The following is a 288358-nucleotide window of genomic DNA, read 5'->3' as shown; positions in this document are numbered from 1 at the left end:
TGCTAGCCCACGGAATGGGAACAGAGCAGCCTTTACAACTAACATGACCCTACTTGAGCTTTTCCCCTTTGTGGTGGCTTTCTTCATATGGGGGGACCGTCTCAAGAACAAACAAGTTACGCTTTAGTCGGAGAATTATAGGGCAGTACAGGCAGTGAACCTGGAGTGGTGCGTTTGCTCCGCTACTTGGTGGGGTGCCAACTCCAACCCAAAATAGTGGTAAGGGCAAGACACATACCAGGGTGCAAGAACACGGTAGCTGACACTTTGTCTCGTTTTCAGTGGTGGGGCATCAGGGAGCATAAGCCGCAGGCAGGGCCTGCTGAGACCCCGATACCCAAGGCACAGTGGGAGCTGGCTATGCCATCCTGACCTCGCTGGTGAATAACTCGCTATCGTAAGTGCGGGGAAACTTTCCAAAAGTTCACCGGCGTAGCAGGTGGAGAGGCAGTCTCAGAGCATGGTATAAGGAACTTCATGGAATGGGCTTTTAAAGAAGGCAGGACTCACATGTGGGCTCCGTCACATCTCACCCCAGCAGCCTACCACACGAAGTTGACAATAAGGAAGGGACCCCAGCAAATCATTCTACTGCAGAGCAGCCATGAAAGGTTGTGTTAGATTGCAGCCATCAAATGGGGATCAGTGGAGGCCTTTGGATTTCAAAACATTATGTAGAGTATGGGCAGTGCTGGGGACAATTTGTGCTTCCGGCCACAGGTTGGTCTTGTTCAGGACGGCCTTTGCATTGGCATTCTTCAGAGTGTACCAAATAAGTGAACTCCTTGCACCCTCCAAGTTTAACCCAAGGAACAGGTGCTTAATGGGGGAGGACCTGCAGCTGGGTAGCACACACATGGTCATGCACCTACGACAATCCAAAACAGACCAAATGGAAAGGAGCATACTCAAGGTTGAAGTGCATAGAGGATGCAGTGTGCTGCCCAGTCTGCTGCATGCAAGCTTTTATACGAACGGGGCTGCCGAAGGGGTCACCCCTGTTTGTCCACAACAACGGATCGTTTCTCAGCCACTTTCCATTCATAGCGGTCTTAAAGATGCCCTGGCAAAAGTGGGCCTTCCTTCAGACAAATTTGTCTCACACTCTTTTTGGATTGGCGCAGCCACCACCTCTGCAAGAAATGGCCTAGGGTTGGACAACATAAAATCAATAAGAAGATGGTCCTCGGCGGCTTACTAATAGTACATCAGACACTCAGCCCCATAAAGCTGTGTTGTCCCTTTATGCAGGCACGAGGATGAGAGATGCAAGGTATGGCTCATCGGCCATTCGAACATCACACGGGCACAGCAGTGGGCAGCAGTACGGAAGAACGGTGGCATGTGTTTCAAGAACACGGAGGTGATATGGGTCGGGAGGCCTGGCATGAGATGCGCACAGCTACTTCCGGACATAGAACACGCCTTACAACCCAGAGGGCAACCAGAGGCAGTGGTAGTGCACCTGAGAGGTAATGATTTAGTGGCATTGGGCATAAGGACCTCCCAAATGCCTTGGTCAAGGGACTGACAGCGGTTTCCAGGCTGTTGCGCCCGGTGAATATTGTATGGTTGGAAACATTAGCACAATCTTATTGGAGGGGAGCGCAGGACCAAGGAGCCATGTAGAGGTCCAAGCAAAAACTGAATATAAACATGTCAAAAATTTGCAAGGCGAATTTCTGGGGCTTGGTGAGACATGGTTTAAACAATCTCAAAACGCCAGGCTACTACGAGTCAGATGGGGTGGCCTTTTCGGCCATGTGCATGGGCATGTTTATATCGAATCTGGCGGAAACACTGGAGCTTGTTAATTTAGTTAGCCCTAAATCAAGGGGGAGCTCCCCGTGGTAGGTAAACCATGGGCAGCGTGGCGGAGATAAATTTGATTTGGTCTGAAGCTCAGAAGCCTGAAAGGGCCTGCCCTAACACAGCCCTTGGGATGCCTTATTGCAGGGACAAAAAAGAGGGAGCAGGCAAGGTCCTTGGGATGCCTCACAGCAGGGACAAAATAAACAAGCAAAGGGATGCAACTGGCGGCCATGGCACTTGTAGTCCGGAAGGTCAGATGTACCACCCAATGGTAACAAAGGGGGGGAGCCAAGTAGCCGCTCTAAGCTGCTGAGCAGACCACTAGAGTAAACAATGCTTGAACTCTAACAAGATCAATCAGACCTACAGACAGAAATGAACACAGGAAGTTCATGTAAAGGGGATGCATGGGGCAATGAATGACCAGTAAATGTGATAATGATGCACCATGAATACCTATTTTATGTTTTTAATAAACTGCTGCCACATTTATCCCAGCAATGGCTCACTGATATTTGTATATCAAAGTTAAGAGGAACCTGCTGGGGAGGAAGGGTGGTAGCTGGTTGGGGCGTGAGTCCTCGCATCGATGGGAGGGGTTTAGAGGTGAGCCGGTCGTGAAGCAGGCCAATTCAGGGACCTGCATGTAATGCCTCCTGGGGGTGGGATATAGCCGGGGCGGACAGAGGAGGCCCGCAGAAAAAAAAATGGTCTGCCCGGATTGGCTGGCAACCTTTGAACCAGCCAATCCGGGAGGGCAACGAGCATTAGAAAAGGGAGGCCGGGCAGGACCTCCCACAATCTATCGGCGGACTGCAACCCACCTACCCAAACTGAAGGAGGCAGGAAGTCGCAGCTGCAGAGGTTAGGGCAAGGACGAGAGGTGACGGAAATACATTTGATTTGGTCTGAAGCTCAGAAGCCTGAAAGGGCTTGCCCCAACACAGTCCTCTGGATGCCTTAGAGCAGGAACAAAAAAAGGGGGGCAGGCAAGGTCCTTGGGATGCCTCAAGGCAGGGACATAAGAAACAAATGGGGGACGCAGCTGGCGGCCATGGCACTTGTAGCCCGGGAGGTCAGAGGTACCACCCAATGGTAACAAGGGGGGTAAGCCAAGAGGCAACTCTAAGCTGCTGAGCAGACCGCTAGAGGAAACAATGCTTGAACTCTAACAAGATCAATCAGACCTACAGATAGAAATGAACACAGGAAGCTCAAGTAAAGGGGATGCATGGGGCATTGCATGACCAGTAAATGTGATAATGATGCACCATGAATACCTATCAGATATTTTTTAATAAACTGCGGCCAGTTTATCCCAGCAATGGCTCACTGGTATTTGTATATCACAGTTAAGAGGAACCTGCTGGGGAGGAAGGGTGGTCGCTGGTTGGGGGGTGAGTCCTCGCACCGATGGGAGGGGTTTAACACTGAGCCAACTTGTATGTGCATGTCGCGCCGCGTGGTGCGGCGCGAGCCGAATGTTCGGCACAAGCCGGGCGTTCGGCTGGGGCTGCACAGCGCGTTTCTAAAACGCGGCGCGCCCCCAGCCTTTCATGCACTTTTCGAGGCCCCAGGCATTGCATGGGGCCTCGCTCTGTCATTTTCCACCACCTTGCTGGGGTCTCCTGACCCCCCTTACCTGTTCTTCTTTCTTCTTTCTTGTCCTCTTTCTTTTCTTCTTTTTGGGGTCTTTTTGTTGTACTTTTTTTATGTCTTCTTCCCTTCCCAGGTTACCTTTCTCTTCCCAGCATTCATTGTTCCCTATTCTCTATGGTTTCTATTCTGTTTTGTTCTATGTACCTCTCCCTGTCTAATATGGTGTCCTTTTACTTCCTGTGGGCCACTTCCTGTCTTTTGGTATATAAGGGCTGTGTTTTCTTCATTTCCTTGCGCTGCAACACTTTCTGCTCAGATAGTGTCTTCGCTCCTGATTTCCTCGCCTTTTTGGTTCTGGATTTCATCGCTCTGTGTTTCCTGAATTTTGTTCTTTTTGATTCCTGCTTTTTGTTCTTGTTTTTCAGGAGTCCTCCTGTTTAGAGGTTTTTTCCCCTTTTGTTCTAAGGGTTTTTTTCCCTCTGGCGCTATTTTCTGAAGGCCACGGTCTGTTCTTGGCGTCTCCATCACCTACAGCACCGTGGCTACCAGAAAGAGTCGCCCCTTTTTGGGCCAAAGCCGAACATCGAAGATCCACGCCACTAGATCTGCAAATTCCAGGCGCAAGCAGCACGTGAGTCGTGACAGATTGCAGCGCCCAACCATTCCGACGTCCTCAAACACCATGGATAATACAGTGGCGGCTGCTGCAGATTCTGATCAATCTCTTTTGACCACGATTCAGCAACAAGCTCAGGAATTGCAACAACTACGCAATGAAAATGCTGCGTTACGACAGGCCTTGGCTCTCCGCACTAGTGATGTTCCGACTATCTCCGCTTCTACCCCTCGTTTCTCCGGCGAACCAACCAAGCTTCGTGAGTTCCTGGATGCATTATCGGTGTACTTCGCCTTCCGACCAACCCAATTCTCCCACGACAGGACCAAGGTGGGTTATCTCATCAGTGCCTTATCCGGTCCAGCCTTGGCCTGGGCAACCCCGATGGTGTCATCCAATGACCCAGTTTTGTCGGACTATTCCACCTTTGTGAGTCGCTTCAAACAAATGTTCAGTCGACCTGGATTGGAAGCCTCTGCAGAAGAAGCCTTATGCGACATTCACCAAGGCTCACAAGATGTTCTGCAATATGTAACCCGTTTTCGTCAGCTAGCAGCAGAGACCACTTGGGTGGAACGTACTCTGGTAACGTTATTTCGCAGAGGACTCAAAGAAGAAATAAAGGATGAACTAGTACATTCTACCAGAGTGGAAGATCTTCGTGGCCTGATGGATCAAGCACTGTCCATCGAATATCGTCTTCAGGAACGGAGATCGGAGAAGAGAAGGAGTAGAGGGTTCTCCCAGCCAAGTACCTCACGAGCTGGTCTGCAGCGTTCTGAGGAACCTCGCCCTCCTGCTAGAGACGTCGAAGGGGAACCCATGCAGGTAGATACTACCCGAGGTCCGCTCTCAGCCAGCGAGCGAGAAGACAGACGCAAGAAAGGGTTGTGCCTGTACTGTGGTTCTGCTGGTCACATAATTCGAAACTGTCCTGTACGTCCGCCCAGGCCATCGGGAAACGCCACTTCCCGTCCTCTGTAAGAAGGGAGGGGACGGGATCTACACCTATACCTTCCATCAGCTCCTTTAATGACAATACAACCTCCTTGTTCATTTTTCCTGTCTTGTTGCAACTTCCTGACGGTCGTCAAGAAGAGACTATGGCATTACTAGATTGTGGTGCTAGTGGAATATACATGGACCAGACGTGGGCTGCTACTCACCAAGTTCCTACACAATCTAAAGAAGTTCCCGAACAGGTGCACACCGTGGATGGATCCTTATTATCCTCTGGTCCAGTGGACACCACTACCCTGATGTTAAGTTTACAGATCGGAAACCATCAAGAACACATCTCTTTTGATCTTATCACGTCCCCCAACCATACCATTATTCTTGGAATTCCGTGGTTCATCAGACATAATCCATATGTGAACTGGGTAACCCGGACAGTTTCCTTGTCTTCGCAATTTTGTCATGAAAACTGTTTTGCTTCCGACAAGTATTGGTCACCGAAAAGATCTATAGTCACTGAAAGTATTACTGGTTCTTCCATTAATACAGTCCAAGGAGTCCCTGAACACTATTTGGAGTTTCAAGATGTGTTCCAAAAACCATCCAAACCTGTGTTACCTCCACATCGAGACTACGATTGTGCTATTCCCTTAGAACCTGGCACAATCGTTCCTTTTGGGAGGATGTATTCCCTCACGGAACCTGAAAAAGAAGTTCTAAAAGAATATCTGGATGATAATGTCCAGAGTGGTCTTATAGTTCCCTCATCTTCTCCGGCCGGGGCTCCTCTCTTTTTTGTACCCAAGAAGACAAAGGATCTTCGTCCTTGCCTGGACTTTCGAGGTCTGAATAAGATAACCATTAAAGACCGTTATCCTTTGCCTCTCATCAGGGACATTCTAGAAGCAGTTAGAGGGGCTCAACGTTTTACTAAACTTCATCTGCGAGGAGCCTATCACCTTTTACGCATAAAAGAAGGAGATGAGTGGAAGACAGCTTTCAGGACCCCATTTGGTCACTTTGAATACAGAGTTATGCCGTTTGGTCTCACTAATGCCCCCGCAATCTTCCAGAGATTTATGGATTCGGTGTTTTCTGACCTTCTGAACCAGACAGTGGTCATTTACCTAGATGATATTCTGATTTATTCCAGAGATCCTGAACTCCATTCGTCCCATGTGAAACAAGTCCTTCAAAGACTCCGGTCACATCAACTATTTCGCAAACCAGAAAAATGTGAGTTCGACAAGACGGAGGTAAAATACCTGGGTTATCATTTAAGTTCCACCGGCATAGCTATGGACCAAGAAAAAGTACAAGCGATTCTAGACTGGCCTTCTCCTTCTTCTATTAAAGAAGCACAATGTTTTTTAGGATTAGCAAACTTTTATCGGCAGTTTATATTGGACTTTGCAAAACAAACTAGCCACATAACACATACCTTAAAGAAGGAGAATTTAACGAAAGGGTTTATCTGGACTGAGGCGGCTGAAACAGCCTTTCAAGGTTTAAAGAAAGCTTTCACACAAGCTCCCATCTTACGGCATCCAGATACCAACAAACAATTTATTGTTGTCACCGACGCTTCTGAAAGAGCCATCGGAGCTGTCTTACTCCAACAACAAGAGGATGATGGTCTTGAACATCCTGTTTTCTATTTGTCTCATATCCTCTCTACAGCAGAACAACATTACTCTGTACTTGAACGGGAATTATTGGCTTTGAAAACAGCCTGCCTAGAGTGGAGACAGTTTCTGATGGGTTCCAAAGAGCCTTTTGAGGTTAGAACAGACCACCGTAACCTACAATGTTTACGAAATTTTGTGTGCCAGAATAGTCGCCAGGCTCGTTGGGCCTTTTTCTTCAGTCAGTATGATTTTTACGTCACCTATATTCCTGGATCTCAAAACATTCTGGCTGATGCTCTGTCTCGTCGTTATCCAGATTGTACTCCTTCCCCATCTCAGTATCTACTGGAACCTAGTAAGATCATTGGAGTGGCCCAATCTTTTCTGGAGGAAGTACAACTGGAATACACCAAACTATCGGACCACGAAGTAGAGAACCTAAGACCTTTGTTGAATAAGAGACAAGGATTCCATTATTATCAGAACTTGATATTCCTCCCTACTGACAGAGTGAAAGAAAAAGCATTACAAATGTGCCATGATTCACCGGTGGCTGGTCATAGAGGCATCAAGGCCACACAAGAACTTCTCTCACGGTTTTTCTGGTGGCCTACCTGGAAGCAGGATGTTGAAAGATATGTTCAGGCTTGTCCTATTTGTGCTCAAGTCAAGATTCCCCGTACCAGACCTGCAGGATTGCTACAGCCCTTGCCTGTTCCGCCAGCTCCATGGCACACCATCTCTACCGATTTCATGTGTTCGCTCCCACCTTCAGCAGGAAACCGGGTTATCATGGTCACTGTGGATTCCTTTACTAAGATGGCTCATTTCACTGCCCTAAAAAGGCTACCTACATCTCAAGAACTAAGCCAGATATTTATTGATCATATCTTCCGCCTTCATGGACTTCCACATACCATTATATCTGATAGAGGACCCCAGTACATTTCCCGGTTTTGGAGGTATTTCTGTAAGACACTCAATATCAACAGAGCCCTGTCATCGGGGTTCCATCCACAGACCAATGGACAGACCGAGCGTCTGAACCAAGGACTAGAGCAATACCTTCGCTGTTTTTGCAATTCAACCCAAAGCAACTGGAACACTTATCTCCCTATTGCTGAATTTTCCTACAATAATACTGTCCACAGTGCTTCCAAGGTCACTCCTTTTTTCTGCTCTTATGGTTTTCATCCTACCTCCTTTCCTACTTCTCCTCCATCCACCTCTCCTTTGCCCGCTATTACTCACCTCTCCAAACGACTTTTACAGATCCATAGACTAATTCGATCCAATCTGTTACAAACCAAAAGATATATGAAGAAGGCTGCAGACAAGAAACGTGGAACCACTCCAGACTATCACCTGCAAGATAAAGTCTGGCTCTCATCCAAATTCCTACCCTCACGTCTTTCTCTGAACAAGTTCACACCTCGTTACTACGGACCTTTACGTATTCTTCAGCTGATCAATCCTGTCACTGTCCGTCTTCGCTTACCTCATACTTGGAAGATTCATCCCGTCTTTAATGTTTCCCAGCTCAAACCTTACGTACCTGACCCTTTCTCTCGTCAGTTTCCTTGTCCTCCTCCTGTGTTGGTGAACGATGTTCCTGAATATGAGGTACAGGAAATCTGTGACTCTCGTCTATTTCACAGACGGCTTCAATATCTGATTCATTGGAAGGGTTATCCTCTCAGTGAATGCTCTTGGGAAGATGCATCTTCTGTTCACGCTCCTCTCCTGATTCAACGCTTTCACCGTTTATTTCCTCTCAAACCTGGACCTTCGGGAGGGGGACCTACTGTCGCGCCGCGTGGTGCGGCGCGAGCCGAATGTTCGGCACAAGCCGGGCGTTCGGCTGGGGCCGCACAGCGCGTTTCTAAAACGCGGCGCGCCCCCAGCCTTTCATGCACTTTTCGAGGCACCAGGCCTTGCATGGGGCCTCGCTCTGTCGTTTTCCACCGCCTTGCTGGGGTCTCCTGACCCCCCTTACCTGTTCTTCTTTCTTCTTTCTTGTCCTCTTTCTTTTCTTCTTTCTGGGGTCTTTTTGTTGTACTTTTTTTATGTCTTCTTCCCTTCCCAGGTTACCTTTCTCTTCCCAGCATTCACTGTTCCCTATTCTCTATGGTTTCTATTCTGTTTTGTTCTATGTACCTCTCCCTGTCTAATATGGTGTCCTTTTACTTCCTGTGGGACACTTACTGTCTTTTGGTATATAAGGGCTGTGTTTTCTTCATTTCCTTGCGCTGCAACACTTTCTTCTCAGATAGTGTCTTCGCTCCTGATTTCCTCGCCTTTTTGGTTCTGGATTTCATCGCTCTGTGTTTTCTGAATTTTGTTCTTTTTGATTCCTGCTTTTTGTTCTTGTTTTTCAGGAGTCCTCCTGTTTAGAGGTTTTTTCCCCTTTTGTTCTAAGGGTTTTTTTCCCTCTGGCGCTATTTTCTGAAGGCCACGGTCTGTTCTTGGCGTCTCCATCACCTACAGCACCGTGGCTACCAGAAAGAGTCGCCCCTTTTTGGGCCAAAGCCGAACATCGAAGATCCACGCCACTAGATCTGCAAATTCCAGGCGCAAGCAGCACGTGAGTCGTGACAGTGCATGCAGTGCCAATGCTTCCGCTTGAATTCCTGTTAAACAAAAACAATCTTCATTTGACTGCAGGTCAGTGGTCACTTGTGTCTCCCTTTGGTGATTTTATCACTCAAATAACATGTTCATTGCATGTAGTTCTGACTTTCCTATTATTATTTCAGGGCATGACTACAGTGTTAAAATGTAAAGAAACAGTATGGAATGTACAATTCGCATGAGTCACGGGGCAGTTGCAAATACCTGGTGCAGCAGACATCTGTGATCTGCATTGAGGGCGCGAGAATGAACAGCAGCGAAGCCTCCTCAGCCTTTCATCCTTCCAGTAGAATTGAAAAGTGTATTGCTGAATCGTGTCAGGAAGGCTGCTGTTATGTAGCGCATTTTGACAGCCTGGTGCATTTTAGCACTTTGGTTTGGCCTTAGTGTCATTAACTTAATTTTTGTTGTTTGTGGGTACAGAAGAGAGCAATCACCATTAATAGCACAACCTTGCCCTAGCCCCACTCCATTTGCTCCTGAGAATATGGATGCCCTCCCAATGGGTGATGCAACTACCGATGCAGTATTACCCTCACTGTCCCTCACGTATTCCTCAGACCCCAAGCCCTCTGAAGGCACACAAGAGTGCTTTCATCGCTCTGCATGACCATCTCTTGGCTACCACAGAGGTGGTCGCTGTGTAACAGTCAGTGCTTAATTTTTTAATTAAAATGTGTCGGAGCCTCTAGAACACGCAGCGGCAATTAAAAGTGCGAGAACAAAGTACGGAGGTAACTTAATCCTAAAACCATCTCGGCCCTCTTGAATCCAGGCCCTTCAGCTCACCCTTGCAGCTTTCTCCCTTTGTTCGCTTTTCCGTCTTTCTCTACCTCCGCCTTTCCCGTATGTGTCTTTTACTCGCAGTAAATGCCTAATGCAGAAAAAGAGGAGTCAGCCCTCAAAAATAACTGCTGGTGCCCCTCAAGGGAAACCACCGGCTCAAATTAAATACTGGTAACTGCAACGAGAGAGCGGGAAGTCTAGGCCCTCATTCGGCCAGGGCCGCTAATCCCTGTTTGGGTGCAACTCCTGTTTGCCCCCAAATTGAGATCACAACTCATATGCTAACAACAGCTTTTAAATGTTTGCCCACAGGGTTGGCACCGGTTAAAAGCTCGCCCAAATCATGCAGTTAAATACTGCTCATTTTGATTGGTACATTTCAAAGTGCTGAAATGCAGAACTGTCAGCTATTCCTCAGTGATGTAACCCCCGCAGCCCCCTGGTGTGGGGGAGGGGGCAAACTCAAGGGCCCCCCCTCAGCACAGTACACTGTGCACGGGTGGCCGGCCCCTGACTGGGTCCAGGGGGAAGGGGCCCCATCGAGGCACTTTGTAAAGGGGGCTGGAGGGGCTCAAATTTCGTTACGCCACTGTAATCGCCCCACATGTTAAACAATGGGAGACTCAGGGTCATATGTTACGAGGGAGGTATTGGGGGAGGGTGTCATTTTGAGTTACTCCGCTGAGTGGGGTGTATGATTTAAAATGGCCAAGGTAAGCTAGGAGGCTTGCGTCACCAAGAACAGGAAACCATCCCGAACAAATTTTAGAGAATCTCAGAATTCGTCAAGAAAGCAGTGGCTCCTGATATTGGGACTGCAAAGAATGTAACAGATAAAATGCATTTTTCAATGTTTCTACTTCTTTTCAGTTGTATTTATGGATATGCTGATAAACCACCTAATTCCACCAATCCGTTCTTTCTTAGTATCCCCCTCCCCAGTAACAAGTCTTACTTTCCCACCAGGTTTACCCTTTGCTGTGCTGCACTGTTATTCATTCCTTGCCCCAGAGGTCACTTACTTACACAAGCTGTGCCTGTGGAGGACATGGACCAAGACCCTGGGTCCATTTATGAAAGCTGCTCTGTGTTTCCAAACCCGAATCAGAGCAGCAGTGTGCAGTTCGCACTGGACCCCCGGGCAGGAAACAGACTGCTTCCAGAGAGCAGGGCACCGACTGCTTGCAAAGAAATGGAGGTTTGGCTGCAGACCACAAGCTAGGAGTGGAGTTGGGATGGACACTAGCTACTTCTCTTACCAGAGTCTGTGATTGTAGTGCTAGGGCAGAGAGGCCCACACACTCAAGTTGGGCTGAGGAGCCCCTCCCACCATAATTATGCTTGAGGAAAGTGGCGTTAGCTAGGTAGGTGGTGAGAGTGGGAGGCCCTCTCAGAGGCTGGACGACGACCCATATTTAAGGTGGGTCCTACCTATAGTCACCCACTCCATAAAGGGGTCCCTCTTTTGCTAGAGGGGAAGGAACACAAAGGTTCATATGTGATATGAGCCTCCCCATTGTAGTAACAACTTGTTAGTTTTGTTATTTTTTAGGTTTCGCCTGCACAGAGCTTTTGCTGTGCTTGTGAAATCTATTGTGTTTAATATAAATCCTGAAAGGGACTTACATCCCACCCGTACTTTCAATTGGTTTGTGTGTTTGCTACTTACTTCTTCTCCATTTCAATTGGCTGTCACACTCTATTTCCTGTTGTTCCGCGTGTGATTGCTCTTACCAGTGTCCCAAAGCCCAAGTACTCTTTTTCATCTGCTGAACTTCTTGATGCCATAAGTTACATTTCTTCCATGAGGAATGGAACACATCATTCTCCAAGCCTCGATTTCAGCCCTGAGCCCCTAGAGTCCAATTGCTTTTTAAGTACAGACTATGGACCCATGGTCTTGGTCATTCTACATGCATAGTTCAACTGTCCAAATAACGTGGCATCAATGCAATATAATGAAGGCTTTCCCAATGTAGAAAAAAAGGCAGCCAATGCGTGTTTTTAAGTAGAGTTGTAAAGAAATTTGGGCTTGTGTGATGAACGTGCTACATGTCGCAGCTCACAGGTGTCTGAGGCGATATCCCCTACTATGCGATTGCTGAAGGCATACGAGGATCCACACACAGGAAACGTTCTTCACAGAGCGGGCCTGAATAACGATCAGGAGCCAAATTGCACCGCAAATGTAATGTTTCAGGCATAGCACAACAGTGCAAGGAAGACTAACAATAGTGTAACGTAAAACATGTGACATAGTATCTAGAGTGATGACTTTGGAACATGGAGATGTGAGTTCTAATCCTGAATTTCACCTCAGCTGAGAATTTTGTGATTCTGCGCATTTCTCTAAATCATTCTATGCCTAAAACGAATAATTACTGGTATGTGAAATGTAATTCATATGTGTAAATTCGCACTTAGAGTGCACATTTTGTGTTGTCTCCCAGTAGCTATAGTGCTCTGCTGTGACCTTCTGCGTCGTTACTATATAAATGCCATTGCACTCATGGGTGGATGACTTGACAGAAAGTTTCATAATATGCCATTGAACAGACAAATCACTCATGATGCAGCATATCAATCATGACCCTGCATGGTAAGTTGTTAACATAAATGCACCATAACATGTTTGTCAGACACTATGCCACCTCTGTTGTGTTCCACAAGGTACACTTGAAAGATCTGCATTGGAATAGGCTGGAGCAGGGAGAGAGTAAAGGAAGTGCGTTGGCCCCTTACTTTCCCCTGAGCCCTCTTCTGGGCTCGAGACCAACTCATTAATATCCCCTTACCCCATGAGTCAGTCTATGTAAACAAGCCAGGGGCACCGAGGGTAGTACATTTGGGTCCATGATTTCAGCCATGAGCTTCCTTGTTACCAATCATTGTTATCAAGTGTGTAGGTCGAAATGGTTCATTTTAAGAAAACCAAGACTAGAACTCCAAAACTGGGTTATGTTTTTAATAAACACACTCACTAGAAACAAAACATCTCATTATTAATCACATAGGCGAAACCTAATGCATTTACCAATGCTTGTTTTAAAAGCATTGCTGAGCACTCTGTGTGGAGCAGTGACACTGGAAGATGCAACTAGTGCTGATTAACGAATGGGATTAAATCCCATTACCAATCAGCTCAGATAGGATGGCAAGGTAGCTGAAGAGCCTCCAACTTTTGGAGGGGTGCGGCACACACCACTAACCTGTAGGGATATCCCCAGACCCAGACAACCATTCCCACTGACTTGCTTCCAGGTGCTCACCTATTAGCCACACATGGTGCCTCTGGAGTTGACCCATCACATAAGGGATGCTGCTATTCCGCAGGATGTAGGCGTCATGCACTGAGCCAGAGAACTTGGTATTAACATGGGAGATGTACTGGTCTGCCAAACACACCATCTGCACATTCATGGAATGATAACTCTTCCGGTTTCTGTACACCTGTTCACTCCTGCGGGGGGGGTACCAAAGCCACATGGGTCCCATCAATGGCACCTATGATGTTGGGGATATATCCCAGGGCATAGTAGTCTCCTTTCACTGAAGGCAAATCCTCCACCTGAGGGAAAACGATGTAGCTCTGCATGTGTTTCAGCAGGGCAGACAACACTCTGGACAACACGTTGGAAAACATAAGCTGGGACATCCCTGATGCTATGGCCACTGTTGTTTGAAATAACCCACTTGCAAGGAAATGGAGTACTGACAGCACCTGCACTTGAGGGGGGATTCCTGTGGGATGGCGGATAGCTGACATCAGGTCTGGCTCCAGCTGGGCTCACAGTTCCTGGATTGTGGCACGGTCAAGCCTGTAGGTGATGATCACATGTCTTTCCTCCATTGTCGACAGGTCCACCAGCGGTCTGTACACTGAAGGATGCCGCCATCTCCTCACATGTCCCAGCGGACGGTGCCTATGAAGGACAACAGCGAGCACAGAGTCAAACAACTCAGAGGTACGTACCCACAGCTTACACAGAACACGAATCATAATTCGAAAATTGTCCTGTATGTGTGTTGAGGCTAGGCCTAGGTATGTGTGACGCAGTTAAAAATTAAGCCATGTGGGCCCCTGAAATGGCGGCTGCCTGACCTGTAAAGTGGGACAATAGGATGTGAAGTAACTGCGCTGGCGTTGTACACCGGCGCGGTAGGCGGTCGAAGACCGCGGCGCAATGCTGCATAGGTTAACATTGGACCCTATGGGTCCCAGGAGCCAATGACGATGTACGCCGGCGGTGACGGTATGCACCGCCGCGGACGTGACCGCCATTTTCTATCTGTTCAATCACTTGATACCTGATCTTCGACAGGAGAGGACCTACACTGCAAGTGCTGCTGTGACCTCGGTCTGGGAGAGACAATGGCTTGTTCGTCTGGGGAAAGGGCCCCTGCCTTCACATAGGAGGAGTTGGAGAAACTCGTGGATGGGGTCCTCCCCCAGTACACGCTACTCTACGGTCCTCCAGACAATCAGGTAAATACACTGGGAGCATCCTGTATGGGCTATGCCTGTGTGGAGTGGGGTGGATGAAAGATGTGGGGGGGGGAGATTGAGACGTGCATGAAACGACGGTGAGTGCATGTGCATCATGGCAAGGGTAGAGATGGGGGCCAATTACTGTGACGATGCATTTGGTAATAACTTTTCTTTTCCCCCTGTACAATTTATGTAGGTCAGCGCCCACCAGAAAAAATATATTTGGCGTGCCATCGCCAAGGACGTCCGGACCCTGGGGGTCTACCACAGACGGAGCACCCATTGCCGTAAGAGATGAGAGGACATTCACCACTGAAGCAAGAAGACGGCAGAGGCCCAGCTGGGGATGGCCTCCCAATGTGGGAGGGGTGCCCGTCGCACCATGACCCCCCTGATGTTCAGGATCCTGGCGGTGGCGTACCCAGAGTCGGATGGGCGCTTGGGGGCATCACAGCAGCCACATGGGGGTGAGTACACTCTACTTCTGCTGATTTTGCGCGCAGTGGAGGTATCTGGATGGGTGAGGTGGGCTTTGGGTTTCCCTAGGCCAGGGCGAGTTTAGTAGGCAAGGTCCCCTTGTTCTGGCAGACCCTGTGGTACCCCCACCTGTGTACAGTGCCAAGTACACCTAGTCAGGCACCTGTGTCATCCATGTGTGCAGTTGACGTCCATAGCCTTGTAGGCCATGTCCCAGGGATTGAACAGTGGAGGCCAAGTGCGTGGCGTAGTGCAGGGGGCTTCTGTGTCTGTCGTGTCCGCCAACGGTAGCGGTAATGCATGCACTCAACATGTCTTTCTTCTGTCGCTCCCCCCCTTTTTGTGGTCTCCCTGTTCTTGTGTGCATTAGCATCATCAGGCGGAGGAGCAGTGGCACCGGAGCAGGAGAGAGCTGCATTCCACATGGCCCTGGAGGGCGAGACAACGGACTCGGAGTTCAACAGTGGGATGGAGGGCGAGGGGAGCTCCATGGCGGGGACAAGAGCTAACACCAGTGACACGGACTCGTCCTCTACTGAGTCCGTCACAAGCAGGATGAAGCACTCTGGGCAGTAAGCCCCCTCCAGAACCAGTGGAGAGATACATCCACTACCTCAGTCCTTGGCAGGATGAAGCACTCTGGGCACCAAGCTCCCTCCAGAACCAGTGGAGACTGTCATCCACTTGAGAGACTGTGGCTTTCAACTCTCCAGGATAAAGCAGTGGGCAAACCACCCACTGTAGAGACTTGAGACTGTGGCTTTGCACTCCCCAGGATAAAGCAGTCGGCAAACCACCCGCTGTAGAGACTTGAGAGACTGTGGCTTTGCACTCCCCAGGATTGAACAGTGAGCAAACCACCCACTGTAGAGACTTGAGAGACTGTGGCTTTGCACTCCCCAGGATGGAACAGTGGGCAAACCACCACTGTAGAGACTTGAGAGACTGTGGCTTTGCACTCCCCAGGATTGAACAGTGGGCAACTCACCCACTGTAGAGACTTGAGAGACTGTGGCTTTGCACTTCCCAGGATTGAACAGTGGGCAACCCACCCACTGTAGAGACTTGAGAGACTGTGGCTTTGCACTCCCCAGGATTGAACAGTGGGCATGTGGCACACTCGTGGATTTGGCATTGTGCACTCAACCGGCTGAGGTGCCCCCCCTTTCGCTCCCCCTGATGTGCCTGTTTTATTGCTATCTGCCTCCCTCGCCATTTGCAGGTGACTCTGGTTACCTCAACCTGTCATGGCTACTGACCCCAGTGAGGAATCCCAGGACAAGGGCAGAGGAACACTACAATGAGGCACATGGGCAAACCCGGCGGATAATAGAGCGGACCTTCGGCCTCCTGAAGGCCAGGTTCAGGTGCCTCCATATGACAGGTGGATCCCTATTCTACTCACCAAAGAAGGTGTGCCAGATCATCGTGCCCTGCTGTATGCTTCACAACTTAGCTTTGCGACGACAGGTGCCTTTTCTGCAGGAGGATGGTCCAGATGGCGGTGTTGTTGCAGCTGTGGACAATGAAGACGAGGAAGCAGAAGAAGAGGACATGGACAACAGGAACTCGGTGATCCTGCAATATTTCCAGTGAGACACAGGTAAGAATACAAACCTGCCTACTACATGTACTTTAACACTACTACCTCTCTACTGTCTGTCGTTTTCACCCAGTGTATGGTCACTGAGTTGTCACTTTCCCTTACGATTTCACAGATGTGTGTCTCACAGTGTGACATCTGCTTTGTTTCCTCGTGGACTAGAGCTGTGTGACATAGGTATGTTGACATTACAATTGAAAGAGCATTTTGCCACTGTAATTGCTAATACACTATTTCGAAATCACAGACTGACTCCAGATTGTTTTGTGCTTCAAGGGTGTTTATTTAAGTGCTCAATATTGGAGGGGGTTGTAAAATGGTGAGGGGTGATGGTGGAGGAATGTCCATGGCAGAGTCCAGTCTATTAGTCTCACAGGTGCATTGCCCAAATGGGCATAGGAAGTGGAGCTGGGGCATTTTGCGGATGGACAGGGGGACATAGTGGGACAGAAAAATGACATTCAGGGTGGTCTAATTTCTTGGCGGGGGTCTTGGCATCGTTCTCTGTCTTTGTCCTGGTTCTCAGGGACCGTTTGTGGGGTGGTTCTCCCTCTGTAGGGGGTGGGGTGCTGGTGTGGTGGTCCTGTGGCGGTGCCTCCTGTCCACTAGCGCTGGCGGCGGTGTTGGGCAGTTCATCATCCATGCTAGTGTCAGGGGCCCCTTGTTGTGCCACAGTGTCCCTCCTGGTGTTGAGTACTTCCTTCAGCACCCCTACGATGGTTCCCAGGGTGGAATTTATGGTTCTGAGTTCCTCCCTGAAGCCCAAATACTGTTCCTCCTGCAGGCGCTGGGTCTCCTGAAACTTGGGCAGTACCGTTGCCATTGTCTCCTGGGAGTGGTGGCAGGCTCCCATGATGGAGGAGAGGGCCTCGTGGAGAGTGGGTTCCCTTGGCCTGTCCCCCCCTTGTCGCACAGCAGCCCTCCCAGTTCCCCTGTGTTCCTGGGCCTCCATCCCCTGGACCGTGTGCCCACTACCACTGCCCCCAGGTCCCTGTTGTTGTTGGGGTGGTGGGTTAGCCTGGGTTCCCTGTAGTGGTGGACACACTGCTGATTGACGTGTCCCGGGGACAGAGGTATGGGCACTCTGGGTGGGTGCTGTGCTGGTGTTTCCAGAGGGGGGTAGCTCTGTAGTGGCCTGTGACTGTGTCAGGGGAACCGACTGTCCTGAGGTCCCCGATGGGCCGGGCTGGTCATCTAGATCCAGTTGGACAGAGCTGCTGTCATCACTGTGGGCCTCTTCTGTTGGTGGTGTGGATATGTGTGGACCCTCCTGTCCTGTGACGTTGGGTAGGGGTCCTGCAGGGGTATAAAAGGATGTTTATTACATCTGTGTGTGCCATGGTGTGCAATAGGTGGGTGACCGTGTACCCCAGTGCTTGCATTCCTGTGTGGGACCTTGAGTGATGGTGGTTTAGGGGGGTGTATGGGTATGTGCAGTGGCCATGCTTTGGTGATGGGTGTGTTGTGATAGTGGGACATTTGTGAGGAGTAGGAGTGATGGGGGTGAGGGTGAGGGTGGGGGTATGTGATGGCATGCAGGTATGGTGGGGGATGTAATAGTAAAGCTTTGACTTACCAGAGTCCATTCCTCCATCTACTCCTGTGAGGCCCTCAGGATGCAGAATCGCCAAGACCTGCTCCTCCCATGTTGTTAGTTGTGGGGGAGGAGTGGGGGTCCGCCACCAGTCTGCTGAACCGCAAGGTGGTGTCTTGAGACCACGGAACGCACCTTCCCCCGTAGGTCATTCCACCTCTTCCTGATGTCATCCCTATTTCTTGGGTGCTGTCCCACTGCGTTAACCCTGTCCACTATTCTTCGCCATAGCTCCATCTTCCTAGCTATGGAGGTGTGCTGCACCTGATCCGAATAGCTGTGGCTCTACCCGGACGATTTCCTCCACCATGACCCTGAGCTCATCCTCAGAGAACCTGGGGTGTCTTTGCCGTGCCATGGGGGTGGTGTGGGTGATGTGTGGGGTGGTGTGTATAGTGAAAAGTGGGGTGATATTTAGTGGGTGTGTTTTGTGAGGTGCGTGGAAGTTCTGTGGGTGATGGTATTGTGTGCCTGTGGATGCTTGGTAGTTGTTTGTGGTGTCTCTCTCTGGCCTTCTCTCGGTAATTGTGGTCGTAGGGGTTTGTGGGTGATGTGGGTGTGTGTTTTATATTGTAATGGGAGTGGTGTGTGTATGTGTATCAGGTGTGTGTATTTGGAATTGTCCAATGTGGTAGTGTTTTGTAAGTGTATGTGTATTTTGAGAGCGGCGGTGTGTACCTCCAATGGAATACCGCGGTTGAAAGACCGCCGCGTGGATTCGTGTGTCATGATAGTGTGGGCGTATTTCTGTTGGCGTGGCGGTGGAGGATTTGTTTTCGCCAGTTTATCACTGACCTTTGGTGTGGCGGACTTGTGTGGGTGTCTGAATTTTGGCAGATTCCGAGCTGTGGGACATAATAGCTGTAGCGGAATTCCGCGGCCGTGGCGGTGTGTTGGCGGTCTTCTGCACGGCGGTAAGCGGCTTTTACCGCCAATGTTGTAATGAGGGCCCATGTTGGTAAATGTTCCCATGAAGCGGTCATTTTCCAGTGCAGAAGTATTACATGTAATAAACCCTCTGTGCCAAGAGGTCCATTTTATTGGGTGGCTAATTACTCACCAGGTAATTGCCCCTATCCACCCAGTGGTTGACTCAAGTAGCAGGTGGGAAAATTGCCACCTGGTAGAGGGGAGTATTGTGACCTACTGTTCCTGGGCAAGAGCTTCTGTCTCTACTTCCCTTGAGGTAGACAGAGTCCTTATCTGGGCTTCAAGTAGGCCTGAGCACTCCAGGTTTCAGAACTGGTACTAATTAAAAATGGACATTGAAATGGATCCCAGGTTATGCGCTGTATTGTACATGAAGGGGGGTGTACTGTGAATTTTGGGTAATGACCCCTTAGGTGGTCAAATTTAGTAAATTATTGCATAGTACTGGGTAGTGTGTGCATAATAAATGTACTTTTAGTTTTCTAAAGGTAAAGCACAGACTGGACAATTATTTATTGAGTGTTGTTCCTGCGTGCCAGCGAACGATGATTACTAGCCCACATCACCTCCCTTGAGCAGGCTTGGACTGCTTTGCTCTGCTTCGCTACTCTGAGAGAGCCAAATGCAGCAATGGAGCGTTTGGTTCCCAGTGAAGGGTGAGTGTGGACTAATTACTTGTGTAGGTTACACAACTAATGGCACGTTTCCTTACTTCACTTATGCCAGTTGCAGTTGTGATTTTATGCAAATGTGTAGGTAGGGTGGGGCTCTATTAGAATTTTAGTTAATGTTTAAGCCACACCCTTAATTATATAGGCCCTCATTCTGACCTTGGCGGGCGGCGGAGGCCGCCCGCCAAAGTCCCGCCGGCAGAATACCGCTGCGCGGTCAAAAGACCGCCGCGGTTATTCTGAGTTTCCCGCTGGGCTGGCGGGCGACCGCCAGAAGGCCGCCCGCCAGCCCAGCGGGAAACACCCTTCCATGAGAATGCCGGCTCCGAATGGAGCCGGCGGAGTGGAAGGGGTGCGACGGGTGCAGTTGCACCCGTCGCGATTTTCAGTGTCTGCATGGCAGACACTGAAAATCTTTGTGGGGCCCTGTTACGGGGGCCCCTGCAGTGCCCATGCCATTGGCATGGGCACTGCAGGGGCCCCCAGGGGCCCCACGACACCCCATACCGCCATCCTCTTCCTGGCGGCCAAAACCGCCAGGAACAGGATGGCGGTATGGGGCTCGGAATCCCCATGGCGGCGCAGCAAGCTGCGCCGCCATGGAGGATTCCCCAGGGCAGCGGAGAACCGGCGGTACACCGCCGGCTCTCCGTTTCTGACCGCGGCTGTACCGCCGCGGTCAGAATGCCCAAGGGAGCACCGCCAGCCTGTTGGCGGTGCTCCAGCGGTCGTTGGCCCTGGCGGTTTTTACCGCCAGGGTCAGAATGACCCCCATAGTCCTTTCCCCTTTCAGGGTCCCCAGACTTTTTTCATCCCACTTAATGTCCTGGTCTCAATTATACATTTGGTGTGCCTTGGGGAGTGCCATTTGTGTTCCTTCCAAACACTGTCATTCCTTCTCTGACTTTGTAGTGCCAATTCGGTTTCTGAAGCCAGTAAAGGAATGTGGTATGGTTGGTTTTACGTGGAGTTATGCTTCATGCAGATATGCACCTACATGCCCAGTAGGCATGGCCAAAATTGGCATAATTTCCTTAGTGGAAATTATGCAAAATGCCCACAAATTACAAAAATGTGTTGCAATACCACACTTGCATTTTTCCCCAATTTTCGTGTGTAATATGCACCTGCATCAATTGTGGACACAAGGAGGCATTTTGCACTTGAAAAAATAGATCAAAATTGCTTGTGACAACAACAACAGCTGTTCTTGTGCCCTTGCAATAGGATTTTTACCCGAAAGACCTATAGGCACATATTTATACTTTTTTAGCGCCGCAATTGCAGTGTTTTTTTATGCAAAATCGGCGCAAACTTACAAAATACAATTGTATTTTGTAAGTTTGCGCCTCTTTCGCATCAAAAAGCGGCACAAATGCGGTGCTAAAAAGGTATAAATATGGTCCATAATTCATGAAACATGGTATAATGGCCTAATCACTGGCATTTCACGTATCAGATGTAATGTGAAATGCTGGACATTACGCAAGATTACAGCACAAAAGGATGATGGACAGAGTGCTGAAACTTTTCAAACACTCACCCCCCAGTCACAAATCTGGGTTTAATCCATTGTTCTTTTGCTCACCATGCTACCCCACTTTGGACCCAGCCATATGAAAATCAGTCTTGATCCGGTTCCCCATGGGAACAGTCCAGCTCGAACTGCAAGGTCAGGTCCTTCCTGCCATATGCAAATCAGTCTTAACCCTGCTCCCTATGGGAACAGTCCAGCAACTGCCAGGCTAGGTCCTCCCTGGACCGTAAACAAGCATCCTGGGACCTGTTTCGGGGTATCACCCCTCATAAGCCAGGCTAGCTTGAATCCAGAGGCACAGGGAGGACGGGACCCACATCTGGGCATACTTTGGCCACTTAGAGGAAGATCGTTCCATGTCTTGGGTGCTTTATTTTACTACCCCAAAAGGAGACAAATGGGGATATTTTCCTTGCTTGCACTAGGGCCTGTGGTATCTAGCGGCGGCAGCGCAAATGTCAAGGGCAGGGGTGGGCGGAAAAAAGGGGATGGGGAAATAAAATAATATTTCTTTTAAAAACGTACCTGTTCCTGCCGCTGCCATCGACCACCTCGCTACCCTTCCACTGGTGTTGGTGTCCCAGCAGTCCCTGGGACACCAGCACAGGCTCCCCATGCAATCCTGGTGCTGCTCTAATGCTATACCTAGCATGAAAGCAGTATCAGGATTGTTATAAGCGGCTTGTTCTGTCGCTCAGACAAGGCACTGGAGTCTGTGCAGTTAGCCAGGTAGGAGAAGCCCAAGTGCGCATGTCAGTTTGGCCGGCCTAAGACGGCCAGCCAATCAGACATGCGCACTTAGTGCACTCACTCCACTGCTCATTTCCCCTCCATGGCCCAGCCCCACCCCTCCATGCACATGCTGGATGAGCCAGCAACTGGAAAAAAAAAACTATATTAAAATATCGTTTTATTTCTCAGCTGCTCCCTCAAGCCAGTGGGGCGACGCTCATTGTGAAGGAGCTGCCCCTGTATCCTGGCCACAATACTGCCCTGTTGCAAGACTGTCTCTCTCTTCTCATGGTCTTGTTAGATCTCAGGCATGTGGTGGACTCTGCATTAGCCGGGTACTGTCCGGTCACTGTTCGAACTTGTTTTCACATGAGGAGTGCAGTAGAGAATAAAAACGGACGAAGAGCATGTAGTCTACTCTTGTGCGTATTTTCAAGCACATGGACTTTGAGAAGTACAGTCCCTCAGCAAACGTGCATACCCTGTGGCTGGTTATTAACCTATGACAATCAATATAAACAAAGATAAGGTGTAATGAGAGTGACGTGCAACCGTTTTGAAAGTTGGCTAATCGAGGAGAAAGAAGGTACTTGCAGATAAGGCGTGGCAGGGCCATGCAGGCCTTTAGGCCTTTTCAACGTAGATCATTATTAGGAGTTTTAATGTCACGCTGTTTATATTCTGACATTTATGTTTTTTTCCAGTTGATATTTCTGTCATTGTATTAGTACTTCTTCATAATTATTTTTTGATTGGTGAAAAAATGGAAGTTGCAGCTACTGTGTTTACACGATTATTAAACTGATAAATGTTCACTCACTCTACAGTGCCTGAAAGACTTTTACACCTTTGTTTCTGTATTATGAATAATCTCCATTATTTTCTCCCACTGGGATTACCATAACTAGGGTTCCCAATAATTCAAGAAGGGGGGCAAATGAAGAATATTACACTTTTTGTGTGAGATTACCTTGCTGATTTCTGCCCATTTGTCTCTGGTATTTCACCTGGTGAATTCAACCGCTTGCAGCTGGTGAAATAACTGGGTGAAACACCACAGAGTTGCAGTGTTACCACAAATATAAAACTGCGTTAGTGCAGTTGTGCATCAAAAAGTTTAAATATGGCCCAAAGTGTGCTAAGTTCTTATATGCAGTAATGCAATACCTTCATATGGAAACCTTAGCAATGTGCATATCTGCAAAAATGTGAATTAAGTAAGGAATTAGTATTTCACATCAAATTTCTATATTTTTCGTTTTTATCAATAAATGCAGACAACTAAATACACTGTTTTCCAACTGTATTTTTATGTAAAAAATAATTAAAAATAGATGCTTAGTCTTAATAAATCAAAAGCAATATTTGATTCCATCACCTATTCTAGGTTCTTGGTCCATGCATTGACGAGTCTTTCTGTGAAACTAATCGAGTCCCGTTCAGGTCTCATATCTTAACAAGCATTGCAAAGCTAATCAGTCTGGCCCTGCTGTCAGCAATTTGACTTTGTCAACGCTTGTTTTTTCTTTTTAATGGTTTTTATGAAACATGGTTCTGGGAACCGAAGGATGAATGGATGGAGGGATGGATCGATGGATTTGGACTAAAGAAATCCCAAGCGTCCCATCAGGTAACCTAATTGTAGTGCATGAGACAATTCGTATAAAATACATGCACCGGTTAGACAACAGAAACAGTACAGGTGAGAAAAAATGTTTTTGGCTGTGATCTGCAGAGATTCAGGGCAAAAACCCTGACAAGAAATCCTGATGTCAACTGCTGGGTCCGTGAATTTTATTTCAAGTATATTCGATAATATATACAGCATGAAGAGACAAAGCTAGAGGCTAGTTTGTCAAAATTAAATCAAGGCACCTGCTCCATGAACACTAAGGGCCTGATTACAGATAGGACCACCTATCCCATTGTGATGGTCCGACCGCTGCATCATAGGAGGTCCCATCGTCAGATTATGATGCTGGTGGTAGCACCACCACAAGACAGCCACCACCACCACCAGGATCATTGATCCCGATGGGTTGGCGGCAGTGCAAGTCGTGGTCAACCACGGCGGTGCCAAACTCAGCACCACCACGCTGATCATGACTTGCTTTTCTGCCAGTATTTTCATGGTGGTGTCACCAGCAGGAAAAAGGTGGTGGAAAGGCAGAGATGGGGTGACAGGGGCCCCCCGTCAGGACTCCAGAAATGCCCACTGTCTGCAAACACAGACAGTGTGCATCCTGAGTGTGCTGGACTCACAGGCAGCGCAGCCTGCATTGGCCTCGGCTCCCTTTGAGCCGAGGCCAGTGCAGGCTGCACCACCTGTACAGCCAGCCCCGCGGAGAACTCCGCATTCGGCGGGGGCTGCTGGTTTTGGTGTCAGGCTCTTCCCCGTGACATTGGCAGTCTGACAGTCAGATCACCAATGTCATATCTGGCCCTAAGACATAAATACACGCATCTAGATACAAAAACTGTACCAAGACAGTAATGAAGGCATTGAACTCTCGGAAATATATTAGCACAGATGCTCTGCCAGATGGATTTTGCAATCTTTTGCTGACAAGACTGTGGCTCTCTCGCAAAGAAGCTGGAGCGAGCTAAGAACAGAGAGTAATTACTCATATTTCATCATGCAATTATAGTAATAGGTTAAAGTTAGAAATGTATATAGAAAAGCATTTAGTTTTGAAACATTTTAGCAAAAAACATTTTAGCAAAAAACACTTTTAGGAAGAACAGATTTTTTTAACCTAGAAGTACTATAATTCATGCCTACATTCTCTAAGACTGGAGTTAGAATAATAAATCTGCTTAGTTGGCCTACTCACAAGGCGATTTAATGGCCAAGGTCAAAGTCATGGGCAGGTCAGACCTGGGAAAAAGTGTAGTTTTAATTTTATCTTCTGGGAAAAAATTTCGTTTTAATTGTATCTTCTTGTTATGCGTTTTCAAACTAAGGACTTGATTCTCAAAGGTAAATGATTTTTTTATGAGGAAGATCTCCAAGTCTTTGACGTCATAAACTTAACATTAAATCATTTATTTCTGACTAGCGAAAAAGAATAAACTTACAGAAAAGTGTGAGTTTACCTTTGTGAATCTGGCCCTAATATTTTTAAGGTAAATGTCATATACCTAGATAGCTAACCATTTTGAACTGACCATTTCTCTCTTAAACCTGGGTCCAGATTTTCTGTAATTTTGTATGGGTGTTCGCGTGACGCAAAGCGATGCTAAACAACACAGTGAATAGCATCAATCAGCTTTTCTTTTATTTATTTTTATGGATTTGAGGGTCAAAAGTTAAGTCTTGAAACATTTCAACATGTAGCGGGAAACTCCTGACAATTCATGGAAAATTGGTATAACAGGCTGAAAACTGTGCAACCGTATAAACAGCATTAAGATTCCACAAAAACCACTTCAACTAAAGTCAAAGTAGCAAAAAGTAGCATGGCCTGGCTTGGCATTCAATACTAGCACCTGATGAAAATAGGCACAACAATGGAAAGAGGAAGTTGAGTAATAGTTTCATGCGTAATGTGAGAAAAGTAGGTTTATTATATGGTGTGGTGGTTGCGTGACCTCGTCGTGTAGTAAACTCACAAATCTGTCTTGGCTCCAGTCAGGTACATTGCATAACCTCGGCTCAGCCCTGGATAGCTCTGGCTTCAAGCAGTCAGGATTTAACAACAAAGGAACACATGCAAAGCATTTAGAAGTACTTAAACAGCAGATTAAAAAAGAAACACAGCACAAAGGAAACCCAACACCAATTTCTAAAAATGGATCTTATTTTTATGTCTTTTTAGACTCCAAAATTAACAAAATCACTAGAGGGTTCCAGATATGTAAATTATTAAGCAAATAGGAAAACAATGCTTTTCACTCAAATAGCAAACAAGCATTGGCAACTACTGCATTTAGCGGCCACCTTGAAAACTTTTGAAAACTTTTTTAAAGTTGTTAACTATTATTTCAGGCTGCTTTGGGCTACCAAGTCTGGCAGGGAGTGTGTCAAAGGGGCCAATGAGGCTTCCTTGGGCGGTTACCTTGCAGTTAAAGCAATCATAATTCCAATTCCAGGTTCTTTTGGCGAACTGCCATAGACTTCAATGAAGTAGTCCTGATGCAAGGATTACAGGATGCTGAAATGCTGAAGGATGCTGATCCAGTGACAAGGGTATTCCTGAGGCTACTCCTCAGTCCACAGTCACAGTGGGAAGACTTTGGCCATAGGGGTCGACGTCCCTTAAAGTCTGGGTGTAGTTCAGTCAAAAATTAGTTGACACTGGTCTACTGATCTCTGGTTACAGCAAAACTACTAGTTCCACTTAACTGGCGCAAACTACCAACTTGGGTGACCAAACTGCACTCTAATGTCTCTTCTGGGTCTAGTAGACTCGGGTGCAGCTTTTGAGGGTCAGGACTCATCTTCCAATTTTCACATCGGCTACCAACTCGTTAAGGCAGGCTCCTTCAGCTTTTGTGGCCCTGTACCTGTAATAGGAAGTCTGCCAAATGACTTGTAGCCACTACTTCTGCCTGAGGATCAGAGGAAACATTTTTTTGAGCAGGGCTTCGCAGGCACAGTCCTCTCGTTGCTAGCCCAAGGAGCAGCAGGGGGAAGCTAGGCTTGATGCAGCCTCTCTCTGTTGGGTACACAGAACATCAGGGTAGTTTTCTTCAGTCCACTTCTCAATACAGACGTGATCTGAGGTCTGAGTGTGAGGGGTGCCACGTTTATGCCCAGAAGTTGCCTTTGGGGGATGCGGTGACTACCAGCCAATGGGCAACCAATTCCCCACCCACCTGATGAGGACGTCCTGCAATGTGGGGCACTTAGCTAAACCAGAATGCAATATTCGGCCCACTCCCAAAATGGCAAGACCCCCTCCTCTAGGTGTGAAGCTTGATAGCCCACACTAAAGGTATGACTACCTAAGGGCTACATGCCTACAGGGAAACTGGTTTGGCAACTGTTACCCTCTCTATTCCTGACACCAATCTATCCAATAGAACAAAAAAGCAGCTTCTCTCATGTGTGTCCACCATTTGCACCTCAAAGGAGACTTCCCTTTGAAGCTTATCTTCTGGGCTCTCCCCCTGTTTGGCCTCCCAATGCAGGCCCTTTGAATTTCTACCTGAGAGCTGTTCACAACTCCCCCTAGGATGGCAGAAGATTGTCTTATGGCCAGCAACCGTAAACAGTCACTGAAAAACTGTGGGTACTAGAATGGCAACTTTCTAAAGTTGTCATTTTTGTAAAAGTTACATTAACTTTGACATGAGCATCAGGTCAGGTTAAATGCAACTATTCATTTGAAACCTTAAAGTACGAACTTTAGTAGTTCCATTCAGGTGTTAGCACAACTAAGGGGTCAGCATGTAACACTGTAGTCACCCATGGGGCTACTAGCCTTTCTACACTAAAAACAACAATTTGGGATTTTTACTGTTAGAACACATAAAGGCACATGCTCCACTCTTTAATATACCCTGGTCCCATACTTTAGTGACTTATAAGTAAGTTAACAAATGCTAATTGTGAGTGAACCAATCAAACATACATGTGTTAAGGGTCAGAGCACTGGCACTGTGGCCTGTTTAGCAGGAATCACTGCACTTTTAGAGTCGAGAAACCAGCAGCATCAGTCCAAACCTTTGGGGGTGATCATGCAAAAACTGGCATTTCCTTACATGGCCCCCTCCAGACAAAAGGTGATAAGCAACTAATCTAAATCCTGCTAGGTCTCATTATCTACGTGGAATAACCTGGAGAGGCCATCTGCATTTGGATTGTGAGTCCCAGGTCTGTGTAACACTGGAAAGTCCGTACTCTGTAGGGATATGTACCCCTTCAACAGTTTGGGTTTCTCTCCTCTCATCTGCATAAGCAACCTGGAAGGTCTATGGCCAGCTTGAACTCTGAAGTGAGTCTAAAACAAGTAGGGTCTTAGCTTCTTCAGGGACCAAAGCACAGTAATAACTTCCCTCCCAAAAGCCATGCAATGCTGTTCTCTGGGAAGGAGTCGCCTATTAATGAAAGCAACTTATTGATCTTGACCCCCATCATTTACAGTAGTGGCAGTACCATGTACTAGGGACTTATAATTAAGTTAACTTATGTCAATTGTGATTGAACCAATCAGACATACATGTTTAAGGGTCAGAGCACTGGCACTGAGGCCCATTCAGCAGAACTCAGTGCACCTTCAGAGTGGAAAAACCAGCAGCATCAGTCCAAAACGTTGCGGTGATCTTGCACAAAGAGGCACTTCCTTATTCACAAGCAAAACAGAAACTAAAATTTCCATGTGGCACTACACTATCTCCTGCAAAAAAGGCCTTTCCATTTTAGCAAGAGTGAAATGGCGGCCAGGAAATGGGAGGATAGGGCTGAGTCTGATTATAGGGGGAAATGTTTGGAACACCTACAACGTCAGATTTTTGTTGGAATTTTACAAACATTGTCCATGTTGTTTCTAACTCAGAAAACACAACGAAGTGTTCTTGCATATGTGTCAGGTTAGTCTTAGTTTGACCAGGTGTCCTAATTTTTCATCATCAACCCGGTAAATTACAGTAAATGTAGAACATGCCCCAGTTTTCAGAGACTGTCAGCTGAACAGTGAGGGAGGCACGTGTTTATGGGTTCCATTGCAGAATTAATTAGCAGCACGTTGCAGAAAGCATTTTAGTTGGCACGTTTGGTACTGTAAGCAAAAGCTACATTTATTTCCTCTCAATGCCCCGTTTTCGTTGTGTCAGCTGTGCTGGTGGGTGCTATTAATTGACTCATTCTGTGCCCCACAGTCGATGCAGAATTGAATGGTTAGATGGTGCATGATATAACCAAAAAATCAATAAGGATTGTTGTAAAAGTGCGTTCTACTTTAGCATAAATTGATTTTTCATCCACAAAAAACAATATTAAACAACCTTAATAGTAAACTGTGATTGACCTCCTACTGAAAATCTGCCTTGCTTAGACTTAGAATTACTTGGACTTACCCGGGACCCTTTGTGAATAAGGGTAACCACTCCAAAAACACAGCTCAAGTAAATAAGTTAACATGTCATCTTATGTACTTTAGGTGTCCAGGCAAGATATGGTTTTGTGCCCACAGTTTTGAACAACTTTGAATTTAGTATTCAGCTTCAACTGTTTTAAGGCATTGCAATGCTGAAAAATTGTGAACTACAGGTTAAACTTGCAGAAGCCAGACCACTTAAAAAGGCCCAAAGCACAACATGTTCAATATGCAGGAGCAAAATAATACCAAAAAAACAACCATTGATAAATCAATTGTTTTGTATATGAATCTAGAGTTGGTTGTCTTGCAAAATCGAAATTCATAGGATTTTCAAAAGTCCATTGGGTGAAATATGCAAGGTAAAGACGTACAAAGAGAGAGAAGGGGAGTGAGGTGTGGTGGAGAGGGTGAGTTAAAGTAGAGATGGAGATGCAGAGAGCTAAGAGGAAAAGCAAGAGAGAAGAGGTAATGAAAAAGAAAAGAGGCTGAGGTACAGAAAGATGTAGCAAAAAGAGGTAAGATAGTGAGAGAAGTAATGCAGAGTGAAACGAGATAGAAAGAGAGGGAGGGGAGGTAGAGTGGTGAAGTGTTCAGTGAATGGTGATGAAAATTAGGAGGTTAGGTTGTGAAAGGGCGAGACCAGTGGGATCATGAGAAGGAGACAGATAAAGGTGGAGTCGGGAGAGGTGTGTTGAGATACAGCGGCGGTTTCTTCATTGGGGTGTGAGGGCGTTGTATTGCCACCCATGTTGCCCCCACAGTTTCATTGCCAATCGAAAGGGCTAAATATTATTTATTTACTGTGGCTGCAGTATCTTTTTGATGTGCTCCTGCCCATATCTGGGTAGGGCAGGGTGTGGCCAATACTGCTGATTGGTAGTGAGCAGCTAAAGCCTGGTGCACGTTTGGTTCGACAGGTCTGTTACTGTGGCCAACCGGACATGCGTACTTCAGGCTTCCGAACCGCACTGCTAAGGAGCCGGTGGAACGCAGCACAGCTGCTCCAGTCTCCTTTGGAGCGCTGAATTCCCCTGCACACACCAATCTTTGCTTTGCTCTCATTCTGTTTACTAGTAACAGCATTAAAGAAAGGCACGGATTGGTTTGGTTTAAATCAGTGAATCCAGGCTGTGGTGATGTGATGATGACGAATACTCATGAGGAAGTGCAGGGTGGGATTACTGAAGAGAGCAGTATGCGTTGTCTCCAGTGCCCAGAGTGTGCTTCTAGGCCCTGGTGATCAGTGGTGAGTAGCTATTTTATTTGATTGTATAAAGCAAGCTGAATAATTCAGTTACTAAATGTGTTGGATTAAGCTGCAACATTTGCCTTTTAATTTAGTCAACCCATCCATATAATTTGGTCCTCCCCTGTCGTATAGTTCTAGTGGCCGTGGCCAAAGTATTTTCTGAAAAGCCAGTATGTGTGGGGCTGGACTGGACTCAAGTGGGGCTCTAAAGTAAATGGTCAAGAGAGTTGGGGTGTATTCAGTTATACATCGAGCATGTATCTGAGGAAGGAGTGCTGGAGCAGTCAGTCGAATGTAAGGCGCTGCCTTGGCACCTCACTGACTCTGCCTCAGCCTGATCAGCTTTGGAGAGGCACTGGGTGTCGAGAGTCATCTCATATAATACTTCCTTTTTTCAAGTGCAGCTTTGCCACTTCGCACCATAACAGGTGTGAGGGTATCCAAACGAATGTGTAAGGATGAAAGGCTGCATTTCCGGCACTGGTACACATGTTGCCGAACTTTCTTAGTATCTTAAATGTTACTGTAACTAACAAAGACGCAGGCCCACCCTTGCACTTCCACTTGCAGCAGCAGGCCTTGGATGTCAAGAACAGCATTCCTCTTGGCATCGCGGCGGGTTTACGTCTTTCTGCAAACAGGTTTGAGAAGGAAAGCATCTGGCATGTCCTATCTGCATAACCTTTTTTGTTTCATAGTGTGCCAAGTCGACACAAAGGTATTGGAGCTCTTTACATGAGCACCAGTTAAAGCTGGCAGTTACAATATATAAGGGCTTTTTGTGCAGGCACTAGGAGATTAGGATATTTTCCCAGAACCACTGGATGTTCGACGTTGAGACTCGAACCTGGCCACGTCCTCTCCCCGTCTGCTTTGCACTCTACCCCCTTACCTGACTTGTATATTTAACTCTCTGCCCCACCAATTTCTACAAGCACTAGCCGCTACTGTTTAGATGCATATATGAGGTAGACATAGGTGGGATAGTGTGAGGCAGAGAGAGGGGTAGGTACAAGCTAAATAGAAAGAAACACAAACGATATGGGTGATGTTTAGATTAGGTAAGGTGAAGTAAGGAGAGAAATGTGAGACAAAAAGATAATTTTTTAACTTAATTGCCACCAACTGCCTCAAAGTGTAAAGGTTACATTTGGCCAGGATTGGTATGCACATTAAACTTGTTTGAAGCATGCATGCCCACTTCTCATTTTAAAAAGAATTTATTTTTATGCTCACTGTTATTACTGAGGAGCTTTTGGGAATTCCCGATCATTTTTCGGGGTGTCGGGGGGTGGGAGCATTGGAACTGACTGCTATGCAAATGCCTAACATGGCTCTGCTGCTGGGATTTTAAATTGCTTAGTGAAACGACGCAAATATTTTAATTGCTTAGCATTCTGATTTATGTCCACGCTGTGGCAGTGTTCGCCTGCAGACGATCAGAACAATCACAATTTGAATAGAAACGACTGAGTGACCGTCATGTGCTGGGCACACTAAATAAAAAACAACTTTGAAAATCGGGAAACTAGAGCGAAACTACTTCATGTATACTCTTCTTAAAAAGACAGTTCTGGTATTAACGTATTTCTTATGTGCAGAACCGCCCTTTTCAGTATGAAGAGGGGAATGTAGTCTTGATTTACTTCCAGTGAACTAAGTAGACTAACACACCTGAAAATAATGACTTTTAGGTGAAAAGCTCCTGACTGGAGACATTGGGACACACATACAGTGACACTCCTTGGTGTAAAAGGTCATTTATTTAGGACAGGATTTAATCATAACATCAACTAACATTCAACTGTATACCCTCCTTTTAACAAGACCTTAACTTTTACGATTCCCTTGCCTTCATTCTGTCCTCAAATAGCTCCCTTCAATTCTCCTACCGTAGACGCTCCCCTATTCCTCCCATGCCTTCCTTGCTTGTAACCTACCCCCCTACTCTGATCCTTCACCTCCTTGTTTTTCCCCCTGGAAGGGTGGACAAGCCCGCATCTGGCTCTCCACCCTCCCCCATCTCCTGCTACAAACACCCCAAATCACCTGCCCTGAATGACTTCTAAAACCCACTCTTAACAGCCCTTCCTCTCTACCAAACCTAATGTCGCCTTCCTCTCCTTCCTTCCTAAGCTGGGCGGGTGGGTGGTCCACGCTGCCCTCTCCTATCCCCAGTCAGCGCGGAACAGAGGCCGACCCCACCCTTCCACCCCCCTTTTAAACCCTACCTAAAAGCCCTCCCCCACTTACCTATTAACCAATCTGGCGCCTCTGCGCCACTTCCTGCCCCCTGAACGTGCCCGCAGAGAGACTAGCACGAGTCTCTCTCTCCGAGGGCCCCTCCATCGGGACACACATACAGTGACACTCCTTGTTGGTGTAAAAGGTCATTTATTTAGGACAGGATTTAATCATAACATCAACTAACATTCAACTGTATACCCTCCTTTTAACAAGACCTTAACTTTTATGATTCCCTTGCCTTTATTCTCTCCTCAAATAGCTCCCTTCAATTCTCCTACCATAGATGCTCCCCTATTCCTCCCATGCCTTCCTTGCTTGTAACCTACCCCCCCCCCCACTCTGATCCTTCACCTCCTTGTTTTTCCCCCTGGAAGGGTGGACAAGCCCGCATCTGGCTCTCCACCCTCCCCCATCTCCTGCCAACCAGTGAAACCCACGCGGCGTTTCACTGCCCCACACCAGGAAAAACAACCTGTTCCCGGTTCTGTATTTCCTCCCCCTTTTTTTTTTCTTTTTTTTTATTTAATCCCTAATCCACAGATTCACACCCCATAAACTCTCTAACATCAACCTTAACTCTGTTACATAATACGCATTTCCTAACTGTGACAAATGGACCCAGTCAGCTCGGAACAAGGCTTCCTCCTGCTCTTTTATGTCCTCGTGCTTCAACACCTTGATCCCCTGAGCCCAGCAGAATACCCTCATTGCTCTATTCAGCTTTTTCCGAGCCCGCTCAATGGCTCCGTGATTAAGTGCCCCTCTCCATGCCCCTCTTGGCACAAATTCTGTCCATACCCAAACATGTCCCGCATAGTTTCTGCTTCAAGAGTTCCAAATCTCTCTGCATGAGCTGTATCAAAGTGAGCCCCGATAGCTTCACCAAATCATTTTCCCCAAGATGGATCAATAAGAGGCCCGGACATCCCCACTACGGCAAGTTACCCATGATAAATGGGAGCAGGCTCCCCCACCTCATACCACTCTTGCCCCACCAACGAACTTCATGGTGTCTGCTGGGCAGTCCCAATGATCTGCCGTAAATTTGCCTTTCCGCAAATTTCGCCGCCCAATGAACGAATGAATGGTCGACCAACCATGTCATCATCTTGTCTTTCTGTGAACCCGGCCACACATCCTGCAAAGAAAAAACACTCTAAAGGCTGTAGTGATAAACTCCCCCCCCCCCTACTCTGCTCTCCTCAAGGCCTGACATAACGCTCGCAGCACCTAGATTTCCATCTCCCAATGGCCTTGATCTTAGCCCAATCCCAGCCTAAATGGGCTGCCGCTGTAGCTGCGCCAATCCTAAATGAATGTGTGCCATAATCCCCTGAACGCCGCCCTGTCCGTCCAAGTGCCATTCTCATAACCTGTAACAACTGATAGCTAGTCAGCTTTTTCCCTGATGCATGTACAAAGGCCCCAGCATCACCTGCCCTGTGCAAACTTGCCTTGAACACAATCCACTCTGTTACCGGGCATGCTATCTCCACACCCCCTTTTTCCAGCCATACCCATTTGCCTTTACCAAGCTGATCTGTCTTCGACCGCCTAAGCCATATACCCAGCCTTTCCTTGTGCATGCACACTTCCTTCACTCTTACCCCAATTTCTTTTCCCACCCCCAACAATTCGGACACTCGAAACGCACCAAAGAACATCCAAACCATGCACAAGCGAAATAAACCCACGTCATACTCATCCATACAACAAACTGGTAACACATGCAACAGCTCCAGCGTTATTTCAAAAGTAATGGGTTCTCTTGCCGGCTTAGCCCCGTTGGCCCTGACCCTGCCCCAACCCTTCAGCATCTTGCCTAGTAAATCGTTATGCGCAGGGTCAAAACCAAAAAAGAGTTTCCCATAAAATGAAACACCTGCCAGCTTTCCCCCAATTGTAGCTGGGGATAAACCCTCCCCGATCAGAAAAAGCACAAAGCGTATGGCCCGCGCTTCGAGATTCAGCGGGCCTTGTGCCCAAAAATTGCCCCCAAATGGCTCAAAAGATTGAAACTCCAACCATGCAAGCCTGTAACTTCGCCGCGTAGATACCGCTAAAGACATCTCCACCAGCCCCGTGATCATCATGCCCCCCACTCCCAAATGTCTGCCGGGACCGCGGTCTTGTTCCGTTCCGCTCCAGGTGCCAACTCGCGAAAACGCCGCCACTGTGAACGAGATAGGGAGTCTGCAATCTCGTTATGAACCCCAGGTATATGTGCAGCTTTAAAGATAACATTCAAAGATAAACATTGAAGCATAAACTGACGCAACAAGCGCAAAACTCTGTGGTCCCTCGCCCTCTGCCTGTTAACCAACTTTACCACCGTCATGTTGTCTACCTGGAAGATCACTGTCCTGTTGGCTAACTCTCGTCCCCACACTGCCAGTGCCACTAGTAGTGGAAAAAATTCCAGAAAAGCAATGCTTCTCCCTTGTCGAGACAATTGTGAAGGCCATGTTTCAGCGCACCACCTCCCATCCCAGTATAAGCCAAAACCCAACGCTCCAGCCGCATCTGAAAAAATTTGGACCTGCCACACCGTGTCTGAGTCACCAAAAGACATTGGTACCCATTACATTTCTTCAAAAAGATCTCCCATACTTTGATGTCTTCCCGTAATGCCAAGGAAACTCGTATCCTATGGTGTGGAAGCACTGCTCCTGACATGGACAGCCCCAAACGTCTACAGAAAGTCCGACCTCCTCTCACTACCCTACATGCTAAATTAAGGTACCCTAACAGTTTTTGGGCCGTCCGCAAATCTATTTTACGCAGGATGCGCACAACTGCCAGGAATTCCAGTATTTCCGTCACTTTCACCACTGGCAATCTGGCCACTAAAGCTTCTGCATCTAGTTCAATGCCCAAAAAAGTCAAAATTGGTAATGGTCCTTCTGGTTTTTTTTCCGGGGCAAGAGGCACTCCTGTCTGCTGACCTAGGGGGTCATTACGACCCTGGCGGAACAAGTCCGCCAGGGCCGTGGGACGCGGTGGCACCGCCGACAGGCCGGCGGTGCCCCGCGGGGCATTCTGACCGCGGCGGCTCAGCCGCGGTCAGAGAAGGGAAACCGGCGGTCTCCCGCCGGTTTCCCACTGCCCCAAAGGAATCCTCCAAGCCGGCGCAGCATGCTGCGCCGGCATGGGGATTCCGACTCCCCCTCCCGCCATCCAGTTCCTGGCGGTTCTCCCGCCGGGAACCGGATGGCGGGAGGGGGAGTCGCGGGGCCCCTGGGGGCCCCTGCCGTGCCCATGCCTATGGCATGGGCACGGCAGGGGCCCCCGTAAGAGGGCCCCTAAAAGTATTTCAGTGTCTGCAAAGCAGACACTGAAATACGCGACGGGTGCAACTGCACCCGTCGCACCTTCCCACTCCGCCGGCTCTATTACGAGCCGGCGTCATCGTGGGAAGGGAGTTTTCCCCTGGGCTGGCGGGCGGTCTTGTGAAGACCGCCCGCCAGCCCAGGGGAAAACTCGGAATACCCTCCGCGGTCTTACGACCGCGGAGCGGTATTTCGGAGGGGGGAAGCCTGGCGGGCGGCCTCCGCCGCCCGCCAGGCTCGGAATGAGGGCCCTAGTCTCTGGAAACTGTCCAAAGCCCTCCCACAAGCCCCGGATGCGGCTGTTCCTACAAATAGGAAGTCATCTAGATAATGAGTCACCGACCTATGGCCACTCATTCTCACAAAGACCCACTAGAAGGTGCTGAAAGTTTCGAATAAAGCGCATGATATCGCACAGCCCATGGGCAGAACACTATCCACATAAATGGCGCCGTCTAGTTGCATGCCTAACAGGTCAAAGTCTGCTGGGTGAATGGGAAGTACTCTAAAAGCTGATTGAATGTCACATTTTGCCATTTCAGCATTCCGTCCGCACTTTAAAACTAACTTCACTGCGTCATCGCCTGACGCATAAATTACCTTGGTGTCCTCTTGGGCAATGAAGTCATTGACCGACGCACCTTCAGGCCATGACAGGTGATGAATCAAAACGAAACTCTCCCTGCGCTTTTTTGGGTACCACTCCCAAAGGAGATATCATCAATGAATCACTCGGCCAGTCGAAAAACGGCCCAGCTATTCTACCCAGCGCCACCTCTTTTGGCAATTTGTCACGCACTACCTGAGGCCGCTCTTTGGCTGACCGCAAATTGTCCGCCCACCTCCTCTCTCGGGGACCTTGGTAACCTATTCTGAAACCTTCTCGAAAACCCCACTCCAATAGTCGTGCTTTGTCCGCTTCACCAAGGCAGCAAAACTTCCAGTCTAACTGGTGTAGGACCCCTTTGGTGCAGGAGCGCCATGCGATCCCCTCCCTCTTGATGCTCTCCACTGCTCTGCGGGGCTGGAGAGGGAGAAACATTGGATGACTGGATGACGGCCCCCGCACTTGGAGCAATCATGTTTAAACCTGCACTGTGCTCTGGAACAAAAACCTTTGTTAAAGTTCAAGCAGGCCCCCGTGGTGGTCCCCGGAGTTTTTGCAGCAGCGCCCGCCCCACCCGGGGCGTGCCTAAAAGGGCTTATATACTACTGGCAGTCCGCTCGCCGTATGCGTGGACACTGCTGACTGCGCAGATGCCATCCATTGCATCCATAACTCTGGATCTACGTCTCCCCAAGGTTTTTCGGGATTTACACTCACCCGAACTCTGAACTCCTCGTCATAACTGAGCCATGCAAACCCCCCGAAATGCATTTGTGCCTTTCTAATAATGTCCATGTACTTAAAAAGCGCAATGGCCCTATCCGGGTATTTTTCGCAGTATATACTGGCAAATATCAGAAATGCAGACGTCCAATTGTCCATTGTAATAGGAACCCTGGGCCTACGAGCTAGTTCCCATTCCTCCTCCTTGGAACCCTCCTTGGCCTGTATGTCCCTATGTAGTAGCTTAAAAACATCCACGTATTCGTGTTTCCATATCCTGGCTTTTGTTTTCTCTGCTATATGGGACCCGAGGGGCATAGCCAAACCCATATATGGAAGACGTTTCTTATGACATCCCCCCTCCTTGTCCTCTGCGCTCGTGTCTACCCCCGCAGTCTGACTGCCAGTAGCTGCGTCTAGCGTGGAGGAGCCCTCTTTGTCCTTATTCTCGTCCGTTCCTTGTACCGAAACCGAACCTGGTGTCTCCAAAACTGACCCGTCCCCAACACCAATAGATTTACTTGTGCTTGTCTCCCTTGATGTCACCCCCCCTTTGCCCCAAACTGACCACCATCTCCCCTTACCTCTGACATTCTCTCCCAAATTCCTTGGCACTCTCCTCAAAGTTCTACCGCGCGGCATAGCTTGCCGCCCTCCTGCTGGCCCTTCCGGTTCAAAGGTGTCCTGAAAAACAAAAGCAGAAAAAGAGGTTGCGCCGCTCTTGCGCCCTCGCCCTTCCCCTTTCTTGACAGCGCTCACCTCCTCATCCCGTATATCTCCATCTTCCCATTCGTCCCCTTCGTCCTCATAGTCCAGTTCCAATTCCTCTTCTCCTCCCCACTCGCCCCTCTTTTGGGCACATCCTCTTGCCTTGGTTGGTATAGCCTCTATTGTTTCCGCACCCGCATGGCGCACACCATCGTTGTGGTACCCGCGTTCCCCCGGAGTAGAGAAGGCCGCCGCTGACCCCTCCATTGCTTCGTACCAATGCGCTTGGGCCGTATTGCGGCCAGTTGGCATAGCCCTTCTCCTGCCAACCTCGGCTGTTGTCATTGTTTTACTTCTTCCCCCGTGGCCGTATGCGTCACCGGGGTTCCCGCCGCCGACCTGCCCTTCGGCTGCACCAGTCTCTTGTCCCCGGCCCACTTCTGACTGTGGTACCCAAACCCAGGTACCCCCGCCGGCCCCGACTGTTGTGTCCCTTTGTTATCTCCGGCCTCTCTGACCCTTTTGACTGCCTCACTCCGAGCGCCCGCTTCCTCCCTGTCCTTTCACAACTGTGCCCACCTGGCCTCAGTTTCGACCACCATCCTGCACTGTTCGTGTATCCTGGCTTCTAGGTCCCAGGTTTCTGCCTGGTCCCAAGTTCCCTGTGTGCAAGGGGCCGGGGCCCCCATGGGCCCGGCTTCATCCACTGCCTTGTGTTTCACCAATCTGGCCTGGCGAGGAGCAGCCTCGGGTCTAGCCGCCCCCCCTCTGGGTTTCCCTGCATATTTGCCTCTTTTCCTCACTGGGGCCCCGGAGCCCCCCGGACTGTAGCCCTCCCCCGTGGGGCATGACAAGTCTAAAGGGGCAGATTCTCCACTGGGCCCCGGCAAGGGCTGCTCGCTTGCTCCACCTTGTAATACGGGGACCCCCCCCACCGGGTGTCCCTCCGCGCCTGGGAGCCCGGTCCCTTATGTTGCACTGTCTGCGCCTGCGGTTCCTGGTCCCGCGTCCTGCGCCCTGGGCTTCTCCACTAAACATCAAAGGGCTATGTGCGCTGGGGGTCCCATGCGGCACCCATGTGTCCTGACCAGGGGCCCCAGGCCCCTCCTCCCTGTCCCCATCCGAGTCCTGTGACTTGCATGCTGCGATTACTGCCGCGACCCGGCTGGATGCGACCCTTGTCGGCCGTGACATCCCCACCCAGGCCTGGTCTAGCACCCCAGGCCTGAGTAAATCCGCCCGGCCGGCTTCGCCCAAAACGCGGAGCGCGGCCCTCACTGCCTCTGCGTCGTGGCTGGTTGCCATGGCGCCTCACGGCGTCTCACAGTGTACCGCTGTGTGGCCCCAATGCAGTTATAGCCTGGCCTGTTGTTCACTATGGAGGAGGTTGGTGCCTGTCCAGCTATAATCTCCTCCTGTCTTGCTGGCTTCCCCTGGTAACTGCAGCGATGTCCCCTGAGGCCCCGTGGCGGCCTGTGCCCCCCCCCGGCCCTTCTGATGTGGCTTTGCCCCCTTTGGCCCTGCTGCTGGGGGTTGTCTTTTTTTTTTTTTTTATATATGTGCCCCCCCCTCGTGGCCCTGCTGCTGGAATGTAGGGGCCCTCCTCGCCTCGGGGCCTGGCCCTCTAGTGGGCCCCCAGTAGGGCAATCTGCTCTATCTCCCTCCTGTTGTCTGGCAACTGTCCCCTCCTAGGGTTTTTTTTTTATGTTTTGAAAAATTTCGGGGCCTCTGGCCTTTTTTAATTAAGCTCCCCCCTCCCCCGTAGCAGTCTATCGTGAGCGCGTGGTCATAACGCCTAGCTCCCTGTGTGTTTTATTAAAATGAGGTGGGGGGGAAGGAGACAGGCGCCCGGCCAACTCGGCCTCGCGCGCTTGCCTCTTGATGCAGCAGTTTAATAGGGGCGAAATGCAGCCCCCCTGGGCCCCCGCGCTGCCCCTGCCTCCCGGCACACACACGCACTCCAGAAAATGCCCCCTGCCTGGCCCTGGCAAACCTCCCCACACGCGCGCACACACCTGCCCCTACGCTCTACCTCAAGACTTCCTCCTCAACGCTGCCCTCTCCTATCCCCAGTCGGTGCAGAACAGAGGCCGACCCCACCCTTCCACCCCCCTTTTAAACCCTACCTAAAAGCCCTCCCCCACTAACCTATTAACCAATCTGGCGCCTCTGCGCCACTTCCTGCCCCCCGAACGTGCCTGCGGAGAGACTAGAACAAGTCTCTCTCTCCGCGGGCGCCTCCAGTGTCCCTACTGAGGTGCTGTTGACTGTCAAGTGATGGCGCTGCGCAGGGCCTACCAGGGTGCACTAATAATCAACACATACAGGCCCGTATTTATACTCCGTTTGCGCCGAATTTGCGTCGTTTTTTTCGACGCAAATTCGGCGCAAAACTAACGCCATATTTATACTTTGGCGTTAGACGCGTCTAGCGCCAAAGTATTGGCAAAGAGCGTCATTTTTTAGCGTGAACGCCTTCCTTGCGTTAATGAGATGCAAGGAATGCGTTCCCGTCTAAAAAAATGACGGCGACGCAAATGCGTCGTATTTATACTCCCGGGTAAAAATCACGCCCGGGAGGTGGCGGGTCAAAAAACCCCGCATTTGCGCCACATTTTAACGCCTGGGTTAGGGTAGGCGTTAAGGGGCCTGTGGGCTCAAAATGAGCCCACAGGTGCCCTCCCCTGCCCACCCCAGGAGGACACCCAAGGATGGAGGGACCCACCCCAGGGACATTCAGGTAAGTTCACGTAAGTATAATTTTTTATATTTTTCAATTTTTTTTGGGTGGCATAGGGGGGCCTTATTTGTGCCCCCCTACATGCCACTATGCCCAATGACCATGCCCAGGGGACATAAGTCCCCTGGGCATGGCCATTGGGCAAGGGGGCATGACTCCTGTCTTTACTAAGACAGGAGTCATTTAAATGGCGTCTGGGTGTCGAAAAAATGGAGCAAATCGGGTTAGGACGATTTTTTAGCGTCAACCCGACTTGCGCCATTTTAAGACGCCCTAGCGCCATTTTCCCCCTACGCCGGCGCTGCCTGGTCTACGTGGTTTTTTTCCACGCACACCAGGCAGCGCCGGTCTGCTTGCGCCGGCTAACACCATTCCATAAATACGGCGCCCGCATGGCGCTTCGGAATGGCGTTAGACGGCGCTAAATTTTTTTACGCTAAACTGCGTTAGCGCAGTTTAGCGTCAAAAAGTATAAATATGGGCCACAGTGTGTACACACCAATCGATAAAATGGCCCGAGCTAAAATAAGCCCTTTTATTTATCTCATCGGTCCGCACCCGGAACTTAGAGTGAAAAGTGGATATATTTTCCGGTAGGGGCCGAGTGGCTCTCTACATCCTCTCCATACTTTAGTAATCAACAAACCACAAACATTTAGGCATGTTACAGCCGGCATACAAAGTCCTTCAGCCTCTGGCTAGGAGCAGGGTTAGGTCCCAGTCCGTACTTCTGGGTTCGGGACGTGTTCTCGCTCCTGCTTACAGCAGAAATGGCGTCTCTGGCATCCTCGACAAGGGAGGCTGGTCGATCTATGGGGGGAACATGGTGGCTGGCTAACGGCTGGGTAGAGCACCGCCTGACTGAGAGCCGCACCACGCAACAGTGAACAATGCTGTAACCGCGTTGTGAGGAGCACAGCAGCTTGTGGACTCCCCAGCTCCTTACCGACGAAGTGCGGGCAGCGGTTGGTGGCGGTGGGTGCGTCCTTTTGACCCGCAGCGGCCAGAGCTCTTTGGAAGCAGCGTGCACTCCAATGGGGACTGACAAGCTTGAGTGAAAGGTCACGCCTGGGGCAATGGGAGAGTCCGCACAAGTGGGCTCAGGAGAGAAATAGGTGCTGAAATGGAGAAGATGCCTGCAATGGTAGTCACAGGCATGGAACGGAGACAGTTGAAGTGAGTGGCCACATTGATGGAGGAGGATGATCAGAATCTAGGCAGGGGCTTGGTGCCAGAAGCAGAATTTAGACTTCCCAACCCTAGAAACATTAAACATGTATTGCATATGGAGACAAGCCAGGCCAAGGGATATTCTCTAAGATCCTTGAGGCCAGATAATTTGCAGGAGAGCATTGGGAAAGACTCTATCGGTTTAGAGCAAATGAGAGCCCCGACCAAAGTATCCAAGCCTCCCCTAAAGAATCTGTTAGTTAAGGCCCGAACTCTAAAATCCCCTCCGTGAAAGCACCAGGAAAATCTGAAAAAAAGGACGCTTTAGTTAAGAGTTCACATAGAATTACCCCCTCTTTGAATACTTATTTTAAAATTCAGACTGAGAGGAGTGACTGCTGTAGGGAGGATAAAGTGAAGCAGAAGGAGGTAAAAGAGCACCTGCACAAGGCAAGTGGTATGGAGACTCATACAACAACCCCAGAGGAGGCATCTAGTTCTGTAGATCTCCCTGTGATCACAATACTAACAACATATAATAAATTAGCAAGTTTGGTGGTGGAAACTGCTGAACTATCTGAGAAGGGGGCTCTTATGGGAGAGGGTCGAAAGCAGACTGATTCCCAGGTAAGTGGTAATATAGATATACAGAATGGCGGACTTACTGGATGGCATATGGTACAGCAGACTCTTATCCTGCTGTCCCAAGAGATTAAGGAACGCTTCGCAACATCAGAAGTTAATCAGAAGGGGATACAGGCTACCTGCTCCAGTCTAGAAGCCAAAATAGAGAATTTGTTTCAGAGTACTCAGGATCTGGAAGAGGAACTCCAAAACCTTTCAAGTGAGGTGCAGGGGATTGCTCGAGAAGTAACTCTCCTAAAGTTCAGGCTGCAAACAGTAGAAAACAATGCCAGAAGGATAATTGTCAAGATTTTAGGGGTGAAAGAAGGGATGGAAGGAAATTAAAGCTTTTGTGATAAATCTATTGAGGAACTCCTTCCCGCAAGACAGTTCAATAGATAATTTAGAGGTAGAAATCCAGCTAGGGTACAAGGATGTTTTTAAACAATATCCCGGGTGGAAAACCCTCCTTCCTCAACTTCAGCGTCCACATCTGCCTCACCCCTGATGGGATTGACGGCTCGTGTCACTTCCTTGAACCATGTTCCATTCCGCATGATCGAGTGACCTCCTCTTTGGACCGTGAACATGGTTACATCAATCTTGATTACTTCCCACACCTGTGGCTCATATGGGGTCCTAAATTTCCAGCCAGGATGCCGGTCCTTCATGACAACTGTATCACCAACTTAACGATCAGGGTTGCAGGCACGCTGTCTCTTGCTTGCCTTCTCATCAGCAATCTGTCTCTTTCTCTGGGCAGCATTAATTTCCAGAGCAGCGGGTTGCCAATCCATGTCTACGGGGATGAAGTCCCTCAAGGGCTGCCTGTGTTAGCAGGGCCACAGAGGCACAGCTGGTGGTACTGTATAGGATTTGCCTGTACGTCCTAAGGGACTTCACTCAACATCATCACCTTGATCCACTCCAAATCTGAGAGCTCTATTGAAGGTTTGGATGAACCTCTTGTCAACCCCATTGGCCTGAGGCCTCCTGGGAGTAATTTTGCTGTGACGGATGGCAAGTGATGCAAGGTGGTCTTGAAATTCTTGACCCTGAAATGGGGGTATATTATCAGACCCAATCTCTTCGGGCAAACCCAGTATGGCAAATGTCTTTTCAAGCACTAGTTTTACGTGGGTAAAGGCTGTGGACGATACCTACTCTACTACTGGAAACGTCCTGTTTGAGCCAATTAGCACAGCAGTGAGACGCCCGACGGTGAAAAGCTCAAACTCCATACTGATCTTTGACCACAGTTTTAGAAGGGGTTCCTCCAGGAACACGGGTGCTGGCAGGTGACCTCCAGCAGGAATTGTGAATGATTGGCACCTCGTAACATTTTCATCCACTGTTGCGTCCATCCCGGGAAACCACAATTAGCAGCAGAGTCGGGCTTTAGTCTTGTCCATCCCCTGGTGTCCTTGGTGGGCCAGGTCAACTACTCACTCACACAGGTGCCTGGGCATTACTATCTGTTGTCCCTGAAGCATCAGTCCATCCTTGCTTTTGCTCAATTCACTCCTCGCCCTCCACAGTAGTTGTCATGCTGTCCAGTCCTCATGTGTTAATGACCTCGCACCATGGAGGAAGTGCTGCCACTGCCGTCGCACCAGAGCCTGTTTTGCTTTGATTATGTCTTTGTCCATTTGAGTGGGTTCACAAATCTCATCAAGGGTTAACGCCTTGGGGCACGCTTCTTGCACGAACATTTGCACAAAACACTATGGGGGTCATTGCAACCCTGGCGGATGGTGTTAAAGCTGCGGTAATACCGCAAACAGACCGCCGGAAAAAAAAGGGAATTATGACTGTGGCGGAAACCGCCAACATAGACAGCCACTTTAACACTCCGACCGCCACGGCGGTACAGACAAGCAGCGCGGCGGTCACCGCCAACAGACAGGTGGAAGACAATGTACCGCCCACAGTATCACAACCCACCAATCCGCCACCTTTTCCAGGGCGGATTCACCGTGGATAAAAACACGGCAGAAACAGCTTCTGCAATGGGAAAACGCTCACCTTAACACACTCCACGGGGAAGGAGGGCACCATGGAGCCGGAACTACAAATACTCCCTGCCCTTGTCTTCCTGCTCCTCTACGAACACCAGCAACGGCGGCGCCGAAGACAACGGTGAGTACTGCACCTACGACATAGGGGAGGGGGGAGGCAAAAGTCAGGGGGACACACACGCAACACCCCCACCCCCACCCGACCCTCGCACATTACAACACACACACCAATGCATTTCCAAACATCACAGTAACAACCCACAACCCCCCCGGAAGAATGCAAAGACAAAAGGAAATTAGTTCAACCATTGTAATGTATCAAAATGAAGTAACCAAATATATACAGACATATATACACATTCTAGAAATTATACATTACGATTAGTAGTGCAGGTATGCACATATCAATGTCCATGGACCACTGGGCCCACAAAGCATGGGTGAGGCCCACACTAGATACCTGTCCACAAACGGAGAGAACACTGCAGGGGCATCAGATAGAAACACAACAGGCACCTCAGGGGGAAGGGAAGGGGGGGCACCTCAGCCGGATTACAGCACCACGCCAGATCCACGACGGGGCTCCATGCCCATTGATGTATCCTGGGGAGTGCAAAGCCAGTGTCTCTCAAGTCTCTACAGTGGGTGGTTTGCCCACTGTTCCATCCTGGGGAGTGCAAAGCCATAGTCTCTCAAGTCTCTACAGTGGGTGGATTGCCCACTGTACCATCCTGGGGAGTGCAAAGCCACAGTCTCTCAAGTCTCTACAGTGGGTGGATTGCCCACTGTGCCATCCTGGGGAGTGCAAAGCCACAGTCTCTCAAGTCTCTACAGTGGGTGGATTGCCCACTGTTCCATCCTGGGGAGTGCAGAGCCACAGTCTCTGAAGTCTCTACAGTGGGTGGATTGCCCACTGTACCATCCTGGGGAGTGCATGCCACAGTCTCTCAAGTGGATAAAATTCTCCACTGGTTCTGGAGGGGGACTGGTGCCCAGAGTGCTTCATCCTGCCAAGGACAGACGGAGTGGATGCATGTCTCCACTGGTTCTGGAGGGGGACTGGTGCCCAGAGTGCTTCATCCTGTGCAGGACAGACGGAGTGGATGCATGTCTCCACTGGTTCTGGAGGGGGACTGGTGCCCAGAGTGCTTCATCCTGCTCGTGACGGTCCCAGTTCCATCACTGTCCCAGCTGCACATGGGCTAACGATGCTTGAGTTGGCGGTCTTTGCCCTGTTCAGTGGTGCTTTGCCCTGTTCAGCAGTGATTTGCCCTGTTCAGCGGTGCTTTGCCATGGCGGTCTTTGCCCTGTTCAGCTGTGCTTTGCCCTGTTCAGCGGTGCTTTGCCATGGCGGTCTTTACCCTGTTCAGCGGTGCTTTGCCCTGTTCAGCGGTGCTTTGCCATGGCGGTCTTTGCCCTGTTCAGCGGTGCTTTGCCCTGTTCAGCGGTGCTTTGCCATGGCGGTCTTTGTCCTGTTCAGCGGTGCTTTTTCCTGTTCAGCTGTGCTTTGCCATGGCGGTCTTTGCCCTGTTCAGCGGTGCTTTGCCATGGCGGTCTTTGCCCTGTTCAGCGGTGCTTGACTTTTCAGTTTCTGACCTGTTCAGCGGTGCTTTGCCATGGCAGTCTTTGCCCTCTTCAGCGGTGCTTGACTTTGCAGTTTCTGACCTGTTCAGCGGTCTTTACCATGGCGGTCTTTGCCCTGTTCAGCGGTGCTTGACTTTGCTGTCGCTGACCTGTGCATTGGTGTGTGGCATGACGGTCCCTCATTGCCCAGCGGGCTGTGGCTGGAGGGACCCTCCTGGGCACTGACTCTGGCGGTGGTCTACTGACCAGTGACGATACTTCTGCCCTCCAGGGCACTGACTCTGGCGGTGGTCTCCGGACCAGTGACGATACTGCTGCCCTCCAGGGCACTGACTCTGGCGGTGGTCTCCTGACCAGTGACAATTGTGCTGCCCTCCAGGGCACTGACTCTGGCGGTGGTCTCCTGACCAGTGACGATATTCCTGCCCTCCAGGGCACTGACTCTGGCGGTGGTCTCCTGACCAGTGATGATTGTGCTGCCCTCCAGGGCACTGACTCTGGCGGTGGTCTCCTGACCAGTGACGATACTGCTGCCCTCCAGGGCACTGACTCTGGCGGTGGTCTCCGGACCAGTGACGATACTGCTGCCCTCCAGGGCACTGACTCTGGCGGTGGTCTCCTGACCAGTGACAATTGTGCTGCCCTCCAGGGCACTGACTCTGGCGGTGGTCTCCGGACCAGTGACGATACTGCTGCCCTCCAGGGCACTGACTCTGGCGGTGGTCTCCTGAACAGTGACGATTGTGCTGCCCTCCAGGGCACTGACTCTGGCGGTGGTCTCCGGACCAGTGATGATACTGCTGCCCTCCAGGGCACTGAGGGGGTCATTCCGACCCCGGCGGGCGGCGGGCGCTGCCCGCCGGGCGGAGACCGCCAAAAGACCGTACCACGGTCAAATGACCGCAGCGGTCATTTTGACTTTCCCGCTGGGCAGGTGGGCGACTGCCAAAAGGCCGCCCGCCCGCCCAGCGGGAAAGCCCCAGCAACGATGAAGCCGGCTCCGAATGGAGCCGGCGGAGTTGCTGGTGTGCGACGGGTGCAGTGGCACCCGTCGCGATTTTCAGTGTCTGCTTTGCAGACACTGAAAATCTTAATGGGGCCCTGTTAGGGGGGCCCTGCAGTGCCCATGCCAGTGGCATGGGCACTGCAGGGGCCCCCAGGGGCCCCACGACACCTGTTCCCGCCAGCCTCTTCCTGGCGGTGTAAACTGCCAGGAACAGGCTGGAGGGAAGGGGGTCGGAATCCCCATGGCGGCGCTGCTTGCAGCGCCGCCGTGGAGGATTCCCTGGGGCAGGGGAAAACCGGCGGGAAACCGCCGGTTTCCCTTTTCTGACCGTGGCTTTACCGCCGCGGTCAGAATTGCCCCTGAAGCACCGCCAGCCTGTTGGCGGTGCTTCCTCTGTCCCCGGCCCTGGCGGTCCATGACCGCCAGGGTCAGAATGACCCCCTGACTCTGGCGGTGGTCTCCTGACCAGTGACGATTGTGCTGGCGGTGGCGTCCTGGCCAGCGGGGAGGATGGCGGCCTTCCCTGCTGTGCTGCTCCTACCAGACTTTGGAGACTTCTTCTGCCACTTCACCACCTTGGGAGGAGTCACAGCTGACTCAGCACTCCCCCCGAGACCCTTGTGAGCAGTTTTGCCGGCAGGAGTCTTCACCCCCTCCCGTCTGGCACTGTCCAACTTAAGGTGCTTTACAGGGGGTGGACTGGCAGTGCTTTGGCCCCGTGTCACACTGGCTGCCCTGGTGGCCGGTGCACTCCACAGACCTCTAACACGCACCACTGGTACCAGACTTTTTTGGGCTGAGGTGCTACTACGGGACCTATGAATTGGAGGGGTGGAGGTGGTGGCACAGAGGTCAACGTTGCCCAGGAAAAGTTTCTGACGAAGACTGGGATGGGTAGCTGGAGGGGGTCTGGGAGTGGAGGAAGAGGAGGTGGTTGTAGGAGGTATACCTTTAGGTGATTTGTCTGCAGGTGCAGGTACTGGAGGCTGTCGTGAGGTGGATGGATGTAGGGTGTGTGGGTGCCCGCTTTTGTGTACTTTGGGAGGGGGCGTCACAGACACACTGGGAGTGGACACAGGGGACGTGTAAATGGTAGTGGGTTGGTGAGTGCAGGTGAGCGGGGTGTGGTGCTGGGTGTTCTGGTGCGAGTCCTAGTGCCTGTAGATGTAGTGCATGCAGGTGAGAGTGTAGACTACACTGGGCGGGATGAGGGAAACAACGAGGAGGGGGACACAGTGGAGGCAGTGGATGTTGTTGTGTCTGTATGTGGGTGATGCTTGTGTGAGTGCCTGTGGGTTGTGGGGTGCCTATGTTTGCCTGAGCTACTTTTGTGTGTTGAGGTGTGTGCATGCTTGTCTGATGGTGTGCTTGGGATAGGCTGGGGTACAGGGGATTGGGTCTGGGTGGAGGAAGTTGGAGGGGGGAGGCTAGACACAGGGACAATGGCTGCCATCAGTGCTGAGGCCAGAGATTGCATGGTTCGATGATGGGCAGCCTGACTAGAATGAATGCCCTCCAGGAATGCATTAGTGTGTTGCAACTCCCTTTGTACACCCTGGATGGCATTCACAATGGTAGACTGCCCAACAGTGAGTGACCTGAGGAGGTCAATGGCCTCCTCACTGATGGCAGCAGGGGTGACTGGGGCAGGGGCTGACGTGCCTGGGGCGAAGGTGATGCCCACCCTCCTGGGTGAGCGGGCACGGAGCGAAGGCTGAGGGGCTGCTGGGAGGGCGGTGCTGGTAGGGGGGGGTGGCGGCTGTACCTGTAGAAGTGGGGGGCACAGATGGTGCCGCCACCACAAGGGAGCTCCCATCGGAGGATGAGTCTGTGTCGCTGTTTGCTGATCCGGTGACCGACGTGAAGCTCCCCTCGCCCTCCGTCCCACTGGTGTATTCAGAGTCCGAGGTGTGGCCCTCCATGGCCATGTGGGATGCAGCTCCCTCGTCCTCCGGTGCCACTGTACCGCCGCCTGATGATGCTGATGCACAAAAGAACAGGGAGAGTAGAAAAAGGGTGGGAACGACAGAAGAAAACAGGTTGTGTGCATGGCTTACCGCTACCGTTGGCGGACAGTACAGACACAGCAGCCCCCTGCACTACGCCGTGCTCTTGGCCTCTACAGATGCAATTCCTGGGATATGGCCTACACGGCTATGGGTGTCATCTGCCCACATAGATGACACAGGGGCATGTCTACCTGTACTTGGCACTCTATAGAGGTGGGGTGGAGTGGCACATGGCCTGCATTACGGAGGGGCCAGCCTACGGAACTCGCCCTGGCCTAGGGAAACCCACAGCCCTCCTCCCCCACCCAGACACCTCCATTGCGCGCACAGTCCCCAGAACGAGAGTGTACTCACCCCCTTGTGTCTCCTGTGATGCCCTCAAGCGCCCATCCAACTCAGGGTAGGCCACCGCCAGGATCCGGAACATCAGGGGGGTCATGGTGCGAAGGGCACCCCTCCCACGTTGGGAGGCCATCCCCAGCTGAGCCTCCGCCGTCTTCTTGCTCCAGCGGAGAATGTCCTCCCATCTTTTACAGCATTGGGTGCTCCGTCTCTGGTGGACCCCCAGGGTCCGGACGTCCTTGGCGATGGCACGCCAAATGTCCTTCTTCTGGTGGGCGCTGACCTACATGAAATGTACAGGGGAAGAAGAGAAGTCATTACCAACTGCACCGTCGAAGTGAGTGGCCCCCATCCCTACCCTTGCCATGTGGCACATGCATTCACAGTCCTTCATGCACTCAGAACTCTGCCCCCTTCCTTCTTAGAACCAGCCCTCTCCACACAGGCATAGCCCATACAACATGCTCCCTGTGTACTTACCTGTTGGTCTGGAGGACCGTAGATTAGCGTGTACTGGCGGAGGACCCCGTCCACGAGCTTCTCCAACTCCTGAGCAGTGAAGGCAGGGGCCCTTTCCCCAGACGCAGCAGCCATTGTCTCTTCCAAACCGAGGTCACAGGAGCACTTGCAGTGTAGGTCCTCTCCTGTCGAAGATCAGGTATCGAGTGATTGAACAGACAGAAAATGGCGGTCACGTCCGCGGTGGTGACGTCCGCGGCAGTGCGTATCATCACCGCCGGCGCACTTCATCATTGGCTCCTGGGACCCATAGGGTCCAATGTTAACCAATGCAGCATTGCGCCGTGGTCTACGACCGCCTACCGCGACGGTGTACAACGCCAGCGCAGTTACCTCACATCCCATTGTCCCAGTTTAGGGGTCAGGCATCCGCCATTTCAGGGGCCCACATGGCTTCATTTACTACTGCGTCACACATACCTAGGTCTACACTCAACACACATACAGGAAGAGATTTGTATTTGGTGTCGTGTTCTGTGTAACTGTGGGTACATACCTGAGAATTTGTTGACTCTGTGATCGCTGTTGTCCTTCTTAGGCACCGTCACCTGGGACATTTGAGGAGATGGCGGAATCCTCTGGTGTACCGACCGCTGGTGGACCTGTTAACAATGGAGGAGCGACATTTGATCATCACCTACAGGTTTGACCGTGACACAATCCAGGAACTGTGTACCCAGTTGGAGCCAGACCTGATGTCACCAAACCGCCATCCCACAGGAATCCCCCCTGAAGTGCAGGTGCTGTCAGTGCTCCATTTCCTTGCAAGTGGGTCATTTAAAAAAAACAGTGGCCATGGCATCAGGGATGTCCCAGCCTATGTTTTCCAACGTGCTGTCCAGAGTGTTGTCTGCCTTGCTGAAACACGTGAGGAGCTACATCATTTTCCCTCAGGTGGAGGATTTGGCTACTGTTAAAGGTGACTTCTATGCCCTGGGACAAATCCCCAACATCATAGGTGCCATTGATGTTTGGCATACCAGTACATCTCCCAGGTAAATGCTATGTTCCCTGGCTCAGTGCATGATGCCTGCATCCTGCGGAATAGCAGCATCCCGTATGTGATGGGTCAACTCCAGAGGCACCGGGTGTGGCTATTAGGGGACTCTGGTTACCCCAACCTGTCCTGGCTACTGACCCCAGTGAGGAATCCCAGGACCAGGGCAGATGAACGCTACAATGAGGCCCATGGGCGGACTAGGAGGGTGACCAAACGCACCTTCGGCCTCCTGAAGGCCAGGTTCAGGTGCCTCCATATGGCAGGTGGTTCCCTATTCTACTCACCAAGGAAGGTGTGTCAGATCATCATCGCCTGCTCGATGCTTCACAATCTTGCTTTGCGACGCCAGGTGCCTTTTCTGCAGGAGGTTGGTCCAGATGACGGTGTTGTGGCAGCTGTGGAGCCTGTGGACAGTGATGAGGATGAAGCTGAGGAAGAAGCCATTGACAACAGGGAGTCTGTCATACAGCAGTATTTCCAGTGACACACAGGTGAGAATTTTTTTTTACTATTACATTCACTTTCACACTTCTACCTCTATCCTGTCTGTCAATTTGAAGCAGTATTTGGTAACTGAGTTGTACATTTCTATTACGGTTTCACAGGTGTGGTTACCAACGTGTGTCATCTGCTTGCATCCTTCATGGACTTGTGATGTGTGACATAGGTATGTTGACATTACAAATTCAAACAGATTTTGTCATAGTCATAGCTAATACACATTTTCTAAATCATAGACTGACTCCAGATTGTTTTGTGCTTCAAGGGTGTTTATTTAAGTGCTCAAAAATGGAGGGGGGTTGTAAAATGGTGATGGGGGATGGTGGAGGAATGTCCATGGCAAAGTCCAGTCTATTAGTCTCACAGGTGCTTTGCCCATATGGGCATAGGAAGTGGAGCTGGGGCAGTTCCAATCTGGACAGGGTAACAAAGTGGGACAGTGGGAGGACAATCAGGGTGGTCTCATTTCCTGGCTGAGGTCTTGCCATCTTGCTCTGTCCTGTTCCTGGATCTCAGGGACCGATTGCGGGGTGGTTCTCCGTCTGCAGGGGGTGGGGTGCTGGTGTGGTGGTCCTGTGGCGGGGCGTCCTGTCCACTAGCGCTGGCTGAGGTGGTGGGCAGTTCATCATCCAGGCTAGTGTCAGGGGCCCCTTGGAGTGCCACGGTGTCCCTCATGGTCTTTTGTATGTCCTTCAGCACCCCTACGATGGTGCCCAGGGCGGAGCTGATGGTTCTGAGCTCCTCCCTGAACCCCAATTACTGTTCCTCCTGCATGCGCTGGGTCTCCTGAAACTTGGCCAGGACCGTTGCTATCGTCTCCTGGGAGTGGTGGTATGCTCCCATGATGGAGGAGAGGGCCTCGTGGAGAGTGGGTTCCCTAGGCCTGTCCGCCCCCTGTCGCACAGCAGCCCTCCCAGTTCCCCTGTGTTCCTGGGCCTCCGTCCCCTGGACCGTGTGCCCACTACCACTGCCCCCAGGTCCCTGTTGTTGGTGGGGTGGTGGGTTATCCTGGGTTCCCTGTAGTGGTGGACACACAGCTGATTGACGTGTCCTGGGTATGGAGGTATGGGCCCGCTGGGTGGGTGCTGTGCTGGTGTTACCAGAGGGTGGAAGGTCAGTGTTGGGATGTGCCTGTGCAAGGGGAACTGACTGTCCCGAGGCCCACGATGGTCCGGGCTGGTCATCTGGATCCAGTTGGCCAGAGCTGCTGTCGTCACTGTGGGCCTCTTCTGTGGGTGGAGTGGAGATGTCTGGACCCTCCTGTCTGGTGACGTTACGTAGTGGTCCTGCAGGGGTATAAGAGCATGATTCTTGCATGTGTGTGTGTCATGGTGTGCAATGGGTGGGTGTGCGTGTACCCCAGTGCAAGCATTCCTGTGTGGGGGCTTGTGTGATGATGGTTGGGGGGGTGTTATGGGTATGTGCCGTGAGCATGCTTTAGTGAGGGGTGACCATGCTTAGTTGTGTCATGGCAGGGCTTGGTGTTGGGATGGGTGGTTTGTGTTATTAGTACATTAGTGAGGAGTTGGAGTGATAGGGGAGGGGGTGAGGGTGGGGGTGTGTGATGGCATGCAGGTAGGGTGGGGGATATGATAGTTAAGATTTGACTTACCAGTGTCCATTCCTCCACCGACTCCTCCGAGGCCCTCTGGATGCATGATGGTCAAGACCTGCTCCTCCCATGTTGTCAGTTGTGGGGGTCTGCTGCCAGTCCGCTGAATCACGATGTTGTGCCTAGAGACCACTGAACGCACCTTCCCCCGTAGGACGTTCCACCTCTTCCTGATGTCCTCCCGATTTCTTGGATGCTGTCCCACAGCGTTGACCCTGTCCACGATTCTTCGCCATAGCTCCATCTTCCGGGCTATGGAGGTGTGCTGCACCTGTGATCCAAATAGCTGTGGCTCTACCCGTACGATTTCCTCCACCATAACCCTCAGCTCCTCCTCGGAAAACCTGGGGTGTCTTTGGCGTGACATGGGGTGGTGTAGGTGATGTGTGGGGTGATGTATGTGTTTTGAGTGTGGTGATGTGTAGTGGTGTGTGGTGTTTTGTGCGTGGAATGTTGTATGGGTGATGATGTTGTGTGCCTCTGTGTGGTGGGGTTCTCTATTGCTGTGCTCTCTGTCTGTCGCCTTCGTCTATAGTTTTTGGTCGTAGGGGTTTGTGGGTGATGTGGGTGTGTGTTTTATATTGTGTTGGGTGTGTGGGAGTGGTGTGTGTATGTGTATCAGGTGTGTGTATTTTGAATTGTCCAATGTGGCGGTGTTTTGGAGATGTGTGTGTATTTTGAGCGCAGCGGTGTGTACCGCCAATGGAATACCGCGGTTGAAAGACCGCCACGTGGATTCGTGAGTCGTGATAGCATGGGCGTGTTTCTGTTGGCGTGACGGTGGAGGTTTTGTTTTTGCCAGTTTATCACTGACCTTTGGTGTGGTGGACTTGTGTGGGTGTCTGAATTTCGGCGGATTCTGAGATGTGGGTCATAATAGCTGTGGCGGAATTCTGCGGCCGCGGCGGTGTATTGGCGGTCTTCTGCACGGCGGTAAACGGCTTTTACCACCAATGTTGTAATGACCCCCTATGTCTGCTCTTCATCATCATCCGAGCTGCACGGTCTTGATATGGCTGTCTCGACAAACAGTCTGTAGGGTTGGTAGACTTAGGTCAGTAAACAAAATGGAATGCATAAGGATGCTATAGTACTGCCCATTTCTCAATCCTGGGTGGGGCAAGGTGAAGAGTGCCAGCAAAAAGAGGTATGAGGGGTTTGTGATCTGTGATCACTTTGAACTTGTGGCCGGACAGATATAGATGAAAATGATGGCAGGTCCACCTCATGGCAAGGGCCTTCTCTCAATATTGGCATTGCGAGCCTGAGTAGCAGAAAGTGCATGGCTTTATAGGCTAAGGGTATCCATTCACAGATCACTCCCTCTTGCAGGAGTACTGCTCCCAGCCTGACAGGGCTGTGCATCCACCACCGGTACTGTTTTTCATTGCAGTTGGAAACAGGCCATGGTGATCTTGTCTAGGAGGGCTTCCTTGACTGTCTGAAATGCCTTCTTTGCCTTCAGACACCATTCCCGTGAGGCGCCTGTGCGGTGAGATTTCTAAGCGGCTCAGACATCGTTACGAGGTTTGGAATAATTCTTCCACAGTATGTTGCCATGCCTAGAAAGCTGCTTACTTCAGTGAGGTTTAGGTGCATTTCTGATCGCTTCAGGCTTGAGTCCATCTCTTGAAATAAAATCTACTCAATCCGGATAGAACAAGCACTTCTTCTTGTGCAGTGTCAAACCAGATTCAGCCAGCATCTAAAGAGTGGTTCTCAGTCTCGCATGAGGCTCCTCCAGGATCTCCGAATAGATCAGAATGTCATCACTCAGATTTATTACTCCTGCCAGCCCAGAGAGGGTTTCTTGGACGGCATTCTGAAACACTTTTGCGGCAGAGGAGAAGCCAAAGTGCAGTCTCTTGTAGCGTTGTAGGCCCACAGGTGTAGAGAAGGTGGTGATATAGCAACTCACCAGGGTGAGCTCTAACTGGTGATATCCTGAGTTCGGTCTAATTTTGAAAGCCATTTGGCCCCATTGAGTTTGGCCACTAAGTCATCCAGGGTCCTCATAGTGAACACTTGCCTGACTGTTAACCGGATCAGTGTCTTCCGCAGTGTCTGCAATTGACAGTTGGTGCAGGGCCGTGGTCTCCTTTTTTTTGGGTGGTCAGCAGTATTTTTCAGCCTCCCTTTGTGGCATACCTTTGCAAAATGGTTGGCTCTTCCATACTTCGGACAGAATTTCCCTTTTGCAGGGCGCACACTCAGAGTTTTGTGGTGCAGCCTGCAATTCCCAGAGGTACTGCTTGATGGTCGGGGTGGCCTGCAGGGCAGTGTGTGCCTCAGCGCCCTTGAAGTGTATCCATGCACTCCTCATTCACACTGCTGGCCTTTTGTGAGCTAGTCATGGCTGTAGGCCTGCCTAGAGCTGCCTCTATATCCTCGGCATGGCTGTTTGAAAGTTTGTGCAACCTCGCGATGATTAAAATGTCGTCCAGAGAAATGCCTGGTTGTTTGAGGATGAGTCGTCTTAACATCTGTGATCGACACCCGTGTATGATTTGTGCATGGATCTCTTCGTGCTGGTTTAGGCGTGTGTACATGCTGGCTAGCTTCCTCAGTCTAGCATAAAACATGTTGACCGACTCAGAGTCTGTTTATTTGGCCTAGTGTTATTTAAAATGCTGTAATCCGGGTTTAACAGTAGGTCGCAATGCTTGTTCAAAGCTGCCACTCTGCCTCGAAATCAGCATCATCTCCACTATTCGGCAGTTTCAAAAAGTTTGTACAGTTCATCAGCACCAAAATGCATCATTAATGATCTCTTTACTGTGCCATCAGTTGCTCTTGTGGCACGAAAATGATGCTGCAGCCATCCTAACCATGAGCGCCACGGGGGTGCCACTGGGGGGCTGCCATGGCGGGGTGTGACAGTTGGCTAAATGGTGGCAGGAGTGTCACAGAGGCATGTGGCAAAGGACCCAGAGCAAGACGGGTCTGGTCTGCCTGCTGTTGGGCGCTCATAGGTGCAGCTCTGGGTCACACTCACGAGAGTAGGGAGACACTTCTTCATCTTGTGTAATGCCCCGAGCATCCCTTTCTCCTCCTTTTTGTTATTTTATTTCTTTTAGGTGCAGCCACGCTTAGTGCTCCCAATCCAGAACCTCAGAATGATGCAATGAGGTACTTCCCTTATAGTAGTGTCAAAAGTGCGGCTCACCCCTAGTATCCTGGAAGCAGAATGTCCAATGTAGCCACTCAGCTACACAAAACTACAGTACAGATTCTTTCAGGTTGCACCATTGCACGTGTTGTAGCAAAAATGGATGGTCGTGGTTTGTAAAGTCTGCAGACATGCAAAGTACCTTGCTCCGGGGATGTGCTTGCTCTGCCAGCAAAAATGGAAGGACATGGTTTGTAAAGTCTGCAGATGTGCAAAGTGCCTTGCTCTGGGGATGTGGGAGCTTTTACCAAACTGTCTATGTGGTCACCACACTTCCAGGGATCGAGGCATGCCAAGGAGCATACACTTGGGCCCATATTTATACTTTTTTAGCACCGCATTTGCGTTAATTTTTTACGCAAAAGCGGCGCAAACGTTCAAAATACAAATGTATTTTGTAAGTTTTGCGCCGCTTTTGCGTCATAAAGAGGTGCAAATGCGGCGCTAAAAAGTATAAATATGGGCCTTGGTATGCAGAGGGGCTGCGTAGGCCTTGGAAGAAACAGGCGTAGGTTGTGACAGCACCGCATGCTGGCTGGAGCTGAAGCAAACAATTGCAAGATGTGCTGCTGCGAAAGGGTGCATTGCTTGGTGGGTCAACCAGTAGCTCACAGGGCCTCTTCAGGCTACGTGCCAAAGCCCTGGGACACCGTACAGCATTGAGGGTACCACAAACGCCGGCCAGCATGTGAAGACAGGCTGGGCGGAGCACAAGGAAGCAGGTGAGGGCACAGGCACTGCTGGAAATGGGATCCTTGATGGGCAGGAGCACTGGTCTCACAGGGCCCCCTCCTTAACGCTCTGCATGTCGTTGTTGCAAATTCAGAAGTGCAGCATAGGGAGGGGTGGGCAGGTCACTGTGCCACTTGCTTTGACCCCCACAGCCATACATAGTAGAGTGCAATGGTCACACAGAGTCATCTCTCCTTGTTGCCAATGTGGCACTGGTGACTGGAAGTGATAAAGCTGTGCGGGGCTTACCAGGGTGCACTCACTAATAATCGACACACACACACAGTGTACACACTATTTGTAAAATGGCCCTGAGCGACCGTAAGCCCCTTAATTGATCTCCTCGGTACGCATCCGGACCTTGGAGTGAAAAGTGGATACATTTTGACGTAGAGGCAAGATGGCTCTCTACACCTACGTACTTAAATGAGGTGGTCATTCCAACAACAAGGTGACCGACCTCGCTCAACAACCATTCATACGTTATTTGTTCTTGGTGCCGCCTGCTCACATAAATTCCTCTTTGCCTACACAACAGCTAAATGTACTCAATTTGCCAAAAGAAATGCCCAGCCCACCATCAGGTTTTCCTGATTCCTGGTGAACCACACCATCTGCTCTTGTACTTCTTAAGGTACCAACCTCTCCTCCCACAGTGCCCTCCCACCCATTCTCCCCTCTCCAAAGACTGCCCCATCTGCCCCCAATGGCACCTAACAGTGCTGTACAGGGTGGTGCAGCTTGCATTAGCCATTTCTTACCTGATAACTGATGCCCTGCCCATGGGCATTCTAGGAATTGCTGGATGGGGAGGCAGGACATGATCTGCTTCCCCATCTGCATTTTTCTCATCCAGGATGTTAAACCTTTCCATTGACAGTTACCTGGAGGTGAGACACCAATCCTTAGGAAATGGCAAATACAGGCTGCGCCCTCTTACAGAAAACAGGTAGGCTGCTGGGGTGGGCAGCCTGTGCAGTTTTTAACACTGCATCATGTAGTTAATGGGATACTGGGATTCTCTGCCTACCGTAGAGATGCTGGAATACTCTGATTTACCTTAATTACACATGCCTACTTAAATATTTGCTGACCCTCAAATTTTAGCTTAGAAACATTGCAATCCAAGTACAAAGCAAACAAAATAGAGTGAACAATTATACTTTAACATTGAAAAAAGTAAAATATTGTCATATTTAATCTATAAAAGCAAATTAACACATTTGACGGGCAGACATGTAGCCATTTCACCGACGGTCCTTACTTTCCAAGGCCGTCAGAGAAGTTTGGCCACAGCAGAGACGGAGAAGTCTCTGCCGGGCCAACCTAATGGTCCGCCCAAAATTAAATTGGGCAGGCGACCACTATGTTGGCGGGGAGAGAACTTCGTCACTGCAGAGTTCCCATTCCACCAACATATAAATCAGGCACTTGTGGGGGCGACCCTCCCTCCCCTCCCCCCCCCGCCATGTGGAAGGAGTATTTTACTCTTTCGCCGCAGCAGAACAGCGGGCCGTCTACCGAGATATGCATCTGGGCCTAAGTAAATTGCCCAGAATCACAAACTGTTGATACGATGCAGGAACTTGAGCCTCATTCCCCAGTTCCAAAGTTGGCTGATTTGGCCACAGCACCACATACTCTACCCAGAAGGTTCAACTCCCTACTGTCAAGAACATCCCTCACACCCCACGCTTGTTGAAACATTTTAATAATTTGCCTATTTAAGAGCAATTATGTGTAATTGTTCCGTGGATTCATCTGTCTTAAAGTATTAGTAAGTAAGTAGTAAGTATTAAATGTGTTACTTGCCATGGTAGCATCTATAATTCTCCCTTGGAGGTGACAAGACTGTGATGCAGAGCTTCTCCTAAGGGTGTGTATGTGCTGATTCTGAAGGAACCTTAATGTATATGAAATAACAATCCTATATGTCGGTAACAGTGCTCAGTACTATCTTGAGATTTTTTAATTCTCCTGTTTTTGAGGCTGCATTGCGCCAGGTAAATACCTTTCTTCAACACAAAACGGGGTTGTACTGTCATGCTGGCAGGGAAACTAAAGTCTGCCTTTGGCTAGATAGAAAAATAAAAGTACAAGGGAGTAAAATTTTATTTCTTTTCCAGTAGACATAGATCGGTCAAAAACTTTTTTTTTTCACTTTTTAAGAAAAATGTGTGATGATGATAGGGTTTTATTTTTTACCAAATGTACTCAATGCTAATGGCAGGGCCTAAATGTCATTTCCTTTCTGATGAAGTTGCACTGACACGCATACATTCTGAAGTTACCACGCTGCAAACTCAACTTCCTGCCATGAAATGCTGGGCTCCAAGAGCCTGTTACTGGAGGGATAAAATATTTTCTAGCTTACCTGTCAAAAATGTTCACTCCTATTAAGGACACAGAGGTGAGGATTATGCTTTCTCTTTCTTTTACTGTAAATTTCAGCAGCTATTCAAAGGTCAGAAAAAACAAAACTACATTACCTATAAACATGTTAAATGCACATCACATGGCCCTATCACAATACAGAGTCCTCGTATGAATATTGTTAGCCTGAAAATAGTGTTCTCTTTCTTTGTAAAGTCACATAAGTATCACAACTCGTGATTAAAGTAAACTCGCCAGTGTTCAAAAACTGATCCCAACGAGGATCACGAAAGTCTAAATCTCATGGTTCCAGAGATCCACCAGCCCAACGGGAGCCTGAACAGAGATGGAGAGCCTAACCATCTTGAAACGAAGCAGATCACAGTCAACGGGACTTCGTCTCCTCATCTACCCGAATACGATCACCAAACAGAATTCAGCCAGTCTTCTGGTCATTCCCTGAAATTATAAACATTTTCGTAATACCCAAACGGAAGAAAAATAACATCCAGATTCTATATTGTAATAACACAACAATTCAGTCAGGGAGGGAGATCCATAAGAAATGTGTATAGGAACATATGATATTACATTCAATGAATAAAAGTTATTGCACAAATAGAATGGGTGGGATAATCCTGGCGTCCGTGTCCTTAATAGAATTTAAAATTCTTGATGCGTAAACTAGAAAAGTTTTTATTCTATGTCAGGACCGGAGGCTCCGATTATGCTTGTTTAAAGCTGCATCACAACCACAGACACTAAATCAACAATTGGTTTATGATAGAATTTACGAAAAGCAGACTTGGAAGACCAATCTGCTGCCTTCATAATGTCCTCTAAGCAAGACCCTAAAGCATACAATTTTGAAGCCATGGCTCGTCTGGCCGAATGTGTTAACAAAACCGAGGTATCAATACCAGCCTCCGCCAGTAACCATCTCATTCATCTGGTCAAAGTAGCTGCTGACACTGGTTTAAGAGGTCTCTGAAGAGCAATAAACAATTAACCCTTTAATTCTTGTCTCAGTTTCTCAGCAACACTCTCATAAGCCTTAGTCCTCCTAGTGATAGTATACGTTACGCCTTCCGGGGAATATACTCTACCTGCTCGATCCAAGGCTGGAATGTCTGAAACCCGTTTACATGAGATCAGACATAATAACATCGTTAACTTTGCTGAGATTTATTTTTTTCGAGAGATAACCATTGGCAGGCCATTTCTCCAAGAATCTCAAAATTATATTAACATCCCAAAGCCTGCTGCGAAATGCCTGGGTATTCCATCTCTCTCTAAAACCATCCAGACCATCAATCGCAGTCTCTTTGAGAGAATCAATGGGTGCTGAAGACCTTCCGGGCTCAGCAGAAGATTCAGATGAGGAAGAAGAGCCTGAGGAGTGCATGCTAACAGCAGGGCTACCCGGGAACCAAGGTTGAGCCCTCCAAAAAGGGGTCAGGAGAAACATTTCTGCCTTCAGTCACCTGATGTGAGACAATAACCTGGGAATCTTCATGAATGGGGGAAACGCATACCTCCGAAACTGAGCCCAATCCTGGAGAAAGGCATCCGCATCTAGAGGTTGCGGATCTGGGCGGCAACTGAAGAATTTCAGTAACTGGTGGTTGAGACATGATGCAAAGAGGTCCACTTCGCACAGACCCCATTCTCTGTGTGTCTGATGAAACACCACAGGGTCAAGCCTCCAGTTGCTGGAATCCCTCAGATACCAGGAATTCCAATCTGCTATGGTATTCCTGGATCCCGGGAGATAGTCCACCATAATGAATAGGCAGTGGCTGAGACAATAATGCCACAAATCTTTGGCTATCTCCACCAAAATTTTGGATTTCGTTCACCCCAGTTTGTTGACATAATGAACCCCTGATATGTTGTCCATCTGTAATAGGATGCAACAATTTGTCTTCTGTGGGGAGAGGCTCTTTATGGCAAAAGAACCCGCTAGAAGGTCCAAACAGTTTATATGGAAATCAAGATCCGCTTCCGACCAACAACCCCCATCGAAATAGAGATGCATCTCGCTCCCCAGCCCCATCTGCTGGCGTCTGATTCGATCACTGTCTCTGGAGAGGACCCGAAGACGGCACTGCCATTCCAGGCCTCCATGTGTTCTAATCACCATAGAATTTCCGTCTTGACCTCTTCGGTGAGAGGGATCTACTCCAAATAGGTTAGGCCCTTCCGCAAGTGCTGACTTTTCAACCCCTAAAGGGCATAATAGTGAAGAGGGGCTGGAGAAATGGCTTGGAAAGACGGTGTTAAAAGTCCCACTATTCAGGCAATCAACCTCAATGTTACACTCTGGCTGGCTAACGCAGACCTCAATTCTCTCTTGATATTGTGTATCTTCTGGGATGGAAGAATTTAAAAGGGATCAAATTGAGTCTATCTAGAAACCTAGGAAGTCTATCAGTTGTGAGGGAACCAAAAGTGACTTTTGGGCATTGATTATGAAGCCCAGCTCCTGCAGGAGATGAATGGTTCAAGATAGGTTACTCTGGAGAGTCTGAGGGTCTCGAGCCATTAACAGGAGATCGTCCAGATAGATTATCAACCGAACACCCCAGGATCTGAGAGACTCCACTACCAGTCTCATTAATTTGGTGAAGCACCACAGGGCTGACGACAGCCTGAACAGGAGAGCTTTGAACTCAGGACAATGTTCTCCCCAAAGGAATTGTAAAAATCTCTTGTGAGAAGGGAAAATGGTAATGGCTAGATAGGCATCCTTGAGGTCCAGACAAATCATCCAATAGCCAAAACATCTGGTTTAGGGTCAATCCGCATTATTATAGACCACCTACGTTCAGATGAGATGGCGCAGTTAGTGTTTCTGAGTTGGCAGATTACCCTTTATGCCCATCTTATTAAGATATCTGTATCTTCTGGAAAACCAGACTCCTTGGCTTGGTAAGCGAGCTCCAGGATCTTGGTTAACAGGCTGGTCATGTCAATAGGCTTATTTTGACAATTACACCAAGCTCTGTCCAGTCCATTCTTTGGATCTCTGGCATACTTCTTCATAAACGTGACCATGGTGGGTTGACTTCGAGAGTGTCTCCAACTTTTCCTTCCAAGTCTGGCTTGGGACATTCCCGCTGTTAGACGGGAGCGGACTTCCTTGTCAAAGCTTTTACATATATGCAATTGCACATATTTCGCTACCTCAAGAGAAGGGATCCAAGTAGACGCTCTGGGATGTACTATCTCTGTTGGATCAAAAGTCAGGACCTTGGGTGCTGTAAGCAAGGATCATTTCTTTGCTTTCATACTGGATCCTGGTTTATCAGAATCATCTGAATCATAGGAGGAGACGTCCACCACCTGGGAGTCATTTGAGGAGGAGGGTGAGGTCACAGAGTCTTGTGTCGTACTGTTGTTGTGCTTGTTGGCTCTTTTGTGGCGTAATTTATCAGAGGCTTCTGCGTGCACATCAGATGGCACAGAGTCTGCCGCTTTTTCTTAACCCCTGTGAGCAGAATCATCCCCGTCCACAGGACGTCCAGACATCCAACTTTGGGTGCGAGAATAATCAAGGAGCTGTCCAGTAAACGGGCCCAATGCTCTGACCAGGGCATCATTAATAGATTTTGGACGCTGCAGTTTAAGGCCTCCACTAGATTCATTTCTAGCTGACTGTTGTTATCTTCAGGGTAATACCCTGTTTCAGCCTCATAAGGTCCCATTGGGCCATTCTCTTGTCTTCTCTTGTCTTGTAATTTGAAAATTAATGAGTAGTGCAAGAGAGATAAAGGGGGAGTGTGAGGAACCGAGGGCACACGCAATTGGGTTGAGGCAAGTTGACTTTTGAAAGGCTCTAAGTTTCAGAGCGCTCGCTCATTCGACAACTCAACGCGAGGATAATCGATATAGAAATAGGACTACGCTCAGCTACAAGTATGTCTGCGCCCACTCCACAAAAGGCAGTTGATGCGAGTCGGCTTGATGAAAGCTGAGCAAGTCTTAGACATGCGTCAAGAAGGGTGCGTGTAATACAGGAAAGAGCACAGAATTGCGTTGCTAAGCAATTATAAAAAACATCATTACATCTAGACAATTAACATGGGCAAGTACATATCTGGCTATGGACCAGCAAAGAAAGACAACACTATTTTCAGGCTAACAATATTTATACAAGGACTCTGTATTGTGATTGGGCCATGTAAAGTGCATTTCACATGTTCATGCGTAATGTAGTTTTGTTTCTGATCTTTAATTGGCTGCTGAAATTTACAGTCAAAGAAAGAGAAAGCATAATCGAAGCCTCCGGTCCTCACATAGACCAGTTACAAGTGAATGATCTTAATGGTAAAGCCCCCACACGAAACTGGAAATAAAGCTTCCTGTCCTTAGGGGCCAGAATCACATTCCAGAATGCCACATAGCTACACAAAACTTTAAAATCACTAAAATCATGTGACAGCATTGAACAACCCGCAACACACAGCTCATCAGAGTCTACCACCCTCCAGTAGTGTTTGTTTAAGTCGCTCTTGGAAGGAAATGAGGCAAAATCTGGACAATCCCAAAGCTCACACAAGCCAAACAGGTACAATGAATCGTTAATATTTCTGAGCCAAGGAACCCTAGGAAAATGATCAGCTTTCAGCACAACCTGGAGAGCTGCTATATAGGGGCCTAGCTCCAGGGTGGTGCAGAACTGCCTCCAATACAGGAGAGGACGCAAGCAAGCTTTGGACCCTAGTCCCTTAATACCCAAGTCCATGAAGAGAGGGAACAATGGAGTACTCTGAGGAAGAGAGGCAAAGTTCCTCACAAAATTGTTTTCAATCAAGGATAGTTCTTGGACATTAGAATAGCCTCATAACTCTGCACCATAAAGGGGCAGAGCCTGTGGCCTTGACCTCATAGACCTGAAGTGCCGGACGAATAGGTTTAGTATATGAAGCAACAAACTCCTTGACCAAAGCACCAGTAATCTGTTTTTGTTTCAATGCCACCTTGGTATTGCGTAGCTTCCAGGACATATTCTCCGAGACTGGTAAACCTAGATTGCTGCAGGATTTCACCATCTCAAGTGAGATGCATCTAATCACAATGTTCCCTTTGAACGATTTACGCAGATTATATGATATCAGTTTCATTTTAGAAGTGTTGATCTCCAGTCCACTAGTGGACTGAAAATCATTTATTTTAAGGGGCATATTTAAGAGCCCCTAGGACCACCTTAGCATCATTATTTAATGCTAAGACAGTGCTAAAGTGACTTTTCTGCTGCACCATATTTACAAAGTGGCACAATGCATGCATTGTGCCAAGTTGTAACCCCTTGTGCCACATTATGCCTGCACCAGGCATAATGTATGCAAGGGGGTATTCCGGCATTAGGAGGCCCGCAAAAATGGCGACGTGAAATTTACAAGATTTCACTGTACCATTTTTGCTGTCATTTTTAACACTTGCTCAGAGCAGGCTTTAAAATGACGCTCCCATAGTAACCTATTGGCCTCCTTGCACTTTGCTGCACTAGCGTCAAAAAATGTTAAGCTAGTGTAGCAAAGCGCCACAATAGTATCAAACATTTTGACACTATTGTGCTAGCGACTGCCATGGTGCACTGAATTTTAAATATGGCGCAACTGTGGTGTCTTCAAGTGCTGTTGGGAGGGGCGCAAGAAAAGTGGTGCATCATAGATGATTTGCCACTTTTTCTTAAATATGGGTCCAAGTATCACCCTAAGATCTGTGGAACAGCACTATCTACTCAAGACAGACTCAATTGCTTAATTGTCACCCTTAAACAATGCAAATGCAAAATCTAATAGCAGTGAGATTGAAAAAAGGCTAATTTTTGGAAGCAGTTAGCACTATAGACAGCTGCAGCCTTAGCCATGGTGGACAGCAACTCCTGCGCCAATTTGGAAACAGGTGGCGGACAGTGGCTCACACTAGCAAAGAGAGCCATAATTGATTACCTATGTGGCCTATTCCCAGAGGTAACTCAGGCGTAATTATGTGTATACAGTGATGTGAGAAATTTGGGTTTTGGTAGTAGTCCATTACAACAGATATCAAACCCAAACATCTGGCTTCTGTATAGCTGTTTACACAGGCTTATTCAGCGCTTTAGTCTAATCGCTCTTGCTTAGTCTTTTAAATGCTTGAGATGTCTAAGAGTTTTTTTGCTGAATCAAGGATCTTGTTCTCGAACCTGTGGCTTGCAACCATCTTCTTAACTCTACACTTATGAGCGTGGCTTGTCTTTGTTTCCTTTCACAGTTACAGCCATTGAAAGCATTATACTCAAATGGCCTGGATCACAAGACAACTTTGGCTGGTGCTATTATCTAGGCAAGATGATAAGTAAGGCAAGTATTTTTGCAAACACCCTCTACGGCTGTGTTATTAAAATAAGTTTGTGGATGTCATAATATGAGAGAAAAATATGTGTGATTTTGTATTGAATTTGTGATAGTGGTGATGTGTTGTGCTGTTTTTGAGCAGTTGTTTTTGTGTGTCATTATTGCATTATGTTAGTGCTGTGTAGCATTGTGGTTGTAAGATTATGTTCTAGTTTGTCTGTTTTATTGTATTGCATCCTGTCATGTGTTGTAGTATTATTTTTAGTTGTGTTACATTATTATGTTGTGTCATTTATCCTCTTTAATCACTTTGGAACTATAAACAAAAGCTTCTACATTTCCATCCAGCAGCAGCAGTTTCTTTTAACAAACAACCCTTTACCATTGTCTCCAAGGTCCAGCTTTTAAACCATGTAAGTCGCAAGTCAAGTCAAAACTGTGGAAGAGACCATGCCACAAAAACAATGTGACAAGCGTTTCAATACTGCCGATCGATTTCACGCTGTTGTGCCTGTTCATGCTGTGAGTGCCATGGTTGCCATGCAGCACGAAGGGGAGAGACAAAAAAAAAATAGTTTGTCCAAGCTAAAGTACATCGGTGATCGTGCAATAATCCATGTAACAAGGGCAGTCTGCAAGGCAGTAACAAAGCCGCCCCAAGGCAGGACAAATGTAAAGCATTTACCAATGACATCAAAGGATTTTTGAAAGGCAAGCCCATGAATGATTGAAAGTGATGGGCGTGAGATAGACATGCTTAAAAGCCCACAGATAGATAACAACAGGTTGAAAAGCGCATGCCTGCTAGACATAAAAACACTACATCCATATCTCCCCTCACTACTCCACAAAAATAAAACACTCACACACAAGCACATCAAAATCACAAACACTTTCAAAATACTTTCCTTCACACCCACTACCACCCTCCTAACTACACAAATAATGCAATTCCAAAACCAGCTATACTCAAACATTCACATTTTTCACCAACATCTACCATAAACACCGCAATACTGCAAGATTCATTCACTCGTCTCCCATTCATTGCACAATTTAGAGCCTTACAATATGACCCACATGCTGCACCACCACCCCTAACCCATACAACTTCCACCCTAAACAGACACAAACAGAATATACAACATCCCAGTCTTCACAATTTCGCATCCATGTCTATTACACTACAAGACTACTCTACACAAACAACACAACTCACCATCTTGCTTACAATCACCTTCTCCACCACATACACACGGAGACCCAACAAAATGCCTTCTAAGTCTGCTAGACGAGTGACACAATATAAGGAAACAACACTATTGTGACCCTCATACAGTTAATATCAACACCTGCTACAAAATCAAAATATACAGATAACTCCTCTCCAAAACAAAATGGCACCACCACCAATACACAATCTCTAAACTGCCTACTCATAAATACTTGATCACTCTCTAAGAACAAGTACCACATCTAAGACCTACTCACTGACACGCGCACTGACTTACTCTTCATAACTGAATCATGGTTGGGAGATGGCATGGCTCCAGTGTTGCATGAAGCCGTTCCTCCAGGCTATTAAACAATCAAACAAAACCGTATAGGCAAAGAAGGAGGTGGACTAGCTATTATATTCAAACTAGCAGTAAATCTCAGCAAAACAGACAACATCTCCATACAAGCTTGTGAGGCCCTCCCCACCAGATGCAACCCTACACCAACTTCCTCGTCCTTTACAGATGACCACCTAGCGATTCTACATCCGCAGACACATTTCTAGACACAGTTTAAAATCTTCTAACACTATACTCTAACTTATGCATTCTTGGGGACCTAAACATGTAGGGGGTCATTACGACCCCGGCAATCGGTGCTATTATGGCATTAGTACCGCCAACAGGCTGGCGATACTCACTGCCATACTATGACATTGGCGGTATGCTGTACTTACTGCCATACTATGACATTGGCGGTATGGTGGAAGCCATACCATCAATGTACCACACCGACCACCACGGCGGTAACAGCCACCGGGCTGGAGATATATATCTTAAGCCCGGCGGCTGTCACTGTACTGCCGGCGGTATCATGACCCCGCATATTGTCATGGTTTTTGTGGGTTTTTTACCGCCACGACAACCATGGCGGTAGGCACAATCAGTGCCAGGGAATTCCTTCCCTGGCATTGATAGGGGTCTCCTCCGCCCCTCCCGACCTCCTCTCCCGACACACACACACATGCATACACGCATACCCACATTCACCCATGCATGCATACATTCATACACACACACACAGCAACACCCACTAACATAGATCCAGGCACACACGCAATCACACGACACAACATACACACACACACTCACACCCATTCATGCACACACGCATTACACATGCCTAACACCCGCATGCACGCATACAAAGGCACACACACCCTCACACATACACACAACACCACTCCCCTGTTGGAGCACCCACTTGCCTGCTTGCATGGGGTCCTGCGGCAGGAGACGGAACGCGGTGCTGCTGCCAGCAGCAGCGTCCACAAGCGGAACACTGCTAGGCCACATTATGGATCATAATGCAGCCAGCGGGGCTCTTCTGGCATGGCGCCACCTTACCGCCGTCCGCCGCCATGACCGTCGTCGGAATTCCGCCAGCCTTCTGGCGGAATTCCAGCTACGGTCATAATGGCATGGACAGTCGGTAGCCACAGCGATGGTATGTTGGTGGCCATCACCGTGGCGGTAGGCAACATATGCCACCAAGGTCCTAATGAGGGCCTTAGTTTGACAAACCCAGTATGCCGTATTCAAAAGCTATCATCACTGGCCTAGTCACATTGAATCTAGATCAGATTGTCCAGAATCCCACACACATCACTGGACACATCCTAGATGTCGCTTTTCCAAACCCAGAACTAGTCACCGTTCAAAGCATCACACCAGTCACCTGGTCAGACCACCATTTGTTTACTTTCCAACATAAAATACCACACATTAACACACCCAAGACCATCTTACACAGGGCTAGCTTTAGCGCTGTTGTCACCCTGTGCGACAGTCTTATTTGGTGCCTCCCCACCCCATGACACCTCCTTGGATTCCCTCACTTGCACCTGGCAAATGTGACCCTCATCTCTCCATAGCCTCCCTTTCACATACATTAATTTGTTTTAAAAGTGGTTGTAATGGCTCTCTTTTCTAATCTACTAAGCTAGCTACCTAAAATATAGATCTGTTCTTTGCAGCAGGCATATTAACCCTCTATGCTACTTTATGGCGAGTCAAAGATGCCTCCAGTCAAAACTTCAATTTCTCTCCTTAGCAGGAACATTAATGACAAGGGGTATCTTGAAATTTTAATTGCTTCCTGAAGGCTGCACTCACAAGAAGCTTTTAAAGAGGTGCTTTTAAATCGCAAGTTTATAAGCTATTGCTAAACACAGCACCCCCCTGAGGTCAGCACCCCTGTAATCCAGGTCAGCACCCGGTGCGGCCGCACCACTCACACCACCCTAAAGCCAGCCCTGATTTACATACATCCACCTCCCAACCATGGAACAAACTCAATTTTGAACACTAAGAAACACAACAGCCAACACAGATTGAGAAACAATATATTCTGTTCAAAAACTTACCAAGTGGCTACAGGAAGATTTTGATATCCTAATACCAATAAGAAAAACTAAACAAAACAAAAGAAAACAAGCACCTTGAAGGAATACAGAACTAAAAATGATAAAGCAACAAATCAGAAGGCTGAGACTAACCTGGCTCAAATCAAACAACATTCAAGACAAACTTCAGCTACGCAAATTTAACAGAATATAGAAATCAACAATCAAAAAAGCTACAAGAAAAAGGTACTACTCAGTCAGAATTCAAAATGCTATATCTGCAAATAATTTTATAAAATTCTCAATGAATTTAACAAACCTAAATGCATGGATGGAACTCATCCCATTACTCAAGATTTTGCAGGCAAACTGGCAAATCCTTACACAACCAAGGCAGACATGTTGGACTCCTATTTAAAACAAAGAAAAACCACCAGCACCAATCCATTTTCAAAAATTCCCTCCAAGAATAAGCCAACCCAACGTCTGCACTGAGTCAAACAAATATCACAAAGTGAATTTATAGATCTGGTCAAAGCAAGCAGGCCTTCCGGCTGCCCTTCTGACAGTTGTCCACCACACATCTTCAGAAATATTCGTTTATCTACCTCTGCTGCCACACCAGTAAGAAAGATCATCAATACTTCTTTAACTGTGGGAATCTTTCCTAAGATCTTAAAGAGGCATTCAAAAGCCCCTTATTAAAGAAAACAAACCTGGACCCGCAGGGCTCCAACAACTACAGACTGATTACAAATGTTCCTGTCTTGGGCAACTGATAGAGCAGCTTTTGCCCAGGTGTCACAATTCATTGAAGATAACTCCATACTTTCAGACTTCCAAAATGGAGACTGCCCAGGAGGAGGCACTTAATCTGCCCTCATCGCCTTCTGGAATGATCTTAAAAACACAATAGACCACAACGGAGTTGCTGTACTCCTGCTCCTGGACCTCTCAGCTGCCTTTGACAGAGTGACCATGACACTCTAATACAAAGACTCTGCGTAGCCGGCATAGAGGGGAACGCGCTTGACTGGATCACATCCTACCTTCAAAACAGAACAAATGTCATCCATACTCCCCCTTTTTCATCCAAACCATACTTCACAAAAGCAGGGGTCCCTCAAGGCTCAATCATCTCACCCATGCTTTTCAACATCTACTTGATGTCATTACCAACAGTGATCAATGAATTTCAACGCACATGCTACACCTATGCAGATGACACACAAATACTCCTTAAACTGGCATGCCCCAAAGGCATTGCAAACTCACAAATCTTCAGTTGCCTCAGAGACGTTGATCAGTGGATGACATGCAGCCATCTCAAACTGAATTCTTCCAAAACAGAAATACGCACATGTGGCAACTGGAAAAAGTATGACCCAATCTGCTCCTGGCCTATGATCTAGGTCCACCTCCTAAACTACCTAAGGAAGTAAAAAACCTTGGAATTACCATGTACTCCAAGATAGCAATGAATGTTCAAGTGGACAAATTAGCAAGATCAACCTTCACCACCATGAAAACTCTGTGACGCATCTTCCTCCACCTCGGATTTCCACACAAGGTGCAAGCTACTATCTCTCTTGTATTATCTAAACTGGATTACGCCAGTGGCCTCTACCATGGATCATCTCTACTATGAAAAAACTACAACACATTCAGAACTCAGCTGCCTGACTACTCCTCCACGTAAAGCCACAAGCCGGCATCTCCACTGCCATGAGGGCCCTACATTGGTTACCAGTTTCCAGAAGATCCACCTTCAAGCTGCTCTGTATCAGCCACAAAGCAATACATGGAACAGGACAGTTTTTCACCAGGAATAAAATACATTCAATAAAGAAGCCTCATCTAAAAATTGGCACCCCGACTCAAAACACCACCGTACAAGAAAAAGACAATAAGTGGTACATCCTTCTCTGTTCAAGCAGCCAAACTATGAAATTCATTACCCCCAAAATAAGATCCACACCTTATCTTCAGAAGACTACTCAAGAGTTGGCTCTTTCCTGCACAACCACCATACTCAAACAGCAATGGACTGCATATCCCCATGTACATAAACATGTTGTAATTGCTTATGTGTATATATCTAGATATCTGTATTTCTTTGTACAGATACATATAATAACTATTTTATCGTAAAATATATACATACTCTTTAGGCCTGTTTAATAAATGAATATTTTACTTCAAATGAATGTATATACGTATGTATTTGTAGGTGTTTGTATGTGTATAAATAAATATATTTACATACATATGTATATATATATATATGTATATATATATATAAATAATAATGGATATGTGTTTGTTTCTATGTGTGTATATATATATATATGTGTGTGTGTGTGTGTATATATTGCTCCACACTTGACATGAAGTAAGCTTGTGAATTATCTAACACGTTTCACTATTTCAGCACTGAGCGGATTTGAGCATGGTGCATTATGCAAGGTTTTGGAGGCGAGCTTCCTTGCAAGGCCTGCTGCATACCAAACAACAGTAGCCTATTCTCTGGAAGCTTTCTGATTCCGTTACAGCAATTTATTATTCTAGTTTGAGCCCTCGCTTTCCTCGCAGTCTGGTCAAATTACCCTCTTGGAGGTGCTGTTTTGCATTAATAATTGATTCCAAGAATCCTTTTGCTAAATGTACCCTAGAGCATGCATTTTCCTAAACTTGCCTCCCCGCCAACACCTGGAACCTGGGACCTACCCAGCATTCACCGCTTCCTACTGTCCTGGCCTTCCCATTGTCTCCTGCAAACAAGGCCTAAATCGGTGAACACTCACAGCGTCAACTACCTTCTTTTGACGTACTTTCACGAGGCGTAAAATAGGTCGAGTGCATCTGGGGCCTTGTACAGCTCCCATATAGCACGAAGTCCCTCACTGCAGCATTGGTTGTCTCAGGCCCTACATACCGCTCTTTTGTGAAAAGCCAGCGCCGCATATTTTAAAGTCCAACATTGTGAACAAGTTCAACACACATTTCCACCCTGGCAGCCCTTGTTATGTCAAATGAATTTCAAACAAGCTCGACAAAAATTCCTCAGCATCTGCATGTCAACGCAGGGACCCTTGTAGCAAACCGAAGAAAAACAGGATTAAGAGTCTATCAAACACACCAAGATTTAAAAACTCAGAATAAAATGTCCTAAACGGGAACCTTAATTTATTGAGGGTATTGTGGAAACGCAGTAGTCTCCTTGTGAGGATGATATAGTTTTATTGTATGGTCCATGTTACAGAAACTCTGTAGTGCCTCCTCTGTTAGCTGCAACATTTACCAAAGGTATTTTCCATGCCTCTGGAAATGACTTTGATATTCACTGGTAATTTTCTATGAATCCTAGCTTTCCTCGTCATAGTCATAATTTCTCCCTATTACATGGTTTTAATCTGATGTACTAAAGTAAAGCGGTTCTGTATATTAATAAAATACACTTTTTTGAATTTGAAGATAATTTATCTGTACTTTTTTGTACATTTGTTGCAAGATGTCTTTAAACTTGAAGGCATTCCTAAAGTTAAGCGCTGCAGGACACCGCAGTAAATTCCTTTTTGTATCTTCAATCAGATTGTACATTTAGGCTTGCCTGTTTCTTTTACATAGTTTTACATAGTTTTAATGTTGGTGCTGAGTTGAGTAAACAGCAGCCCAGTGGTGCTGTTCCCCCGGGGGCCACATTTGAAGGTCAGGAGGGTTGCATACAGCCCCCAGGCCCTACTTTGAGTATCACTGCCCTATTAGATTGTTTACAGCAAGGAAATAACCGTACCCCTATCTTATCAATGATGGAGCAGCAGGTCAGACTCCTCATGGATATCTCTTTTGACTCAAATGTGCTGCTGCTGCTGCCTTTGGTGCTTCAACAGCTGCACATATACAGCTTATCCCAATGCTTCCCAAACTTTTTAGATTCATTGCCCACTTTTTAGAACTATAAATGTTTGCGACCCACCTAGCTTTAATAACACTAGGCCGGCAATTATTTAATGTAACTAAAACGTTGTGTGACAAGCACATTCACGTGTGCAAACAGCACATTTTCTGTTGAAAGGGCCACTTAATTTGCACAGACATACAGTTTTACTGATAAAACTATACTGAACACAAATGATATTGTGTGGAAAACAGGTTTCAATTAGTATTTATCATCTGCGCATCAGCAAGTAAAGTGTCTTGATTTGTTTTGATCCTATTAAAATCTGTGCTTCCATCACATATTAAAAATACAAAAAAATTTGCTTTATTTTTGTTTTCCTAACTGTTTAATGTTTACAGTTCATTTACAGGTATTTAGATTTTGTTGTGTGTTACAAAAAAATGACATCCTAAAGCCTTTCCATTCACACACTCTGTACCCCAGCAAGATTGTCACATAATTAACTTTTCTTTTCTTTGACTGGAAAGAGAGAAGAGCTTGTAAACACCAATCTCCGTGTTAACAAAATAAACAGCAAACTGTCAGGATACATAGCCTGACATTTGACCTCTGTCTCTGAAGCCTAGCAAAAGTGATAAGTTAAATAAAGATTTTAAAGTAATCTTTATTCATTGCTTGGACTTTTATGACCCACCAAGGATCAACTTGTGACCCACTTGTGGGCTGCAACCCACAGTTTGGGAAACGCTGGCATATCCTGTTTTCTGCATCACAGCTATTTGGTCCACAACTGGAGGAAATGGTAAAGAAATCAAGAGAAGATTTGAAACAGATGGCATTTGTTTGTTCACTGATTAGGAGCGGTGGTTCTAGTTGTAGATGATGTCTTTGTCCTTCTGCAGCTTCTAAGGGCCAGCGCTAGCACTTTTGAGGGAGGGGTCAATGATGGGGCCCCTAGTCTCTGACCAAAAGTGGTCTGGAGTTGCCTCTTCAGCACCCACTTTCACTGCAAAATACTGACTATCTGCCTATGATTTCTTTTCAAAGATGCTCCGGTGGGTGATTGGCTGAAAATGTTTACTCAAGTCTGGCATTGTTTTGGGGAGTAATCAGGGGAGCTGTCACTCACAAAATGCCAAGCTTGGATGGCCTTCCTATAGAATTTTATAAGATGTACGAACATCACCTTACCCCCAAACTGCTCAAATTATATCAATCAGGGGTGGAAGAGGGCCACTTACCACAGAGCATGTGGGAGTCACTTGTGGTCTCTCTCCCGAAGCCGGGTAAGGATCCAGAGGAACTGGCCTCCTACCACGCACTGTCCATGTTGGGGTAGGATTACAAGATCCTCAGCAAGGTCCTAGCGGGCCGCCTGTATGGACACATGAGAAGGCTGGTGCACCCAGATCAGATTGGGTTCATACCTTGGAGGTCCAACACTCTAAATATATGCCGGTTGTACAGGGTGATGGAGCTGGCCCCATCCCGATGGCCAGTCGCAGCATGCCTGGTATTAGATCTAGAAAAGGCATTTGATATGTTGGAATAGGACTACCTTTTTGCAACATTGATGAAGTTCGGGCTATAGGGAAGGCTTAAAGCGTTAATCCGTTTACTCTATGGGAATCCGCTGGCTAGGGTCAAGATTGGCAGATGTGTCTCTCAACCGTTTCAGATCAAGCGCAGGACCCGGCAAGGGTGTCTTCTCTCTCCGCTTCTATTCCCTCTATCCATGGGTCCATTTTCACAGAAGCTGCTCCAGCTGGGGGACGGATACGGCATTCCGCTATACGGGGAGACACATGTCGTCTCGCCGTATGCTGATGACACCCTGATTTACGTTTGTGATATCAGCGTAGGCCATGAGCCTATACGGATGATCTTGCGAGATTTTTATGAGGTGTCAGGGCTGCGGGTACATTGGGCAAAATCTTGTTTGTTCCTGTTACATCCACGTTGCCCTCCACAAGATAACATCATAGAGGGTCACTGGTTAAGATGGGAACCTCGTACATTTAGGTATCTGGGCATTAATGTATATCATGACAGGCTAGACCTTCCAGATGGTAATTTAACAAAGGCAGGAAGGTCACTGAAGCCTCAGATGGCATTTTGGAGTACACTCCCACTCACGGTCCAGGGTAGGGTGTCACTTACAAAAATGGTGATACTCCCTCGCCTGTTATACTTCTTCCAAAATCATCCGGTCAACATCCCCAGGTCCACCTTCCATGTTCTACACTCTACTCTGGGGTACTTTATTTGGAACAAGGGCCGTCGTCAGGTAGCGCTCTGGAAGCTACAACTCCCTACTGAAAAAGGGGGTTTGTGTGCCCCTTATTTAGAAAATTATTACCAGGCCGCACAATTGCAGTGGCCCACATATTGCCTGGCGGGTCATCATATCAAGGAGTTGTCTTCTCTGGACCTGGGAAGGGCGCAGGTGGACCTGAGAAGTGTACTCCAGCTTTGCGTGCGCCCTCACCTGGGGCGAATGGTCTATTGATATTGCATTTAATAGCTATCACCGTCGCCTGAAGCTAATGCCACGTATACCACTTTATTCATCGGCTATTCCATTGAGGCCGATTTCTAGCTTCACTAGCATATTGGGACAGGCAGGAATACATGCATGGATGGAGGCAGGAGTGGACACACGAGGAACGCTATTCCAGGAGGGTTCACTGCTGACCTAGGAGAAGCTTTGAGAAGCATTTCATATACCTGTAGGGCATTCCCTGGCGCACGCTCATCTTTTGGCGGAGATGGGTCGTCTCTGGGACATCATAGACACAGAAATGGACTCCTACCCTGTAATCCACCTGTTATACACCATGGGTAAAGGGTGTAAATTGATAACATGGTTTGCCCAGGCTTTTGCACAAGCTGTGCAGGATCAGCTTGCTACAATGACTTGTAGGAAATGGGAGGGTGATCTAGGAAGGGAGCTTGCTATGAAAGATTGTTCAAAGATCACTGAGTACCCTCAAAGGGTGTCTCGAAACATAAAGTTCCAGTATATTCAACATAATATTTTGCACAGGGCGTATCTTACGCCTGCCTCTCTGTCCTGAATGTTCAATTCCCTGTCCAAATGCCCACGATATCAACAGTCGAAAGCAGATATCGGGCATATGTTTTGGACCTGCCCTGTTGTGGTGGAGTACTGGATCCGGACAATAGCTGAAATAGAATGAGTATCGGATGGCACAGCACTGTACACAATGGAAGGGGCATTGTTGGCCTTTTTCACATTCCAGTAGCTGCTATAGCCAGCAATCGGTTCATAAATCTGGCACTGCTTCTAGTCCGTTGGCTCATTACAATGCACTGGAAATCATCAACATTACCCAACAAGGTGCACTGGCAGGCAGCAACACTTAAATGGGGTCGGGCGGAGGCGGTGGCCATAAGGCGTGAAGAGATAAGGGGCTTACGGAAATACCCCATAGTCATGGCCTGGGAAACATTGCTCAACGGTTTACACCCTCATCCAGAAACACCTAATAACTCGCAGGAAGATTCATGAGACCCGCTCTATACCTCCCCTCCCCCATCCATCTCAGTGTCATTCCCTCCCTCTTCTCATCTCATACACTTCATGTCGCAGCCATTACATACATTCTTCAGCTCTTGTGTCTAACTGGATGGAACCTACTGCATTGCTTAAAAATTGACCCTAGAGATCAGACCTACCCAGACTGAATATACTGCTACAGGGAGGATGAAGTTGGTGTGTCACAAGTTGGTTTTATGTGTGGACACATTATTACAACGTAACTGGTGTTACACATGCTATGACAGAGAACAATGAGCAAATGATCTTACAGGTTATGTCCCCAGTTTGTTCTATTGTATGAAATTGTAGTTATGTGCTTCAATAAAAATGGTTCCAAAAAAAGTTTGGCATAGTTTTTCAGACACATGGGTCCTCCAAACAAGGTCCAGTTTTCATATTATCCCCCAGACATTTTTAGAGTTCACCGGTACCTCATTGCCCTCTCCTCTCACAGGTTGTTTAGCAAAGAGTTCAGAAGTCACTTATGAAAGTAGTTTTTGCTTAAGTCACGGAAGGAGAGCAATGGACACAGCGTTATTTAATTCTATTTCTAGTGCTGAGGCAATAGGGAGAGTTCTGTCCTGCATTATACCTAAAAGATGTGAACTCTTACATTTCTCATGTTCCATTGAGAATGGTGACTCTACAGTCCATACTTGCTCTATTATTCCCCGGGTGCTACATAGCGTCTTTGGACCTAAAGAATTTGCACATTCCAATACACCCAAAGTCAAAAAGACTTTCACATTTCTGCATTTGGGGTCTTCACTATTAGTTCCCGGTCCATTTATTTGCCTGTCATCAGCTCTGAGGGTATTTACTAAAAATGTGTCTCCATGGTGGAAATTCTCCACTTTAAAGGCATTGCATTTTTTTCTTTATCTTGAAGACTGTCTAATTTCTGTACCTTCCCTTTACAAGGGAATCAAGAATGTTCAGATGTGAGATGGTTTAAGAAGTCTCACCTTGTTCGATCTCAGATTTACTGGAACAGTATTCCAGAGAGGTCTGGAGCAAGTCTTTCTTCCTCAACCAAGAAAGGAATAGTTCACCCCTCTCCACACCTGTCTGCATTTCAGGATAAGGATCATGCAATGGCCAGAAAATGGTTCAGGTGCGGGGAGAGGCTACCCTAGCAGTGGTTCCATTGTCCCACAGTCACCTGCAACCTCTGGTGCAACATCTGTTGGCTTATTGGAACTCATAAGGCCTTTAGTGGTGGCTTCATCCAGGGAAACTGGACACAAGGGTCTGTTTCTCTTTCCTCATCAGTCATTCTGACAACAGATGTCAACAACAGGGTTTAGGAAGCAATCCTGGGTTCTCTGTTCAAGGTCTATGGCCACAAAAGGAGACCACAAGATCCTCCAATTGACAGAAAATAGCTGCCATAACAATTGCATTACTACTTTTCAAGAAACCAGGTCAGGGCCAGAAGGTATTTGTGAGAAAGAACAAGTTGCCCTCGCCTATATAATTATGACAGAGGAGCCCTCAGAGCCCATTGTTGGCCACCATTGCTCGTGGTCTCTTGTGTGCTGAGTAGAATCGCCTGCATCTGAAAGGGATAACGGGCATGCTGACAACCTGAGCAGGTTTTTTCTACGTCAGTGGCAATGAGGTTATGCCTGTTAATCTTCCAGGAGTTTGTATCAAATTTTAGTCAGTCATGGATAGATCTCTCTGCATCTGAGTCCAAAGCACTGAGGGATGCCCAAGACGTGAAGACCAGAATATTGACAGTGGTGCCTTTTTGGCCCAGATTGGAACTGGTATCCAATTCTAGTCCAGTTAGCATATCACCCTCCCTTGATACTTCCCATCTCTCCATCCCCAGTGAGTTATCTAATTATGTCCCTGTGCACCCTCAGGAGTCTTTGCCTAGGGAGGTGGAGGAGGAGGGTAGGAGATGTTCTTCTAATGGAGCCCTATGCATACAACAACTGTGGAGACAGGAGACACTTGACATGTCTGCTAGACATTGGCAACATTTTGCATGTTGGTGTCAGAAGAATGAAAAACAAGCCTCTTCTTGTGATTCAGTCAGGATCTTAGACTTTCTTCATGATGGGTTTTTAAAAGCCTAGCCGTTTCTACTCTAAATTGGCAAAGGGCAGCAATCAAAGCTTTTATTGGCTCAGATATCCTGTCTGTTGGAAATGGCCCTTCTGTAGGTCACCCCCAAACTTTTTGCCTTCCTCCTTCTCTTTTTCTGACCTTATTTTTTCTGGCTTTAGGACTCTGCGCACTATACCACTGCTAATCAGTGCTAAAGTGCATATGCTCTCTCCTTAAAACATGGTGACATTGGCTCACACCCAATTGGCTTATTTGATTTACTTATACGTCCCTAGTAAAGTGCACTATATGTGCCCAGGGCCTGTAGAATAAATGCTACTAGTGGGCCTGCAGCACTGCCTGTGCCACCCACTTAAGTAGCCCCTGAACCATGTCTCAGGTCTGCCATTGAAAGGCTTGTGTGCGCGGTTTCACTGCCACTTCAACTTGGCATTTAAAAGTACTTGCCAAGCCTTAAACTTCCCTTTTACTACATATAGGTCACCCCTAAGGTAGGCCCAAGGTAGCCCATAGGGCAGGGTGCTATGTAGGTAAAAGGCAGGACATGAACATGTGTGTTCTATATGTCCTGGTAGTGTAAAACTCTTAAATATGTTTTTACACTGCTGTGAGGCCTGCTCCTTTCATAGGATAGCATTAAGGCTAACCTCACATACTGTTTGAGTGGTAGATCCTGATCTGAAAGGAGTAGCCAGGTCATATTTAGTATGGCCGGAATATTGATACAAAATCCTGCTTAATGGTGAAGTTGGATTTTATATTACTATTTTAGAAATGTGACTTTTAGAAAGTGAGCATTTCCTTACACTTGAATCCTTCTGTGCCTTCCAATCCACGTCTGACTAGGTTTAGCTGACAGCTCCCTTGCGCATTCACTCAGACAACCCCAAACACAAATAAAAAATAAAAAAAACATTTATAAAGCGCGATACTCACCCGTGAGGGTCTCAAGGCGCTAGGGGAAGGGGGTTACTACTGCTCGAAGAGCCATGTTTTGAGCTGCCTCCGGGAATGCAGGATGGTCCTGGGTGGTCCTGAGGTTGGCGGGGAGGGAGTTCCTTGTCTTGGCCGCCAGGTAGGAGAAGGATTTCCCACCTGCCGTGGTGCGGCGGATGCGAAGGACGGTGGCGAGTGCGAGGTTGGCGGAGCGAAGTTGATGGGTGGGCGTGTAGAAACTGAGGCGACGGTTGAGGTATTCGGGTCCCTTGTTGTGGAGGGCTTTGTGTGCGTGGGTGAGGAGCCGGAAGGTGATTCTTTTGATGACGGGAAGCCAGTGCAGGTGTCTCAGGTGGGTGGAGATGTGGCTGTTGCGGGGTATGTCAAGGACGAGGCGGGCGGAGGCGTTTTGTATTCGCTGCAGACGTTTCTGGAGTTTAGCGGTGGTTCCTGCGTATAGGGTGTTTCCGTAGTCCAGGCGGCTTGTGACGAGGGCGTGGGTCACAGTTTTTCTGGTGTCGGCGGGGATCCAGCGGAAGATCTTTCGGAGCATGTGGAGAGTGAGGAAGCAGGAGGATGATACGGCGTTGACTTGTTTGGTCATGGTGAGAAGCGGGTCCAGGATGAATCCGAGGTTGCGTGCGTGGTCTGAGGGGTTTGGGGCAGTGCCTAGGGCCGTGGGCCACCAAGAGTCGTCCCAGGCGGACGGGGTGTTTCCGAGGATGAGGACTTCAGTTTTTTCTGAGTTCAGTTTCAGACGGCTGAGTTTCATCCATTCTGCAACGTCTTTCATTCCATCTTGCAGGTTGGTCTTGGCGCCAGTGGGGTCCTTGGTGAGGGAAAGTATCAGCTGAGTGTCGTCGGCGTATGAGGTGATGTTGATGTTGTGTTTGCGTACGATGTCGGTGAGGGGGCTCATGTAGACATTGAAGAGAGTTGGGCTGAGCGAGGAGCCTTGTGGGACGCCGCAGATGATCTTGGTGGGGTCTGAGCGGAACAGAGGGAGGTAGACTCTTTAGGAGCGGTTAGAGAGGAAAGAGGTGATCCAGTCCAGGGCCAGTCCTTGGATACTGGTGGAGCGCAGGCGGGATGTTAGGGTTCGGTGGCAGACGGTGTTGAAGGCAGCCGAGAGGTCGAGGAGGATGAGGGCGACTGTTTCTCCGTTGTCCATCAGAGTTCTGATGTCGTCTGTGACTGAGATGAGGGAGGTTTCTGTGCTGTGATTGGCTCGGAATCCGGACTGCGAGGGGTCGAGTAGGTTGTTGTCTTCAAGTTAATTGGTCAGTTGCTTGTTGACGGTCTTCTCTATGACTTTGGCAGGGAAGGGGAGGAGCGAGATGGGGCGGAAGTTCTTCAGGTCGCTGGGGTCCGCCGTAGGTTTCTTCAGGAGGGCGTTGACTTCCATGTGTTTCCAGCTCTCGGGGAAGGCTGCAGAGGCAAACGAGCTGTTGATGATGGTCTGGAGATGCAGGGCGATGATGTCGTCGGCTGTGTTGAATATGAAGTGTGGGCAGGGGTCCGAGGGGGCACCGGAGTGGATGGAGTTCATGGTAGCTTTGGTCTCCTCTGTGCTGATGTGAGTCCAGGCGTTGAGGGTGATGGCTGGGGTAGTAGGTTCTGTGGTGGTTGGCTGGGTCTGGTGTCCGAAGCTGTTGTGTAGGTCGGTGATCTTACAATGGAAGAAGGTAGCGAGGGAGTTGCAGAGGTCTTGTGAGGGCGTGATGGAGTTGGAGTTGGCGTTAGGATTGGAGAGCTCTTTGACGATGTTGAAGAGTTCTTTGCTGTTGTGAGTGTTTTTGTCCAGTCTGTCTGTGAAGGAAGTTCTTTTGGTGGCGCGGATCAGCTGATGGTGTTCGCGGGTGGCGTTTTTGAGGGCAGACATATTATCTGCGGTGTGGTCTTTGCGCCACGCTTTCTCGAGGGTACGGCAGGTTATTTTGGATTCCTTGAGGGTGTCTGTGAACCATTGAGGTTTCCTGGTGCTGGTCTGTCTTGGGAGGCGTCTGAGAGGTGCGAGGTTGTCCGCGCAATTGGTGATCCAATGAGTGAGGCTGAGGGCTGCGTCGTTGGGGTCGGTGGAGAAGGTGGGTTGGTTGTCGCTGAGAGTGGAGCGAAGCTGTTCCGTGGGGATTTTGTTCCAATGTCTGCGTGAGATGGGTTGTGTGCGGAGGTGGAGAGTCTTGCGTCTGAAGGTGAAGTGGACACATCTGTGGTCAGTCCAGTGTATTACGGAAGATTGGCTGAAGGATACGTGGTTGCTGGCGGAGAAGATGGGGTCGAGCGTGTGTCCGGCGATGTGGGTGGGGGTGTTCACCAGTTGCTTGAGACCGAGGTTGGCAAGGTGGTCGAGCAGGGTGGTGGTGTTCGGGTCGTTGTTCTGCTACAGGTGGAAGTTGAGGTCACTGAGGAGGATGTAGTCCGGCGAGGCAAGGGCGTGCGGGGAGATGAAGTCTGCGATGAATTCGCTGAAGAGGGCGCGTGGACCAGGGGGTCTGTAGATGAGAGTTCCTCTGAGGGTGGTCCTGGGGTCGGTGTGGATCTGGAAGTGCATGTGTTCGGCAGCGAGGGGGGTGTCTTCGGTGGAGGTGGTGATGTTGATGGAGTCCTTGAAAACGATAGCGATTCCTCCACCGACTTGGTTGGTGCGGTCTCTCCTGGTGATCTTGTAGCCGTCGGGGATGGCTATGGCGATGTCGGGGGCCGAGGAGGCGTTCATCCAGGTCTCAGTGATGAAGGCGACGTCCGGTGCGGTGGAGTCCAGGAGGTCCCATAGTTCAATGGCGTGCTTGTGGACGGAGCGTGCGTTGATCAGGATGCATTTGAGGTGGTTATTGGCGCGTGGGCTGGCGGGCGGGGTGCAGTCGCGGTGGAAGGTGAGTTTGCAGGTGAGGCATGCGAAGGGTCCATGAGTGCGTTTAGGGTTGGCTTGGAAGCAGGTTCTGGAGCGCCCCGGGTTGAGAGCGTGGAGGGAGGTGGGGTCCTAGCGGTGCTGCGGGGTTTGGGATTGCTGGGGGCCAGGGGTCGTGGCGCTGGGCGCTGTTCAGGCGCGTACGGGCGCAGACGGGCTTGCCTTTGGCGCGCCAGCGGCGCGGCCGCCATAAGAGGGAGGAGGGGGAGGAGGGGTCAGCTGGGGGCGGGAGGCGGGAGGGGGGCGACGAATGGGAGCAGAGGGGCGGGGCCGAGCGGGAGGTGGCGGCGGGAAAGCGGAGGGCGGGGGGGGTCAGGAAGAGAGGGAGGGAAAAAAGATAGGGAAGGGGAGATTACAGAGGAGGAGAGGAGTCAAGAAGAACAGAAGAGAGGGGTAGAAGAGTCAGGGGAGAAGAGTCAAGAGGGGGAGGGGAGAGAAGAGTCAAGAGAGAAGAGTCAAGAGAGAAGAGTCAAGAAGAAGAGGAGAGAGAAGAGTCAAAAAGAAGAGGAGAGAGGAGTCAAGAAGAAGAGGAGAGACCAGAGAAGCAGAGGAGGGAAGCGTCCCGAAGATGATGAGAAGGCCACAGATGAAGAAAAAGAAGAAAAGAACACGCAGGACGGGGTGCAGAGGAGGAGAAGTGCGCAGAAGAACACAGATGAAGAAAAAGAAGAAAGAACACGCAGGACAGGGTGCAGAGGAGGAGAAGAGCACAGAAGAACACAGATGAAGAAAAAGAAGAAAGAACATGCAGGACGGGGTGCAGAGGAGGAGAAGAGCACAGAAGAACACAGATGAAGAAAAAGAAGAAAGAACACGCAGGACGGGGTGTAGAGGAGGAGAAGAGCACAGAAGAACAGAGATGAGAAGAAAGAACACGCAGGACGGGGTGCAGAGGAGGAGAAGAGCACAGAAGAACACAGATGAAGAAAAAGAAGAAAGAACACGCAGGACGGGGTGCAGAGGATGAGAAGTGCACAGAAGAACACAGATGAAGAAAAAGAAGAAAGAACACGCAGGACGGGGTGCAGAGGAGGAGAAGAGCACAGAAGAACACAGATGAAGAAAAAGAAGAAAGAACACGCAGGACGGGGTGCAGAAGAGGAGAAGAGCGCAGAAAAACACAGATGAAGAAAAAGAAGAAAGAAGAAAGAACACGCAGGACCGGTGCAGAGGAGAAAAGAAGAACAGAGAGGAAGAGCAAAGCAGGAAGAAAACGCGGTGAGGAAGAGGAGCGGGACACAGAGGAAGAGCAGAAACACGCAGCAAGTGGGCTGCAGAAGAGGTGCAGAGAGAGATGGCTACTAGAAGCAGGAAGGAGGCGCAGGAAGCAAAGGGAGATGGACAGCAGAGGTGCGGAGAGAGGTTGGAGGAGAGAGCGGAAGGCAGAAGACAGAAGTTCAGGGAAAGAGAGGTGAGTGGCGCGGGGCTGGGCGTGGGGCTGGGCGGGGGGAGTACTTACGGTTTAGCTGGTCTTGCTGGGAGGTGTCAGGAGCCTGGGCAGGTGGAGCTGCAGCGGCGGGGGGAGCGACCTACCCTAGGGTCAAGGGTCGCTAACTCCGCCGCGCAGCGGCTGCCATAAGAGGGAGGAGGGGTCAGCTGGGGGCAGGAGGCGGGGGGGCGACGAATGGGAGCAGGGGGGGCGGGCCGAGCGGGAGGTGGCGGTGGGAAAGCAGAGGGTGGGGGGGTCAGGAAGAGGGGGAGGGAAAAAAGATAGGGAAGGGGGGATTACAGAGGAGGAGAGGAGTCAGGAAGAACAGAAGAGAGGGGTAGAAGAGTCAGGGGAGAAGAGTCAAGAGGGGGAGGGGAGAGAAGAGTCAAGAGAGAAGAGTCAAGAGAGAAGAGTCAAGAAGAAGAGGAGAGAGAAGAGTCAAGAAGAAGAGTCAAGAAGAAGAGGAGAGAGGAGCCAAGAAGAAGAGGAGAGACCAGAGAAGCAGAGGAGGGAAGCGTCCAGAAGATGAGGAGAAGGCCACAGATGAAGAAAAAGAAGAAAAGAACACGCAGGACGGGGTGCAGAGGAGGAGAAGAGCACAGATGAAGAAAAAGAAGAAAGAAGAAAGAACACGCAGGACGGGGTGCAGAGGAGAAAAGAAGAACAGAGAGGAAGAGCAAAGCAGGAAGAAAACGCGGTGAGGAAGAGGAGCGGGGAACAGAGGAAGAGCAGAAACACGCAGCAAGTGGGCTGCAGAAGAGGAGCAGAGAGAGATGGCTACCAGAAGCAGGAAGGAGGCGCAGGAAGCGAAGGGAGATGGACAGCAGAGGTGCGGAGAGAGGTTGGAGGAGAGAGCGGAAGGCAGAAGACAGAAGTTCAGGGAAAGAGAGGTGAGTGGCGTGGGGCTGGGCGTGGGGCTGGGCGGGGGAAGTACTTACGGTTTAGCTGGTCTTGCTGGGAGGTGTCAGGAGCCTGGGCAGGTGGAGCTGCAGCGGCAGGGGGAGCGACCTACCCTAGAGTCAAGGGTCGCTAACTCCGCCGCGCAGTGGCTGCCATAAGAGGGAGGTGAGGTGGAGGAGGGGTCAGCTGGGGGCGGGAGGCCGGAGGGGGGGCGACGAATGGGAGCAGGGGGGGCGGGACCGAGCGGGCGGGTGGCGGCGGGGAAAGCGGAGGGCGGGGGGGGTCAGGAAGAGGTGGAGGGAAAAAAGATAGGAAAGGGGGGATTACAGAGGAGGAGAGTAGTCATGAAGAACAGAAGAGAGGGGTAGAAGAGTCAGGGGAGAAGAGTCAAGAGGGGGAGGGGAGAGAAGAGTCAAGAGAGAAGAGTCAAGAGAGAAGAGTCAAGAAGAAGAGGAGAGAGAAGAGTCAAGAAGAAGAGTCAAGAAGAAGAGGAGAGAGGAGTCAAGAAGAAGAGGAGAGACCAGAGAAGCAGAGGAGGGAAGCGTCCAGAAGATGAGGAGAAGGCCACAGATGAAGAAAAAGAAGAAAAGAACACGCAGGAAGGGGTGCAGAGGAGGAGAAGTGCACAGAAGAACACAGATGAAGAAAAAGAAGAAAGAACACGCAGGACGGGGTGCAGAGGAGGCGAAGAGCACAGAAGAACACAGATGAAGAAAAAGAAGAAAGAACACGCAGGACGGGGTGCAGAGGAGGAGAAGAGCACAGAAGAACACAGATGAAGAAAAAGAAGAAAGAACACGCAGGACGGGGTGCAGAGGAGAAAAGAAGAACAGAGAGGAAGAGCAAAGCAGGAAGAAAATGCGGTGAGGAAGAGGAGCGGGGCACACAGGAAGAGCAGAAACATGCAGCAAGTTGGCTGCAGAAGAGGAGCAGAGAGAGATGGCTACCAGAAGCAGGAAGGAGGCGCAGGAAGCGAAGGGAGATGGACAGCAGAGGTGCGGAGAGAGGTTGGAGGAGAGAGCGGAAGGCAGAAGACAGAAGTTCAGGGAAAGAGAGGTGAGTGGCGCGGGGCTGGGCGTGGGGCTGGGTGGGGGGAGTACTTGCGGTTTAGCTGGTCTTGCTGGGAGGTGTCAGGAGCCTGGGCAGGTGGAGCTGCAGCGGCAGGGGGAGCGACCTACCCTAGGGTCAAGGGTCGCTAACTCCGCAGCGCAGAGGCCGCCAGAAGAGGGAGGAGAGGTGGAGGAGGGGTCAGCTGGGGGCGGGAGGGGGGGCGACGAATGGGAGCAGGGGGGGCGGGGCCGAGCGGGAGGTGGCGGCGGGAAAGCGGAGGGCGGGGGTGTCAGGAAGAGGGGGAGGGAAAAAAGATAGGGAAGGGGGGATTACAGAGGAGGAGAGGAGTCAGGAAGAACAGAAGAGAGGGGTAGAAGAGTCAGGGGAGAAGAGTCAAGAGGGGGAGGGGAGAGAAGAGTCAAGAGAGAAGAGTCAAGAGAGAAGAGTCAAGAAGAAGAGGAGAGAGAAGAGTCAAGAAGAAGAGTCAAGAAGAAGAGGAGAGAGGAGCCAAGAAGAAGAGGAGAGACCAGAGAAGCAGAGGAGGGAAGCGTCCAGAAGATGAGGAGAAGGCCACAGATGAAGAAAAAGAAGAAAAGAACACGCAGGACGGGGTGCAGAGGAGGAGAAGAGCACAGATGAAGAAAAAGAAGAAAGAAGAAAGAACACGCAGGACGGGGTGCAGAGGAGAAAAGAAGAACAGAGAGGAAGAGCAAAGCAGGAAGAAAACGCGGTGAGGAAGAGGAGCGGGGAACAGAGGAAGAGCAGAAACACGCAGCAAGTGGGCTGCAGAAGAGGAGCAGAGAGAGATGGCTACCAGAAGCAGGAAGGAGGCGCAGGAAGCGAAGGGAGATGGACAGCAGAGGTGCGGAGAGAGGTTGGAGGAGAGAGCGGAAGGCAGAAGACAGAAGTTCAGGGAAAGAGAAGTGAGTGGCGCGGGGCTGGGCGTGGGGCTGGGCGGGGGAAGTACTTACGGTTTAGCTGGTCTTGCTGGGAGGTGTCAGGAGCCTGGGCAGGTGGAGCTGCAGCGGCGGGGGGAGCGACCTACCCTAGAGTCAAGGGTCGCTAACTCCGCCGCGCAGCGGCTGCCATAAGAGGGAGGTGAGGTGGAGGAGGGGTCAGCTGGGGGCGGGAGGCCGGAGGGGGGCGACGAATGGGAGCAGGGGGGGCGGGGCCGAGCGGGCGGGTGGCGGCGGGAAAGCGGAGGGCGGGGGGGTCAGGAAGAGGTGGAGGGAAAAAAGATAGGGAAGGGGGGATTACAGATGAGGAGAGTAGTCATGAAGAACAGAAGAGAGGGGTAGAAGAGTCAGGGGAGAAGAGTCAAGAGGGGGAGGGGAGAGAAGAGTCAAGAGAGAAGAGTCAAGAGAGAAGAGTCAAGAAGAAGAGGAGAGAGAAGAGTCAAGAAGAAGAGTCAAGAAGAAGAGGAGAGAGGAGTCAAGAAGAAAAGGAGAGACCAGAGAAGCAGAGGAGGGAAGCGTCCAGAAGATGAGGAGAAGGCCACAGATGAAGAAAAAGAAGAAAAGAACACGCAGGAAGGGGTGCAGAGGAGGAGAAGTGCACAGAAGAACACAGATGAAGAAAAAGAAGAAAGAACACGCAGGACGGGGTGCAGAGGAGAAGAGCACAGAAGAGCACAGATGAAGAAAAAGAAGAAAGAACACGCAGGACGGGGTGCAGAGGAGGAGAAGGGCACAGAAGAACACAGATGAAGAAAAAGAAGAAAGAACACGCAGGACGGGGTGCAGAGGAGGAGAAGAGCACAGAAGAACACAGATGAAGAAAAAGAAGAAAGAACACGCAGGACGGGGTGCAGAGGAGGAGAAGTGCACAGAAGAACACAGATGAGGAAAAAGAAGAAAGAACACGCAGGACGGGGTGCAGAGGAGGAGAAGAGCACAGAAGAACACAGATGAAGAAAAAGAAGAAAGAACACGCAGGACGGGGTGCAGAGGAGGAGAAGAGCACAGAAGAACACAGATGAAGAAAAAGAAGAAAGAACACGCAGGACGGGGTGCAGAGGAGGAGAAGAGCACAGAAGAACACAGATGAAGAAAAAGAAGAAAGAGCACGCAGGACGGGGTGCAAAGGAGGAGAAGTGCACAGAAGAACACAGATGAAGAAAAAGAAGAAAGAACACGCAGGACGGGGTGCAGAGGAGGAGAAGAGCACAGAAGAACACAGATGAAGAAAAAGAAGAAAGAAGAAAGAACACGCAGGACGGGGTGCAGAGGAGAAAAGAAGAACAGAGAGGAAGAGCAAAGCAGGAAGAAAACGCGGTGAGGAAGAGGAGCGGGGCACAGAGGAAGAGCAGAAACACGCAGCAAGTGGGCTGCAGAAGAGGAGCAGAGAGAGATGGCTACCAGAAGCAGGAAGGAGGCGCAGGAAGCGAAGGGAGATGGACAGCAGAGGTGCGGAGCGAGGTTGGAGGAGAGAGCGGAAGGCAGAAGACAGAAGTTCAGGGAAAGAGAGGTGAGTGGCGCGGGGCTGGGCGTGGGGCTGGGCGGGGGAAGTATTTACGGTTTAGCTGGTCTTGCTGGGAGGTGTCAGGAGCCTGGGCAGGTGGAGCTGCAGCGGCGGGGGGAGCGACCTACCCTAGGCTCAAGGGTCGCTCCCCTCTTGAAACACAGGATGTTCAGGCTCACTTGCATACATCTGCATATTGAATGGGTCTTCCTGGGCTGGGCAGGTTGAGGGCCTGACCCTTACATGTCAAACGACAATAGCCTGCCCTCACACTAAGGACTGACACACACCCTACTGGGACCCTGGCATACAGGATGGAACTGAAAGGGGACCTTGTGCACTTCTAATCCACTCTTTGAAGTCTCCCCCACTTCCAAGGCACATTTGGGTATTCAAGCAGGGTCTCTGACCCTGCCAAATCAGACACTTCCTGGAGAGGAGAACATGAACCGCAACCTGCCAAGAAGAACTGCCTGGCTGCCCAAAAGACTCACCTGACTGCTTTCTGAGAAGGACTGTTGCCTTGCTGTTGTCCTGCTGTCTTGCTGCTCTCTGGCTGTGCTGAGAAGTGCTCTCCAAGTGCTTAGATAGAGCTTGCCTACTGTTCCCTGAAGTCTCAGGACCAAAAAGACTTCATTCCTGCAAGAAGAAATCCCGGTGTGGCGAAAATCGCTGCACCGCCAGCCAGAAACGATGCAGAGCCTGCACTCCGGTGAAAAAATCACCACACGCCGAACTGGGACGACGCAGCCCGACTTCGCAGGGAGAAGATCGATGCAGTGCCAGCACAGCGACCTGAAATTTGACGCACGGCCCACTGGATTGACGCACAGCCGAGCCGGAACAACACAGCCTGACTTCCTGAGAGGAATTGACGCAGCGCCTGCCATGCGGTAGTATTTTCCACGCAATGCCCACCGGATCAACGCAGCCCCTGTGACTTCATCCTGCCAGTGCCAGATTTCAACACTGAAAACCCCACAACCCGAAGAGGATCCACCTCTGAGCTCCGGAAATCGACGCAAAGCCTTTCCTGAGTGAAAAACAAACGATGCATCGCCGCGTGCGGTCTGAGAAATCGACGCACACTTTCCTGTTTTCCACACCTCGCCTCCTCTGCGGTTCCTTGAGGAGATTTTGCACGCAAACAAGGTACTTTGTGCTTGTAAAAGACATTTGTTGCTTTTAAGAGACTAAAGACACTTTACATCATTTTTACAGTGATATTCCAAAATATCCTTATTGCATCTTAATCGTTTTGACCTGCATTTATCCAGATAAATATTATATATTTTTCTAAACACTGTGGGGTGTATTTGTGTGGTGTTGTACTGTGTTAATGCATGATTCATTGCACAAATACTTTACACATTGCATTCTAAGTTAAGCCTGACTGCTCAGTGCCAAGCTAACAGAGGATGGGCACAGGATAATTTGGACTGTGTGTGACTTACCCCAACTAGAGTGAAGGTCCTTGCTTGGACAGGGGGTACCCTGACTGCTAACCAACGACCCCATTTCCAACACTGTCCATAAATGAACTGGCATCAAGATTGCTTAGTAGGTTTTGTTTGAAAACACCAGTTACACAGTCTCAGGTTCTTTCATAAGATTTGGCCCCCAGTTCTTCAAGCCCTCTGGATGCCCATTTGAACCTTTACAGACTGTAGATTTGAAATTCTTGCCTGCCAACTTATTGTTCTTAGTGGCATTTTGTTCAGGTTAAATGGTTTAGGAGCTTGGAGTTCCTCTGGGGAACCATTTCTTTAAAAAATGTCCTGAAAGCTAGTTTTGCAAACTCCTCCTGCATTTCTTCTGAAAATTCCATTACTCCAAAAATGTAGTATTTCCGAATTTCTTCCCTTCTTCTACCTCAGTGGAAAAAGAACGCCTGCATTAACTGGATGTACTTAGGGCACTCTCTATGTATATGGGGAGAACATCATAATTTCTTAAGACAATTTTTGTATATCTCACCTTTGGGCTATCAGGGCATCGGAAGCATCCTTCCTAAGCTACCTTGAGTAAACAGATTTGTTTTTCCATTTCCGCAGCTTAAAAGGCAAAAGGAGTTCCTTTTGTGGCACGGCTGCTGAACCAGAGGCATCTCTGCTTCTATAGTGGCCTTCAACGGGGCATCTATAAGAGACATATGGGATGCTGCTACCTGTGCCAGTCCATACACGTTCTTGCCTTAATTTGTAAGTCGGTGAAGCTTGCTCTACTGAGTTTGCTTCTCATATTTTAAGTTATGTTAAATCATGAATTTATTGAGTACTTTGCGTGTTCTTTAAGAAATGAGAGGCACTTTTACATTTAGACTACAGAAGCATAACAGAGGACATTGTGCTTGTTTCTATTCTTCTATGTATTTTCTTAACCTGTGACAACTTTGCTGGGGTAAAGTTCATACGCTACAGACTGGGACTAGATAGATGGACAAGGAGGTATTGACCTGTTTACTTACCAGTAATTTTCAGTGTTTCAAGTCCTAGTCTTTTCCTCAACACAGTCCTAATTTCCCCATCCCTTTTTCCCCTATTATATTGTCACAAGGTCTGGAAATAGTTTTAGCTACTTGGTGAAAACAAAAAAAAAGAGGTCATGGAGTTGTTTCCTTGTTCCCTTTTACTCCCTGTATAGGAGGTGGTTTGTATAACAGGAAGTAGCGGGGATTGGAAGTTTTTTTTTTTTCTCCCTTTACTTCGGTAGACAAAACTCTGTCTGGTACCAGAGGTGATTTCATATGGTAAAGACTGGGATGAGGAGGTAATGCATGTAATTTTCCAGTGCCCCCTTTCCAAGTGTACAGTGACTGTAGACATTAGCTCACCGTTATCCCATTTACACCCCACATCTTAACCCATTATTCTCAAACTAAATTTTCCCTCATTTATCTCACCTTTGAACCATCCAAAACCCCCTCTACTACTATGATCTCCCTAACCCCTTTCTACAGACTATTCCCCCCTCAATATCTCCTTTACTCATCCCAAGCCTCATCCTATTACTATAAACTCCCAATTAACACGTATAGATTCTTCCCTCCTCTATCACTCCATTATTCTATTCACATACTAACAAACTTGCATATCCTCTGATCAAATCAACTTATATGAATACTAATACTGCACTCATATTTCCCCGATAGTAATCCACCACTAATACTTTTGGGTTACGGAGTAGCGTGCAACTCGCCAAAAAGCGCATTAATGCCTGGTCAGGGGTAGTAAGCACTATATAAATACAATTGCAATTGCAATTACAATAGAGGTGGCCATGAAATGGACCAATGATAGATTTTGAATTCTAATCTTGTCTGCCAGCTAGCAAGCTGGGCTCAGTCAAGAGCTGAAAGCATTGTTTGATAATTGATTTATCTATGTCCTTTCACGTACTTGTATGTTGGTATGTGGAGTTCCAGATTAGATAAATGCAAAAACAAAATTGTAAAAAGCTGCATGAAGGAAAATCAATATGGCATGAATAACTCTTACCTGACACCGAATAACTTGTGATGTTTTTGATAGTGAAAGCTGTTACCCTTCTCTGACAGTAAGCATTGGCAAAGCCAATAGGTCTGTTTTTGTATATCTAAAACTAATTCTTCATTAATTGGCAAGTTTGTGTGGATGGTGAATGATGGAATGGATAGATCGATGAGTAATGCATGAAAGGATGAACTGATGAATGAATGAGTGCATGAATGGAATAAGGGGTGAATAACCAGGTCTATTGATGGATAAATGGCTGATTGAGTGCATGGATGAGTAAGTGCTGAGCTGATGAGTGAGGAGAGAACAGCCTTCTCTCATAACCAGGACCGTGGACTCAGCATCTAATACCTGAAACATCCATGAACTGACTTATTTTTACCAATATATCCGTCCACACATTCACTCATTAGTCCCTTTGTAGATACACTCCTCATCTGTTCATCCACTCATCCGCCCAAGTTTTCACTGATGTATTCATCCACCCATGTTTTTAGGCACGCACTCATTCAGCCATGATCTCTGCACTCCCTTACCCATCGAGTCATCAACCTTTTTATCCATTCTTGCATTCACCCACTCGCAATCTGCACACCGAAACACGCAAAATTGCTGATTGTGCTAATTGAAAATAGAGTAAATATGTTGTTTATCTCGATGCTTGTTTCATGGTTGTTTTTTCTTCGTTTTTATCCCATTTCCCTACTTTCCCCCTTTTCTCTTTTTTCTTATTTTCTCTCCTGCTACATCGCTCCTACCTTTGTTTTGTAGCGGCTGCCTAACATGAGGTAAGAACTAATATCTCCCATTTAGGATATACTTTCAGCCTGCATAACCCACACAAACGTCCTTCACTACAACCCTTGTTTTGCTTTCTCGTTTGCATAACTTTGTTTCAAGTCACTTTATGGCTTACACGTGATGGGTTAAGTGCTCACTCGTGTTATAGAGGTAGTGCTATCACCTCAAACTCTCACAGGTGCAGTGGTATGAAAGGTTCACAAGCCTTTTATTACATATATAAGACTCCCAGTTTTCTGTTTTTACTGATTTAAACAGATAAATAAAAACAGAAGGCAATGTGTTTCATCTCTGTTTCTATGTTTAAAAGCAGAAAAATACAGAAAATTGTGGTTCTTGGGAATGCTCTCCATGCTGTCCTTCATGAATTCCAGCAGCTTATCAGACAGCACAGGGTGTTAAAACAGGATAAAATGTCCTTAAATACAGGCATATTTTAATATATGTTTTCATATAATGCTAATATTTACCTGTGGGTGTAGTGTTTTGTTATGTTTCACTGAAAATTTGGTAAAACGTGACAGGCATCAAGAAACCATCTCGCAAAAAATCTAGGATATAAAAACTATCCAAGGTCAGTGGCAGTGGCGTAACAAAGGGCCCAGCAGCCCCCATGGTGCGGTGGGGCCCCAGCAGCCCTCACGCTGCGGTGGAGCCCTGAGCTCCTGGGGGGGCCCTCAGAGCCGTTCACTGTGCACAGGTGATTGGGCCCAGTGAGAAGGGAGCCCCCTCCAGATACTTTGCAGGCCCCCCCCCTTACATTTCGTGATGCCACTGGTCAGGGTATCCAAACTCTTAGATGAACACCACCTCTGAAAAGTACCCCAGTGCTTCTTGTATGACTTCAAGGTAGAAGATTTATGAGAGCCTTGAATGTGGAGAGCAACAACCATGAAGCACCCCAGACTTATCAGCCCTGACCTTTCACATCCAGGCCATCAGTCGAAGATGGGGGAAACTGCAGTGGGGAAGGATGAAGACACAGAGGAAGATAGACCCCTTTGGAGAGGGACAACAGCAGAGGGAACCAGAGTCTCTGAGGCCTAAAGGGAGCAATCAGAATGACAGTGGTGCTCTCCTCCCGAATCTTCTGCAGCAACCTCAGGAGAGGGGGAATGAGATGAAATGCATCAAGAATCCCTGCGGGCCAAGGAACTGAGAGGGCATCGACCTTCCACACCTGGGGAGCCGAAGTCTCCGAGTAAAAAAGTTTTTAAAAAAAAGAATCATATGTTAAATACGTGTAAAAATATACAATTTTACCACTCCATGTATTCTCAAAACACAGAAAATTAATATGGAGAAATACCAATAAAATGGCCAAAAATTGATTCCTACAGGCAGAAACGTTAAAAGAACAAATAAAATAAAACCGAGGGGACTATACATATTATAAATGCTTATTCATTAAACACATCGTTCAATGTCTATCTTTGCATTTTGTCTTGTTTTATTTACAAAGCATGGTCAATGGTTTCTCGTTCCAGTTCATTTCGGATGAACTCCATCCCTTCGTCATGGAAAACCTTATTTCATACTTCCACGTTCACACAGAGAGGCTGGGTAGTCCACTTAGGCCAGTCCCAGTCGGCATCTACCCGGTTCAAACTGTCATAAAACGTGTCCACTCTCTGCATGAAGTTCCGCATCTCTGATGTTTACCTTCTGAGACAACAGTTTTTTCCAAGTAGTTGCTACTGGGTCTAACTCGGACGACTTCTGATTCTCTGAAAACGCCGTGCAGAAGCCCCCTGCTGTCTACACCACATACATTAACCTGGTAATTACGACTTAGTGCGTTCATCGCTGTAGCAAGGATGTCATGGGCCCTGGTGCGAGCAAGAAAAAAATGGCCCATTTGACTCGTGTTGAGATAGTAAAGTAGTACAACTATCAGGGCGCAGTGCGCCCCGGTGACACCGCTGTGGCTTATCTGGGAGACTTCATGGCGCTGACGTCACTATATACAGTTAAAGTCTACTCAACCCATTATAACAGCAGAGTTGCGTTGGCCTCTTATAATTACTGACTTGGCTCACAGCCTGATCCAGCTGCACAGCGGTAAAAAGAGTTTGTGTAAAGGGAACACTACCTCGAAGCCAAGGGCCGGCCCTTCGGCACAAAGCCCTCTACAAGCCCGCGTGAGGCGGCATGTGGTGCCATGGTGTCTGGTGTCTGGGAAAATTGCGGGAACCTGTAGGCACAAAACACAGAAGACGACGTAGCTCAGCAATCACAATAAGCTAAATGTGGTTAAATACATAAACGCTGAGACCGGTCTTTATCGGCAAAAAACAAGACCAAAAATAATATGTGGCTTTGTTTCTGCAAACATTTAACCCCTGATCATTGTTGCTAGCGCGTCACTAGCTCACGGGGGGTGGAAGGTTTCGCACCGGTAATGATATAGTGTGGTGTAAACAGGCCCGTCCTATTTTCAGATTACTATAAACGAGAGATGTTTCTGTACAATAAAACTTTGTTTATTGGAAAACTTGAGAAAAGGACACCTTGACACACCTGTGTATGACACACAAAGGAGGCCGAGTCACTTCACTGACAGAGATATTCAGCAGTGTCGACTCATAACCAATGCTCTCTAAGAAAATGCTTTTTCCCCGTGCTTAATTTGTGCCGGTGTTTGCAGGTGATGTGCACAGGCACTCATTTTTGAGAATGTGACTTATTTTTCATCTTCTGGCTTTGACCAAGAGAAGACAGAAAGGCTAAAAAATGGAGAAAGGAGGAAAAGAAAGGCAGAAAACCAGTGAAAAAGAGAGAACGCAGGGATGAAAGGGAACTTGCAGGAATGAAATAGAGCAACAGAACGTGTAGATTGGTGGAAGAAAGTATTTTTTTCAATCACAAATCACAGTAGGTACATCATTTGTGTGTATAACACTGTTCCTCTTGCGTCAGACACCCTGTGGAGTTCATTAGATTTAATGGATAGAGCCCCGTTCATCCCACCAGCTCCACCCGCTTGTAACTCTCCAATTAGTCTGTTCACTATGGCACAAAATAAATCTGTGCTCTGCCTAGCGCCATGAGGGCACAAACCAGCTGCCCCATATCCCCATGTAGGTCAGGGAGTCACAAAGATGATTCTGTCATGAGATCTTCACTTCTTCCAAGCACAGGTAAGCCCAAGAGCCTCCCTTATAACCAGGGCCATAGGAATTATGAGATTCTGGCCTGGGCCACTGCATTTTTTGGCATATTATGGATTTTCCACATAAAGCAGCATAATCTGCAGAATTTATTAAAAAAAGTTTCTAGCTCAAACGGATCAAAGGTACTAAAACATGGCAGCACGTATTGCTGGGCACTTGACGAATCTTCACAAAAGTTGACTGGTCAGCTTTCAATTGTTTATTGCTGTATTTGGGTGTTAAGTTGGTACTAAACAGGTGGAATATTTTCTTCAACAAACCACATAATTTGCCTTTTCTTGATGCATAATTTGGTCTTCCTGTGCCACATAATTACAGTGGCCCTGTCTGTAAACTGACACGTGAAACATTTGACCACAGTAGCAGGAGATACAGAACAGCAAAGTCCTTTCATCCAAGGAAACCATTTCTTCCCAGCATGATTGCTTTATTGTCAGAGTGCGTGAAGGGGGCTACTGAGACCCATTTAAAACAGAGATCAATATTAATTCCTCATGCTTAACTCTAAGCCATTCCTTAAAAAAATACAAGTGTCACATTGTATTTAATCAATGACATTGAAACACATCTTTTTAAATGAGCTAACAAAGGTAACTTACAATTTGTTTTTACATATTTTCATTTTGACTGAGTTGTAAGCTCCAAGTATTCCATCAAGGCTATTTTATACAGTACAATGCAGAATTTGCTCAACGCTTCATGTCCCGACTAGGGTGCAAAGCATCCCAATTGTTATCAGGACCCTGCAAGGCCCTTGTTGTATATGGTTGAAAACGCATGAAGTTCCAGTAATGCCAATAGGATAAGAGGTGAGGTGCGAAGACTTGTTCTAGTCACAATGTAGTGAAGTTTTAGTTCTGCTTAGGTATAAAAAGTGTGAGTATTGGACACAGTCACACATCAGGTTGGGTAGCATTAGGCATTTTGCCACTCTACTGTTTTCTCATTGGCTGCCGGCTAGGAGGCTGCTTTTGAGGCAGGATGTTTTGTCATTATCCCTGCACATAATGCCAGGTCTCACTGAGCAGGACCCTAGGCTGCTTTTTCATCACTGGCAACCATTATGCAGCCTTAATGCTTCTGAATCCTTTACACAAAAGGAGTCCTCCATCCATACAACCTCTGCTTAGGTTCTTAAGGACGCCATATTCTGTACCCACAGCTCCAACAACCTATCGCCAAGATAAGATATTTGGGGTGGGATGCCCTCCAAGGGTTGTATGATACAACCATGCATGCCTAAACCATGCATGACTAAACAATGCAGTCTGAACCACAACTGCATCTTGACCAAGCCTGCCTTTACCACGCATACCTTTACAACAAATTTTGTTGTAAAAGCATGATTGCTAAAGGAATATGTGTAGAAAATTGCACACTGCAGCCCCCCTGCCCTGCGCTGTAACACCCGATAACCCATCCCTGCAATCCAGCCAGCCCCAGCACTTAAAACCACCCCTTCCCCCAACCCTGTGCCCTAAAACCCAGCCCCAGCCCTTAAAACTACTCCTTCACCTAGAGGCCTAAAACCCTGCCCCCTACCAAAGACTAACCTACCCCAACCCCCTGCCCTGAGCCCTAAAACTGAACCCCTGGAAACTGCCCCGCCCTGAGGCCTAAAACTGGGCGTCAGCCTTTAAAACTATCCCAACCCCCACCTTGAACCCTAAAACAACCCCGCCCTTCCCTTAAAACAACCCCAACCCCCGCCCTGAGCACTAAAACTGACTCCGCCCGGCCCTTAAAACTACACCTTCCCCTCCCGAGCCATGAGGCCTAAAACCCTGCCCTCTGCTAAAAACCACCTGAAGCCCCGGCCCCCTGCCCTGAGCCCTAAAACTGACCTCCACCCCTGAAAACTGCCCCCCTGCCGTGGGCCCTAAAACCTGGCCCCAGCCCTTAAAACTGCCTGACCCCCCCTGCCCTGAGCCCTAAAATCCTGCCCCTTTCAAAAAACTACCCAAACCTTCCCGCCCTGACTCCTAAAACTGCCCCACCATTAAAAACAACCATACCACCCAAGTCCTCCCCCAGCCCTACTTACCTGACCACATCCAGAGCACCCTCTCCCGATCCTTCTGTTCCTCCCACCCATCCACACAGCATATGCGTGGTTAAGGCAGATGCGTGGTTTAGGCAAGCATTGTTCCACTTGTATGGAAATGGTACATGTGGCTCAGCCCGCGTAGTAAAGGCTATTTCCCCCTCCAGGTTAGGACTCAGATCACCTGGCCCATCATAAAAGTGTTCACAGTTCTTTTATGTTTGTCTGTGCTAACCTTTCTTTGCTATGTTTGGAGAAAAAACACAAGTGCTTTAATGCTCTGGTTCATAGTACTTCAATAGTGTCAGTTGTTTTGTGTTAAGATCTGTCTGGGCATACTCACTAGTGTAACGCAAAATTATGCTCACCCCCTGTAGAATGTGAAGAGGGTCCCCTAGGTCTCCCATATCTCATAGATGTTCATCAGCCTTAAGCTGAATGGCCCCCTCAATGGATGAGGGGCCTTTAAGAGGTTGGGCCCCCCTGCACTGCAGGTGCCTGCATTGCGCCCCTGGCCATACTGTGCTGCCAGTATTGCCTTCAGAGCCTTGCTGCAGGCGCCACATCTCAGGCCGATACTCCACCTCATTGAAACACATGGAGTGTCTGTGCTCCAAGGAGAGGAGCACTCACATACAATCCAACAGTGGGCTGAATAACCCTGGACAAACCTTGAGGCAGTGACAGTCATCCCTCATTTTACCTACCCCCAAACTCGGGTTACCCTCTCACCTCCTTGCACCAGTTGCACCCAAGATTGTGACATACCACGGGGCAAATCTACATTCCTAGAAACCTGGGTCACCAGCACAGTATAAACAATAATGGTTTCTTTGTAGTCAATCAGTCATACTTGAACATATTCAAGTGGCTCAGGTAAGTAATCCAAATATAAAGAAAATTACAAACACATGCAGAAATGATTCCAAATTGTTTTGATCAACAAATAGTAATACCAATCTAAACATATCAGGTGCTCCAAGTGAATGAAATGGTGCAGTGCAGGTGACTTGTGCAAAGGTGGAAAATAGAAATCTATGGCAATTTATATTTAGATGTTTGCATGAATCAGTTCCTTATTAATCTTTTTTACCATTCTGCTAAAAAAACATTATATTTAATCCCAAACGTATATTCTTCGAGGTTTCAACCCCAGCGTTGCTTACTCTGTAGTCTTCATCAGGAGAATATAGATGTACCCTGAAAAATAGTATAAAGGGATAGGTCAGGCTAGGACCAATATTCACATGGTATACTTTACATCTGAAAATGTGGATTTCATGCCAGCATGACTGAGAAATAGGGAAGCAGGAGAACTAATTATGACCCAGAATAAGGATTACACTTAAATCCAAGTCACTCTTAGGCTACCACGGTATTTGGGGTTCGGGACTGCCACTTGGGACAGGGTCCTCTTAACTAGATTGAGGCATGGATATATTAGAAGGAAGCTAGGTTTCCTCCTTGGGCAATATGAATCCTCTTCCATCATTGTTTGCCCATGTAAAGCTCCCCACAGAACTCGCTGCTTCTCAAGTTTTTCTGCAGATTTTTATTTCGGTTCACAAGACACTATTCCCAGTATTGAAGGGTTCTGGGATAAACCGATACAGACCCGCCCTATTGTACCTACTGTCCCCGAGCTCACCATTGATTTGTTTTCATGTTAGCTCGTACCTTAAAAGTGGCCTCCGTGTTAGGAGTCATAAGGCCTTCTGATTCTGTAATGCAACAAGGCCAGGATTTTAATGTATTGTCTTGATATTTTTAAAATTGATTGATTTTATGTGTTTGCTTTCATGGTCACATTTGATGTTTGAATTAAGCTATTTGTAGGTTGATTAAATGACTAAGAAATATAAAGAAACCAAATTTAGTTTTACCGTTACTGACTGAAATTTTGCAAAAACATTACAAAACACCACATTGGCACTGAGTGTGCACTACACGGAAGTAGATGTTAATACACACAAGGCAGAGTAACAGTAACTCATGTTTTTCACCCACTTTCCCACCAGTGCCCCTAACCTGGCTTTACACACAAAGGCATGCGCACAGCGTGAGGGGGACATTTGTGGATGGGTGACAGTAACTGACACAACACTTTATTGCATAGCACTAGAGATTATTGCAGTGTCTGCTAGTTGAGCTGACTCCCCGCTGTGAGTGGGGACCCCCATTCAGCAAGGCCGGACTGTGGACCCAGCGTTTCACTGGGAGGCTGGAAGGGGGAGCAGCCACTTTTGTTACTGGTGGGGCCAGTTTTATAACACTGCAGTAGTTTAAAAAGCATTGCAAAGTTCCTTGTGTATTCAACAGTTTTCAAGCAATTATAAAAGTGCCAAGGTAACTCCGGTGATTAATAACCTGCTAGAGAGAGATCTGAGTTTTGTCTAGTGGCAGCTTTGACTCATCTAAGGAATCACAGAGGGTTAGTATGCCTGCTGCAAAGAACGTGTGCTATGCAGATTATTGAACAGTATTGTATGTGCAGTGCTCAGTGGGATAAACCCTTTGTCACAGAGATCCTTTTGTTACTGTGCAGTTCATAATTTACAATCATAATCTAGCACAGTGAACTGCCTTCAAAGAGCTGCATGCATACTTCATGATATGAGTTAGAAAGTTTATTTTTTTCCTCCAGTCTTTGAGTATCCTAAGCCTAAAAGGGTTTGTTTGGATAGAAATAAATTATTAGTAAAGTCAACCGTAACCACTGTGTTACGTTCTGAACCCTGAATTGTGCTTCCCTAGACCAAGCACTCTCAAAAAATGACTTTCGCTATGGATGAGATTTGAATCCTATAACTTATAGTCCCCTGTGTTTTATGTAATATTTTCTATACACTGATTTACACACATATGCGTCATTGGCTCTGTACGTGCGGGATATATAAAGTGCTCTGACACTCTATACTGGTATGAGTAGAGGTATAAAACAAATGAAATGGGTCTGAGAGGGCTGTGGAGAGATGAGGGGCATTATTAGAGGGTGATGGGGAGGGGAATCATTGAAGGGCCCCACTAAAGATTGCTGTATCCTGGTGCACTGTAAGGTCATAATTTACTACGATTTACAAACTAATACAATTGAATATAACAAAACACAAATAAGAATGTAAAAAGGGGTGGGAATAGAAAATGGGTGGTAGCAGAAATGGAAAAAGGAGATTTGATGTAGGGGTTAGAAAATAAATCGGGGCAAGAGGAAAATTGGGCAGCACGAGGTGCTATAATTGAAGGGGAGGGTAGAAGAAATGTAGCAGGGGAGTGAAGGTGGGGGCTTGGGAGACCCCCCTCCTCTTAAATAGGAACCGAACTACTGGAGATAGTTTGGGGAGTACAGTGGGGTTGAACCCCCCCACTTCAAAAACAAGAAAGAAAAAATAAAGTACACCAGAGGAAATGTATTTTTCTCCAAGGAAGACGTTCACCAGGTTGGTTTCGTTAAACTAGTGAAAGTCTTTTTTGAAAAATGTATCAAACTTTGAGAGTAGACGGGCCTGGCAAACTATCAGAGTAGCGCCTCAAAGTGCCAGTGAGACTGCACTGATCCACTCTGCCTCAGAAGGCCGTTCATCATAGCCTCTGCATTTTTCTAACATGGACGTTATTCCACAAGAGAATGGATGTAATTTATATGTTATGCCATAAAAAAATGAAATGCTGCAAAATAGGATGTTCTGCACATGAGCCGGAGCCAGGCACTTTATAGACATTACCATGGTATGAATGGTCAAATAGAACACAGGACGCAGGAAATATGGTAGTGTGGAGGAAAATAGTTGATATAAGTGATGTATGGATTATGAAATTACCAGTTTATTCAGCCTTTGCAGTGAACCTGAGGGAGCAGATAACCATTTAAATAGGCACATAAGTGATCGCATGCTGCAGAGAAACAACACCCCTTAGTATTATGCCAAGTGTAGAAATAAAAAACATCTGTAACTGTTGCATCGGATGGTAGTCCTCCACTTTTAGTTTCTGTTTGTCAAGGTGGACATTAGCACCTATATGTACCCCCCCTTCCCCCCCCCACCCAAGTCCTGTAACCACCTGAGAGGCTTGAGGAATCTTCACAAATGTAATCCCAAGTGCGGCCTAACTAGTTTGACTGATTGGTCAATCATGTCTCAGATTACCGGGCAACATAGTTCATCCTCAGAAGTAGCGATGTCCATTAAATATAGACTTATGGGACGATTTAGAGGCTGGTCGATGTGGGATATCCATTGTAAAGTGGCAGATGTCCTTCTTCACCGATGTTGCTGTTTCCACTCCTCATTTGAGGACAGGGGACTGCTAGCAGAGCTTTGGCTGGCTCCGTCCTCAAAAACTCTTCGATTAAAGGAATGACACATAAAGGCTGCTTAAAGGACCTCTCTAATTAGGGCAGCCTTCCAAATTCTTCTTTCCTATTTGCAGCTCTATGTACACCATGACTTTCTGGAACATTAAAAATAACCAATGGCACCCATGAGCTGGAAAAAACTCCCAGCATGTCAAGGTCACCGCCTCTCAAATTTTTGAGAACACAACAAGCCCCTACATTGAGAGTTTGTTTCTGACTATCACAAAAGTGCGAGTAGGCTTGCATGACGTTTTCACTTACAGTCCTCCCATCACGCCAAAGAACACATTTCCTCAACAGTAACCCAGCCAAGCCAGCACAGATATCTACAAGCAGTGGGGCGCAAATCATTGGGCCAAAGGAGGCCGGGCAGATCATCCAGCAGTCAAAACCATGCCCTTATTCTTGTTTTTTAAAGTCATATAACTGATTGGACATTGGTTTTATTTTGTATGAGTAATATGTCAACATTTTCTGGGTTGCAAACCTAGCACCAACTCCTGGAGTATAAAGGGAGTTCTTGGTTATCCTGTCAGTGTGCAAGGGAAGCCAGTGGTAAATGGCTGTACGCACCAAGGATATTGCCCCAGGTCCCAGAGGGCATATATCACAGCCAGTCTCTCGTGCTTTGGAGTGTTTCTTGTCTTTCTGTTCTGAGCTGCCTGAAAATCTTATGGCTGTTTAGCAAATATATTCAGAGAATTGTGCTGTAAAATAAATAGTTTCATGCTATTTAGGGAAATAAAACATTCAGAGGGAGAGTTTTCCAGGTCCTCAAAAAGAGGATCAGACTGTGACTGGGGGTTAAATAATTTTCCATGATGGTTTTCAGCTCCCAGCCATGTTCTATGGGTGCTCATACCCCATTAATATAAAAATTTAGATTCTGGCGTAGTCTTTAACTTTGATAAGATTGTGTGTGTCACCACGTTTAACCCTCTATCCAATGCAATCCAGAAGATTATAAAAGACAATTGGAAGATCCTCACATCAGGTGGCTTACCCTTTGAACCGCCACTGCATGCGTATAAGAGAGCGAGTAATATACGCGACATCGTGGTCCAGACAAGACCCAAAGAGAAGCTACGTCCCATACAGACTACGCTCTGGCAGATTGCACCCCCTGCAGGCCACTATCCGTGCGGCAACTGCAGCGTATGCCGCTTCACCCGTAGATCCACCACCATCAACCTTGACCTCAAAACCCCATGGGTTCAAAAATCACTTATGAATTGTAACAGTAAGAACGTAGTCTATCTAATCAAACGCCCCTGCCCACTCAAATATGTGGGTATGACCACTAGAAAGGTCAGCACCAGAATCTGTGAGCACAGAAGCACGATTCGGTGCAAACGCGATGCAACGAAACTAACCAGCCACTTCCTGTTAAAAAATCACTCCCCGGATGACATGTCGTGGACGGTCCTTGAACAATTTCCTCCTACAACCACCAACATGTCAGAAAAACTGTTCAGGGCTGTACAACGCTGGGTATGGAGGCTACACACCGATACGGCCGGTCTAAATGATGAGATACCCTGGTTCTCTCTCCAATCTTGAACCCCCTAATACGTCCTTCGCCTCCCCCCACACCCTCCTTCTGCACATGCCTTCTTTACCTCCCCCTTCTCCTCCTACCTCTTCTCTAGTACTGCTGTTTATATTCTCCCTTTGTTGGGCATCCCTTGCCCCTGTTTATTCTTCACCCCCTTTTTCTTTATTCTTCCGCCCTTCTGTCCCCTCTCTCCCCCCTCATCCCTCCCATTTCTTCTTTCTCCCTCCCCATCTAATTTCCCCTCTCCCTCTTTTCCCTTGTTCTCGCTCTCTTTTTTCTCCCTTTTTTCTTTTTGTTTGTTTCTTTCCTTTTTTCTTTTTTTTCTTTCTTTTCCCCCTTTCCTCTTTTTTTCCTCTGTTCTTACCCACCTTTCTCTTCCCCCCCCCTTAATTTCCCCTCCTTCTTCCTCTGCCCCACGCTTTGGTTCCCCCTTTCTTTTTTTGCCCCCCCCCCTTTAGGTCCATAATAGTTCTCTTCCCTCCTTCCTCTCTCCCTGCCCCTCCTTCCCCTCCTCCTCCCTTCTTCCCCTAATTGTCCTCTTCCTTTCCTCCCCCCCCCCTTTCCCCTTTTTTCCCCCACAGCCTCTTCTTCTTTTTTCCCCCTCTTCCCTATCACAAACGGAGGGCAACCGGGGACCTTTCTTCTTTATCCCCGCGCTCACCCTCCATCCCCGCCGGGAAACTACTTTTTCCGGCGGCCCGTGCGAGGATGGCGTCATTCTCCGGCGCTATCCCCGCACGCAGGGTTGCTCTCGGTTCTCGGCCGCCCAGTGTGGCGGCACTACCGAGGTCGGCCAATCCATATATTCCGGACACCCGACATCGCAGGGGATGGCGTCATACTCGGGCGCTTTCCCCACACGAAGGGCTGCTCTCGGATCTCGCCACCACCGGGGTCGGCCAAGCCATGCTTTCCGAACACCCGACAACAGGAACGCCGTACGTACTTCCACATCCAATCACGGCCCGGACCACGGGCCGCGACGGTGATTGCCATCAGCTGGACATAATTTCACTAAGCATTTACCACTATATTTACCCGCCTCAGTCAGGCCACTTTACTCAAGCGGTACTGAGGAGAGGTCGGTTTAGGCGCATGGAGAGCGCCCACCTTTGATGCAGTGAGTGAGCCGGCCAGCATTGGATATACAGATAAGATACTTCTTGCTCTCTTCTCTCCCCTCTTTTCCTCTTCTCTTCCATTTCTTCCTGGTTTTCTTCTTCCCCATTCCTGGCTTTCTTCCTCTTCCCACGTTTTTCATTTTCTATTTTCCTTTTTTCATCTCTCCCTTCCACCTAAATTTTTTCTACAATTTTTCTACTCCTCCTTTTCGCTCACTTTTGTTTTTTCCACTTACATTTCTCTATTTTTTCTATTTTTCTATCTCTTCTCTCTCTTGCTTCAGTTTCCGCCTCCCTTCTTCCCCCCTTTTTTCTGCCTTTCCTTTTTTCTGCCTCTTCTTTCTTTCTCTTTTTTCCTGCCTCTCCTTTTAACCACCTCCTTTGTGTGTGTTTCTTGTCTCTGCCCTTTCCTGCTTTTTTTCTCTGGGTGAGGTCACTTCGGCCATTTTATTTTCTGGACCCTGGTAGGTGCCTACCCTCCCAGGGCCGCACCCTCGCATCCGTCAGAGTCCCCCTTTCCTGTCTTGCCTTGTCTACCTTCATATGGTTCCTTCCCTTGTTTTCCCCTCCCTGAACCTTAGAGTCTGACTATAAGGGGACGCTCCCTCTCCTGGATACCAGAGGCCATTATCCTCTTCTGATAGGGTAAGAATTTCATTCCCTTGCTTATTGTCCTCCACGTAACTGCGTGCAAAACCATTAATTTTGCGATTTATGCCTAATGCAACCAGAACATCTGCGTACTGCATGTATTTCGTCACGTGTGCTGTGGTTTGCTGTGCATTGCCTTATCACTGTTACCCTCATTACTGGTCTGTTTTATTCCATTTCCTTTAGGTCCTCCCCAGGTATTTCCTTGGCAAAGGTAGCCCCCCCCCCATTTAATTGTTATTATTTATGCAGCGCTCACTGAGCATGTGTAGCAGGGATCCAACGCCCTGATGAATGCCCTGAGACCTTCCAGAGCTCATTTTTTAGGGCAGAAACATGTCGGCTTCTTCCTTTAGATAGGTGACCTTGTGAGTCATTGCTCTCACATTGGTTTCCCAGTCTTCTTTTTAATCACATCAAACAGAACCTTCTATTAAAACTCACATGGGTATCTGTTTAGGTGTTTTTATTTCCTAGTATAGCTGGATCCCTTTTTCCAGAACAAGAATTAATTTACGCACTCCCTCCTGTTCCTTTAACAGTGAGGTTGAGTCTGCCCAGGTGGCATTGCCCTACCTGGGTGGGGCTAGGTGGTCATATGATGAAGCATGACACTATATAGTGTGTGAGACCACCTAGTCCGTAAAGGAAATTCCCCTCCCAGACCCCACACTACACCACAGTCCATCACATCTCGCTTCTAGTTGAGGATCACAAGATGTTCAGTGTTACAATTGATACACTACTGACCCACCCCCGTTACAAGAACCCCGTACTCCCAGTTGTGATTTTGTAGTCTTTAACTGGCCTTTTGCCCGTGGCAAAAAATCTGTCTGACATTCATTTTTGGCAAGCACTGTTTCCTGGTCAAGTGTGCCTGGCCTTTGCTGGTTTCTTTGATTTCCGCAGCCCAAAGTATCTAATTCAAACTAGTGACCTTGGTTTACTCAGTCCAAAGGACCATGAATCGTCTTATCGGCTGTGTGTATTGTTGTTAACAATGGGCATTGTAGGAAGTTCGCTCTGTATATACTATTTCAAAGTAAGAAATAGTGTGCACAGAGTCCAAGGGTTCCCCCTAGAGGTTAGATAGTGGCAAAAAGAGATAATTCTAATGCTCTATTTTGTGGTAGTGTGGTCGAGCAGTAGGCTTATCAGAGGGTAGTGTTAAGCATTTGTTGTACACACATAGGCAATAAATGAGGAACACACACTCAAAGACAATTCCAGGCCAATAGGTTTTTTTATATAGAAAAATATATTTTCTTAGTTTATTTTAAGAACCACAGGTTCAAGATTTACAAACAATACTTTAAATGAAAGGTATTGCACTCAGGTATCTTAGGAACTTTGAATTATCACAAAAGCATGTACAGTCTTGGCAAAAATGGCAATAAGCTATTTTAAAAGTGGACATAGTGCAAAAATCAACAGTTCCTGGGGGAGGTAAGCAAATGTTAAGTTCACAGGTAAGTAAAACACTTACAGGGTTCAAAGTTGGGTCCAAGGTAGCCCACCGTTGGAGGTTCAAGGCAACCCCAAAGTTACCACACCAGCAGCTCAGGGCCGGTCAGGTGCAGAAGTCAAAGTGGTGCCCAAAACACATAGGCTTCAATGGAAATAGGGGTGCCCCGGTTCCAGTCTGCCAGCAGGTAAGTACCCGCGACTTTGCAGGGCAGACCAGGAGGGTTTTGTAGGGCACCGGGGGGGTACACCCTCAGCGGCACTGGGGCGGCCGGGTGCAGAGTGTAAACAGGCATCGGGGTTTCAATAGGAATCAATAGGGAGACCCAGGGGTCTCTTTAACGATGCAGGCAGGCATAGGGGGGGACTCCTCGGGATAGCCACCACCTGGGGATCGCTCCTGCACTGGTGTTCGGTTCCTTCAGGTCCTGGGGGCTGCGGGTGCAGTGTAGTTTCCAGGCGTCGGGTTCCTTGAAGCAGGCAGTCGCGGTCGGAGGAGCCTCTGTGTTTCCTCTGCAGGTGTCGCTGTGGGGGAACAGGGGGGTCAACTCTGGCTACTCACGGGCTCACAGTCACAGGGGAGTCCTCCCTGTAGTGTTGGATTTCCGCAGGCCGAGCCGGGGGCGTCGGGTGCAGAGTGGAAAGTCTCACGCTTCTGTCGGGAAACGTGTGGTCTTTAAAAGTTGCTTCTTTGTTGCAAAGTTGCAGTTTTGTTGACCAGGGCCGCTGTTCTCGGGAGCTTCTTGGTCCTTTTAGATGCAGGGCAGTCCTCTGAGACTGTTGCAGTTTTTCTTGAAGTGGGGAGACATGCCGGTAGGGCTGGGGCCAAAGCAGTCGTCGTCTCCGTCTTCTCTGCAGGGCTTCAGGTCAGCAGTCCTTCTTCGTCTTCAGGTTGCAGGAATCTATCTTCCTTGGTTCTGGGAGCCCCTAAATACTCAATTTGGGGGGGTGTTTAGGTCTGGGAGGGCAGTAGCCAATAGCTACTGGCCCTGAGGGTGGCTACACCCTCTTTGTGCCTCCTCCCTGTGGGCAGGGGGGCACATCCCTAATCCTATTGGGGGAATCCTCTATCTGCAAGATGGAGGATTTTCTAAAAGTAAGTCACCTCAGCTCAGGACACCTTAGGGGCTGTCCTGACTGGGGAGTGACTCCTCCTTGTTTTTCTCATTATCTCCTCCAGCCTTGCCGCCAAAAGTGGGGGCACTGGCCGGGGAGGCGGGCATCTCCACTAGCTGGGATGCCCTGTGGTGCTGTAACAAAGGGGGTGAGCCTTTGAGGCTCACCGCCAGGTGTTACAGTTCCTGCAGGGGGAGGTGAGAAGCACCTCCACCCAGTACAGGCTTTGTTCCTGGCCACAGAGTGACAAAGGCACTCTCCCCATGTGGCCAGCAACATGTCTGGTGTGTGGCAGGATGACAAAAACTAGTCAGCCCACACTGGAGTCAGGTATGTTTTCAGGGGGCATCTCTAAGATGCCCTCTGGGTGTATTTTTACAATAAAGTGCACACTGGCATCAGTGTGCATTTATTGTGCTGAGACGTTTGATACCAAACTTCACAGTTTTCAGTGTAGCCATTATGGTGCTGTGGAGTTCGTGTTTGACAGACTCCCAGACCATATACTCTTATGGCTACCCTGCACTTACAATGTCTAAGGTTTGGCTTAGACACTGTAGGGGCATAGTGCTCATGCATCTATGCCCTCACCTGTGGTAAAGTGCACCCTGCCTTAGGGCTGTAAGGCCTACTAGAGGGGTGTCTTATCTATGCCATAGGCAGTGTGAGGTTGGCATGGCACCCTGAGGGGAGTGCCATGTCGACTTAGTCATTTTCTCCCCACCAGCACACACAAGCTGGCAAGCAGTGTGCATGTGCTGAGTGATGGGTCCCCAGGGTGGCATAAGACATGCTGCAGCCCTTAGAGACCTTCCCTGGCATCAGGGCCCTTGGTACCAGGGGTACCAGTTACAAGGGACTTACCTGGGTGCCAGGGTTGTGCCAATTGTGGAGACAAAGGTACAGTTTTAGGGAAAGAACACTGGTGCTGTGGCCTGGTTAGCAGGGTCCCAGCACACTTTCAAATCATAACTTGGCATCAGCAAAGGCAAAACGTCAGCGGGTAACCATGCCAATGAGGCATTTCCTTACACAATCCACCCCCAAACTAAAGAGGATGAGACTAACCTTTTCCAAGAGAGTCTTCATTTTCTAAGTGGAAGAACCTGGAAAGGCCATCTGCATTGGCATGGGCAGTCCCAGGTCTGTGTTCCACTATAAAGTCCATTCCCTGTAGGGATATGGACCACCTCAACAGTTTTGGATTTTCACCTTTCATTTGCATTAGCCATCTGAGAGGTCTGTAGTCAGTTTAAACTACAAAGTGAGTACCAAAGAGGTATGGTCTCAGTTTCTTCAGGGACCAAACCACAGCAAAGGCCTCCATCTCAATGGCACTCCAACGCTGCTCCCTGGGGAGTAACCTCCTGCTAATGAAAGCAACAGGCTGGTCAAGGCCATCATCATTTGTTTGGGACAAAACCGCCCCTATCCCATGTTCAGAGGCATCAGTCTGCACAATGAACTGCTTGGAGTAATCTGGAGCTTTGAGAACTGGTGCTGTGCACATAGCTTGTTTCAGGGTGTCAAAGGCCTGTTGGCATTCTATAGTCCAGTTTACCTTCTTGGGCATTTTCTTAGAGGTAGGTTCTGTGAGGGGTGTCACTATGGATCCATATCCCTTCACAAACCTCCTGTAGTAACCAGTCAAGCCAAGGAACGCCCTGACTTGAGTCTGGGTTTTTGGAGCTACCCACTCCAGAATAGTCTGGACCTTGGGTTGGAGTGGTTGAACTTGGCCTCCACCTACAAGGTGTCCCAAGTAAACCACAGTACCCTGCCCTATCTGACATTTGGATGCCTTGATAGAGAGGCCTGCTGCTTTCAGGGCCTGCAAAACCTTCTTCAGGTGGACCAGGTGATCCTACCAGCTGGAGCTAAAGACAGCAATATCATCAAGATAAGCTGCACTAAAGGACTCCAAGCCAGGAAGGACTTGATTCACCAACCTTTGGAAGGTGGCAGGGGCATTCTTTAAGCTAAAGGGCACTACAGTAAACTGATTGTGTCCATCAGGTGTAGAGAATGCTGTCTTTTCTTTTGCTCCTGGTGTCATTTTGATTTGCCAGTACCCTGCTGTCAAGTCAAAGGTACTCAAATATTTGGCAGCACCTAGTTTGTCAATTAACTCATCTGCCCTTGGAATGGGATGGGCATCTGTCTTGATGACAGAATTAAGTACTCTGTAGTCCACACAAAACCTCATCTCTCTCTTACCATCTTTTGTGTGAGGTTTGGGGACTAAGACCACTGGGCTAGCCCAGGGGCTGTCAGAGTGCTCAATGACTCCCTATTCCAGCATCTTGTGGACTTCCACTTTTATGCTTTCCTTAACTTGGTCAGACTGTCTGAAAATGTTGTTTTTGACAGACAATACTGTCTCCTGTGTCCACATCATGGGTACACAAGTGCGTTTGACCAGGGGTTAGGGAAAATAGCTCAGCAAACTGTTGTAGGACTTTCCTACAGTCAGCTTGCTGTTGACCAGAGAGGGTGTCTGAATAGATCACTCCATCTACTGAGCCATCTTTAGGGTCAGTGGAGAGGAGATCAGGGAGAGGTTCACTCTCAGCTTCATGGTCCTCATCTGTAACCATTAACATGTTTACATCTGCCCTGTCATGAAAGAGTTTGAGGCGGTTCACATGGATCACCCTTTTGGGGGTCCTGCTAGTGCCTTGGTCTACCAGGTAGGTGACCTGACTCTTTCTCTCTAGCACTGGGTAAGGGCCACTCCATCTGTCCTGAAGTGCCCTGGGAGCCACAGGCTCCAGAACCCAGACTTTCTGCCCTGGCTGAAACTCAACCATAGCAGCCTTTTGGTCATACCACATCTTCTGGAGTTGTTGGCTGGCATCAAAGTTTTTACTTGCCTTTTCCATGTACTCTGCCATCCTGGAACGTAGGCCTAGTACATAGTCCACTATATCTTGCTTAGGCTCATGAAGAGGTCTCTCCCAGCCTTCTTTCACAAGAGCTAGTGGTCCCCTTACAGGATGGCCAAACAGAAGTTCAAAGGGGGAAACCCTACTCCCTTCTGAGGCACCTCTCTGTAGGAGAAAAGCAGACATGGCAAGAGGACATCCCATCTCCTTTTGAGCTTTTCAGGGAGCCCCATGATCATGCCCTTCAATGTCTTGTTGAATCTTTCCACAAGACCATTGGTTTGTGGATGGTATGGTGTGGTGAATTTGTAAGTCACCCCACACTCATTCCACATGTGTTTCAGGTATGCTGGCATGAAGTTGGTACCTCTGTCAGACACCACCTCCTTAGGAAATCCCCCTCTGGTAAAGATACCAATGAGTGCTTTGGCTACTGCAGGGGCAGTAATGGACCTAAGGGGAATTGCTCAGGGTACCTAGTAGCATGATCCACTACTACTAGGATATACTGGTTCCCTGAGGCTGTGGGAGGTTCAAGTGGACCCAATATGTCCACTCCCACTCTTTCAAAGTGGACCCCCACCACTGGAAGTGGAATGAGGGGGGCCTTTGGATGGCCACCTCCTGTCTTACTACTGGCTTAACAGGTGGCACAGGAGGCACAAAACTCCTTCACTTTCTGGGACATGTTGGGCCAATAGAAATGGTTGACTAACCTCCCCCAAGTCTTGGTTTGTCCCAAATGCCCAGTAAGTGGAATATCATGGGCTAAGGTCAGGATGAACTCTCTAAACTCCTGAGGCACTACCACTCTCCTAGTGGCACCAGGTTTGGGATCTCTTGCCTCAGCGTAAAGGAGTCCATCTTCCCAATAGACCCTATGTGTTCCACTGATTTTTCCTTTGGTCTCTTTAGCAGCTTGCTGCCCAAGGCCTTCAAGAGAGGGACAGGTTTCTTGCCCCTTACACAGCTGTTCCCTTGTGGGTCCCCCTGGGCCTAAGAGTTCAACCTGATAAGGTTCCAACTCCATGGGCTCAGTTCCCTCAGAGGGCAGAACTTCTTCCTGGGAAGAGAGGTTCTTTTTATTTTGCTGCGTTGAAGCTGGTTCCCCAGTCTTCATTCCTTTTCTCTTGGAGGGTTGGGTCATTATTCCAGTATCCAACGCCTCTTTTTCACCGTGAGCCTTGCACTGTGCCCTAGTCTTGACACACACCAGTTCTGGGATACCCAGCATGGCTGCATGGGTTTTGAGATCTACCTCAGCCCATGCTGAGGACTCCAAGTAATTTCCAAGCAAACAGTCTACTGGGATATCAGAGTAGACTACCACCTGTTTCAGGCCAGTTACCCCTCCCCATTCTAAAGTTACCATAGCCATGGGATGTACTTTAGTCTGATTGTCAGCATTGGTGACTGGATAAGTTTGTCCAGTCAGGTATTGTCCTGGGGAAACCAGTTTGTCTGTCACCATTGTGACACTGGCACCTGTATCCCTCAGGGCTTCTACACTAGTCCCATTAATTAAGAGTTGATGCCTGTATTTTTGCATATTAGGGGGCCAGGCAGCCAGTGTGGCTAAGTCCACCCCTCCCTCAGAAACCAATGTAGCTTCAGTGTGAACCCTGATTTGCTCTGGGCACACTGTTGATCCCACCTGGAGACTGGCTAGTCCAGTGCTAACTGGAGTAGTAGAAGAAGTGGAACCTTTCTTGGGACAGGCATTGTCTCCAGTTTGGTGTCCCTGCTGATTACAGCTACGACACTAGGCCTTTTTGGGATCAAAGTTTTTACCCTTGTACCCAAAATTGGATTGTGAAGGGGCTTTGGACCCTCCCTCCTGAGCAGGTTTTTGGGGCCCTGTAGAAGACTCTTGTTCCCCTGGGGAGTCTTTGTGACCCCTTTCTTTTGGTCACCCCCTGTGGAAGTCTTGGTCATCCTAGTCTTGACCCAATGGTCTGCCTTCTTTCCCAATTCTTGGGGAGAAATTGGACCTAGGTCTACCAGATGCTGATGCAGTTTATCATTGAAACAATTACTTAAAAGGTGTTCTTTCATAAACAGATTGTACAGCCCATCATAATCATTTACACCACTGCCATTAGTCCAACCATCCAGTGTTTTGACTGAGAAGTCAACAAAATCAACCCAGGTTTGGCTCAAGGATTTTTGAGACCCCCGGAACCTAATCCTGTACTCCTCAGTTGAGAATCCAAAGCCCTCAGTCAGGGTAGCCTTCATCAGGTCATAGGATTCTGCATCTTTTCCAGAGAGTGTGATGAGTCTATCCCTACACTTTCCAGTGAACATTTCCCAAAGGAGAGCACCCCAGTGAGATTTGTTTACTTTTCTGGTTGCACAAGCCCTCTCAAAAGCTGTGAACCATTTGGTGATATCATCACCATCTTCATATTTTGTTACAATGCCTTTGGGGATTTTTAGCATGTCATATCTCTGATCCTATTTAAGTTGCTGCCACCATTGATGGGAGCTAAGCCCATCTCTTGTCTTTCCCTTTCTATGGCTAGGAGCTGTCTCTCCAAAGCCAATCTTTTGGCCATCCTGGCTAACAGGAGGTCATCTTCATTGAGGCTGCCCTCAATGCTTCCAGAGTTGCTGGACTTCCCTGTGGGAGAAGCAGCATCTCTGACTATCACTTGTGGAGTCAGGGTTGGAGGAACCCTCTTCTCCCTAACTAGGAGTGGAGGTGGGAAATGTTCCTCCCCATCACTAGCTTCCCCCTCTGTAAGGGTATCTTCAGAGGGGTTGTCTCTAGAAAACTCTGCCAAGAGCTCCTGGAGCTGTACTTTGGTAGGGTTTGATCCAGTTTTTATCTTTTTGATTTTGCAGAGAGTCGTTAACTCTGACATCCTAAGATGCAGGTAAGGGGTGAGGCTGATCTCCACCACCATCTCTTCTGCAGTATATATTATTTCTCTAAAAGTTGGGATACTTTTTAAGAATCTAAAACTATCTCTAGAACTTAATCCAAACTTTTACAAAACTTTTAAACTCTAAAAGAAATGCTAACAGGGACTAACACAAGGCCCTAGCAGGACTTTTAAAAATTTAGAAAAATCGCTCAAATTTCAACAATCAGTTTCTAATGACAATTTTTGGAATTTAGTTGTGTGATCAGGTATTGGCTGAGTAGTCCAGCAAATACAAAGTCTTGTACCCCACCGCTGATCCACCAATGTAGGAAGTTGGCTCTGTATGTACTATTTCAAAGTAAGAAATAGTGTGCACAAAGTCCAAGGGTTCCCCTTAGAGGTAAGATAGTGGCAAAAAGAGATAATTCTAATGCTCTATTTTGTGGTAGTGTGGTCGAGCAGTAGGCTTATCAGAGGGTAGTGTAAAGCATTTGTTGTACACACACAGGCAATAAATGGGGAACACACACTCAAAGACAATTCCAGGCCAATAGGTTTTTTTATATAGAAAAATATATTTTCTTAGTTTATTTTAAGAACCACAGGTTCAAGATTTACAAACAATACTTTAAATGAAAGGTATTGCACTCAGGTATCTTAGGAACTTTGAATTATCACAAAAGCATGTACAGTCTTGGCAAAAATGGCAATAAGCTATTTTAAAAGTGGACATAGTGCAAAAATCAACAGTTCCTGGGGGAGGTAAGCAAATGTTAAGTTCACAGGTAAGTAAAACACTTACAGGGTTCAAAGTTGGGTCCAAGGTAGCCCACCGTTGGAGGTTCAAGGCAACCCCAAAGTTACCACACCAGCAGCTCAGGGCCGGTCAGGTGCAGAGGTCAAAGTGGTGCCCAAAACACATAGGCTTCAATGGAAATAGGGGTGCCCCGGTTCCAGTCTGCCAGCAGGTAAGTACCCGCGACTTCGGAGGGCAGACCAGGGGGGTTTTGTAGGGCAACGGGGGGGGACAGAAGCAGGCACAGAAAGTACACCCTCAACGGCACTGGGGCGGCCGGGTGCAGAGTGCAAACAGGCGTCGGGTTTTCAATAGGAATCAATGGGGAGACCCGGGATCTCTTTAACGATGAAGGCAGGCACAGGGGGGACTCCTCCGGATAGCCACCACCTGGGCTAGGCAGAGGGTCACCTGGGGGTCGCTCCTGCACTGGTGTTCGGTTCCTTCAGGTCCTGGGGGCTGCGGGTGCAGTGTGGTTTCCAGGCTTTGGGTTCCTTGAAGCAGGCAGTAGCGGTCAGGGGGAGCCTCTGGATTTCCTCTGCAGGCGTCGCTGTGGGGGCTCAGGGGGGTCAAGTCTGGCTACTCACAGGCTCGCAGTCGCCGGGGAGTCCTCCCTGTAGTGTTGGTTTTCCACAGGTCGAACCGGGGGCGTCGGCTGCAGAGTGGAAAGTCTCACGCTTCCGGCGGGAAACGTGTGGTCTTTAAAAGTTGCTTCTTTGTTGCAAAGTTGCAGTTTTGTTGAACAGGGCCGCTGTTCTCAGGAGCTTCTTGGTCCTTTTAGATGCAGGGCAGTCCTCTGAGGCTTCAGAGGTTGCTGGTCCCTGTTGGATGCGTCGCTGTTGCAGTTTTTCTTGAAGTGGGGAGACATGCGGGTAGGGCTGGGGCCAAAGCAGTTGTCGTCTCAGTCTTCTCTGCAGGGCTTCAGGTCAGCAGTCCTTCTTTATCTTCAGGTTGCAGGAATCTATCTTCCTTGGTTCTGGGAGCCCCTAAATACTCAATTTAGGGGTGTGTTTAGGTCTGGGAGGGCAGTAGTCAATGGCTACTGGCCCTGAGGGTGGCTACACCCTCTTTGTGCCTCCTCCCTGTGGGGAGGGGGGCACATCCCTAATCCTATTGGGGTATTCCTCCATCTGCAAGATGGAGTATTTCTAAAAGTAAGAGTCACCTCAGCCCAGGACACCTTAGGGGCTGTCCTGACTGGGGAGTGACTCCTCCTTGTTGTTCTCATTATCTCCTCCAGCCTTGCTGCCAAAAGTGGGGGCAGTGGGCGGAGGGGTGGGCATCTCCACTAGCTGGGATGCCCTGTGGTGCTGTAACAAAGGGGGTGAGCCTTTGAGGCTCACCGGCAGGCGTTACAGTTCCTGCAGGGGGAGGGGAGAAGCACCTCCACCCAGTACAGGCTTTGTTCCTGGCCACAGAGTGACAAAGGCACTCTCCCCATGTGGCCAGTAACATGTCTGGTGTGTGGCAGGCTGGCAAAAACTAGTCAGCCCACACTGGAGTCGGGTATGTTTTCAGGGGCATCTCTAAGATGCCCTCTGGGTGTATTTTTACAATAAAGTGCACACTGGCATCAGTGTGCATTTATTGTGCTGAGAAGTTTGATACCAAACTTCACAGTTTTCAGTGTAGCCATTATGGTGCTGTGGAGTTCGTGTTTGACAGACTCCCAGACCATATACTCTTATGGCTACCCTGCACTTACAATGTCTAAGGTTTGGCTTAGACACTGTAGGGGCATAGTGCTCATGCACCTATGCCCTCACCTGTGGTATAGTGCACCCTGCCTTAGGGCTGTAAGGCCTGCTAGAGGGGTGACTTATCTATGCCATAGGCAGTGTGAGGTTGGAATGGCACCCTGAGGGGAGTGCCATGTCGACTTAGTCATTTTCTCCCGACCAGCACACACAAGCTGGCAAGCAGTGTGCATGTGCTGAGTGAGGGGTCCCCAGGGTAGCATAAGACATGCTGCAGCCCTTAGAGACCTTCCTTGGCATCAGGGCCCTTGGTACCAGGGATACCAGTTACAAGGGACTTACCTGGGTGCCAGGGTTGTGCCAATTGTGAGACAAAGGTACAGTTTTAGGGAAAGAAAACTGGTGCTGGGGCCTGGTTAGCAGGGTCCCATCACACTTTCAAATCATAACTTGGCATCAGCAAAGGCAAAAAATCAGGGGGTAAACATGCCAATGAGGCATTTCCTTACAGGAAGCAATTCTCCTTTCTTGTTTGCAAAACCTGGCACTGAGTGGTTCCAAGTCTTACAAGGGACAAGTTCCAGTGCTTGAGTGTGGGTCTGGTTTCCAATATAGGTGCATGAAGGGGAGACGCCAGCCACGATACTCATCCATAGGACTGATGCCTCTCTCTCTCTGTATAGCGAATCTCAAGACCAGGAATACGAATACTTATGACTAACAAGCATTTTCAATGCAACGGGTCTCGCATTTGCTAGAGATAGAGCTATTAGCGTTGTAAGGAAAACAAATGCAGCGCGATTGCACTATATAAAATGCATCGCGATTGTGCTGCGTGGAAAATAAACAGATAAAGTATTTCGGACACCATGCAGAAAACATCGAGCCTCGTATGTTTTCAGTAGTTTACCGGTGCTGTGTAGGTGGGCTAAACACCGGAAAAAGCATGACGTATTCATACCTTTCACAAATTAAAGCAAGCGGATTTTAAAATGCAAGCCCACGAGCCAATGTAAGTGACTGACGTGACATGGGCGTGGTTGGAAACCCAAAGAGAGGTTACAGAGGGAGCGCTATGCGCTCGCCCATAAAAAAAAAAACGGATCACCTGGATTTTAGAGCTCTAAATGTGTGTATATATATATATATATATACATATATATATATATATATATATATATATATATATTAGGACTCCAAAAGGTAGCACACAGTGACTCTGTATAGTGACACAAAATTCTACAAATATGTAATTAAAATACATACCTTCACTGAAAAAATGTTTATGCATTCATGAGAAGAGAACATATCAATTCTTATTCACATAAAACATTGAAACACTTCTAAAAGCATAATTTGAAAGGACATTATTCCCTATTCCCACGATCCAAAGCATGACTGGTGTTCACCAATTATAGCGAACACCGTATCCATAATTCCGTCCCAATGCACTGACCATGATCTCGCATATGGGGTTTTACATGCAATCGGAAGTGGCTTCATCAATGACATGAGAGGTGATATCTCATAGCACATTCAACATTGACATCATCCGTGACATCATCATTGAGCTCATCAATAACATCACTGGAGGAACTCAAAGGCAGAGCACGCTAGAATCCATTGTTTTCAACATTGGGCTGTACTCAACACGCTCTGAGATAGTGCTGACCTTCCACAGGCTCTGAGTTGTGTCTAAAAGGTTTTTCAGCCCAGAGGCCTATCAGAGGTGGGCCGCAGCCTGGCGGCAGACCCTAAACTTACAGATTTTGGCAATACCTTGTGTGCTCTGGATGCAAGGTGTGATGTTTGGTCAGGCCTAGTACTCAGCACCACTACATCTGATATCCCAAAACAAATGGCCTTCCATCCAATCCACTGATATTTGAGCACAGGGCCTGTTTTTCAGTGATTAAAATACTTGTTACAAAATATCACAGGACAGAACCTTTGCCCTTTGCTTAGTCAGCTCTTCGTGCAAGTCAAAAGCTGAAAACCAATGAATACCCGTTTCCCACAGCTGATTGTACTCATCCTTTGGCTGTGCCGAGTACATTCTGCAAACATCATCAGTCTTTCAGTCAGCAGCTGTGTTGACTACTGAAGGCCCGATAGCAGCTTCATTAGTATTGATATCGTTTGTATTGTCCGCGGCATCATGTGTGAGTTCATGAGCAGTTCATGGTGAGATTTAAGGAGGGGTTGCTGGACATTAAAGGTACTTTTCAGTCATATTCACTTTTCCCATCACGATCATACTTTCAACTGTTATTTTTTCAGGGAATTATTAAAAACATTTTTTTAATAAGTGTTATCTTCTCTTCTGAGTAGAAGCCATCACATTACTTTCAAAAACAATGCTTTCGTTTTTTTTTTTTAAATGTCAATACTTCGGACCCTAGGCAAAGTAAAACACTCTCTCCACTTCCTTAGCCCATAAGCAGCATGTCCTGATCTGTGCTCCATGGCCCAGAATCAGCTGCATGATGCCTTGGGCCATGCACAATGGTCCAAGATGAGGACATGGCCTACTCAGTACCAAGTACCCAGCATCCTGTCCCAGTAGCCCCCAACATGACGTAGGTGGGATTTTGATAAAATGTGGGGCATTTGACCATGTCCTATGCCTAGCCCTCTTACTCCTCAGTTTCAACCAAACTATTTAGGTAAAACAGCAGGATGTTAAAAAAAACTAGAGAAATTCACTGAAAAAAAACAAAGGTTACAGGGACATTATAGTTAGGTTCATGTTTTAACCACACAAAACCATAGAAATACAGCAGTTATAGTTATAGTTATACTTATCTGAAGAAACTATAACTCATGCCGTTAAGTAATTTTAGGCCACGAGTTATAGGGCCAGATGTACAAGATGACACTTTGCAATTTCCTAATTGCGATGTACAACAGCGTCTCAGACACTGTTTGCAATTTCTAAAGGGGTCGCAAAGGACCTGCCTCATCAATATTCATGAGGAAGGTCGCAATTTGTGACCCATTCGGAATGGTCACAATCACAGGAATGGTGGCCTGCTGGGGTCAGCAGACCACCATGTCTATGATTGCTTTTTAAATAAAGCAACTTTTTGTTAGGGTCGAGCCTGCGTTGCATGCGCTCCCGCAGGCGTATCGCAGCGACCCACTTTAGATATTAGAAAAGAGCTCGGAGCCCTGTCGACGTCACGTAAGTGTTTTTCATTGGTTCGTGGGCTTGCCTATTAAAATCTGCTTGCTTTCATTAGTCGAAGGCATGCACACGTCATGCCTTTTCCGGTGGCTAGCCCTCCTCGAGTGCATCGACCAAGTACAGAAAACATGCGAGGCTCGCTGTTTTCTGTCCGGCTCGTGGACTACTTTTTCTCTACTTTACTAGCGCGATTTCGCTTGGCAGAAGTCGAGCGCTTTACACAGTTAATTGCACTTTTTCGGGTTACGTACATAAATGCACTTTTGCCGATAGGTGAAAAGTCGGGTTAGGAGTTTACAACGCTATCAGCTCTAACATGAGCAAACGCGAGACCCGTTGCATTGCAAATGCTTGTTTGTAATGCAGCCCGTTTTCCTTAGAGGAAAATGGGATGCATTACAAAAACAAAAAATAAAAGTTTAATTTTCATTTTTTAAGAGCAGACAGTGGTCCTTGGGACCACTGCCTGCTCCTAAATGATGTCAGCACCCATATTCACAAAGGTGAAGAGGTCCCTTGTGGATCCCTTCCCGTTTGCGAATGGGTTACCACCTCCTCTATGGAGTCGGTAAAATCTTAATGTTTTGCTACCACATTCCGGTCGCAAAACATTCGTACATACTAGTACAATTCGCTGTTTGGGAGGGGCGCCCTAAACACGCCCCATCCAAATACTGAATTGCAAAAGCAAAATGTGATTCAGTAACAAATTACTAAGTCACATTTTGCCTTTGGTACATGGCAAAAAGCATTTTTCTAGTCGCAAATGGCCCATGCGCCATCTGGCCCCTAGTTTCTTAACTTGAGTATAGCTATAAGTATAACTGCTGAATTTCTATGGTGTTCTGTGGGTAAAACGTGAACCTAACTACTGATTAACTGTGCATTGTGGTCCAACATTGCTATTGATGGATTCTAGAGGCATCATAAATCAGAAGGCCAAAGAATGAATGGTTTGCAGAGTGCAGTTTAGGATCATATTACACTTTACCTGTTACGTATTGTCATGTTACTTGTTTATTTTGGGGTTGTTAGCTTGAAAACAATGTTTTCTTCAAAGTGCAGCTAACACTGGGCACTGATTAGAATTACAATGTATATGTTTTGCTTACATTTCACAAAAACTGTTGATAATATAATAAACAATTCTGAGGGCTACTGGATTTACACGATTTTGTGGCAGCAGTGTTTACCACATATGTCTGGACTGATCACTTTTGCCCCATAATTTGTGTAATTTGTTGATTCCACATGAGAATGGTGTTTCTCCTTCAAATGGATGAAATTAAAACTTCAGGAGAACGTGCTGCATAATTTACATTTTTTGCTGTATAATTAAGATAGTCCTCCCACATAACTTTACCCTCCATGTCACATAATCCTAGTAGCCCCGACAACAATAAACCTTTGCAGAGTGGCCTGGGGCAATCATCATGACGATGAAACCCATGTTTCACGCGGAACTGTGAAATGTTTTTCATATTTCATGTTTTCCTGCGCGATATGGGCTTTCTACGACTTCATTCAGTGCACTGAAAGCATCCAAACATGTAATACGTAAATAGATGTATAATTTTTGTAAGAGTACATTTTGCATCGAAGTATTAGCCTCAAAATAAATACTGATGTTATCTAGGAGCAGGCCTTTTAAAATTAATAGATTTCACCGTAGTGACAAGGGAGGATGGCTGAGGAAATAATAAATCTATTTTATCGACATTACACCCCTGAACCGCTGTGCTGCATCCAGATTTTATTATCAAATAAACCTCCCTCTCTCGCAGAAGCAGCAGTGTCATTTCAGAGCACAGGATAAATGCGATGCCTGCCAGCTGCGCCCTGGACAAACAATCCCCGTGCATATAGAAAGCCTGATCAGCCTGGCATCGTGATTTCTAAGTGAAATTATTTCTTCAGTGATGTCAGTTCAGCGGTGACATGGCAAAACCCACATGCACACATATATATAGAAATACCGTCAATGCTAGTTGCCATAGTAACCACAAGTCTGCCTCGTGTACGGATAACCAAAATCGGAATCTATTGAGTATTGTCCTCTCAGCAATGAAATAAATGTCTACTTTTGAGTGAGGAAATTACTGAGAAATAGACGGGGATGTGTTCGAAAAGGACTGTGGACCACCTTTTGCAGCCATTCAGAGGAAAGAAAACTTAACGCTGCCCATACACTGAAAGGGTCAAATGCAATGTGGTTCCAATAAAGTAATTCATTAATGATCATGCTCAGTGTCTAGATAGATAGATAGATAGATAGATAGATAGATAGATAGATAGATAGATAGATGCAAAGGTTCGTCTTGTGAGCCCCCCCCCCCCCCAAAGCGCTACTTATCACCAAGGACGCTGAAAACCAAGACTGCCTAATCCTTATTCGAGCTCGTGCCTCTTTCTTCGATCACTCTATATTACCCGTCTCTTTATTTCACTTTTCTTTTTTTATTCCTGCTTCATCCTTTTGTCAATATTTTCCTGTTTCTATTCCTTCGTATTGTTCTCTTTTCGTCTTTCTCTCTCTTTCTGTGGGTCAAATCAGATGATGAAAAATAAGTCCTGATCCCTTTTTATATGACCGACTGTGCCCTCCTCCCTCAGTCACCTGCACAATGTAAGCACCTTTTGTGTTTCTGACTTCGAATTGATGAAAGGAAGTCAACGTGAGGGGAAGTGTAGAGAACACTTTAATTCCCACCTCGAAAACGATTCCCTATCCAGCCCTTGCTTTTGTCGTCTGTTTAACCTCCAAACATATCCAGCTCAGCCTTCAGACTTGGTCGGGTTGGTATTCCTAGGAGCAGATTTAAGCGCCCCTAGCGCCACCATAGCGTCATTTTTTATGCTAAGGCGGCGCTAAAGTGGTATTTTCCCTGCACCATATTTACAAAGTGGCGCAATGCATGCATTGCGCCACTTTGTAAACCCTTGCGACACATCATGCCTACGGCAGGTATAATGAATGCAAGAGGGGCATTCCCCCGTTAGGGTGGCTGTAAAAATGGTGCAAGGAAATCTAAGAGATTTCCTTGATCCATTTGTTCGGCACTTATAATGCCTTCTCAGAGCAGGCGTGAAAAGGGGGCTTCCATTATTTATAATGGGCCCCTATGTACTCTGCAGCAGTAGTGCCAAAGTTTCGGCTCTACTCCGGAAGAGTACATCGATAGCGTCAGAAAAAATGACTCCATTGCCCCCTACCCTGCGTCATGGTACACCGTATTTTAAATATGGCACACCCATAGTGGCAGTAGGGGGGCGCTAAGAGGCGCGAGGAAAGTGGCGCTGCACTAGGTGCAGCGCCACTTTTCTTAAATCTGCAATTTAGTTTTTGCCTTCAGAGGTTCCCTCAGGGTAGTAGGGTGGCAGCTGCTGCCATTGCTAAATTACATTTCACCCTTGTTCAAAATATCTGGGGCATTTGTAATATTCCTTGAAGTATTCTAGGGCTGAAGGTAGAACAATTAGTAAACCTTCTGGGCTTATTTGTGAAAGTCAGTCTTTACGCAAGTATTCTAGGGCTGGAGTTAGAACAGTAAATTAACCATTGTAGCACTCACAAATATCTCTTGCCTCACCACATCAGGACGAGGAACTCAAAAAGATGCTCACCCCAACACTTGTCTTGATGCTTTTGAGTGTCGCTGGAGCAGAATTTTGCAGCTGCAAGGAAATAAGGTCACCTGGCTGATCCAGAAGCACCGTTGCTTGTAGCAGAGCAGTGGGTATGGTTAGAAAGTGAATGGATGGGGTGCCTCAAAGTGCCAGGGACACACACTGCTGCAGCCACATTCTACAGTAGACGAGGGTGCAGAATTGCTTATGCCTCAGGTACCAAGCAGGGGTGGCTCCTTCGTGATGGCGAAGGAGCATTGCCCCCTTGGCTAAGCCAGGAGATGAAATATAAAACAATATTTAATTATCGTTTTATCTTTCAGCTGCTGGCTGAGCCATCAGCAGGTGCAGGGAGGGGCAGGCTTGGCCACGGGAGGGGGGGAATAGGTGAGTGGAATCTGTGCACTAAGTGTGCATGTGTGTTTGGCCGGCCATCTCAGGCTGGTCAAACACACAGGCGCACTTAGAATTCTCCAACCCATCTGTGCTACACAACCGGCTGGAGAAACTCCATCGACTCCCATGTAGTGTCTGAGTGGTAGAACAAGCCGCTCAGACCAATCCTGGTACTGCTTTCGTGCAAGGTTTAGCATGAGAGAAGCGCGAGGATTGCTGGGGAGCCTGTGCTGTGACCCAGTGAATGCTGGGACACCAGAAGAAGAGCAGAGGAGCAAAGTGGCAGGAGGCAACGGGAACAGATACATTTTTTTAAATCATTTTTTATCCCCCACCCATCCCCGTCCCTCCCCCCCGCCCGTCGCTCCCCTTGAGATTTGCTGCGGCCGCTGCTGGTACCAAACACCAATCAGAGAAGACAGGCAACACACAGTAGTGCCCTCATGCCACAACTAGGAACTGTAGAAGAGATTTGGATCGGTCTCTTCTTATGCAGCAATACCCATCAGATTTACGTATTACACTCTGACCAAGATTGCATTTTACAGCTTTTCATATATTACATAGGACACTGTGTGGGTTTATGTAGCCTGAGCAAGTGCTGCTTCCACTCACACTGAAACCATTCGAATCACTTAAAACATATGATATTTAATTTCTCATTGTGCCTCCACTCAAGCTTTGATTTGTTTACCCTGGGATGGGTAAGGGTGAAGATTCTGAGCTACTTCCTCCCGCTAACTGAATAACATTGATCCACAAACTTTATGGTGCACTATTCCAAGCTTTATTCACAGTAATGGATATTACTTTACTGGATAGAAAGCAACTAAACATCCTTCGGGCTCCCACCAGTCACACCCCAACACACATCCATTTTATCAGGCTTACATGTGGCTTTTCTATTAGTATTTACAGTCTGCCTTTCAGATGTATACATAGTTTTGTTACACTTCAGGCGAAAGGCATAAAGACAGTACTGTTTTAGAGCATGCCTTTAAACTGGCACACTTTCTGGTGACTATTGTAAAACTAAGTCCCATATTTATACTTTTTTAGCGCCGCATTTGCGGAATTTTTTGACGCAAAAGCGGTGCAAACTTGCAAAACACAGTGGTATTTTGCAAGTTTGCGCCGCTTTTGCGTCAAAAAATGCTGCAAATGCGGCGCACACATAGTATAAATTTGGGCCTAACAGTCCAGTGGCCTTCATGTAAGCTGTGAGCCTTCCGAGCACAGAACTCACCTGGGCCCATATATATACTTTTTTAGCGATGCATTTGCGCCGCTTTTTGACGCAAAAGCGGGGCAAACTTTCAAAATACCATTGTGCTTTGTAAGTTTGCGCCGATTTTGCGTCAAAAAATTACGCAAATGCGGCGCTAAAAAAGTATAAATATGGGCCCTGGTATCCAAGAGAATCTCCCGCTGACATTCGGTACTGTGCATACAATCATTTCAGTATTCCCTACCTCTCTACACTTTGTATTACATGAACGCTGGTACGATTGGTGTACCGAGAGTTTGAATAGTACACATTTCTATGGTCTCCCTTGCGTTTACCTTTCATGAAGCGACGTCTCTCCAGCTTCATTACCTACGACATGTCCTACAACCGCTACCTGCGCCTTCAGGGATAGTCAGGCTCTCCCAGCTCTAGAAAACATCTCGACATAGACCTGACCTTTTACACACTTCTAGTGAAACAGGGACACTCGCGCTTTTGCTCTAACTGACAGTCCAGCGTGTCCTAACAAAGAGTGTGTTTATTCAGGAACCTTGTCGATGTCACCTGCCACTGTCACTTTCCTCTTTGTAAATGGATGAGCGTTAACCACTCACCAGGTCTCACTAATAAATAAGAGACATGCATCTTTACTCAAGGGTGTTTGATCTAATGAGGCCTTCCCCGCTGATTGCAGAAGGTCACTCTGTCCACAAAGGAATAGGTAGGAATTAGGTTTATCAAACGTTTTCCACTCCCGGTTATTAGTAAGCCCAAATACAGTCCTGCCAAGTACCACGCATCTTGTGTGAGGGTAAGACGATTTAGTAATATTTCCCGCAGGGGCTGATGGCTGTCACGCAATGTGTGGCACTTGCAGGTCTGCAAAGGGAAATCATGCTAACTTGAAGGTAATGTGAGAGAGGCACCTGAATCCTGAAACCAGCCCCCCTCAATGGTTGATGTAGAACACTGAACACATACATTCCACACAAATCATACACTCTCAAGTACTCTGGCATCTCTCTAGTGGGCAGAGGCAAAGAAAATGGAGACAAAGTATGATAAGGCCTCAAGGAAACTTCGCAGTGGTGAACCACTGAGGGAAAGTCTTTTTCATAGCAATGCCTGAAATTGGATCCATCAGATTCTGGGGCTCTGCATCTACACATCCTCTTTTCTCTCTCTCCTCTGGTTTCCTTAGAAAACCCAATCATCCTGAAGATTCTGAAATAGTTTTGGCTGTTCATCCTTTTAGATTTCAGACAATATACCAATGAGATTACCCATTTTGTCCTTGCCTTAATCGCCTCTGGTCAGTACCATGATGGTAGATTGTTTGTAAATCAATTCTTGACTTATCTTTCACCTGAGTTTTAAAGCCAAGGCACAAGGGTGAATTCTGTTTACACAAGGGTATACTGAGGATATACTGTTTCATAATAAGTAGGACTGTTGTGATGTATCTTCTCGTACATTTGATCTTTCAGACTATGCTAGTAAAGTCATCACTTATGAGTTGGTCCAACCTCATTGAGACAGGAAAGCAATAGAAAATGCTGACAATTAAACCTGCAAACCCTGCTTGGTGCCATAATGAGGCTTTCATTCTCAGCATCCTCCTGTTTTATCCTGTCTCGACTGAGATGAAGACTGCTGGATTTTTGTGAGTTTTAGGTCGGGTCTTCATTTCTTTGTGTTTTTATTCTGCTCTTCAGGCTCCTTCCTTGCCTTGCTGGGGCTGGGAAGGAGTGATGAGCACATTTTGTTCCTTTAAAAGGAAAAGATTAGTATATTTTCAGGGGATTGGTTTTCTTTAAGTGGGTGAAAAGTTTATAAGAAGAGCCTCTGTTGCTTTTTTGTAACAAATTCGATCAGCATTACCTATGGAACTGGAGATGGAAAAGTGACTCTCTCTCTGATCTCTGGTATTTCCTTTGGTGTTCTTGAAGCTTTAACAGGCCTGCTTCTGTTGCAGTAAGACATAATAAGTTTCTTAGCGACAGTCTTCCCTCAAGGGCTATGGAGGAGGATTTCAATCCGAGTACAATCAGAAACAGAAACAAGGTGCAGAAAAAACACAGAAGCCCTGACTGCGCCTCAGATGGCTGAGGGAGGTCAGTTTGAGGAAGAATTTAGATGTTCACCTCAATACGGAAGCAATCTACTTCTGAAGGATGGGTTCTCCAAATTATTAGGGAGGGTTATCTGATTGAAGGTATTGTCCATCCCCCAGATTTAAGGGTCAAGAACCCAGATTTGGTGATGAAGAAAGCAGCTGTTCCTGTTCTGGTTGACTGACAGAATATCAATGATATAAATATCCTGTGGACAGAATATTATATCAGAAATACTGAGGACTCAAATATCGAGGAGGTAAGTGTGAATTGGTAAGTATAGATTTCCTTTTCTTTACTCCATAGCTATGTACCGTGAAGATATATATATATATATATATATATATATATATATATATATATATATATATATATATATATATACTCTAAGTATAACTGCTAAATTTCTATGGTTCTGTATGAGTAAATTCAGAACCTAACTAAAACATCCCTGTACCATATATATATATATATATATATATATAGGTTACAGGGATGTTAACCTATATATATAGTTATAATTAGAGTTGAAATAACTCTAATTATAACTGCTAAATTTCTATGGTTCTGTATGAGTAAATACATATATATATATATATATATATATATATAGGTTACAGGGATGTTATAGTTAGGTTCTGTATTTACTCATACAGAACCATAGAAATTTAGCAGCTATAATTAGAGTTATTTCAACTCTAATTATAACTACATATATAGGTTAACATCCCTGTAACCTATATATATATATATATATATATATATATATATATATATATGGTACAGGGATGTTTTAGTTAGGTTCTGAATTTACTCATACAGAACCAAAGAAATTTAGCAGTTATACTTAGAGTTATTTCAAGTAACTATAACTCAACCCCTAAGGAAACGATAACTTGCACCCTTGCCATGCACAGTTTTCTTCTCAATAATTGTATTGCAAATGTTTATCATTTTCAACCCACCTAACTCAAACCAAACCCCTACACCCAGTGCCTCCCGCCCCCTCAACCAACCCCAACTCCCACCCAGACCCAACCCCCCCCCCGGGGAACCCTCCCTAATTCTACTAGGATAACCATCCTGTTATCCTCAATTTGAACTCCCCGTCGGACGGGACATTTCCACTAGATCTTATTGTGACGCCTTAATCTGATCTATAAATGCACTAACCTCCCCCGGGTCTCTCATGTTATACATTTTATTCTTCCACATGATACGGAGAGCGGCTGGGAACCTTAACTGAACAGAAAGCCCCAAGAGAGCGAAGCTCCCGCATAAAGTTTCCCAATTCCCATTGCCTATCTAACGTTGCTTTGGACACATCTGATCTTATCCTAAAGGACCAATCCCCCTTGGAGAAAACACCAACTTTAAGAGCTTCAGACAAGATTCTTTCCTTGATAGAGTACTTATTGAAGTTTATCAAAATCCTCCTAGGGTTCTTCCTTCCGGGATTTTTCTTGAACTGGTCACGATGGACTCTTTGGATATCCTCTTCCAGGTTAAACACTGCTGTTTTTGGGATAACCTCCTTTATCAAAGCGATACATAGCCCTTAATGACTTCACCTTCCATTCCCTCAGGAACTCCCAAAAGCCTAATATTATTTCTCCTCATGTTGTTTTCCAAAGTCTCTAATTTGTCCTGTAACATCTTTTCCCCACGTTTTAATTGTAAGATATCCTCAGATTGAGCTGCCACCCGCTCCTCATGGGCCTCCACCACAGCCTCCAGCTTACCCAGCCGATCTGTTAACAAGGTGATTTTACTTTCCAAAACTTCACAGACTTCCCGAATCCTAGTTTGGTTATTTTCTGAAATCTCAAATTTTTCCCTAATCTCTTTAGTAAGAGAGATTAACAGGGCCTGTACATCCATACCGTGAGACATTGAACCCCTAGGAGGATTACCCTCCACTTCTAACAGGGCTGGTAACTTAGAGGAATCCTCTCCCTGCCTATCTGGTTCCTTGTCTAATGGATTTTGGGCCGAACATACAGCTCGGTTTGACCCTTCTAAATCATTTAAGATCGGTTGAGCATTTGCCATATCTTGCAATGGGAAAGTAGTGGTCTGAAAATACCTTGTGATCAAAGATTCACTCTTTCCCAGAGGCTCGGATTGACCTTCCTCCAAGAGGGGGAGAGGGCGCTCCACGGGTGACACAGTATGATCAATCCCCCTTACAGAGCCTTCACCGTGAGTCTTAGATCCGGAATTCGCTATAACTGCTGCTACAGCTGCTACAGTCTCAGATGGATGAGTCTGGGGCTTAACACTCACACCCAGAGGGCCGGGCTTACATTTCCTCGCACCAACCAAGTTTTTAACTTCTGCCCGTACACCCCTGGGGCGACGTTTAATTGGAGACATGCACCGAGCGGCTCCGACACTATCACGATCTCCTCCTTCCCTATTCCTGATTAAATTACTCCTGGTGGAAAACCCCGGAGTCTCCGGTAAGCCCCCGCGAAGAGAACAGCGAGAGGTATAAAATCTCCCACGTCGCACACCCCTCACTGCCTCAGCCCAAATACTGGAATTTGAAGCCTGATTCCAAGGCACCCCCTCACCACCTCTCGCCGAAGCAGTTACACCCCCCTCCTTGTTCGCCGTGTTTTTTTTTTTTTTAAATTTCCCGACCTAGGCCGGGAAGGACAGTACAGACGAGTAAATTTCCGGCAATGACGTAGCCACGCAGCAGAAAGGAAAAGTGCTCTTAGGGACCTCAGCCCAACATAATTATCCAAGCCCAACAGACTACAGCCAAGAGAGAAAAGGACTGTTTATCCGATATCTTTGTATCTCAAAAAAATTAAAACTCCTGAGAAAAACCTCCTGCCAATAGTGCCCAGTTCAGTCCAGTTCAGGGGGTATATATATAAAAGAAGAAATTCAAGTATCAAGACACAGTATGAAGCAATAAACCCTCTATAGATGGCAATAATGGGTTCAGAAAACCTTATTGCAAAAGCCAATGTGCAACGATTAAAGTTGGGGTTGGTTGAGGGGGCGGGAGGCACTGGGTGTAGGGGTTTGGTTTGGGTTAGGTGGGTTGAAAATGATAAATATAGGAAAGTCCTCATAATTTGCTCAAACAGGAGGGGGGGTTCTGTGCTCATGATGTTTCCTTTTCTTCCTGATAGGAATGTCTAAGTATGGTAATTTAAGGTTGAAATTTCTCTCTTGGAATGTGAATGGTTTAAGGGTGTTATGTAGGAGGAGGAAGATTTTTGAATACTTACGATTGGCGGAAGAGGAGATCATTATATTGCAAGAAACTCATCTTCAACAAAAAGAGTAGGAGAGCTGGGTCAAACGGCTGAATTGGGTTTCTTTCAGTGTATGCTCTTCCCAAACTAGCGCGATAAAAGGTGTGGCAGTCCTGATCAAAAAATCCATAAAGCTTAAGGTAGGATTGGTGCAAGTTGACCCTAGGGGGAGATGGGTGGTGGTAGAACTATGTATATGCGGTTATTGGATCACTGTGGCGGGCTATTACGGGCCTAACCTAGATGATCCGATGCCATTTCAAGAGTTATTCAATATTTTACTTCTAGCTAGATACCCAGTGGTATTAGCTGGGGATTTTATTATACTGTTAGAGCCTGCTCACGATAAGTCAACCCCCCGGGGTATGGTTAACTCTCCTAAAATGAGAGCACAGGTGAAACAAGCCATGCAGGATCTAGGATTGGTAGATGTATGGCACTGGAGAGGGGGCGAAGGAGATAGATACACATTTTACAATAAAAAATATGGGCATAGATCTAGAATAGATTTTTTTTTAATACACAAAAGTTTATGCCCAGAGGTGAGAAAGGTAGCCCACAATCCAGCTCACCTTTCAGATCATTCAGCTGTAAAATTACACTTTGATATCAGGGTCGTAAATAAGGGTATTAGGAGTACAATTAATCGCGCTTTATTCCTAGACGACTCAATAGTAGAAGTGTTAAAAAAAGATACAAGAGATTTTTTCCACTTGAACCAAGGTAAAGCAAGTCTATGGTGTGTTTGGGATGCGTTTAAGGCCTATATTAGAGGGAGGCTGTGAGCCTGGCAATATATAAGCATCGTGAAGAAAAAGAAAAGTTGGGAGATATGGAATCATCACTAAAAACTCTTCAAGTTGCAATCCATAATGCACGATTAGAAGGGAAGGACGATCTATTAGAGGAGTTGATACGCCAAGAGGAAAAGGTTCGGATTAATTTAGAGGCTTTTTTGGAAAATCGCAGTAGGTTAAAGTGGGAAAGTAGTTGATACGCTCATTATGAATATGGAGAAGGTTGTAGTAAACTATTAGCTTGGAAGGTTAAGTCGGACCTTTCCAAAAGGTACATTTTATTGGTTAAATCTGATCATACGAACCAGATTTGTGTGGAGCAAGAAGAGATTGAGGGGGCATTTGTATCTTTTTTTCAAGATATATACTCAGAAAGTTTGGTTAATTTAGAGGAGTCGATTAGAGATTTCTTAGAAAAAGTACATCTTCCAGCCTTAGAGGAATCTGAAATGATCTCATTAAATTGTAAGATAAATGAGGCCGAGCTTGTTGAAGGCATAAAGGCTTTGAAAAAAGGAAAGGCCGTTGGTCCAGACAATCTACCTAATGAATTGTATAAGGTTTTGGGGGATGAACTTAGTCCATTTCTATTAGAACTATTCAATTCTATGCTGGTAGAAGGGGCACAGATTCCTAAATCCTGGAGAGAGGCGATAATTTGTTTATTGTTAAAGCCAGGTAAGGACTCAGAGGGTCATTCTGACCCTGGCGGCCGGTGGCCGCCAGGGCCACCGACCACGGGAGCACCGCCAACAGGCTGGCGGTGCTCCAACGAGCATTCTGACCGCGGCGGTTCAGCCGCGGTCAGAAGCGGAAAGTCAGCGGTCTCCCGCTGACTTTCCGCTGCTCGTTTGAATCCTCCATGGCTGCGGAGCGCGCTCCGCAGCCATGAGGATTCTGACCCCCCCTACCGCCATCCTGTTCATGGCGGGAAAGCCGCCATGAACAGGATGGCGGTAGGGGGGGGTCGCGGGGCCCCTGGGGGCCCTTGCCGTGCCCATGCCAATGGCATGGGCACGGCAGGGGCCCCCGTAAGAGGGCCCCGCAAAGTATTTCAGTGTCTGCCTTGCAGACACTGAAATACGCGACGGGTGCCACTGCACCCGTCGCACCTTCCCACTCCGCCGGCTCGATTACGAGCCGGCATCCTCGTGGGAAGGTCGTTTTCCCCTGGGCTGGCGGGCGGTTTTTCAGCAACCGCCCGCCAGCCCAGGGGAAAACTCGTAATACCCGCCGCGGTCTTTTGACCGCGGCGCGGTATTTTGGACGGCGGCATCCTGGCGGGCGGCCTCCGCCGCCCGCCAGGATCATAATGAGGCCCTCAATGTCTTGTGCATTCTATAGACCCATCTCCTTGTTGAATGCGGATTACAAACTTTATACAGGGATTTTAGCCAGGAGATTGGGGAGCGCCATAGGCAATCTGATTCATATGGATCAAAAGGGTTTTATGAAGGGGAGGCAACTCCATGAGGTAACTCACGAGTTATTCGCTGCAGTAGACCTGGCGGAACAAGAAAAGGCTCCTTTGGCGATCCTGACTTTTGATGCAGCAAAGGCCTTTGATCGTGTTAATTGGGCTTTTTTGAGGGCAGTGCTGGAAAAAGGGGGCTTGGGATTTCCTTTTGTTAGGGCGGTTAGGGAATTGTATAGATGCCCCTCAGCGAGAGTCCTGGTTAATGGCCAACTATCGCAGGAATTTAGGATCTGGCGGGGTACGCGACAGGGATGTCCCTTATCTCCCTTGCTTTTCAACTTATACATTGAAATTTTGGCAATTTTACTTCGGTCGTGTAAGGATATTATCCCATTTCGAAGTGGGGGCTGGAAAAAAAAAAGTAGCATTATATGCGGATGATCTTATGCTATACACCAGTGATGTTAGGTCTACCCTACCTATGGTCAACACTCTGATGGAACAATTTGGTAAATTTTCCGGCTATAGTGTAAACACAGAAAAGACGGAAATAACGTGTTGGAATTTGACTTATGCTTCTCCCTTAGTCAAACAAGAGACCAAATATTTGGGTATTCGATTAACAACTGATCTAAATGAGGTAGCTAAATTAAATTTTGACATAACGTATAGGGAAACCAAAAAACTCCTAAAGGCGTGGGCTGCTCTTCCTCTTTCCATAATTGGAAGATCTAACATTTTGAAGATGTGCATTCTCCCAAAATTCACCTTTTTATTTAATACCATTCCATTAGAGTTTAAGAGGAGCTGGTTTAAAAAACTACAGGGGGATTTATCCTCGTTTGTATGGGCCTCTAAAGGAGTAAGGATCTCGTGGAGAAAGATGAGTAGAAAGAAAGAGTGGGGGGGTATTGCGTCTCCGGATTTTTTTAGATATTATTTGGCATTTCAACTAAAAAACATCAGAAATTTATTGAATAAGAAGTCAGAATATGATCTGGTTTGGAAAGCCTTCACGGCACATCTTGAGGAAAGAGCAGGTCATTTTTTACATAAATTCGGACATCCAAAGTACTTTAAGAAGGTACGTTTGAAGATACCCAGACATGCATGCAACGTTTGGATGTATTTTCGGAAGGCGCTAGAGATACCTTATTTTTGCAGTTCCGCTCCCATTTGGGACTCACCTGGTACTCCTGAATGCCTTATCGATAAACTATCAATTCCCTTGAGAACGAGTGGGACGGCAAGATGGGGTCAGATAATAGTAGGATCGGAATTGTTAAGCTGGTCTGCATTCCATGAACGGACGGGAGGGACAGTTTCTAAATTCAAGTATTTTCAGATATCTAGTTGGGTGAAATCTCAACGAACAGGAGAAATAGGGAGGAGTTCATGGGAAGGGAAATTAAACCCGAAAATCATCAATAAAGAAGTTGCTCTGTGGTATCATGCTCTGTTGGAAACGACAGAGGATGGGGCATCCCTTCCCCTGTTGAAGTGAGGGGGGGGTTTCCCAACCTTAGATGTGAAAGCATTGTGGCATAGGTCCTGCTCAGAATTGTGGTTTACTACCAATCCGGCAGGGTTGAAGAAAAACCATTTGTTCACACTCCACAGGGTTTATTGGACACCGGCTAGATTAACAGCTATTGGGAAAATTCAGAAAAACTGTTTGAGGTGTGGGGAAGATAAGGCAAATGATATACATATGTTTTGGCAATGTTCAAGGTTGTTGGAATACTGGGAGGAGATAGGAAACACCCTAAAGATAATCTTTAATGTAAACTTAAAATTAAATCTTTCTATGGTGGTGTTTGGGGTTTGCGAGCAGGGTATAAATTATCAAAGATTGTCAGTACATCAGGAGCATTTGTTGTTCATATTAATGCTTTTAGCTAGACGAGAAATTTGCCGTAAATGGGTTGATCCCTTTCCCCCCCGTTTTCAGGATTGGCAAACATCTGTAAATCGAATGTGTAAAATGGAACAACGAGGTCCCCTTTCTAGAAGGGACAATTTTTGGGTGAATTGGGAAAATGTTTATCAATAGTGTATCAATTTTGTGTTTCATTGTTTCTGTGTTGGGTCTCCTCCTCTTGCAACTTAGGTCCAATGATTAGAACTCCCCTTACCCCTTCAGGGTGTTGCTTTGGTTATGACCAGGTTTCGAAGAAAATAGTAATACTTGGTCGATGGCATGTGATTGGGAGAAGAGTAATAAGTAGAACAGGCAGGACGGCTCAATATAGGTATGGACCCCATACCTGTAGTACTGTTCCCCGTGACTTGTGCTTTTCTTCTTTTACCAAAGCATGGGTGATGAATATGAGGACAAAAAAACAAAAAAAATAATAATAATTGTATTGCAAATGTTGCAGTTGTAATATCAAAGATGCCATACAAAATGTCATCAATGATATAAAATGTGAAGTAATTAGCTATGCACGGCAAAGGCACGAGTTATAGTTACTTAGGGCGCGAGTTATAGTTACTTGAAATAACTCTAACTATAACTGCTGAATTTCTATGGGTTTGTACTAGTAAATTCAGAACCTAACTATAATGTCCTTGAAATCTTTGTTTTTTTGCAGTGAATTTCAATGTTTTTTTTGCGTAAAGTAATTTTAATTACTATACGTTATTCAAACCCCCAGCGGGGGTAGGCCCTGCATCCAAGCCCTTATAACCACACATACCCAGGGCCTGTCTCTGTCAGTGGATCTCTGAGTGGGTGTATGAGTGTCTGAGTGGGTCTGAAAGTGGGTGCGTGAGTCTATGAGTGGGTCTGAATGCGTGCATGAGGGTCCGGTTGGGTGTGTGAGTGGGCACATGAGTCTCTGAGTGCATGTATGATCGAATGAATTAGTGTATTAATTAGTCTGTGAATATTTTTTTTTTTTTTTTTGCAATTTCTCGAATATTCGAGAATGTCCTCGAAGATTCGACAATATTCAAGGATATTTGTGAATATTGCGCATTGGTGAAGAAAAATCATTTTAAACCCATATTTCCACCTAGAACACCCCTACATCACACCTCTGGGGTCGGGGTACCTCCACCCTGACCCCTTAAACCACTTATCATTTCTATTTTAAGACTCGGGGACCCTCTCTGATAACATAAAATGGTGGCGTCAACTTTCTAGTCAGGTTGTGGCCAGCCAATTACAGTGCTTCAATTTGCACATGCATTTGCAAAGATTCAGGAATTATCACGATTTATTCACAAAGGATCCGTGTCCCTAGATATACAACTTTATTGCCTCTCTTTAATATTTTATAAAACGTTTTACACCAGACAAGCAAAAACATAATCTGCATACCGAAAGCTAGCTTTCTGCCAAATTTTGTGACAATCCATCCAGCAGTTCGGGCTGTAGTCGTGTCTAAACGACCTATGGAAATTAACTTGGGAAACACAACTTTCCCCACCCCCCCCTTTCACTAGGCCCCCTATCGACAGATAACTCCGGAACTTTCCATGCGCAACAAGAATCACTGGGACACTTTTTTTGGGAACATTTTGTGAAGATTCGTCAAATGGTGCCAAAGATATGGGCAAGTCAAAAAATGCTTTTTCCATTGACCCATCGTCCTAACTATAAGATACATATATATATATTCAGTGGAACAACCTAAGGTTAAAGTAACTTTATAGTTAGGTGAATATGTCAGTGACAACATTAACGTTTTGAACTAAAAAAAACATAGAAATTCACCAGCAAAGCTAACTCTAACTTGCTCCCCTGCCATTCACTGCTTATTACCTCACATATTACATCACTCAGGACATGTTCTATGACATCATTTATGACATCACTGATGACATCACAAATTCCATAGCAAGAGAGGGGCCGCGTGCCCCTCCTCCCAGACCATTTATGGCCCTGGGGACCACCACCTCCCCAGGGATTGGCCAGAACTACAATAGGGAGGAGGGCTGTGTGGTCCCCATCCGCGGCCATTTTCGGCCCCGGGGACCAATACCTCCCCAGGGTAGGCCCTTTAGTAACAAAGGAGGCAGGCCATGTGGCCCCACCGCCTGGACCCATTAATGGCCCTATGGACCACCACCCTCCAGGCCCGGCTCCCTATGTCTTGAGGTGCCCACCTTGGGACATGGTAGTTTGTTGTCACTTGGCAGGAGCTATGACAGCTCTCGCCAAGCAAGACCAAACTGTAAGTCTGCTCCCAGTGGGTGGGAGCAGGAAAACTGCTTCCGCTCACTGGTAACAGACTTTAGATCTGTTTTCAGAAAACAGATAACAGGGTTGCTCCCGCCGGTAGCGCATGGGAGCAATTCTGGCTCCCACTAGAGGCAGGGAGCCAGCAAGGTCTGCGGGGAATCAAGGCTCCCCCCATGGTCTCCAAGACATCACGATCCAAAGGGTCATGACACTTTTTGCAAAGGCAAAAGTGTCTTCTCAACCCCTTTGTGGATCCAATATGGACCTTTAGCGGAGACTCGTATATGAGCATATTTTCTGTTATATGTATTGCCTGTATGCTCCCTAAAGAGGATTAAAGCAACAGGACACACACTCCCAAAGCTTTTTTTGTGACTGCAGTGCTTTTCCAAGGGATCCTCTCACTTTTACCTCAAGAGCTTTCTTTGCTACTTGGACATATTTACATGCTTTGCTGAACACTTGTCATTACAAGATGGGTGTGATAAACAGGTTTACATTTGATCGGGAAATTTTTCTGCTTTCTGTGAAGTCTTTTCCAGCACATAATGACTTGATACACTCTGTTTGATTTGCCACCGGCTTAGATATAAAAGCATGCTTTCAAGAAGTAACACTGTTTTTTTGCCTTGCACCATTACAAGAGAAAAAAGAAGTTCCTGCAAACCTTGCCAGACTGCAAGTGCTGTAGATTCTAAGTTACGTGACCAACTTAGTGTCTCAGCTTTCCTATCCAATTAGGTGGTACAGAGAAAAATTGTCAATTTTAATATATTTTGCAAAACGTTTTCAGGGTAATGCTAAAGAACACCTTTGTACCAACATAGAAAACAGTTTCTTTGTGTGCCTGAAGGTGCTGCATTTTGCACAAGCAGAACTTTAGAATCATGAAGACCATTAATGTTGATTCTGTGCCAGAAACAAGTAGGGAAGGAAAAATGGCTTAGCAAATGCCTCAGCGTTCAGTTGATGTGTCTTTCGATTGGGTGCCTATAAGAGTTTGGCCTTAGGCCGTGCGCAGTGGGGATTGGATTAACGTAAACTAATTATATAATACTTAATGTTGAAAAAAACCTTAAAAACTCAATGAAAAAAACAAAGGAAACAGGGGCGTTATAGTTAGGAAATAGAATGAAAAAAACCTTAGAAATTCATTGAAAAAAACAAAGGCTGCAGGAACGTTATAATTAGGTTAGAATTTTAAATGCACAAAACTATTGAAATTTAACAGCTATACTTATCTCAGGAAACTATTACTCTTGGCCTCGAACTGCACTGCTACTAACCTCCCATATTACATCAGTAAGGACATCTTGTATCACATCATTCATAATATAACTGCAACAGTTCCAATAACATTAGTGATGACACAACTGTGCAATAGGGGCTGGCACGAGTTATAGTTATCTTAGGGTATGATTTAAGGCAAATTATTGGTTCCCAAAATTAGATTCTTGGGACAAACAGAAAGTGAAAGACTGCTTAAGTTGTGCCAAGGGCGATAAGAGCTCTTACCAGCGCAAGATTGCTTTGTCACCAGTTACTGCACCCGATAAACCATGCAAACAACTTGCATTAGATATCATTGGTCCCATAAATTGGGTAGAGTTTTCTGCCAAGGTTTTATTTGTATTAATAGACTATCAACCACATTGACCTGTTATTAAAAGTGTACACCATATCTCCACAAATGCCTTGATTTAACTTCTATGTGACACACTTTCCAATGAAAGCGTCCCTTCTTACCTTAGTCATTGACAATGGGATATGATTCATTTCATATAACATGAAATAATTCTTATCTAATCTGTCTATCAATCATTTCAAAACTACATCTTATTGCTCCACAGCCAATGGTTTGGTCAAAAGAGCAAATCACATGACAAAATAATGTATCCAAAACACTTGTGTAAATAATTATCAAATTGAATCATGAAATTCTAAGGTCTTATCACACCACACCCAATGCAGTTATGGGAATATTTTTCTTTTTATCAGTGAGGAGAAGGAAGACAAGTACTAAGATTCATCTCAGTTGGTTAGGTCATGGTGAACCTACAGTAATTGACAGGTCTGTACACAAGGACAAAGTTCGGAACCATAAAAACTTCTTTAGAAATTTGTTTAATTTTAAACATGGCACCAAGTACCAGCAGTGGGGTTTGGAGGACTGGGTAACAACCAGATGACCAAAGGGTAATGGTGATGGTAAAGAGCATATATTCTAGCCCTATGCTCATTGTTCATGTCAAACAATGTTGTAAATGTAGATAATGGGCATACTTGGAGCATGGATAGAATTTTCAAATGCCATAACACTCATGACATGAGACAAAATGAAGGAAATTCCTCTGCAAATAGATCCAAGACAAGCAAAGACACTACTTGGCTCAAAGACTACGACATGTACTGAAAGATTTTTTATCTTTCAAATTTTGTTCATATCGGGAGCAGTTGTGTTAAAACCTGTCACTTATATCTCTAAGCGAACATTGCAAAGTGGCATCACCTACTGTCTCACATTTACATTTGAAAAACATTACTTGAATTTCAACTAATGCCAAGCAAACAACTATTGGACATTCCTTGGTGTGTTTCCTCAAAAACGTCTATGGTTCCATAAGGTGTATTTGGTTGAAGAGGTAAAACAATGTTCATTTTATCATGAAACCATATATATTGGCAATATGCCTAAGCACTACATGTATTATATATTACAGAAAAAATGGTGACTGTGAAAAACAAGAGCCTTTTCCTCTTAATACTTCTGTCGAGTCATTTCGCAAGTACACATGCCAAGAAATGTTATCAGGATAACTTTGATATTTGGTCAACTCTCTCATCAAGTAACTCAGTGTAATGCCATATGTATTTTACACCCCGCTCCATCTTGACCTCTGACTCCTTTTTGTGCTTGGCTTAGCTTCAAGTACCGACATATTTGTGGTGAAGGTATTTTTCCACGCACAGCTTATGCAACATGTTTTTCGCTCCTCTTGTTTTTTCTCACCAAGGCAGGGACATAACATGGAGGAGTGAGGGAGAGATAAGGATGTACCAGAGAATGTTTATGGTACGGCAGGGAACAGTTTGGTCTTTGGAGGGCACGTTTGTAAGTGGCCAATCTCTAAACATGCTTCTTCAACACTGACCTGGTACAGCCAGTGTTTGAACAACAACTTACTGTATGGGAGGGGGAGATTCTAGAATTCTCCTCTCCAACTTGTTTAAAGTATATAAGAGGGAAGCTTGACAACCGGGGCTAGACAGAACTAATTTCCAGGAGGGGAAGCCTTGCTCGGATCCCATTGTGGGTGGTTCTCTCTTTTTGCAGTCATTTGGGTTCACAACTTGAAGCTGGCAAACAGATTATGTCTATGTCTAGCCCCAGGGTGATGCATTTTTAATACTTATTTTTAGCTTTGCATTGTGCATGAATATAGAATCACTATATATATAGATATATTATCTATGGTTGAAGTAGCGTCTTGTCTTTGTTTGTTTCTATGATCATTATTATTCTACTGCTGTGATTGTTTTCAGGAGTGCACTTGTGTTGCTGCATTTGACATAAACGTGCACATTATTCTTTCCCTGTACAAACCTTTTGGAAGTGCCTTAATAAATCTATTACTCAGACTAAGGGTGCTGAATACTTAGCATTTTTAATTTTAGCTTCTCTTAGTTTGAAGCGGACAAAACACTTGGTGTAGTCGGAAAAACAGGGTTAAAAAGTATAAGATTTGAAAGTAAAAGTGAAATATGTTTGGCAAGAAGTCAAAAGCAGCTTCAGAAACCATTTCAAAAATTGCATGTGAGATTCCAGGGTGCATCAAAGAACCTTATAATGTCTTGGTGAATGAGAGGTCCTGCGGGTCAGGGCTTTCAGAGTGTTGGGATGAATGTCTTAATGAGGCCTAACCTAAAACTTTGTTGATATGTTTACAAAAGGTACCTTTTGAACGGAGTGGTAATTTATCTATTTTAGGGCGGCGAGGGTGGATACTGCTCTCTGCCTATAGAAACATGCATGAGAAATGCAAGCAGTTAGAACAGGAGAATTAGCAATTAGAAAGGCAGTTAGTTGAATCTAAAAATACAGTAACTATGCTGTCTTGTCAGAATAAGGTATTGCAAGATAAGGCCGATACCTATCAGTCCGTGGCTGAGAAAGCCACTGTCAAAAGTGGTCAGAACAAATTAAAAAAGAAAGTTAATTTAGCAATTGCCAAAGCAGAAATAGATTGGAATCCGGATTTATGGGACACGAATATATGGGAAAGTACTGATTTTTTAAATTTCAGTGATGAAGAGGTTAAAAAAGGTCGGCCAGCGTGAGCTAGATGAGCCAAGAGTGGTTCGCGCACAACCAATATTTAGACGAAAAATATAGGGCACTCCACAGAACCCGTGAAGAATTGAAATGCATTCTTTGGAAGATTACACTCAGCAAGAAGTTAATGATATTATGGACAGATTTAAACAGAAAAGTGTGGAAGCACTGCTTACGTGGATTGTGAGGTTATTTGACACAGGTGCTTCAGGGGTGACATTAGATTTGGGAGATTCAAGGAAGTTTTGTACTCTTAGCACTGACCCCCTAGTACAAGAACAATTCAGGTGTTATGAGAATCAAGCAGGGACCAATTTATTATAATTGGCAGTCATGGGATGTAGTAAAAAATATCATACTGAATCAGATTGGCCGCCAAATGATAAGCCTTGTTATATACTGAGAGATGCTATGCAAAGGATTAAAGAAGAAAGCATGAAAACTGCTATTTTATTAGATGAAGCTCTCAATTTGCTGGAGGCTCCACTGGCCATTTCAGTACGAAATATATTAATTCATTCTTGCTCCTCCAGCTTACAAGCGGGTGATAATGACTCTCCTAATTAATCAAACAGAGCAGAGAATAAAAGAGTTGCTGGAGGCGGTTCGCGAGCTAGGAGAGCTTGGCGATTGGAGTAAACCAGAGAGAACCTCGAGGTTCTGATGAAATAAATAAAACTATACAATAAATGATTGAGGCTGGTGTAATAGCTCCAACCACCACTGAATGGAACAATCCTTTGTGGCCCGTGCGCCAAACTGATGGGTGCTATAGAATGACCATTGATTACCGTGAGCTGAATAAACATACACCCCCATTGACAGCTGCAGTCCCGGACACCATCACTTTTATTGAGAGATTACAGAAACATAAAGGGACTTGGTATGCTACCATTGATTTTGCTAATGCTTTCTTTTCTATACCATAGGCCACTGAGTGTCAAGAACATTGGCAGACCATTCCGAATGTTGTCTTTGCCTATGGGGTATATACATCACCACACCATCTGTCACCGGCTGGTGGCAGAGCACCTGGATGAAATATCTGTCATTCCAGGAGCGCAATTGACCCATTACATTGATGATGTGATGATTCAGGGAGAGACAAAAGAACAAGTGCAGACTCAGTTGGGTTGTGGAACTCTCGCAGATAAGACACAGGGACCCTCTCAAAATGTGAAGTTTCTAGGGATTCAGTGGAATCAGGGACATAGAGAGGTGTCGCCCCAGGCAAAAGATTTTATAGTTTGCCACTCCCCGCAATAAGCAGGAGACACAGAGATTCATTGGATTGTTTGGGTTTTGGAGATAGCATATTCCTCATATTCCTCCTTTGAGTCAGATCCTAGCCCCTTTGTATGAAGTGACACGAAAGAAGCATGAGTTTGAATGGGATGAACAGCAGCAAAGTGCGTTTGATTTGGCAAAAGAGGCGATTCAACAGGCTTTAGACTTGTGGCCAGTGCAGGAAGAAGACATTGAGTTGCATGTAACCATTCAGTGGTAATATGAAAATTGGAGCAGGTGGCAAAAACAGGGAACAACAAGGTGCCCCTGGGTTTCTGTACTAAAAAGCTGCCAGATGCTGGGGAGCGATATACTCCCTTTGTGAAACAGTTACAGAAGCTGGTATCATACGATGGAAATGGTACATACAAGACAGGGCCCGATTGGGACCAGCAGGCACAGTAGCTCTCCATGAACAGGTGTCACTAGCCCCCATGCAGGATGAGGAGACGGTGCAGGAGGTACCTCAAATAAGAGTCACCAGTGAGATGGGGTGAGCCATTTGAATCATTGTTCCCTGAGGATAGGACACATATATGGTTTACCAATGATTCAGCCAAATATGTGGGGGCTAAAAGACCTTGGAAAGCAGTTTCATATAACACAGTCACCAAAATGTTGTAAACTACTATTGGGGAAGGGAAGAATAGTCAATATGCAGTATTGTACATTGTGTATCAAGCACTGAAACAGGAATTACCTGGAACTTGTCATATTTACACTGATTCTTGGTCCACTGCCAATGGGTTATCCACCTGGCTTCTCACATGGCATGCACATAACTGGCAAATCCATTCCAAGGAGGTGTGGGGCAAAGAATTGTGGCAGGTAATTTGGGAAATGCTTGAGCAAAGTACTGTTACTGTGTATCACGAAGATGCTCACTGTCCCATTGATTCAATAGAACACTGGTTCATTTCCCTTGCAGATGACAAAGCCAAAATCTCAAAGGCAGAAGTGGCGACGCAGGATTCTGACTTGGTGGGATGGCTAGATGGGCGCACCAAAAATGTGGACACCTGGGAAAGAATGCCATTTACAGGTGGGCAAAGATTAGAGGGATGCAAATTCCGCTAGATTTGATATAAACTGTGATCTTGCAATGCCCTATTTGTCAACACACACAACAGGGATCGGTCCCGCAAACTATCGAAGGTCAGTTGGTAAAAGGAAAGTTACCAGGGCAGATTTGGCCAATTAATTATATTGGGCCACTACCGATTAGTCACCGGTGTCAATACGCTTGCACAGTAGTGGACACCTATTCTGGTTACCTGATTGTTGCCCCCTGTAAACGTGCCACTCAGTACAACACTATCAAAACTCTAGACCTGTCAATGTTATATTATGGAGTACCACTCCAGGTACAGAGTGACAATGGTTCACACTTCAAAGGAAAATTGGTACAAGATTACTATGTACAACACAACATTGAATGGATTTATCGCATTGTATTTTATCCACAAGCTGCAGGACTAATTGAGAGAATGAATGACTTGCTGAAAGCCCAATAACCAAACTATCAGATGGAACCTTGAAAAACTGAAGAGAGCATTTAAATGAATCCCTCCAAATTCTGAACAACAGATCACTGACAAATGCAGAGACTCCAGTAATGCGCATGTTAACTGCGGCATTACAGATACAACCTCATGTGGCAACCAACACCATCATGTATTGGGATATATAACAAGGAGCCCTGGCTCCTTACAGAGCCACGCCAGAATCTGCAGGTGTTGATCTACATGCTTTAAAAGCTCACACATTGAGAGACATGGCACTCTGTGAAACAGGTGTTGGAATACAGATTTCCCAGGAGCATTTCGGCTTGATTGAGCCCAGATCTGCGTTAGCAACCAGAGGCATTCAGGTCTTGGGGGGAGAGATTGATCTAGACTACGAAGGAGAAATGAAAGTTATTCTCCTGAATAGTGGGGACACTGACTTGATAATACAATCTGAAGACAGAATTGTCCAAATGTTAATAATCTCAGTGTATGGAGTAATAGTGAGAAAGGGGACTGCCCCAGCCCTTCTTACAGTACGTGGGAGGGAGGTTTTGGTTCAACTGACAAAAACCCTGGTGTTAGGGTGTAGGTAGAGTCCCCAAATTGTCCTCCTGAACCCGCAGAAATCATTTCAAAAGGAAAGGACAGTATCCTTTTGGGTAAGAAGCCCGGAAGAGAGAGGTGGAAATACATACTGGCTTCCACTGGCTTGTTATTTGCAAGAATGAACATACTTGTCTCTTTTACAGATCATACTATGGGGTGTCTGTGCACTGACTGTGCTGTGGGGTCTCCTTTTGGGTGTGTGGGGTCAGGAGGAACCAAAAACCCCAACTCGGAAATGATTGATCGACCACGCCGATCGACACCTTTACTGCACTTGACTGAAAATGTTTGGACCCACCTGGCACAAGTCATACTCAACAGGTCGGACTTTTGCATGGGTCCATAAAACATATGGTGGATGTCATATCCACCTGTCTGGTGGCTATCCCCACACCTGCAACAGTTCTACTAACTATTTTTAATGTCCCCAACAAGGAAAGAAATATGCAGCAAGGTGATGTGTTATCCCACTTCGCCCCTTATGAATATTGTAGGTTTTGCTAAGGAACAATTGATGAAAAGTGGGATAATCTTACACAAATAATTACCTACAACATCACCCCCGGCAATGTGTGTTTTAACTTCACTTGCAATTCACATCAATTGGAATATGCGCTCAACTGTGCCTTGAGACAACAACGGGATCTCCTCAAGAGATACTGTGGGAGCAACAAATACACTGCCATTACTGAATGGATAAACATTGCAAAAGGATGGATAATCCAATGTCATGTCTTCATATTGTGGCTACCACTAGTCACATCAAACAGGTCAAACTACCAGTGGGATGGTTGTTCTCCTGTGGAGATGTCACTCTTACAAACATTCCTGCCAATGTAACCGGTGGACCGTGTACCTTTACATGATTATGACTCATGAAGTTTCCATTTCATTCTGTTCATAGTCAGTATCCCAGGGAAGCGGTTCAATTGAGTGAAGACTGTGATGCTGAAAGGCCATTATTATCTAAATCAGAATATATAAGCTTTAGTCTCTCTATTGTAGATGTGCCCGGATTAGCCATTTATAATACTCGAATGATCAATGAGTTAGCGTGTTTAATAGTTAAGAATATTAATCATACTTCCATTGCTTTATCTGAAAATTTTCTAGATATACAAGGTACTAGAAAGGCTGCATTGCAAAACAGAGCAACTATTGACTATTTACTGTTCAAGCATGATCATGACTGCTCCGAATTTGATGGTGTGTGCTGTTTAGATTTTTCAGACCACTCTAAATCCATTCAGTCTCATATTAACACTTTACATAAATTGGTGAAAGGAGTAAAACAAGATATGGATAAAGGGTGGTGGGACTGGTTGTTCCAGTGGTTGCCCAATTTTGGGCAATTATGCCAGATTTTAGGCAGGGTACTTATGGTGATTTGTATATTGATTCTGATTTGTTGCTGTGTACAATGCATACCTAATTTGCTTACAATGTTTAAACTAAAGAGAGTTAATTTTACACCAGTATGTTATGAGAGTCACTGGTCAAAGGGTGGAGTGTAATGCTATCTGTATTTTACCCCAAGCTCCAGCTTGACCACTGACTCCATTTTGTGCTTAGCTTAGCTTCAAACGTCATCATATTTGTGGTGCAGGTAATTTTCCGTGCTTAACTTATGCAACATGTTTTTCGCTCCTCTCGCTCTTTCTCGCAATGGCAGGGACATAACATGGAGGAGTGAGGGAGCGATAAGGATGTACCAGAGAATGTTTATGGTACGGCAGGGAACAGTTTGGTCTTAGGAGCGCACCTTGGGATGTGGCCAATCTCTAAACGTGCTCTTTCAACAGTGACCTGGTACAGCCAGCGTTTGAACAACAACTTACTGTATGTGAGGGGGAGTTTCTAGAATTCCCCTGTTTAAAGTATATAAGAGGGAAGCTTGACAACCCGGGTTAGACAGAACTCATTTCCTGGGGGGGACACACCTTGTTTGGATCCCATTGCTGGTAGTTCTCTCTTTTCGCGTCGTTTGGGTTCACAACTTGAAGCTGGCAAAGAGATGATGTCTATGTCAAGCCCCATGGTGATGCATTTTGAATACTTATTTTTAGCTTTGCATTGTGCATGAATATATAATCACTATATATATAGATATATTATCCATGGGTGAAGTAGTGACGTGTCTTTGTTTGTTTCTATGATCATTATTATTCTACTGCTGTGATTATTTTCAGAAGTGCACTTGTGTTGCTGCATTTGACATGAACGTTCACATTATTCTTTCCCTGTACAAACCTTTTAGAAGTGCCTTAATACATCTATTACTCAGACAAAGAGTGCTGAATACTTGGCATTCCTTTAATTTTGTCTTCTCTCAGTCTGAAGCAGACAAAACTCTCAACTAGTAGTTTTCAAGCACATCAATACAGCCTCAGTAGGGAATCAGCTAAGATAAATATCTTGAAGTGCCTAAATGATAAAGACTTGTTTAAGACTGAAGTCAAAGAAGGAAATGTATGATAGCTCTCCTTTCATCTATTTATGAAAATTCATTTGCATCCAGTAGTTTATATCTCATTCTCTCCCCAATTAAACAGATTAGATTTAACTAAGGAGAACCCCAGATTTAAATAACGACTCCCTCATTTAACAAGGTTTTTGTCCTGGATTAAGGCCTCTTTGAGGCTTTCTTTGCTGGATTAGGACAATCTTAAAACTATTGGACTTCATCTGCATTATATTTCAAATGTTTTAGGACTGTCTTTTGAGACTTTAGCCAGAGAAAAATTCGTAATACGTTAGACACACTTCCCTGCTTTAAGACAGCTTTAAAATGGTCTTGAATCTAGATTCCCTCTTCGTGAAATAAATGCATTTGTTGTTTTTCTTATTGTTTTGTTAAGACTATAGCTCCCATTTGACATCCCTATTTTAAGTTTCTCATAGTCCCAATAACTTAAGATGCATACTGTTGGTCTGGAATGCCCCCTGCATAGCTTTGCCCTCTATTCTCAACTGGTACTGTGGTCTTTTTGTTTGGCCCTAGAGTCATGCTAATCTAGCATGTGTGCATATACCTAAGCCTGTCCTCAGTAATATGAGTTCTAGAGCCTGGTATGAAATTTGAGGAATTCAACTAAGCATGCCATCTTCATGATGGGTATGGGACCACTGTCCATTGCATGGGTGAATAACATATAGCAGTCGTGGCAGCATACCAAATTATTGTGAATTATTATTATGACCAAACCCTTTTCTCTGTGTCACAGACTTTAAACTTTTGACTCCTCTCATGTAAAGTTTTGCAGTTACAAGAACCCCAGATCCTTAAAGTTACATACTATATGTATGTCTAGTTAATGTCTGTGTGACATGTGTAACAAAAGGCCTCTGTGTGTGGTGAGAGTCTGAGTAATAGTTTCAATGGGATCCATTTTGGATGATCCTTCGTTCAGTATGGCATCAGATGGAGAAGAGATATAGCTTCCCCAGACAGTGGAAGTGTATTGCCTGCATTCCTGTGGCAGGAGGTTGAAAACACAAGCATTGAAATGAGAGAGGGTGGAGGCCATGCTAACTTTGGAAATTCAATAACGACCTTGTTAACAAAGGGTTACTGATGAGTTATTTCTGAGAAGTGCAGTCTAGATGGTAGGGGTGATGGGCAGGACTGCAGTTTCTGTTGCTCAAGACATTCCTAGGCGAGGTTTGCTCTTCTGTCTGACCTTGACTACTGCTTCAGGAAGGTGGATGACAGAGAGGTGCAGAGATCTTCCACTTCCTTGTGCTCTTGTTTTGAAAACTTCTGCTTGGAGCTCGCATCATTGCTACCTGCAGTGAGAGCCATCACATTGCACAAAGGATAAGCTGAGGAACAGCCTGAAAATTACATTTGAAAGAGAATCAACTAAAATCAGTTCTGAAACCTTGGTGGATCCTCATTCTCTGGAAAATATGTATACAAGTGGGATTCAACCCTCTCCACACTTTATTCCAGTTAATAATGACAGAGGAAGGGAGTGCTGGGCAGGGTATGTAAAGGACTGCACTGCTTTCTGACTGACATACAGTCTCCTGGAGGTGAAGGGACATTACCTGCAGTCTGCAATTTCTGCTGTGGAAGTTGAGGACCTGCCAAGCATATAAAAGTGAGCCTTCCTGCTGAGAGGAAGGAGAATGGCTGGCCTTAAAGCAAGAGAAACTGTCCAGGAGGGCAAGGCCAGCATATTCTTGGCATGGGGAGTAGCCAGGGAAAATGAGAGATTGCCGAGGAGTGAACCATAAGCGGCTTGTATGTAGAAGGGGTTCACTGGTCTCCTTAAACAGTTCTGGTTTGAGCTGCATCAGCCTCCTATAGAAATCAAGTATTGAGCGAGATTGGCAGCCCATCGTGGCTAAAAGACGAGTGCAGCTTTTGCTTACGTCAAAGCCCAAGTGATCTATAAGTGGCAAGGTGTTCTCCCTGATCAGCCCAAAGTTGATGAAGCCATCCACAAGGTCAAGATCATCCTGGAGGCCACACCTGCCATACTAGCATCCTATCTCGACCCCACCTAGTGAGCCACTTTTGCCAAAGATGAGAACTGCCTAAGGGAACTCCGCATCGAAACACCCAAAGTCTTCAAGTTCCAAGCGAGGCAGCAGCCATGGCCCTCACAGTACAAAAGCAGCTGGAGGAGCAGAACCACTGCACACATCCATCCCACGTCCACCTCGACTACAACTCCCAGATGAAAGCAGCCACAGGGCTTGAGAACTGGGTGCAAACAAGAGACTGAATAGCGGTCGGAGATCTGCCACATTAATTAATACTTTTTTATGAACATCTCACAAGTGAGAAGGGAACTCAACTTTTGGGCACATATACGGTTTAGGATTGGTTGAGTGCATTGCACCAGTGTCTGACCAGTGCTGCCTTCCCAATTAGACATCACTGATTATAGACTCTGCAAAACTCCGATAGGGAAAGGAAGGTACTTGAGAGTGTAGCGCCTCAAGGTCACATGCAGGATTTTAACCCAGTGCTGCATTTCCTTAATTGCACTGTGCAGTATCAAGTAATCCTATGTGACAAAAGTACTTTGTTTTATTCAAAAGATAAACACAGGGCTGGACAATACATTATTGTGTCTGTTGTTTGTAAAGTTATTAGCTCTAGATCCCCACATTACCTCCCTAAGAAGCCTTTGATGCTCGCCCTCTCTATCCTGAAAGGCAAGTGAGGAAAGGGTGTCTTTGGCCCAGTTTCTAGAGCTATAGGAGGGTGGACCTCAGGATAGCAGGGGCAAATTACCTCAGCCACCCTGTTTAGGGTTCAGTATCCCCTGTTTGCTCTCTGCCCCCAGCAGAGTCGTACACACTGTAGAGTTCTACTCACACCCTCATCGATTATTTTCATACCTAATATGTATTGTATTGTTTACTTTTCAAGTCATGGATGGTCAGACTACTAAGAGCCCAGTGCATAAATATTTTGGCCGAGTAGGTGTGAATTATTTTTTAACTAACCTTGACTTAGTCCTGAATTTCTGAAGTAATTCTGGAATACCACAACAGCAAGTCACAGCAAACACTTTGGGATTTGGGCCCTAAACATTCACTGAGTACAGAGTTGCACATTGGCCTGAAAAATCTCCACAATCACCATTCACTTTTTTGCCACAAATAGCATTCAATAAAAACAAAACTGAAAATGTAGAGGAAAAACACTATGAACACATTATGGCTTGCTAAAAATTTAATCATATCACCATTATCATCAGGAATTCTATTAACATCTTAAGTATTGCATAATTAGCTATGTCTGCTGTAATGTTCATGTTGAAAGTTTACAAGTTCCACTTTCATTAGCATCCAGTGTGGCGCGGATCATCATTACCAAAGCTGGGACTCACTCTAAAGAATCATCAGCAAACTTAGCTGCTTCATGGCTCAATTTCACAGGCAACATGTGATTGATGAAAAATATCTGTGCAACAAAATAAATGCTAATTTATAACATGCTATGCCATAAAACCTCTATCACTCATTCCTTCCCTATATTATAAAAACACTTTGCGTTTATAATTATTGATGAAAGGCGGCAGGACAATGTCAGTAGAACATATGGCTAGTACGTCTCTTCAAGAAACAAAACTATCAAATATTGGTGCATCTGGCCAGCAAAGTGTGATGTGTAGTGAATAGGACACCATTACTTGGCCAACCGTCATTCTCCTTGAATAAACGTTACTCGGCAGAGTTCTGGGCGAAGTGTTCAAACTTTTAGAACACACATGAGCTGCTATTATTATATACAATTTAAAAATACTACCTTTAACTTGTTTTGCAACAAACGTGTGCCCGCTTTCATGTAAAAATATCATCTATATTGTTCAATATCGATCAAGTGGCAAACCTAGAATTATACAGTACGGTCGTCTTATTCCTCAAACATATCTCTCTGCCGAAAAACAAAATCTCCCTGAAAAAAATAGATTTGATCTATACAAAATGTAAACAAAAGGTCAATTCATGACTTTTGTTGCTGCGCCACAAAAATAACGTAGTTCATGAAAATGGCTGTTTGAATTCCAGCAATCCCACGGACAGGCAGCGGGCCTGGTTTGGTCATTGAGGAGATGGAAGCCCAGTAGCAGTTGTCAGACATCATCGCTGTCATCGTTAGGACTGGAAGGAGGCCTGGACACACCTCCCCTTCAGAGGCTGGGGCGGCCGGAAGTTGTTTACCATGCGAATTCTTGCATCTTCTTCCTCTGCGCTGAAAAGTAGGATTTTCCTGAACTTCTCCATCTGTACAAAGACATAAATACCACAAATGAAAATCATTAGGGGCGTTCGGCTTTTCACTGTATGGATTTTTTTTCATAAAAAGTGTAATGTCATACAATTTTAAGAAATGCCACCATTTGTTGGATTACAGTATATGCTTAAAGTCTCCTGATTCAATCCAATTATACTGACATAAGGAAAAGCCAAACATCTTTCACAAGTATGGGCTGGGAAGTGGAAGACTTCCGTAGACAGAGTGCCTTTGTGGTTAAAATTACACATCACGTAGTAGATGTCGAGACAAAAGCACAGACACAGTTTTATTCTTTAGAAAATATCCTAAAGTCTCTCTTCTCTCTTTCTTTCCGCTTCCTGTGCCAGGTGTAGGCCCTCATTATAGGCGATCTGGAATTAAAGAGTAGGAGGTCATCAAACCTGGTATTCTCAATACCACAGGCATTGAAAATTACGGACCCTGGAATTACCAGGCGAATGTACAGTAGTGCAGGATTTGTATATCACCTATTGCGCTTATGTGGGAAGCTTTTGCGCTTATGAAGGAAGCCGAAGCACTTACCCACACAGATAGTAAATTACACCTCGTACAGTGTGAGATTTGAAGAATACTTTGGCTTTCTTCAGGCTCTAGACTTAACCTTTACTGTCTTATTCTTCACTTTGTTCTAAGCGTAAGGAAGAAATGGTATCTCACCAAACCTAATCAAATCAATGCATGTGCCAAAAAAAGAGAAAGAATTACAGACTTTTGCTTTAATGCGGTTGTATGGTCATTTTTTACCAATAACCAACCCAATGTAAATTGGGTCACTCTCACAACAAACTCGCTCCACTACAAACCCTCACACTGTTCACTACTCACACCGACAAGAGAATCTATGTAGCTCCTGGCTACTAGCGGAATTAACATTTGGACCTACGCTGTGCCACACAGTGTGGGTTCTGCAAAAGAATCATGATTAAGAAATCTAGGGCCATATGTATGAACACATTTTCCCATAGACACAAAATGGGTAAAACTCTTTGATACATCTGGCCCCTAGTTTATAACCAGTGCGCACTTGGTAGCCATATTAAACAGCTTTATGCATCGTTTCCTCTACAATATTGTATAATTCAGACGGGAAAAGACCATAATGCCCTGCATATCATTCCTTTATTGATTAGCTACATATAAGAAGTATGGGTAATAGTTTGCTCATCGATAGGGATCCCCTGCTATATCAATTAGATACTGACCGTGATACATGCGCCACACTGCAAAATACAGGGATGCTGTGTAGGATTTTCAAACATGACTTGGGAGGCCGACAATTCAAACTACAATGCCTCAGTATGGACTGGGCACATATTAGCCAACCCTTTCATATCACTACTGTCTCTCAGATGAATAGTTTGCCCATATATGCAAATGTAACTCAGGAGGGCTGACTGCCATTAAAGGAATTCCCTAATGAAAATTCAGTTATATCTATGGAAACATATGAGTTGCGCACCCGGCACTGGTAGTCTTTACTAAGCCACTCCTACTTTGGGCAACAATTTCCTGTGATTAGGGCTATGTCCCTATACTCAAAGGACATTTGGGGCGTTTTATTCTTAACCTGGTGTACACAGTCTGTGCTGGTCTTCTCAGTAGCATGCCCCGTAACCACAGTCACATCCAAGTAATGTTTCAATTCAATATAGTTCCCTCTCCCACCATGATTACCGACTATTTTTTCCAGAGCTCAATACGTGTGTGCCATAGTAACATTATCGAGGGGTGTTATCTAAAAATGCTTGAAATACAAATTAAGTATTTGAAATAAAAAACGTAACTTAAAATGCCTTGAAGTGTATTCAAATAAAACAAAATTAATTTGATGTTAATGCAGTTGCGTCTTCTTGGGCGATTTGCCAGAGTTTCATGTGGACTTGATTGTGATGCATTAATACTAAAACAATACAGCTAGTCAGCCATGTGATTGTTGCTTCAGCTACTTTTATGTCACAGGTACCTCCAGCTGGCTCAGATTCTGCATCTCTAGAGAGTTTAGATGGCTTTCAGTAGAAAAGGGATCCCAGCACAGTGACAATCTGCCATTCAAATGCATGATTCATGGCACACGCAGTTTCTCCTTGACACACAATCTGGCTGCCCGCTAAAGGAACTCCTGTCCTCAATTCTTTATGAGCTTCACTTGAGTGGCTTAGGTGTCTACTTGAGAGGCCCCTCAACCACGAACGCGCAAAGTGTGTAAGAAAGATTCATGTTGAGCAGTCATTAACTCAACCATCAAGAAGGGGCGATGCCAATAACTGCCCAGTGAAATAAAGTCCAGCATTTAGAAAGGGGAAAGGAAGTATGAACTATGTACAGAAAAGGGCACTGAGGGAAAGTCGTTGAATAGGCTGAAACTTTACAACCCGCCAATAAAGTTGACAGTGTCAACTGCTTCTGACTGTTGGGCACCTGCTTTCTGTTGTCACAATAAATCGACCTGTTGATCTGCTGATTTTGCGCGCCTTTGTGTTCACCACACTGCCACCCCCCAAGGACTTCAGAGCAGATCTATGAAAGGTCAATTCATCGAAATCTATTATACTTCTCCTGCCCTCACTCCCCCCCCACCCCTCCCCCCCCCACCGCCTGTAAATTCTGGAGCTCTGCAGGTCACGTCATGAACTGGTATGATTGAGATTATCGCCCTTTAGCCCCAGAACTTAACATGGCGCATTCCATCCCTGTAACCCTCGAACATTTATCAAAAATTGTATTCCCTTTTTCCCAATAAATTATACATCATAGCATTTCTGCCAGTCAGCAACTATGTTTTACTGAGCCTCCATCAGCAACGTTACATAGGATCTGCTGGCTAAATTGCTGACTTGGAGCCCAGATGCTGCGGTTTTAAGCCTAGCGTTGGAAGTGGATTGAAAACTGTGTGATTCTACCCAAAGCACTTCAAACTGTAAATACAGGGTTGACGTAAGAAAACAACACATAGATATAGTGCAGTGCCTTAATTCAGTTTACCTCTCTCCACTAGACAGTGATTTTCGTAATTAGGTTCCACATACACCACATAACTATATGTAAAGCATTTCCTATTTGTGATGGCCTCCTGCAATAACAAGCATTGGCAAAGCCGATAGGCCTTGCTCATGCAAGAGCTATTGGCTTCGCCAATATCTTCTAGCCATGTTCTACACCAGCGTGGCTGCTGTAAACATGGCTAAAAGTAAGTGGGGTAAAGGAGAGTGGTGTGGAGTTGAGTGTCATAAAGTGAAGTAGATTGGAGTGTTATGGAGTGGAGTGGAGAAGCGTAGAGTAGAGCTGAGTGGAGTGAAGTTTAGTGTCATGGAGTGTTGTGGAGTGTTGTGGATGGAGTAGAGTGTCATAGAGTGGAATGTCGTAGAGTGGAGTAGAGTTGAGTGGTGTTGAGTGGAATAGAGTGTCATCGAGTGGTGTGGCATAGTGTCATGGAGTGGTGTACAGCAGAGTGGAGTGGCATAGAGGGTGTTGCGTACAGTGGAGTAGAGTGTTCTAGTGTAGAGTGGCGTAGAGTGGAGTAGGTTTTCATAGAATGGAGTGGCGTGGAGTAGTGTAGGAGAGTGGAATGGCATAGAGTGGAGTGGAGCAATGTAGAATTGAGTACAGTAGAGTGGGGTGGCATAAAGTGTTGTTGAGTGGCATAAAGTGTTACAGAGTGGAGTAGCTTAGAGTGGAGTGACATAGAGTGAAGTAGTGGAGTGGTGTAGTCTGTCATAGAAAAGAGTAGAGTAGTGTTGTAGAGTGGCATAGAGTGAAATAGAGTGTTGTCGAGTGGAGTGGCATAGAGTGGAGTGTCAAAGACTGGAGAAGAGTTTAATAGAGTAAAGCGTCATAGAGTGGAGTATCGTAAAGTGTAGTGTCACAGAGTGGAGAAGAGTGTCCTAGAGTGATGCGGCATAAAGTATAGTGGTGTAGACTGCATCGGTATAGAGTGCAGTGATGTAGAGTAAAGTGGCATAGAGCACAATGGTGAAGAGTAGAGTGGTGCAGAGTAGAGTGAAGTGGTGTAGAGTGGAGTGGTTCAGGGTAGAGCGCAGTGCTGCAGGGTAGAGTGCAGAGGTGTAAAGTAGAGTGGTATTAAGTGCAGTGCATCAGAATGGATTACAGTGGTGTGGAGTGATGCAGAGTGTAGTGGCCTTCAGTGCGTTTGAGTAGAGTGCAGTAGAGTGGTGTAGACTGGAGTGGTGCAGATTAGAGTGCAGTGGCATAGAGTGCCTTCACATAGAGTAGAGTAGTACACAGTAGAGTGGCACAGAGGAGAATGGCGAAGATTAGAATAGAGCGGTGTAGAATGTAGTGACGTAGAGCACAATAGTGTGGAGTGCTGTAGCATGCAGTGGCATGGAGTGCAGTGGTGCTGAGTAGAGTGGTGTAGATTTCAGTGGTGGAGAGTGTAGTCTTGCAGAGTAGAGGGTCTTTGATTGCAGTGGGGTAGAGCGGCATAGAATAGAATGGCGCAGAGTAGAGCGGTGCAGAGTAGAGTGGAGCAGAGAGCAGTGGCGTCAAGTAGAGTTGTGCAGAGTAGGACAGAGTGGCATAGAGTACAGTGACATAGGGCGCAATGGTGTACAGTGGCGTAACATGCAGTGATGCAGAGTAGAGTGGCATTGAGTTCAGTGGCGGAGAGGGCAGCATTGCAGAGTAAAGTGTCCAAGAGTGCAGTGACATAGACTAGAGTGGAGCAGAATAGAGTGGTGCAGAGAGCAGTGACGTAGCGTACAGTGGTGCAGAGTAGGATATAGTGGTGTAGCACAATGGTGTAGGGTGGCACAGAGTGTTGCAGAGTAGAGTATACTAGCGTAGAGTGCAGTGGTGCAGAGTAGTTGGCGCAGGGTGCAGTGGTAAAGAGTGCACCGGTTTGAGTAAATTTTGTTGAGTGCATTGGCATACAGTGCAGTGGTTTAGATTAGAGTGGTGAGGAGGCCAGTGGCGTAGAGAAGAGTAGAGTGATGCAGCATAGAGTACAGTGGCATAGAGTGGAGTGGTTCATAGGGAAGTAGAGTGGCATAGAGTGCAATGGCATAGCTTGTTTCATAGTAGAGTGAAGTGGCATAGAGTGGAGTGGTGCAGGGTTGTGTGAAGGGGTGCAGGGTAGGGTGCAGTGGCATACAATAGTGGTATAGAGTTCAGTGCTGTGGAGCAGAGTGGTGCAGAGTATAGTAGAGTGGCGTAGAGTGTGGTGGCATAGAGTGGAGTGGTGCAGGGTGGAGCAGAGTGGAGTAGAGTGGCATAGAGTGGATTGGTGTAGAGTAGATTGCTTCAGAGTAGAGTAAAGTGGCGTAGAGTGGAGTGGTGCAGGGCAGAGTGGAGTGATGCAGGATAGAGTGCAGTGGCATAGAGTACATTAGCATAGAGTGTAGTAGTATAGAATGCAGTGTTGCAGAGTAGAGTGGCATAGAGTGGTCTGGCATAGAATGAAGTGGTGTAGGGGGAAGTAGCCTTGAATGGAGTAGTGTAGAATGTAGTGGCAAAAAGTGAGGGGTGCACAGAATAGTGGGTTAGAGTGCACTGGCATAGTATAGCGTGGTGCAGAGTAGAACAGAGAGATATGGAGTGAAGTGGCATAGAGTGCAGTGGTGCACAGTAGATTAGAGTGGCATAGAGTGTAGTGGCGTAGAGTGGATTAGTGTAGAATGTATTGGTGTAGAATCTAGTAGAGTGGTGTACAGTAGAGTGGTGCATAGCAGAGTGCAGTGGCATAGGGCGAGTGGGGCAGAGTAGAGTGGCGCAGAGTTCAGTGGCAGAGAGTGCAGGGTTGCAGAATAGAGTGGTGTAGAGTGCAGTGATGTAGAGTATCATGGAGTGCACTGGTGAAGAGTGCAGTGGTATAGAATGGTGCAGAGTGAAGTGACATAGAATGAAATGGCGTACAGTAGAGTGTTGCAGAGTAGAGTACTGTGGTGTACAGTACAGTGGTGCAGAGTTTTTTGGAGTAAAGTGCAGTTGCGTAGAGTGAAGTAGTCTTGAGTAAAATGGTGTAGAGTGCATTGGTGTTGAGTGAAGTGGTATATAGTGCAGCTATATAGAATAGAGTGGTGCAGGGTGGATTGCAGTGGCATAGAGTGGAGTGATGTAGAGTGAAATAAAGTGATGTAGAGTAGATTGTTTCAGCGTAGAGTGCAGTGGTGTAGAGTAGATTTGAGTGACTTAGAGTGGATTGGTGTAGAGTGCAGTGGTGTAGAGTGGAGTGATGCAGATAGAGTGGTGTAGAGTGTAGTAGCGTACAATGCATTGGCATAGAGTGCAGTAGTGTGGCATCAAGTGGAATGGTGCAGAGTAAAGTGCAGTGGCATAGAAAGCAGTGGTGAAGAGAAGAGTGGCATAGAGTTCAATGGCAGAGAGTGCAGTGTTGCAGAGTAGAGTAGCAAAGAATGAAGTAGTGTAGAATGGAGTTGTGGAGAGTAGAGTGGAGTGGTGCAGGGTAGAGTACAGGGGCATAGAGTGGAGTGATACAGAGTGTAGTGGCTTAGAGTGCATTGTCACAGAGTGGCCTAGAGTACAGGGGTGCAGAGTAGAGTTTAGTGGCAGGCAGTGCAGTGTTGCAGAGTAGACTGTGGAGTGCAGTGGTGTATAGTGCAGTGGTGTATAGTGCAGTGATGTAGAGTACAATGGCATAGAGTGCAGTGGGGTAAAGTGTTGCACAGTAGAATATTGTGGTTTACAGTGCAGTGGTGTACAGTAGATTGGCATAGAGTGCAATGGCATAGAGTGCATGGGTTTTGAGTAAAGTGGCATAGAGTACAGTGATGAAGAGTAGAATTCAGCAGTGCAGAGTAGTGTGGAGTGGTGCAGAGTAGAGTAGAGTGGAGTGGCATCGAGTGCAGTGGCGCTGAGTGCAGTGGGATAGAATAGATTTGTTTCAGAGTAGAGTGGAGTGGTGCATGTAGAGTCCAGTGGCATAGAGTAGAGTGGTGTAGAGTGGGGAGTAGATTAGAGTGGCATAGAGTGCATTGGCACAGAGTAGAATGGTACAGAGAGGAGTGCATTGGCATAGATTGCAGTTGCATAGAGTGCAGTGTTGCAGAGTTGCAGAGTAGAGTGGTGCAGATTGGAGTGGTGTGAAGTGCAGTGGTGAAGAGTGCAGTGGTTCATGGTAGAGTAGTGTGGGGTAAAGCACATTGGCACAGAGTAGAGTGGTGTAGAGTAGAGAGGCATAGAGTGAAAAGTGTAGAGTAGCATGGCGCAGAGTAGAGTGCAGTGACTCATTGTGGAGTGGAGTGCAGTGGTGTGGTGTGCAGTGGTGCAGAGTAGAGAGGAGTGGGATAAAGTGGAGTATGCATGGTATTGTAGCACACTGCCATTACAGTCATCACATCTTCAATTGAAATTACCACTACATTTGCACAAACAGAAGAATTTACTGATAAACCTATACAGTGCACAAAAGATAGTATGTGGAAATGTCATCACCTGGTATATTGATTGGGTTTGATTGTATTAAAATATTTGTTTCCACATTAATTCAGAATTACCAAAAAACGTGCTTCATTTGTGCTTTTCTAATTCTGATATATTCTGACATATCTGGACAGTTCATTTACAGACATTAAGATTTTGTTTTGTGCTAGAAACAAATACAGTCATACACGTTTCCTCAAGCATACCCCCAGAAGCCCGCATGATTGTCACATAAATCCTCTCACTGTGAACGCAGAGAAAGAAAAGTAAACACCAAGATCCATGAAAGGCAGAGACTGACATCTGACCCATGTCTTTGAGTGCAAAGCAAATGTCAAGATAAGAACAAGATGTAAAGGCCTTTTTATAGAAATCCAGGACTGGTGGAAGAATACATTAAATATGGTTCGGGCAACAGAAGGAACAAACTCAAGCTGGATAGTCGCAAACGAATAGAGCTAGCAAATAGAAAGCAAGCAAATGTGAGTTACAAAGCCAATGGTAAGGAATGGGTGGAATGCATTCCCAGGAAAGGTGTCTTTAGCTGCACTATCTGGTAGGCTTCTACCTAAAAGGGTTCTCATTAAATGGAATTATTGCTCTATGGAGCTATGTTTGTCCTACGTAAAACTCTTTTTAATTGATAAATAATTTTTTCTTTTCAATTTGTCTGGAAGCATCTCATTTAAGTATATCGTTCATCAAAGCCTGAAAAACTCTCTCTCCCTCTCACTCTCTTTCTCTCTCTCTCTCACTTTCAATCTTTCTCCCACTCACACACCCACTCAGACCCTTACGCACCCACTCACAGACCCATTCAGACACTCATGCCCCCACTCACAGACTCACTCAGACTCTGTGCACCCACTCACAGCTGCACTCGGACCCTCACACACCCCCTCACATACCCACTCAGACACTCACACCCACTCAGACTCACACACCCACTCACAGACCCACTGAAACCCTCTCACACCCACTCACAGACCCCCACAGACACTGAACATAGCCACTCACAGACCCACTAAGACACTGATGCACCCACTCTCACACCCAGACACTCTCACAGCCAATCTCACACCCAGATCCACCTTGTCACACCTATTCGCACACCCAGACAGACAGACAGCAACCAACTCCGGCTGCCCATGTCCCAAAGGCTGTGCACAGCGTGGGGTTGAGTGGTTAGGGGAGTTGGCCGCAGCATCTGGCCACTGGTCAGGCCCTGCCGCCAACCCCGGCTGCGCACGGGCACGGTTGGATGAACGTGTAGTATTGAAAATTACTTTACTCTAAAAAAAAACATAGAAATTCACTGAAAAAAACAAAGGTTGCAGGATTGTTATAGTTAGGAAATAGAATTTTAAAAACCATAGTAATTCACTTAAAAAACCAAAGGTTACAGGGACGTTATAGTTAGGCTCACATTTTAAACATACAAAACCATAAAAATTCACCTGTTATTGTTAGAGTTATCTCAAGTAACTATAACTCATTCCCAAAGTAACTCTAACTCGAGCCCTCGCCATGCACTGCTAATTACCCTACAAATTACCACACTCATGACACCTTTGATAACATCATTGATAATATCAATGTAATATTCGCAGCAAAATTGTTGATGAAAATACTGTGCATGGCGAGGGTGTGAGTATATTTTAAATCTAATTTAGGGTTTGCAGATGGGTAATGGTATTGGGTGGTAAGGATGCTTTTAGGGTTTGGGGTGGGTACGGGTATAGGTTGGTAAGAGTGTTTTAGGATTTAAGGGTGGGTAAGGGTATGAGGTAGTAAGGGTGTTTTCAGGATTTAGGGGTAGGTAAGGTTATAGGGTGCTAAGGGTGTTTTAGGGTTTAGGGTGGTTGGGGGTTTGGGAGTTTTTCTGCCCTGCCCAATTGAGAAAATATTTAAAAGTACATTAATTGTTTAAAATAAAGGGGAGATTTGGGGTCTCCTCAGTTTTAAAAAATCAACAAAATTATTGTTAAGTGATCAGTATGTGTATGTGTGCATATATAAATATGTATATATGCAAATATATATATGCATATCATATATGTAAAAAGTAGGGGTTTCACTTACATCATATACACTTACGTTGCATTGTAAAGGTATAATCATGGTAAAGACATGGATGGTAAAGGTATTGTGTGATAAAGGAAGTGTGGTAACATCATGACTAAACGCATGTGTTGTAATGTCATGCAATCATTTATGATGGCTGACCTGCTTGTTTAATTATTGCCATGGTTGCAGCAGAGATCATGGATGGTACTCAATTCACTCCTGGATCCCTTGCATTTAGAATTACTTGTAGACTGTCTTTGCAACTAAAAAGGTTGCCTAATCTGCCCCACTCCTTTCATTGTGTGGCTGCAGTATCATCTGTGTTAGCCTTCCTCCTCAACTTACAGTTTCTAGGCAGGATACTGATCACTCCAGGCATGCCCCTTCCTCTAGGATGATCATATTTTTAGGTCCAGCGTGCAAGCAAGTCTGTTGTTGCCTTTATCCATGCCTGCACTACTTAGAATTACAATGATGAAAAGTGAGATGAAGAATTAATTACAAACAAAGAATGCACACTCAACGCACAAGCGTCGCACATCATGGGGATACCTGCGTGTTTGAGGAGGAGATGCGCTCAGACTCATGGAACACACACAACAAAGAAGGAAGTGGCAATAGAAATAAGAGAGATAGATATGGCATAATCCTTCTTGCTCCCTTTACCTCTTCTGTCACTGCCGCCATCTTGAAACGGAGACATAAACAGCCTAGGCTAAAGGAAACCCCGCAGGTGCATCTGATCTTCTATAATCCAAAATATTGTCCAGGGGTAAATGCTAGTGTTCTTTTCAATGTGCCAAAAATCATTTTTAATATGAAAAATAAAACTTTTAATAAAATATTCTATCAACTCAGTTGCAATTACAGTTTTAAAACGTTCAGGGGAAGATTTCTCAACAAAATGGGATTAAGTGGTGGTTTCATTGGGATGAATGAAAAAAGAAGACAGTACAAGATGGCTGTCCACACACCTGCAGCATTTACCATTTCCATCTAGGAAATTACTTTCAGTCCTTCTTTGTGTCTCAGGGGGATTTCTTTTGATACCCATATGATAATGTCAGGCATGACACAAGAGGCTGCCTAATAAACCTAATATTCAATAATTCTGAGGTACGACCCTCAAAAGATGGTGGCTGGAGTGGGTGGCTGTGAGGGACGCAGAGAAATATCAATTTGAGCATTGGCCAACAGTGGTGCGAGCAGGGGTAAGCAATGCAAGCCCACACTCTTGGCTTTGAGAAGGGTCATGTTAAGGTATAATGTGTTACATTCATTTGTAGAGCACCCCTCTGCAACCCTTCTTCGTTCCATGAAATAACACAGTGTCTACACACTATACAACTATTCAAGACACACTAGGATCTGTCTAACCGAATAGAACGTAAGAAATCATGGGCTCAGATCAGGAACAAAAACATGTCTTGTACAAATTTCTAGCTTCCACCTTTGGCCTTGAAGCCGTAATCACGCCTAATAACAGAAAAAGGAGACCTTAGTAGACACATCATAATTTATTTTGTCGATGGTTTACACATAGCAGTACAGGGGAGCTCCAGGGATAATTATGTCAGCACGAAATTAAACAGCTATAACCCAAACAGTATAGTGGGGCAGCTAATTGTGCAAGAGCACTTTGCTTTTTTCTCCAGGGTGCCAGACCCCAGAGGAGTCACTTGCACAGGCCCCACTCAGGCCTTCAGTCACACAATAATGCTGACGCAGGAACTAGGAAGGTTACATGTTCGGCCCGAACAGCTGCAGTACCTTTATTTATGCCTCCAGCAGCACACAACCCTCGGGATGCAGGCTTTATATACAACGTATAGTCACCGGCGGCTCCTCCGCTCATCGCCCCCCCCCCCCCCCCCCCCCCCCAGCAGCAGCAGCTGCATATTGAAAAATAAAAACGATAATAAGCAATGTTGTTATCGTTTTTATTTGTAAGGGGTGGGGCAATGGTGGATGGTGAGCACAGAGAGGGAGTTGTGTGCACTCCCCTCAGTGCACATGTGTGTATGTCTGGCTGTCTCAGGACCCCCAAACACACATGCACAGAGCTCTCCCCACCTCGGCACTGTGTTGCCGGATTGGAGAGAGCAGGGACAGGCTCCCAGTCTGCCTAGGAGTGCCAAGCCAGGACGCTCAGGCCAATCCTAACGCTGCTCTCATGCTGCCAGCATGAGAGCAGCTTTAGGAATGGCCGCAATGTAGGCTGGAAGCCTGTGCCTGCATTGAGTGGAGACAGAGAAGTGGCGCAGCAGTGGCAAGTCAGGTAAGTTCTTTTTCAATGATTTTATTTGTGAAGTTGTCTTTGTTTTGTGCCCCTTGCCCCACTGCTTTCCCCCGACAGGAGCCGTCCCTGTATATAGTGGTGACTGGGTGGCTCACTACACAGGGGTAAACATCTTTGTTGGTGGAGAAAGTTTTGCACCTACTAACCCATCCAAATCTGGGCTGATTACTTCTTTCTCTTTACGGAAGGAGATAAACCTCGCACTATTTTCTGGATGAGAAATCACTGATGATCCGTTTGTCAGTCCCCACATAGGTTTTCGACCTAATACCCACCTCCTGAGTGAGATTTACGACTGCAGATTCTCTGCACATGTGGCAGCGAGATATGCAGTAGTGAAAAGCATTGAAGCCTGCTAGGATTCCTTTGGAAAAATAATGGCCGGTGTAATGAAGGCGTTAGCAGCAATAAAAGTATGGCCAAGAATGGCTTTGTGAAACACGCACTAAGTTTTCAATATACACAGCAGCTCCTAAAAAGATAAAAAAAACAAAAAACTTTATACAAATAAAACAAAATAAAAACCTATATTCCGAGAACTGTTCCTTCTTGACATCCGACAGAGGCAGAGAAACACTTCTCGGAGCTCACAAAGAATGTTTTGGGCTCTTGATGAAAGCTTCGCAGACAACCCGTCAAATGAATTTGCTCCCTCTGCAGTATGCTTTGGCAGCCGAACTGCACGTTTTATGAAACAGATTTATTTCAATTTCTCGTTGTCACACTAAGTACAGGTGAAAGGAAAACAGTGAAAATCTCCAGAATCATAACTGGCTGTGCATGGAAGTACACAGCACCGCTTAGACAAATTATATATTGGCTGGCGCCAGTGCAACAGTAATTGGACAAGACTTTCTGTAGGACATTTTTTGTTTCTCTATTACCTTTGGCGCTGATGATGATTCTGAGGGAAACTTGAGAAAATAAAAGTTCATCTACTTTGGCTCCTTCATGGAAAGTTCCATGCTGAGCCCACAAGCAAGGACCAAGAAAAACGGGAGGGGACTCAGAAAGTCTGATTTACCATTTTAAATTCCATTGGAAATGTTGCCCTCTTATACCCAAAAATGGATGGACAGAATTTCATCAAATTTGGCACAAAGTTTGAACTTTACTCAGAAAGTGTGCTTTTTTGTGATTTAGTGGAACTCTGTTCTGTCATTCTTTAGAAATTAGTATTTAAAAAGAAGCTCAGGTTGGGCATGAAGGGGTTATCCCTCAGAAAAAGTCAAGAGATTTCTGGACGTTTGATACTGCAGGAGTACCGCTGTACTCCTGCAGGACTCCCATGGTACCAAACAATTACAAAATAGCAGCTTCCTACTGACCATAGTAGTTTTTCTACTGTTGGTCACTGTGGTACTGGAATACTGGAAAGATCTCACTGGCTGGCTGCGTCATCTAAGAAAATGTTGCATACACCATTACAGCACTCAGGAACTCTGTCCCTGGGTATTGAAAATAAAAAAGAAAAGGCACATAAAGGGTCAGAGGGAGCACATTCTGATCCCTGGGCCTTATCGGGGGCCCAAGGGGACCCTCCCTTAGTTCAAAATTTAAAAAATAAACATTTTGGTTGCAGAAACCGCAGTTTCAGCCATTAGAACTAGGGTACCCAGTTAGGTTCCATTGTGGTACAGCAGTACAAACCCGGTACCGCTATGCCAAAAAAACTTAAATAATTATAAGAGTCTTGTCATAGATCAGACACTGCAGCAAACTCACATTGGACGTGATGCCCGTGGAAGTGGTTGCCCATAAGGAGTTGGGCGCAGTCTCTGTAGCCAAACCTTGATGGCCATGGCCGAAGAAGTGAATTGGCTACCTTTGGGGGTGTCAGGGACAAGCCTAGTTGGAAACGCTGGGTTGGCCTCACATGGGATTGAGCTTATGGTCTGGTCAAAGCATGGCAGTCGACCATGCACAGCAGTGCAACTGGCCACCCACAAGGGGATGGACTCAGGAAAACGTCCTGCTGTGTATGCTAATGGCCATGTGCAACAGGGGGGATTGGCCACAGGTTGCCCAAAAGGCTTGGGTGTATACGCAACTTTGAAAATAATCAAAAGCCACAGAGGGGGGAGGAGGGGAATGGGATCAAGGGAAAGGTAAGTACTGGAGGAAACAAGGAAGCATGGAGCACGGAGACTACACTGCTGAAGTCTTAATTATTGTGTGGCCTGTGGCCTTTTGTCTTTGTTTTAATTGTATCTCTGCTTCCGTTTGTCACCACTTTGAAAAAAAGTTGTCTATAACTAATCTTTGAGCTAGCTAACTGGCAGAAGAAACTGGTAACTTGAGTGCTTGGATGGTTTAAAGGTTGTTTGCAGGAACTGGAAAGGGGAGAGTAGTTCAACTAACTGTAATTTGCTTCTGTGGTTAATCTGCTTTCCAAAAGTTCCTGCGGCTCTTGACAGAGGGTCGTCAAGCCTGGAACAGGTGTAGTAGTTTGCTGCAATGACACTCCTTAGAGAGAAAGAGGAGACTTCAACACAAGAATGACAATGGGTTACAGACTTTCGCTTAATTGCTAAAGTGCCCAGAAATAATGAGAATCTATAAAGGGAGAAGTGGGGCAGCATCTACGGTGCCCTGAGCCTGGGCAGCCGAGTAGTTGCTGCTGTCCAAGGTCAGGACACCCTGGTTTGGGTCCCCCCATGTGACATTTATTTTGAACTTTTGCTTTTCAGCATTCAAAAATAGGCAGGTACTTCAGTTGACATGTTGCTTGTAAGAAGACATGCTAGACACAAGCAATTACCGCAGACCCAGCAGGCTGCTCGTATCTGCCCCCGAAGAAAGCAAGAGGGATATAAAAGGTGAACGACAATGGTGACCATTGCCAACTAAGCAGGAGAGCTGCGGTGAGATAGGATAACGTGAGCCATAGACGAAATAACCGGTGTTGCTCTACAAGGATGGAGATGGTAGTTGGGGTGATAATTTCAGGTATCGTTCACAAATCCATTGTTAAAGGAACCCCTGATTTTTGGCAGAATGGTTACTTTCTGTGGCCAGGTACATGCTGGAAACAATGCCGCTCATAATACCTAGCAAGCAAAGCAAGCAAGCAAAAAAGCAAGCAAGTAAAAAAGCTGTTTAGGAGAGGAAAAATGGTTAACTACTTGGTTACAATAAACCAGTTGAGATGTTCACACGGGACAGAAACTACTTTTTGGGCTAAACTCAATGGAAGTCAGAGAATGTTAGATATGGTCAGTTAATATGAAGCATCACTTCCATACACGGTTCAGTATTTTGCAGAATCAGAGCTTGGAGAACAGTCACATGTGTGATTAAGATGATAACCAAACCTTACTAGACTGTGTTTTCTCTTGAGGCAGTTTCACCAGGTACCACCTCCAAGGCACCTCCTAGCAAGGCACATTTTCAGTTATTTTATGAAAAGTGAAGTAGTGTCTTCTGCTGGAGTACCGTGACCCTAAGCGTATTTTGCACCACATTAGAGCTGCCATCCATCTTACAGAAATGTGATATGTGATATGATATGTGTTCTTGAAATAGAGTCATTCTATCTCAAACCCCAGGTGATTGTTCAGTATACAGGCAAGTGTTAAGGACTTGAGGCCAGATGTACAGTTTGCTATTCACAGAAGAGGAAATCGCAAATAGGGATTACCTATTTACGATTCCTATTCTGATGTACAGTATTTCCTAAATGCGACTTGGGCATTTAGGAGATGCAATTACCACTGACTTGAAGTCGGAGGTAACTAGGTTCAATTTGAAAAAAGCACCCCAACGTGCTTGTTTTAATTGCAATAGAGCACACTCATGCCCCTTAGGAGTATGTGTGCGCTACAGGTGGTCCCCTATTTTTGGGATGCACCAAGGGGGTCTTTTACCCTTTGTCATCTCTGCGTTTGCATTTCCTAAATAGTGACTTCCTAATACAAAATCGCTAATTAGGAAATGCAAAACCGGCCATTGACTAAAATGCAATGGGATTTCTTAATACCAATTTCCTAATAGTGATTCCTACTTTGAGGGAGTCACTATTAGAAAATTGGTATCTCTGTACATAGCACTTTGCATTTCTTAAATACGATTTCGCTGAAGTCACTATTTAAGAAATGCAAAAATGCATTTTTGTACATCTGGCCCTTGGGTCCTGACCTTCACGGATAATCAGTCAGATGTTTGATCATCAGTGTTTGGTAGCACTCTTGCATATCTGCCTACACAATCATGCTGGGGCTGTCAAGATTTTGTTTCCCTTTGAGCTTGCCTTTTGCATGTGTGAAGTTTATACATCAAAATGAGATTTACAAACTAGGCTTTCTTCATTTCGCTTACTTCCAAATAGAATTAAAAATAAAAAATCTAGAAGGAGCGTGTTCGCTTTTTCTCCTAGTGCCTGCTTATTCTCCCTTAATGCAGTTTGTAAATGTTTATTTTACTCCTTGACTAAAATTATCATATTGTACATTCACAAGTAGCACAACTAACAGAGAGACAGTTCTCATTCGAGAAATTAGTGGAGAATTATCTGCATAAATATGTGTTTCTTGGTATTTCACTTTATTTGATGTTTCTTTCAGGCTGGCCAAGATTTTAATTTAAATATTTAAATTGTTGTTATGAAGATGTTTACTGTTGAGAAGGGCTCTGATTCACTAAAGTAAACTTAGACCAAAAGTCTAAGTTTAGACCTAAAGTCTAACTTTACTCGTAGTAAAGTTAGACTTTTGGTCTAAGTTCACACTTTTGGTCTAGGTTTAGACCAAAAGTCTAACTTTATTACAAGTAAAGTTAGACTTTTGGCCTACGTTTAGACTTTTGGTCTAAACTTAAACTCTTGGTCTAAGTTTACCTTTGTGAATCAAGCCCACGGTTTGGTGACTAAGCTGCTGAACCTGAAAACCTGAGAAAGAATCCAGCATATATATATATATATATATATATATATATATATATATATATATATATATATATATATATGGATAGATAGATAGATAGATAGATAGATAGATAGATAGATAGATAGATAGATAGATAGATAGATAGATAGATAGATAGATAGATAGATAGATAGATAGATTACAACAGCTAAGCATTATGTTTGTCCACTTGAGTGCTCATGCAAACACAACTCTGATTTATGTGATTTGTTCTCTGGTCCTAACCCACTTTGTTTCATGTAAATCACCCCATGTTATATGCTCAGTCTTCAAGGAATTAGGCCCAGAACATCAATAAAGTACTAAATCTGCACTGGTGGTTGTAATGTTACAAACTGGTGGAGATTTACTACTTTTTGCAATTCACAAACATTAAAAGTAACATACCTAGAGACCTGCGCCTAATGGATGTCTCCAGGTGTATTATCAACAATGCTGTGTCCGTTTTACAAGTTGTTATTTCTCCAGTGTGGTATTGTACAGTACAATTCACCTTTGTGGAAAGGAAGTCCCACTGTGAAGTTTCACGTTTTCTTCCCTTTCCTGTTTTTTTCTGTAAGGGAAAACATTTCTCACCATGAGAAAACCCTTCCTTTATTCCCTTAAACCACCACGACGTTTGTGGGTGTTCCATTCCTCTTCCCGCACTGGAAAGGGAATTACACTGGATCCGATATTCTATCATTTCCAGGAGGGGTGGAAGTTTTGCAGATGAGTTTGTGAACTATATTGTAGGAGTTCACACATTCACTTGGCAAGCACACGTTGCTCCTCCTCTGTCACCCTCCTTGAGTGGAGTTTACTCCTGCATAATTTGTACACAGGTATGGCCTTCAATTATCGCAGTAGAAAATGCATGAACACATGCCAGGTATGCTTTTGCGGATATCTGACAAGGGTAAATATAACCATTTTTTAGTTTACACATTTCATTATAAACGAAAATGGTCTTCTTAAAAAACACATTCTCTGTAAAGTTCTATGCTTTTCCTCGAAACTATGTCTGCACTATATCAAATAAGTTAAATGACACCTCAAAATGACCGAAAGGCATCGCAGCCAGGAGGGGCACCAGCCGAATACCTTTAGAGATGGGTGAGGATAAACAGAAGTATATTCAAGTTTGTATTATTCTCAGCAGTTCAACATTTGTTAGCAAGATCATATTTTAATTTTGATTTATTTACATATACTCTCTGTCTAACTCTTTTACAAACCAAAAGTAACCATAAGAAGTGTTATGAAAGAGGAATTGGTGCATTGCAGCGCTTATTATGCAATGCCGGAAGACTTTTAGAATGTCTACAAAATATTAGTTAGGCAGTGTTTGCAAACCTTATTTTCGCACTGATCTTAAGATATAGAATTTGGTAAATGTTAAGAAGCTTATGTCTTTTGTGAATGTCCATGGTGTCGTTTTTGCACTTGGTAAATTGGTGGTTCGCGTTTCAGTTGTCATCCTGTCATAGATGATATTCTGAAGCCCATGGGAACGAATATTGGTGGGAAACTGTACACAGTCAAAGATGGACTGGTTGATAGAGAAAATAGAAGCTTCTCACACAGATCCAAGGCTTTTAAAGACTGGCAGGCTCCAGATCAGAGTACATTTCATCTGCTTTGAGACATGCAACAAATATATTCACCCAGAGCCGGAAAATTAATTTTGATATGCATGTGTCCAAATGTCACTGTAATGTAAGCATCAAGACACACCTCACTTTTAAAAGCAGATCTCTGAGTCAACATTTGATTGGTTCGTTGTCAGATCTTCCTTGGCCCTTGCATCCCTCCCACACCCCCTCCTCTGAGGTTTGCAGCTCTACCTGTTTTTCTGAGATCCTGATAGGTTCCTTCAGTACAATCCATATGACACTTTCATTCAGAGGCGGTGTTGTCAAGGAGCCCAGGTAAGTCCAGTAGTCCAGGCTAGAGGGCAGCAGGCATCTAGGGTTGAAGCCATGAAACTGCGCTTGGGTCCCCTGAAAAACACCACATTTTATCGTGTGAGGAAATCTTGGAAAGCAAACAGTCAGCAATGTGCAACCCCTTCCTGGCATTCGCTTCAGAATGTCAGAGATAACACTTTCCGTGATACCTTTTTACACAAAGAGTTGTTACACAAAGACATCCAAACACGTTTGAAAGATTGCATGATTTTTGGCAAGGTCTCAAGGGAAAGCCATTACATTTGCTTTGTACAGACACCATAATCACGTATAACACTCCCTCCAGACCCCTACTCTACACTCTACTAAACACGCAAGAAAGGAAAAGCTCAAACTTAACACAACTAATTCAAGAGAAAGAATTAAAACCCGTATTACTAATCTACTAACTATTAATCTGTAATCTTGGATTCTGGATTAGAGTGCAACTCACTGCAAAGGGTCTCAACACCTCGTCAGGAGCAATAAGTGCTTTATCAATACAATTTATAATTACAGTTACAATACTACAATGTATAAATCCCCCTGTTGTAAATTTTAAAATAGTCCTTCTGCACATCAGTCAATCTCTCTTTAAGCATTTTAGGCATGAACGTTTAAAAAGCTTTTCATAGTTGCATTTTTACTTAAAATCAATATTTGTTCTTTTTTGTTCACACCTTGTCTATTTAAGGGCGTGTTGTGTTTTTTGTGTGCAGGGGAGACCTCGCCCATATCTGCAGCTCCATCCCTCGACGTACGCAAACAATGTCACTGATAGTCAGTGCTTCAAATGGGCCGGTACTGTCCGGTACTGATTACCGGCACTTCATTATTTTGAGAGGGAGAGTACCTGCACTTCTCAAGATAAATGTAATACTTTTAATTGGAGGGTACCAGCACTTCTCAGAAACAAGCAGGTACTCTGGTACAGAGTACCTCCAATTCTATTTTTCCATTTCAAGTACTGCTGATAGTTCATAGGGCAATTGCACAGGTTTTATTAAGTCACAACATCTGCAGTTTGCAAGTCAGTGCACTTTGGAAACTGAACAACAGAAAAAGCTGGAAACAAAGGCCTTCTAGTCTCACCACATTGCCTATTTCGACATCCTACTTTGTAAAAATAAATACATAAACGTAAAAAAAATTTCGGAGCCTTCCACCTTTGCCAGTGACAACATAGCTCCCTTGCCTTATTCCTCCTCGTTCCTCTGTCCTTCGCTGCTAAACAATTCGCGTCTGAAATCTCACTATTTCAGATTAATTTTCATCACTACTTTCTACCTTTGTCACTGCTCTCCCATCTTTCTCTTCAACATTATTTTCCCTTTTCCTGTATTTCTCTGTCTCGGCCTGAGTTAAATACCTCTGAATATATAAGTGCATAAATAATAATAATAACAATAATAATAATAATAATAATAATAATAATAATAATAATATATAAATAAGTACTAGTGCTCAAATATTCAGTGTCAGTACCCACCACCAGGTCAAATTAAGCGCTGCTCATTTCACAGCCTGCTATAAAACTAAAACAAGCATTTGCAATGCAATGAGACTTGCATTTGCTCAAGTTAGAGCTATTAGAGTCTAAATTCCTAACTGGACTTTTCTTGCCATTTAAATTGAAAATGAAACGTAAACAAGTTCAGCCGATTGAAAGCATCATGGCCGCCATGAGAATGAGCACGAAGGAGAGACACAAAAAGAAAAAGAAGTTCACTCACAGTCAAACGTATCGGCAATCATGCAATTATCCAAGTAAGAGGGGCAGCCTGCAAGGCAGTAACAAAACCACCCCAAGGAGGAACAAACGTAAGCATTTTCCAATGATAACAAAGGATTTTTCAAAGGCAAGCTCATGAATGAGTGAAAGTGATGGGCATGCGGTGGCGTGATTAAAAGCCCACAATACTTACAACAGGTCAAAGCGCTTGCACACTCAACCCAAATATTCACATAGTCGTCCCGCTTTGTTTTTACCATTTGTTTACTTATTTATTTTTGATGTTTGTAAACTGCTGGTTGACATCCTGCAATATATCTGTAGTGCGTTTTACAGATATAAAGGTAGTGCTGACCAATATGTATTAGCCAGTGGCCAGGCAGAGCTCACCAGCAGGAGGAGAAAATCCTCAACACGCACTCTTCAATCGTGGTAGCCAGAAGAATGGTTTCTTGCAAATGACGCTTGGTTCCCTCTTCCTGCAGTTTACCTCACGAATGTATTTAGCTTCATTACTGCTGGCAGTCTGGTGTATGCTTTCACCACTTTTACTATAAGGAAATATTTCCTTGTGTTACACTTGAGACACACCCCATGGCTTCTTGTTCTAGAAACACACCTTTTCATTGAAAAAAGTTTAACTCTTGCGCTATGATCAATCACTGGGAAACATTAATGTCTCCTTTATTAGCTCCCAATATGTTCCTCCTCTCAATAATACATATTTTGATTTTAAGTCTTTCCTCACTTGACTTGTGGTACAAACCTTTATCCGTTTTGTTAGTATGGTATTAAAGAGCCTGTAGAAATACAGCTATTGACGTTGGAAACCTCCCCAATTACACAATTGCAGCTGCCATTTCTGCTTTTTAAGATAGCCTCTCACTGATCCCTTTGACATCTAACAAGAGCAGGATAACTGAATTCCTTCGTAAACATTGCAACCAGCTTAACTCTTCAATTTCTCAATGCTTGCCATAGGTCTGGCAAGTGTTAAGTGTGAATCACAACAGCATGACTACTGAAACAATTTTCAAGTCATTAACTATAGTTCCATATAATGAAATGTTTAATAGATATCCATTGTTGTTTAGCTTGCCTTTTTAGGTCGAGCCTTCCAGATAGCAATAGTTTTCTGGTTGAAATAAACCTATTGTGAGCTTACCAAGATCTTACAGTGGGATCAAGGCCTGCCCACTGCTTAGCATTGGTTGGGTTGGCTTTATTGCTGCTCTGCTTAGCTTTTTTTTCGATGGCTTGCCTTGTCCATAATGTGTTTGTCCCTCCCCAGGAGTCCATCCTCTTTACTTCTGTCTTTCTACTGCTGACTTTCAGGAAACTAAATTTTTTGTTTTTGCTTAAGCACACCATGAAGGTGCATGTGTTTTCCAAATACTTACCTTGTGTGCTTCTCTCTCTCTCTCCCTCCTGCTCAGTGTCGCTCTTGCTTGTCTGCTTTTCTCCCACAGCTCTGCCCTCGCTTGTTTGTTTTTAGTTAAGCACTCTACAAGTCCATGTGTTTTTCAGCTGTCTCCCTTGTGTGCTTCACTCTCCCCTTGCTCTGTATTACTCTCTTTCATCCATGTACTTCTTTACCTCCCTTGTTTTTGCTTTTCTGTTTTCTGTGTGCTTCTCTCTCCTTCAATTAGCGTAGCCTGTTGCTCTCTCTCACCCCGGTTCTTCTATGGTGTTCTCTCCCTCTTGTGCTTCTCCCCCCCCCACTCTTTGTCTGCTGCTGTTTCCCACAGGTGCAAGTGCGTGGAATTGCGCAACTGCCATTGTACCTTGTTTAGCTTTTTAAAGAATTTACCTTGATGATGCTGTACAGCATCCTGACGGTAAACAACACACCAACCGATCAAGGTGATAGGACCTAATGGCTTTGCCAGTGCCTGCCATTTCCAAGTATTTTTCATACATATTTACAACTGGCATGAAATATCTGGTAAAAATGCATTGATTTCATCAGCAAAGTAGCAGCGTTGATGTCCTTGCCTACAGTTTATGCACATAGTATTAATTTGCTTTTTGTACTCCAGCACATTCTTGTGTATTCTCCTGTTGTCTATGCTTGGTACTTGATAAAAGAGTTTTGTAGGGCAAGATGGCATCAGCATGTTTGCTGTTATGTTATTTTGGACTGCTTGTCTTTGTGAGTTTGAGTGGCCATTTAGTGATACGTGCATAAATGGCCCTCAGTCAGGAAGGATTAGGATGTAGGAAAGATGGTAGTGATGTCAGAGGTTATGAAGATGGAGACCTGGCTGAGTGCCGTCTCAATGAAATACATCTGACAAAAGCTGAAGACTGGCTTATTTGACTTCTAAGTAGTAAAATCCATGTTGGTTTTATGAATGAGCTACTAATGTTGTTAAACTGAGCTTCGTAAATTGAGCTTTCACAATGACCAACAAAAATGTGGTAAACTGAGCTTTTTGCCCAAGACATAAACATGCTATATTTACTGACAATGGCAACTACCGTAGTACATACACTTTTCTGGAGGTCAGCCTTCGGGAACTTGTCACTAAAGCATAAAGAAAGTTTCACCAATTGTGCATGCATTGTTAAAACCAAGAAAAAATCTAAAGCCCCACATTGAAAAGTGATTAAAGGATTTAATTTGAAAATTATATTATGATCTATGCCCCTGATTTATGCTTCCCTAGATATGCCACTTATCAAAAAGACAATTAAACTTCTCATAGCTTAAGGAAGTGGGATATTAAATTGTTTGTAGTTTTTAGGATTCAAAGGAAAGTATAGTAATCTCAGTCTTTGTTCCATTTAGATGCACGCAGCTTACACCAGAGATCTTGAATGGCCAGGAGACATTTGAATAAATTCATAAACTGATCAGGCAAACTGTCAGATCCCATGGACAACAAGTATTTACTATATGATACTAAAATGAAGCCCTGTGGTTGTGGAGGGGGTCGAAAGTAATGTTGTGTAGATATTGTAAATTACAATACTTGTGATCCTGTAGGGACCTCCAAACAACAGGATGAAGAGTCAAATGCATAACTTAAAAAACACATAGACCCCTCCCTTCCAAAAACACTCTGGCCTATGTAAATGCTTCAGGGTCACATGAGGGACCTGGTCTGGTAAGTAGTATCTGATGGTTCACCCTATTCAATGTGGCACTGAGGTCTAGGAGGAATAGTTTTCTTTCAGCTTTTGCTTAAAGCAGGCTGTCTCACTTGAGGACTAGGGCAGTTTCTGTGTCATGATGGTGACTGATATCTAAATGGAATGGCCATGGAAGGGTTTAGAAAAGAATGACCATCCAGTTTGATTTATAGTTGTATCACCACTGATATTTCTGTAATTTGTGTCTATACTGGCGGGCCTAGATTTGGCCAGTCACTGCTTGTGTGGCTTTTGTGGGGTCTAGATATTGTTCTGAGGAACATAATTGTTTTCATAAGGGAGGTGTCCAGCCTCCCTTCAGAAAGAAGCAGTTCACTCTTGCGATAACCATAGGTGAATGCAGAGGAGAATGATGTTTAGTGACGATTCTTGAATCAGATCCTCTAGATCTCAAGTATATTTCAGTTTACGAAGTAATTTTCTCTAGCATATATTGATACACTTTCATTCAGTATACCTTAGGGGGCAATGGGGAATGAGAATGATTAGGACATTGACGTTTGAGCTTCTTTCTTTATAGAGAACTGTCACTGGTGCTAAGTTACTTGCTGAAACAATACTTTGTGTATATACGGGTGTAGAAGAGGTTGTCTAGACAGGGGTGTAATTTCGGGAGGGGGGGGTGTTGGGATATTACACCTCCCTAAACATTTATTTTGCATTAAATAGTTGGGTACAAGGGCTTCCTGTCAGGTATGATGTAGTGACTGTCGGATTTCACCTGGGATTTTTACATACCCACATTGACAAACACACACATATGCACTCTCTCTCGTCTTGGTTTTGAAAGCCTTAAAATATAGATTTGTTTGAAAAATGTTGTGTATTAGGTGCCCCTAACAATCCGCCCTTCTCTCTCTTTTCACTGCCCTTTACGTCCCCGCCCCTCATGTCCCACTTTTCATTTAATGTATTTTAACAAGAAATCCCAGTGTGAGCATTGAGAAATTTGCAACTCACCCCCAACATATTGACCAAGCTATGCCCCTGTGTCTAAAGGGAGACAAGGGGAAGGGAATGGACAGGAACTTCGGGAATGCCGACTAGCAGTGAAGTGGTGGCATAAATTGAAGGTCACAGAACACAAACAGTGAGGTCAAGGAGAGTCAGCATTAATAGTTGTCAGACACATGCCATTATCTACAGCCTAAAAGTAAGCAGATGTGTCAGAATGAATGAAAATGTTGGAAAGGTGGTTGTGATGTCAGAGGATATGAAGTTGGCGACCTGGGTGAGTGTTGCCCCAAAGAGGTGTATCTGGCCAAAACTAAAGCTGGGTTTATCTGACCATCAAATGGTAAAATTCATATTTTATCTCACCATCAAATAGTAAAATACATTTTGGTTTTCAGAATGACCAAAACATGTTTAACTTCTTTGTATCCATAATTTCCTCTTAATATACATTATGGTTATCCTGAAAGCTAGACTGGAATTTACTATTCAATGTGCCGACAAGCCCACCCCTTATTGATTCATGAATGCATGAGATCGCAAAGGATTTTAGTGGTAATGCACCAGTGAGTTAGTTCTTGGTCGATATTAAGCTGTGTGTGAGCCACAGCATTGTAAACTTCACCATCTGTGGTTATGGTAGTACATGATGGCCCTCTTATCCAAAATAGTAGGGTGATTCAGGGCTATAGACTAATGATGAAACAGGAGAATGTGTGGGCAGGGGCAAGTTGAGAGATATTTAAATTGTCACGCGCAATTACTGAACACAAGGCTGGTAAAGATGTCATCTGAAGATCTAGGTGGTGGTTGGGGTAGCAGTGCTACTGACATTACAATCTTCTTAAGGCTCTTCAATTTGCTGCATTACTAAAACCACAAAAGAGGATGAATGTTTAAACAGACCCACTGGCTACTAAAAGGTTACCAAATTCACACTTCCGGTTGCAATACTAGTTATTATGCCTGCAACGGCCAATTCTATAACATGTCATCATAAGTTTTCAAAATTTGAGCACTTAAAAGTTCAGAGATCAGATGCTAATTAAAACTCGAATCAAATCAATCAACATTTGACTTATATATTTATTTTATCACATAAAGACCCAAGATGTTTCCTTTGTGCCACTTGGGAGCACATTGTAGGGCAGTAAGCTACCTGCCTGGAGAAGGTCAAAAGCAGTTAACATTAAGATAGATCTCCTAGACCTTCTAGGCCAGATCGCACGCTATTACACTTGTGCATGGCCTACTGCAAGAAGTTACCAGTGATAAGCTCTCATGTATGATGGTGTGAGATATTAGGCTGTCTACGACCCATCTTTGCATCAGTGTAAAAGATGTGCATGTGCCTCGGAATATTTAAATGCATAAATACTCTTAGAGAAAATATTTTGAAGACGTTTCTCCAGGAGAAAACTCTGTTAGCTTCTGAAACTGCAGATAGACACTATTTCGCATCTAAAATTCAGAGCCCCACTTCTTGCAGTTCCTAGGAGCAGTGGTGTCACTTACTTATTTGCCTCAAATTCCAGAAAGGTGGGCGAGGTGCGTTGTTCTTCAGCTTCGAGTAGTTATTTATCCTGGCTGGAGAATTGTCTGATTCAAAAATAAAGCTTTAGAAAATAATGGCTATTGCTTCTGAACTTTACAAATGGAGTATTCAGTTGCCCCCTCTTTTAAGTGAAAGGAAACAGATCTTGTACCCACTCTTTTTGAGGCATGGTATTGGATCATGTAGCGAAACACTTGTCACTTTATTTGTAATCAACCTGCCTGATACTGGGCTTAAAAATGCTAAATATATTTTGCTTATTCAAAAACGAATGTTTTAACAGCTTGGATCGTATATTGAATATGGCGTATACATGAAGAATTGTGCTTCTGGCATCGGAAGTATGTTTATGTAAGGAGCATAGGTGTTTTGGATTCATTTTAGACATGATTTATCTTGATGAATTTTGAGGGTTTTAACTGACGAAACCAGAGTGTGTATTTTAATTTTTTTAGATGTTATTGCAATGTGTATATCTCTGTAAGTTGTATTAAACTGAAATGTGTTTCTTTTATCTTTTTGAGATATTATTGTAAAGTGTATATTTCTATAAGATCTATGCCTTGGAAATAAATGTTGCTACGACTACTACAACTACTATTAAGACACATGCAAAATAGGCTTCTCTTTCTGGTATTCCTCAGTCTCTGCCATTGAATGAGTGGTCCCTCCACTGAATATCTCATATGAGTTACAGATTTGTGGCTTTTCACAGTTTATCTGGGGGTGCCCCCAGGTTTACTAGGCAAGTTATATATGGGCATGTTTATTACCAGGTTCTCAAATATTAAGATCTAGTGCATAATGAAGCTTTTTTTTGTCCATGCTGGTCTTTTCCTGCGGACAACAGCACAGAAAATCTTAATTAAAGATGATATTGAAATATTGATCCATAAAGCCCAGCATAAAGTATTTGACAGACCCTGTGAAAAAATTAATCCTTGGCCTTCAGTCAGTCAGTCTGTCACTGGCCCACCCGTATGGTGAGTCACATGTTAAACCTAGTTGTTGGCACACAATATGTAAACAAAGACATAATTGACCTATAACAGAAATAGACTATTTATCTGTCTCCTGGAGTCATTCCCTAATCTAAAATATATGCTCATAGGAAATGTACAAATATTGAGACTCAAAGGAGAGAGGAAGTATACTTTTAAAAATATTTTATTTTTGTAAAAAAAATTCTATTGTGTTTCTTTAAAAAAGGTTTATTACGTTATTTATCAAAAATATTAAATGTGTTATTTTTCTAAACATCATTGACAATATTTTTAAACATTTAATGAAAAATACACATATTGCATATATTTTTTTTAATTGTATGTATGTAATAAATGTTTTGTTATCTATCATTTAATATTAATATTTACTTCAACTAAAAACGTTTTCCAAAGTTGTGTATGTTTTTATTTTAAGGACAATGATAAATTAATGTTCATGAATTATTTGTATTCGTTTTTAAAATATTACTTTTAGAAAAAAGAATTTAACATTTAGTTGAAATTATAATAATGTTATTTACTATATATATATATATATATATATATACTTACCATTACAGTGTCAATAGTTCAGACCATGATGTTTTTTATATGCAATAATAATTTTATGGTCAATATTTCGTCTTTTATTGGGTCCAAGGGGAAGATCTTATTTTATATGCCCTAGCATGGACAATGATCCATATGCCGAAATACAAATTTTCGAGTATACAGTTTTTTCCACACATTCTTACACCTGTCTTGTCACATGCTTTTGCAGGATTCTACTGAGGCATGAATGGTGCATTAATGTGTTTTGTGTTTTAATGTGGGCTTTGTGGTACCCCCTTCTGAGGCCCTTCAAGCATGACTTATCAGCTTCAGACAATGATCTGTGCCAGCAGCATTCCAATTTGTGGCTCAAAACTTTCAGCTCCACCATCTATTCAGCGTTCACTTTGCTGTTATCTTTAATGCCATTTGTCGTTGTTTTCAGTATAAAGGACAACTTTTTCAGCTTGTTGGTAATTTTACAGGGAATTTTTTCAGGAGTTGCATGCGTTTGATCCCACTGATTTGAAGGTTATGTCAAACGATTTGTCACTTATATTTTTGAGTTACCTGACTGGCAGGGATTTGCTTCTGCCCTGCTGAGAACCATACGGCTAAACAGTGAAAGCTCCGTTTACATCCCTGCTGCCCAGTTATGTCTGTGGTTACATGTTGTGTGTCAACACTAGGTCGAGCAAGTGACCAGCTGTGTGGATTGGGCCACTGGCTGGATGAAGGCCAAGGCTTTCATCTTTCCCACAATGTTTTATGTCGGGTTTTATACAACCACATGTTGATGTCACCTTTAATCAAGATTTACTTGGCTGTGGTCTGCAGGGAAAAGACCAGCATTGGCCTTTTATAGGCTTGCTACATCAGCAATAGAACATATCAGGCTTTGCCAGCACACCACTAAAGTTGTATCAAGAAGCTCCTAGAAGTTTAAAAGGTTCAGTAAAGGAAACCTCAGGATTAAAATAAGGGGACCAGGGAGTTTCTAGGATTTAAACTGTACACGTCAGTGGGATTGATGGAATGCTGGGTTTTCAGAAGCATTAAGGTGTGTCCATGTTCAAAGTTCCACAATGATGGTGGGCCTCTGAATTAGTGTTCACATATTCGCCCCGCTGCTGCACCCTAAAATACACATTCTTTGTTTGATTTATCATTGGAAAGTTTGTTTTCTTTGTTCCCACTGATATGCAAGGTATGCTAACCACTGCTTCATTATAAGGTCAAACTCTGCTACAATCTACGTCTGTTCAAGTCGCTTGACAGCGCAAAAATCTGAGTCACGTATTATTTAACTCTTTATTTGCACTGCATGTTTTACTGCTAATCCAAAATTAATGACTAACCCTTGCACTAGCACAACATGGTAACAGATCGGAATGCTGTATTTGCGTTTTTAAATACACTTTAGTTTTTACAACAAAAACAATATATGTGTTTTTTACAGTGAAAAAAACTAGAATAGCACAAGAAATCGATAATTATAAATGTATTCTATAATACTTACATTTAATAATATCGTATTATACTCATACAATATTTGTATTGTACAATACTTGTATGATACTAATTGTACAATATAAACAATAACGAATATCTGCTGGGGCGTGATAGGATCAGGGTCCCAAAAATGCCTCTCTACATTTTGTCACCGACTACAGAAAACCATCACACTAAACTATACCTTCATTCAGGACCAGTTCAAGGGTAAGGCAATAGTAACCAGTATCATTGAGTGCAGCCGAGGAAGGGACCACGGACAAGTTGGTGCTATGTGTATTAAACGATGCCACAGTATTGGGCTGAAGGGTTTGAAAATGGTGGGAGTGTCTTTGCCCCAGCCTCCGACTATGTTTCTGCAGCTAGATTTATTTTAATTTGGGCCCGTTGACCTACTGAGCTGCCCCTTCCCCCTTTGGCAGGGGGCGTTGCTGCGTCATACTGTGGGTCCACAGGGCTTTGCACAATGAGACAGGATCGGCATTACCTACCTGGGGGACATCCAAGCACCCACTCACGTGAATTCATTTTAGACACCGAGGGAGCAATGTCAGTCCCCCAAACCCAGTTTTACAGATATCTGCAACTGCGCCACACCCTGACAGCCAACATCCCTGCAGACACACAGATACTGGAGTATAGCACCCTGGAGGCAAAGTAATGATGGGGTAGATGCAGTAAGGCGTTCTATCTCTGATTTACCGTTCCATCATCATTAATGCCCCAGACTGTTTCCTTAGACTGAGGCAGATATGGGAGACCTGGGTGGGAGAATTTGACGATGCAGACTGGCATGAGGCTAGGCTACCCTCAAGGGAACTGGCTATTTCCACACACACCTCAGACTGGTTCACCTCAGCTATTCGCATATCACGTATATGACTCCCCCCCAGCAGCTTTGTTGGTCTGCCCGGGCATACAGGCATTTTGTCCCAGATGTCTGTCGCCTGATGCAGATTTCTATCACCTCGTTTGGTCCTGCCTGGAATTGGAGCCTGCCTGGTAGGAAATTGGGAGGGAACTTTCTGCAGTGCTGGCCCACCAACTTGTTCTCACTCCTAGAGTGGTGCTGTTGTGGTTACTGGAAGATGTGGGGGGGGCGGGTGGAGAGTAGAGCACACTTTTGTGGGGCTGGCGAGGTTGGTGGCCAAGCAAGACATCGCTTGTAAGTAGAGGTCCCCCCCCTTAATGACAGAACGGCAAAGTGGGGGTGGACTGGTGTGCCCAGCTGGAAGGACACATATATGAAGCCTGTGGTGTTCCTTGCAATCACAAGAAAATCTGGGGCAGGTGGTGGGCTTACTATGGGGAGACGCAGGGATTAATTGATTGTTGTATTGACTGGATGGGCTTCAGTCTTCTTTTGTTTTGTTGGGCTGTAGCTCACACTGAAAATCATAAATTTCGTTATAAAAAATATGTATTTTTATTTGATGGGAGTATTCATAAAGCATCGACATAGCACAGTAGGTGAATGGAGAGCTCTGCAGAGTAAACTTAAATACATAACCCACAAGCGGGAGACAGGCAGACCTCTAATAAAGGCTAATCAATAGGAAAAGTTGTAGAATAAAAATATAGACATCTCAGGGTAAGGGGGTGGTGAAGAGATAAATACTGTACTGGAAATTAGCAAGATTATACAAAGGCAAGTGTTCATTAGCTGCACCAGTGAGAAAGAAAGTATTTCTAAGGTACAATGAGAGTACATTCCAGAGTCTTGGCCCATATCTCAAAAACGACTACTATCCTGTGAGGTTTTTAAAAGGCTTTTCAGCCAACCAAAGGATGTGGTTCCAGATGTACACCTGCCGCAACTTGTGAAGATTTTAGACAGAGGGAACTCAGGGTTTCTCAGATACAGAGCTTTTTAGATCGCACAAAAAACAAAGGCCCATATTTACACTTTTTTTGCGTCATGTTTGCGTAATTTTTTTAAATGCAAAAGCGGTGTAAACGTACAAAATACAATTATATTTTGTAAGTTTGCAGGGCTTTTGCATCAAAAAATGACTCAAATGCGGGGCAAAAAAATTATAAATATGGTCCAAAGTGTATTCTGCAGGTAGAGACAGTGATGCAGCTTTTTTAAGGTAGAGGACATAGGTTCTTGAATAATGTGGGGATAATTAATTGAACTACTGCATCAAAAACTGTTTTAATTGGTGCCCATGAGGGGTCAGAGTGGCAAGTAAGTAACGTATTAACTCTATTTATGTGTGCCAAGAAGTGTGGACCAGAAGTTTGTGGCTTGGAGGAAACGCTTACTTTCTAGAATAGGGTAAGTTAGAACCAAGCTGTTTTTTTTCTTGATTCGCTCCTTGATAAAGGTGGCAGTCTCTTTGATGTGGCATTAGGGAAATTAACTTACCCAACTGTCACCAGTTCCAGCTGAACCTAGGTTTGTTTTGATGGAAAGTTACTCTCATAAGCCTGCTTAGTTGGTTAAAGTGACCTCAGCCAATGTCCAGTCGCACACTCTCCACCAGCATAGATAAATCACAGGCAGAATGGGCATCTCAACTCAACGCCCATGGTCCCCTGTAGAGTAAGGTCGGGCACACATAGACGGAGTGGTTTTAGAAAGTGTAGTGTCCCTACTGGCTCCTGTGATGTGCCTGAGAGCTTTATGTACAGAGCTCAAAATCTCCCCACCCTCCCCAGAGATGTACTTACCCACTAAAAAGCACATAGATCCTCAAAACAGTCAGACTCATCTTTGGCACCATCGCACCCACCCAACTCGTTCATAAATGCTGTGTCTATAAATGATGTTTAAATGCAACTTACTTTGAATCTCACCATGTACAGGGCATCTGTTATCCTGTTCAGGTTGGTGTGCTCGCCTCCTGTCTGCAAGACAACCAATGGTGCATCAGTGAGTGGTGCAATCAAAGTGCCTGCTCGTTATCGTTTCCTAGCTCCGCACTCTGGAGGATAAACCCCTATCCCTGACCTTTTCTGCAGTCCTAATTGTTTTCACAGACTGCCTACTCTTTTCTTCTGCATGAAAACAAACTCAGAGATTCTACTCACATCCAAGAAGATTCCAATCACCACCAAGCCATCTGGTGCTCCCGCAGCCTCCGCAAACGTTGAATATTTCTTGGCGTTCCAATGAACTAGGTGAAGCTGTGCAGAGGATCAAAAAGAACAGCAATTGGAGGTCCAACTCTATAGCATCCATACATTTCATTTACAGGCAGCACCCAGCCAGAGATTAGCTATGACCATCACCATTCTCAGGTATCCGTCTGCTAAAATCAGTTGTAGAACCGTGGCGAAGCGAGTTTTAATATGATCCCTGCACATCTGTCTCTCATTTCAATTTATCCCAAAGCTTGGAATTCTGCAGCTTATAGTAATAAGGTGCAGACACTCACCATAGTGTTTATAAACCCAAATTATTATTACTGCGCAGACAACAGCTCTTCCCATCATGCCACCGTGACATGCCGCACATTACTATCTACCCGTTTACATTGGAAGGATCTCCTAACATACATTTCTCCTGTCCCAGATACACCATGTAGTCCGCAATCATGGTACTCAACTGCAATTGTTGACAAGAAACACCACAAACACACAAAAAGCCATCTTTTCGTCAACAGGCTTGCTTCTAGACGCAGCTGTTGCTGGAGCAATTTACAAATGCCTGCCTCCTCAATCCTTAAACCCTAAATCATATTCCCCTGTTTAATGAACAAGACAGTCTAAAGCTGCTGTTGTGGGATTAGCAGCATTGTATACATAGTAAATGAACATTTAAAAATAAAGTCATGCCCCCTTTAAATAAGAGCATAACCAGAATGCAATATCTGTAATAATACATCCCAGAAAAAGAAATCCATCTTTCACAGGGGTCTTCAACAAGTAGCTCCTGAGCTACTAGTAGCTCTTGAGCTACCCACAAGAAGCTCTCCTGTGTCCAGCCCAGCCTACAAAAAACAGAAAAGTTGATATTCAAAACAAGCATGCAAACTTGTCCATATTAAAATTCTAATAATCTTCGTAGCGCTAGATAATTTTCATCAACATAAGTAGCCTTTACTACAAAAAAGGTTGGAGACCCCTGAACCATGTTGCAAGTCTCCAGACTGCTGTAAGCACTACAATGACACAATGGGTGCTATGTTAACATCAATAACATAAAGTAACCTTATGGTCTTTACCTGGACAGTCACCCAACGAGACCTACGCTTCCCTTTAGCTACACACATCTCATAGTGATGGCCCACATGCCAGTCAAAGAGAAACGTCCTTAACTGACTAATTGCTTTGGTGAGACTAATGTGTACCAGTTAATTGGTTGACTTCAACAAGATAATGGTAACTTGTAAATATGGATGTTGGACAAAACTAAAAGAAAAATTATTTTTCTATCGGCCCAATTGGAAAAACATTTTTTTTAATATATATCCATCGATTCATCAAACTAAAAAGGGTTGTGCAAGTGACTCCACCCCTGATGACATCACGGGGTTGACCCCTTGACACCCCTCCAACCCCACACTATCCTCACATACACACACAGCCTCCAGAGGCTGACTGAATGGGGAAGGACAAGGAGTGAAAACTACATAAAACTAACAGGGCTCTCAAGGTCCCCTTCACAGTCTGTCCCTGCTGCTGACTTCATGAACCCTAAGGCGTACCCAAAGGCAGGACTTCTCAGTTTCATTATTTTCATCCAATGGCATGAATTGCTTTTAGAGCAGAACATTACTTTCCTTAGTGGAAAGCACAACTTGCAAACGTGAAAAATATGTACTTCTACTTTAAAGTGATTTTAAGCGATTGTTGAGTGCTTCCTGCCCTGCACTAGAGCCAAACTAGTAAGCAGTTCAGTACCATCAAGAATTCACTAAGCAGGCTGGCACAGGCGCCCATATTTGCTGCATTCCCCTAATTCCTCCATGCCTACTAATTTGGGGCCAGATGTATCAAGCAATTTTGCATTCGCAATCGGTGCGAATGGCAAAATTAGGCCGTTTGCGAATGCAAAAATGCCTTCAAGATGTACGAAAGGCATTCGCTGTGCAGTTTTAAGGAATCGCAAATTCAGAATTCTCTAAATAGAAAATCGCAACTAGGGAATTCCTATTTGCGATTTCTAAAGCACATGTATCGAGCATTTTCTAAATGCGAATTGCGCATTTAGGAAATGCAATTATCACCAAATCCAAGTTGGTGGTATGCATATGCAATTTTTAAAAATGCATTATAAATGCATTTTTAAAAATGGCATGTAGAGCACACATGCCCCTAGGGCATGCGTGTGCTTCACATGTCAGCAAACATTTTTTATGGGTGCATCAGAGGGGACCTTAGGCCCCCAGCATCCTAGGGTTTTCATTACCTAATTTGCGAATTCCAAACTGGAATTCGCAAAATTGGGAAATGCAAAACCATTCGCACCTATGGGCCTACAGGCCCACAGGGATGAATGGAGTCCCATTCCCTAATTGCGATTCAGTAATAGCGATTGTGAATTTTAAGAAATCGCTATTACCGACTCGCAAATTTCATACATCCCATTTTGCATTTCTTAAATAGCAATTTCATAAAATTCTCCATTTAAGAAATGCAAACCGGGAGCTTGATACATCTGGCCCTTGGTCCCCTGAAGAAGTGGGACTCGCTATAAATTCACCGGGCAGCCTTTTGATCTTTGATGTTGATTGATCAATTCAGAACGCCTGAAGATGAATTAAGCTCTGACCTAAATACTCACATGGATATATAAATAAAATCCGTTTAGATAATCAGCATATGGTTTCATCCATCATCACAAGCGCCTACAGTTTAAAAAAAAAAACTGACAACTGCCTAACAGATGGTGGCCTGATCAAAGCCACAATATGGTATACTTTCTTGCGGCATAGATTCTTTACCTCCCATTTATAGCATATTAGGAATAGGTATCCTGCTTGGAAAAGAAGAGTGCTCTGTGCTGCCTTTAAGATTAATTTGCCTTCTGTACAGAGAAAGCCAGCTACTCCCTTCAGCGTGGTATCCAACTTCGCCCACCAACACACACACTCGCTCTGTCTCTCACACACACACAATATTTGTTTGTATACAAATCTATATGTATAAAGAATATATCATGATAACTTTGTAATATGGCCCACCATTGCGATTGTTTGTAAATGTCGCCAGAACCCTAAGATGGCAATATAGGACCATATTATATGTTACCCTTCACATATTTTTTATAGGACATGTTTTATGGGATAACTCCAAGTGGAACTAACAATGGACACTGATTAGAATCAGACAGTCAGATGTATCAAGATGCTGGTCACAACTAATGGTTGCAATTGGCTAATAGGCCGGTTTGCAAAATGTTGACCACCATCCCTGTGTTTGTTTTTCAAACAATCATTGGCAAAGCCAATATGTCTCTCCTACAAGACTAGAGCTGCTGGCTTTGTCAATGGTTTTTAGCCTTGCTTTACAGCAGTGGTGCTGCCATGCAGCATGGCTGAAAGTTTAAAAAAGTGCTATTGTGTAACAAGAGCTGGCCATGTCATAGCTTCTTTCTTATTGCTAGAAAAAGAGAGGTTGGGTCAGGAAGCCATGGTGGTCGGGGGGTGTAAGGCCTGTGGCGGTGCATCAGGGACAACTGAGAGTGTGGAAAAATGTGCCATGACATAACCAGCAATGGCCGTATCATAGCACTTTTTTATTACTGAGGGAGTGGGAGGCAACATGGTCGGCAGGTGGGGTGACACCACAGACAATGGAGAACATGGGGTGATAAAAGTGCTATGACATGGCCAGCGGTGTCCACACCATAGTGTTTCTTTTATGGTGGGTGGAGGAGGCCAATACAGACAATGGAGGAAGGGCTTTCTGTGGAGGGGCAACACGAACAATGAACAGAGGGATGGTGGGTGAGGGCAACCAGCAACATACACAATGGAAAGAGGGCAGGTGGGGGCAGGCAGCACCTCAGACAATGGAAGGAGGGAGGGCAGGTAAGGGCAAGCAGAAACATGGACATTGGAAGGGTGGAGGGTGGGTGGGCCAAGCAGCAACACAAACAATAGAAGGAGGGAGGGAAGACTGAATGGACAACAGAGGAAGGGGGGGCAGGTGAGAGAAACCAGCAACATAAACAGAAGGAAAGTGGGCAGGTGAGCAGCACAGCAGCATTAACAATGGAAGGAGGATGGGTTGGGGAAAGCGGCAACACAGACAATGGAAGGAGTGAGGGCTGGTTGTGGCAAGCAGCAACAGAGACAACTGAAGGAGGAAGAGCGGGTGGGGACAAGAAACATCACAGGCAACAAAATGTATGTGGGGGTAAGAAAAAATAAAGGGTAATGGAAGGAGGGAGATACGGGGTGTGGGCAAGCAGTGGACAGCAGAGGGTAGAAAGTTGGGAGGAACAAAGAAAGGAGAGAAGTCCACGAGGTAGACAGCTATAAAGCACGCACCCTTGTAGAGTGCTTAAACACAACGAAAAAAAATTCTGTCTAAACAAAATGAGCATTCAGAGTACACAAGTAATGCAACATGCTCCAAAAACAGGACAAACATACGAAGAGGAAGGGAGCCTACCACATTCGACCAATAGAAAGAAGGCAAATGAGAGAGACAATGAAGCCAGCAAGGGGCAGCCTCTAAGCCTACTGTTAGGAAACCAAAGGTCTAGCAAGAGACAGAGCATGCACTGTCGTAGGCGAAACCGGAAAAGAAAACTTTTTTATTTTAAAGCAGCCCAATTGCTGTAAAGGAAATGTGGCTGTTTTCTTTTAAAGAAATGTTTTATTTTTCGAAAGTTTCTGTGAGAACAGCCCAGGTCTTATGGCCAAAGGTTGTGTGCAGTAAAGGTTGGCTGCCGGCCACCTGGTAGGGTTTGTGCCTGGCTAGAGGCCAGATCCAGCAAGTAACTCCTGCTACACACGGGCGAAGGCTGTGTGCAGCGGTAGTTTGAAAATAAATACATGGAATTCCCATGAAGAAACCACATTTAAAAACGGGGTTATGGTTCTAGCTAAAAAGTGTAAAACCACTGAAATTTTCCAGATATAGTTTCCAATGCCTTAAAAACACTTAATAACTCGCACAACCGGCCATGAGCCAAACACCAATTTGTTAATGGCACATAAACACAAAATAGCAACTGTAAAAACAATATGTGGGTGGCAAATGTTATGGTGTGAGTTGTATGCATTGGAAACCATAGCTTGCAAATCTCAGTGGTTTTACAGATTTAATTATATATATATATATATATATATATATATATATATATATATATATATATATATATATATATATATATATATATTTATCCATATGTGCGTTATGTATGTACTCAATGAAAAACCAAAGGAGTAACGTTATAATTAGATAAAAATGTCTGTTAAAAACAGGATGTTTAACCTAAAAAAACCTGAAAAACACCATTTATGGTTTACTGCCGTGATTATGACCTCATATATTACAACCTACATGACATGTTTAATGACATAGTTGATGGCATCACCGAGGACATCTCAACTGACAACATTGATGACATCATTGATGATATTACTATCGACATCATCCACTGATTTGATTTTTGCTGCCTAAGACATATACCTGTTATTTTTCATCTTGAAAGACTGAAGGATCAGAAGCTCATTTAGAGACGGCTTATACAAAACAGTAAAACATAAGTCACTCAGTATTGTATGCATTTAATAATTGTGCTATTCACTGAAGGAACACTTACCTCACTTGGAAACGATTTCCCATCTACTGTGTGCTCCGATCCTTGGTTACACTCAGTGCCCCAGTGGAAATGAAATTGTTTCAGTCTGTAGGGAACTTCAAGTGGACCCCCACTTATTGCTAGAAGAGGACAAGAAGTTGTTTAAAAAAATGACACCCATTCTTTTCTTAAAACGAACCATGCTGCACTAAATAATACCTTGCAAGGACCAGGACTGCAACCTTCCAACATAAATGCAAGATGAGAGTAGACTGTGCCTCCGTGCGGACTGCCTATAGCTTCTATAGCTTCAATATGAGTTGCAACAACCTTCATTATTAACTTTGCCCTCTATAGTTAATGATCCTGGCGGTGCTAGTAACTCTTGGGGGGGGGGTAAGAAGTAATTCCCACTATTGGGCACAGGAGTATTAACAGATAACTTGTAAGCATCCAACCAGTATATTATTATATCGATCTGCAAGGAGAAGTCAGATTAAAGTTTTACTTTAAAAAAAACATACCTTAATAATGTCAAAGTCAGTGTTTTCTACCCATAATAGCTCTTACACTGCCAAAAATTGTATTTGTCTCTTTTAGGCAGCGAAAAATACAAGTTTATTTTCCTTTTTCCAGCTGTTCTGCTTTTCTGTCTAACTTTACCTCATCCCAGCTTTCTTCCTGAAAGATACATCCCAAATTCTTCTAAGGTTTTAAAAGTATTGAAAACTGTTTTTAAATGCTTTGAAGATTTCTTTTTAGGTCTCGCCTAGTGTCTCTAATACGTTAGAATATGGGAGTTCATTTGTTTTCTTGCTCTCTCCCGTGTGTGCTGCTTCATGTTGCTTCCACCTTCCCGCGAGAGCTATTCCATTGCTCCTCCCGCCTCTCTTTGTCCAGCTCTCTTTTTTGTTTGTAAACTCTACACCTGCTCTTCTTTTGCTCCTCCGCACCCTCCACGGTTCCCACCGCTCGGTCGTGTCAACATATTCCCCCTTGTTCCACCCGCTTCTTAGCTGCTGCTCTCCCACCTCTCCCTGCTGCAGTCTTCTATTTGTGTGTGTGTATATATATATATATATATATATATAGTTTTTGGGAGGGCCTGGCTGATGCAATTTGCCACCAGGCTGCTCCTTTCTTTTTTTCTGTACTTTCATGCATAGGTTTTTATAGAACTCTAAGGTACATTTAAAAAACAAAAACAACAACAAATTGGCCTCTGCATCATGACGAATGTGTATTTCAAATGCTCAAGCACACATCATCATACAGCGACCTGTGGCATCACGATGCAAACATGTGCCTCACCACGCTTGCCTGCTTATACATAACTGCACTTTTTCCCCAATGCTAAACAGCACCAGCAAAAAACATTCAAACATTCAATCAGTCTGCGCTGACAAAGCCAAAAGGCGTGACTGATTGAGAAATGCTTGTTTAATTCAGTCAGCAAAGGAATGATATGAGTTTTATTCAAATCTCTTCTTTGTGTCAGGGATGTTCCTGACAAACTGTCAGGCCTTTTCTCTGTCCTGGAATGTTAAAGAGTGAAAGAATTATAAAATAATTCATACATTTTCGAAATAGTGTCAGAGCCTCTCAGCACCCAACCTGTGACTTCAGTTAAAGCGCATACTCCCACATGATTTTACAAAGGCCTTCCCACCCCGACAAGGCAACTACAATGACTAGAAAATAAAGTTGCTTTGAGAAGCTGGCAATGGTGGACTGCTCTGTGGTGGGCACGGAGGCTCTTTTGAGATGGTCCACAGGAGTGGAGAGAAAGTCAAGGGGGTAACACAGATAAGTGAAGTGGAGCTCTCTGGTGATGGAAGGAGGAGCCACTGGATGGGGTGAAAGCAGATATCAACAGTGGGGAGGTTGTCATGGTCCTCTCAAAGCAAGAGGTATGGTCTGGAGAGTTCAGTGTTGAGGAAGGTTGATGCAGGAGCAGGAAGTGATTAAACTAGAATACAGGCGGAGCAGGAGAAGCAATGTCTAGACAGACCCCTAGAAGCAAAGACATGTCCCCACCTATTGGAAGCAAGAGAAAGGAAATAGGTTCTTATTATAAAGTAGGATCGTTTGAGGAGAGGCCCCTCCCCCCTGGAACCGGGGGGAAAGAAAAGGAATACTGGGTCCTCACAGAGAATTTAGATTACAAGAGTCAATTCACTATAGATATTTAGGTGATTTCGGCAGGGAAGAAAACCTCATGAAATCACCTAATGGCATCATTCAACGCTAATGTCAAGATTTGCAATGAAGACCCTCATCTTTCAGCATTGAAGGACCAGCACACAAACTAAGGAAGACGCTCACAGTATGGATGTTTCATGTGTTTATGGGAAAGAGCTATAAAAAGAATAAGGGTAGAAGCATATATATAGCCATCTCAAACTTCAATCACCAATTGACGTCTGGGAAATAAAGAGCCATTGTAAAATCTCAAAGTCGATAAATATAAGTGCATGTGTAGGTGGGCCGCTCGAGAAAGATAGGATTAAGTTCAGACCCCAGATGATGTTTAAATCTTAATTGCATACATTGACTGCTGTTCAGTCTGTTTCAGTCTGCATTATGTCTGTTTTCCTGATCTTGGTGTTCCTTGTAGGCAAAACGCATTGCTCACTTGGCTCTTAGCCTCAATAAAATGAGGTCACACGAGTGATCAATGTCTTTTATTTTTTTTAAAAGGTCAATACGTGTGTCTGGAGTATGACCCCTAAAGGTTCATGACATCACAAGATGCTATTCTCTCTGAATCCGTCCAGCCGTGTACCTGCTCCTTGAGCTACCCCCTTTTCTTTCTGACCATATAGTATACAGGGATAACCCTAGGCTCTTGGGGAAGGTTACTTTGTGTGCAAGATCCTTCCTCATTCCCTCAACCTTGTCCTTCATCTTCCTCTCTCCAACTTTATATTTCATCATTCCTGGTCCTTAGAGTCTCATAAAGGACTATACAAATAACCAGCATAATTGGGCATTATTTAGGGCCTACATTTGAGCCCCCGTCAGTTTACAACAAATTCTACTTGTATAAATCCGCAAAAAACCCCATCAGAGAGCAAATCCCGTAAACAGCCAGTAATCCACCACTTTCTAGGTTTTCCTGATGAGGGAGTGTGTCTTTGCGAGGCTACCATGTAATCGGCTCCTCGCCAGTTTAGCACCTCCCTCAGTGGGGATATTGCTCTTTATATGCGTGGCTCAGGGACTTAATAGTGTGGCTCCCCACTAGCCATATTACATCAGTTCTGATTACTGTTATGCCTTAGTGCCCTCCAGATTCAGCCCTTCTCGCGAGATTGCTTTCTATTAACCTGGTTTAGCAGCGCCACTTTCATGTCTGGCAACTCCTCGGCCGTAATTTGTGGTTTGTGGGACTTGGCCGGGCTGAGGGAGCAATTGTGGTGAAGAAATAGCAATGATATTGTGGCATGATTATGCATTTACCAACCACGTCACTGCTGAAAACAGAATTAATACCTACAGCTATTAGGGTTGCCACCTTTCTTAGCACAAATAGCCGTCATTTGTTTGCATTTTCCTGTTCTGGACGAGCCACGAGCTGGTAGGTGAAAAATAATTTGTGTACAATTCTCAGCATTCTTTTATAAAATGGCAGATACCAGTCAGTTGCAACCCAGACAGCTATCATTGAACGAGTTTTACCGATTCTGGGTCCATGGGGAAATGTATTATACATGTGGCCCTTAAAGTATTGGTTAGTATTCTCACCATATACTACATGAATATAACTGCACAGAAAGATACATATCTACTTGGAGAGTATAATTAGCTAATGGTACTGTGATACCGGAACAACCGGAAGTGTCCCCTGGACAGGATTTGCACTCGGAGCAGAAGTGAACAAAGTTGCTTAGTGTTTCCACTTTTAGTATGTGTAAATTCATGAGAATTACAAGCTCTAGGTATGAGCCCCAATAGAGGGAGAATGGAGATGAAGGGCCTCATTATGAACATGGCGGTCAAAACCGCTGAGTTCATGCTGGCGGTCTTACTACTGACTGCCAGCGCCGCTGGAACCCCGCCGGCCGTATAAAGAACATTCCTGTGGGCTGGCGGGCAGAAACATTGTTTCCGCCTGCCAGCCCGCAGGAATGCCTGGCCGGGACATTGACGGCAGCTCCACATGGAGCCGCCGCCAATGCCTCTGAGCGGCGGGTGCAGCTGCACCTGTCGCGCAGATCACTGCCCGTAAATTGGGAAGTGACCTGCGCGATGGGGCACTGCACATGGGCCCCTGCACTGCCCATGCCAAGTGCATGGGCAGTGCAGGGGCCCCCAGGGGCGCCCCGGTGCACCCCTTCCACCAGCCTGGCTGGTGCCTGAGGGATCATTATCCGAGGGGCAGCACCGGAGGCAGCCTGGCATTGAGTGATTCATTATGTGGCGTTGTGGCCCACCATGCCGGCTGGTGGAGTTTCCCGCCACCGCCGGCATGGCGGGCCACACCGCCATGTTCAAAATGGCCACCAAAGTGTTTAACGCAGTCCAGCACACAGCCTGCCTGAATTGACAAATCACACAACAGATTGGTGTGCTGTTCTGCTGTACGACATTAAGTTAACCTTTAATACACTAATATTCACAGATCTCGGGGTCCTTATTTCAAGGATGCAATAGCCCTCACCTACCTAGGTGGGTGCTGCAAAACCCAGTGGGCTCCCAGAACCTGGGGCTCTTAGTCGGAGATCTTTTTTTTCTCTCCCCTTGCCCCGGTATTAGCCAGAGCTCAGGTTGCTGCCCTGATTTGGGTGTTTGTAAGAGTAGGTGGTAGATTGGGTTAATGAGTGGCTAAAACTGGCTACAGGCACTCCCTCAGCAGTGTTTATTCCTGGCGAGTGACTGTGTCAAGATTAAAAACAAGACTGAACTAAACAGGCATAGCGATGAGCCCTTGGTTATGTTCAACTGGGTCAATATGTTTCATGCCCAAAAGTGCCAGCGGGGTCTAGGCATTTCATCAGGACTGTAAATAGAAACCTGATCCACTAAATAAGTGATGTTCTCAATAAGAAAGTTCAAAAGGAATATTCAAAGCTTCACGGTGCTCCTTGACCAGTAAAAAAAAAATGATAAAAAGAGAATATAAATATAAAAATATAAAAAAGTTTGTCATTGTAAGAGAGTGTTTGCACACACAAAGGTAATATATGTGCTGATACGCAAATTCCATGCAGCACACTTATCAGGAGTCTCCAACAGGGATGTGCTAGGGATCAGTAAAGTGTTACACAACCATGCTAAATATAATTGTCAAGAAATCTCAATAAAACATGCCACTTTGGTCAGCTCATGTGGGCCCCTTAGGGAAAACTCAAAGCGGCGGTTCCTCACCAATTCTGTATGACCAAAATGGCAGTGGTTAACTTATACCAGGAGGAGTTTTGCTGGTTGGACTTCTCAGGAAAAAATCAAGTGTGCGCTTTTTCTTTTGAGGAGGAGTGTGCACTTTTTTTTTCTTGAGGTGGCGCGGTGGAAGTCCTGCCATGCTTCCTCAGTCTTTGATAAATAACTGCGGGGACGCCTGGAGCTGTATTTAAACCCAGCTTCTAGGTGTCCAGTGAGTCTCTGCTTGTGTGCTAGTGTGGGCAGTCACCATCTTGGAATGGTAACTGCGAGCGCTGATAGTCCATTTTCAAATTGGTGAACTCCTGACAGTGAGTATACCAAAATGGACAAAAAAATATTTTTGACAATCAGGCGGGAGTTTCTTTGGAACAAAGCTATGTATCTGAAAATAAAATGAGAATACATTGTTTCTTCTGAAACCTATGACGGAGAAAAAAGCTAGAGCTGTAGTTTTTCTAGGAACATGAAAATAATGTAAAAAGGAAGACAATGTTGCTCAGTCAAAATACCGAGCCCGGGGTATGAGTTTCCCAAAACATTTTAGAAAAAAGGGGTGGAAAATAAACAATGATGGCAAATAGCCCAAACACTGGGAAAAGGGGGAAGGGGTGGGGTTAAAAACAGAAGAAAGGGGGGGGATAAGGAGAGGTGCTGGGGGTATTGGTTGGTGTCCATTACTGATGGTAGATTTGGCTTGTCATAGTTTTAGCATTTTGAGAGAAGGGTCCAGGGAATCTCGTTAATGAGACCAACGACATTAGTGCAGAGCCTGAATACCCATCTTTGTTCCCCTTGAAGAGTCTCTTTTAAATATCAGGCTCTTCTTGTAGTCTCTTAATTATTGTCTAGTTTATATCAGCTGGTGTGTGTCCCAGTTCCATATAATGGTTCATCAAGTGTGTTGCTGTAGGTTGACATCTCATTGTGCTTCGATGTTCATAGATCCTTACTTTTATTGGGCGTGTTGTCATTCCTACATATCGCAAGGAACATGGGCACTGGAACAGATGTACACAATTCCTAGTATTGCAGAGGTGACAGACATTGTGGGTGTAGCGCCTTTCACCTCACTACCAAACAAACAGAAATTGGCCTTGATCTTCCTAAGAAATGACGACTGAAGGAACATACCAACTGCAATACTAAGAATTGTGTCTATATAATCCAGGGCCCCATGTTCCCTGTGAAATGTATGACATGTCCTATCTTTGTATGTGCAGAGTTCTCCATCCCAACTGTGGAGTCTCCACAGTCATAAACTTGCTATTAACTCATAGTTTGTGAATACCAAAAAACATAAACTTACAGAAAAGTGTATGTTTATCCTTCTGAATCAGTCCCCAAATTTATTATGAAATACACATTGAACATCCAAGTTCATATAAACCATTTGGCCACTTGACCTACAAATGTTCTTACTAGTGGTATACATAAAAGACACATGACTCTGAACTTAGAAATATATGTAACATGTGTATGACATTTTAGGCAACACCCCATCTTTTAACAACCATGAGAAAATAAGGCATCACGATAATCCTTTAATGCATGAGAAATATGGAAAGGAGGGGTGGGTTTTACTGCGAAGGTCAAAATAGAAAAATAGTTAGGATAATTGTATGGGACCATGTCCTTTCATGCAAGGGTGAAGCCATTCCCATAGATTAAGCAACTTGTTCCAAACACAATAATATTTGACAGGTTGTGTCCTCTGATGTAGTAAGTTTTCTTTAACCCAGTGCCGGAATTGAATACATTTTACCCATAAATTTGTGGGCAAGGGTTGGCAACAAAAATGGGGTGGAGTTACAGGGGGCAGAGACATAAAATGCAGTCAGATAATTATCTTTTAAATTTATTTTTTAAAACACTTCCACAAAGAAATTGTCAACAATGAGAAATGAAGAAACGCAACAGTAAATGTGTTCTGGCTTAATTGGTTGCAAGGTCTGCACTTGCGGTGCCCAGTAAATCTCAGGAAAAATCAATAATGGTGAGATAACTCGGTGGTTAGTGCATTTGCTGGAGAGATCCGTGTTCTGTCTAGTCACAGTTTTGACTCCTAACCTAGCATAAAGGTTCACTGTGTCACCTATAAAACAAATTGCGTAACATACAGATAACAGATTTTTATTTTATGTAGACTAGTAAAAGGGTTCCTGCTTTTCACATAAGGATTGTTTTATTCCTTGCAGTTCACAAATTGCAGTTCTTCTAATACAGCACAGTGTGCTATGAATCTGCAACAGGGACTGCATGCAAACTGCAAGGCATGGATTTATGTCCTTCTAGCTTTTTATCGATATATTGTTATTATAAGGCTGCTTAAAGGTTTTATTTGTGAAATAATAAACTCTTAGTGGTACAGACAACCACAGGCAGTGTGTTACATTTTAAATCCTGACTTTGTCTTTTTCCCGCCCATACACTCTTAAAATATAATCCCTACCAGTAAAGACATTATGTGACTCTGACTCCTTGAAACACTTATTGTCTTATGAAACATCCTGTACAGTGATTTACACATTTGCATGACTGTCAATGGATAATGTGGGAGTGTGATGTAAAGCGCACTCGTGCTAAATTTGTATGCGTAGCCCAATAAAAGAATTAAATAGACAAAAGTAGTAACTGCTATTTAAATTGTCATTAGTGTAATTACTCACACCATTACAGCTGACATCTTTATTTTACATGCATATCTCTTGCACACAGGGTTTGAACAAAGTCAAAAGCTTGTGTTCAAATTATAGATTTCTTACGTACTTGTGAAGTGATAACAAGCTGTGTGCCCTTGTTTTCCTTCCATTGCATTGGCATCTAGGTGTTATGCTTCAGATAGCTCCCAGCCAGGGTCAGATATGCTTTAAGGCACAAGTAAAGTGAACAATTACCTTGTGCCCCCACCTTCTAAGTGACTAGGACAGTAATCTTTACTCCTTCTCTGTCTCAACCTTTCTCCCTCTGTCGATTACCCCTGCCTCCAACCCTGTCTCTTTCTAACTGTCCCTAACTAACCACTCTATTTTTCAATCTAGTTTTTCTCGGTACGGTGGACCACCTATCTGTTGCTCTTTTACCCATCTCTCAGCCTACCTTGCTTACAAGACAGGACCAGCCTTTTATTCCACCAGGCATTTCCCCAGTGGGCTGAAGTCCTTGGAGGCTGGTTTTGAACCTGATTCACCTGTGCATTTAATGTACTTTCTATTTGGTGTTAGGTGATGCAGAGAGGATATGCCTGACTCAGTGAGTGGTATGCACTGTAAGAAAGGCCATTGTCACAAGATAGTACTTGGGGTAATGTGCGATCTCAGAGACATGTGTGATAAACACATGTTTTAGCACTTTTGTCCCCTGTGTGCTCCCATTTCTAAAATTGTAATGTTTAAATAAATACTGTTTGAAATCATGAAGGCCTGAATTAGGTGAATACATTTAACGTTGGTCTGAGCAAGGGGCCGTAAAATATGTCTTGCATGGAGTCCCAAAATCCTTATGATGTCCCTGGAAAGGGTTATACTCGAACACAAGGAGAGCTGATGTCCCTGTAAATTCAGCCTTTGTTTTTAGAACCAATTGGAATATAAATTACGGAAGTTCCCTCGCAGTATGTTTGTGCTCCAATCAGAAAGCAGACAACGTGTGGGTGCTGAATGGTGGACTGGTGATGGCAAATGACACCAGGAGAAAGTCAGTATATTTTACTTTGGCCAGACAGATTCCCAATCCAACTCAGTAGTAGCTTCTGGATTCCTCCCCCACTTTCCGGCACTACTTTAAGCTAATTTTATTGAGTGTTTGTCTGTAATATTCGTACAGCGTTGCTAACTCGAGTTTCCTTCGCAAGGTGAAGAGCTGATACAGAATGGTGGCAGGTAAAGCGTGCTACAAACCCCTGTAGACTGCGGTTTCCAGCTTGAAGCAGCCGAAATCAATCTAGCAATAAAGGGTTTGAAACACACAATTGCGGCAGCTTCAGTAAAAACAATTTTTTTACGAGAGTAGGGTTGGTGCGGGGCCAGTGCTTAATTTGTGTTTGTTGTTTCAATTCAATTCAATTCTATTTATTTATTTCACGATTTGGAACTCTGAAGAGGTCCTCATGTTCACCCAACATTTAATCAGGGATATAAATACTACGGTCCCTAACAAATATATACCAACCCATCTTAAATACTATATAAAAGACAAGAAGAAATAAAACAGCATTATATTTCTGTACAAAATAGGTCATGGCCCAACATTTGTCGATTAAATGTCATACAGTATTTACATAAAAACACTATTCGATAAATAACCAGTTGAAAATGAGAAATAAAAGTACCAATTAACTGAAGAATTCATGCCTAAACCTAAACAAAAAAGGCCTACCATACGTCCCGAAATATAAAATACCAGAACATTCAAGATTATGACAACCTCTTTATAACTACCGAGAGAGTACTCGGGTCAATACAAATTTAAAAAGACCTCAAAAAATTTAAACATCCTAAAACAAAACATTTCGTTCGGAGGATTATACATGATTTTCAGTACCCCATCACATGAACATATGTTGAAAGTCACACATAACGGTTTCAACCATTTTTTCCTTAGCTCATCCAAGGATGGACAAACAAACACGTGCATGAAATTTTGTATCCCTAACTGGAAAAGATCACAAATATTCGAGGAGCCATCCCACTTAACAGTTACATCTCTCAGAGGTAATCTGTTAAATCTCAACAGAATGACGAAACGTCTTACTTCATGAGGTAAATTCCACTGTAAAAAAGGTTGTGGGTAATTAAAAATCGCGAATTTGTTAGTGACCTTAACCTCCACTTTTTAATGCAGAACTCCATGTCCAATGAGAAACTTTTTCCCCTTGGAGCTTCTTTTAGACTCTTTGTAAATAACAAGGGGTGTTGGGATAACAATGAATAAACATCTAACTGAAGAATTTGCATAGCACGGTTAATATTTCTATAAAAGTGAGAGTTATCTCTTAGTGAGCCACATATTTCTTTATAGGCAAGGGATCTTAAGGATTGTGCTTTACTCTGGGCTAAACAGTAGGCTCTCCGGATTGCTGCAGCTAGGCCATGTATATAAATACTCTGGAAACCAAATTCTAGCCTTAAGGCTGCCACAGAAACTGAATTATTAAAGGCAACCAGGCTTCTTAGAATCCGGCCTTCAATTTTATTCAAGAACTCCCATTTCGAAATTTTGATTCCTTCAATGGCATACAGGATAGAAGATGGAATTTTTGCTTGATAAACAGATAGTAAGTATGAGAAGGGCCGCCGACCCACTGCTTTATGAAAGGCTAATAACCCCTGATACTGGGACAGAGCCTTACTGCTGTTCTTACATATGTGGTGTCGATCACTAAGGGAACAGGACAGGATTTTACACAAAAAACAATAGCATTTCACCCGCTTCAAACTCTGGTGACCCACCGACCATATAAAGTTCATTTTTTACGGGATTTATTCCCCTGGAAGCATACTACTTGGGATTTTAACGCATTTATTTTTAGGTAATGCTGATTCGAAAAATCATGTAAGGCTGCAAGATGATATTAAGACCTTTCGGGGTGAGATCAAGCATGACAATATCATCGGCATAGAGAAGGCAAGAAATTGGGGCACCTCCAATTATGGGCGCAAACCCTTGGGTGTTCCCCAATACAGATGGCAGGTCGTGGATATATAAGGAAAAAAGAAGAGGTGCCGACATGCAGCCCTGTTTTAAATCACTTTTTGTCACAAATTTAGAAGAAAGACCCTGCTCTCCACCTAGCAGTACTTTACACCACGTTGAAGAGTGCAAGGCTATAATTAGATGTAACAAATTTAAAGGAACACCCAATTTTGATAATTTCTTCCATAATATCTTATGGTCTACCCTGTCAAAAGCTGTAGAAAAGTCATTAAAAGTGCCGTATGCCACCCCACCCCTAAGCTGAACATACTTTTCATTTATGATTTGCATTAAAAGAATATTATCTAGGGTGTTATGATCCTTCCTGAAGCCTGCCTTCTCGATAGGGAAGATCGAATTTTCTTCTACCCAGGAAGTTAAATGTACGTGTATGCTTTTAGCAAAGATCTTACCAACAGCATCCAACAGATAACAAGAGTGGAATACCGGGTTAAGAATCTTTGCCCAAAGCAGGGGCTCTTTTTTAATTACTGCCATGGGGACTTGATCTGGACCCATTGGTACCGAGGCCCTCATTGACCTTATAAACCCCTCTATCTCGAGGATTGTGGGGGCACGGAAAGCATCAGGCTCTAACCAACAACCAGTCTTTAGGTCCAATTCATCTAATTCCACATCCTCATTTTCCGCATAAAGTGAGAGGATATAGTCCCTCCATTCTGACTCAGCAATTGGTGGTGCTGAGGGAGTTTTGTGAGACCCACAACCTTCAGAAATGAGTGACCAACATTTGCAACTGTTTTTCATCCTGGCTGCTTCCCTCACAGCAATTTAAAGCTGATCTGCTTCCTCCTCCCTTATTCTCGCCTTCATCCATACCCTTCTCCTCATGAGAAGGGAAATTCTTCTACCCCTCTCCTCCAATTCCCGCCCATGCTGTAACCTAACCAATCTATTAATTTCCCTATTCAATAGGAGAAAAGGGAGCCTTAATTTCTGTTGTGGAGGTCTGATGCATTTTGATTGGATTTTCTGAATAATATTTCCCATGAAGTCGGAAAAACATTTAAACGAATCTTTATGCCAGGCAACAGTAGTTCTCAACACTATTTAAAGTAATTCCTTCAGGGACAACATTTTCAAAGGTGACCAATGCATTCGACCAGTTTTCGCATTAAAATTCATATTTTGACTCTTGAAATTCCATATTTCAATAGGAGACATTTGGAGTTTTAGCAAAAGGCTGACAATCTTATGGTCACTAAGTGAAGTATTCAAAATTGACATATCCTCCACAATTTGTGCTAGGGAGTAGGAGGCCAAAAAATAATCAATGATAGAATTACTCAGGCGGGATTTATTAGTAAAGGCTGCTGGGGAATCCGACTGAAATCGGCCATTCAAAATTATACAGTTGAGTTTCCTCAAGCCTTTTAGCAGAGAATACTCCCTTTTGTCTGGTCTAATTCTGGGAGGAAAACAAATAGGTGGTATATTAAGGAGGGATTCCCTCTCTATGTCACTAAAGATCGAGAGGGATACATTCGAGATTTTGCAATTTAAATCCCCGCTATCAAAACTTCAAATACAGTTTCGTGTGAACTTAAAAAAGAGGAAATACAATTCAACATATGCAATAACATCCTATCATGGTCCTTGTCAGGAGGAATATAAGCATTTACCAATAAAATTGGCATTTTCCTACCATCCTCCAATATTGGCACAATTCCAATTATCTGATTGGAATTGTGTAAAGTCGGAATGATTTCAAACTCCCATCTGCAACTATCACTTAAGAATATTGCAGTACCCCTTTTTGCATGCCCAATCTTGGACGGCTGTGCTTTTTGACAAAGGACCGTGTACCCAGGGCAAGAAATATTAATTACGCTCCAAGTGTCCTGGATGCAGATTAGGTCCGCTTGAAGAGAGCAGATATGGTCTAATTTACCTATATAATTCTCTAATCCTGCAGCATTCCAGGAGACCACATGGAGATTATGGTTAAAAACCATGTTGTAGGGATTTCCCCTTCACCTTAACGTTATTTAAAGCCCCTGCCAGCCAGCTCCAATTATCTTGGAAGGGACTCCAAGGGGGAGACTGAGCCTCTTTGACGAGCTTCACCACTCTTCCTCGCCGGAAAAGAGAGACCTTCACACTTTCCAGGGGAGGAGCTGGAGACCCACACCCCAGAGTGATGTTACTTTTATTCACGCCTGGCGCAGGGGGGGACTGGATTCTATGGAAATGGGAGTCCATACTCCTAACTGGGACCACATCTATACCTCTGCGTTGCAATTGATCACAGTTGACTAAAATCAGATTTGCAATAGTTTTGGAGTAAAACCAGACTCTTGATTTTGCAGAGACGAGACCCTGCATTAAAAATACACGAGCAACATCACCACTTTCAATTAAATTTAATTCTTGTATACCTCCAAAACACGATATTAAAAGAGCATGGTTTAAAGATAAATTTGAGTCAAATAAAACGCAAAACTCAAGGCACGACATTGACCCAGACAAATTGAAAGGATTCTCCCTCTCCCCATTGGCAACTCCACCACCCAAGTTGTCAGAAGTTAAATGCGTGGTATTACAAAACACATCAGCATGTGGGTTAAGGGAAGAGATCACCTTCTTTACAATCAATAGTTCACCTGGTTTGTCCACAGGAAGTTCCCAAAAGGGAACTAAATCAAGTTCTTCCTTAAAGGAGGAAGGTACTATAACTTCCCAATCCTCCGAAAGATTTGTCCTCTCTTCCATTGGGTCATTTATTGATAACTTCCATGGGGAAGAGATTTCTGAAGGAGGCTGGCCGTTAAACTTTACCTTTCTAGGTTTTCTTTTAGAAATCCACCTTTTAGCTTTACTACCCTGCATTTTTCCCTTTTTGTGACTTTCCCATATTCCCTTCATTGACTATTTGCTTAATCGAGTCCATCCTCTTGTGCTCCACATTTGAACAAATGGGGAGTAACTTAGACTGAGGTAAAAAGATAGGAAATGGGGTCATAGTCGAGTGTGATTTTAACTCTGAGTTTACGAACACGGGGATATTCGGCTGCGAAGGAGATGGAGAGAATAAATTTTCCAGGGAATAATCAGTACTTCCCAAGTCAAAACTTTCCTCACACTTCACCGGAGAAGGGGACATTTGTGGTTTCCCAGCCTGGGTTCCTCTTGTACAGAAAACAGCAGGTTTAATTGGGTTTATGTACGAATTTGCATCCAAGGGGACCTGAAGTATACTAGGACAACTGCCCCCCAATTCCTTGGAGGCCTCCTTTACAGCAGTCGGATTTTCGTCACTTGGGGTTGAACTCTCCTTCTTTTGACCAGTCAGGACTTTCAATATAGCCGATAGAGTATCTTGGGAATGATCAAAACTATTTATCGATTTTTCCAAGAGCGCTAAGATAGACAAAAGTATTCTCTCTAAGCATTTAAAGGACTCCGACATTTACTGTATGTTGATCCAGGGGGGCACTTGGCGAATTTCTAGAGAACAAAAACTCTGGAGTGAGTGAAGGAAATCCTGGAGATAGAGAGAGATCCGAAGGTGTACTACTAATAAGTCTTAGACAAGGGGATTCCTCTCTTCCTTCCAAGGGTGGGGACGCCCGATGAAAAGACGAGCTCTTTGTGACAAACATCCCTTTTACCTCAATGTCCGGCAGTGTAAAGTCTCCCACATCCGGGGGAGGACCCATGTTGAAAGAAGGGAGAATAGTGTTCTCCAGATCACTCGCAGCAATAAGCGACTGACTAAAAGAAGAAGATGTGTCCAGAGCCTTCCCGGAATTATAGAGATTATCAAAACCCTCAGGGTTTGCAAGAGCTTCCTCATTAGGTGGGGGATCGCCAAGAATTTCCTTTTGCAAAAAGGGAAGAATTGTGCAGGAATTTTTTGTATTCAAATGGGACATAGTCTTGTTTCTTCTCCCCTTACTAAATGCACGCATGAAACTTCTAAGTTGTCTTCTGGTTGTCCCTAAGCTGTGCTTAGCTAGCATTGGCCTTGAGTGCCCTTCCATGTTAGTCTGACTGTCCATGCTGCTCTGCTGCCTAATCACACAGAGGGTGATAAGTCCTAGTGTTTAATTTGTGCTGGTGTTCGCATGTGTTGAACACCGGCACTCATTTGTCGAGGACAAAGGCTAATTTTTCATCATCAGACTTTGACCTAGAGAAAGAAAAGCAGAAAAGAGAGAAAGAATGAGAAAGTGATAGGCAAGAAAACAGTGACGAGAGGGAGACAGCAGACGTGAAAGTGAACCTTCACGAGTGAAACAGAGAGACAGGAAGGTGATGGAAGGAAGAAGCTAGAGGTGAAACAAGACAACACAGGAGGGATACTTGACAGCCTCGGCCTTGGGCAACGCCAGCGGCGGATACCGAAGGAAAACTTTGGTCCCAGACCCCTTTTTCTTTTACTGATCAGGCACTCGTGCTGGAAATTTAAAGGTGATTAATAATTTCGGGCAGAGTTAATTGCTCTGCCCTCAACACTTGATAGATTAATTTTGTTGGTCCAGGTTAATCAGTATTGGAAAGCGTTGCAGTTACCGAGCTGCTTGTAAATCTTTTACAAATTTGGCAAATGAAAACCATTTTTTTCTATTAGGCCTTAAGATGTCAAGCTCCAAGTAGAACTCGCGAGGTTCATCTCTTTTGAGCTAGGAACACTCACCGTCACAGAGTGCTTTTAAAAAACAACCCTATCAAGAAAGTGTGATTGGTAAAACTGAAAGTGCACAAAGTGAAATCTATGGAATTAGTTGACATTTCTATTACCAGCAATTCATTCGAAATGTTATTTTTAAAGAAATTAGGGCCAGATGTAGGAAGCATTTTGCATGGTGCAAACTGCGAAAATCGCAGTTTGCGCCATTCAAAATGCTCATCTCGATGCTCATTCACAATTTGCGAGTCGGTACCGACTCGCAAATTGTGAATGCGACTCGCAAATAGGAAGGGGTGTCCCCTTCCTATTTGCGACTCGCATCGCAATGCTAAATTGCTTTGTGACCGTATATGCGGTGGGAAAGCAATTTGCAGTTACCACCAGTGTCACACTGGTGGTAACCCATTCGCAAAAGGGAAGTGGTCCCCATGGGACCCCCTCCCCTTTGTGAATGTTGCCCAAAATGTTTTTTCAGAGCAGGCAGTGGTCCAGTGGACCACTGCCTACTCTGAAAAAACGAAACCAAATGGTTTCATAATTTTTTTTGTATTGCAACTCGTTTTCCTTTAAGGAAAACAGGCTGCAATATAAAAAAAAAACAGCTTTATTGAAAAAGCAGTCACAGACATGGAGGTCTGCTGTCTTCAGCAGGCCACCATCCCTGTGAGTGCAGGGAATCGCTATGGGGTCGCAAAATGCAACCCACCTTATGAGGTGGGTCTTTGCGACCCCATAGCGATTCGCAGACGGTGCCTGAGACACCGTTCTGCATCAGAATTTGCGATTCGGAAATTGCGAGTCGCACCGACTCGAAATTTCAGAATCGCAAATTCTGAAATTGCTACATCTAGCCCTTAGTTCGAATTCTTCAGTATATCATCATTTTGCAATGTATTCAGATTTAAAACGTAATTATTATTTGGTTCACTTTCTTGAGGTTTGAATGGAGGGGAATCCTCGCCTCCCCATGCACCTCTTCACGTTTTCACCCCTCTTTTTTTCTCCCTCATTTTCCCCCATCAGCCCCCTCAAGAAATTGTTTGGGTCACTGAAGTCTGATTGAGGGAGAGAGGGGGCAGGGGGAGCACACCCAATACACTCATTCTTCTAAATGACTCTTGTTCCCTTTAATCATTCTTATGTAACTTAACAGACTGTCTTTTATGTATCTATTTTCCCTGTTCTGCATCCTCTTTCTGTTTGATCTACCTCCTCTTCTGTTCCCCATGCCCCAACTCATGTACTCTTTGTCGCTGGCACCCCTTAAGCTGTTGCTGCCAACAACAATAACAGACGGTTTGACGTAGCATAGTCTCCAGTATTTTTATTAGTATTGTTAGAAATTGGGTCTCTAGTTGGCAGCGATATCCTCGCTGCCCAAGTAAGGTCACAATCTTAGTCAGGGCAAGTAAGATACATACTAAAAGTTTATCTGTGCTCACCCTCTGGTAGCTTGCCACAGAGCAATAAGGCTAAACTAAAGAGGCAATGTGTAAAGTATTTGTCCACACACACAGTAACACAGTGAAAACACCACAAATTTACTCCACACTAGTTTAGAAAAATAGCCAATAATTATCTGAGTCAATGTAGGAGACTGGCCTGGTTTGTAGTGGGTACCTTGGGGACTTACACCTTATAGCAGGTCCAGTTATCCCTTGTTAGTGAATGTAGTAGTGTTCTAGCAGCTTAGGCTGATAGAGGTAGCTATAGCAGAGCAGCTTAGGCTGAACTAGGAGACATGCAAAGCTCATGCAATACCACTTATAGTTACACAGTACTTATGCACAAGTAAAGACAATACTCAGTGTTACCAAAAATAAAGGTATTTATTTGGGTGACACAGTACCAAAAATATCTTAGAGACAATACTCCTTCTGGAGGTAAGTATTATACACAATATAAACACTAGACACCACAATTAGACCAGTAAATAGTCATAGAACAATGCAAACAGTAGGAAATCCTATAGAATGCAATGGGAGAAAATAGGTCAACACAAACCATATACTAAAAAAGTGGAATGTGAATCAAGAATTCCCCCCTAGACAAGTGTAGTATGTGCAGAATCGCTGGGAGAGTAAGAATACAGTAAAGGTAAGTAAATTACCCCACCCCAGAGCCCGGAAAAGCAGAAGTGAAGTACTGCAAGTTTCCTTAGGACACACCACACATCGTTTTGGGGATTTTGCAGCAACCAACCAAGTTTGCGAAAAACAACTGCTGGATTATTGGACCTGAAGACCTGCAAAGGAAGGGGACCAAGTCCAGCAGTCAAAAGAAGTTCCAGGAAGAACAGGAGCCCCTGCCAACCCAGAAAAGGGTGCAAAAGAAGAGTCCCTGGTTAGTCGAAGACTGCAGAAATTTCAAGCATAGAAAGCGAAGTCACAACAGTCAAGCATGCGTGAAAGATGACACGGAGATTGGCATGCTATTAGAACAAGCAACATTCATATGCTTTTGGAGGTTGTTACTTACACAAATAACAGATCTTCCTTCCCAGGCGTGTCTGAGGGGGCTATGCAAGCAAGTTCAGTTTTGGTGTTTGGCACCAAAAAGGAAAACACTGTAGATTTTAGAGAGCCCTCATGATGCCAGCCAGCACCCCCAGAAGCCACAGGATCTGGGTTAAAAGGAGGTGCAAAATGCAGTTGATACAGCACAACAAAAGAAGGTCCCACACCTCCAGAGAACAACTCAGCGAGTTAAGCATCGCAGGGTGGAGTGCTGAGGACCTGGGCCAAGCTGTGCATGAAGGAATTTTGCAAAGAGTGCACAGAGGCCTCCGGAGGCGAAGAAGACACAAAACACAGGGGTACCGTCGTTCTCGGGGAAGGCAAGGTCTTACCTCCTCCAAATTGCGTCAGCAGGACCTCAGGACAGTCTTTGTTGATGATGTTCACCCTCTGTGTTCTTAGGAGCATGTTGGTTGCCGTGAGAGGAGTCCCAGGGTACCAGTCGTCAACTTGGAAGGTGCCTGCTTGGAGCAGGGGAGTGACTCCGTCACTCCACAGTAGATTTCTTCAGTCCTTCTGGTGCAGAATGAAGACAGGGAGTCCCCAGAGCACTGGAGGAGCTCTGGGCACCACCCCTGGGGTGGCGATGGACAGGGGAGTGGTCACTCCCCTTTCCTTTGTCCAGTTCCCACCAGAGCAGGGGAGAAGGAGTTGTAGAACCGGTGTAGACTGGTTTATGCAAGGAGGGCACCATCTGTGCCCTTCAAAGCATTTCCAGAGGCTGGGGGAGGCTACCCCTTCCCAGCCTGTAACACCTTTTTCCAAAGGGAGAGGGTGTAACACCCTGCTCTCAGAGGAAATGCTTTGTTCTGCCTTCCTTGGACTGGGCTGCCCAGACCCCAGGAGGGCAGAACCCTGTCTGTGAGGTGGCAGTAGCTGTAGCTGCAGTGAAAGCCTCAGAGAGCTGGTTTGACAGTACTGGGGGTCCATGGTGGAGCCCCCAGGATGCATGGAATTGGCTCCCCAATACCAGATTTGGAATCGGGGTACAATGCCATGATCTTAGACATGTTACATGGCCATATTCGGAGTTACCATTGTGAAGCTATATATAGGTATTGACCTATATGTTGTGCACGCGTGTAATGGCGTCCCGCACTCACAAAGTTTGGGGAAATGGCCCTGAACTATGTGGGGGCACCTTTGCTAGTGAAAGGGCACCCTCACACATAGTAACTTTGCACCTAACCTTCAGCAAGTGAAGGTTAGACATATAGGTGACTTATAGGTTACTTAAGTGCAGTGAAAATGGCTGTGAAATAACGTTTGCATTATTTCATGCGGGCTGCAATGGCAGTCCTGTGTAAGGGTTTGTCTGAGCTCCCAATGGGTGGCAAAAGAAATGCTGCAGCCCATATGGACCTCCTGGAACCCCAATGCCCAGGGTACCTAGGTACCATATACTAGGGACTTATAAGGGGTGGTCCAGTATGCCAATTGAAATTGGTAAATGAAGTCACTGGCCTACAGTGACAAAGTTAAAAGCAGAGAGAGTATAAGCACTGAGGTTCTGATTAGCAGAGCGCAGTGACACAGTTAGGCACTACACAGGCATACACATTAGGCCACAAACTGTGAGCACTGGGGTCCTGGCTAGCAGGATCCCAGTGGGACAGTAATAACACACTGATACACACTCACAAACAGGCCAAACGTGGGGGTAACCATGCTAGAAAGAGGCTACTTTCCTGCAGCCAAACAAGACCAAAATGACAAAAAACAACCTATGCAAGTCAAGTTATGAAGTTTCAAAGATATCATCAAAATGCAGTGTTTAGAAGACAATAGCTCCAACCGGAACTATCTGGTTGTGGTGGACCCGGGCAAATTCAAAAGTGTAGTCTGACCGTAAGGACTGGGCACAGGAGTCACAAACACCCACTGACAGTACCTTTGTTGCATCGAGGCTCAGTGACGATGGATTGATCCAGAGTACTTGCAGGTGATGCTTCCTTTACTGATCTGGCAACGTCATTGATGTGTCGATGTTCAGAAGCGATGAGTACTGGTTCTGATGTGTCGGTGCTGTGTCGGCCAAGCCAGGGCTGTGTTGTAAGCCAGGGTTGTTGCATCACGCAGTCGGCAAGCCTTGTCGACAGCTTCTGTGCAGGCAGTGGCAAAGCAGAATTTCTGTAGCGGGATGCGTTGGTTCCAAGTGAAGTGCTGGTGTTGTTTCGTCAGTTTTTGTGTTGCAGCACCACCACACTCACCCCCAAGGGTCAAGGACTGGATTTGGCACCACTTGCCACGGCAGGGCACACAGCAGAGGAGCCCAGCTGCTGATAGAAAGAAGCAGGTGAAGTCTTTGATATCCCTGAGTCTTCAGAGACAGAAGGCAAGGTCAGTCAGGTCCTTGGAAAAACTTTAGATTGCAGGATGTAGAAAGTTAGAACTAGTCTTCTCACTCCCAGGCAAGAAGTGGCAGGCAGCAGGCCAACACAGGAAAGCAAGCAGCGAAGTGGTAGTCCCTCCTGACAGCCCAGTGATCCATCTTCCTGGTAGAATATCCTCAGTCCAGGAGTGTTCCGAGGATATGGTGTCAGGGGCCCAGTAATTATACTCAAATGTGCCTTTGAAGTGGGGGAAACTTCAAAGAGTTGATATGAAGTGTCCCTGTTCCCTTTCAGCCCGGTCCTGTACACCAGGAGGTCTGGGGGTTATCAGTCCTTTGTGTAGGGTCAGGCCACTACAATTTGAAGTGTAAGGGAGAGTCCCACCACAATTCCTGCTCAGGAAGACCTATCAGATGCGTAAAGTAATAAAATACCAACTTTTTAAAAGTGACATTTTCAGACCTACAATTTAAAAAACACCTTTACCAAAAGATGTGTTTTTAAATCGTGAGTCCAGAAATACCAAACTCCATTTTTCCATCTTCTCCTAATTGGAAATTACACTTAAAATATATTTGAAGGCAATCCCCATACTAGCCAATGGGAGAGATAGCCCTTCCAATAGTGAAAAACAAATGTAAGAGTTTTTTTTAACTACCTGGACATGTTAAACTTAATGGTACATGTCCAACCTTTTAAATACACTGCACCCTGCCTTTGGGGCTAACCAGGGCCTACCTTGTTTCTTAGACGTAATAGAAAGGAAGGTTTTGGGCCAGGTAAGCGGATACACTTTCCAGGTCAAAATGGAAGTTTAAGCTGGACACACAGGCTCTGCAATGGCAAGACTGAGTCATGTTTGAAAGGCTACTGTAGTGGGTGGCACAATCAGTGCTGCATGCCCACAAGTAACATTTGACTTACGGGCCCTGGGCACACATAATGCATTTTACTAGAAACTTACTAGTAAATCAAATATGCCAGTCATGGAGAAACCAATGATACCATGTTTAAAACACAGAGCACATGCACTTTAGCACCTGATAGTAGAAGTGAAGTGCGTGGTCACAAAGCCAGAAAAAATTAAGTTCAGCACACAGTCAAAACAGGAGGTCAGAAAGCAAAACATGAGGGGAAACCACCCCAAAAGGTGCAGCCCTAACAAGTATTATTTCTTTTTTTTAATGAGTTTTGATTTTCTTGCACAGTTTTTTGTAATTATGCAGCATAATGGGGTACATTTTGTGACAGCATTGCTTCATCATTTTGACATTTTTACATGTGTTAACACTGTCTGGGAATTGGTTGCACCTGTTTAGTACCAGTTTAACACCCAAATATAGTAATAGGCAACAGAAATGTGACCAGTCAGCCTTTGCAAAGGGCCTTCCACATGTTGCTGCGTTTTTAGTATCTTTTGCACCATTTGAGCTAGAAACATTTTTTTGTTACAATCTACAGATAATACAGCAAATGATGGATTATGTGCAAATGCAGAAAACCTATTATTGTACAAAAAATGACACTGCTGCACAGTCACATAATTCCTGTGGCCTTGCCAACATGTAAGGGAAGGATCTTGGTGTTGTGTAGAGGTAGGCAAACCAACAAACTTGGAGAGTTTAGTCAACGGTAATGGCAGGAGCTGGGCTCTCAAAATACTTGGCAAGTAAATCATACAGAACTCTTCACAATTCAAAGTGTAATCAGGCTTCTTGCAGTTTTTATTATCTCCTGGGTTGTGGGAGGTCGTTCAGAGAGTCAAGATCCTTTATAGTGAAGTGAAGGTGCTCTAGGGATGCAATAGTCTGATTTCACAACAATCAGAAAAATCAGTAACACTTTCACAACACTCTCACTGTCTTCAGTATCTGTAAAATTATCACAGTGAAGTACTGGACAGCAACGTTGCTATAGAAGGGGGGAATGGTGTGAGGAGGCTTGCACAATGAGGCCACATGAAGGTTTGCCTCGTTTTTGATATAAGCTTCCAAGAGGACCTCAGGCTTAGCCAGAGTCAGGCATATGACTAGAGCCAGGTTGAAGTATTCAGGCCCATATTTATGGATGGTTAGCGTCGCTTTAGCGCCATTTATTTTGGCACTAAAACGGTGCTAACCTAACTCCATATTAATATTTTGATGCTAGACCAGTCTAGCATCAAACTATTGGAGTTAGCGCCATGTTTAGGATGCGCGAACCCACCTTGCGTCAATGAGATGCAAGGTAGGCGTTCCCGTCCTAAACACAACACTAACCCCCTAGCACCATATTTACCTCCTGGCGCAGAAACGATGCGCCAGGAGAGGGCGGACCTAAATAATGACGCTAAGCCACTTATCGCAATAATTTAACGCCTGGGTCAGACCAGGCGGTAGAGTGCAGGTGAGCCCATTTCCATGGTGGAACACCATGGAATGGGCATAAAGATGTCCACCCCAACCCCCAGCAACACCACCACCCATACCACAGGGACACTACAGGAGGAAGGAGCCCATCCCAGGTAAGTTGCAGTTAAGTGTTTGTGTGTGATGTGCCATTAGGAGCCCCTTACATGGGGCCCTCTGCCTGGCACTGGGTATTTTGGGCATGCACAGGGCACCTTTGCCCCTGTGGTGGGCATTGAGGTGTTGGGCATGACTCCTGTCTCAACTTAGACAGGAGTTATTTTTGGCTGCTTGTGCGTCAGAAAATGACGCTAGGCTGATTAACGGCAGAAATGTTGCCGCTAACCAGCCTAACGTCATTTCTGACCTACTTGCGCCATTCCCCCTAGCACCATCCTGTTCCCCCCCCAGCTACTTTTTTTATGTTAGGCATTCCTTAGCGCCATCGAGAGTCATCACTTAAATATGGCGCATGGATGGTGCTATGCAATGGCGTTGACTTGTGCTAAAAAACAATGACGCACAACTGCGTTAGCACAGTTGTGTGTAATTTTTCATACATATGGGCCTCAGTGGCTCATCCTCCTCTTGTTTTGGTATGGTATTGGATTGCAATGGCATTTGTATAGCACTTTCCTACCCCTGTCAAGGCGCAAATCACTTTTCCATCTGTTTAGTAAGGAGCCACTCCATTTGTACTGCTTTTTATAACCCTGGAAAGGATGTGACGTCTTCCAATGTGCATCAGGCGACTGAGCACTCTTCAAGAGCATGGTTTAATGGCGCTGGTTTTAGTTTTAGTCTATATGGGAAGAGTTGAGTGTAGTGATCTTGCAAACACGTGCATTGTGAGAATAATTCATGCTGTAAATTACAGGCTTTAATTAATGGAGCTCAATGCTGAAGGAGACAAAGGCAACATAGATACTGACAGTATGTTTAGGCTTTTGGCATAGGGCCAGGATCTCCCAAATCTTTATGGGTGTTATTCATGAATAGTCATAATATTCAAAATAAAAGAAACGTTAGTCTGTGGTTCTTAAAAAATACATTTTAGAGGACAGCGGTTGTGGACAACACCCTACATTTACCGAAGTTGTATTGTTGATAACTGGGTGCCTGTTGCTCACAATAACACAATCTTTTGTGTTGACCCATAATTGTTGTCTTCTCGTGTTTTAGCGGGTTATGGTTGATGATTACAAACTATTTTGCATGATTTCAGCTAATATTTTAGGACAGCTACTAAGTGCTCTGAGCTATTGTCAAGAGAGAATGTAGCAGTATATAGGCGCTATACAAATGTGAAAAACCAACATATTAGATGTGCAGACCTAAATGTATGGGGTATGGACAGTGACTAAACATGATAAGCACACCAGGTGCGGCCCCTCCTTTAGGGCGGAGGGCCATGCCCCCCCAACCTTTTGCCCCTCATGAAGAGTGCCTGTCAGGCTGAGCAAAGGTCAGCCTGACAGACACTCTTCACGTTCTGATCAGGCAGCCAGGAGTGAGACATGCGCGATTTGCACAGACTCCTGGCTGCCTGAGCTGAACTTTGCTGGGCTTAAGAGGTCACAGCTCCTATGGGCGTGACCTCCTCAGCTCAGCAAAGGTACCTTGAGGCCCTTCCCCTCGGTTACGAGGGGAAGCGTCACCCATTGACTCTGACCTGGGGCTTCAGGTTTAAGCCCTGAAGCACCCAGGGCGAGTGTCAATCAGTGACACCTCGTGACAGAGTGGGATGGGGTCAGCAGTCTCACTGACCCCAAGGTCAGCCATTGAGGGAAGGCAGCAGTCCCAGTCCTCCTAGTACCTCCGAGCTGAAGGTAAGTATATGTATGTGTGTGTGTGTGGGAGTGGGTGTATGTGTGGGTGTTTGTTTTTTAAATGAATGTTTGGTGTGTGCGTGTATGTTTGAATGTTGATGAGTGTTGTGAATGGATGTGCGTGCATGTGTGAATGAATGGGTGTGAGTGAGCTTCCCACCCGCCCCCCTTTCTCCTAAAATTGCCGGCCACCACTGAAGGACACAAAGGTGACTATATACCTATTAGTGGAGCTATCTTTTCCACCTGATTTAGGAAGGTTAACTAGAAGATATCCGCTTTGTAAGGTAGTTTGAATTAGCCTGATCAGGATTTTACCCTTTATTACACCCAGTAGGCACAGGCGCTTGTGTTGCATTGTGTTTTTTTTTTCAAAACAGTATAAATTAAAAAGAACTTTTGGAAATTCAGAAAAAATTGGATTTTATTCTTGTTTTCCTTCCACAGTTGGACAGTGGATCAGTGATGCACCTCCCAATCTTTTATTCATATGAAATTGAGGAGATTTATCACTAAAACAGCTCACCATCGCAACATCTGTTACTTCCGGTCACGTCACCAAATGATCCCTACTAACAGTGACATGAGGGGACCTGCATGCAGGTTGCATTTACACATAGTTCTGACTCCTCGTTATCATTGTTTATGTATTTTAAAAAAAAACTGCATTTGCGGCCCATCTTTCCTTTTTTACCAACTACAAATGAAGCTACCATCAGCATTTGAACAACGTACACGCGACCGTCCTCTACGTGCCTTAACTGACAATGACCACAAAGCATCAAGGAAAAAAATGGTTTCCTAATTTGAATAGTGATTACTTTCTCTCTTACAGCCTTCTCCATTTTTCACAAAATGTAAAACTATTTTAATCTCTAACCCATTAGGCTCTGTGGGGTGAGTGAGTCGGTTGGGAGTGTGTAGGGGTGGAGAGTATAGTGATGTCACATTTGTAACTTGACTATAGAACAGAGGTCTTCAAACTGGGGGGCGGGCCCCCCTAGGGGGGCCTCAAGTGATCCCAGGAGGGGGCACCAAACTCTGGCCAAAAGAAATATTATACAGATAACATGCCTTTGTTTTAAGCAGAAGCATGTTATTGCAGTTTTAAAAAGGTAACAGTACTTAACTGTAATGTTTAAATAGGTTTAGACATATTTAAACATTGCCCTCTTTCTAAAATAATTGTGAAAAATTCTGAGGGGGGGCCCAATGGTTTTTATTTTTCAATTTGGGGGGCGTGGCATTAAAAAGTTTGAGGACCACTGCTATAGAACTTCTCTGACATTAAAACTGCCGAAAAATGTTTAGGTATGATGGCATGAATGTACTGATATCAATCGTTTAGTTTAGAAGAAGTGTGCAGTAGTACAACACGGTGTCATATCATGTAACACTCCGGAGAGGTCCCGAATATTAAACAAAACCCAAGCAATGACACTGGCTCGTGGGAAGGGTTACTGGGAGTATGGTGAACTAGGAACTCCAATCCCTTGGCCTACAAAGCAACCATTCATAGTACAGAGCCCATGTGACTTTTATTAAAGGGATTTAGTGGCCGTAGTTCTGCTGGTGTGAATGTGGGTTGTGGTTGGAATGCAGGAATAGTTAGTCTCGTGTGGGCCCGTAGCTGAATATTATTTGAAATATTCAAATCCACCGACAAGATTTCTCTCCAATGCTGATACACTGTGATGAGTTTGTTGAAGCCTGCCTGGAGAGTTACATCTACTTACCCTTCAAGAAAGGGCGTGTGGTCTAGAAAGCCCACATACAGTTTAATGTTTGTACCTCTGCTTGTGTGATAGACAAAATCACTACCTATGGAATACAAAGGCAGGCAGGAAATACAAAACCTTTTGAGGCAGATTTACTAAAACTGTTGTATGGTGTAAAGTCACAAAAAAGTATGCACCGTGGGGCAAAATCTTGAAAGGGTATTTGTTTTCCAGTGCAAAAGGTGCCTGGCTCTGGAAAGGTGACCTTTTCACAACACAAATAGTGCTTTGTGTCGTTTTGTGTCGCTGGGTGTGTGAAGTGGGCGTATCACCACAAACACCCATTGTTTTTTCGTTAAAACCAGATCTTCTAAGATAGACTAGTCTTTGTGCCAAAAACGTTTTAATGTTTCCAAACATTTCACCGAACAGCACACATCCAATGTGAGGAATGTATTAGAATGTGTCTAGGCATGGGATTTGTGTAGGGAATGTTTCCAGTATAGAGCCTTTACTAGATACCATGGCCACACTGCTGCACCTCACTAGGCAGTCTGCTTGCTCGCCAGCACAGGGAATGGCAGCAGCAGCATGCCATTTAAAATTTGTATTACTCGGTGCTTCTTCTACCCTTGCACAACACAGTGCAGCAACTTTGGTTGTTGCACTGTGTTGTGCAAAAAATGAACAAATTTGCCCCTTCGTGTCTATTTATTGTAGGGCTGTCACAATGGGGGACCAGCAGAACAGCTTGCCCAAGGCCCTGCTCTTTTCAGGATTCTCGCTGCCATTCCTAACTTTACCTAGATCTGGGCTGGTTTTGTGTTATATTCACAGTGAGACAGGTGACATCAGTGGCACCTTCTACTGGCACTACCTTGAAATATCTCTACGGATATTGTTTTCCTTTTCAGTGAGGTTCTCATGCACTAGAGTGGGTCTTGCAAGGGCTCCACATGACGGTAAAGATCTGGGCCCCACGAAAAGCTTCTCACAGACCCAGTTGGTTGTTCATGGATTAGTCACACTTAAATACATGCTTTTTTCCACTAAGATTGCAAATCGATCCAAACAATTGTTAAATGAAAAAAGAAGAAAAGGGTCTCAATTTAGATGTGCTTCTAAGCACAGCCACATAACATGAGTCAGCTACCTTCTCTGTCTTCATTCATTTATTAAAGGTATTTATTTGATTAAATTTGAGACCCTCTTGACTCCAAACCCCTGCTTTCCTACACATTTAAAAGCAGTGCCTGCCTGCAAATGCTGTCCGGAGTGACTAGTAGTGTAACTATGGAAACTAGGCCTCTTTTTAGACCAGTTCTACACGTTCACAGAATTCTCACACCAGATCCACCAGTGTGACTACCTCTCAACAAAAGAGCTGTTGGGGTGTGAAGAAACACTGGTGTGGTGATGGTGGACATCATCATGCTGGTGCAGCCACCATCATACAGATGAGCTCTTTCCACAACTTGGTTCCCCGGGTATTTAGAAGAGCACTGAGCTGGCAATGGCCACTGTGGGGGCACACTTCAAACCCAAACATGGGGAATACACAATATTTCTTCTATTGACCCACTACAGTGGTGGAATTCTAGTTGTTTGCCTATTCAGGGGTTATGGGGTTAAAGGTAGAGTTAATTCCCCATATCCAAGGGATATTCATGCACTGTTGGCAGGCTAATTCTAGGGATATCCTAGGTCTACGGGGTTGGGCTGGCCATGGGACACATAGTCCCCTCCACAATCATCAGAGTTTCACTCTTCTCTTTCCCCTGCCTTTCCTAAAGCTTGGCGAGAGATGAAGGGGTGTGTCTGCCACTAGCTCAGGGGTGCTAGGACCCCCCATCCCACCACAATGCTGCCTCAGGGGATGGCTATGTTATGGTCATAAAGTGAGTACCGGTGAACTTACAAAGTGCAGGTTGCTGGTGGGCTGAGGGAAGGACACAGGGATTTCCTCAAGAAAATGGCAAAATTCTCACCTCCACCAGCACTGTGTAATCGTCAGCCTTCACACAGAAAACAGAAGCTTGGCAGAGAGGTTATGGGCTCAATCCATGAAAGTCTAAGCCAAATCCATGAATGGTAACACCTTAACAGCAACTTGTTGATTCATGAACTACCAATCAGGCCTGTGGGGAGCCTTTGTGAGTCCCGGGTCCCTAACGTCTTGCAAGGCCACTTCAATCCCTTCTCTACGGTATGAGGACCTCGTTCAAGGGAAAACAACGTACTTGGAGATATTTCGAGGCAACACCATTGTATGTGACAATAAAGTGACGCCTTGTGTTACCTGCTTCTCATCTCGAGCACAGCAGGAGGAAGCTACAAACGTCTGTAGCTCTGAATTTCCTAAATATGAAGCAGATCATTCTCCGAAAACGAGTATATATTGCTCTCTTTTTTCTTTTCTGTTCATCAACTAGTCTGTAAAAGCCTGAAAACCAAAGAACAATCCATCCTTCTATTCCTGGAGGTAGGGCTCATGCCACCTGATACAGCACATTCTACAACTCTGTTAAACGTAGTGCTAATAATAGCAGCAGAGACAAAAGGGTCGTTTTCATTCAAAGGTTTCTTTTCTTTCCGGTGCCTTTTCAAGAATGCAATCTGATAGGATTGTGTACTCTGGAAGCTCGGGTGGAGGTGTGCAAATGATGTGGTCACGCACCAGGACACCCGAGAATCACTGCGGGTGTGTCTAAAGCCCTGCAAGCTCCTTGGCACCGGGTCACTCCTGCTTTTATTTATTGTTGTCAGGACTTAGAAGTGTTACAGTGCAACTGATAGAAAACACACATTTAGGAAATGAGGCTCAGTGACAGGGGAGGTGAGATCCCTGTGTAACTTCTTTGTTCGCACTGCTGGGTTTGTTGTAGGATGCCCACTCCAGTATACATACGCTGGGTCACAAAATACCCAATCACAGGGGAATTCAGAACATGTTCAATAATATTTATTAGGCTGGCCACAATTTGCAATCCCCTATGATTAGCTGCAATCACAGGGAGGGTGGCTTGCAAGGGTCAGTGGATCACCATCCCTATGATTGCATTCCAAAATGGAAATCTTTTTTTTAAAGCAGCCCACGGTCCTTAAATGATCCAGTGCTGGTTTAAAAAAAAGACAGTTTTCCATTTTAGAAAACTTCAAGTAGAGCAGGCAGTAGTACTTTGGACTACTGCCTTCTCCGTGAGGCTGCCTAAACAATTCCCAACCACTGATACATTCCTTCCTGAATCAAACATAGGAGAGTGGCCCTCCTTTTACGTCCTCTCCTATTTGCAAGAGGGAGGTGGAAGAACACATCATGACACAAGCACTAATTAAAAGAATTCTGAGAGGAGAAGAGAAGCCCTGAAGGGGGGCTTTGTGGACAGTGGTTCCAGGGAAGGGTATATGTTGGGCACATTTTTCTAACAGTGGGCATATCCTACACTGGTCCCACAAGACTAGTGTCCCTTCCTTCCACAGCTGCTACACGGGATCACATTAGGCAAGGTCTGGGGGGGGCAATCATAATATAAAATAGTTGATGATGCCTCCCCATGTACAATTCTATATAACTTTCCCTGCAAGTCATTATACAAAACAGATATTTCTGGAAGTTTTGAAGTATTTGTTTGAAATTAACTGTTTCTGTAAAGCATAAGATAAAATCCACATATTTATGAAACCCACCTCAGAGGCAAGGAGAATCAATCAAAAGAAGCACACATGATTTGCACTAACAAATGAATTGACATTGCAATCACAGGTTATTCCCCTGTGTGAAATAATGTAGCACTGTTGGCTACTGCAGCAGGCCATAGTTGCTTAAGGTTGCCTGCATACTTATCAAGCTCTAATGCCTAAGTCTCTGCTCTCATAATTGTGGCTTGTGTGACCGCCATGCCCTGCCTTCCTAGCACCTCACTTCCTCCTTTTTCCACATTTGAACTGTGACCTGTGTTCTGAATTCTGTTAAAGCCCCCGATGTCCACAACCCACCCACCAAAACCCATTCAGCATTGCCTTTTTCTCATAAGACTGCAGCCAAAGGCCTCCCAAAGTCACCCACCCTCTGCGTCTGGTCATCTAGAGCGAGGTGGCCCAAAGGCTTATTGCTGGCACTTACACACCCACACATCTCTGGGAACCAGGATTTTACATTAGAGAGCTATACATCCACACTCGGGGTGGAGATCGTCCGCACTCAGGGCAGATCTCCACCCGAGTGCAGAAGTAAAGATCCTACTCCTAAATGCCCTTTGTGAATTCCCAAAGTCGTAAACTTAGACGTTTGGTCTAAGCCTAGACCAAACGTCTACGTTTATCTTTGTGAATAGGGCTCAAGGTCTTTGGAAGAGGTCCTGAAATCATTATAATGGTCATTCCAGTGAACTGGTTAAAGCTCTTCTCATTTATGACAGACTAAATTGTAAACTACTGGTGTTGTCCCTGGCAACTGTGCCCCTCCAGTTTTCTCATGTGTGACTCACTGTCAAAGAAACAGCAGCATTACAAATGATACTGTTCGGGGAGATGGGAAATATGTCGCTCAGCTGAAAAGGGCGAATGAAATGGTAGAGCGTCAGGCCCTTGTATGATTGAGCCAGAGATAAGCAAATTAGAAATATATGACATTAGGTATAGAAATACTTCATTGATGCAAACAACGATCATCGTTTCTATATGCTTCGACTACCATTATTGAATAAAACACAGACCACTGGACGATACGTTGAGGGAAAGGGGCCCGCCAGAACATTATTCAGGATTGACACACCAGGGATGTTGCTGGGGACTTTTCTGGTGGTGGGAAATGAGTGTCAGATCCTAATGACATCTATGAAGTCTAAGAAAGCTCAGAGCCATAATGCATCTATTGCAGAGACCCATATGTAACCTGAAGGGCTCAGGTTCAAGCCTCGGTGAGTTGGCGCAGCCTTTCCTCTTTCTGCAGGAAGTATAATGAGTACCTTTGCGATGGTTGTCTAATTAGCACCATCAGACAAGCCAAATGGTAGAGTTTGCTATGTATGGGTCATTAATATTAAGCTAATAGGCTGTCTAATGAGCAAGGAAGTGAGCGGCACGCAAATGTCTTCATCCCAACCCACCTCACAGATGTAGTCATGAGGCCTCCAAAGTCATTTCATAACAGATTCTCCCAGTTACCATGTAAAATGTTAGATATGGCATGTTAGCCAGAATATTGCATGGGATTTAACGAGTTTTCCTCTAAGGAATGTGTGCAAATAATATGTGTGTACTAAATATTTCGATATTTAGTCGAGCTGGGAAAATCTAAACCTGTCAAGCTTAAATAACGTACCTTTAGCACCCGTCTTTTATTTGACACCACTGATGTATTAACCAGAAGCCCCTCCTCCCAGCGAGACTTGGTTTTGTAATGGCACCTGAAACTTAAACTGGGATATTCAAAACTGCTTTGTGTGCAGAATAATGAGTAGTCAAGTGTAGGTGTGCATACATTGTGAAAGACACTTGCTCAGAATTTCAAGGATTCTCATGAGCTCATTCTGAGCACCTGCTTGGCAGAGTATCAAAACCTGTGGTCCTGAGGCCTATTCTAGAAGCGTCTGAAGCTTGATATGAATCTGTGCCCTGCATTGCCTCAGGGCGCTGATCTCCTTAGGGTAGCCAGAAAGCGCTCTGCTCAGTCTTTCTGTAAAAATGCTTCAAACGGACAAACGTTTAAGGTACACTGTGGGGTAGAGAGTGTCTGTCATACAAAAATGTTTTGCAAAATTATTGCTCAGTACTATCTTTTATGTTCCCTCTTTAACATATTCAACACATCAGGCATTAACATGCTGTTCAGTTTTCTATTTTAAATGTGCCTATCAGGTTGCTGACAAAGATTCATACCTTCTGTTTGCCAAAGATTTGTGCCTTATGAGCCGACATTCACAGTAGTGGTTCACAGGCCGCGGAAGGAGCGGTCGGGGAGGAGGCACGGGGGTGCTAAAATGTAATTTAATTAAATTGAAAAAAAAAACACACACACTTACTTGTTCTAAAGGGTCCCGCGCTGCGCTCCTCTTCCTTGCTGGCTGGACACAGGCTCCCAGCCTGCCCTGAGGCTAATCCTGACGCTGCCCAAAGCAGCGTTAAGAGTGGCTGGGAGCACCCAGCTAGGGCGCTCTCAGGCAGACTGGGAGCCTGCGCAGGCTCTCTCCAGTCCGCCAACACAGTTGCTGGGCTGGAGACAGCCTACAGCACATGTGTGTTTGGCCAGCCTGAGATGGCCGGCCGGCCAAACACACATGCGCTCTGAGGGGGAGCGCGCAGCACTCCCCCTCGCACGTCACCCCATGTCCCCGCCCCTTTTAAACAAAACAATAATAAACATAGTTTATTATCGTTTTGTTTAAAAGGTTTTGCAGATGCAGCTGCTGGCGGAGGAGCAACACTCTGAACATTTATAGGTGCTGCCATATCCTCTAGAGTGCCCACCTCACTCCAGGCCATTATAGACACTCTCTCCAGTTCCAGTCTAGAACAATGATCTGGGTACAAATCATTGTTTCATCTGTGTGTGTGTGTATATATATATATATATATATATATATATATATATATATATATATACACAGCTGCAAACAAGACTACAAACCCCAGAATGCATTACATTAGGCTACCACACAAAAGTCCAGAACAGGAAACTGTGTCCGTAACGAGCTGGAGGTAGGTGGTCAGATGTTGAAGGTCACTGGTCTTCGGTATTGATTCTCAATGAATTGAAAATCCACAAATATCTTGGTCCACCCTTAAGGACAGCAGAGATTTATAGATATCTGTGTGTGCCTGTATTTTTTTCACAGCGTGTGCGCTCAAAAGTGTTTTATTTGCATACGTGCCTCAAGTGAGAATGTTTCCACATGTTCGGTATGTCTGCAATGAGGAGATTCTGCACTACAATTTCCTAACCACTTCCTAAGAATACCCTTGAGCTGATGACTACTGTTTAGTAAGAAATCTAGGGCCTGAGTCAGAGATAGAGTTTGGCAGCCAGGCACTCCATCTGCCCTATTACAAGTGGCTTATATCCTAATGTAGTTATAGCAAGGCGGACGCGATATCCCCACCTTTGTGACGGAGTACCCGAAGTATTACCCGGAGTATTCGAAGGGCCTGATTAGGCCCTTCGAATACAAGGAATCCGCAGGTGTGGGGGACTTTCCTGAGATGAGACTCCTACATCAAAAGCTAGGTTAGTGAATCAACGGTCCACTCTGCGTGCAAATCTCAGGCCTTTCTCACAAGTCTAAATAATTTTCAGAAAAAAAGGGTTTGGTTGTGACTCATTGCCTAAATCAGTGGTTCCCAACCTGTGGGCCGGGGACCCCTGGGGGTCCGCGAAGCCTCCTCAGGGGGTCCGCGACTGCTTAGAAAATTTAACAATATTAGGTTCCAACTATCAGTAATGACTCAGTGGGGGGCCCCAGGTTCCAATAATGATTCAGTGGGGGTCCCCGGGCTCCAGTATTGATAAAATGGGGGTCCACAGAAGTCAAAAGGTTGGGAACCACTGGCCTAAATCATCAGCTGTGAAATGAAGTCTTATTCTCGTGACCATAAATTGTGATCCAGAGAAATGTACTTGATCCCAATCCCTCCGTTCTGTTATGTGCCGACATAGAAAGCAGCAAGGCACGGGTTCATCATCTAAAATGCTTCTTGATATAAAATGGGATATTTACATGTAGCTTATTCTGTCTGCCTGGGCATTAAATAATAGCACTAACTATGATTCTCTCACAAAGCAAAACTGTTCACTCTTCATCCATCTTAGTCAACCTGCCGTTCCTCATAACCCAGCCCAGACTCCTGCTAAGCATTAGGCACTGATGGTTTCCAAGGAATCTCCCATAACTAAGGCTTTAACCTTGCATGATCTTACCAAGGTTATTTTAAAGAATTTAGATATGGCTTCATCTTTAATCATGCTCATGCAACCGCACAACCATTTAGTGCCTCTTCCCCTACAAAGTGCTCATGGTTACATGTCACATTTATCAAAGCACTTAAATACACTATATGGGGCCAACGTTCTTATTGAATGAGTCTTTAAAGTGTTTAGAAGATCTATCTGGTCACTTCGAATTTACATTTAGCGTTCAGAATTTAACTTGCAGTTAGCTGTTGAGCCCATTGAATACATCTGCATAGATGTTCTATCTAGGCTGTGTTGACCATTAAAAGATTCCTCTTAAACCCTATAAAAAAACACATGCACTCATCGATTTCAAACTGCTCATGGACACGTACACATAGAGGTGCAGAGGGACAATAATTGCTATTAGGATGCAAACATTTAAAAAAATCTAAACAAAACAAGGACAGAATTTGAATCTATTGACAGTTAAGGAATTCCTTAAGAATGCACCAAGCGCTACCCACGCTCAAAAGTGTTTTATTTGCATACGTGCCTCAAGTGAGAATGTTTCCACATGTTCAGTATGTCTGCAATGCGGAGATTTTGCACTACATTTTCCTAACTACTTCCTAAGAATACCCTGGAGCTGATGACTACTGTTTAGTAAGGCATCTAGGGCATGAGTCAGAGATAGAGTTTGGCAGCCAGGCACTCCATCTGCCCTATCACAAGTGGCTTATATCCTAATGTAGTTATAGCAAGGCGGACGCGATATCCCCACCTTTGTGACGGAGTACCCGCCCACCACGTACTAAATCAGGCCCTTCGAATACAAGAAATCCGCAGGTGTGGGGGACTTTCCTGAGATGAGACTGCCACATCAAAAGCTAGGTTAGTGAATCAACGGTCCACTCTGCGTGCAAATCTCAGGCCTTTCTCACAAGTCTAAATAATTTTCAGAAAAAAGGGTTTGGTTGTGACTCACTGCCTAAATCATCAGCTGTGAAATGAAGTCTTATTCTCGTGACCATAAATTGTGATCCAGAGAAATGTACTTGATCCCAATCCCTCCGTTCTGTTATGTGCCGACATAGAAAGCAGCAAGGCACGGGTTCATCATATAAAATGCTTCTTGATATAAAATGGGATATTTACATGTAGCTTATTCTGTCTGCCTGGGCATTAAATAACAGCACTAACTATGATTCTCTCACAAAGCAAAACTGTTCACTCTTCATCCATCTTAGTCAACCTGCCATTCCTCATAACCCAGCCCAGACTCCTGCTAAGCATTAGGCACTGATGGTTTCCAAGGAATCTCCCATAACTAAGGCTTTAACCTTGCATTTAGATATGGCTTCATCTGTAATCATGCTCCTGCAACCGCACAACCATTTAGTGCCTCTTCCCCTACAAAGTGCTCATGGTTTCTTGTCACATTTATCAAAGCACTTAAATACACTATATGGGGCCAACGTTCTTATTGAATGAGTCTTTAAAGTGTTTAGAAGATCTATCTGGTCACTTCGAATTTACATTTAGCGTTCAGGATTTAACGTGCAGTTAGCTGTTGAGCCCTTTGAATACATCTGCATAGATGTTCTATCTAGGCTGTGTTGACCATTAAAAGATTCCTCTTAAACCCTATAAAAAAACATATGCACTCATCGATTTCAAACTGCTCATGGACACGTACACATAGAGGTACAGAGGGCCAATAATGCCTATTAGGATGCAAACATAAAAACAAAAATCTAAACAAAACAAGGACAGAATTTGAATCTATTGACAGTTAAGGAATTCCTTAAGGATGCACCAAGCGATACCCACCAATGTTCTGTTCACGTCCTCCTATTTTTCGTTGCCAGACTTGCAAAAATCAAACACACTGTCCAGCACAGCCCTGAAACATTCCACTTGCTTCCATGTATCCCATGGCCGTATCCCTCCCCAATCCCGAAGATTTAGACATTGATGCCTTCATGCACAACAGTGAGTGTTTTCCAGGTAATACAGTTCATGCATCGTATCAAAGCATCTTACATGCCTGCTGAACTAAAACCTGTTGCAGTTATCAATAAAGTATCTACACTCTGGCACCCAACATCTCTGAATTCCTGAATCCATCCTTTCAACAGGGCTTACTTTCTGCTGCCTTAAAATTCACAACATTGACCTCATCTAAAGAAACCGATAGTGTGCTTTAAAGAGCCATCCAACTACTTCTTGATTTTCTGCATTCCATCCCCAAAAGGATCAGAGAAGGCAAGGTGATGTGATTATTACAAATGAGTGTGTCATCGCATGACATCCTCCACAACAGACAACTAGGCTTCAGACTGTTCAAGAACACCGAGGAGGCGCACTCTGGTATTGGAGAAGCTCTCCATACATCAGTTGCTCTTGTCCAGCCCAAACCCAGTCTTGCTTGATCTCGCCGATAGTTTTGACACAGTGGACCATGTAATCCTCTTTTACTTCTGAAAAAAATTGATTGTCATAGGGCATGATTGGTTTGCCCTGTGCGTAAGTTAAAAGTATAATATAGGCCCTCATATAGGTCTCAAGACCGCCACACTCGCAATGGCAGTCAGACCACCGCAGACAGGGCGGTCCGACCGCCCCATTATGATCGCGGCAGAGTCGCCACTTTCAAACCACCGACAATGCCAGGCCGTAGCCAGCCTGCAGCCTGGCGGTCTCAGCGGTCCCGGCGGCTGTAATCCGCCAGGGCAGCGCTGCAAGCAGTACTGCCCTGTGGATTACGAGTTCCAATCCGACAACCTTTCCATGGCGGTAAAAACCTGGCTGGCGGAATGGGGGCATCAGGGGGCCCCTGGGGAATCCCTGCACTGCCCATGCACTTGTCAAGAAAAGTCCATCTGCAGACAATCTCGCAAATGTTGATAAGATTCAGCTGACACGTGTTTCGTCCTGCTATGGGACTTTTTCAAGGCTTTGAGATTGTCTGCAGATGGACTTTTCTTGAATTGTTTAAAATCAGGCTGGATTATACATCAAATTTCGACATCTTTTTAATGTATTTGAGTTATGATTGTTAGGAAATGCATTCTGTAATGGATATTTTTGTGTTGAATAAATAGAGTTATTTATAGCAATTTGCCACATATCTGTTTATATTTTTAGCAATTACATCTCTAAAACTACACTTTGGTTTCTATTCATTCTGACTTACAATGACCATTGGAGTCATCACTCTGGATAGTCAGGACCTCTATATATGTGTGCTCCACTAACTGTTTTTTGACATGACACTTAGGCCGTCATTACAACCCTGGCGGTCGGTGTTAAAGCGGCGGTAAGACCGCCAACAGGCCGGCAGTAAAAAAAAGGGAATCACGACCATGGCGGAAACTGCCAACATAGACAGCCACTTTAACACTCCGATCGTCACGGCGGTACAAACAAACAGCATGGCGGTCACCGCCAACAGACAGGTGGAAGACAATGTACCACCCACACTATTATGAGAGGCCAATCCGCCACCTTTTCTGGGGTGGATTCAACACGAACAAAAACACAGCGGAAACAGGATGCCATGGAGCCAGAACTCCAAATCCTCCCTGCGATAGTTTTCCTGCTCCTGTACCAGGAGCACGAACGACGGCGGCGACGACCACGGTGAGTACTGCACCTACAACACAGGGGAGGGGGGAGGGAAAAGAGGGTGGCACACACACGCAACACACAACACTCCAACCCCCACCCTCACCCACAACAACACACACACCAATACATGCTGCAACAATAGATTTACACCCCCCCAACCCCCCCTGGAAGAACGCAATGACAAAAGGAAATGATTGTAACGATTGTAATCAATAAAAATCCATTAGTCAAAACTTTAAATACAGTATAAACAATTATGTACACCAACTATACAAGTCCGGATAGTGCACAATTCAAAGTCCATGGACCACTGGGCCCAAAATGCATGGGCAAGGCCCACACTAGATACCAGATTGCAAACGGAGAGAACACTGCTGGGGCATCAGATCGAAATGAAACAGGCACCTCAGGGGGGAGGGAAGCGGGGGCACATCAGCGGATGAGTGCACAACGCCAGCTCCACAAGGGGGCTCTATGCCCATTGATGTATCCTGGGGAGTGCAAAGCCACAGTCTCTCAAGTCTTTTCCGTGGGTGGGTTGCCCACTGCTTTATCCTAGGGAGTGCAAAGCCACAGTCTCTCAAGGCTTTTTAGTGGGTGAGTTGCTCCCTGCTTTATCCTGGGGACTGCAAAGCCACAGTCTCTCAAGTCTTTTCAGTGGGTGGGTTGCCCACTGCTTTATTCTGGGGAGTGCAAAGCCACAGTCTCTCAAGTGGATGCCTTTCTCCACTGGTTCTGGAAGGGGCTTTGTGCCCAGAGTGCTTCATCCTGCCAAGGACTGAGGTAGTCAATGTGATACTCCACTGGTTCTAGAGAGGGCTTTGTGCCCAGAGCGCTTCATCCTGCCAAGGACTGAGGTAGTGGATGCCTTCCTCCACTGGTTCTGGAGGGGGCTTTGTGCCCAGAGTGCTTCTTCCTGCCAAGGACTGAGGTAGTGGATGCCTTTCTCTACTGGTTCTGGAGGGGGCTTTGTGCCCAGAGTGCTTCATCCTGCCAAGAACTGAGTTAGTGGATGTGATACTCCACTGGTTCAGGAGGGGGCTTTGTGCCCAGAGTGCTTCATCCTGCCAAGGACTGAGGTAGTGGATGTGACACTCCATTGGCGGTGGTGCAACATACAAGCTGGCCAGGGTCCTGGAACTGACCACCAGCCTCGTACGACTGACCACTGGGGATGGCAGCCATGTCTGCGGTGGTGCCACTGGCACAGGATGTCGCGGGGCCGCTGGCGGTGCTGGCGGTGGTGTCAGTAGCGGCGGTGTCAGTAGCAGCGGTGCTTGCGGCGGACTCTGTGGCATCGGTGCTGGTGAAGGGCTCTGTGGCATCGGTGCAAGCGGCGGGCTCTGTGGCATCGGTGCTGGCGGCAGGCTCTGTGGCATCGGTGCTGGCGGCGGGCTCTGTGGCATCGGTGCTGGAGGCGGGCTCTGTGGAAACGGTGCTGGCGGTGGTCTTTGTGGTGGCGGTGCTGGTGGCGGGCTCACTGACTGCAGTGCTGGTGGCGGCCTCACTGACTGCGGTGCTGGTGGTGGGCTCACTGACTGTGGTGCTTGCAGCGGTGTCAGTTGCGGCGGTGCTGGTGGCAGGCTCACTGACTGCGGTGCTGGTGAAGGGCTCAGTGTCTGCGGTGCTGGTGAAGGGCTCAGTGTCTGCGGTGCTGGCGGCGGCGTCTGTGGCGGCGGTGCAGGTGGCGGTGCCCGTGGCGGTCTTGTCCGCCATGCAGGTTGGCGTCATTGTGGAACCGCCTACGATTTTTTGGCCCTTTCCCACCTTGGATGGTGGCGCAGCTGTCTTCCCACTTTCCACTTTTGTTTTGCCTGAGCCCTTGGTGGCAGGTGTTTTCGCCTTCTCCCTCCGGGATGTGGGCAACTTTTTCTGTTTTGGAGGTGGGGGAATGTCCTTGCCGTCGCTCCTTGGGACACTGGCAGCCCTGTTGCTTGGCGCACTCCAAAATCCCGCTATTGCTGGCACCACTGTGCCCGGTGATGTGGTGGCTGAGGTGTTGGGTTGGGACCTGGAATGGCGGGCCCTAGGGGACGGACGGGGGGGGGAGGTGTAGGGAAGAGGTCAAAATTTGATAGGGAAAGCTTTTTAGACACACTGGGACGGGTAGATGGAGGGGTTTTGGGAGTGGAGGAAGAGGTAGTGAATGTAGGAGGTGTACGTTTGCTGACTTTGGGTGAAGGTGCATGGGCTGGAGGCTGTTGTGAGGTGGATGGCTGTTGGGTGGGTGTGTGACTGCGTTTGTGTACTTTGGGAGGTGGGCTCACAGACACACTGGGAGAGGATACAGGGGATGTGTGAATGGTAGTGGGGGTGGTGAATGCACGTGAGCGGTGTGTGGTGATGGGCGTGCTGGTGATGGAGGTAGTGGCTGGAGATGTAGTGCATGCAGGTGTGAGTGGAGACGAGACAGGGAGGGAGGAGGGAGGCGTGGCGGAGGGGGGCACAGTGAAGGCAGTGGATGTTGGTATGTCTGCATGGGTATGGTTCTTGTGCGAGTGCCTGTGGGATGTGTGGTGCTTCTGTTTTCCTGAGCCACCCTTGTGTGTTGAGGTGTGTGCATGCTGGTCTGATGGTGTGCTTGGGATAGGCTGAGGTTCAGGGGATTGGGTCTGGGTGGAGGAGGTTGGAGGGGGAGGCTGGACACAGGGACAATGGCTACCATCAGTGCTGAGGCCAGAGCCTGAAATGCTCGCTGTTGGGCTGCCTGGCCAGAATGAATGCCCTCCAGGTGTGCATTTGTTTGTTGCAACTGCCTCTCTATGGCCTGGATGGCATTCAGAATGGTAGACTGCCCAACAGTGAGGGATCACAGGAGGTCAATAGTCTCCTCACTGAGGGCAGCAGGGCTGACTGGGGCAGGGCCTGAGGTGCCTGGGGCGAAGGAGATGCCTACCCTCCTGAGTGAGCGGCCACAGGACACACGCTGAGGGGCTGCTGGGAGAGCAGTGCTGGTAGGAGGGGTGGCGGCTGTGCCTGTAGATGCGGTGGGCACAGAGGGGCCCGCCACTGCAAGGGAGCTCCCATCAGAGGAGGAGTCGGTGTCGCTGGTCTCTGCTCCTGACCCCACCGTGGAGCTCCCCTCGCCCTCCGTCCCACTGGTGACTTCAGACTCTGTTGTCCTGCCCTCCAGGGCCATGTGGGATGCAGCTCCCTCCTGCTCTGGTGGCAGTTCTCCTCCACCTGATGATGCTAATGCACACAAAAACAGGTAGACCACAAAAAGAGGGGGGGGGGAGAAAGAAGAAAGACATGTTCAGTGCATGCAATACTGCTACTATTGGCGGACACTACAGACACAGCAGCCCTCTGCACTACGCCATGCACTTAAAGTTCCCTAATTAATTACAGGGACATGGGATACAAAGCCTATGCCTGATTGCTGCACACATGGAAGTCACAGGAGCCTGACTAGGTGTAGATGGCTCTTACCACTGGTGGGGTTGGGGTACCACACAGCCTGCCTCACAAAGGGTCCTTGCCTACAAAGCTCACCCTGGCCCACCTCCCCCACCCAGACACCTCCTAATGCACGCAGAGTCAGATGGATGTGACTGTACTCACCCCCTTGTGGCTGCTGTGATGCCCTCAAGCGCCCATCCAACTCCGGATATGCCACCGCCAGGATCTGGAACATCAGGGGGGTCATGGTGCGATGGGCACCCCTCCCATGTTGGGAGGCCATCCCCAGCTGGGCCTCTGCCGTCTTCTTGCTCCAAAGGCGAATGTCCTGCCATCTTTTCCGGCAGTGGGTGCTCAGTCTGTGGTGGACCCCCAGGGTTCGGACGTCCTTGGCGATGGCACGCCAAATATCCTTCTTCTGGTGGGCGCTGACCTAGAGAAATAGTACAGGGGAAAAGGATGATCTTTAACCGTCCGGACCGTCACAGTCATTGGCCCACGTTCCCACTCTTGCCCTGATGCACATACACTCACCGTCCGCTCATGCAGGCCCCAGTCCCCCCCCCGTACACACCACTCCAAAAAGGCATTGCCCATACAGCATGCTCACAGTGTACTCACCTGTTTGTCTGGATTGACCATAGAGTATCGTGTACTGGGGGAGGACCCCATCCACTAACTTCTCCAACTCCTCTGAAGTGAAGGCAAGAGCCCTTTCCCCAGACACATGAGCCATCATCGCTTCCAGACACAGGTCACACCAGCTCTTGCAGTGTAGGTCCTCTCCTGTCGAAAGTCAGGTATCAAGTGAGTGAATAGAGAGAAAATGGCGGTCACGTCCGTGGCGGTGCGTACCGTCACCGCCGGCGTACATCGTCATTGGCTCTGGGACCCATAGGGCCCAATGTTAACCAATGCAGGATTGCGCCGCGGTCTTCGACCGCCTACCGCAACAATGTACAACGCCAGCGCAGTTACCTCATATCCCCTTGTCCCACATTACAGGTCAGGCAGCCGCCATTTCAGGTGGCCACATGGCATTATTTTTAAATGCGTCACACCTATCTAGGCCTTGCATACACACAGTGACAAGCACATAGCGGATTGACAAATGTGTGCAATAAATTCTTTTTTTACTACCTCAGTGTTGACTGACTCTGTGCTCGCTGTTCTCGTCCATAGGGCACGTCCGCTGGGCAGGTGATGAGATGGCGGCATCCTCCGGTGTACAGACCGCTGGTGGACCTGTCGACAATGGGAGACAGACACATCATTATCACTTACAGACTTGATCGTGCCACAATCCAGGAACTGTGTGCCCAGTTGGAGGCAGACCTGATTTCAGCTATCCGCCATCCCACAGGAATCCCCCTCTAGTGCAGGTCCTGTCAATACTCCATTTCCTGGCAAGTGGGTCTTTTCAAACAACAGTGGCCATTGCATCAGGGATGTCCCAGCCTATGTTCTCAAACGTGTTGTCCAGAGTGTTGTCTGCCCTACTGAAACACATGCACAGCTACATCGTTTTCCCTCAGGTGGAGGATTTGCCCACAGTAAAAGGTGGCTTCTATGCCCTGGGACATATCCCCAACATCATAGGTGCATTGATGGGACACATGTGGCCTTGGTACCCCCCCGCAGGAGTGAACAGGTGTACAGAAACAGGAAAAGCTACCATTCAATGAATGTGCAGATGGTGTGTTTGGCCGACCAGTACATCTCCCATGTCAATGCCAAATGTCCAGGCTCAGTGCATGACGCTTACATTTTGAGGAATATCAGCATCCCTTATGTGATGGGACAACTCCAGAGGCACTGTGTGTGGCTAATAGGTGAGGACAAGAACCGTATACCCTGTGAATAGTTGTCTGGGTCCGGGGTTGTCCCTAAGGGTTAGTGTGTGTCTAACAGTTGTCCTTCGACATTTGCAGGTGACTCTGGGTACCCCAACCTGTCATGGCTATTGACCCCAGTGAGAAATCCCAGGACAAGGGCAGAGGAACGCTACAAATAGGCACATGGACGAACTAGTAGAGGGATCGAAAGGACCTTCGGCCTCCTGAAGACCAGGTTCCGGTGCCTCCATATGATAGGTGGTTCTCTCTACTACTCACCAAAGAAGGTCTGCTGTATGCTGCACAACCTGGCTTTGCGATGACAGGTGCCTTTTCTGCAGGAGGATGGTCCAGAAGGAGGTCTTGTGGCAGCTGTGGAGCCTGTGGACGGTGAAGAAGAGGAGGCAGAAGAAGTGGATATCGACAACAGAAACAACGTGACCCAGCAATACTTCCAGCAAGACACAGGTAAGAAGACATCACTGCCTCCTACATCTCATACAATAGTTAGACCTATCATATGTCTGTCACTTTCACCCAGTGTATGGACCCTGACCTGTCACTTTGCCTTTCCATTTCACAGATGTGGGTCCCACTGTGTGACCTCTGCTATGTTACCTCATGGACTAGAGCTGTGTGACACAGGGATGTTGACAATACAATGGGCATTGCTATTTTCCTTAGTTATAGCAAATACACATTTTTGAAAGCACATACTGACTCCAGATTGTTTTGTGATTCAAGGGTTTTTATGTAAGTGCAAATTAGTGGAGGGTGTTGTAAAATGGTCAGGGGTGATGGTGGAGGAATGTCCATGGCAGAGTCCAGTTATTAGTCTCACCGGTGCATTGTCCAAAGGGGCATAGAAAGTGGGGCTAGGCCAGTTTAAGGATGGACAGGGTGACGAAGTGGGACAGAAGGATGACATTCAGGGTGGTCTCATTTCTTGGTGGGGGACTTGGCATTGTTATTTGTCTTTGTCCAAGATCTCAGGGACCGTTTGTGGGGTGGTTCTCCATCTGCAGGGGGTGGGGTGCTGGTGTTGTGGTCCTTTGGTGGTGACTCCTGTCCACTAGCACCGGCGGAGGGGGTGGGCAGTTCATCATCGAGGCTAGTGTCAGGGGCCTCTTGTTGTGCCACAGTGTCCCTCCTGGTGTTCACAAGGTCCTTCAGCACCCCTACAATGGTGACCAGGGTGGTGTTGATGGACTTGAGTTCCTCCCTGATCCCTAAATACTGTTCCTCCTGCAGCCGCTGGGTCTCCTGAAACTTGGCCAGTACCATTGCCATTGTGTCCTGGGAATGATGGTACGCTCCCATGATGTTGGAGAGGGCCTCGTGGAGAGTGGGTTCCCTGGGCCTGTCCTCCCCCTGTCGCACAGCAGTCCTCCCAGTTCCCCTGTTTTCCTGTGTCCCCTGAACCGTGTGCCCACTGCCACTGCCCCCAGGTCCCTGATGTTCTTGGGTTTGTGGGTTTGCCTGGGTTCCCTGTAGTGGTGGACACACTGCTGCTTGACGTGTCCTGGGGACAGAGATATGGGCCCGCTGGGTGGGTGCTGTGCTGGTGTTTCCTGAGGGGGGAGGCTGTGTGGTGGCATGTGCCAGTGTGTGGGGAACCGACTGTCCCGAGGTCCCAGATGGGCCGGGCTGGTCATCTAGATCCAGTTGGACAGAGCTGCTGTCATCACTGTGGGCCTCTTCTGTGGGGGGGGGTGGACATGTCTGGAACCTCCTGTCCGGTGACGTTGGGTAGGAGTCCTGCAGGGGTGTAAAGGCATGATTATTGCATCTGTGTGTGCCATTGTGTGCAATGGGTGGGTGACCCTGTACCCCAGTGCTTACATTCTTGTCTAAGACCTTATGTGATATTTGGTTTGGGGATCTGTGTGGGTATCTGTAGTGGACATGCTTTGGTGATGGGTGTCCATGCTTTGGTGTTGCATGCAGGGCTTGGTGTTGGGATGGGTGGTTTGTGATAGTGGGACATATGTGAGGTGTTGGAGTGATGAGGGTGAGGGTGAGGGTGAGGGGGGGTATGTGATAGCATGCAGGTAGGGTGGGGGATGTAATAGTTAAGATTTGACTTACCAGAGTCCATTCCTCCTGCTACTCCTGCGAGGCCATCAGGATGCAGTATAGCCAAGACCTGCTCCTCCCAAGTTGTTAGTTGTGGGGGAGGCGGTGGGGGTCCCTGCCAGTCCTCCGAACTGCAATCTGGTGTCTTGAGACCACGGAACGCACCTTCCCCCGTAGGTCGTTCCACCTCTTCCTGATGTCATCCCGTGTTTTTGGGTGCTGCGCACTGCGTTGACCCTGTCTACGATTCTACGCCATAGCTCCATCTTCCTAGCAGTGGAAGTGTGCTGCACCTGTGTTCCGAATAGCTGTGGTTCTACCCGGACGATCTTCCCCACCATGACCCTGAGCTCCTCCTCAGAGAACCTGGGGTGTCTTTGCAGTGCTATGGTGTGGTGTGGGTGAGGTGGTGTGTGTTGTGATGTGTGAGGAGGTGTGTTTGTGTGTGTTGTGTGAGGTACGTGGATGTTGTATGAGTGATAGTGTTGTGTGCCTGTTGATGCTAGTTTGTTGATGGTGGTGTCTCTCTGTGTGCTTCGTTCTCAATTTTTGTCGTAGGGGTTTGTGTGTGATGTGTGTGTGTGTTTTATATTGTATTGAGTGTGTGGGTGTGGTGTGTGTATGTGTATCAGGTGTGTGTATTTCGATTTGTCCAATGTGGTTGTGTTTTGTAAATGTGTGTGTATTTTGAGCACATCGGTGTGTACCGCCAATGGAATACCGCGGTTGAAAGACCGCTGCGTGGATTCGTGGGTCGTGATAGTGTGGGCGTATTCCTGTTGGCGTACGGTGGAGGTTTTATCGCCAGTTTATCACTCACCTTTGGTGTGGTGGACTTGTGTGGGTGTCTAGATTTTGGCAGATTCCGGCCTGTGGATCGTAATAGCTGTAGCGGACTTCCGCACCCGTGTGGTGTGTTGGCGGACTTCTGCACGGCGGTAAGCGGCATTTACTGCCAATGTTGTAATGAGGGCCTTAGTGGTTTAGATTTATTTCTATCCCAGTATACATACTTTGGCAGCAAGTATGTTTTTAGTGTTTGAGCAACACATGTGTACCTAATTAAACTTGCAGGAAGGTGCAGCTGAACAAGAGTCATTGTTGCCAAAGTTTTCAGTATCCTCAAGAGCTAATAGGGTGCTGGAGAAGAGGGCAGAATGAGGCACTATCGAATGCTATGTGCATATGAAACCTAATGCCTGTCTTGATGCTATGTTTTCCCATGGTGCGCGGTCCATAGGGAGCAGGAGGTGCGTACTTCAACATAGAACCATGAGAAAAAGAGCACAATCCACTGTGTGTCAGAACTGTGCATGCATTGAGAGGAAAGAATCATTGTGACACTACTAGCAGGAACTGAAACGTGACCGTTTCACAGTTCCTTGGGTTTTTTAACTATCTTTAACTATCTTTCATTGGTGTTTAGCACTGTGGGGACTCGTCTGTCCGAGTGCTGTATACATCACTTAAATCAAAGAAGGACTATGTGCAATGGGACACGGGCCGCCTATAGAGAATAAGGGATTGTTTGCATATATTCATCACTTCAGACTGTGAACATTGAAGAAAGACTACAGGAAGTTCTCAAGCTACTGACAAGATAAGTGGAGCTAGAACTAAGGGTGTACAGCTCTTCAGAAAATATATCTATGGGAAGTTTTCATTCTGTGGCAGTACGATGAGCTTCTGGTGGGACAGTACAATTCTTTTAAACATAAGGAAGAAGAATGTTAGGCAGTTTTTTTTTAACTGTTCAGAATTTCTTGTTAGAACAGTATGCTGCAAAAAGAAATATGTGCTTTGGTGCTGGTTATTGAAACACAAAATGTTACTGTTGCACTGGTATGCATTTAGGAGAGTGTCTAGGCAAATGTGCAGGCATGTAAGGTACATTTTTAGATTGCAAATGGTTCATACGAATTGTGTTGAAGGAAATGTTTGGGGAACAGTTCTTCCTTCACTTAGTACGTTTATTACCACTGATTTACATTTTCTATGTGGTCGTTATCACATTAGAAATCAGTATGTATCGCACAGAATTCCGTAGCTGTTGTGTTTTTTCTGGTGACTTTGTCCCTGTAAATTACACCCATTTTTTGCTAGAAAATCTGTCATGAGAAAATTGCACTGCAGTAAATTCTGTACTTCTCAGATTTGTTAAAAATATTCCCCACTGCGGATAATCAGGGCCTTAGAAAGGGGAGGAATATGTTTTACATATTGCAGTAAAAAATATCACTATACTCATTTTGCGGACACACGAAAGGTCTCCATACTTAGGACACCTTAGGTATTTTGCGGTTGGTGTCGTATAAGCTTAAGTTCATATTTGATCAACTACACATTGGTTGGTGGTGATTCTGATTCAGTTAGGGGTAGGTGAAAAGGGTCTGTGCTGGGTAACTGCATACACATGGGGGCATATTTAAGAGCCCCTAGCGCCACTGTAACGTCACTTTACGTGACGGTCCAGTGGCACTAACCGCTGCTCCATATTTACAAGGAGGTGTAATGCCACTTTTTGTGGCATTATGCCTTCATGTAAATACGGGCCCTATCTGACGCAGTTATCTGCGTCACAGGGACGTGCAATGGGTGTTGCTGTGGGTGTGCCACAGCAACACCCATTGCATTTTTATGCTGCCTCAGATTTGTGAGATTTCGTAAACCTGAGGCAGCGCCAAAATCTAACGCCACCCCAGGGGTGGCGTTACCAAGGCGCAACAAGGAGGAATACTTTTAGCCCTCCTTGTTTTTTGCTTTTTCTATCTGTGCTGCATTCTGCAGCTCACATAGAAAGAGAAAAATGCCAGAAATGATTGTTTATGCGCTGGAAGGTGTCCCTTCCCGCGCATAAACAATCATTTCAAAATGATGCTCTGGCATTCTGCAGCACACACAGAAGTGCTAAATTGCCATTAGTGATTGTTTATGTGCAGCAAGGGACACCTTCCCGCACACAATCACACCCCTCAAGGCAGACATCCTTGCACGATGGTGCAAGGATGCCTGCGTTGGTGCAGGCAGGTAAATGTAGCTCCAGCGCAGGGGTGCTCCGTTTTAAATTAAATACGGCACATCCCTGTGTTGTGAAAATGACAGAGTGCGGCGCTGCCAATTTTGGCACAGCGTCACGCTCCTTCATTTTCCTATAAATATGGGACGTGGTACTGTAAACAGCAATCGTGGCTCTGGGTGTTTTTGCACTGAAGGGTAAGCATCCATGACGAGTATTAGTTAAGATGACAGAAACCCATGCTTATGGCCTACCATTGTTTGAAAGGTAAATTTCCTCTTAGGAGCCATCAATGGAGCTTGCCATTCTTTGTAGTCATGACGTAAAATTGCAGACACGGATTTGCATCAGCACACGGAATTATTTGCCCTTCATCATGGTATTTACCTCAGAAGCAGAAGACAGTGTGTACATGATTTGAATATGTTTCCGTCACTAAATAGGTCAGAAAGTGTACTGTCGGATGAACATTTAATGACATACATTGTTAAAAACTATGTATTAGGTGTGATCCCTTTAGTTCACAGTCTAATCATATACAGGTTAAAAACTGTGTATTGGGAGTGCTCCCTTTAAGTCATAGCATCGAGGTCATGACATCAAGAGAGTTCCATCGAGAGTCTTTATATCACAGGCATATTTTCAGCCTTTTAGTAATGGGGCAGCCCACTTCAGCTATGGCTAATCCAGCATTCGGCTCCTTCAGAAAGAGCACATCTGCACACAAAATAGTTCGATTCAATATCAGTGACTACTATGAAAATGTGTGCTTTTTTAATCAAAACATATTTTTGATTTTCATCAATGTTATTTTCAGATTGGGAAGGACCCTGCAGCCTCTCCCAAAAAAGTTTTAGAAAAGCCAAGATAACAAAAAAACAAGAATTGACAAAGTCAAATGTCTGGCAGACAATGAAAGACCTATTGACATTGCTAATATTTGTTTTCACTTTGTCTTGATATAATGCATGGAATTATTTGTTAAATTCCTGCCTGTGCAAATTCTAGAAGTTTATTTACTGTGGTCTAAAACGGTAATTATTGTTTCCCTCGCTGCTGAAAATCAAGAAGCACCACAAACACTTTGGTACCCAAACACGTGGAGAAAAATAAGACAGAATGCAAAGCAGAGCAATAGTTATTGAGTTAATAGCATGGACAAGAAAACACAGAAGTAATTCCTGGAGATAGTAACAAAGCATTACAAGTTGTTCCGAAGCTTCACCCTATTTTGGATCAAAGACTCGACCGTGATTTGGAATTAAGGTTTTATAAGTAATATAAAGCAGCAGTCAAACTGGAAAATAGCAACGCCCTACCCTAGAAGAGGAATATTTTAAATAAAGATGTATTTTGATATTCATTGAGACATCAGTGCTTAATTAGTGCTGAAGATTGCAGATAGTGGAGACTGTAAAATAATAATGAGTGCACCCTAAAACTTATGTATGAAGGTAAATTTAAAAAAACTTCTGCATAGCTCCATGTGTCTGTTGTTACTTTCACCTAATGACACCAGTGTTTTCAAAACATACAAAAATGTTGTAACCTGTGCAAGAGTGCAATACTCGCAGTGAGTATCTGTGCTGCTAAGTTTATTTAGAAACAAAAGAAAGTATGCACTTTTGAGTCATCTACTTGCATAATGGCGATTTCAGAACTAAGGACAATACTGAAAGTTAATATTTAGCTGAAGTCATGTTTCAAGCCAGCGTTTGCTATTACCTCCTGTTCTTCCCTCGCCTTCCTTAACCACCAATGAGGCCCATTGCCTCCCCTAGACCGCTTCCTTTCCAATATAAAACACTCCCCCACCCCCACCCCTTCCCCTCCTGTTTCTTTTGGTCTCACCCGAGACTTACCTCTTTTCCTCCTCCATGTTGGGGCCTGAGGGTCTTTTGTTCTGAATGGCGGTGGTTTCCCGGCCAGGTGTCGTCTTTCTGTGACAGCACAGGTCTCTCGGAAAGCGGTGCCTGAAACCGCTACGACAGAGTCAGGCAGCTCCCAGGTGGCTAGGGCTCAGCTCCCCAGCATGGCAGGACGCGACTCTACAGGCCTTTCCTTTGGTTTTGGTGGAGTAAGAACTGGGTTCTCTGCTCATTTTTATAGCTTTTTCTGGGGGCTTTTCAAAGGGGCTGTGATTGGTGGCTCCTTAACGCTTGGCTGGCGTTTTTCTATTGGTGGCATGTCTTTTTATTTAAAATGGACACTGATGCTTTGGGGTATTTCCTGGCTGTTAGGGAGGGGAAACGCTCTTCAAGGCAAAGACATGTTCTGTCCACCACTTCTTCCTCAGTGGAGGAGGAGGTTGCGGTCCCTCAGAAGAGGTCTCGGGACTCTCGGAGTGCTGGGCAGGGGACCACACCTCTCTTGTCCAGGGAGGAAGCCCAGGAGATGACCGAGGTGGCAGTAACAAGGGCTCTGCAGACTCATTCTGAGCAGACTGGGAAGTCCTTTGGTTCTCACGCAATGGGGCTGTTACGGAGTCCTCTTCTCTGATTGCGAGGCTCCACCTACTTCTTCTGGTGGAAAGTATATTTCCAAGGAGTAGATGTGGTACATTCAAGGTCATGTTTGAGAGAACCTGGGGTTTCCTTCCTTTCAGTCTTCCGTGATGGACTCTACTTTGTTTCCTCTGTATGTTACTCTTTCTCACTTTGCCATGCCTTTCCATGGGCCTGTTAAGGACATGGTTTTTCTAGAGTGGAAGGAGGTGGATAATGTTCATGTCCCATGGTTTATTCAGAAGTTATATTTGTTAGAGGGGGAAGATGTTCTTCCTCATTCTGTTTGGCTGGATTCAATTCTGGCTACTTTAATTGGGAAGATGGATGTCAATCCCGAGGACTGTACCCCGGCTGATGCTATCAATAGGAAAGTGGACTCTGGTCTTAAGAAGGCTTTTACAGCAGAGAAATTGGCTCTGAGGGCTAGTATGTTCGCTGCTTATCCTGCACAATCCCTGGTGCATGACTTTGATAAGCTGGCTCTGCTAGTCCCAGAGGGGTGTGAGTGTTCAGATTTGTTGGCTGTGATAGAACTGCAGGTGAGGTTGCTTGCTGACATTTCTTCTGATATTCTTCACACATCTGCCATGGCGTCTGGGGCTTTGATTTCTGCTCACCATTCCCTATGGTTGAGGCAATGGAAAGTGGATCCTGGGGGGAAGGCTGCCCTCTTGGATTCCATCTGAGGGTCAAGCACTCTTTGGGGAACAGTTGACGGCCATGCTCTCTAAGGCGTTTAACGAGAGGAAACATGCTTTGACTTATAAAGGGGGTTCCTCAGTGGGCAAGTGTTGGGAAAAGATTTCCTCCTCTAGGAAACGGAGGTTTTAGGCCCGTTTTTCTCCCAAACATACTGGTCAGGCCCCAAAGGGGACCTCTAAGAAGGGCTCCCGACAATCACGATGCCGGGGGAGCCGTGCGGGTTGTGGGGAGGCTGCATCATTTCCTTCTTGTGTGGCTACAAGATGTTTCAGACCAGTGGGTTCTGATCATTGTGCGAAATAGCTACGCTATAGAGTTCAACCAGACTCCTCCACATACAGGTGTTCAGCCAACACCGCTCTAGGTTTCCGGGGTAAACCGGTCGGTTCTTCTCTATTCAAGACCTATTGGTAAAAGGGGCCATCTCCAGGATTCCATTGGCAGAAAAAGGAAAGGGGCTTATTTAGTCTTGTTTCTGGTGCAAAAGGTGTCTGGGGGGTTTTCATCCTGTGCTGGATCTCAAGTGGGTCACTTCTTTGATCATAATGTGCATTTCCAAATGTTGACTATTCAGGATATAATTCCACTCATTGGTCCAGGCAATTATTTGGTGCCACATGGAACTTTGGGGTGCCTATCTTCAGGTCCCTCTAGCTCTACCCTCTCAAAAATGGTTTGCAGTAGGGGACAAACATTTAAATTCTGTGCTCTTCCCTTTGGGCTGAAATCCTCGCCCCGGGTGTTCACAAAGGCGCTGGCTCAGATGATAGTGCTCCTTCAGGCGGAAGGGGTATTCGTGCATCCTTTTCTGGACAACATCTTGCTCAGGCCCCAGGCACGGCCCAGTTGCAGGTCCATGTGTCCAGAGTTTTACAAGTCATGCAGGAGCATCGATTTTTTATAAACTGGGAGAAGTCCAATTTAGAACTCTCTCAGGACCTTGTGTTCATCAGGGCTCACTTTCTGACTCAGGAAGGGTTGGTGACCTTCTCAGAGAGGCGTTTGCTCACCCTGCAAGGGCAGGTTCTGTCTTTTCTGGCTCAGTCAGCTCCCAGAGCTCAGGAATGGTTGATGGTACAGGGTCATTTGGCATCGGTTGTGTTTCTGGTACCATGGGCCTGATTTCACCTGCTCTGTCTGGTCAATGGGACGCCCTTCCTTTGGTCTCCTAAGAATCTGAGACTTCAGGAGCGTCTTCTTCTGACGACTCCAATGTGCAGGGAACTGCTGTGGTTGTTGGAGACTGCTCATCTGGTCAAAAGGATTACCCTCTCTCCCCCGGCTCCTGTGATTCTCACAACGGATGCCAGTCTCTTCGGGTGGAGGGCTTGGCTGGTTTTGGAGCAGGTTCAGGGGTTCTGGTCTCTCTGGGAGCCTCGAAGTTCCTCAAATTGGAGGGAATTGCAGACTGTCCTGTTGGCGCTGGTTCCCTTTCATGGGTTCTTGCAGGGGAAGGCAGTGCTGGTGGGGACGGACAACCTTGCTGCCAAGGCATACATCTACCGGCAGAGGGGTACCAGGTACCCATCTCTGATTTGGATTATTTGGGACATTTTCTTGTGGGCTCAGGTTTGGGTTCTGTCCCTGCAGGCTCTGTACATTCAGGGTCGACAGTGACCGGTCGGATCTTTTGGAGCAGGGAAATTCTGTCCTCCAGGGATTTCTCCCTGCATTCGTCTTTGTTAAATCTGCTGACATGGAGGTGGGGCCTTCCAGTGGTCAATCTGTTTGCTTCTCTCAGGGATGCGAAGGTGGGGAGGTTCTGTTCCTGGGATCGGTGTCCTCTGGCCTGGGCGGTGAATGCATTGACATGTCGCTGGCCTTGGGGTCTCCTTTATGCATTCCCTCCCTTTCCATTGATCAGGTCTTTCCTAATGCGAGTCAAGCAGGAGGGGCTCAAGTGATTTTGGTTGCTTCTCGTTGGCAAATTGATTCCCTTGTCTGCTGTTGCTGGAGTGCGAGGTGGAGTGGGTTCTTCCAGTACAGCTGCCTTCTCTGGTTTTTCTAGGCCTGTCTCTGGCCTCATTGAGGCAGCTGCCTTTGATGGCCCGGAGGTTGAATGGAAAGGTCTGATGGATCTGGGGGTTCCGGAGCTGCTTGCCGTCCCATTGCAAGCCTCTCAGAGGTCGTCCACTATGCATTCTTATGCCAGGCATTTGAAAGTCTTTTCTGTTTGGTGTTTGGAGAAACAAGTGGCACCTATGGTAGCCTCTTTCTTTTTGGTGATGCAGTTCTGCAGGATTGGGCCAGCATGGGTTTGTCAGTGGCCACATTGTGGATGCAATGGACAGCGATTCAGGAGGTTTGTGGTCCTTGTCAGAATTTGAAAGATGAGGGTGGACTTATGCAAAGGCTTTTTCATGGTCTGGGGAAATTGTTCCCTCAACCGGTGCGGTCTTTTCCTAGTTGGAATCTACAGTTGAATATTGGATGTTCTGACTGGTCCTCCGTTTGAGCCTCCGGAGAGTGTTGTTTTGAAGCTTTTGACTTTTAAAACCTGTTTTCTGGTGGCCATTACATCTGCCAGACGTTTGGGGGAGATGGGGGCTTTATCCTGTAAGTTCCCTTTCTGCAATGTCTTTCCGGATAGGATTGTACTGGTTCTGGTTCCTTCCTTCATCCCTAAGGTCAATTCGGCTTTCCATATGAGTCAGGAGGTGATCCTTCCTGCCTTTTGTCCTGAACCTTCCTCAGAGGAAGACAACAGATTGCGCTGTTTGGATGTGAGGCGGTCTGTGCTGTGGTACCTGGATGTTGTTAAGTCCTTCCGTAAGGGAAACACTTTGCTTGTTAATCTTGGTCCTGCAAAAAGAGGGGAGAAACCTTTGACTACTACTCTGAGTAGGTATATCTGGTCTCTGGTCCTGTTGACATATGAGGTGAAGGGTGTGATTCTCCTCAAGGGATTCAGGGGCGTGGTATGGTAGCCACAATGGCTGAATTGCAGGAGGCTTTAGTGGTGGGGATTTGTAGGGCTGCGACTTCGTCTACTACCTCTACCATGGCCTGCTACTATCGGATTGCTGAGTTGGATTGTTTAGATAATGTGTTAGGTCACAGGGTTTTGCTCCCAATGAAGAAATAGAGGGTCTTCTGTGTCTGTTTCTTGAGTTTGATTAAAGTTTTGGTGATTGCAACTCACTTTTCTATTTTACTTGCTATAACTCATTGGTGTTTAAGGAAGGTCAGGGAGGGACAGGGGGTAAAGCTTCCATTACTTACCAATAGAGGCATTAGTCTTAGTCCTACACCCTCACCTTCCTTACAGTTCTCTCCTGCCCTCCCGGTATGATACAACTGAGTTTCTGGTTGGTTTGTTTACATACAGGAGGGGTAAAGGGTGGAGGGCAGTCATGGCTCGCTGGTGTTACGGGGCAGGGTGGCATACGGGGGGAGCAGTGGTTGTTCCGGGGGGAATATTAATAACATTTTAAAAATAAAATTAAAAATAAACTTACCTATACGCTGTGCTCTGCCGCCACTCCACCGCTGCTCCTCCGTTTCCTCTGCAAGCTCCCAGCCTGCCCTGCGGCCAATCCTGACGCTGCTCAGAGCAGGGTCAGCATTGGCTAGGAGCGCCCAGCCAGGGAGCTCTCAGGCAGACTGGGAACCTGTGCATGCTCACTCCAGCCCAGCAACAGTGTTGCTGGGCTGCAGAAAGCCTACTGCCCATGTGTGTTTGGTCGGCCAAACACACATGCACTCTGAAGGGGAGTGCTGTGCACGCACCCTCACTGCTCCTCACTGTAGGAGGCTGGACTGGCTTGTAGTGAGTACCAAGGGGTACTTGCACCTTGCACCAGGCCCAGTTATCCCTTATTAGTGTATAGGGTGTCTAGCAGCTTAGGCTGATAGATAATGGTAGCTTAGCAGAGCAGCTTAGGCTGAACTAGGAGACGTGTGAAGCTACTACAGTACCACCTAGTGTCATATGCACAATATCATAAGAAAACACAATACACAGTTATACTAAAAATAAAGGTACTTTATTTTTATGACAATATGCCAAAGTATCTTAGAGTGTACCCTCAGTGAGAGGATAGGAAATATACACAAGATATATATACACAATAGCAAAAATATGCAGTATAGTCTTAGAAAACAGTGCAAACAATGTATAGTTACAATAGGATGCAATGGGGAAACATAGGGATAGGGGCAACACAAACCATATACTCCAGAAGTGGAATGTGAACCACGGATGGACCCCAAACCTATGTGACCTTGTAGAGGGTCGCTGGGACTATTAGAAAATAGTGAGAGTTAGAAAAATAACCCTCCCCAAGGCCCTGAAAAGTGAGTGCAAAGTGCACTAAAGTTCCCCTAAGGACAAAATAGTCGTGTTAGAGGAATAATGCAGGAAAGACACAAACCAGCAATGCAACAACTGTGGATTTCCAATCTAGGGTACCTGTGGAACAAGGGGACCAAGTCCAAAAGTCACAAGCAAGTCGGAGATGGGCAGATGCCCAGGAAATGCCAGCTGCGGGTGCAAAGAAGCTTCGACTGGACAGAAGAAGCTGAGGTTTCTGCAGGAACGAAAAGGGCTAGAGACTTCCCCTTTGGTGGACGGATCCCTCTCGCCTTGGAGAGTCGTGCAGAAGTGTTTTCGCAAATCGTGCGTTTGGCGTTTTTGGACGCTGCTGGGGCCCAGGAGGGACCAGGAGGTCGCAAATTGGACCTGCAGAGAGAGGAGACGTCGAGCAAGACAAAGAGCCCTCACTGAAGCAGGTAGCACCCGGAGAAGTGCCAGAAACAGGCACTACGAGGATGCGTGAAACGGTGCTCGCCGAAGTTGCACAAAGGAGTCCCACGTCGCCGGAGACCAACTTAGAAAGTCGTGCAATGCAGGTTAGAGTGCCGTGGACCCAGGCTTGGCTGTGCACAAAGGATTTCCGCCGGAAGTGCACAGGGGCCGGAGTAGCTGCAAAGTCGCGGTTCCCAGCAATGCAGCCCAGCGAGGTGAGGCAAGGACTTACCTCCACCAAACTTGGGCTGAAGAGTCACTGGACTGTGGGGGTCACTTGGACAGCGTCGCTGGATTCGAGGGACCTCGCTCGTCCTGCTGAGAGGAGACCCAAGGGACCGGTAATGCAGCTTTTTGGTGCCTGCGGTTGCAGGGGGAAGATTCCGTCGACCCACGGGAGATTTCTTCGGAGCTTCTGGTGCAGAGAGGAGGCAGACTACCCCCACAGCATGCACAAGCAGGAAAACAGTCGAGAAGGCGGCAGGATCAGCGTTACAGAGTTGCAGTAGTCGTCTTTGCTACTATGTTGCAGGTTTGCAGGCTTCCAGCGCGGTCAGCGGTCATTTCCTTATCAGAAGGTGAAGAGAGAGATGCAGAGGAACTCGGCTGAGCTCATGCATTCGTTATCTAAAGTTTCCCCAGAGACAGAGACCCTAAATAGCCAGAAAAGAGGGTTTGGCTACCTAGGAGAGAGGAAAGGCTACTAACACCTGAAGGAGCCTATCAGCAGGAGTCTCTGACGTCACCTGGTGGCACTGGCCACTCAGAGCAGTCCAGTGTGCCAGCAGCACCTCTGTTTCCAAGATGGCAGAGGTCTGGAGCACACTGGAGGAGCTCTGGACACCTCCCAGGGGAGGTGCAGGTCAGGGGAGTGGTCACTCCCCTTTCCTTTGTCCAGTTTCGCGCCAGAGCAGGGGCTAAGGGGTCCCTGAACCGGTGTAGACTGGCTTATGCAGAATTGGGCACATCTGTGCCCAACAAAGCATTTCCAGAGGCTGGGGGAGGCTACTCCTCCCCTGCCTTCACACCATTTTCCAAAGGGAGAGGGTGTCACACCCTCTCTCAGAGGAAGTTCTTTGTTCTGCCATCCTGGGCCAGGCCTGGCTGGACCCCAGGAGAGCAGCTGCCTGTCTGAGGGGTTGGCAGCAGCAGCAGCTGCAGTGAAACCCCAGGAAGGGCAGTCTGGCAGTACCAGGGTCTGTGCTACAGACCACTGGGATCATGGAATTGTACCAACAATGCCAGGATGGCATAGAGGGGGCAATTCCATGATCATAGACATGTTACATGGCCATATTCGGAGTTACCATGGTGAAGCTACATATAGGTAGTGACCTATATGTAGTGCACGCGTGTAATGGTGTCCCCGCACTCACAAAGTTCAGTGAATTGGCTCTGAACAATGTGGGGGCACCTTGGCTAGTGCCAGGGTGCCCTCACACTAAGTAACTTTGCACCTAACCTTTACCAGGTAAAGGTTAGACATATAGGTGACTTATAAGTTACTTAAGTGCAGTGTAAAAATGGCTGTGAAATAACGTGGACGTTATTTCACTCAGGCTGCAGTGGCAGGCCTGTGTAAGAATTGTCAGAGCTCCCTATGGGTGGCAAAAGAAATGCTGCAGCCCATAGGGATCTCCTGGAACCCCAATACCCTGGGTACCTCAGTACCATATACTAGGGAATTATAAGGGTGTTCCAGTAAGCCAATGTAAATTGGTAAAAATGGTCACTAGCCTGTTAGTGACAATTTGGAAAGAAATGAGAGAGCATAACCACTGAGGTTCTGATTAGCAGAGCCTCAGTGAGACAGTTAGTCACTACACAGGTAACACATTCAGGCACACTTATGAGCACTGGGGCCCTGGGTTACCAGGGTCCCAGTGACACATACAACTAAAACAACATATATACAGTGAAAAATGGGGGTAACATGCCAGGCAAGATGGTACTTTCCTACACTCACCCCGTGGCCCTGCCCATTACAAGAAAACGATGATAAACAAAGTGTATTATCGTTTTCTTTCAAAGGTTTTGTAGCTGCCAATGCTGGCGGGCGACCCTCCTCCACCCTAACGGAAGAGTCGCCCCTGATGGGGGCTGTTTTATATTGGGAAGGAAGAGGTCTGGGGAGGCAAGGGGCCTCATTGGTGTTTATGAAAGGCGAGGGAGTATGACTAGGAGTAATGCCATTATCGGTAAGTAATGAAAGCATTTCTTATCCACCTGGGAAACTCTTCAGTTTCAGCAATTTTATAGTAATAAGATAAAGGGCGATTTTTTTTTATATTCAAAATGCCACAAGATGGCAAACCACCACAGATCATTGATGCTTCTTTCTAAAACGAAATGGAACACACAGGGTGCTGACACCACGAGGCAGCTGCCATCTTGGATTTTATATTGTGAGCCATAGACCCGCATATGGTGGATAAGCCTGATACTGTTGCTTTATTGGTGTCAGTAATGTTAAGTTGATTTAACTTTCAGATAAGTTAGTCATAGACACAGACAATAGAATATCTTGAATCGAAGAGGAGGGATTTAGAAATGAAGAGTCTTGTAGGCTAATTCGACACACATAACCACTGGATGATGGCTTTCCCTGAAACTAGCGAACATAAGGTGTTTTGTACCGGTAGCAATATAATTAGCTTTCCCAGCTATCCCACTTTGTGGAAGATCAGGTGCACCGCTTCATGGCCCCAGTCATTATCTAGGGTGTAATATTTTTGCAGTCAAGAAATTGATATTTTGCCTGTGCATGAAAGAAAACATGGTCATGTGTGAAACGGGCACTTTGCACAGATCCAAATATGAGTTCAACAGCATAGTAAAGAGAAATGCAAATAAAAAAGCTGTCCACCCTTAACATATTCATGTGAACCTGTCTAGAAAAAGGTTATGAGGAGCTATCAGAGCTCTGTTACCATTTCTGGGTCCTGATTCTGGGCAACAAGCCCCCCGACTACAGTAAATATTTTATCGGCCCTGAGGTGGTCTCGGGGTCGGTATTTCCTCCCTATACTGGTGACCAAAAGTGCTTTACCATTTTCCTGAAAATATTGTGAGTCCTATAATCTGTCTTAAATGTTATGGTACGCGTTTCAGCTCGTCTGCGACTTGTCAAGGTCTGAAGCTGATTTAAATGCAATTGCAAATCAAAATCAGTGATCCACCTTGTCTGCTCACTAGTAGGGTGGGTCAGCTATGATTGCTCATAACTCATACAGTGATTGCAGCATCGGGACTCTGATGACTTGTAGCTACGTTATTGCACACAACTGCATGTGGCAGTATCTGTCTCATAATATGGACCAAGTGATATTAATACTATAGTATGTCTTCCTATGTGAGTGAAGGAGTAGACGTGCTGGGATATCATCATATCTGGCCATGATGATGTGTGTATGAATTGTGGAAGCTGGTGAGAACCTACTCCGTTCACTATTTACAATATATGTCATAGAGACGGAACTAATATACATGCATCCCAATTAATGCATATTGACTAAAGAGATGTACATTGGTACAGTGTCCATCTATCCCTCGTGCATAGTAGTCAATGAAACCTGTACAAAGTAAATGGTGTTGAGTCTCTGTAGCAACAGTTGCGCGCGCTAATTAAATCAGTTGCGGATATACATCCAGTGAGTGTCTGAACGCAGTGACATGCGCAGTACTCGACAGACCTTAAAGAAACCCACACTCATTAAGGACGAATGCACCTCGATACGTGCATGCAGACCACTAAAGGAATGTAGACCAAATATGTATTGGAATTACATAACCTGTGCTGTGTGATACAACAATAAAAAAGGAAGCATCCATAACTCTACATTTGTAATCAGTGCTTGAAATGGACTGTACCAGAGTACCTGTTTGTTTCTGAGAAGTGCCAGTACTCTCCAATGAAAAGTATTACGTTTTTCTTGAGAAGTGCAGGTACTCTCCATCTCGAAATAAAAAAGTGCCGGTACTCATGTACCGGACAGTACCGGCCCATTTAAAGCACTGTTTGTAATGCATCAACACACCTGGACACGTATTCAACAGACCATAAAACGATCGCTGTTTCTTCAGAATGAAGATGTATTCAACATATTAACACATCTTTGCACGCGCAACACTCAAAGGACATTACCAAACCTTTATTTGTTCAGGCAGAAAAAACATTTGACATATCCTTAATGAAAAGTAAATAATTGTAGATCAAATACTCGTACTTAGTGACACTCTTCTCTGTGTAACAACATTAATTACGGAAGTGTCATCAAATGTATTAAGTGCCTGGCTGTTTAACAAACGTGGTGCACCGTCGGATTACAAATGAGCCCAAGGATGAATGTGCACTCAACACATTTTAAGTTCAGAAATGTACTGTTTACCAGTGCTGATTAATGGCTCCCGGCTTCTATTTGTAGTCCCCAAATAACGGCTTCTTATTTATATTAAAGCACAGATTGCCAACACTTGTTTCGCCATTGTAGTTAGTCATTAGTCGGCGCAATAAATGTCAGTTTCAACTGTTATGAACTTATCCAAAGCAAAGAAATCTCAAATTTCTCAAATATGTTTTCCATGAAAAAGCCCCGTAAAACTAGAAGCCATGTTTTAGGGTTATTACTTCAGGCTAACCCTCTCCTTACTTCTGTAAGTCTTTTCATGGAGAACATTCTATAGGCATATTTTTTCTCATGTGAACACTCCGGCTGCCATGTGACGCATGTGAATGAGACCAGTGGGGGAAGAATGGCTGGTCCTCCATAACAGCAGCCTCGTAGGCCTTAACTATAGTTTGTCAACACACCAGAAGAGAGGTGCTCCCGGCTATATACTCAGCCTCACAAGGTTTGCAGAGGGAGCAGGAGTTCCCCGCACAGGGTGGACAGCCTCATAGGTCCTAGCATCTTGGAGGGTGCAGTGCACCACTCCCTGCAATCAACAAAATCTTAGTCAATTTTGTCATGGAATGTGTCAGGCCTTTAAAAAATTGCTAGGTCCGGGGAAGCATGGTCTTACTTAAACTCAAATGACATTATCTGTATTCAGGAAACCTGGGAACTTGCTCCGTCTTAGGTATCAGGCTATTATGAGATCTTTTTGCCAGCAACTCGCCCAAGTATTTTTGCCCATCCCTCTGGTGGTTTATCCATTTTGATTAAGCATTCAGCCAATTTGGTGGCCACTGAACTTCTAATAAACAGCAAAATGGCTCAAGTAGCCTCCATTAGTGGCATGAACATTGACCAGGAAAAAGCAGACCTGATACTGACCAACTGCTATATAAATATTAAAAAAAAATAAAGTCAGTAACAATTCATGGACTCCTGGACAACTTGGAATCAGTCATCTTTGACCACCCTGGACACGAAGTAATGATGTTGAGAGACTTCAACGTAAGTGGGCTAGGTGATCTGCCAGAAGACACCCCCCAAGGCAGAGGGCGACAGTTAATACATCATTTCTTGACATCCTTTAAACTAAAATCACCTCGCCATGAGTTCTTGGCAAAACAGAAGGCTATTTTTTTCCCCGAACTTTCAAGGGAGGCTCAATTATTGACTGCATGTTATTGTCAGAAAGGTTGATCTCGAGGCTCACCCACTTTGAAGTAACCGAAAGGGGGCAGAGCGATCATAATTTGCTAAAATGCATTATAGATCTTCAAGTTCACCTACCAGGAAAAATCACCATGATAGGGGCATCAACAGGCACAGAGAAGTTGCATCAAGTAAGAAGAATCAAATGAAGATCAGAATACTCAATTTGCATTAACTCCTGGCTAAAAGCCCAGCTCCTGGAACCTAACTCGGATTTCGCATGGTGGGAGAAGTCTGTGGCTGATCTCAAATCTTTGCTCCAAGGGAAACCTCCCATTGCTCACCCAACACGACTCGTTGAGAAGCGCAGCACCAAAACTAGACAAAGCCACCCTTAGGGCAAGAGGGTGCTCATTAGAGCTCAGCGTGTGCACAAACAAAAGCCCACAGGGTACACAGCAGCACAGATAGTAAGCAGTAGAAGATCCATTAAGAAAAAAAATTGGGAGAGCAAAAGAATGGGAAACCCTATTTCATCTATTAAAGGACTCAAACCACACTCGATTTTGGGAGCACATAAACAAGTTAAAGAGCAGCAATGTTCCAATGGAGAATGGCGTCTCAGAGGTTGCATGGGTCATTCACGTCACAAACCTGTACACGGCCACCCAGTCAGATTTTGGCATGACTGGCAACAGGTCTGAGATGACCCAGCATGCATTTTCCCCTCACCATGATGACCCTCTTTGGAGGCAGAAGAGGTTTCAGAGTCCAGGGAGGCCCCCGGGTCAGATCAGGTAGTTGCTTCTGATGAAGAAAAAAGGGCAGAATTAGATCACATCTCCTCCAGAGAGATAGAAAATGTCATAAAGAGCATAAGGAAGGACGGTGCACCAGGTCCCAACGGACTATCAGCTTCTGGGTTCAAATGCTCCCCCATGGACTGGGCAAAAGGGTTGTTCCCAGTCTTCAATATAGCGTATTAGTCGGCTTCAGTCCCAGTCTCCTGGAGGGGATCCATACTCTGTCCAATTTACAAAAAGGGAGATTGCACAGTCGCCTAAAACTATCTTTTAATAGCTCTCCTGGATGTGGAGGCTAAAATCTACACCTGCATATTGCTGGACCACCCTGAGTCTTGGCTCCATGAGTGACAAATCCTGCAGTGTTTTCAATCTGGCTTCAGACCCAGGGCCTCGACAGTGGACAACGTCGTGGGGCTCTTATACATGCAGCAGAAAGCAGTTAAAAGCAACTATCTTCAGTTTATTCTGCTCCTTTGTGGATTACAGCTCAGCTTTCGATAGGGTTGATCGTGACACCGTACAGAGGAAGTTCACAGCATGGGGCATTCCCAAACAGCTCCTAAGAGCTATCATTTCACTGTACATACACACATGGGTTCGACTAACAACTGGTCCTGGCCCAATTACTTGGAAAAGAGAAACAAATAGAGGCCTGAAGCAAGGGTGTGTCCTGGCCCCACTGCTGTTTAATTTAGATACAGCATATTTAGTGAAACACTTGTAGGCTAGCTGTTTGGTCCCCCTGAAGATTGGCCCCACAAAGCTTCAAATTATTCAGTATGCCGATGACATTGTCATAATGAAATGTGCAAAAATTGGCTTACAGCGGGAACTAAATGCCAGGAACACATTTAACATAGCCAATCGATTACAACTAAATCAGGAAAAAAACAAAGGTCCTTGTTTTTGGAAAGTATAAAAGCAAAAAGATCATAACCTGGCAACTCTGAAGTCAAACCATCAGCACAGCCAGGAAGTACAATTACCTTGGTGTGTTCTTTACCTAAAATAACCTGGCAGGGAAACAGAAAAGCTCTATTAAAAACAAATAGGCCGCAATCACATATGGGCTTGCCCAACTGAATAACCAATTAAGAAGCACTTCAGCAGTCCCAATATTGAGGATAACGAAGGCAACTCTTCTGCCAATCCTGCAGTATGGCAATCTGGTATATCCTGGATCCCTGGAGGCTACTATAGAACAAGCACACTGCAGTGCATACAAAACATTCTACAAAAACCTAAATATGTTTGTCACTCCAGGCTACGATTGGAGCTGGTCTCTTGTCACAGAAGATAGATTGCCAAGCATCCATCTTGAAGTATTACATCAGGCTCAGGAAGGCAAACCCTCAGTCTTTAAAAAGCTACTTGAGACTTATTTTTTAAACTCCTGGAAATCCCTGGTATTCGCATGTAAATGATGCACTTAGAACATTCAAAATGGGAGACACCATTCAGATGGCAGAAACCATTTTCTTTACAACTTGGAAAACAAGAATTAACAGAAGATCAAGGGAAGTCTCAAGGGAGCAAGACTTATTGACTGTCCAACCGCCCCCCCCCCCAGTAGTGCCAGACCTAAATGATTCCTACTTGGCTGGGGCCCCTCAGCCATATCTTTTAGAGTCAATAAACGCGGAAAGCTGACGCAGATCCTTTACTTGCGAACACTAGCCTTACCAGTCAAGGACTTTAACCCCTCTTGGCCTGCACATAAGGACAAAAAAGCCTGCAGACTTTACTCCTATCAATATGAAAGCCAGTTACATCTTTTATGCTGCTGCCCCTCTTTAGCCTCTCAGAGGAGACAGTTAATCAAACCCGTAGCTCTGGCCTTGGGGACGTGCATTTGTTTGGAGGCATCTAACATCTGCTTCTCACACTCAGCGGTCTGGGCCCTGGCCAGATGTGAAAAATACGTTACAGCTGTAAGGCAGCAGTTCTCCCAGTCAGTGGGGGTGGCTTGCATGGAGCACAATGGGTTAAGAGTATGACAAGAACTCTCTGAGATTCCCGGGTCACAGATAGTCTTGTAGCTGAATGTCACTTGCACATGCACTCGCACCCCTTCTGCATACATTTTTTATGCTGCTGCCTCACTCTAACCTCCTGGAGGAGGCAGTTAATCAAACCAGTAGCTTTGGCCTTGGGGGTGTGCGCTTGTATGGAGCCATTTAGCACCTGCCCCTCAGACCTGGTGGTCTGGGCCGGATGTGAAAATAATGTTGCAGCATTAAGGTGCCTGTCCTTCCAATACGTGGGGGAGGCCAGCATGGATCACCAAGGCTTAAGAGAAGAGCAAGAACTCTCTGAGAAACCCGGGTCACAGACAGTCTCATAGCCGAAGGTCACTTGCACAAGCTCTTTTACCCCTTAAAGTATAAAGGAGCAACAGTAGATAACTCAGCAGGTGGAGTAATATAATTCACTAAGTCATATAGTGTAGGCAACTGCACAAGTGGTAAGACCAGCAAAATATTCTCAATGGTAACTTATGTGTCTACACATATTTATTTTTTTAGCTTACGATAATGGCTTTTTTATTTTTTGTTTGTTCTTAGTTTTCATATTATTGTAATGGTTTTAATTAACTGAACAATAAAGCTGACAAAGACAATGAGACTATAAAACTGATGTGTCTGGAAATCTTTACTGGGCCATTAATGTCTAACCTCACTACCTTGTTTGTATGTTCTCCATCTGTGTTGCCCTTTTTTTGATCAGCTCTTTTTGTATTTCACCAGGGGCCAGATGTAGCAAGGCTTTAGCTCCTCGCAAACAGCGAAAATCGCTGTTTGCGAGGCGCAAAAGCCACATCGCGATGCCCATTCCCATTTTGCGAGTCGGTAACCTGGTTACTGACTCGCAAAATGGGAATGTGAGTCGCAAATAGGAAGGGGTGTTCCCCTTCCTATTTGCGAGTCGCATCGCAGAATTTCTTTGTGACCGCGAACGCGGTCGCAAAGCAATTCGCAGTTGCCACCAGTGTCACACTGGTGGTAACCCATTCACAAAGGGGAAGGGGTCCCATGGGACCCCTTCCCCTTTGTGAATGGCACTGAAAACATTTTTTCAGAGCAGGCAGTGATAGGACCACTGCCTGCTCTGAAAAAATGAAACTGACACGTTTGTAATGCATCTCGTTTTCCTTTAAGGAAAAGGGGCTGCCTTACAAAAAAAAACTGCTTTATTTAAAAGCAGTCACAGACATGATGGTCTGCTGTCTCCAGCAGGCCACCATCCCTGTGAGTGCTGCGACCCACCTCATTAATAATAATGAGGTGGGCCTTTGCGACCCCTTTGCGACTCGCAGATGGTGTCAGGTACACCATCCTGCATCCGGCTTTGCGAGTCGCAAAGCTGGAATTTCCTACATCTGGCCCCATGTCTCCCAAGTTCTTTTCATACCTTCTGAATGCATTCCTGTGTCTATGTCTCACTTTGTCTGACAATGTCCATGCCCCCAAATGATTCTGTCTCACCATATCTGTACCTCTACACACTCACTGTGTCTCCACTTCCCAATGTGTTGCTCCTCAGTGTCTTCCAGCTGCCCCTTCCGGCATGACAGTGTCATTGGTCTCTCCCTTGTGCCTCTCCGGGAGACTCCTGGTGTCTGGCATGTGCTGCACCAATTCCTTTGGCAGGGCTTTAAGTGTTACAGGTCCATCCGGGCCTCAGGCCAGGTAATGTTAAAAAAAAGACATTGAGTCAAATCCCTGTCAGGCCATATATTCATGTCCTTAACTTTAATGAAAAAAATACTATTCAGTTTCTGAGAAATGAATTTAAAAAAACATTAAGGTAATCCATGTCAGATATTAAGTTCCTGTTTGTATTTCACATTATATTTTCTCTTGCATTCCAAAAGAGTATTAACTATTTCCAGAATGTTGTAATTCTGTATTTTGTTTTATGTAGCATATTACTCTATGTATAGGGCATACTTTGAACTGATTCGCCTCCAGGTGTTCATAAGGGGCCATGATTGAGAGCTCTGGATTTGAAGCTGAAGGCAGTGTGTGTTTCTCACAGTGCCTGTGTTGGACTTGGCTCTCTCTGCAGGGTCATCTGCAAACTTTTTGCCTTCACCATCCTGTTTTCTGAACCTGTTTTAGTTCGCTTTTAGGACTCTGCACAATTTACCCACTGTTAACCATCTCTAAAGTGCTTGTGCTCTCTCCTTAAAACACTGTGACATTGGCTTACACCCAATTGGCACATTTAATGTATTTGTAAGCCTCTAGTAAAGTGGTACTACATGTACCTGGGACATGTAAATTAAATGCTACTAGTGGGCTTGCAGCTCTTATTGTGTCACCACTTAAGTAACCTTTTGAACATGTCTTAGGCCAAGGCCTGCCCTCGCAGCCTATGTGTGCAGTTTTAAACTGCCATTTCGACCAGGCAAAATAAGCCCTTTTGCTAGCCCCAAATCTTTTTTTTTTTAATACAGTAACCTCTGGGGTAGGCCCTAAACAGCACATAGGGTAGAGTGCAAAGTATTTAAAAAGCTGCATATGTACATTTAAGTTTTACATATCCTGGTAGTGAAAAACACTTATTTTTGTTTTTCACTACTGCAGGGGCTTCCTCATCCATAAGAGAACATTGGGTTACCTTATTATATTTAGTAAGTGATAGCTTTGTATTGGGAGCAGGTAGGAATATCAAGTTTGGTGCAGTGGAGTAATGAAACTAGAGATGGCCCCTGTAGGAAGCTGGCCTGGTGTGTGGTGAGCACCTATGGTGTTATCACCTTATACCAGGTCCAGGGATCCCTTTATTAGTGAAGTGTATGCAGCGTCTAGGAAGCCAGGGCTCTCTAGATGTAGCTGGGGATGAGCAGCCAAGATTTATCAAGGAGACATGTAAAGCTCATGCAATACCACTATAGTCACACAGCACTATTACACATGAAAAAACCATGTAGTGTTACAAAAATAAAGGTACTTTATTAGGGTAACACAAATAGTAGAATACTAATAGGCAGTCCCCAACTGGAGGTAAGTAAATACACTATTATATACACATTAGCAATCAATAAAGAGCATAAAAGCAATACGCACTGGCAAAAGTAATTGGAAATAGTGAGGGCCCTTGGGGAGGGCCAAAAAATATACTAAGAAAGTAGAACGCGAGATACAGTCCCCCACCCAAGGATGTGGAGTCGTTAGAGGGGAGCTGGAGAAACTAGGAACCCCATGCAGTGAGTACTAGAGTGACCCCTAGCGACCAGAAGAGCAGAGGTAAGTACCCGGGTTTCCCAAAAACAAACAAGAATACTTAGAAAAAGGATTGTGCAAGACCCCAAGAAGACTGGAAGAACCCAAAGTGGATTCTGGCAGAAGAGGACCTGCAAAGGAAGGGGACCAAGTCCAGTTTGTGATGGAGTGTCCGGTCGTGGCAGGAGCCACTCCCCATCATTCTGTGGATGCAGGACCAGGTCGACAGGGGACGAAGAAGACCAGCTGTGCAGCCCAGGAAATGAAGAGGAGTTCCTGAAGTGATGCAGATGGTGTCCCAAGTCATCTGTTGGGTTGCCGTCAGTGAGTGGTGCTGGAGAATCACCCACAAGCCTTGGCAAATGCAAACAAAGAAGAAGAGTTGCAAGGCTGAAGAGGACCAGAAAGGCCTAGGGGACTCGACCAAAGGAGAGAAGTCTGGAGTGACCCACAGCAGTTGGGAGAGTCACAAGAAGAGGAGGCAGACTCCACATGCACCCCACTGGCAGCAGGCACAGCAGTTGCAGTGAAGCACACCTGAAGAGGAGTTGCTGGAGCAGCAGAGAGGGGACTTGCTTGGCAGGAAGAAGTGCTGCAGGCTGGGGATACAAGAAGCCTATTAATTCCTTGGAGGAGAAGCAAACAAGCTTTGGTAGCTGCAAGAGTCACAGTGCACAGGGGTATTGTCCTGCAAGGACAGGCAAGGGCTTACCGTCTCCCAAGTTGGACAGCTAGCAGAGAGGACCAACGGAACCACTCCAGGCCACCACCTGTGATGCAGGATCCACGCAGATCCGAGGAGAGCATATCCACGCAACCAGTCATTGTTGCAGTTGGTGCCTGCAGATGCAGGGGAGTGACTTCTTCAGTCCAAGGGAGATTCCTTCTTACTTCTTGGTGCAGGGTGGAGTCTCGTCAACCTTAGATGATGCACAGCCAGGGAAAAGTTGCAGTTGCTAGGAGGAGCGGGAGAAACAATGCTGCAAAGTGCTGAAGTGGCAAATTGTTGGTTCCTGTGGAGTCCAGTTGTGGTTCCATTGGCCAGAAGATGAAGTAAACAATGCAGAGGAGTCCTGCTGAAATTTTGCATGTCGAATCTGAGGACCCACCCAAAATGGAGACCCTAAATAGCCCAGGAAGGGGGCTTGGTCACCTAGCAGGGTGATCACCTATCAGGAGGTGGCTTTGATGTCACCTACTTGACCTGGCCACTTAGATGCTGCCAGGGGCCTCTGCGCATCTTGGTTTCAAGATGTATGTATGCATTGGAGCTCTAGGCACCACCCCTGGGGTGGTGATGGGCAGGAGAATGGTCACTCCCCTTTCCTTTGTCCAGTTTGGCACCAGAGAAGGAACCGGGGGTCCCTGGGCTGGTGCCAACCGGTTTACACAAGGAGGGCACCAAACGTGCCCTTCAAAGCAAACCAGTGGATTGGAGAGCTACCCCTTCCAAGCCTTGTAACACCTATCTCCAAGGGAGAGGGTGTTACCTCCATCTCCCAAAGGAAATCTTGACCTGGTCAAGTAGCAGGAGGGCCAAAACCTGTCTGAGGGGTGGCAGCAGCGCGGGCTGCCCAGAAAACCCCAGAAAACTGGAGGGAGCAATGCTGGGGGTCCTCTAAGGAACCCCCAGAGTGCATGGAATCATACAACCAATATTGGCAACAGTATTGGGGTATGATCCCGACATGTTTCATACCAAACATGCCCAGGTTCGGAGTTACCATTATGTAGCTGGACACAGCTTTACCCGTGTAGCTGTGTCCAGTACATGGGTAAAATGGCTTCCTTGCACTTACTAAGTCCAGTACAATGGAGCTGGAGTTTGTAGGGGCACCTTTGCTTGTGCAGGGCTGCCCTCACACACAGGGACCTGCACCCTGCCCTCTGGGGTAGGAGGGCCTACCATAGGGGTGACTTACAGTGACCTGGTGCAGTGACCTGTTGTGAAAGGGTGCATGCACCTTTTCACGCAGGCTGCAATGGAAGGCCTGCAGACACATTTTACATGGGATCCCATGGGTGGCACAATACATGCTGCAGCCCATGGAGATCCCCTGGTGCCCTATTGCCCTGGATACCTAAGTACCATACACTAGGGACTTATAAGGAGGCACCAGTATGCCAATTGTGAAGTGTGCAAAATCCTAGGCAACCAAATTTAGAGGGAGAGAGCACAATCACTGGGGTTCTGGTTAGCAGGAGCCCAGTGAAAACAGTCAAAGCATACTGACAGCAGGCAAAAAGTAGGGGGTAACCATGACAAAAAGAGGGAACTTACCTACAGACCCCCTGCAAACATGGAGCGGGCCCCCGCCAGACTCACTCAGGCCAGGTGCTGTGCTGAGTGAGCCCCCTACAGCTTAGGGGCCCCTGTTCACCACAGGGTCTACAGGGGCCTTTGTTATGCCACTGGTTTAAGGTCCAAAGAATTGTAATATAAAACCCTCTTTATTAGTAAAGTAATATTTTAAGTCACAATTCTGAAAAATACACTTTTAGAAAGTCAGCATTTTCTTGCCCCCACCATTGGTGCCTTCAGCCTGTATCCTGAGTGACATGACTGGGTGTAGCTGTCAGTGGGTTAAAAGGTGTTCAGACTAGATGCATATCTAATTATTGACCTCACTGAAGAGTGCACCGAGCAGTGGTCACATATTCCAGTTTCAGTTGTGGATCCGTGCACATGTATGTGAAGGAGGTACACATTTGTCAAAATACTGACTAGGCAAAAGTAAAAGAAAATACAGTGCTTACAAGTGAGTGGGTACCCTGTGTGTTTGTGGAGTGGTGAAGGGAACTGAAGCAGATGCATGAAAGAGTGGCAAGAAGGTGCTGAAGAGGAAATAGTTGTGGTGTAAGATATGTAGATGGACGAGATGTGGTGAAAAAAAAAAGTTTATTTCTAACATTGAGGAGATATAACAGGAGTGATTGAGACACTTCGAAGATGACTACACCTTTCACAGGCCTCAGTAATGTTTAATTCACTGCTTCCAATTTCAGAATTAAAACATATCCAATACAACATTTTTACAAAACAAACATTGATGTTACTCATTTACCTTAAACAAATGACAACCTCTGGCAAAGCCAATGGTCCTGGCTTCTTTTAAGTGTCTGTCAGCTGGTGTGTTATATATTTGGATGCAAAAACAGAAATGACTGGGAGGAACCAAAAGGCCAGTCGGGTGGCATACTATGGGAATCACCCCTCTAATTATGTAGACCACACCCCTTTTAGAGACCCCCACCACACTTCTTTCATCACACCCTGCCTTCCAGTGTCTTCCCTGTGTCTTCCTGACATCTTGAGTCTTTGCTATGATTTCCATGTCTCACATGCTTCTCCCCATGCCTCCCAAGGATCTCCCATTTATGTGACTCTCTGTATGTTTGTCTTCTCAGTGTCATCTTATCACTGTGTCTCTCCCAAGTGCATGTTCATGTCTCTCAAGTGTTTCCTTAGGTCCCTCAGGGATCTTCCAGTATGTGTCTCCCTATATGCTTGTCTTCCCATGCCTCCCACTATATTTCTGGTTCTCAAAGTGCTTTCCTGCGTCTCCAAGTGCCTCCTCAATATCATCTTGTTTCTCCCCATTATCTTCCCATATCTATATCTCCTTATGTGTTGTCTCCCCATTTGTGTGCCACTGGATGTCTCTTTATGTCCCATTCTCTTCACCTCCTAGAGTCTTTCCCCTATCAATGTATTTCTGTGTCTCTCCAAGTCGCCTCAGCGTTTCTTGTGCCTCCCTAATGTTTCTCAGGGAAACCGCGATATTCTTGGTTTATCCATAGCATATTGTGGTGCCTCCCCCATGACTTGCCAGCTCCCAATACTGCCCCCTCTGTCTTAGCACTGCCACTGTATGTCTCCCCAGTGTTATGTCATGTCTCTCTGGTGTTTTGCTACATTTCTCAAGTGTCTGGTAGTGCCTTCCAGTATATCTAACATGCCCTTCTAATGCCTCCCTCTGGACATCTTGTGTCTCCTATGTGTCAACCTATGTCTCCCCAGTGGTATTCTGTCTTGTATCCCTCCAGCTTCTCCAAATGTTGGTGCCTCCCTGTCTCCATGCCTCCCATGACCACATTTCCAGAGTCTCCATAGGTCACCTAATGCTGGTATCGCCCCATGTCTTTTAATGTTCATGTCTTTCCGACATCAGTGTGTCCCCTATGTCTCCCTAGCTTCTGTATGTCTTCAATGTCTTCCTGTGCCCTGTGAGTGCATTCTCATGCCCTCCAGTATCTTCCTGTCCCCATGTATCCAGACTTCTCCTAGTTCCACACTCCCTGCATCACCAAGTTCCTTCCTGTGTCTCTCAGTGTCTGTAAGTGTATTGCCATATATGCAAACATGATCAGATGATCTAAGGCTCTCTCTAAACACAACCATTTACAAAACCAATAGATCTAGTTTTGGCTGCCAGCCGCCTGGTTTTCTCAGTGCTTGTTTTGTTTTGTCAAGGTTTTTGCAAAACTTTATTGTTGGGGGAACAATCTAAAAAATATTGACTTAAAACAAGTTTGGTCTCAAAAACGTACATGTTGCTATCATAATCTTTGGTACTGAAGAGAACTATTTTATGTGTAGATGTGCTACTTGTGAAAGGCCAGAAAGCCATAACTCATAGAGTTAATCAATGGCTGAAGTGGGATGACCCTCTGCTCCAAGTTGTATGCTGTAGCGGGTAGAGGAAAAGTATGAATGAGACAATAAAAGACCAGTGGATGAACAGGGCTTGCTGAAAGCCTTAATAAATAATTAGATTATCCATGTAATTTTTGTAAAATCAAAAGGTCTTGGCTAAGAACACACCTAAAAAGTGGCAGAAACTCACTGCACTGCTAGGCCCGTCAATAAATAAAAAAACAGGAACCATACAAAAAGTCGTGAGTTTTACATACTAAACATGCAAGCTTATGAGAACAGCACCAGCCTTGTCTATCATTGGTGCCGCAGCTCATGAGGAGGCCCTTCTCAAGAAACTAGAGCACGCACTACACAGCAATAGATCTCCCTGCGAGAAATGCAAATAGGGATACACACTGATCTGGATTGTTACAGACGTCAGCACAATAACAAGCGTGGACAAGAAAAGAAATTGGAACCCAAGAACTCAGATCTCTGCAACCCAGGATGCAGGAGGGTAACAGAAATCAAAAAGACTTTCCCCGGCACTGCCCAAGGTAAACAGTAAGAAGTCGCAGAAGCTAACTTTCTGAAGCAGTCAAGAAGGGAAAAGACTTTCCAAGAAAAAATGAGAGAAATAAAATGGTGCAACACCCTCGGAAGAGCGCAGGCTGCAGAACTAGCTGCCATGTACTTTGCAGCACAATCCCGCTAGTCAGAAAATGTATTGTCAGTTATATCTATCCATTTTCATACTTTTGTGTTCATGTTGAAAACTAGTATTGTAGTCATACTGCAGGTTTTCTCCCTTGGTGGTATGAATTCCATGCATAAACTTTGTCATGTCAATAAAGTTCTTTGCCTTGTATTCTATCGCAAATCCTGTAATGCTACAACCGTACCTGTCATTGACGCAATGTACACGTTCCCCTGCTAAAATGGGTAGACAATTTGGGGACAAAAACACACCCCGTCTTTAATAGGAACACAAAGCTTACCAGTCTTGTCGTCTGTGTCATCAAACTCCACCATGACTGAGTGCCCGTTGTTGGAGATGTGGAGCGAGTTGCATGACTCGTAAGAAATGGTCAACTCCTTAAGACTGGGGTTATACACAGCTCCGGAAGAGACGATGTTGATTGGAGACTGTCGCTCGCCCTCTGCGATGGGGTAGGACCTGTGCCACTCTGAAGGCCCTGGGCATTGAGACAAACAAGGAAGGACTCTTACTATTTCAATGTTGGTACCATTTGGAGCATCTGCCTAAGTGTGTCATTCTCAACTCAGGAAATATGTATCATTAAAATATGTAAAACACTAAAGTGACAATAATGGTGACTGGCTATAATATCCACACCACATACTGAATTCTCTTTAGCTCGTTGAGTAGTAGGGCATACACAAACTAAATAGAATGTAATTCTCTGGCCTGGATACCAGGCTGAGTGGTTGCTGCCAGTAATTGTAACCTGTGACTTGTGGATACATGAATGGAAGCTTGGCCTACAGACTTACAAGCATGATGGTAACCTATTTGTCTGTATGTACTAATACTTTCATGGCGTGAACCTAGCTGAGAGGCAATTGTGCTGTGAATGGAAGGACTAGTTTAGTGCTCAAGGTATTACAGGAAGTAAGATACCTATAGGCAAACCAGTTTCATAAACCAGTCAACTGGTTTCACAACTGCCTCCAATCTGGTAGTGCATCTGCTTTCAGTCGGTCTTCCTGGTTTGCTTCACCTTGGAGTTACAGCTTCTTTCAAGTAATCACTGGAGTCACAGTGATTTTCACATCTGGCTTTAGTCTATTTGCATATTTGGTTTCATTCTGTTTCTGCCTGATTTCAGAGAGTGTTTCATTCTGCATAGTTATCTAGTTTCAGTGGCTTTTCAGGGTCAAGTCTTCAAGTGCATGCGCTGGTGCGTACGTTTTGTATGCGCGACGCTGTTGTGATCAGTACAGGGCTTGGAGCCAGCCTGTCACTCGCCATTTGTTGGTTTGCGTGGCATTCTTCTTTACAGCCTCGTAATTCGTCAAAGCACGCCTGGCATTATTTCTGTTTCTCTGTGTGGAGCAGGGATCAAGCACTAATTGATTTCAACTTAATGAATGCCCGTCCACTGCTCCCTACGTGATCGAGGTACTATTTTGTTGTAACTTCCAGTGCCCTGCAAACAGAAGGCTTGTGATTGCCAAAAACATGTCCAGCAGGCACAAAATTACAAAGTTTTATTTTTTAAAGCTAATTTTTTTTTATTTTGTTGTCATCTTTTCTCAGTTTCCACTCATGTTTTTTTTTTTTTTTTCTCACGGGCACTGTGTGTCAAAAGATGGCAATTAACTTGTTTGAAATATGTGAGACCTATTGCATTGCAAATGCTTGTTATGTTTGGTATCTGCCGGTTTCAGTCTGACCTCCCAGAGAGCTTCAGTCTGCTTAAACAGCTGTGTCGGTTCGGATTAATATTTAGTTCCAATCTGATTTCATTGCTGCCTTTCTTTGGTTTAATTTCTAGTTTCACTCGGGTTGCATACATTTTTGTAAGTCTGTCTTTTGTCAGGTTTCATTCTGGTTCAATAGCCTTTAAAGTCTGATTTCACATCTTGCTTGGGTGTGGTTTTATATCACGTTTTTTTTCAGTTTGGTTTCTCATCTGGTTGCAATCTGGTGTTGTACGCTATTTGAATCTGATTTAAGGGCTCTCTTTGCCTGGTACCCTGGATAAATGTTGCCTCTTTCATAGAAGAGGTGAAGGATATGATCTATTTTTACAAGGGGATGAGTTCCCATGAGTGATTTAATCGGTGAATCCATGTTGATGCATATGTAAACCCACCTACAGAGCGTGTGTTACAGAAGGTACTGTATATTTCAGTAGTCACACTAAGAAACAAGCATTTGCAATGCAACGGGTCTCGCGTTTGCTCATGTTAGAGCTGATAGCGTTGTAAACTCCTAACCCGACTTTTCACCTATCAGCAAAAGTGCATTTATGTACGCAACCCAAAAAAGTGCAATTAACTATATAAAGCGCTCGACTTCTGCCAAGCGAAATCGCGCTAGTAAATTAGAGAAAAAGTAGTCCACGAGCCGGACAGAAAACAGTGAGCCTCGCATGTTTTCTGTACTTGGTCGATGCGCTGGAGGAGGGCTAGCCACCGGAAAAGTCATGACGTACGCATGCCTTCGACTAATGAAAGCAAGCAGATTTTATTAGGCAAGCCCACGAACCAATCAAAAACACTGACGTGACGTTGACAGGGCTCCGAGCCCTTTTCTAAACACTAAAGTGTCTCGCTGCGATACGCATGCGCGAGCGCATGCAACGCAGGCTCGACCCTAAAAATATGTCTTTGGCTTTCAAACCCTGAAATCACATTAGCATTCCCTATAAAATCAGGAATAGCAGAACCGGTTCAGCTGCACCTGACGCTGATATGGGGGGGCATTGTGTTTAGAAGTAACACTGGTTTAAAGGCACCTGCTGCAGATTTTGTTCCGTATCCCGCAGTTTTCAGTAAACAATAAAAATGTCAAGACAACTCAGAGTTTTGTCTAGTGGCAGTTTCCACTCCTGATAAAGTAGCCAGATGATTAATATGCCTGCTTCAAAGCACACATACCACGGAAATCACTGAGCTGTATTTTATGTGGATTACTCACTAGGTTACTGCTTTGGTCACAGAGATGCTTCTATTACCTGCAGTTCATAAATTACAACCCTAACCTATCACAGTGAGCTATGAACTGTAATCAAAGAGCTGCATGCAAACTGCCTGGTATACGTCAGAATGGGTTGTATGATGGAACCACACATGCTGGAACCACGTATGCCTGAACAATGCAGTCGAAGAGAGACGCGTTGTTTCCAAGCATGCCTTTACCACGTATGCCTTTACAACGAATTTTCATTGTAAAAGCATGCCTAGTAAAGGCATGTGTGGAAATGGCATGCCAACCGTTGTGCGTGATTCTATCATGCCACCCCCCACCCACCCCGATGCCACAATCACCTCCATCCCTAATTCGTAAACTACCCCGACTCCCCAACCTGCTCTAAAAAAGAAAAACTATCCCAACACTCCCACCCTCACCCCTATAAAATAAAGTACCCACACCCCTCACCGCATTAAACCTAAAAAAAACTATCCCAACCCCACCCCATAAAAGTGAACTACCCCGACACCCCAGCCCGCACTGAGCCCTAAAAAAAAAAGAAACATTTCCGACTTCCCCATCCGTAAAAATAAATTATCTAACCCCCCCACCCGCACTGAGCCCTAAAAAAAACTACCCCACCCCTAAAAACTAAACTACTACGACGTACCCCACCCACCTTGAGCCCTAAAACCTTGCCTGCTAATAAGTAAACTACCCCAAGCACCCCCCACCCACTCTAAACCCTAAAAAAATTAACTAATAAACTATCCCGATCCCCCACCTCAGCCCCTAAGAACTAAATTACCCCAAAACCCACACCAACCCTGAGCTGTAAAAAAAAAATACCCTGACTTCCCACTCCTAAAAACTAAAGCTAAAGTACCCCGACTCCACACCCACCCTAAATTCTAGATCTGCCCCACCACTAAAAACTACCCACCAATGCTGCCCCAACCCCACTTACCTCACTGCGTTGTCTCCCGAACCTTCCTCCTCTTCTCACCTCCCTCCTGTCCTTAAACCTTGCCCCACCCCTTTAAAAGTAAATTACCCCGCCCCCACCCTAAATAAAAAAAATCCCAAACCTTCCATCCCCGCCCCTTAAAAAGCAAAAATAGCCCGATAATCCCTTCTCCAATCCCTTAATCCATCCCCCATTCCCACTACGTCACTCCCGCCCCTAGCCCATCCCTCTACCCTAGTTCCTTAAAAAAATTCCCAAACCCCCACCCCGCCCGTTAAATAATAACCCACCCCAGCCCCCCACCCGCCCCAATCCCTTAAACCACCCCCACCCCTGCCCCAGCCCCACTCACCTCACTGCGTCACTCCCGCCCGTAGCCCAACCCCCCACCCTAAATTCCTTTAAAAAAAAAAAACCACAACCCACACCCATTAAAAAAAAAACACACCCAGCCCCCCACCCACCCCAATCCCTTAATACACCCTGCCACCCCTGCCCCAGCCCCACTTACCTCACCGCGTCCTCTCTCGAACAAAGCATGGCTGTTTCTGTGCCTTAACCACAGATATGCATAGTTCACAACATGCGTGGTTAAGGCACAGAAAGAGACATGCATTGTTTAGGCAGCGTGGTTACACTTGCATGGCAAACGTCCGTGTTGTTTACAACGTGTAGTTGAGGACGTTTCGCATCAGAACATTATGGGGGTCATTCTAAGTTTGGCGGGCGGTGGTTGCTGCCCGCCAAAAGGGAACCGCCAATTGGCCGCTCCGCGGTCAGAAGACCGCTGGGGCCATTCAGACTTTCCCGCTGGGCCGGCGGGCGCCCGCCAAGGGAGCGCCCGCCGGCCCAGCGGGAAAGGGCCTGCAACACTGAAGCCGGCTCCGAATGGAGCCGGCGGTGTTGCAGGTGTGAGACGGGTGCAGTAGCACCCGTCGCGCTTTTCACTGTCTTCAATGCAGACAGTGAAAAGCTTAATGGGGCCCTGTTAGGGGGCCCCTGCACTGCCCATGCAAGTGGCATGGGCAGTGCAGGGGCCCCCAGGGGCCCCCAGGGGCCCCAGGACACCCGTTCCCGCCATCCTGTTCCCACCATGGAGGATTGGGCCAACCGGGGTTAATCCGGCGGGAAATCGCCGGACCCGGTTTTCTGACCGCGGCTTTACCGCCGCGGTCAGAATGGCCCAGGAAGCACCGCCAGCCTGTTGGCGGTGCTTTCCGTGGTCCGCGGCCCTGGCGGTTTTTGCCGCCAGGGTCGGAATGAGGCCCTATGTTTTTCCCCCATCTATCTTCATCCTAATGTTCCTTACAAGGATTAGATGGGGTAGAAATATATTATCAGTAAAGCTAACCCCAACCACTGTGGTACGTTTTAAATCCTGTGTTTCTGAACGTCCTGTCCAAACACTTAAAATATGCTGTCTACTAGTAAGGGTGACGGGTGAGTCCTACACCCTGGCACCCTCATTGTTTCCCTTACACTGATTTACACACGTAGGATTCATTGGCTCTGTATGTGTGTGATGTAAAGTGCTCCAACACCCTACACGGGTTTGGGTAGCGCTATAAAAACATGAAATGCATGTTAGAGAGAAGCTACGGAGAGATGAGGGGCAGTGGTGGAGCGAGGTAGCGCAGGAATCCGTGGATAAGGAGGTTTTTTAGGGGGGCGCCAAACAAGATGATTGCACTGGGTACCACTAGCGCTAAGTGTGTAAACTCATCCGTATTTCACTGCAGTGACCTTAAATCCCAGACATTGCAGAATGAGTCATGACCTTCAGAGGAGGCAGACAAATAAATCCCTTTAAAATGAATATTTCTTCCCCCCAGCGCTCGTGCGAACACTCGGTGATCTTGAGGTAACACACCAGGGAGAGAACGAATCTCAGAACTGGTATTGGGAAAATGGGGTCGGAAGTGTGGGAGATGCAGTTGGAGAGAGGGGTGGGCTCATTACGGTGACAGGAGGACAGGCCAAACCCCAGCACTGGCAACAGACAGCCAGTACTGAATGCGTGCCTTTGGCTGTGGCTGGTGAGCACTGCCATACTTGTGGGTTTTTTAGGCATAGGAACTTTCTTTTCATCGTGAGATTTCGACCCAAAGGAAGACAAAAGTGTGGAGGATGACAAATAAAAGAGAAACAAAGGAAGAAAGCAGGAATGAAAGAGAGTCTGCAGGCGTGAGTTGAAGAGACTGTATGGTGGTGGATGAAAGAGGAGTGAGGTGGAATCGAAATTAAGCGCCCTTAGTATTCGACAACTCCGGCATTAGACGCGGGAGAGGCAACAAATTATAATACACAGATCCCAGTAATGGGACTAGCTTGGATTTTAGAGTTTGCGCATGGGACGAGCCCTGAAAATCGTTGCCATGTAAATACACAAATATCAGGTAAAATGTGATAATGTCTCTTCAAAATTAAAAAAAAAGTGCATTTCTTTAACGTGCGGAGACTGTGACAATACGTCACAATATAAAACTGCACTGAGAAGCACTTATTAAAAGTGATAGTTTTTAAGCATGGAGCATTAGTGAACTAAGAGGCAAGACAATTTTCATGTAAACCCACTACTGGCCCAGATTATTATAGAGCAGCATTATAGTCTGTTAAATCAAACATAATTTGTTTTTTCTACAACTGGTATTCTGAACTCATATATGTGGAAGTTGCGCCATACACAATAATGAAAAAAGGAGTTTTGGTGAAATGAAATATTTGTCTAAGATCACACAGTTTAAGTGAGGAAGCTGAGATTTATCCAGGTTTTCTGGTTTCACTTTGTACAAATCAGGCACTAAACTGGTATCTGACTTTCCTTTTTAATGTTAAGGCTTTGTTTTTATCTTTTAGTGCATTTTCCATACAGTGCGAACCCGAACTGAAGATACTGGAGCACTTTACATGAGCACATGTTACATTACACAAGGTCGCATTCATTTTTATAGGCACGGTGCGATTAAGTAATCTGCCCAGAATCACAGGATGCTGAGCTGACACGAGACTCAAACCTGGTTCTCGCAGGTGCAAAAACAGCAGGTGTAGCTGTAATGCCCTATCCGGTCTAAAAGGAAGGTGGCAGGCAGAAGCCACATGAAAGCTCAGCCTGTTATGGGCTCGAGGTAACAAGGCCTCGAGCTGAGGCAGAGCCGGGCTTCAGACTCGTTCAAGCTTTCAGTGGGTCAGTTACCTCTTTCCAGCATTCAACATCACCCACGGAGGACACCAAAGATAAACTTTGGACTCCTCCCTTAGGGTACGATTTATCATTATTTTATGCAGCACAGCAAGCCACCTTGCTGCGATGCGCTGCATGAACGGGAAGGGGCAGGAATGTGCTGTATATTTAACATGATATGGGGCATTTCTGTCCTTTCCTTGTGCTGGTGCAAAATGTGCTGCCTTGCGCCAATGCAGGCAAGCAAGGGTGCCTGCATTGCAGGCTGGATTGTTTTGTGCAGAAAGGCACCTTCTTGCATAGAAACAATCTTCAGAGGCATTGTCCTCTTTCTAAGTGTGGTGCAGTTAATTCAAAGTAAGGCACAGTTCCATGGGGAAGTGGAGGTAAGCACTGTCTGAGAGGGGTAAAAAGAAAAGCCAGAGATAAGAAAGTGAAAAGGAGTCTGATGGGGGAATGAGAGGAGGGGGAGGAAACAGTCTGCATGGGAATAATGGGAACAAACAGACTAAACAGAGATTGGTAAGGGGAAGACACAGTCTGTTAAGTAGGTACAATCTAACTGAGGTGGGGGGGACAAGGGCTGGAAGGGCACAGGGAGGAATACAGTCTGAGAGGGGCATGGGAGGCAGAGGAGAACACCTGGGACAGATGGCTGGTAGAGAATAATACTAAGGAAGGTGCAGCCTGAGAGGAAATAACTTGAAAGAAGGCACAGCCGAATGTGGAATAACACAAAATGAGGCACAGCCTGCAAAGGGAAAATACCAAGGAAGCTACTGCCGGAGAGGAATGGCGAAAGTAGGGCAAACCCTGCGAGGGAGTAACTTTAAGGAAGGAACAGATTGAGAGTAAATGCTGCAAACGAAGGCACAGCCGGAGAGGAAATAATGATGAGGGAGGCACAGCCTGGGAGGGTATAACGCAAGGAAGGAGCAGCCTGAGAAGGATTACTGGCAAGGAAGTCACGGCCAGAGAGGGAACGACGCAACCGAAAGCACTACTTGAGAGGGAGTAATGGCTGGGAAGGTAGAGCCGTGGAGGAGGGGCTCGGAATTAGGACACCGTCTGGAGAGGGCAGTCTGCTATAGAAACTTGGAAGGGCTACAGTCTGAGCGGAGATAACAGGTTGAAGACGCAGGCTGAGGGAAAGGATGAAGCAGGACACACACTGAGCATGGGATGGTTTGGGACGAGGACACAACCTGGCAAAGAAAAGGAGACAGTCTAAAACAGTAAAGGGGGAGGAAGACACGCTGAAAGCAGAACACGAGTGCAAGGAAGATTCTGAGAGGAATAGGTGGCTGCACAGTGTTGGAGGGGAAGGGGCGATGACGTACTTTGGCAGATGGGGGTGGCAAACGCATGCTCTATTATCCCAGGTTGAGACTAGGACCCAGCCGTGGCTCTATATATGAACTTGAACATACATCCTTCGACCGTCGCATGTGTCACTTGCACATGTAAAGACTATTGCGCCTTGGACGGTTTTGTCTCCCTCGGCACCCAGGCATACCCGACCCCATCACGTACCACCCTCCCGACTCTTTCCCCCTCACCCTCCGCTCTCCCAGGAGAACTAGGAGCATCATTAGGGCATCCTCTCAAGGGCAGGGCGCACGGAGTTCCACATTCAAACGTCCTCTGCCTGAACCATCCTCAGTATCCGGGGGGATCCGCTCATCCCGATGCGAGACTTGTGGGCAGATCCACGGCGGCTCACGTGCCTCCGGGCTCAGACGACGCGTAAGAGACAGCACCCCCCTCACTGCACCACATCACAGGACCCACGAGTCCAAGAGAAAGGAGTGCAACAGGGAAAGAGGAAGAACTCCCCCTGGCTGAACATATCAAGGTCCCAGCGGTGTCCATGGCTGGACACCAGGCCCCTCTGCCCATGGCTCGGCATCAATAGTTCCATTTCTGCCCATGGCCGGGAAGCCACGGTCCCTGCTCTGCCCATGCTGGGGGTTCTTTGGTGCAGCCTTTCCCTGGCCTGGGTTTCCAGAACCCCGGGTCAGGGTCCGAGCTCTGTTCACTGTCCCAGTTCTGAAAGTGTCTGGGCAGTAAGTATCCCAGATCCACCGATTGCTGGTTTTCGGGATCCCGGAGCTGCCCGTGGCTGACTGTTAAGGGTTCCAGCTCTACCTGTCGCTAGATATATTCAGGGTCCCAGCTCGGCTCGTGGCCGGGTCAGGATCCCAGCTCTGCCCACCGCGGGCTTTTCAAGAATCCCAGCTCAGTCCCTGGCTACGGATTCAGGGTCCCATCTTTGATCTTGGGCGAGCCTTAAGGGTCCGAGCTTTGACCCTGACTCTTTATTAATTGTCCCTGCTCTACCCGTGCCTTCGAGCTGTGGGTGCCATGCTAGGTATTCAAGGTCGGCACGTGGCCGTGTATTCAACGGTGCCCTGCCTGCCAGTAGTGATCATTGGGATGAGGGCATCCTCACTCGTGACCTGGGGGTGTCCACGCTCTTTGGGAGCTGTGAGGAGGGCAGCATATATTAGGGAACTGGATAGAGAGGGAGTTGGATTGGGAAGGGTGGTAGCTATGTCTGCCAGTTGTAGAAAATGATGGGGGGGGGGGAGTTGTGCCATAGGACAGGTGTTGGTCTGAGGGTCGGGTGGCGAAGGTTGAGTGGACATGGAAGTGGTGCCCTGCAGGTGCAGAAGGAAGCGTGGCTGGCAGTGCTGGCCACTGAACTCAGTAGGGGGCTGCCATAGCACCCTGAGGCGCCATGGAGAGGGCGCGTGCACGCAGTGGGCTGTGAGGAAAGTGGCGGGGCTGCCGCGGCGCGGCGTGACAGGCAGACATGTGGCGGAATGCGAGGGCACTGGCGGGGGTGGAGGCCAGGAACGGATGCGTTCAAGCAGGGGGGTGGGGGGGGACGCGCAGGGTCTGGGGAGGGGAGAGATGGGGCTTCACTTACCGTCATCCTCCCCGTATCCCCAGCAGTGCTGCCCGGTCATGGCAGACAAGAGAGTGCTGAGCCCTCTGCCTCTGTGCCCGGCAACGCTCCTTTCCTCTCACCCCCTCTCCGTCGCCTTCTGCTCTACTCCCTTTACTCCCCCCTCGTTCTTCCTGCTCTCCTTTTACCAAATGCTTCCCTTTTTTCTTTCTTCCCCTCCTGCTTCTCTCCCTTTACTTCACTTTTACTTCCTTTTCCCTCCTTCACCTTTTTTTCTTTCCCTTTCTATAATTCCCTTCCCCGCTCCCTGACACTCCTTCCCTTTTCACTCCCTTCCGTTCCTCCTCTTCTCTATCTCGCCCAGGCAGCTGCTCTTGAATCTGCTGTACCTGATGCCTTTATAGTGCCACAGCTGAAGGACGGTTCCTGGGACCGGCCCCTTAAAGGGATCCTCTGGAGAGGTGCGCTGTCACCAAAGGAGGGGGCGATCACCTCTGCAAAAGGGGGCGGGTCTTCATGCTGATCCTGCTTGCTTCTGAATCCAGACCCAGCAGTGAAAGCAGAACTCGCGGGTTGTCACCGGCCGCGGCTTGACGAGAGACATCGCTCTACAATCCTAGGTTAGATCGCGTACGGTGCACCTAATTAGACTATCAGGGTAATTCTCGATGACTCTAGCTGTAGATTGACAGATGGGATGTCTAATGGCAGCACTGCTCAGACAGGCCGGGCAGAACCCGCAGGGAGGCATTAGCTTCAGACTCATCAGAATAAGGTGGCATTGGCCGCAGTTGGACCGGAGAAGTCTCAGATGGACACTGACACTGACTACCAGCTGACAGCAGAACTCCTAAGGGGGCAATATCAGTCGACTGACACGGGAGATCTCTCAGTGCTTTAAATGGGCCGGTACTCACCGGTACTGAGTACCGGCACTTTTTTATTTTGAGAGGGAGAGTACCGGCACATCTCAGGAAAAACGTAATACTTTTAATTGGATAGTACCGGCACTTCTCAGAAACAAGCAGGTACTCTATTACAGAGTACCTGCACTTCTATTTTTCCATTTAAAGCACTGTCTCAAGGTGGCACTAAGTGCAGACTGACATAGAAGCTGCCTCAAGGGGCACTGACGTGAGGTCAGATCACTCAGGGTGGCACTGTCCGAAGACTGCCAAGGCAGGTCTTAAACGGTGGAACTACCATAAACCTGATGGGAGATGTCTGAGGGAGACACTAACAGCAAGTTGAGGAGCGATCTCTTGGTGTTGTCACTGACAGGAGACTGGTATGGAAAATCAGGCTGGCAGTGACGGAGACTAGTGGCATAATGCAAAACAAGCATTTGCAATGCAATGGGTCTCGCACTTGCTCCAGTTACAGCTATTGGCGTTGTAAATTCCTAACTAGACTTTTCTTCTTGCCACATTAATTGAAAAGGAAAAGTAAAACAGTAGTTGACTTAAACGAGCTTATTCAAAGCACCATGGCACCCATGAGCGCAAAGGAGAGACACAAAAAGAAAAATAAGTTTGCTCGCAGTCAAATGTATCGGCAATCGTGCAATTATCCATGTAACAGGGACAGTCTGCAAGGCGGCAACAAAACTGTCCCAAGGAGGGACAAATGATACCAATGAAACAGAGGATTTTTGAAAGGCAAGCCCACGAATGAATGAAAGTGATGGGCTTGAGGTGGGAGTGGTTCAAAGCCCACAATACTTACAAGTCAGAACACTTGCACGCTTGACCAAATGATGGGGCTCCCCAGCAGAAGGTGAATAGGGTTCCCTGAGCTTCCCATATCTCACAGATGTCCAATGGAGTTCAGCTGAATGGGGCCCCAATAAAGAGTTAAGGGGTCCCTGAAGGGTTGGAAGCTCCGCTGAGCCACAGAGGCTGCAGGAGCCTGCTTTAAGTCCTTGACTAGTAGGAGAACTCTCTGAAAAACTGGGAAATCACAGGTAGTGGCTTCCTGGGCAGAAATTACTACAGACAAAGGAGGTCTCAGAGTCTCAGGTTCGCCCTGTGTGAAGAAGTCCAATAGGACTTCTATGGGTGCCCAGTGCAGCGGCATGAACACTTTACAGATGTATTTCTTTGAAAAGTGTTTTGCATGGTGGCACTGATGAATTTGGCTGGTAGCTTTCACAAGATATAAGGGACTTGTGTCAAAGGGAGGGACGCACTGTGGAGTGGAAGGTGTTATGTAATGGTTGATTCCCTGTTGATTTTCTGCTGCCTGCCTCACCTCCATGTATTGGATCCACACCCAGAAAGCAAGTAATATGAACCCAGAAAGCAAGTAATATGAACCCTCTAGGTGAGATGGTTGGGATGGCATTTGATGCTGGACTGATCGGTGACTTGGACGCTCAATAAAATACTTTTGGATTTATCTCACATGGCCTTCTGCCTTCATTATAGTTGCAACACAATTCAGGTGAAGAGAATGGGGGTTGTTGCTATCAGCTGCCATCATTGAGATATGCCGCAACTGGGAGGTGCAGAGTGGACATGGTATTCAAAGCACACTGTGCTTGTACTCAGAGTGTCAACGGTGTTGTCCTGCACTCCGGGATTGCCAAGACGCTGTTGGCCTCACAGCCTCTGACCTGCCTTGCTGTAGGTGTGATCACCGAATCAGGCTAATAAAGGCACTAACATAACATAAGGTATGCCTTTTCCAGGTGGGAGCCTGCTTAGTGAAGTCTGCTCTTGGCTTCTCTGAAGACGCAATGCGATGGTCCAAGACTCACTTTGGATCCGGTCACCCTTTTGTTAGTCATTGAATTCTGTCATAAGCATTCATTCTAAGGAAGGTCAGGAAATTTTAGGACAGTGTTTCTGTGAGACAAATCTTTAATTACATATACATCCAGCAGTTTATGTGCCCCACGTTTGTGAGATTACTGACATCATGTATGCTGTGGGCATTGAATACTATTACTATAGTTCAATTACCTTTTGGGCTGCGTCTAAGGAAGTAAGACCGAAAACAGTAAACTATAAAAGAGAAAACTTACTCATCCTCAGTTTCCCCTGTGAAGGTTCCTCACAGTATGCACCTTCTTACAAATATGCAATCAGATTCTCCTTGAATTGTTTTGCAATCTAAATGGGAACCACCAAAACCATGAAAAAGATGTAAGGTATAACTTTATGCATATTTGGTGGCAATTGAAGGTAACACATCACCAGCAGAAAGGAGGAAGTGTATCCTGCTCCATTCTCTGGGCTCAGAAGGACAAAATACATTTAGACCTTTACCTAAAATAGAAGCACCTAAAGGGGAAGATGAATCAGACGTGTTTGAAGAGATAATGCTGAGATTAGAGGCCAGATTCAAGCCCACAATTGGCACATCACTAGGAAGATACCATTCTATGCCAGAAAACAAAAAGAAGGTGAAACAATTGATGAGTTTCTCACAGCATTAATGTGTTTATTCACTACTTGTACTTTTGGTAGCACAGCTAATTAAATGACATGTCACCAACTTATGATAAATATGAACAACAAATGTATTCAGGAAAGCTTATGGGTTATTGAAGATTCAACACTAGACAAAATGATGATTTCTGTCAAGGCCATTAAGCAAACAGTGAGTTGGGTCCAATAAGTAAATAGGACTTGCATAAGCAAAAAAGAGAGTGAAGTATATTATGTAAAATAGCAAACACTGAAAACCAGATAACTTAGAGAGTCAGCGTCATGATAATAAACCATATGTTACAGAAGCAGAGATCTGGCACACTTAGCTTCTTCAAGAACTTGTCCTGCTATAAATAAGGAAATATTTTCAAAAGAAAAGGAAATTTAGTAAACATGCTGTGATTTTAAGAAACTGAGCAATTTCCATGTTGCCAGAGTTATGGAGGATGCATCCTATGAGGATGACCGTAAAGAGTCACAGTGTATGATAAAGAAAAATATGGCAGTTAAGCAAAAATGGCTAAAAATCAAGTTGGATCCATGTACTAATGGTCTTTTATTCATTGTCAATGAGTTTGATAAAAAAGATCAGATCATTTCAGCATTCCACAATGTTTTGTGTGAGAAAATGGGAAAACAACTTTGTTTTGAGCATAAAATTTGACTTAAGGAGAACACTGGCCCATCAGACAAAAGCTGAGGATAGCCTAGCTTAGTGTTAGGAATGAGTAGCACAATTTACTTGATCAACTAGTACAGGATGATATTAAGAAAACTGAATCTTCAGAGTGGATCCGTCCAATTGTGCTAGCTAAGAAGAGCAATGATAGTCTTAGGCTCTGTGTCGACCTGAGAGCACTCAACAGAAATCTCACTGTTAACAGACTTCCTTTGCCCAAGATCAGGGACTTACTGGCTATGATGGATGATTCCACTATCTTCTTAACTCTTGATTTATGCAACACTTACCATCAGGTGGAACTATCCCAAATCTCAAGACCTTTGACAGCCTTTATTACTCCATGTGGAGTCTTCCAGTTCAAAATAGTGCTGAATGGACCAGCATCAGAGATGCTTCCAGGACTACATCCTTTTGTTTTACAAGGGTAAGGAATAACATTTGACAATCCTGAAGGATGTATGCAGACGATTGTCTGCAAATGGTCTTGTTTTGAGAGCAAAAAATGCAAATTGTTTGAGTCACAAGAAAGTTTTTTTTTTTTTTGTATACATAATATCAGTCCAAGGAGTAGTTCCCAAATAAAATGTAGTGGATGCCATAAAAAATAAACCAGCACCTGATGACAAAGAAAAGCTCATGTTGTTCATTGGTTTGTATGAGTACTATGAGAGATGTGTATAAGACTCTGCATCAATAATGGAACCTTTGAGAACATTATTGCATAAAGGTTATGACTTTGTACTGGGACATAAACAGCATTAAGCATTTGACCAAATTAAGATACACATTGTAAATGCTCCTGCTTTGCAACCTATTTCAAATGGTAAAAGATGTATCATTCCAGTTGATGCCAGTATGTATGGACATGGAGCAGTGCTGCCTCAAAAGACGAGGAATTTTGAGTGGGTGGTTGTCTACATATCAAAGACTTTGAGTGAGACTGAACATAAATATTCTGTAATTGAACACAAACATTTGATTTGTGTTTGGACTAGAAATCCATTTAGGCCATTCATGTGAGTTTATACATTTACCTTAAAAAATGGTCACAAACTGATAATTCACAATTTGTCTGCAGGAGGGAGAAGGAACTCCACAGCTCACATTGTCAGATTAAGTTCTAAGCTTCAAGAACACAATTCTGACGTTGTTTCCATACCTGGACATCGAAACAAGACTGCAGATTGCCTATCCAGATTGCTGTGTAATGATGAATTGTAGGACAAGTTGGAAAATGATTTCAACTACACCAATGCTCTTTATGCAGGGATCGCAACACGCATCCTCTCACGACTACAAACCATACAGAACGCCATAGCCAGGCTCTCTCCTGGATCTCCCTAGATGAATCCACATCAGCCCCTACCGCAGGAAACTCCACCGACTCCCTGTACAGAACAGACACCAGTTCAAGTTCCTAACCCATGCATACAAGGCCATACACAACTATGGACCTGCCTACTTGAACTGCCACCTGAACTTCCATCAGCCCACTAGACCCCTCGCTCTGCTTCCATTTCTCTAACCCTCACCTTCTGAAACTGATGTGGCAGAGGTTGCACCTTTTCCTACCTAGCAGCAAAGACATGGAATGAGCTACCCTTTCATCTCCGGACCCCCTCATCTTATCCAGAGTTCCAAAAGTCCCTGAAGACCTGGCTATTTGGCAAATCAACTGGACCCTCCCAGGGCCTGGATATCCTTATGGGTGACGGTGACAAGAAGTGCTCTACAAATCCACTGATTGATTGATTGACTGATGTAGTGGCTGTTGTGAGCAATGTGTCCTCTGTGCAAGGGCATAATGTAGATGAACATTTGTGGATGACAGAGTGCAATAAAGTTAGGGAACTTAAGCTGGTGAAAAAGTATTTGAGTATGAGATGACCTAATTGTAAGAATCTTGAGGGTTCCTTGCATTCTTTTTCCCAAGTTGCACCCAAATTGAAGGTTTGTATTTTGTAATGATAAGTGTATGCCTCGGAAGGCAATTTATGATCATCTACTTAATTTGTGCCCTATGGGTCACATTGTCATATCTGCTTTAAAAAGGCTGTTACATCATCATTACTGGTGGCCTGGAATGAATGTTGATGCAGATCGATTGCTGCATCAGTTCTCTATGTGTTCTGAACCAGATGAGAATTTAGGACACAAACTCCACAAATGCAAAGTACTCAGTGGCCAAATTTTCTTTGACAAAAGGCAAATGTGAATATAGTGGTTCCTTTTAGGATCATATCATGTAATTTACAATTTTCCACTGTACTGATGGATTGCCACTTAAAATGGCCTGAGGTGATTTTATGGAAAGTGCGACTACTAAGGTAGTTCTTGAATTTCTTATGGAAGTATTCAGCAGAGAAGAGTTTCCAGAGGCACCACTTACAGATAATGGTGTTTGATTCACATCTGTTGAAATGTCTCATTTCTTACACACACATAACCGATCTTTATACCCCTGAATGCAATGGCCTGGTGTTTGAAAGAAAGTGTCCATTTGGCCATGGTGGACACCATTCCTTTTGCTGTGCCAATTCGTGAAAGATTGTGCCAGAAGCACAGATTCAAAGTGTCGCCCTGTACAGAGAAAAAACAAAGTTTTACAGAGTGGTCCTGAACAGTGCAGAAACAAAGCTTCACATAGTGGTTTTGTACATGACAGAAACAAAGGCTCATTGAGCATCGATGTACAGGCCAGAAGTGCTGGGGCATTTTCATCCTTGTCAGGAATCAATGTTCAATGAGGTCAATGGAGATTTGGACACTGCACAGGATGTAGTAGAACCATATAAAACATTTTCAATACAATCCAATTAAATGACACAGTATGGTCAATGTGGTCACACAAGGAAAACTCCAGTCAGGAGTAAAGTTAAGGGGTTTATTACAGGCTTAAGCTCACAGTCATGTAGACAACTAGCAAGACAAAGTTATCAAGGAACTGAATTGCTAAGGGCTGATCAATGCAATGAAATAAGTTCAGGCGGACTAACATTAAGAGAACTAGGCCCTCAACAAAGGCAATGCAAAACAGCTATAAGATAATTTGATGTACAGAAATCAAACATTGCTCAGTTTTGATAAGCAATAAGGCAGTTCAAATCATTAGATTCAATTTAGCTGGTCACAGGAAAACATACAGTTTAGCCAATCAGGGAATAACGTGTGGGGCGAACACATGCAGGCAGAAACCAAAAAGAACAAAAAAGACAAAAATAATTTGGAAAAAGGTAATCTCGGGCCAAGGGTTACTAATTAAGGTGGACAAAAGGTCAGTTAGAAGGGAAAGCGGCAGCATGTCGGAGGCTTGGTCAAGAGACTTCTGTAAGGGTTGGGAAGAAAATATTTAAGTCTCAGCTAAGCATTTCAAAGGAGGAAAGGCAGAAAGGAAAATACCTTTCAAAGGGGTATAGCATTGAGTGGCAAAATATTCTTCTCGGAGTTCCAGGGATTCTCATCTGATGGGATTTGTTGGGGTCTGCTGGGATCTGAACAAAGTCCTGCCGTGTATGTACATATTAAAGTACATATGGCAATCTGATTAGTCAAAGCAACATTTCATTTGAAGTTGAAGGGGCAACGTCCTATAGAAATAAACTCATACCTGAATAAAACTTGTCTGTTTAGTCAGCCTTTGCTGCTTTCCTCAAATCTATGTAGGCATTTCCATTCTCCTTCTGTCTTCTCGCGTAGATCTCTGGTTTACTGTATATTTCCACTTTTGCCATTTTCATCCTTTTCTCAGCTCTTTGCTAGGTGGTAGCGCCGAGACACCCGTGGGCATCTGTTCGAGCTTTAGAAAAATGAATTAAATTAAACTCAGAAATCAATCACATGACTCCAATTTGAAACACCTCCATGTTTCCCCAATTCTGTCATGAGAATAGCCTTCATCTGTGTAGCTCCACACAAGATTGAAACAAAGGTTAAAATTGCTAGTCCACAGTCCAGGATGTTCTACATCCAAGGTCAGGTTCCTACGACTCTCTAAATGTCAAATAGTAGACATCTATTACCAAACTAATCTTCTCATGGAAACGAAGTCTGAAAGAAAGGTACCTGTTAACTTGATGACGACATTCTTTGCATAATCACAAAATACAGGACCTACCAGGTCTCACTTAGGATAATGCAAGTGAGTTAAAACAGCACATCAATAGATTCAAATAAAACAGATTTTAATATGCAAACTATAAATTTTGCATTATTAAATCTTCATTAGCATTTATGTTACAGTAACTTTAAATGAAATAACTCTGTTAATACATTTCAATCAGTATGACACAAAACTGCATTTCTCTATTTCTGCACGTTTTTAAAACAGTTATTATAAGAAATTCAATATCGTTTCAATGCAAACTATTAGCTTTGACTCTAAACTATGACATAATGTCAGTTTAATCTTCAAACATTTAATTAAATTACGAGAACCACCAACGTTTAAATCATTAGTCTAAATATATTCTCTAAAATGGCTTTGCTGTGTATCAATCTACAGTCAAACTATTAGTACTTTGATAGTATAATGCATAGATTGTCTCATATAGATGATAACTGTGACATGAGGGACAGTACCAAAGGGTCTGTTACATCAGAAGCAAAGCATCGCAGAGTGCAACTGAACAAAACAGAAGCAAATCTTCACAGAGTGGAACTGTCGACGCGTCTGACCTTAATAAGTAAACTTACAAGAGGACACAAATAGGTCAATGAACCTTTTGACTTGCAATTAAGATGTTCCCATCATAACTCCAGTGCATGCAGATCAATAATCAATAAGCAATCAATAATAATCAATAGCATTAGTAATCAATGGAGTCAGTAATTGTCACACACCCTGACCTTTCAGTCAGGAATAACCACACCTTTAGTCAAAGTTAGAATATTTATTTCCCTATATTAACAATGCTAATGTCACGTAAAATAACCTCAAAATCAAATGATACACATAAAGAAACAATACTGGCTGTCCAAAGCAACAAAAGAAACGTAATCTAATCCAAACTTGAACCTCTACACATTCTAAAGTTACAGTGCAAGTAAATAATAATAACAATTGCGCAAACTATATCACATATACTTAAATTCAGCAAAGAAAATACATCAAACGTTAATCCCTATAGCAGACTTTCATTAGTAAGGAATCCCTTATCTAACACCAGACTAGCATCAGCATGTTGGGCTTCATGCAAATCAATTTAGCAAGCACAAATTTGGAAAACATCTAACTATGGCTGTATCAAAATAGTGCAGTTCGTACCTAGAAAGAAAAAGCAAAACATACATTGCAAGTCACATTTGGTAATTTGTATACCTCTCCTCAAATGGATCGGCAAGCTAAGATAGTCTTCGTCATCAGGCCATCAGTTTGGTCAGCAAGGCATCAGGATTCAGCACCAAAGTTCAGAAAATGCAAAGTCTTTAAGCAGTAAAGTTAAGCATGTTTCTTGTCATGACGCTCAAGAAAATAACAACCTTCCAGCCAGAAAGAAAATGGGCTAGGCAAAAGACAGATGCGCAATGGCAGCTTCTTCTCAGTGCAGTCCGGCTAAGTTAGATTCCCTAAAACTAACTCCCAAGTCCCTATTGGCCAAGGGATCGCTTGTTCACACTTTGTCGAATAAAAATAAAACATCAAATCTATACTTTCTACCACTACTCTGTTCACATGTCGCTGATTGGCATCTCTGGTAATGTCCTCATCATCCGGGTCATCAGGTAACAATATTGTTGCAGCTTATACTCCATTCAGTGTCTCCATTGTTCTTCTCCTGAGAAAGTCAGACTTACACATTTTACACTCATAATGTTTCACTTAGCAAGAACAGCATCTTCTAACAATCAGTTCTCACGAGAAAGACTTTTAGCTATGAGCACATTTAGACAACACAGTGGAAAATCACAGTTTAATTCTCTGAACAGTCATTTTATTAAACGTTAAGAAATACCGCTTGACATGAGGCCGTGCAACTAGGCTAAGACCTCCGCTAAGTTAAGGCCTACAATTAATGAAGCTAATACATAATACATAACCCTCAATACGATGCATTACTACATTAATCAAACAAAAGCTCCATATTTCATATTAATGAGCCATTGATAAGTATACTTTGTGAACGTTGGTGGCCACTCATCGTGATCACATTTTTCAAATATTTGCATTATTTTTCTCTATGTTATTACATTTTCTACGCAAATACAATACTCATAATACATGAATAGTCATTAATATTTTTATTAAAACACCTGCTTCAGCAGAACTTAACTGGATCTCTTTAAGTATGGAGACCCAAAAATTTTCAAGAAAATACGACTAAAAGTTCTGAGAGAGGCAGCTATGTGTTGGTATCGGGTGAAATCCACTATGAAGATTGATTATTTTAATGAGCTAGCCCCTATTTGGGATTCCCCGGGCACTCCAGAATGTTTGAAAGATGCGTTGGCTAAACCTTTAAGAGATGTTGGGTTGGAGTGCTGGGGGGATCTTATACAGGACACTCTGTTACTCTCGTGGGAAGAACTGAGTGATATGACGTGTGGTACTCTGTCCAGGTTCAAATATTTTCAATTGACTGCTTGGGTATTGTCCACTCGACGGAGTCGGCAAGGGGAGAACCCGTTATCAAAAGATCTCCTTAACGGCTCCCCCAAGGGCTGTAAGATTGCAAGGTGGTATTGGGAGATTCTGGATCAGATCGACTGAGTGTTTAAGTTGCCAGAACAGTTGTGGCAAGGGGTCATGACAAAAGAAATGGTGCAGTTGGGATGGCAAGAATCATTGAGAACATGCTTAGAGGTAGTTAAGGCCGCCCCGTTAAGGAAGAACCATTTGTATGTGATACATAGAGCTTACATCACTCCAGCGAAACTAATGAAGATAAAAAAGGGTGAGGTGGTGAGTTGCCTTAAATGTGGAGCTCCGGAGGCTGGGGATGTTCATATGTTTATGGAATGCCCGAGAGTGTTTTTCTTTTGGACGGAAGTAGTGGGTGCACTGTCACAGATGGTAGGAAAGGAGCTCGCTGTAAGTTTCCCTTTAATTATTTTTGGTAAGTCTGGCGATATGGTAGGGTGGTCCAGAAATAATAGGAACTTTGTGTTCTTTGCTATTTTGTTGGCCAGAAGAGAGATCTGTGTAAAATGGATTACGGCAGCCCCACCACTATACAGGAGCTGGTTGGATATGTGTGTAAAAACAGCTAAATTAGATCTTTTGGTGGGCAGTCCAGAGGGGAGAAGTGAAAAAAAATAACTTAACTGGAACATTCTTCCCACATGTGAGACTAGAAGGAGATTTATTCAAGTTTAGCCAAAAAAAGAAGAACCATCTTTTTAGTTCAACCCATAACTAGATGGCACTAGACCTGTCAGAGCAGTACAGAAACATTAAGCCCCTTTTTTCATGACAGGCTGCTGCTCAGTAAGATGTCTAAAACCAGCCATCACTTTCCATCTAACCACTTGCCTTATTCATTAATGTTTCATGGTTCCAGGCTTTACCACCTATGTATCTCCATCAGTTCACAGATTTTCTTCAATACCATCTGGGTCCTGTTGGACCTAAAGAACCACCTGACCAACCCAAAACTGAGTGTTAAACTTTTCTTTTTAATAAAACCCCATAACCTTGCACCACTACATATTAGTGATGCTCCTGATGTGATCCCTTGTACCACTCCCTTCTCCATCCAAGTGCTTCAATACAGTTAACAGTCTAATAAAGGGCTTTGTAAAAAAGCAAATACATTTGTAGTCTGATTATACAAACAGGTAATGTGTTACAACTTAAATTCATTCAATAAACTATGCACCTCTACACGAGACATTCACAGAGCTAATGTAGATCTCAACTGACCTGCGTTGTACACAGGTATCCCACAGTGGCAGGTGCTACGTTTTAAAAGTGGCAGGGCTCAATAAAAATATCATACACCTTTTAAAAATAAACTTACCTTGATTGATGATCTTCTACAGCACCGGTTCGGCTGCAAAAACTCCTGAAGTTCCTCCTGCCTCGCACTGCTTGCTGGGCGATACAATTCGAGCCAATCTAAGCACTGCTCTCTTCCTGCTTACAATGCTAAACAGAAAGAGGCCTGTGCTAGGATTGGCTGGAGCAGGCAAACACAGCGCTCCACCAGGCACCTATGTGCCTCTGCTTCTCACCTGCCTTTCAGCTGTTGATTGCAGAAGCCTAACCTGCATGTCAGGCTGGCCTCAGTGAAAACACTGACCAATCTGACATGCTCTGCTCAGTAGACACATCCTCAGGTCATCCCACTGAACTGCTGTGATGCAATGCAGATTTCAGGGGGTCAACGCCCCCACGTCCCCACTTCTTCATTGACGAGCCGTCCCTGGTATCCCACCACCAGACAGTACAGTCACAGCAGTAACGCACAGACCTGCACCATGCACTGTTGTCAAAGTACTAAGACATTCACAGGGCTTGAAGTGCACCATGAACTGCTGTGCCAGGACTGAGGCATAGAGACGGGAAATGCACCTTCATCCTGATCTGCCATTCAGTTCCACCCCACTGCTGAAAAATACAAAAACTCTTATAAAGCACCTCTGTTGTGTAGTTCACCACGCATCTCAGTACTGAGACATCTGCCAAGCCCTCTCTGACCCCTCTGATTAGGCTTCATCCATGCACTGATAAATGACTAATGAACGCATTTCCGGTCTCTAACGACACACCACTATAATGATTATTGCGCTACTAACCTCTCACAATGCCCCTTTATTTTGTCTTACATGAGGTACGAGTTCCCCTGTATTGAGACATCCACATAGCTTTCATGTTGTCCATCGATTTTGACGTTCAAACTGCACAGCTGCCTGAGTACCCAAATAACAAGAGCTTACACAATACAACTCTATTGTGACCCACACCGTGCACTGATATCCTAGTACTGAGCCCCAGACAGGGTCCGACCTGTGCCTTGCACTGTTAGCTGAACACTGAGACATTTAGAGGCCTCTCACTGAACACTGTCATGCTGACCTGATAATACAAGGATATTACATCTTGACACGTTACATTAAAGCATGTGAACTGCAGTTTACAGGATTGATACCAAGAAAACATCTCAGGTGGATGAGCATCCGCCACAGACATCTGCCCTCAGACCAGCAGCGCCGCTGAGCTTGGGCGTGTGGGCTCCGCCCCTAGATTGGTAATGAGAATGGCAATCTCTGTTACCACGTTTGAGCCTTTATTAGTATTTTTTGTTTTAACTTACGTTTGGTTTTCATGTTCTTGGTTTTCTCACTGGTTTCTGCCTTCATTAATACATATTTCTTTTCTCACTTGCCTCCTTCCTTATCCTTTATCTTCATTTCCTCCTTTCTCCTTTAGCATATTATTTAACTTCATTTCATGCTCCTCTTCAATTTACTCTGTTCACTTTTTATATTTCCTCTTCATACTTTTCCTGCTGTGCCTTGTTATCATTGCACATTTTTCGTCTCTTTATTTTTCAGGCTTTCATTTCTGTCTTGCTTTCTGTCTTCTCCCCGTGTTAATCTTTTCTTTAGATTCTTTGTGCATTTGTTCTTGAGGGTGTCCAGAAACTGCTGTTCCGCTATGGCAGCTGGGCATTATTTGTGCTGGACCGTGGGAAGGGCACTGGATTTTATGTTCACTACATGGCCAATGGTAGCAACACAGGTTGTTCAGTCACACCAGGGTGCATCCTGCAGTCTTACTGCAGTGCACAGTGTGTGCACAGTAAAGCACAGTCATTGTTTTACTTCTGGGCACAATGTATGACATCTGTCCAAGGTACACTGGTTGTGCAGTTTTTCAGAAGGGCAACAGGTATCGACTTAGAAAGTAGTTTGCATGCTGTTCAGTAGTATTACAGCATGGCACTGCATGTACAGTGTTACGGCAGGGCATAGGTTGAATTCTGGACACATATTAGTGCTGTGGTGGTGGAACTCAAGCTTTGGAATCTCTCTGATCATCTGAGAACTGAAGATTAACGTCATTTTAATAGTGGCAAATGTACCAGAAGTGCAGATATTTGAAATATAAGGCTTGTAAACCCCAACACAGAAAGTGGGACATAAACAAAACACGGATAGTAATGGTAAATTAACTGCACTTCCTATGTGTGTCCAACCGAAATATATATTTTTTAATATTCATTAAAATATTAATTAAAAAATGGTGCTGAATGATTAAATGTCTTGTTACCCTAAGGCATAAACATGTATTGAACAGGATACATGGCATACAAATACCAAGCTCTAACCACAGCACTCAGTCTCACCCCCAGTAGATATTGTGTGTATACATTTGAAGTCACAAAAATTCAGGACCAGTCTTTCTTGGAAAGCAAATTCTTTCTAATTGCTAATGTTGCTTCTAATAACAACATTGATAATGTACAAGTGATTAATCTTTCTACTGTTGTGCTTTCCGTTGACCAAATAAATGTATTAAGCAAGGGCCTAGGTTTTTGTCCTACTTCTAGACCAGACTATACGGAGATACACCTTGATCTCTTCAAATTTGTACATCATCTAAAGTTGCAGAAATACTTTATGGATAAACCTGGTTAACGTATTAGAAGCAATCCTTTGGATGCGAAATGCAAATAGAATCATTAAGGGCACACAGGATTTCCAATTAGTTATATCTCTTGATTATGGGAATTCATCCCCACCCACTATACAGGATATTTTGGAACATCTAGACATCCAGTCTAACTTGGAGATAGATAGCGGACTCAAACCCAAACCTTCCTTTACTCCAACCCTCTCTCCTGATAATCATATTGATGTCTTTTATGAGGCGGTCAACACAGACTTATACTATTTGGAGGATAAGCAAAAATTCCATAGGAAAGGGTACAGGGACAACCTTAGCACGGGTGAACAGTTGGCAGTGAAGACATTAGCTGCAAACAAAGACATTGTGATTAGGAAAGCAGACAAGGTGGGCAATGTGGTTGTCATGAACACATCAGATTACATTACAGAAATGAATAGACAACTCACGTATGGAGAAGCATATCTACATCTCACTGGTAATCCACTTTTGGAGGTCACACGCATGATTGGAAAAAGACTCTCCCACTGGAGAGAACGTTGCCTTATCTCGGATCATGACTATAGGTATATGTACATTGCTGCACCGCAAGCATCATGTATTTAAATACTCTCTAAGGTACATAAGACAACCACTTTTCTGCCAGGGAGACCCATTATATCTGGAATTGGTACACCCACGGAACATATTTCTTAATATATTGACACGTTTTTGCAAGATTTGGTACGTAACTTACCCTCTTATATTCAGGATATAGGGATGTGTTATGTCAAGTAGAGGATGTGGATTTGTCACTTTTGGCGTAAATGCATTATAGACATCTATTCCGCTGGAGAAAGGTTTGGATATGTTGGCTACTACACTTTCCCATAGGGATGCAACCCTATATGAATATACTAACATGCTGATAGATCTTACAAGACTATTTTTGGAGAATAATGTTTTCTTACATGATGGTAACTGGTACAGACAAGCACAAGGTGTTGCTATGGGGGCTACATTTTCACCTTTGAATGTCAATCTTTTTATGAGACACCTTGAAAAATATAATTTATGGACAGACTGCCCACCAGTTATTCTACAGCAAATCTTGTATTGGGGAAGATATATAGATGATATACTAGTCATTCGGACGGGTACACATTCAGATTTGGACATTTTGATTAACCATCTGAACAATAATAGTTATAATATTCTCTTTACACATCATGTGGGCCTAGACCAAATTGAATTTTTGGATGTCATTTCATATACGACAGAAAACAAAATATTTTCTAAAATATCAGGAAACCTACTGCGTGTAACTCAGTTGTGCATGCACAGAGTGCACA

The 288358-nt window shown here is 45.7% G+C and overlaps 1 protein-coding gene across 1 annotated transcript; it reads right to left on the bottom strand.

The window, feature by feature from the left end:
- Window positions 1–150221: 150221 nt before the first annotated feature.
- On the bottom strand, window positions 150222–272716 carry CA7 (carbonic anhydrase 7). Its single transcript, XM_069217199.1, has 7 exons — window positions 272366–272716; window positions 262623–262820; window positions 189111–189229; window positions 183419–183514; window positions 183173–183235; window positions 169837–169992; window positions 150222–151290 (listed from the first exon to the last, which is right to left on the bottom strand). The coding sequence occupies exons 1-7, from the start codon at window positions 272403–272405 to the stop codon at window positions 151162–151164; spliced, it is 801 nt and encodes a 266-aa protein (XP_069073300.1). The 5' UTR covers window positions 272406–272716; the 3' UTR covers window positions 150222–151161.
- Between the last annotated feature and the right edge of the window lie 15642 nt (window positions 272717–288358).

This window comes from Pleurodeles waltl, chromosome 12 (genome assembly GCF_031143425.1).
Source record: "Pleurodeles waltl isolate 20211129_DDA chromosome 12, aPleWal1.hap1.20221129, whole genome shotgun sequence".
In the NCBI taxonomy this organism is placed as follows: domain Eukaryota; kingdom Metazoa; phylum Chordata; class Amphibia; order Caudata; family Salamandridae; genus Pleurodeles; species Pleurodeles waltl.
This window is presented reverse-complemented; position numbering and strand designations above follow the sequence as displayed.

Coding starts and splice junctions, on each gene's coding strand:
- CA7 (XM_069217199.1), bottom strand. CDS start 272,405: ATGACCGGGCAGCACTGCTGGGGATACGGGGAGGATGACG. Junction 169,993..183,172: donor TGTACATGGTGAGATTCAAA/GTAAGTTGCATT, acceptor GGTGTTTTTCAG/GGGACCCAAGCGCAGTTTCA. Junction 151,291..169,836: donor TCAGGATCTCAGAAAAACAG/GTAGAGCTGCAA, acceptor GTCTTTGTACAG/ATGGAGAAGTTCAGGAAAAT.